Source organism: Pseudorasbora parva, chromosome 16 (genome assembly GCF_024679245.1).
Source record: "Pseudorasbora parva isolate DD20220531a chromosome 16, ASM2467924v1, whole genome shotgun sequence".
Classification (NCBI taxonomy): domain Eukaryota; kingdom Metazoa; phylum Chordata; class Actinopteri; order Cypriniformes; family Gobionidae; genus Pseudorasbora; species Pseudorasbora parva.
Window position 1 is genome coordinate 24,578,069 of NC_090187.1, and position 255,426 is coordinate 24,833,494.

The following is a 255,426-nucleotide window of genomic DNA, read 5'->3' on the forward strand; positions in this document are numbered from 1 at the left end:
TCGCTTAACGAGAGCGGTGTCAACGAAAGAGTCAATGCACAAACGTCTGTAAATCTGTTCCTTCCGAAAGCACGAGAAGGGAGAGGAGGAGAGAGAAATCTGCATTATTTATACTCCTCTACAATGTCAAACACATCCAGTGAGAGACTGAGTTCTCTCACTCACTCTCTGACTCGACAGGAAGCTTCGGGAATCCTCAGAACAGACCTCACCTTGTGCTTGGAAAGCTCTAGTAGGTTCATTAAATTGCAAACAGAAAGATTTCAAAAGTTGTGCGTCCTCCTGGTAAACTTCACCTTGCTAATACCCGTCATTGATCCTTTTGGTGTTCCCGACGTACTATCGAACGCTCACTCTTGCTTCTACTGAATGTATATTTGTGCAAGTCACTGTGGAGTGCGTTCTGGATTTTTACCCAGTGTAAATACTTGCCATTTGATTGATTTGTTGAGTCACTGTGTAAGTCAAGGCCTGTGGTTTTCTTAAGCTCCTCCCTGTTTGCTTGTATCCTCAGTTGTTTCTTCCGTCCTGTCCACCATCTTTACCATTCCTGATGTCCAGCATTTGAAACATGCATGCTTTTGAACGACCAACTCTCTTTATTCTCCCTTTTCTTTCCATTTCTCCTTTTACATACCATGTTGAATGTCGAGTTGGCACAGGGTTACTGCTGGCACGCGGATCGCTGGCATCGGTTGACATTCCTTCAGTCTGGTTCGCCCATCACTTTTGTTCTCACAAGTGTTCCTGCCACATTCCTCCTCACCAAATCTGTCACACTAATTAACCCAACAAACTCCGCAAGTGTTAATTAAGCTGTCGGATCACTGTGTTTTTCAATCTTGTTTTGTATTTCGTCCCTAGGGCTCTTTGTCTTTGCCAAGTGGCACGCGTCGGGGGCTGGTTACCGCAGGAGCATGCTGGCACTCTGCCATTCCCAAGTCACTGCCAGCTTCCCAGCGGCACGGAGATCCTGGCACGCTGCCGAATGTTTGCGCGTGCCAACGAGAACAACAAGACAAGTCGCATATCTCCATTAATACAAAGCAGATGCCGTCATACCCGCATCGAGTGGCATTGACATCGGGGCATGTGCTGCTGTCTCTCTGGGGGATATGCCTACTTAGAGCCTGGCACAGTCACGGAGGAGACGGCAAAACGCAGGAGGATGGCACAGCCTGCGGGAACCGGAACAACGAGGTCGCGCCGAAGAGTTTGGAGCTTTTCTGGAACAACGAGAGGATAAAAGGTTTGTCAAGAGACGCCGCGTCAGTTTATCGCAATGCATTGAATGAGGCGTACTCACACAGTTGCCATGCTGACGAGCTGGCGGGTGGATCTTCAAAGAGCTCCAACTTTTGAATCCAACGCTCGGGAACATTTCGTTTGGAGGATTGGCAGCAGGATGATGCCTCTCTTTGCTCTCGTTATCTGTCTCTCCTCCTCTCTCCTCTGTAATGCCACCCTGCCTACACGCCCTCTTTGGCACAGGCGCTGAGTGGATGGCACCGTGCCAACCTCGCAAAACCACCGTGTTCATTCGCCCACTTTGCGTCATGCTCTCCCCCCCACAACCCCTCCCTCCCTCCCTCTCTAACTCTTCACCCTTTTTCTCGTTCCATCCCTCATTCTGCCGCTTTACTTTGGATCCATGTGCTCTCTTTGATGACTGAGTGGCAGAAATGATTTCTGATGTGTCACGCACTGTGTTTACTTCAACTTTCACGTCTGTACAGCGTGCCACAGTAACTTTCCATAGCGCTTTCTTGTCGTTGCTCTTCAGCTCTGATGTGCCTTTTATTTCTTGCCATTCAAAGATCACAAGTGCGCTTTTATGTCCCTTATGATACTCCACTTCCCGAGACACGCAAGCCTGTTCACTGGGCCCCAACAAGTTGTTCTCCCTTCTGTTCTGTTTTCTGTTCTTTCATACAGAGAATCTAAGCATGAAGCGTTTCGCTACAGGAGGTCACTGCCATGCAAATCAAGTGGATTAGCATATCATTTAGTGGAATGCATATGCAAATGCTCTTTGAAATTTGTGAGTTTTCAGCTTTCAACAATTCAAAAGTCTCTTATGTGCGCACCGATACCGCTTTCCTTTTATATCCTCTAATCTCTTCTCACTCGCTCCCTTTTTCTCATTTAATCTTCATCTTTCTGTCTCAGAGGGTTTGTATAGGCGAAATTCCCTGCTGTTAAGATTACCAAGGGGCATTGAGAGTGTTTCAGGGTAAAATAGTCCACCTTGTGAGCATGTCTGCCCAGCCGGGCATCAGAGATGTCCTCATGGATGTGTGGCACAGATACTGCTTGAGGAAACACTCATGGTTGTGTTCTCTTCTAGGCTACAGAATGTCTTCATATTTAAAAATGAATGATTTTAAAAAGCCAAAATATGACAAAAAAGGGGCCTCAAGTTACAGACAGTTTCAGCAACAATGCAGCAAAACCATCTCAATATGTGCTTAGAGCTGCATGTTGTTCTCGCTCATGTTTCTCTTTATAAATATTAATTGTAATGATCAATTTTATCATTTTTGATTATTTAGCTCATATATGTTGTCCTTAAACATTTTTTGTTTGTTTTTACAGTACTGTACAGTGTCCAGTATGTCATTTTTTTTTTAATTATGGAAGATAAATAACAGCAAAACTAGGCTATGTATCACTTTGATGCAAATTGGGGTGTCTTAAACATTGCTTTTACTATCATAATAGACACTCAAATGAAAAATATATTTTGACAATTCGAAAAATGAGGGTCATCCAAAATCTTGAATAGGAATGAATAGATGAGAATATTAAACACAATTTAAAATTCCAGGCATGATTTATTATGCCAGTTTAATTGCATCAAATTGATGATTTATACCCAGTGATTCAAGACGCAATGTCTTTTAAAATGGCTAATGAGGTCATTACGTTGCATGTTCATTTCTAAAATATATTTTGGCTAATTTGATAGTGCTCTATAGTATTCACAGTCCCGGTTAACACATTTGATCAGAGACACCCCACCCCACCCCACTCCCCACACCACCCCACAATCAGCACAGAAAATGGAAGAAAAAGTACACAAAAGCTGTGATGAGATTAACAGGGTACTTACACCAATGACTGCCCCCTATATATTTAGCATTTTGTTATTAATACTGAATAGTGTTTTGTTAACTACGCGTGACAAACTTCATTCAGTTGAAAGGCACTGCAATGTGCAATGTGCAGATTATGAGTTTCAGGTAAGATCATGATAAATATATGTATCCGTGTGTGTGTGTGTGTGTGTGTGTGTGTGTGTGTGTGTGTGTGTGTGTGTATGTGTGTGTGTGTGTGTGTGTGTGTGTGTGTGTGTGTGCGCGCGTGCGTGTGCGTGCATGCGCGCATCTGTGTATGTATATATATTGTCAAATCAATTAATCACATCCAACATAAAAGTTCATGTTTACATAATATATCTGTGTGTACTGTGTATAATTATTAGATATAAATGCACACTTAGTTCATAAATATATACATGAATATTTCATGTATATACGGTATATATTCATATTATATGTAAATATTTATTTATATTTATTATATATATAAATCAAACACATTTTTCATGCATGTGTGTGTTTTTATATATACATAATAATTATAAACAGTATACACACATGCATTATGTAATCAAGATTTTTTATTTTAGATGTGATAAATCGCAATTTCACAGCACAAATGTGTGTGTGTGTGTGTGTGTGTGTGTGTGTGTGTGTGTGTGTGTGTGTGTGTGTGCGTGTGTGTGTGTGTGTGTGTGCGTGTGTGTGTGTGTGTGTGCGCGTGTGTGCGCACGCGCGTATGTGCGACCTGGTAATCCCTATGTTATGGGGACAAAATGTCCCCACAAAGATGGCAATATCCGAAATCCTTGTCCTTGTGGGGACATTTTTAGGTCCCCATGAGGAAAACATCTTATAAATCACACAGAGGGAGTTTTTTTGAGAAAGTAAAAATGCAGAATGTTTCCTGTGATGGCTAGGTTTAGAGGCAGGGGCAGTGTAGGGGATAGAAAATACAGTTTGTACAGTATGAAATCCATTACACCTATGGAAAGTCCCCATAAAACATGAAAACACGACATGTGCGTGTGTGTGTGTGAGTGTGAGCCTGTTTATGTGGTTTATGAGGACACAAATTTGTATAACTGCATGGGTATTACACTGGTATTACACTATAAATGTGGTTTATGAGGACATATCAAATGTCCTCATAATTCAAATGGCCTTAAAAACATATTAAATGATGTTTTTTTGAGAAAGTAAAAATGCAGAAGGTTTCCTGTGATGGGTAGGTTTAGGGGCAGGGGCAGTGTAAGGGGATAGAAAATACGGTTTGTACAGTATAAAAACCATTACGCCTATGGAGAGTCCCTGTAAACCACATAGACCAACGTGTGTGTGTGTGTGTGTGTGTGTGTGTGTGTGTGTGTGTGTGTGTGTGTGTGTGTGTGTGTGTGTGACTCCTTTGTGTTTATTTTAGCAGCTTCCTGTCAGTGTACACTTGTTCCCTATGCCATTTGCAGTGCCATTCGGACTGAGCGGATGCCCTTCCTGTGATTTAAAATCTGACTTAAGATGGCCGGATATGATGTATTTGCTTTGGCAGGGCATTGTCGGGGAATGGAACCTGTCCAAATTCAATGTACTGTAAGTATATCCAAAATGCCACACACATACTATCATCCTAAGTTGCACTGAAAAATGTGTGAGGTGTGTGTTTTTAAATATAGCTACCAAATTAATGCAAATCGCATTGCACGGCGATCATACACACATGCACACTCGCTCTATGCACATACATTTAAGTGAGTAACAGTAATGGGAGAAGGCTTGGCCACCTTTAGAATATAAATCACATTTCCCATCAGCCTCTGCTCTGACCTCTGACCTTCACTCTGATATGGTGTTCAAGAAAATGTATATGTGGGAGTGTGTGTGTGTGAGTATCTCTTGGTCGATAGCTACAGGATCTCTGCTCTTCTACACTACATTATTCTCACATCTGTCCATTAGCAGGGCCACAGAGAGTAAATCTCCACACACACACACACACACACACACACACACACACACACACACACACACACACACACACACACACACACACACACACACACACACACACACAAGAGACGTGTGAAATTACTGTAAGATCACTGTGGAATAAAACTTACCATGCATGTCACGGGGGCTGTCAGGTAGCGTTGCCATGGAGATCACCAGCAGGTGTCTTTATTATGTGGTGGTATCATGTTCGTCAGGCTCTAGCATGTGTGTGTGTTGACATGCTCACTCACTCATGCACAAATAAGCATGTGAGCTTGCAGTGCTTTATATTTTGAGACACAAGCTCCGTTTTCCGCACAGAACCATCAAAACTCTTGCTTTTTTTATTACTTTATATTCCTTCAAAACAAATGTGTAATTTCGGATCCATCTCGCATTTTATTTCATTCTCTTTCCATTTGCAGTGGGAATACTTCAGGGCACTTTTGTTTATTGGAGCTAATGGCTGAATATTAGGAGCTACCCTCTTTCAAAATGCATTCAGCTCCGAGCTATATAGTGTGTGAAGTTGAACTAAACTCGAATGAATATCATTAAATCGGTCTTAGCTCTGTGAAACAACAACAACGCTAAAATTCTCAGAGAAAAAGGAAATGGCATTGCTTATTCATCGGCCATTATCTCAAGTTTGCTGGTGGAACCGAGAGGAAACATGCAATATTAACAGATGATCCAAAAGAAGATCCATGATTAAAAGATGATCCTGGTCCAATAGAATAGAATAGAATGGAATGGAATGGAATAGAATAGAATAGAATGGAATGGAATGGAATGGAATGGAATGGAATGGAATGGAATGGAATGGAATAGAATAGAATGGAATGGAATGGAATGGAATGGAATGGAATGGAATGGAATAGAATAGAATAGAATAGAATAGAATAGAATAGAATAGAAGAGAAGAGAAGAGAAGAGAAGAGAAGAGAAGAGAATAGAATAGAATAGAATAGAATAGAATAGAATAGAATAGAATAAAAGAGAATAGAATAGAGTAGAATAGAATAGAATAGAATAGAATGGAATGGAATGGAATAGAATAGAATAGAATAGAATAGAATAGAATAGAATAGAATAGAATAGAATAGAATAGAATAGAATAGACCACTAAACAGTACAGAAAAATCCAATATATTCAATATGCAAATGCTTAATAAATCAGAATTTCATCAGGAACCAAGAGGAAACATGCAATATTAAAAATAATGTAAATTCTATTCTATAATATAGAATACACTGATGAAATCCAATGTATGCGTTTGTATACAAATGCCTAATAAGTGCAGAATTTACATGTTTAAATAAATGTATTAAGAGAAATGAATGCACATTTATGGAAAGTCGTCTTGTAGTGTGACATGATCAATTTTAGGCAGTGTTTTGCAAATTATTTTTTAATTATTATGCATGCAGTGTTTATGTCCTCGTGTTAATTGAGAACCTACATGAAATATTTGTACTTTTAAAAATTAATTTGTCACACCGCAGGATTTATTTAAATTGAGCTAGTGAAGGCAAGGAGGCGTTTAAAATGGAGGGGGGAAAATATAGAAGAAATAGTGAACAGCACCAAAAATGCACTTTGTCATATTATTTGTACTTTAACTCTTGAAAGATAAACAATAAACTAAGCAAAAAACTATATCTAGGGATATTAATTATATTAAATATGCTATGTGTCACATATAATATGCATTGGCTATGAGTAAGCCAGCATGCAGAAGAGAACATTATTTTCTTTTCATCAATATTATATGTTGATTACATTCCATTTGTAATTTTTATTTTATTTTATTATTTTTATTGTATACTTACTGCATTGACAAATTACTTTATCCAACGCAAATTGAAGTGTACTTAATATTTGAATTTTGTGCTTTCCCTGAGAATCAAGCCAACTGCCTTTGGTTTTCTTACTATGTCAGGGTACTTTATATGGAACTCCTGTAAAATGATATGCTTTAAAATTTGACCTTACAACAGAGATCTTAAACATAAAACAGGACACTAGACAAGTGTATGTTCATGATTCCAAATCTCTATATTCCTTAATATTTCATTTAATCCTGTTTTAGGCTGCAACTATAAACAGTCTGTGTGACTGCGAGAGCACTGCAGATGTACACCGGCCTGAGATTAAGACCAAAGCAATAACGAAATGCAGACACAGCACTATAAGTGTGTATGCAATCCATGTTTAATCCTGATCTTTTTGTGACCTTCTCAAAGACTCATGAATCTTACATCAATGATTTGTCACACGTTATTATTATTTCTTGCATGCATAAGAAAAGGAAAGATATTAAAATATTATATTTGTCTTGCAAGGAAGCCCCCTGAAATAAATGTAAGATCTGCACTCACACACTTCACCTGAAAAACCCAGGCAGAAATACAAAAATGATAGAGTCCCTGGAGGGCAAATTACATGGTGTTTGAGTGTGTGTGTCTGTGAGATGCTGCAAAATGAAATTCTGCCTATAGGGAGTCAGACACGCGCTCCAAGTGAATAGAGGAGAACAAAGGATTATGCTCTCTCCCCTGATTCCTCTTGTTCTGCATAAGCCTGGCCTACTGTTGTTACTGTTCATTATTTTAGTTGGTATATTTTCTTTGTCCATTTGGCCTTTCTAACAGCGCCTCTTGAAAAACACAGAGAATTGAGAACATGAACACAAACACAACCGCTATAGCAAATAGTCACAAAAAGTCACAAATAATGTCTGACATTTTCTATCTTCTCTCTGTCTCTGCAGTCCGTGATTCAGCTGCGGTCCTGCGGATGCCGCACTCACTGTCAAACAGTGACCTCCAGAGGACATTTATAGAACTGCAGCTTGTGGCGGTATGGCGTCTACACTGCTGCAAACTCATCTTTTAAACAGGCATTAAACTAATGCCCTGTGACTGTGAGGAAAAGTAATGGAGAGTGTTTTTATTTTTTTTATTAATCCTGGAACACAAGATGTTTTTTCCCCCCATCCCTATAGAGATGCTATACGAGGTCACAGGATCAGCTCAATTGACAACCAAAGATAATTGAAATCAATTGAAAAATTTTAGTACAAATAAACTTTTACAAAAAAAAAAAAAAAAAAAAAACATTAATTTTGAGCCTTATCATTAAATGATCATACATTTTTAGAAATATAAAAGCAGATATCTTGAGTGCGTTATCAATAACAAGCTACCTTAATATAATTAATTCTACATATTTTAAAATAAAACACATTATTAATAAAAACAATTACTTTTAGTTAAATTATTATTTTGCAGATTATATATAAATATAGATGAAATAAATTGCAATTAATCGACAATACAGTACTGTCAAATCGATTAATCGCATCTAAAATAAAAGTTTGCGTTAACATAATATGTGTTGGCCTACTGTGTATGATTATGTATATAATGTTATATTTACATATAAAATATGTATATATGTACAGTACATGCAAATATTTCTTAAGTATAGAATGAGTGCGTATTTATATATACATAATAATCACACCTAGAACACAGGCTACATATGTAAACTATATATATATATAGGCCTATGCTATATAAATATTATATATATATATATATATATATATATATATATATATATATATATATATATATATATATATATATATAATATTTTATGTAGACTGTAAATGTTAGTTTTATTATTATTTTGCAGTTAAGGCAAGTTCTATCATTTTGAAGCCTCATCTGATATGACTCTCTCTCTCTCTTTCTCTGTCACCTTCTCTCCCTTTTCCCCTTCTTGCGTCCTTCCTGAAAGGCAGCAGTAATGTGATTTCAGTAATGTAATTTGTCTGCGTGTGTGCGTGTGTGTCAGCGTGCGGACAGTGAGGAGGAACCTGATCCAGGCTGGATGATTTATGATGTTCGTTCCACCGTTTTTCTAAAACACGTTTCTCTTCATTTATTTTTAATCTTCGGAGCGATTAGTTCTCCCTGTCACCTGCTATCCAGCGTCTGAACGGAGCGTTAATGAGAGTGCGAGAAAAAGAAGCTTACGAGAGACAGATGCACAGACATAGGCTATACACACAGCACGTGAAAACATTCAGAACAGAACCTTGAGAAAAGTGCTCTAGATTTTGTCCAAGATTTTGGGCTGAGATCTTCAGCGCCGGAGAAATATGATGACCTCATACTACAGTGAATGAGCATTCAACTGCAATCAGAGGTCAGATTCAAAAGCAGAAATCACTCCTCGCATTTCCATGGCAACACGCTTCATATGACTCCATTTACACGCTTTGATGTAGCTTTACTCAATCTTTTTATTACCTTTAATTTATTTTACTCTCTCTGTTTTTTCAGCATACTATATTTATATAGCAATGTTCTAAGTGTTGTGCTCTCAACTGATTCATTTTTTTTAATATTATATAATTATTTTTATTGTAATACATTGAAGCTCCAAAATAACATAAAAAAAACAACAGAAAGACAGTAGCCTATATTTTAAACATTTGTTAATGGCATTTTTGAATAAAGGCCATCACTGATTAAAAGTATACTGATGATACTCCATTAAATTATATATATATATATATATATATATATATATATATATATATATATATATATATATATATATATATATATATATATATAAATCATAAGTTATAGCCATTCAATATATAGGCCTATTATAGTAAGTGTAGGCTATTCACATCTTTAATCTTCGCACAAACACATTGTAATGTATGAATAAATTTCACATAGGCCAAATATATTGTATGCATAAATTATACATTAAATATAGCTTAATCCTTATTAAAGCTACAAAAGTTATTCATTAAAGCTACTGTGTAACTTTTTTAGTTCATTCTTAGCTAAAAACACTTAGTTCTTTCAAAAATATATGTGCTCATTAATGTATATTTACCTCTTTCAAGTAATAAAGTATTCTCGTAAGTTTATATTATGCCATTGAAAATACATACGGGTGAGGGGTTCAAATGCTGGTCGCCATGTTGCCCCTCCATCTTGAAGTACTTTCGAAGTACCAAACATAAGCCAAAGAGGGACATACCCATAAATTTAAGCTTCGCCTTTCGCGTTTTAACACTCGATGCCACTGAGTCGAATGTGAAGAGGGGGGGTTGCCATGTTAATCTTGGACTAAATCAGCTACCGTAGGAGTTAAAACGAAATCAGAATTGAGAGGAACAGAAACTAATATTCGCTGGATGGTCCTAAACCTTTTCACCGCTAGATGGGGGAAAATATCACACAGTGTAGCTTTAAAGAGCAGTGAGTGATTTTCTCTTTGTCTGTTGTTCTTTGATGTACAGTAATGACAGACAGCAGCAGGTTTATTATGCAGCTGTCACTTTAAGAGCATTCTCACATCTCTTTACATTTTACATAAATATTCACACCTTTTAACTAATTTAAGAATGTGCTTACAAACAGTTTAAAATGTGATTTTGTGTGTTTTTGTCGGTTCAAGTTTTTTTCATCTTATTGAGCTTGAATGGTTTAATAGAACTTGAATTAATGATAGTGTGATCATATAGCTACTGTAATACAGCCAAAGGACAGCAGGAAAAAAACAAATGCTGTTAATTGTGTTACATAATTTGTGTTGAACTGAGAAAGAAATGTATTGCTCAATTAACGCATTCATTGTGACAGCCCTACTTAAAACCCAACACCTTAGCAACGCCCTGGCAACCACCTAAGAAAGATTTCTTGCATCATGATGGCAGTGTGTTTTGCTTGGGCGATGACCGCTCACATTGTCTTTTGAAAATGTAAAAGTCTAGTTTATATGTCTATTTTTATGTGATATTCAGATTTCTTTCATTTTGCCATAATGAACTGTTTAAGTGCTTTCCGCTCACTCTCACTCTCTTTCTCTGTAATCCAGCCTTCACTCACCAGCCGCTGAGCTTTAAATAAAGAGCTGATCAGATCATACGATGAGGTCAGTGGGACAGAGGGGGAGGGAGGCGGGGGCTCCTCTGTATTGATCTGCTGTCTGTTACACTTGTTCTACCGTCTAAACATTATTGATTACACTGTCCTCAAACACAAGCTCCCTGTTCAATTTTCATTTTAAAGCTATTTGTTCCTCTTTAGAAAGACTTTAGTCCACTTGTAAGTCAATACACATGAAAGAAAAAGATAGTAACACATTGTTTTACATCATGTACTGTGTATTGGAGTGTGTGTCTCTGTGAGGCCGATATATTGTGTCTGCGCTTCAAAGAGAGTGAATGGGTGTTTTAAGGTGCACTTCAGCCACTGAGCCATTTCATCTTTATGAATTCATTACTGAATTAAAATATCTGTAATATCTAATATTGAGGAGACCATCTATTTAATAACATAAAAATTATTTTGTCTTGATCACCTACATATTCACCAGTATTCACAAATATGAAATATGATATTTCTTATTGTTAACTTTAATATAATTATTGCCACTGAGGTACTTGTAAAATTGTAGATTATATATGTGACATCAGACCGTCACCCCCTGCTGGTACATTCTGTTAACTTTTCTGTCTACAATATTCGTACCGGGCAATCGATTAAAGGTGCTATATGTAGGATTTTTTGCAGTAAAATATCCAAAAACCACTAGGCCAGTGTTAAATATTTTGTTCAGTTGAGTTCTTACAATATCCCAAATGTTTCCAACTATTTGTAAATCGTGAGAAATTTGCTATTTTAATCAAGGACCCGGGACGTTTGAGGGAATCGCCTGTCAATTGCATCATATCTGCGTTACCCGCGGTTTCCGATTTTATTTGGCAGAAATGCTTTACTCTCAGCAGTGTGCAACAAGTGTCACAACAGCCGTTGAGCGAACACACAGAGTAACGTCATAACATCCTTTTAAACACACTTAAATCGATAAAATGCCCTGTCCCAAATGGCACACTTTATGTGCACTTACTAGTGGCTGCTGCTGCATGCACTTGTCCGTTAAGTCCACGAGAGCGCAGGGTGTCCCATTTGTATAGGTGTCAGAAGGGAAGCAGCGAGCAGCCCCTTTGCGGCTGTTATGCGCCCTCGATCCGCACTTCTGCCGAGCCTGCACTGGTGCGGGTTACTCAGCGGACTTCTTCCCGGCAGTCAAAGCGGCATTACGTCGTGAAAGTGCGGATTCAGAGGAAGACCGTGAGGGTTTATTTGGGACAGGGGGTAATATGATAAACTGAGCAGTATGTTACGTTAGTAAGTTACCTCGTACTCATGACCAGAAAAGCGGAAATGTTGTTGGCGACTGTGTCCTGTCATAATAAAAGCTCCTGCTCAATAGATGTGTGTTGTGCAACAATTGCATTAGTTGCCATTCTCAGCTCCCACACCGGTCCTGCTCTACTTCATACTACAGTAATAATAAAGGGGGGGGTGAAATGCTGTTTCATGCATACTGAGCTTTTTACACTGTTAAAGACTTGGATTCCCATCCTAAACATAGACAAAGTTTCAAAAACTAATGTTGGACGTTTGATGGAGTATTTCTGTGTCAAAAATACTCCTTCCGGTTTCTCACAAGTTTCGGAACGTTAATAGAGTGGAAGGTCCTTGTATGGGCCGTACGGGCTCTTCTCCCGGTAGGGTGCGCGCGCGACTAGCAAATGCACGCCCATAAACACTCCGCGCTCCACTTTATTCCTATGGGTGACATCAAGCGACTTCTACGCTTCAGCACAGCATTCCGGGAAGGCAGCGCTGCATTTGAACCGATTTGAACGCAGAAATGACGGGAAGCTTCACAACATTGCTTCAGTCGCGTCGCAAAGTGGATCTGTACCGTCACTGCTGTCAGGACTTCACCAAATCATACCAAAGAAGTGTGTTTTTGACGGAGCGGTCCCAGCGTTAAGGGTTCGGTCCTGCTTTGGAAGCAGCCGGTGAGTAAAACTGCTTCAAATGTCTGTGCTGTTGCTTATCGTTGCGTGAGTAAACATCTGTAAACGACACGATCGCGTGCTTCGTCATTCAAATGCGCTAACGGACTCCATTGTTGTTCTATGTATAACGTTACACTAGTCTGACGTGCAAAACCGTTTTGCTTGCTACTGCTAAGGTTTAGTCGCATGCAATAGTCCATAAACCGAATCATGTCCTCATAAACTGCGAGTAAAGACACACAAATGTTGACAGGACACTAAATACAGTACAGACCACAGAGACGGAAATCCTGCCGTTGCTGTTTCTCCTGTTCAATTTATTTCAGCCTCCGAATGATTCTGGATCATATATCTATTAGGTGAGATGGATAGCCATGGGTTTCTCCACGCTTCATTCTTTAGCTCCGCCCACACGATACGCCTCCAGGCGCTCGTTTTTTTCCGGAAAGACTCGGTACAGCCTATATTTCTTTTATAAATATAATAAAACTAAAGACTTTTCGGAGATATGAAGGATGCAATACTACTCTATAGGTACTCAAGATTGACCTGAGATTGACTGAAACTGAGTGTTTCACCCCCCCCCCCCCCCTTTAATAACCGCATTTTGCCCGAGTCCTGTCTTGATTCTTTTCCACCAGCTGTGAGGTGAAGACCACATGTCCCAAGATTCTGGCATCATCAAACTACGCCGTTTTTTGAATAGGCGCCCTCTAGCTGACAGAAAAATTACATAATGCAGCTTTAATCACATCCAAAATAAAAGTAAATTGTTTTTTTAATAATATATGTATGTGTAATGTGTATAATTATTATGTATATTACACACATTTATATATATATATATATAAAACGTATTTTTCTTAAATATATACATACAATAATTATAATTATTATATTAGATCACTTGGCATCTGGGTGTCATCTTACTGGGTCTGGATTTATTTTCCAAGAAGACAATGACCTGAAACATTCTTCTAACTATTGCCGGAACTTCCTGCGACAGAAGGAATCTGCTGGAACATTGAAAATGACTGACTGGCAAGTTAGAAAATAAACTGGAAAGATCTATTGTATATTCAAAGGAAAGCCTTTGGCTTCAGTTGCAGAATAACATGCAGGGATATCATTAGTGTTGAAGTTCTCAGAGGAAATATAGCATATTAACATTATGCCAGAGAGATGTGCTGCTGTAATTGCTGCAAAAGGCAAACATAGCAAATATTAAAGTTAAAAGTGGATAAAAGCAGTATGACTCCATCTGATTTTTGATGGTCAGAGCAACCATCTGCATGTTTCATGAACATCATGAAATAAAATCATGTTTTGGAGGCAAAATGGAGTCTATATTTTTAGATATTAATAATTTTGTCCACCACTGTATATATTACATTAACAATATGCCACCTTGATTATTGATTAATGACAAACTGATGAATACTTTTTAGAACTTAATTTTTAATTTTCTTAATAACTTAATTTAAAAAATCTATTCAGAGATCATCATTGTGTTAAGAGAGATTTGCTGTATGCTGTATTTGTCCACGATTACAGAAAATGTTTTTTTTTTAATGTTTGTAAAGGATCGTTTTCTCTGCCTAAATGCTCTTGATTGATTGGCTCTGATGGGTTATGTTCGGGTTTTGGTTAACACGTGCCTCTCTGAGGGGGAGGAGCTTTTTCACGATGCTCGACCGGGAATGGTCAGACAGCTCATTCAGCACCGCCTCTCCACAATCGCTGGAGACGCTGTTACATAGTCGGTTCTTAAGATAGCCTACCAAAGTTTATCTATTTAATGTAAGTAATCAATCCATGATTATATGCATTTCAGATGTATCGATAATGAAATATGTGCATGTTATATTTAGTAAAACGTTATTTCTTTACAGTTATGAAACCCGGGCAGCGGCTCTTTTGTAACCTGTCAACTCGTCATTCATTGAGTTCGTTTTGTAACACGGCTCGCGGATACATTGCAGGCTATCTTTCAGAGGGACGCAAACTGTTGTAAATTATTTTGATGTTATATGATTAGTATTGTATATAATTCGTATATGAACTTCTTTGAGGAGTGACGGATTTGGTCAATGAGAATGTCTGTAGGCAAAGATACGAAGTCAGTGTCTCAGGTCCGTAAACTCCTGAGAGAGCTGATAATGGGTCGTGAGGATCCGGACGGGTTTTTCTGTCTGTGTTTGTCTTTGCTGGGGGACACAGACACCCGAACACACTTTCTGGACGTAATCGAACCCCTTTCATCAGGGCATGTACATCTACACAGTCAGCTGACTGGAATCTTTCTGGAGTACTTCTCTAAGGTAGCCCACATCTATCTATCTATCTATCTATCTATCTATCTATCTATCTATCTATCTATCTATCTATCTATCTATCTATCTATCTATCTATCTATCTATCTATCTATCTATCTATCTATCTATCTATCTGTCTGTCTGTCTGTCTGTCTGTCTGTCTGTCTGTCTGTCTGTCTGTCTGTCTCTCTGTCTGTCTCTCTGTCTGTCTGTCTCTCTGTCTGTCTGTCTGCATTTAACTGTTGTGCAAATGAAAATAGTAATGTGAGAAATGTACCAAAGCGACTGAGAAATACTTTTAGAATGATTTCTGAAGAATAATGTGACTGAAGACTGGAGTGATGATGCTGAAAATTCAGCTTTGCATCACTGGAATAAATTACAACTTAAAATATATTAACATAGAAAAGGTTAGTTCACCCCAAAAATACATCGATGTCATTAATGACTCACCCTAATGTTGTTCCACACCTGTAAGACCCGTTCACCCGTTCATCTTCGGAACACAATTTAAGATATTTTATATGTAATCCGAGAGCTTTTCTGTTCCTTCATGAAAGTGAATAAAGTCATAGTTTTTGTTATTTTTGGACAAAAATGTATTTTCGATGCTTCAATAGATTCTAATTAACTAACTGATGTCACATATGGACTACTTTGATTATGTTTTTATTACCTTTCTGGACATGCAGTATAGTGTGCATTCACTTTCATGAAGGAACAGAAAAGCTCTCGGACATGTGTGTCATTAATGACATTTATTACATTTTTGGATTAACTAACCCTTTAATGTTAAATACCTTTTTATGTTGCTTTTTCAGGATGAAGCAGATGAATTAGAGTTGGCCTTAACACTGTCTCATTATGAAACAAAACAAATCAAAACAGATTTTAGGCAGCAGGATTCAGGCCATCAGCCTTATGTGCCTCCCAGTTACAAAAGCTATGCTGACATGACTGCTGTAACTTCAGGAGGTGATCAGCCAAAAGCCAATGTAGCTGTAGAACCAGAGAACCAGCATATTGCAAAATGGACACTAGATACTGAAGTACATAAAACCGCATCTGCCATTAAAAACATAAATAAAGACAATGATCTCAAAGTCACAAAGTCAACAAGGTCACAAAGGCGTCGTCTGCGTAAGCAACTTCTATTGAAGAACCCATCAGGGAAGCAACCCGTTCTGCTGTGGTTCAGAAGGGACCTCCGCATGTGGGATAACCCTGCGCTGATCGGCTGCCTGGAGCTTGATGCACCAGTCATACCAGTCTTTTTGTGGAATGCAGTGGAGGAGGAGGGTCCAGGAGTTAGCGTGGCAACCGGTGGGGCGTCTAAATACTGGCTGCATCAGGCACTAGTGAGTCTGAACCTCTCTCTAGAGCATCTTGGAAGCCATTTGGTGACCCTGAAGGCAGAGCCCTCATCTTTGACAGCGCTGCAGGGGTTGATCGCTGAGACGGGGGCAGCTTCGCTTGTGGCAACGGCCCTGTATGAGCCGTGGCTGAAGGAAAGAGATGACAGTGTGTGGGAAACACTGGAGAAACAAGGTGTTAATTGCCACATCTACCATTCCTACTGCCTTAGAGACCCCTACACTGTCACCACTCGGGGTGTTGGGCTACGAGGTGAGTAATGCAGTGCAGTAGGTCACCATATTTTCCCCTGTTGATTAATCACAGTAAATTAAGATAATGGTTTTGTATAACAAGATTTCTAAAAATGCTCTCTTTTTTATTGCCTTTCCTCCCATATTTTAGTAATCATAAATTACACTTAAACACTCCAAATTCATTAGACAGGAAGTGAAATTAACATTGGATTCGGACATACCTTGATGCCTTCTTTGAAGACGAAGCGATTTTAAGCTTTCGGAATTCGAACGCAGCCCTACTGCGCCTACTATGCAGTACCTACTACTACTAAGCTACCTACTACAGTTGATGGCTGCAACTTTTGCATGAGTAAACACCATCTTTGAAGTGCAAAATTTTCTGCATTTATTTGCAGGAATCGGCTCTGTCTCTCATTTTATGAGCTGCTGCCAGCAGAACCCTGGCAGTGGACTTGGAGCTCCACTGGATGCCCCCGGTGCCCTGCCTGCTCCCTCGACATGGCCGCAGGGATGCCCGCTTGTTGATCTGGAGCTTGCACGCATGCCACGCAGGAAAGATGGCACAGAGGTGAAATATTCAAACCACCACAAGACACACTGGTTATGTCAATCCTACTTCTGTCACACATGTTAAGACACACGTATTTGCTTATTATTATTATGTTTACATTGTTTGGCCTGGGGCCTGTTCCATGAAGCCAGTTTAGGTGGCTAACCAGGTTTGTTTAGTTTGCGCCAACCCTGGGCTGTTCACTACTGATGTCACACCTAAAGCCAAGATTAGGCCTTAGTTTAGTTTGGACATTTAAGCAGCTTTTATAAACATGTTTTAGGAAAAAAACATTACTGGTGCGCTGTGGCAAGCAGCGGGGCAAGGGACCGCGAGAGCCGGCCGGTGACGAGTGGTAATGAGTAACAGCTGCGCGGCACACCGGTCTCGTCTTGCGGCCAAGTACATTTTATGTTATGTTTTGTTTACGTTTTATTATGTGTATGTGGGCAGTCCTCCGTGAGGGGCTGCCCACGTTTTATTATGTGTGTGTATGTGCGGGCAGTCGTCCGTGAGGGGCTGCCCCCGGTTTTACTTTCGTTTTGTTTATTTATTTTGAAATTAAAACGTTTGTTGAACGTTCGCTGGTTCCCGCCTCCTTCCTTCCCATCTACGAACCTCGTTACATGCGCATCTTGAGACAAAACAATGGCACTGGGATATTTTAAGGAATGTAAGTACAAGATCCTTTGGGTTAAAACAGCTCAAACATGCATTTTAGTCTGGGATTTGACTTAAGCCTTGTCTGAGCCTTATCTGCTTTTAGATCGACACATGTGCAAGAAGCTAGATTTTATTTTTGACCAGCATTTAAAACTTGGCAGACATATCTCCTCTGTCATTGAATCTAGTTTTGATCAGCTTCGTCTACTGTCTAAAATTGAAAACTTTCCCTCCCCAAAAACTCTCAAAATGGCTGTTCATGCGTTTACGTCGCATCTAGATTACTGTAATTCTTTATACTGCGGTATATCTAAATCTCAAATTGTGCGACTTCAGCTTGTCCAAAATGCTGCTGCCAGACTTCTTTTAAAGTGTCGTAAATATGAACAGTCCTATTTTTACATCCCTTCACTGGTTGCCGATTTGTTAGCGAATAGACTCTTAAAATTCTCCTCTTTGTTTATAAATCCCTACATAACAAAGCTCTTATCTATATATCTGAACTCCTTCACTCCTATACTCCACCCAGAAGCCTCCGTTTTTGTGATCAGACTTTGTTGGTCGTTCCACGAGCTAGACTAAGCGTAGAGGTGAGCGTGCATTTGTGGTGGCAGGGCCACGACTTTGGAAGACTCTGCCTTTAGAGATTAGGCTAGCCCCCTTCCTTGTCTTCCTTGTAAGTCCATGCTAAAACAAAACATATTCCTAAGTGTACTGAATACCGTGATATGGTAAACTTGTTTTAAATAGGTGGTTTTTTATTATTTTCTGTTTTATTTCTATGTATGTGTGATATTCTTGCTCTTCTGTAAAGCACTTTGGTCAGCCTGGGGGCTGTTGGAAATGTGCTATACAAATAAAATTGAACTTGAACTGAAGCCTTATCCATGAATTTTTACTATGATGAATTTGTTTTATTGTTAATTATGCATCAGAGAGATCTCTCTTCGTGTCACTTAAGGGGCCATTCGCACGGAGTGTTTTTGCATTGAAAAACACGAGGAACGATCAGTAAAACAGAAGAAAACAAGGTTTTGAGAGACTTTTTTTAAAAAGTTGAATTTATTTTAACTTGAGTGTTGCATTTTTGAGAATACCTTGTCATACAAATGATGCAAGTCATGATCACAACTGTCAAAGACTTCCCATTTAGCACATTTACACACACTGCAAAAGTAGCGGAATAGAATGCAAAAACACGTCCTGTGTGAAGGCCTCTAAGATCTAAATGCTGTTGTGATGTGGTACTGACAGGTTGACTGGGCCGTGAACATTCGGAAATCATGGGACTTCAGTGAAGAAGGAGCTCAGGCCCATCTTGAGGCCTTCTTGCGAGATGGTGAGACACATTTCCAGAGTGCATGTCTTAATGTTGCAGTATTACAAGCCCATCCATAATTTTCCCCTCAATAATTGACTTAATTGTAGGTGTGTACAGATATGAAAAGGAGTCGAGTCGTGCTGATGCTCCCAACACCAGCTCTGTATCTCCATATCTGCACTTTGGACAGCTGAGTGCACGCCGCCTTTTATGGGATGCCCGTGGAGCTCGCTGCAGATCTCCCAAATTTCAGCGCAAACTGGCGTGGAGGGACCTGGCATACTGGCAGCTGTGCCTTTTCCCAGATTTGCCCTGGGAGTCCCTCAGGCCACCATATAAGGCAAGATTCACATTTATTATTCCCGCTTAATGTTTGTGCTTGTATGGAAAGTGAAAGATCATGTCTAGTCAGTATTTTTGCAATTAGGATGGGATATTGTTGTCAAATCACGTGACTTGTTGAGGAGAAAAATGCTTATATAAAACTTTGGGCCAGTATGAAAAAACACCAAGATTATATACAGTTTTTCACAGTCGCTTTGCTACATTTCTCGAATCAAACTCACAATTTGCAAAACAGTAAGTGCATTTCTCAAAACAATTTGTACAAATAGCAAAACACCATGGATAACCTGCAAAAGCCACTCTCTTACTCAAAATCCTTAGTTCATCTCTTAAAAGTAAATATCTGTATCAATGAACATGTCAGTACATGCCATCAGAATGACAAGTCCTAGTGTCATTGTGTACGGATTAGACAGTCAAACCGTTTAGTCATGTTGTCAATATAACAGTTTACTCTGGAGGGATGTCCTGATGGAAACTATGGCTAAAGTTTTGATGGCAATTATTGTCAATTGTAAGTTACATCTTAGTGTATGTGTGAGTGCAATAGCAAGAGAATGGAAAAGATTCAAATTTACACTCTTACTGTTTGTACAGTATTTTATTGACAGAACATGACATTGAGATACAGAAATGAAAAGACAGCACTGAAAAACTGATATAGAAAAAAGTCTAATGGAAATATAGAAAGTATAAAATATGCTTGACATATTATGATAACCATTTAGCATGTAAAGACTTATGCTATGAGCTTGTGCCTAAATGTTGTGGGGGTGAGACTATTTAACAGAGACCCAATATAATACATTTTGATCAACATGACATAAGCAAATTATAATGTAGGAAACAACAGAGAATTATACATAATCATTTGCATGGATGTACCAAAGCATTTGCAACTTGTTCAAAGAAATAAGAAACTGCTTTTTTTATGTGCACAAGTGGCACAATGATGTGAGAATTGAACAGGTAGTTTTGAGAATTTCAAATTACCAAAAGCGACTGAGAAAAACTGTAATGTAAAGTTAAATCACCTTTATTTATGGTAACCGTGATTTTGCCATTTTTTTGCTCATGGAACAAATTTCCTGTCCAAAAATGTAGTCCTAACCCTACCCCTACCCCCTAAACTTGTCCCTAGAAAAAATCCTAGGGAAATTATGGGATAATAACATTGATGTTGAAGCACCTAACCCTGGTTGTAATCCTAAACTTGACATAAACTGTAAACTTGCCCCTCACATCTGATTGGTTGATTGGAATATTATTCCAGGATCAACAAATATGTTGATCCAGGAACATGGTTTACCTGCTGAAATCAGGTTCACCTTTATTTATATGCACTTTATACAATACAGATTGTTTCAAAGCAGTTTTTCATTAGCCTAGAAATCTAGACGCACCCTAGCGGCAGCAAATCTAATCTGCCGCGAGTGTCGTCTAGCAACTGTCAATACACTTCTGAGCTGTAAAAGCCAAACTCTGGTCGGGCCAATCACATCGTGTATAGAGTCAGTGGGCGGGGCTTAACATAATGACGGCCGAGTTGCGCTTGCGTGCTTCTAGTAAACACAGAAACTGGCGAACGGCGGTCTTTCGAATCAGCTTTGGCCGTGACTCTGGAAGACTTGAAGTTAAGCTTTTCTCTGAGAAAAGAATAAAGAATGGCACTGAAGTCATTCTTAAGAATGGAAGATTCTGAGTTTTGCCGACCGGATACGGCGAAAGTTTAATCTGTCAACTAGCTCTGCTTCACCTTTGGTTGGTTGTAGCGATATCCAATTGCGTGCACGCCGTTTGAGAGGGAGTTTGAAAGACAACCGTTTATCCCGCCCCTCGGATTGAGCCCTGTCAATGGTGAGTTACCAGATCAAACATCTTGATGTGGGTCTGGTTTGTCCGGCTAGTTTTTCAGTGATAAACAAGAAAATAAAGATCAATGATGCAAACAGAATTCAATTCTGCTATAAATCAGCTCTAAGGCAATGGCGTCATTAGTCAGTTCTGTGTTGATTCATTTCAGTTCAATAACTGTGTAAAGTTAATAAATTAAGAAAATAGCAGAAAACAGTGGTTATCATTCAGCTCAATTTATTTGAAGTTTTGTTTTTATCCAATATGTCAGTGCAGTCAAGTCAGCTAAATAATATTACTAGTAAATATTAAATGTCACCAAATAAGCCGTGTCAAGGAACACTCCATCAGGTGACAGAAATGGAGAAAAAAACCTTGGGAGAAACCAGGCTTAGTTGGAGGGGCAGTTCTCTTCTGGCTAAATGAATGAACATGGTCTAATTATGATTCCAAGCTGCATTACAAGTCAGATTGTGGATTGCTGTCATTCAGGTTTCATTAATGCACTCAAAACAAATAGTACAGAAACTGTCATTGAGAGACCCTTTAAAAAGATTCTAATATGTACCATTTAGGTACTTATATGTACATTTTTGATACCATTATGTACCTTTGATAGCCTGACAAGCCAGACCCACATCAAGATGTTTGGTCTGGGAACTCACCATTGACAGGGCTCAATCCGAGGGGCGGATAAACAGTTTTCTTTTAAACTCCCCCTGCACGCGATAGGATAGCGCTACAACCAACCAGAGCAACATGAAGCGGATAGATCAAACTTTAGCCGTATCCGGTCTGCAAAACTCCGAACACATCTTCCCTTCTTAAGAATGACTTCAGTGCCGTTCTTTGTTCTTTTTTCAAAGAAAAGCTCAACTCCAAGTCTTCCAGAGTTGCGGCCAAAGCCAATTTGAAAGGCCGCCGTTCGCCAGCTTCTTTGTTTACAAGTAGCACCCAACTCTGCCGTCATTATGTTAAGCTCGCCCACCGACTCTCTACACAATGTGATTGGCCTGACCAGAGTTTGGTTTTTCCAGCTCGCAAGCCAATAGAGAGTTGCTAGACGACACTCGCAGCAAATTAGATTAGCTGCCGCTAGAGTACATTTAGATTTCTAGGCTATACCTTTAAGGTATTAATATGCATTTTTTAGGTACAAAGGTGTACCATTTGAAAGGGTACCGCCCAAGTGACAGCTTTAGTACCTTTTTTTTGAGAGCTTGCCCTAGCAACCACCGGCAACATCCTAGAATCTTGGTGCCGACTTTTGCATTGAAAATCATGAGAATCTGTGCATCTAGTTATGCGATTATCATGATTATGATAACATGATTATGTTTGTATACTCAAATGTTTTACCCTTGTGCAGGTTTTGCAATGGAGTTCAGACCATGCCCACCTGAAGGCCTGGCAGCGTGGATTCACAGGGTACCCGCTGGTAGATGCAGCAATGAGACAGCTGTGGCAAACTGGCTGGATGAACAACTACATGAGACATGTTGTGGCCTCCTTCCTCATTGCTTATTTGCATTTTCCCTGGCAAGAAGGATACCGCTGGTTTCAGGTGACACATGCAGAAGACACCAAATTGATTCTCATAATTCCTTTGATTTAGAGCTTTGTGATGCTATAGCTAATGCAATAACCTTCACTATAAGCATTAGGGCTGCACGTTTTCAAGCTTTTCATTAACCGTTAACCGAGGCCCTTAGCGGTTAATACTCGGTTAACCATAGTGTGCGTCAGGGTTATTTTTAGTTTATTAATTTGACGACCGCCATCTCAGTAGTGAACGCGCCTATAGAGAGAAATGAACATCATGGATTACATAATCAGAGAGTAGCCTATTTCTTTTCGTTTTAAATTGTTAAAAAACATTTCGAGCTTTCTTAAGATATATTTCATATATCTTAAGATCTTAATATATCTTTGTCTGTGAGGCGTACGCTGAGTTTCGTTAAATTAGGATGAGATGCGCTCCAGTTTACGAGCAATGCGAGTGGCCGCAAGGGCGCCTGCATGATTAGGGCATGTAGTAAAATATGCAGCCGAGAATGATTCACACAGCGTTTGACTCGCGCGGCTGAGCCTCTCCCGGCAGAGAGTTCAAGCATCTGTGGACTCGTCCCTTCAGCTCTGGCCATCTTGCTTTCAGTCCGCGATTAGCTTTTTTGTTTTCTTCATTACAGTTAAAGTAACCTCTGCTTTTCTCTAGTCATTTACAAGTTTCTCACTTCAAAATTTCTTTCTTCTGCTCCGTTATGCACAGCGCGCGGCTCCCGCTCTGCTTCTGCCCTAATGCGACTTTTAGTCCAGTGCGACTTATGTTATTTTCCTCTTCATGACGCATTTTTTGACTGATGCGACTCATACTCCGGAGTGACTTATAGCCTGAAAAATGCGGTAAGCACTGCATTGCAATACTTGCATTTTGCCCCATCACTCTCATTTTTGAGGTGCTCCCACGCTTTCTTTGCCCGCTTCATTGCCCGCTTAGAAAGCTGGTCATGACTTCTTCTTGTGGATATTAAAAATGTCTGGGAGCGCTCTGGCGGTCTCTAGGGGTGCAAAAATATATTACAACTAAATCAAAAGCACGTCATTGACGCCACTTAACCGAGCAAAATGTTTCACTCGGTTATGCAATTTTTAACGGTTAATCGGTTAACCATGGACACCCCTATTAATAATCTGCACATAACTCATCCTGCACCAACTAGCCAGAGGCATTGTAAAGAGAGCCATATTACACTGTAAAGAGAGTAAAAGTACAGATAGTAACCCTACAAAAGTACATTGTAAATCTTAACGCTCAAAATAATTAATTGTTAAGAGTAGGACAAACTTAAACTAAAAAAATTGGTTCAGTTAAATTAACTTTTATGAGTATTCAGCACTTTCTTTTTCTTTCAAGTTCACAGAACTGATACATTTTAAGTAAACTGACTTGTTTCATTGTTTCAAGTTTTATGAAATTATTTCTTTCAATTTAGAAGAACTTAAAGGGGCCCTAGAATGATTTGAAACAATGTTAAATTGTTCTCTGATGTCTACATAGATGGTATGCAGCTTTTTTAAGGGCAAAAATTGTCCAGATACAGTTTTACAGGTCCATTTACAACCCTATAAATTTTCCCTAGGATGTAATGCTCTGTTTTTGCCTTATTTGGAAGGGTCATGAATATTAATTTTGAGCTCTGCTCTGATTGGCTTATTTCAGCAGCTCACAGCAGTTCAGTTGTTCAGCGAAGCGGCTCGTGAGTCCCGACCGTCCCGACCGTCCTGACAGAACACAGACCGACTTAATGACACTTTAAGCAGAAAATCTCACATGGAGATTGTTAAAATGCAGCTTACTTGTTCATTGGTGTTTTCAGATCATCTGTCCGTGAGAGAGAGATAACTTGTGTGCATATTGCCAGATTGCACGTTTAGGTAAAACACCGGATAATATACATTTTATATTATCTTTTCACAAAAAAACTGTGATTGGGGATTTAAATTGCTGAAATCTGGCAACCACAAGCACGAAAGCTCGAACACTTCTCTTTTACCCCCGACGAAACCAAAACCAGTGCTTTTTTTTAAAGTTTTTATTTTTTAAACTACATTTTAGACTCGTCTTTTTTTGTCAATGATATTGCATGTAGGCTACGCAGTGACTGTGATGTACTCTGAACTACAATAATGCAAAAACATCATACTTAATTTCTCAAAAATATAAAAAATTATTATTATTTTTTTTACGAAATGAATAGAAGCATTGTCAAATGACTCGTTTTAACTTATATGGTGGAGAAGGTGACGTTAGCTATAAGGATCGAGTGAGCGATCTGTAAGCAACTAAACTAATGTAGTGTGACATGCGTATCTACGGTTGTATTTTGTTATACAAAATAATATTAACCTTTATCATTAGACACACTATTTGGTTTTTTATGTTACTTGGAGTTTCCTATTGTTACGGTACTAGCATCTTGCATCATATAGACTGCTGTCTTTCTAAGAAACTTTCAGTTTAATCAGAAATTGTTTAAACAGTCAATAAGTGGATAAATCACTACTTACCGCTTGCAGGAATATAGTTGGGATTGCCCCTTTCTTCAGTTTTAGACGCTGAGCGAAGCTTGCTTGATATTTTCCCAGGTTAGAAAAACAGTCCGCGGTGAAATGGGCCGAGCAAACAAACGATTTTGAATTAAATTGTTGCGGTATCAGATTATAATAAACATCAACCATGACTGTTGACATTTTTTAACTGTGGGAAGGGTATGAAAAGTCCTCACGTCCCCTGCACAGCCTGGATCATGGCATTTGTGTCCACGGGCTGCCGTTCTCGCTATCCTGCGTGACGCCTGTTTACCTGCAGAACTCCCGATTATTCGGCTGCGCAGTTCCGCCTGACAATGAAGATGTTCGGACATATGCAAATGTTGGGGGCGTACATATTAATGTTCCCAGCGATTGTGTCACAGTTGGTGTTATGTTGAGTTTCGCCTATTCTTCCGTGGTGTTTTTCATGCACAAGATTTACATAAGAAGTAGGAGGCAAAGGTGTTTGAGACTCTCATGATGTGATGTCCTCTTATTATTTCACTATGGCAAAGTTAATAAAAAATTTCATTCTAGGGCACTTTAAGTAAAAGAAATTAAGTCAAAGCCTACTTGCACTGGACGTCATTAGTCCTGATCACTAACTGCAGACATGTCCTCATTTCATATATGAAAAACCTGCGACTACCTGCAACCTGCTAATGCACTCACACAAGTAGCTTTGTTGACCAGTTTTGGTGAGTAAGGGCAAAATGCACAAAATAAAGTACCTACAATACTATACAGTAGATGGCGATATCTTTTCTTTTGTAGCAGAACTAAACTGCTGCAGAAAAAGTTAGATGCCTTGCATAATGTAACAAATAATTTTCTTATCACAAATGTATTGAAGTAAAAAGTGCATATACTTATTCAAAAAATGTAGTCAAGTAGAGTAAAAGTTGCTAATATCTTTGATACTCAGTAAAACTATAATGAAGCCAAAAAGATATCTAAGTACAGTAAGTAATTACATTTACTCCAATACTGCACCTAGCAACATGCTAGCAACCAGCCGAAGTACCCTAGAAACCAGACAGCGACACCCATATAAACAACCACCTGCAACACAGTAGCATTGAGCCAGCAAGTTTAGCATTTACTCATTGAGTTTCTAGTTTATTGACAGAAAATATGTCAAGCTGGGAGAAATTACCTGCAATGGACAATTCAGCACAACATTTTCTCCATTTTATAGGACACACTGGTAGATGCGGATGTTGCCATAGATGCCATGATGTGGCAGAATGGAGGAATGTGTGGACTGGATCATTGGAACTTCGTCATGCACCCTGTTGATGCAGCTCTGACCTGTGACCCATATGGCACCTATGTGCGGCAGTGGTGTCCTCAACTAAAGGCACTTCCTGATGACCTCATCCATAAGCCCTGGAAGTGTCCAGCATCGATGCTGCGTAGGGCAGGTGTGTTATACTAATCTGCTCAAGGTTATTTCAGACTGAGGCAAATTATATTTATTTGTAAATATATTCTACTGTTAAAGGGGTACTTCAGCGCTGTGAAGATGAATCTGTATTTAAACTGTCATTAATGTAGTAGAAATGTGAAATTATTTTTGATTTTGGGGCTTTCTAGACTGAGAAAAGACAGAAAATGTATTTTTGTCTCATGGGGATGAAAGAACAATTCCCAGAATGGAGGCCACTCTTAAAGCCACCGCTACTAAATCACTAATCACTTTTCCACCGCGTTCATTTTCATAAAATCAGTTCAGATAGAGAACAGACACTACAATTAAAAACTGAACATGTCTGTTCAATATAATGAGTGAGTCGCCACGCGAGTGTCACAGCACAAATGCGGTAGGAGTCAGATTACATTCATCATGATGAACAAGCTGAATCCGCTTTCGTGATAAGTGCTGAGGTAAACGCGTCCGCTTTCGCGGCATACATTCACAGCGCGTGTTCAGTCTGGCGCGTTTTCAGTTCAAGCCTTTGGAAGCTTACTTTCATAAGAATTAATTTGAGAAGTTGAAGCACTCACTTTGCTGAGTGCTGAGTGAGATCCCAACCCCTCATGCGTAGGTTGAAAACGTGGAAATAGCACCCTCTGCTGGCTGTAGTCTTTAGCCTCTGGCCAAAAATTCCAACGATGACTCAAATATCGTCAATTTGCATCATCGGAGGATTTTTTTTCCAGAAATAAAATGCATAAATCATTTGTCTCAGGGGGATATGAGGGGGTGAAGCACAATCATTCAAATATGCTCCAGGGTTTCTACTGAGACAAAGCCATATGCTAATCGCATATGCTAAGTAACCCTTTAATATAACATACAAAAATCTTCATATTTATAATGGTCAAATAATTTAAAAGGCACAAGAGTCCAGCTATAATGTTGATTCTAAAAAAACAAATAAATGCCAAATACACTCATGTGACATTGAAGTATTACATCATCATGAAAGTTTATTCTTTGCATGCTTTTTTAAGGTGGGGTAAGTTTTATTTCAAAACCGTTTTACAAAACTGACTTGGGCCGAGTGGAATAACAAACTTGTAGCCAATCAGCAGGTAAGGGGCGTGTCTACTATTGATGGTGAGAAGAGAGGTTCAGGGGGTGTCATTATTCAACACACACGACACACATGATGGACATTAGCCAAGAAAGAACTAATGTATGCTGCTTTTGTTTGAATATCGTGTGCCATGTTCACTTGTTTGTCCATTTGCGATCGTCTTGTGGCTCACTTCAGCGATGATAAAGACCCGTTCATTTCCACAATGTATGGAGCATCTAAATCTCCTCCCTGTCTGTTTCAAGCGTCAGCTCACAAAATATGTCCCACAAGTAAGATACTATAACTTACTCTTAATATATGTTTGTTTCCTCTTTTCATGATCTATATAACCCTTATCCAGTCATAATTGTAATATGTCGTTAGCTGGACTGTCGTGCTTGTGTACTATCGAGTGGTTCATGAGAACTGTTTGTGTTTTGTAATCGCTATATAACTCTAATCTTGTCATAATTGTAATATGTTTGTTAGTTGGACTGTCATGCTTGTGTTCTATCTAGTTGTTTAGGAGAACTGTTTGTGTTTTTGGGATGAAGGGATGACTTTTTCATTGAATATTCAATCTGGATTAGTAACACACAAATTCTGCCATAGTCATTGCCTGGGTTACATATGTGTGGGGCGGAGCTATCAAAATAGGGCCGAGACTATTTTTGGGGGTAGGGGCGTGTTTGTTTTGGTGATTTGAAATATCAACAACAGTTACCAGATAGCACTTACCCCACCTTTAAGCTCTGCCAGTTTAAACATTTGAGCGATTTAGGCACAATAATACATGACAGATGCAGAATGAGATGCTGGAATTAAGTTATTTATCGTATCTTATTGCACTTAACACTTAAAGAATAGCACTTAACTATCCATTAAATTTTGTTTGTTTGTCCAAAAAAAAAAAAAAAAAATTTGTGTACTGTGCTAATTAACTGAGACTTCTTACAGCTCTTACAGGTTGTTGGCCTTGTTTGTTTCGTTGCTTCTATTGCTCTCCCCTTTTTTGTAAGTCGCTTTGGATAAAAGCATCTGCTAAATGATTAAATGTAAATGTAATGTAAATGCTCCACTCGTCACCATGATGAAAACCCTACAAAAAACCAACATTAGAGAAACTCTTCTAAACTAGCGTAAAAAAAACCTTAAACATTAGGAAATCTCCTAATTAACATAAATCTTGCACAAATATAAGTTAAAAACATATTATATAACACTTTTACAATTTTACGTAATTTTAGCATAACTACTTATGCTAACTACTTTAGCATAACTAACAATTTTAGGATAACTACGTTCCTTTTATGTAAAGCAAAGCATGCTGGGAAATACAAATCCCAGCCAAGTTTCAGATAAATTTAAGTTTGTCTAAATTAAAAGAAACAAGTTAATAAAATTCAAACCAATAAAACAATTCAGATTACTTAATGCAAACTCAAAAGAAAAAGAAAGTTCTAAATTGTTATAGAAGTTCATTTGATTTAACTAATTTGTTTAATTTGAGTTGGCTCTACTCAAATCTATTTCTTTTTTGTGAATTTAAATATTTGAGCATGAGCACAAATGAAGCTATTTTTATTGTAATCCAATGGCTCAGAAAGGCCTTCATTGACACCAATGTCATTTCCTTTCTCAAGACCCATAAAAGGCAATAAATGCGTTGTTACAGAGTCCATCTCACTACAGTGGTTATACAGTATTTTTATGAAGCAGCGAGAGTATTTTTTGTGCGCAAAAAAACTAAATAACGACTTATATAGTGATGGGGATATTTCAAAACAAAGCTTCGCACTGTTATGAATCACCATGAATTACAACATGATTTCAGCAGTTTGACACGTGATCCGAATCATGAATCGATATGCTGATTCATAACAGTTCAAAGCTTTGTTTTGAAATCAGCCCATCACTATTTAAGTGGTTATTTAGTTTTTTGTGCACAAAAACTATTCTCGTCGCTTCATAAAATTATAGAACCACTGTCCAGGTTGGTTAATGCTGGTTAGAGCAGATATAGTGTTGGTAGCTGGTGGACCTGCAAAGCCATTCTGTTCTCAAGCACAACTCAACTGGTGTCTCTGAACCACCAGCACTCCCGCTTCCAATGCTGGTGACCAGCAAACCAGCATCCCATGCTGGACCCAGCATGCAAAGCATAACTTTTGCTGGTGAACAGCAGTCCTGGATTTCAAAGTATTAAATTGCCTTAAGTGTCTGTAAACATTTGGGAGAAATTTGGATTGTGACATTATAATGTCATCTACACTCATTTAAAGTGTTGGCATCATAACCTTATTTCCAGCAAAAATAACTATATTGAATTTGTGATATAAAATTACATAACTTTATATTCACTCTGAAAGATGTCACAATACAAAGGTAAAATGGGTTTGCTTTCTTTTCACAGGTGTGGTAATAGGAAATAACTACCCAGAGCGCGTTGTTATTGACCTTGAGGAGCGACGTGCACAGTCTCTACAGGATGTTGCATCAGTGCGGAGGCGTTTTAGAGAGTTTGTAGACCAGCGATCGGGCTGTGACCTGGTGCCTCTTCCCGCCAGGCTGGTGCAGGAAACTCTGGGCAGTATGGAGGATGTTGTGAGGCGTGATGGAACTGGGTTCCTTCTCCCAGTCATCACCCGCATGGAGTTTAAACACCATTCGGAGGATCCAGACAGGCAAGACAACCCATACAGCGCTGTGCTAAAGGGCTATGTCAGTCGCAAACGGGACGAAACCATTGCCTTCCTAAACGAGCGAGACTTTACAGCCAGTGTGATGTGTGAGAATGCACAGCGTAAAGAGAGGTTAGAGAGGGACTGTTGTCTTCTGGAGGGTCTACCTCAGCCCATAGCTTCACGTGGCCGGGCCAGGCGTACCCCAACCAGAGACCCTTACAGCAAAGTGCCTGGGGGTGTCGCTATTCCCCACAGATAACAGAATGACACATTAATGCAAGTCCCCAACCCTAAACCTACCCTTATAAATGACAATAATGCATAATTAAATATTGCAATTTTTATGATTTCATGCATATTCATGCAGTACATGGGGACAGATTTAGTGATTTTTTTTTTAGCGTCAGACTGATTTCATCTAGAGGATATCAAACATATTTTGAGAAGCTCCTTTTTATGCGTGAATTTTTTGTGTTCAGAATGAAAGTCTGGGTGTGTGATTCTCAGTGAATGATGCCTGGTTTTGCTCTGTAACTGATTAATAACTAAATCGGTTCAGATTTTAAGTTTCGTAGTGTATTCCAGCTAAGTGCCTTTAACTTTTATAAAAATGTAACAGACTTTTTACAGTCTTACTAATACAAATGATCTATTTAGAATCTATTTTGTACTTAGATGTGCTATCATTATTGCTCATGAGTTTATAGCATAATTACTATTCTAAGCTATCAGATTTAAGGTTTTCACCTGGTGGTTGCACAAAATACATTGATGGAGGGAACGGATATCTAGAAATCAAAATTAGAGAGACATTTGAGATTTAGACTTGCAAGCAACTATATTAGGAAGTAAATATGGTTCATTTTGTTTTCATATTCACAATAAAAGCACATTTCTTAGCTTTTTAGCACAGACATGGGGGTGAAAACTGTTCGATATTTAACATGACTTTCTTTTCTTTAAAGGTATTGGTTAAAACAATAATAAAATTAATTTGCAGACATTGGGTTCTATATGCCATATTTTAGTTCTCTGAGAAGCACAAAGAAACACTTCTAATGCAATAAATCCATTTAAATCAGGTTAGTGTTTTAAATAGTTTAATGATGTTAATCACTTTCACCTAATTATGAGTCCTCAAAACCAACAGATTTCATAACCATCATCAAATTGGATTTTAAGTGTTATTCAGACTTCCACATTTTATTTATAGCTTATTCCAAACAATGGCAAGCTTTCACAGAAACCGTGTGACATCTACAAAAGAGATGAAACTGTTACACAGGCTGTGCATGTTTGATCTTAAAATCTCTGTGGCTAGAAAAACGGCTGAATCAAACCAGGTCTGCTTGTCGTTTTCCAAGCAAAGTGCATGATGTTGTGACCATGTGGTCCCCTCCATTGGCTGGGTGTGTTGAAGGGAAATATATATTTAAGAAGAATATCTAAAGTAAATCAACTACAAACATAATGCATTTGAAGAAGACATAAACATTCCTTAATTGATTCGTTTTAAATTCTCCCCTATATGCAACGTGCTAGCAGAACGCTCTAGTCCTCTATAGATTTGATGTATCTCTCATAAGCAGCTTCATCCATCAATCCATTTAATTCCTCAGGAACAGATAGAGTCATCTTCATCAGCCAGCCTGTGAACAAAATACACAATGATGACAGAATTTAGTGAGTGAGATATTCCTTAAACCTTGTCACAAGAAGTTTAAAAGATTTCAGGCTGGTTTGCATCAAAATGAGTTAGGAGGAATGTCTGACCATCTTTATAGCAAGACTTGTTGACCAGTCCAGGGTCGTCCGCCAGAGCATCATTGACATCCGTAACCTCCCCAGTTAGAGGAGAGTACAACTCACTCGCTGCTTTAACACTCTCCAGTGTACCGAATTCATCTGCAATACAGATATCAGAACTAGGCAAGAACTCATACTGAGAATGTACTTTTTCTTATGCTTACATAAGTATAGTTTTACCTGACTGTGATAACTTTGTGCCAACTTCAGGGAGTCCACAGTAGACCACGTCCCCCAGTGCCTCCTGGGAACAGGGAATTATAAACGCATGAAAATATGTCCTATATATAGCATTCTTTACAAAAAAAGCATTAATAACGATCTTAACCTGAGCAAATTTGCTAATGCCCACTGTTGCCACACCACTGTCCACGCGAACCCACTCGTGTTTGTCTGTGAACTTGAGTGCTGCATGACAGAGACAACTGATTAGTTTAGGTCTCAGGCGAATCAGCTAACAGTGTAAACAGTGCTTGCGGATACTACAGACAGATAGACATACTTTAGCGTATCTGCCATTTAAAGGCATTTAATGCCACTTGTCAAAATCAATGTGATCACAAACTTTCACGCGTGGCGCCCGTAAACTTTCATAATTGTGGATACCTGCGCAAAATGGAGTGGTTGTGTTCATGAACCTTTTATAGCACGTCCTCGCCAGTAGTCTAGCTGGAGACAGAGCGATTCCGTCCGAGAGTCGAGGCAAAGAAGAGGTCAAACTAACAGAAGCACATCGTAATATTGTGCACATCGCCATTATTCCCCGTACGCAAATAACAATGGACGCCGGCGGCCCGCGCGCCTTGATGATGTCATTGTTCGAATTGACTATGCGCGCCAAAGCAGTGCTCTGAGTGACTGAGGTGCGTCTACGGTTTTGGTTTGAAAGGAAAATGTATAATTTGTCTAAATATAGATGTTTAGCCGGATATTTGACAGTTAATGTGGACATTAACATTTTAGACATCAACATCAAGGATTTGCGTTAAGTTTGTGTATGTTTATGATCTACAGGTTGTAATTTTTAATCAAACTTCCTGTTGTGAAATTGATGTGACAGATTGCACTTTTAGTACAAAAGGCCTAAATATTAGATAATAAAACTATATACAGCCTATAGCATACATAATAATATATACATTTGTTATGAATTATATTTTTATTATAGAGGGAATTTTGAGGAAAAATATTGATCGGATTCAGTCAGTTCAAGCAAAAGGTGAATACAAAACATACACTTATAAATTTAGTACAAACTCAAAGTATCTGTGTGTGCAATATTCGTTTTACTTTTTCAGAAGGCTCAGATCAGCAATGCCATAGGTGTGTGCATCAGCATATTGTTTTTGATTTTTCTTTTGAGATTTTTTAAAATATCAAATAAGTTTAAGATGTATATAGTCTATACTTAGCCATTTGTGTGATGTGCTGGATGTACACAATTTGTGTACATCCAGCACATCGAAAAAGACATGCAGAAGTGAGAGCTTTTTGCTGGGTTCCGTGCTCGACAAATGTCAGATTAGAGTACGTTATTAATTTGTTAGATATTTAGATACCGTAAGTATATCCAAAATATTTGTTGTTTATTAACTCCTGTTATGTAATGAGTCAGAAAAAAGAAATAAGAAATAAAAGAGGCAGAGCACAGACAGCACAGTAAATAGACGTTCGCGACGCGGACATAAGTCAGGACGTGACGCAACTCGGGCTCGAGCTACTTTTAGGATTTGTAACCGACGGGCACACTGACGAATGTAGTACGATTCAATTCAGCAAAAAAATAAAAATAATAATAATAATCCTCAGTAGGCTGATAAAAAATATGGCAAATCTATACATCTATGAATACATCTATTGATTGGACCGTGAACTGTCTAAACCATTGTAAAGTTAGTAAACTTAGGTCATCATAGTCCTTTATATTGCGTTCCATACATCAGGTAAGAGTGCTCGTGCGCGCAGGTGCGCTCCGTCCTCCTAATGCCGCAGGTGCGCGCAGGTATCATCCTCCTCCTCTGCCTAAACAGAAGATGGACGTTTATCCTTCACTACTCTGGGACAAAACACAATAGTTTGTTAATCGTACCTCAGATATTTTAACCGGATTCATCCTATAGGCCTAATAATCTTTTTTTTTCAACGGAGAATTTCAGTCGATCCTCATAAAATGAAACTCGTCATTTCATGATCGTTGAAGGACGTCTGTCGCTCTGAGATGAACGAACAGAGGGACATTAAACTGTTTTCGCTCTTTACACTTTTCATTTTCAAGCTGTTTGTGCTTCAAGGTAAGTATTATTTTAATTTTGAATCATGTTTAACCCCCCATAAATATTAATAGGTGGCCTTTCTAAAACACGTGAAATACCATAGCTATGTATTTATCCCTATTACAGTAAAATTGTTAATTATATTTTTGCCATAACACATTAAACGAAATAACAAAGATGCTGAAAACTTCTGAAGGAGATTCCAGAATAATTGATACATTTGGTAACTGGTATTTTTGCAGAAAAATAATTTAGGGTAAATCATTTTAGGGGAAGGTTGCTATATCTGATGCCATTTATGTAAACTCTGAATTATGTAAATCCTAAGCCTCGAAAAACTTGTTTACCTACAATTTACAAAATCGTACACTTTTGAGTATCCTATAAGACAATATTATACTGTAGATAGAGCAGCTCTCCTGCATAGTTATAGCCTGGTTTATTTAAAAACGCAGTCGTTCCCCCCCATTGCAATGTTTACAGACCAAACTTGGTTAATAAAAGTTTATATAATTTTACTTTTGGCAGGATTTATTTGCCAGGAATCAAACTCAGAAAATAAACTACCCAGGTATGTGTTTTATAGATATTAAACCTCTTGTTTTGGCACTTTTATGACTTGTTAATAGATTACATGACAAATGTTAATAGATTGCACTTTGATTATACCTTTAAAAACTGGTGACCTCTATCAAACTTCCATTATTAAAAGGGGCTTTTGAGTAGAGAGACAGTGTCAAGTTATATATGTAGCCACTGATAAGATGTTAAGTGTTTGGTCTAATGTTTTGCTGTGTAACCATTAAACCAGTTCCTTGAGAATCATTTTGTCCATCAGCGAGACTGTGTCTGCATGGCATCTTAAGTGTTTCTGAACCTTTAGTCTCACAGTCACCGCAATTCTAATACTGCTCTCTTTGTGCTACTCTTAAAAGGAGGGTTAATGCACTGCGGCAGAAACGGGATCTCTTCCGTGAAGAGGTGAGTATACCTAAGAGAAAGTGACAAGGGACAGAGTAGAGTAACCACACACACACACACACACACACACACACACACACACACACACACACACACACACACACACACACACACACACACACACAGAAATACTGAGATACACTCTCAGCGCTGACAAAGCTGTCTTTGTGGAGTTTACACAAATGCTACAGACACTGAAAGGTCCATTCCCAAATGTCCGTAGTGGCAAAACCATGTGGCTCAGTGGCTAGTCATGGTACTTTTGCCACTATAACTCGTTAGACCCAAAGACCTGGCAAATTCTTTTTTTTTCTTTGCAGACCCTTAGCGCAGTGCTGTCTGATTCAGCTCTCCCTCGAAGAGTTCTTCATAATTATACAGCGAGAGATGCATCAACAGGTATTGCACATGCAAAAATATACAGCATACAGTCTAACTTGATTTTGGATGCTATAAATATGAATTATTATGTTATCCTTTATACAAAAAGATCATCTAGAGCCAACTTTGATAAAGATTGAATACAATTTTTTAAAAGGATTACCCAAAAACTAGTGGTCAATAATCTAGCTCTGAAAGGTTTGAGTAGAAGAACTCAAAGTCGGTCAAAAAACTGTTTAAAACCCAGTATATGGTTCTATGGGTTTCATTAAAGGGATAGTTCACCCAAAAATGAAAATTAACCCATGATTTACTCACCCTCAAGGCATCCTAGGTGTATATGACATTCTTCTTACAGACCAATACAATCATATGAGTTATATGAAAAAGTCTTGGCTAATTCAAGCTTTATAATTGGAGGGATTGTTGCTCTGTTTTTGAAGTCCATAAAAAGGCATCTGTCCATCAAATAACATGCTCCACAGGGCTCTGGGAGGTTAATAAAGGCCTTCTGAAGCAAATCGTTGCGTTTGTGTAAGTAAAAGATCCATATTTAAAGACAATTTAATTAAAGTTCTGGCCAATCGTCTTCCGTGTAAAAGTGTTAAAAGTGCCTTCTCTGAGTTCAAGATGCGTACACGACTAGCGTTACTGGTAGCGTAAGCCTTTGAACTGCAGAGTCACTTTCAGCAATTTTTTCCATAAACTGAATACGGAAGATAAGCGGCCGAAACAATGCTTTATTTTTAAAACGAAGTTTTAAATATGGATATTTTTCTTACACAAACAAATCAATTCACTTCTAAAGGCATTTATTAACCTCCTGGAGCCATGTGGAGCACATTATTTGATGGACTGATGCATTTTTATGGACTATAATATATTATGTTCAGCAATATATTTATAATAGTTTACTATATTTTGGACATATACACACCTAGGATGACCTGAGGGTGAGTAAATCATGGGCTAATTTTAATTTTTGAGTGAACTAACCATTTTAAGGCGGATTCACACTTGACTGAAAGACGCGACCTAAACGGACAATCACCAGATTATAGTAACTTCTCAGCCGTTCTACGACTCAGCAAATGCCGATTCAACATGTTGTGTTGGCGAAAACAAGCACTGACCAGTACCAGCAGATGCCTACAGGGGTGATGTACTGATCCGATCAAAACCAGACGAAATGTTCGACGTCTCTCGGTGCAGTGTGAATTGGCCTTTAGACTCCCAGCCAAAGGAAAATCTAAAATCTTTCCGGACAATAACATTGGAGATGTGCAGATTTGGTGCTTCGCCCATATTTTAAGTTTTCATTTGCTTTATTAGTAATACTTTTGTGTTTGTGTGTGTTGTAGAATATTGTGGGTGTCTTAATGGGGGCTGGTGCCAGGAGGAAGGACGCTGTGATTGTGCTCAATTCCAGGGTCTCGGGGAACGCTGTCAAATCAGTAAGACACACACACACACGCACGCACGTACGCACACACACACACACACAGGTTATATTAAATTCAGAATGAAGCTTGCTTCTATTTAATTATAGTGAGGTATGTACGTTCTGATATTATCATCTACCACCCAGTGCTGACCATTAAATGTGGATGAAGGAACCCTGAATTTAATTACTAGAATTCAAACGACATTGCTCACTGGTTCCAGATAATCTATGTTACTATGTCCTACTTAATTTAGTAGCATTGGATTACAGATGTGCTGGGAATAGATTGCTGGCCACAAAGAGATTCTGTATGTATGTTTAATTAACCAAGCACTGAAAAAGCCAAGCAGCTGGTTTGACCATCACAATAACAGGTTACTACATATACTGTGTTGATATAAGCCAGACTGATTACATGCCCAATGGGGCTTTGATTGCATGGAGCACAAATATTGAATTAGATGGTTTAATAATCACTTACAAAAAAAGTAACAAAAATTACATAGATACTAATACCAGTTTTTTTTTGGGCACATCCCCATGTAACATGTATTATTTTAAATACAGTGTACACTACCATTTGAAATGTTTTGGGTCAGTAAAGTTTAAAAAGAAAAAAGAAAACAAATTAATAATTTTATTTAGCGATGATGTATTAAACTGATAAAAAAAGGACAGGAAATGCATTTATCATTTTACGAGAGATTTATTTTTCAAATAAATGTAAAAAAACAAAAACGTTTTTACGGTTTTCACAAAAGATATTCATCAGCATTTTCAACATTGACAATAATAAGAAATGTCAATTCTTGGGCAGAAAATGATAATATTAGAATGATTTCTGAAGGATCATGTGACACTGAAGACTAGAGTAATGATGCTGAATTCAGCTTTACATCACAGGAATAAATTACATTTTAAAATAACAGATATTTTATAAAACAGTTATTTTAAATTGTATTAAATATTTAACAGTATTACAGATTGCACTATATTTTTAATTGATTTTTATATTTTTGATTTCTGAGAGTTCTTTCAAAAAAAAATAAAAGTCTTACCGACCCCAAAACTTTGAACTGTAGTGGACATATTTTGTTAGTCCCATAATTTTAATATCACAATGTGATACTATCACTGTCTCATGGTCCCACCACGGTACGTTTTTAAATAGGAACGATTTTTTTTCTTTTTTTTTTCTATCAGTTCCCAACCATGGTCAGGATAGGGATGGGATTTGCCGTTCATGGGGTCAGCATCATTTTGAGACCTTTGATGGAATGTATTACTATTTCCCTGGAACCTGTTCATACATCCTGGCCAAAGACTGCCATTCCCCAGAGCCCCAGTATACGGTGTGGGTAAGTTACAGCTACACCAGAAGTTCTGCACTAGAACACACACAGGTCTATTTTCTATACACTTTTTTTCTTCTTTTGATACCTGGATTGCTAGTTTTTTTCTCTTTTGTAGGTTCATAACAGTCGTTCATGTAGAGGTTCGGTGTATTCATGTCCACGTGGTCTGAGTCTGTTCTTCCTAAATGAAGAGGAAATCTATATTAGTGGTTATCAGGTGCTCAAGGATGGACATAGGTGAGTTTTACTGTTCAAAATGCAGCCTTTTAGTTTGAAAGAATGCACTAAATTAATCAAAAGTGACAGTAAAGACATGAAAAGATTTTTATCCTGAAGAAATGCAGTTCTTATCTTCTGTTTTCATCAAATAATCCTAAAAATGTATTACAGTTTCCAAAAAATATTAAGCAGAACAACTTTTCACAATATTGATAATGATACATTTTTCATGAGCAGGAAATCAGAATATTACATTTCTGAAACATCATGTGACACTGAAAACTGGAGTAATGATGCTGAAAATTCAGCTTTGCATCACAAGAATAAAATACATTTTAAAATATAATCTGTTATAAAAAACAGTTCAAAAACAGCCATTACAAAATCTTGCTTATCTCAAACTTGTCGTGAATCTTTGATTAATTCATGAAAATCTAATTAATGAATAAATGAACTGACAGAGGGATAAATAATTATGTTTGATGTGTATGTTTTTTTTTTCTCCTGAAAACATTAGAAATCTTTTCCACATATGGTTTTAAATAGATGTCCTGATAGCATGATGATGATAAAATGGCAGAAAAAACACATTTCAATATCAAACATAATCTAAAGTCTTGTTATTCGTCTGTTTCATGTGCATGTGTTCAGGCTGAGTCTGCCGCAAACAGTGCGTAATGTTTTCATTGAGCGGTTGGCTGACTACATCCTGGTGAAGAGCACATTTGGCTTCTCTCTGGCGTGGGACGGGAGCTCTGGAGTCTACCTCAAAATGACCGAAGCGCACAAAGGAAGGCCTTGTGGTCTGTGTGGAAACTATAATGATGACGGATCAGATGATCTCAGCAGCAGCCGCGGTGAGACAAACAGGCCCGGACACACACTTATCATCTCAGTCAGCAGCAAATTCAGGACAATTATATCAAAGCTGAGCAGAGCTCCATACTCACTCTGAACACACCTGGCCTGGCCCAGTGTTTTCTATTTAGAGATGAGTTGTAACATTTTAGGGACAGTTTAATTTTCAAGAAACAGCGCTAAAATGTATTGCTTTGTATCTTGAATTGTCAGGTGTAGTCTCTGACGACATTGCTGATTTTGGGAACAGCTGGGCGGTAGATTTGCCCCAGGAGAGACCCTGTCCTGAGGTTGATGATGATTTCCCTGGACCATGCTCATCTGAGTCCGATATGGATGTACGCTTGTCATTCTGGGTTTGAACTGAGCTAAATGTGTCTTACTATGTATGATAACTTAAAACAAGTTTTTAAAAGAAGTCATACATGCTTTAGTGTGTGTGTGCATTCAATAATTGTGAAAGTAGCATGCAAAGTATTTTTGGTTATCCACCTTAAATACTGTTTTAGTAACATTGCTTGTTTGTGTGTTATTTGAGCAGGATGCCATTGAGAAGTGCAGTGCATTGCTTTTCTTTCCTTTCATCTCCTGCCATGAGAACATTGACCCAAATCCATTTGTCGCTAGTTGTGTTTCGGACATGTGTGTGTAAGTCAAGTGTGGTGCTTTTGTCTAAATGGTGTAACTGAAGTTGAACCCTGCTGGGGGAAAAAACAAGCTAAAGATAGCTGGATTAAGCTATTCAAACTCTTAGTGGCTAAAACTGGCTAAAAATCATTTAAATTGACTAGTCTAACCAGTTTGGCTAAACCGAGGAAACAACTAAGCACCTTAGACTGGTTTCATATACTTTTCCCCCCAGAAGGCTTATCTAAATCAGTGTTATTTTAGTATTATTAATATACTATTATGATATTTATTAATATTTAAATATATTTTAGTTTTATTTTATTTTTTTGTAATTTTTATTAGGTTTCATTTTTTAGATTTCTGGTTAGCTTTTGTTTGTTTTTAGTAATTTATTTAAATTTTTCCAGTTTTTTTTATCTAACATTTCTATTTTAATTTATTTAAGTTTTATTCAGTTAACAAAAATGCTAATTGAAATAAATTGAGAAAAAAATATTATTATATAAAATGTATCTTAAACTTTCTTTTACTTACAGCAATGTTTAACCTTAAAGGGTTAGTTCACCAAAATTTTTCCACACCCGTAAGACCCGTAAGAATTTTCGGAGTACAGTTTAAGATATTTTATATTTAATCTGAGAGCTTTCTGTACCTCCATTGAAAATGTATGTACGGTATACTGTCCACGTCCAGAAAGGTAATAAAAACAACATCAAAGTGATCCATGTGACATCAGTGGGTAAGTTTGAATTTTTTGAAGCATCGAAAATACCTTTTGATCCAAATATAACAAAAATTATGAATTGGGACGCTGCTGACGTTATCTTGTACGCCTGTGTGTTCTGGTTCAAATAAATATGGCTGAGCAAAAAAATCTAAGTCTTTCTCAGTGTCGAAATCCTTAGATATGTTTGCGAAGGTTGTTTCGTTTACAGCCTGTCTCCCTCAGACTATAAAAGAAGCTCGGGTGCACCAGATAACACTTCAGCAGCGTCACTGCGGAGTCTTGAACGCGGATTGAAAACAGACCCGGAAGAGAAAGAGAAAGCTGTAGTTTTTGTTATTTTTGGACCAAAATGTAGTTTCAATGCTTCAAAAACGTCTAACTAACCCACTGAAGTCAAATATAGACTACTTTGATTATTTTTTTATTACCTTTCTGGAAAGGGACAGTATACCATACATACATTTCCAATGGAGGAACAGATGTTTCATCTTCACCTCCGAAAAAGAAAGGAGGTCTTACGGGTGTCGAACGGCATTAGGGTGAGTCATTAATGACATCATTTTAATTTTTGGGTGAACTAATCCTTAAAGACCAATTGTCTTGGAACCAAAATTCATTGAGAATTTTGTAATTTGATCTTTTGCAGTTATTAGCCTAATGTGGGAGCATAGTTAGTTGTACAAAATGATTGACAATGACAAAGTAATTTGTGCTAATGTCAATATTGAGCATTTAGGATTTTGAGTAGACTCTTTCTCTCTCTTCCTTTCCCTTCCTGAATGTTTTTTCTCCCTAGCCTCTTTCCTGCATTCCACACCTCCCAATTCCAACAGGATTATGTTAATTATAGTAATGAAAATATCTTGCATATGGCAAAAGCTTCAGAAGGAATGCTTGTGAATATATGTAGCCTATGTGTATGTGTGTGCATTCATGTAATTATGCTTGTACTAGTATTCGTAAGAGAGAGAGAGAGTGAGTGAGTGAGTGTGTGTGTGTGTGTGTGTGTGTGTGTGTGTGTGTTGATTACAGTGATGAAATAGCTGCTGGAGTTTATGAACAATTTCAGACTCAACTGTTGATTGAAGAGGTAGTAAGAGGATCAGATTGCAAGTTGAACTTGCAGCTGTACTGCTCTTACAAGTCTTATATCACCATACTAAAAGAGATAATTTTTTAGTATTTATTTTTCCCTTGTGTTCTTTCTTATAATAACAATTTGTATTTTTGGCTGTTTTGTGTTTATTAATTAGAATTTAATTTATTTAAAAATATATATATATTTATTTAATCCAGATCTGATGAAGAGGAGACATTTTGTAGGACCTTGGTTGAGTACACCAGGGCTTGTTCTCATGTGGGCTACCCCGTTAGAGAATGGAGGGACAGTTTTCCTACATGCGGTCAGTTGACTCAATGTTTTTACACACATAAAGAGCATAAACTTTGCAGCTTGTGATGTGATGTGTTTGTGTTTCAGTGGATGGATGCGAGGATAGTTTTGTCCACAGAGACTGTATCAGCTGCTGCCCGCCTACATGCACATTTGAGAAGGAGTGTTTGGGCACCAATCTACACTGTCTGGATGGATGCTACTGCCCAGATGGTGAGACCGATCGTCACATGCTTAAATGGGAGAATAATTAGTAATTTTCCCGAATGTTTATTATTATGAGGAGAATACAAACGAGTGGGCACTTTAGAATGCGTGTTGCAGTGATTTGTTGATGATCTTAATGATTTAAGAGTTTTTATGACTACAGCTAACTTGTTTCACGCATGGGTTCTCTTTCTTTCTGGCCTCTCTCAGGTCTGATCTTGCAGAATGGCACCTGTATTGCAGTGTCTCAGTGCCCTTGTGTGTACCATGGTACAGCATATTCTCTGGGTCATGTATTGGAGCAGGGTTGCAGTGTCTGGTTAGAAACTTCAACACTCTTTTTCACCAAAAACATTAGACAAAACATGTTTCTTCAATTTTTAAACCAGTAGATAACCACAGTAGCTGATAATAGAAAACCCTGTTCCATAGAATCTAATGTGAATTACATTTTCAGTGTCTGTATGGGAGGAGTGTGGAACTGCACCGAAAACAATTGCACTGGTAAAAAACAACCTTTGTATCCCACAGTTTTACAGAATACCATGCCAAAAGCCTTGAAAAACAGTCATTTTTGTATTTTATTTTATGTTAATCTAATTTTTTCCTCACCATGTCTCCTTAGGGGCTCTGTAACTTACAAAATGGGTGTTTTCAAAGATTATTTTAGAATTAATCTATTTTTTTAACCTCTAGCGGAATGCACGGTAATGGGTGACACGCATGTGACAACATTCGATGGACGGATCTACATGCACATGGGCTCTTGCCAGTATGTGCTAGTGAAGAGCCGCGGTAGCACCAAGTTTACAGTCACACTTCAGTACACAGCCTGTGGAGAGGTAAAAAGAGTGCGTTTGGAAATGTGTATGATCAGAGGTGTTTTGTGTGTGTTTAATAGAAGCTCTCGTCTCTCAGTCTCAGGAACACTCCTGTATCCACTCAGTGGCTCTGGTGGTGGATGAAGACGTCAGCAGGCAGGTCACTCTCACAAGAGAGGGGGAAGTTGTCATTGGGGCTAGTATGGCTGTCAATTTGCCTTACTCAGATGGTAAGGACAGGTCCTAAGTTTTACATCGGTACCGGGCCACTTCAGTAGTAAATGTTTCTTATCCTGAGATGCCATATTTAATTTGCTGCAAGGACAGTCCTAATCTAATTTTCCATAAGGGTCACTATGCTTTATTTTACATATCTAGGTTAAATGCTGAGCCTAGAAATTCAGTAATAAATATAAATGAGAGTTAAATTAGTTAAAATGCTGATAAATAGTAAGATTAGGTAATTTACAATTACTATTCTAAGAATAGTAAAAAGCCATCAGTAGAGAAATTAAGAAAGCAAAAATAAATTAAATAAATAAAAAAAGTAACCAAAAATATTACAATTCTTTAAAATATTTATGCTACCTAAGCAGTAATAAAAGCGTGTTATTGTTTTATTTATTACATATAAATAAAATTATATTAGTTTCCGGTAAATTTATTTCAGGTAACACTTTACAATAAGGTTAATTTATTAAACCTTAGTTAACATGAACTAACCATGAGCAATAAATGTGTATTTGTTAATCTTTGTTAACGTTAGTTAATAAAAATACAGCTGTTCATGGTTTGTTCATGTTAGTTCACAGTGCATTAACTAGTGTTAACAAGATTTGAATAAAGTATTAGTAAATATTGAAATTAATATTAACAAAGATAAATAAACGCTTTATAAGTGCAGTTCATCATTAGTTCGTGTTAACTAATGAGGTCAACTAATGTTAACTAATGAACCTTATTGTAAAGTTTTACCGTATTTCCTATTTCTTTATTTCTGTTTGTTTTTTAGACATGGTTAACGTCCGTCGGCTGACGTCTCTGTTTGTGGGTCTGCGATCTGTCTTTGGCCTGAGGTTTCAGTATGATTGGCAGGGTGGACGAATCTACCTTCAGTTGGACAGCAGCTGGATGGGCTCCACGCTTGGCCTCTGCGGGACACTCAACGGAAACCTACGGGACGATTTCCTGTGAGCAAAACATTTCTCTCCAGGTTGCATTATGTAGTTCTTGGACTTGTGTGAAGAACTTTGATAAGTAAATGTGTTTTTACTATCCAGTTCTCCTGCAGGCATGATTGAAGGAACTCCTCAGCTACACGTCAATGCCTGGAAAGTATCTTCAGCATGCATTAGTCCTGTCAACATACCCATTATCGACCCCTGTGAAATGAACCAACAAAATTGTATGTATGGTAATCCTTTTGCTTACCTTAGTTAAAAGGGGGGTGAAATGCTGTTTCATGCATACTGAGTTTTTTACACGGTTAAAGATTCCCATCCTAAACATAGACAAAGTTTCAAAAACTAAGTTTCAAAAACTAATTTCTGCGAATTTAAGAATACTCCTTTCGGTTTCTCACAAGTTTCGGAGAGTTTTTTTTGAGTATGGGTCTGCTTGACGTCAACTGAGCGGAAGGTCCTTGTATGGGCACTATGGGCTCTTCTCCCGGAAGGGTGCGCGCGCGTGACTAGAGCGAGAGAGGAAATGCACGCCCCATAAACACTGCTCTCAGGTGCAGATCCACTCGTCCGTGCAACACTTCTGTCGCGCCACGCTCCACTTTATTCCTATGGGTGAATCCCAAACGCGTCCGCATAGCATTCCGGGAAGCAATGATTTTAACGCAGAAATGACGGGAAGCTTCACAACATCACGCTTCAGTCGTGTAGCAAATGTCAATCTCCACAGTCACTGCTGTCACAGGACTTCACGAAATCAACAGTTACCAAAGAAGTGTGGTTATGACGGAGCGGTCCCAACAATAAAGGTTCGCGGTCGTGCTTTAGAAGCAGGCAGTGAGTAAAACTGCTTCAAATGTCTATGTTGTTGGCTATCGTCGCGTAAGTAAACATCAGTAAACAACATGATCGTGTATAACGTTAGTTAATTTATCAATGGAGCATGCGATCTATGGTGTGTGTCTAAATACATTTGTTTAGCTGACCAATATAGGTGTCAGTTTGTTTATTGGAAAACCACCCAAACATAAACCTAGGGGAGGTTCTCACAAAGCGTGCTTCGTCATTCAAATGCGCTAACGGTTACTCCATTGTTGTTCTATGTATAACGTTACACTAGTCTGACGTGCAAAACCGTTTTGCTTGCTACTGCTAATGTTTAGTCGCATACGATAGTCCATAAACCGAATCATGTCCTCATAAACTGAGAGTATGTACAGTACATACCACAGAGACGGACGTCCTGCTGTTGTTGCTTCCCCTGTTCAATTTATTTCAGCCTCCGGATCTGATTCTGGATCATATATGTATTAGTTGAATCTGATTGATAGCCATGGTTTATTTAGGGTAGCGTTTTCTTCTCCACGCTTGAGGACGTCACCGCTTTGTGCGCGCTCGTCATTCTTTAGCTCCGCCCACACGATACGCCTCCAGCCGCTGGTTTTTTTTCCGGAAAGATTCTGTACTGCCTATATTTCTTTTATAAATATAATAAAGCTAAAGACTTTTCGGAGATATGAAGGATGCAATACTACTCTATAGGTACTCAAGATTGACATGATATTGACTGAAACTGAGTGTTTCACCCTCCCTTTAAAATATTCATGGTTGTCCAAAAAAATCTGGTACAAAAAGAGAAATATTTACGCTTAAGATTCACAAATAAAATAAAATAAATAGAGTTCTAGACCTTCATGATGCTGGAAATGTATTTTGTTTCAGTATTTTATGCCGGCCAATGCGATGTGCTAATGGAGGAATTGTTTGCGCCGTGCCATGCATATGTTAGTCCCAGCGTGTACCACCAACAGTGCCGATACCAGGCCTGTCGATGTGGCAGTTCCTGCCTCTGTACAGCTCTGTCCCTCTATGCATACATCTGTGGCAAGCATCACATCACCATCAACTTCAGAGCACATGTCTCTGAGTGCGGTTCGTTGGTCATCCCTACATCATTTTGTCTGTCTATCTATGTAATACACGAGTATGTTGAGAAAGTAATTTGTCTATGCGTCTGTGTGTGTAGGTATGGTGTGTTTAGGTGGGATGTTGTATCACCCGTGCACATCAGCATGCGGTAGGACGTGTCAGTCAATCAGCAGTGCTGAAGTGTGTGAGGGGGACTGTGCTGAAGGATGCAGCTGCAATGAGGGAACATTCTACGATCACATTCGCCAGCGCTGTGTGCTGCTGTATGTCTGAAAACACCAAACACTAATACCCCTGCTCTCACCTTGTAATTTCTGAATACTAGCATAGAAATTGACATATTTTTCCTTTTTAACTGAGTCTTGGGTTTAATTTCAGCTCCCAGTGTCACTGTTACTTCATGGGTTCGGTGTTTCAGCCTGGTGAAGTTTCCTTCAGTTCATCTGGACCATGGTAAGTGTGTGGACATGAAGGATATTGTTGTCAAAAATGTAGATTTACAGCTTCAAGTAGGTTTGCATGATCTGCTACATTATGCAACAATATGAGTACAAATTCTAACTGCATAATTTCCCAATTGATCAAAAGTGACAGTAAAAATATTGAATCAGAATCAGAATGATGAAGTGTTACACATACAAGGAATTTGTCTTGGTAACAGAAGCTTCCACAGAACAGAATGATATATAATAAAAATATATAAAAATACACAATATGCAAAATAGCAATATGTGTATGTATAGGTATGTTATATACAAAAGGAAAGAGAGCAAATTGCAGGTTTAGCTTTTTGTGCTTATTGATTTGACTTTTTCTTTCCAATGGTAACTTCAAAAAAAAATACTAACTTCAAATAAATGGTGTTCCTTTTAACTTTTTTATTCATCGAAAAATCCTGACATTAATGTGTTCAGAATAATAATAAGAATAAATGTTTCCTGAGCACTCAATCAACATTAGAATGATTTCGGAAGGATCATGTGACACTGAAGACTGGAGTAATGGTGCTCAAAATTAAGCTTAGCATCAGAGGAATAAATTACATTTTAAAAATCTTTATAAAAGATTTAATATTTAATATTTCACAATATATATATATATATATATATATATATATATATATATATATATATATATAAAAGAATATTTCACAATATTACTGTTTTTAATGTATTTTTTATCAAATAAATGCACCCTTGGTGAGCAGAAGAGACATTTAAACATCTTGCTGACTATTAAAATAGTTTAAATTAGATAATCTATTACATAAAACTCTCTCTCTCTCTCTCTCTCTCTCTCTCTCTCTCTATATATATATATATATATATATATATATATATATATATATATTTTTTTTATTATTATTTATTTATTTTATTTTTTTATATATATATTGTTTATATTTCGATTTGATTTTTCTTTAGTCTCTGCAGAAATGGTCGTATGGAGTGTGTGCCAGAAGAAAGAGGTAAACTTTTTACTTTTGTCTTTTTTTTTGCTCCATTTCATCAGTCTCCCTTTATTCCCTTTCGCCTATGCCTTCCCCAGGAAAAGAGTGTTTTATCTTAGAGGGTCAACAGCAGTACATTCCTCAGAGGTAACACATTGAGCAGACTGAATGCTGGACAGATCTGAACCTGAGATACTCAGATACACATGCACAAAGAAACAGGCAGACTTGGCGACAGTGCAAATTCCACTTTTTTTTTTTTTTTTGGGTTGTCGATTTGACTTTTTCTAGAATTTTCCCAAAAATGTTTTTGATTAATTGTTAATTTGCTAGATATGGCTGTAATTTAAAATAGTAATGGTAATTGAAACAGTACATTTGATTTCAGTAGTATTCAGGTGGGTGCATTGTTAATGTGTCCAATTTTTGTTTTTTAACTTTAGATTAAACTGGTTGTCTGTTAACTCTAATTCTTTTGATAATTATTAGTGGTGCAGTCATCACTATTACTATTTCTCACACTTATGGTTATGGGTTTAAACACAGCTCTAACTCAAATTATTATATTTCATTATGCAACACATTCTGTATTTTTCTTTAAATGTTACCTCACATCATATGTCTTGTTGAGGTGAGTGGAAAACTGAAACTGGGAGTCACAGAGAAACACTAAATATTCTAGCAACCAAAAAAAGATGTGTTAAAACTACTTTTGCTTGAGCTAGCACCACTTAAGTTCACTATTATGCAGTTTCTTTTAACCATTCTCTCCATCAATTTTTTAGAGCCTGAGAGAGGAGACTGCCCAAATGGTAAAGTCTACTACAGCTGCAGGAGTCAGAGTGGGCGTGGACCTTCAGGTGTGGGGATGGCCTGTGAACTCACCTGTCGAAACCTGATGCTGAACCTGACCTGCCCTCCCATGACCCCATGTGTACCAGGATGTGGATGTCCTGCTGGGTAATCGCTTTCTTTGCATTTGGCACAAATGTTTGGAAAAGTATGCATGTCTATTGACACCAGAACATGTAATGTTACACCATCTTTTTTAATTGTTGCAGACTAGTGGCTCATAATGGAGAGTGCTATTACCCAGAGAACTGCCCCTGTGCATGGCTCGGTCTAGAGTATCTCCCTGGAGAGACAGTGGACACTCCGTGTTACCGCTGGTCAGTGTGTTTGTTTGTTTGAGCTTAGCTTCCATAATTGTATTTCCTGTTAATTGGTGATTCTTACGTTAGTGGAGTTTTTCAGTTCCCTAGGATGATTTTAAAGAAAGGGAAAATGTATTGTGACACAATTGTATTGTTATTTTTATACCTAATAGATTTATCCTAATTAAGAGTGTTGAAAAGTAGTATTTAAGAGATGTATTTGTTTTGGGCTTCTCCTCTTCCCAGACCTTTTTAATGTGTCACTTTGAAAACATTGATGATAACTGGAAAATTCTTCTTTGCAATTTTCCTAAGAACCTTACAAACATTTTAAATTCAGTTGGATTTTAGATGTACAATATGCATTTTATTCCTAAGAAAGAGTCCATGTTCTAAATACTGCTTATTGTCATTACCGTTGATAACAATAAAAACTGTTTCTTGAGCAGCAAATCTGCAAATTAGAGCAAACTGCTAGTTACATAGATAACTAGTTCTGTGAATTCCAGATGCTTAAGCACTAGTGGAGTATTGCAGCGCCAGCAAGATAGGTTGAGATAAAATACCAAAAAAGTCACATAGTAACACAGACTGAACCTGAAGGGTAATGGCCACATTAGCTCAGCATTCAGTTTTTGTACTTCTTTCTTGTGAATTCTGAGTGACAAATAAGCATCATCTGGAATTCGCACAGTTACTTATGTAACTAGCATTCTGTTTCATTCCTCCTGACCGCCAGAGCCAATGCCACAGCTTGAGGAAGTAGCAATTTTTGTAGTTGTAAGAAGACAAAAAAGTACAGGGAGAAGCCAGAGTAGCTGCTGCACAGATATCCGCCACATAGTATCCTCTAAAAGCATCCTTAGATATAGACACAGCCCTAGTGGAATGACAAGAGATACCTCCTGTCAGAGGCTTTTGGGCTTTCTTGTATGCCATAGTGATCACTTCAACAATCTAATTTGACAATCAATGCTTTTTTATAGCAACCCTTTTCCGGGTATTACCTTATCAAACAAAAAGCTGATCTGTTCGTCTAATGCCGAGTTCACACTGCCCGATTTTAGCCTCGATTTTGACTCACCGACAGGTTTTGCGAAATCGCAGACAAATGCCCGAAATCATAGGCAAATCGGTGCTCGTGCACGCGAGTGAAAATCACGCAGTGTGAATGATCAAAGACGCGATATTTGGCATGCCAAATATCTGGACCTGTCGTCGAGTTAAACACCTGCTGTGTGAAATGTGTTCTGACTGAAAATGACATTGGTGATGACCGACAGCCAATGAGAGAGCAAGCTATAGGGCAGCGGGGGGTTCAGGGAGGAGTTATAGACCAGAATATCAGTATTTTAATAGTATTTTAATTCTATCAAACAGAAACAAAGGCCAAACATTTGCACGTCCAGCCACAGAGGCAGTAACACATTACAAAATTATTTATTTACCTCAAACTATCTTTGCAGAACACAATCCTTGCTCCCTCTGTCTCTCCAACAATTTCCTCTGCCATAATAGATTTTCTTTTTCTCCATAAAAATATTTGGACCTTCTGCAATTTACCCTTTTTAATACCAATGCCAAGTCTCGTGCGAGAGCTACGGTCTGACGCACGTGTGATCTCGCGTTGTTTACTTGTCACATCGTACGTGTGTTTATTTGGGAAACGTAGTTGGCACACCAGAGAGAGAGAGAGTTGTCGGCGATTCTTCCTCTTGTTCAGTCATGCAGTGTGAACTCCTCTGTCGCCGATCCATCGTGCAGTGTGAACACAGCAGTGACTGAATTCTATCCCAGACAGTCACGCAGTGTGAAAAGAGCAGTGACCTGACGAGTTTGAAAATCGTGCAGTCTGAACTAGGCATAAGGCGAATGGTAGCAGCCACATAATACCTTAAGGACACAGGACACAAAAGTAATCTTTTGGATTTTTTATGCTCAGGCCCATGTTCACATCACAGGTTGTTTTTTTCACATTACACTTAAACAACTGAGTAAAATGTGATTTATTAAGCTGGTTATTTATTATATTTTTGTTAAAACCATAACCATATACAGCAGGTTATGCTAACACCAAAAGTTTGCATACAATAAATGGAAAGCAAATACAAATATTTTCCTCTGCCTTTTTTCTGATGTGAAAAATTATCCGTGACTCGTGATCTGTGATGTGATCCGAACCGTGAGTTTTGTGATCCGTTACACCCCTATGTGTCACTCTCTGATCTCATACCTTCAGTCGGTCATGCACATCCCTGAAGCACTCTTTAATTTACACAGACAGCGGGTGGGTGAATTTGCTGTCAGCTGTCTTACAAATCTTACGATATGTCAGGACAATCCCAAGGCAGAGGAATAGAGACCCCACTATCAAAAATCCAAATATGAATAAGTCCTCCACAGACAGGGCTTCCAGACACAGGACTTGCCAATTGTTCCAGGCATCCCGCATGTAGCTCGCGGCGAAGATTCCGTCCAGGCAGGTGGGTTCTCCCGGTGCACCTCATTGGGAAAATCAATCAATCATGCTGAGTGACCAGTTAATCAATTCCATTTCAGTATTTCCAGGAGTCCAGCAAGCAGGGGGTCAGAGAAAAAAAGTTTGACAAGACAAAAAAAAAAAGAGCAATTGCTAGAGCATGGCGGGAGCAGTGAGAAATCACATCTGCCCTATATGAGAACAGTCCTGTTCCACTCCTGTAGTGAGTCATGCATGTATTGGCTGCCGGATGATTCTGGCATTGTGATTGAACCAAATTCATCTTTTATTCCACAAGGATTCAATGCCCATCAACCAGTCTATCAATTTGATTCTCAATCAGTCAGGGGATCACCTTTTGTGTCCTGTGTGAGCATTTAGGTGCTCTGTGGCTGCTACCATTAACCTCAGAGATCAGCTTTTGGTTTGTTATGGTGGTGCCTGGAATAGGAGCTGCTATATATGTATATAAGCAAAGATTATCAAATTGGCCAGGAGGTATCTCTGGTCATTCAACTAAAGCTGTCTACATCTTGGACTGATTTTAAAGGAGTATCTATGGCAGATATCTGTGCAGCTGCTACTTGAGCTTCTTCTTGTATTTTGCCCACTTCTACAAGTTCAGTGTTGCTACCCATCCTGATGCTGTCAGGTTAGCAGTTCTTCAGAAGAAGCTTTAACTATTTTTCAGGTCAGTGGCATTCCTTGTGACTATGTTATTAGAGTCAGCCACTAGTGCTTAAGCACCGCCTCAGGGGGTCAGGTGGAATAAAACAGAGCGTTAGTTAGGTAGGTAAGTTTGGTTCTGTGAATTCTGGATGACCGCCAGAGTTATTTGTTACTCAAAATGCACAAGGAAGACATACCAAGACTGAATGCTGAGTTATTGTGGCTATTACCCTTGAGGCTCAGCCTACCTCAGAGCGTGACTTTGTTGGTATGTTATTTCGACCTTTCTAGCTGGCGCTGTGATAACCCACTAGTGCTTAAGCACCGTCTCTGGTGGTCATCCGGAATTCACAGAACCACAGTTACCTCCATGACGTGCAATATTATATTTCTGAATGATCATGTAACACAGAAGATACATAGTAATGATGCTGAAAGTTCTGCTTTGCAATCACAGGAATACATAATAAAAAACAGACGAAATATACTTAGAAGAATATTATCTTTTAATAGTTCAAGTAGTCAAAATGTCCCTAATTGCAGATTTACCTGTGTATGTATGTCTTATCTTCTCTCTCTCTCTCTCTCTCTCTCTCTCTCTCTCTCTCTCTCTCTCTCTCTTTCTCTTTCTTTCTCCAGTTTATGTCATCGCGGGTTCTTTAACTGCACATATTCACCATGTCCAGCAGTGTGTACCATTTACAGTGACCGTCATTACCACACATTTGATGGTCTGGAGTATGATTACGTCAGTGACTGCCAGGTCTTCCTGGTCAAGGTACTTCCTGAGTGTGTGTGTGTTTGTGACTTTGGGCACACTAGCAAAAAAAGTGTCAAAAAATAACCATGGCCAATTCGTAAATGTTGTGTAAAAGTAGAATTCATTCAAAATGTTATATAGGGGTACTTCAGTGCTGGGAAGATGGATCTGTATTTAAAGGAATAGTTCACTTTAAAATAAGAATTCTGTCACTCTCAAGTTGTTTCAAACCTGTATGAATTTCTTTCTTCAGCTGAACACAAGGGAAGATATTTTGAAGAATGTCAGTAACCAAACAGTTAACTGGAATCATTGACTTTTTTTTTCCTACTATGAAAGTCAATGGTTCTAGTTAACTGTTTGGTTACTGACATTCTTCAGATTATCTTCCCTTGTGTTCAGCTGAAGAAAGAAATTCATACAGGTTTGAAACAACTTGAGGGTGAGTAAAGGATGACAGAAATTTCATTTTAAAGTGAACTATCCCTTTAAACTGGGTCATTAATGTAGTAGAAATGTGAAATTATTTTTGAATTTGGTGCTTTCTGTACTGAGAAAAGACAGAAAATGTACTTTTGTCTCATGGGGATGAAAGACAACAATTCCCAGAATGCATCGCTGCCCTACGAAGCCACTCCCAAAGCCATTGCTACTGGATCCAAGCACTCCAAGTAATCATGCAGCAGTGCCATCTATCTTTATTTCGCGATCCATTTTTTTCGACCTCGATGCGTTTCGTCACGTTTTGTATCGCGAAATTTTGTCAAACGATATTTCGTCCCATCCCTAGAAACAAGGGGGTAATCTAGCACTCGGAAACAAGGGGGTAATCTAGCACTCGGAAACAAGGGGGTAATCTAGCACTCGGAAACAAGGGGGTAATCTAGCACTCGGAAACAAGGGGTTAATCTAGCATTCGGAAACAAGGGGGTAATCTAGCACTCGGAAACAAGGGGGTAATCTAGCACTCGGAAACAAGGGGGTAATCTAGCACTCGGAAACAAGGGGGTAATCTAGCACTCGGAAACAAGTAGGGATGGGACGATACACTTAAACTCACAATACGATGCACCTCGATATGCCAGGGTTACGATACGATACGTCACGATACGATATCAAAAAAAAAAAGTCTTTCCAAATCTGTGATTTTTTTTTTTTTTTTACCACCAAAGTAATGTACTAAAACGAAAGGTAGGATTTTTCTCTTTTTTTGCATTTTGGTTCTATGTTGTTTAAAAAAAAGGAGAATTTTTAGAAGTCTGCGACCACATCTTAAACAGGGGTGCCAATAATTCTGGAGGGCACTGTAGGGATGTCAATCAATTAAAATATTGAATAGCGATTAACTGCATGATTGTCATGAGTTAACTCGCGATTAATCGCAATTTAATCGGACCTTTTTAGCAATTCTAAATGTATCTTAAATTAAGTTTAAATTAAGTTTTTAATATTCTAATCAACATAGGTATGGACAAATATGCATGCTTTATGCAAATGTACATTTATTATTAGTGAAACCATACTTATTCAATAATAACAGGGTGTCCGCTGGGTTTTAAAAAGTATTAAAAAGTGATAAATCAAAATTGTCAAATTTAAGGCCATTAAAAGTGTTAAATATGGTCTCAGAGGTATTATTTTTTTCCAAATTAGGTATTATTTTTTCAGACTATCAGGTGTCGTAGTCTGATTGAAACTCTATCTGCGTTCGCGTTAGTTCGTTTAAATATGGGCTTTAGCATATCTGGGCACATAATCAAAGATCTTTCGTCTCCGGCTCAACATATGTTTGATGCTGACGTCATATTCAGTGGTCGTTCGGCATCATCTCAGAGCACTGCGCGCTCAACAGAAGTGGCTGGCTTACGTTTTATTTTAGACTTGCTTCAAGGCATAATCTTCAACATCTATCCTCATAAGAGCAATCTTAAATGATTTATATAAAGTTTAAAATGAACAAAAAGAGTTGTGAGAGAATGAGGCGCGATCCATAGACAGTATATAAACAGTGAGATCCGCGTGTCTGTCTGCTCTTAAAGGGACAGCAGCCAATAAAGCTTCCTGTCAGTAAAGTTAAAGAACAAAGGGAACAGAGAAAATTACTCGCTGCTCTTGACTAAATAACTATTTAATTTATAGTTTATGCAGTGCAGACTGCATATAACTTTGATAACTTTATTACATTTCTGTATATTTCCTAACTGTTAAGACAGGAAGGGCAGGAATAAACATGACATTTATTATGGGTTTATGTTAGCATTGTTTTAAGTTTACTTAAATTAAAAACTGTTATATTTTTGAAGCCTAATAATAAATGTAAAAAAATAAAATTAAAATAAATTCAGTAGCTGTATTAATATCAGTAATACTGGCCTTCATTCATAAAAAGATGCCATTTAAGCAAGTATTTAAAATATACTGTCGTTATGTTGTTTCTACATTAATTTCGATTAGCTGTGAAATTATTATATTAAAAAATATATTAAAAACGTACAAAAACATTTTTTTTTTTTATTGCAAATAATCACAAAAAAAATGTGTGATTAATGTAGTTAAAGTTTTTAATCGATTGACAGCACTAGTTTTTAGTATTTTGTTAAATTCAACAACTTATCACAGTTATAGAAATGTAATATTTGGCTCAGGTTTTGTTTTTGGAAACAAAATAATTTCAATAATTTTAAAACACTAAATAATTTTAAAAAACACTAAATATTACATTACCAATTATTAATTGAAATCAAATGTGAATGCAGTAATGCTTCTCCTTCACCAACCTTTGTGAATGTTGAGATGTATTTTACTGTGTCTGAATGATAACTTATAACAGATTTCCTCCTGGTGTCGATTCTAAATATTGTTTTTTGTATGTTATATGTCAAAATCTGTGTAAATAATAGAAAGGTCACTGATTAACACTTGCAATTCAGTGTCGTGATGGTTTTAAAAAATATTCTAAAGGTAGTAAAAAAGGTATTAAAAAGTAGTAAATTTAACTTAAGGATTGCTGTATATACCCTGAATAATCAATACAGCATGAAGACTAGGCATATCAAAGGTCATAGATATGTTTATCTAAGTAATTGTTCATGTCTCTTAAAGGGATACTTCACCGTTTTTTCATATTAAACTATGTTATTCCCTTAACTAAGATGAGTTGATACATACCTCTGTCGTCTGAGTGCGTGCACTTAATCTCTCTGAGGCGGGGTGACATTCTGATAGCATTTAGCTTAGCACACTAATCACAGTTCATTCCTATGGAACCAAACAGAGATCAAGTTAGAAGCAACCAATCAACTCCACGTTTCCCCTATTTAAATACAGTTACACGAATAGTTGGACGATCAAGTATGGTGACACAAAATAATACGTGGCGCTTTTTTAACCTAGTTAAAAAGGAGAACTATAATGTATGGCGGAATAGCACTTCTGAGAGTACTTCAACTCGGCGCAGTAAAAAGTCCCGGCCGAAACATCCTCCCTCACATCTCCCCCTCCCTCTCTCATTTCCGTAAATAGAACCAACGTGACCTGCACGCCTGCATCAGTAGTAGTTTGAGCAGAGTTGACGAAGTACCAGTTTGTAGGAAGATAGTTTGAACAATCATGGTTATAATGTGCGTCGTAAAGGGTTGTGAGAACAAGGCGAAGGTATTTAGTGCCGTCATGTTTCACCGATTTCGGCGGAAAGCTTGGTTAGCTGATTTGAACATTAATGCAACAACCTCGCTGGAGATTCTGAAGAAATGGCGTGTTTGCTCCGAGCATTTCACATATTACCATATTGACATTAAAGCTTATAGTGTAAGGGGAGTTTTTATGTTTATTTTCTCACTGCGGTTGCAGGTTTCTATATTGAGAGGTTCATCTCATAAAATCTGTTTGTTTGTTTTTATGATGTTCTCGTGAATGTTCCATCTGTAATATTAAACGTTGCTATGTTAAAGTATACTAATATTGGCTTTTGTCTTTTACTTAAGATCACTTGGAAAGCTGACACAGTGCCTGTTGATTTGGTGACACTAAGTTATAACGTTACACTACGGGCTTAGGCTTATACTTCATTTTTATTTCTGAGCTCACTTCTCAAGTGCATCAAACAGTCAAAAACTCTGTATTGCCTGTCTCACAAGCGCACTGATTTCGCAGCAAAGTTACTTGTGTTTACTAGGTTAAACAACAGTTTGATAAGCTAAGGTTACTGCCACCTGCACTTCAGGACAACCAAATACCATGCAAACGGACACTTACAGTGTTAGGTGATGATCCACTTTGTTGTGTTCTTGCTTTGATTATTGTCGGTGTGGCAGAATCCTTTAGGCGTAATCCTGTGGAGGTATAGTCCGCCTGTGTGACATGCTCGGAGCAAACACGCCATTTCTTCAGAATCTCCAGCGATGTTGTTGCATTAATGTTCAAATCAGCTAACCAAGCTTTCTGCCGAAATCGGTGAAACATGACGGCACTAAATACCTTCGCCTTGTTCTCACAACCCTTTACGACGCACATTATAACCATGATTGTTCAAACTATCTTCCTACAAACTGGTACTTCGTCAACTCTGCTCAAACTACTACTGATGCAGGCGTGCAGGTCACGTTGGTTCTATTTACGGAAATGAGAGAGGGAAGGGGAGATGTGAGGGAAGATGTTTCGGCCGGGACTTTTTACTGCGCCGAGTTGAAGTACTCTCAGAAGTGCTATTCCGCCATACATTATAGTTCTCCTTTTTAACTAGGTTAAAAAAGCGCCACGTTTTATTTTGTGTCACCATACTTGATCGTCCAACTATTCGTGTAACTGTATTTAAATAGGGGAAACGTGGAGTTGATTGGTTGCTTCTAACTTGATCTCTGTTTGGTTCCATAGGAATGAACTGTGATTAGTGTGCTAAGCTAAATGCTATCAGAATGTCACCCCGCCTCAGAGAGATTAAGTGCATGCACTTAGACGACAGAGGTATGTATCAACTCATTTTAGTTAAGGGAATAACATAGTTTAATATGAAAAAACGGTGAAGTATCCCTTTAAGCCTAAACTTAAAAATAATGAGTAAGTAGTGATTTCTCTCATTTTAACAATATAAAGGGAGTTTTTACACTGGCAGTTTAATTCAGAACAGGGCAAAGTTCGTATGAAAAATTGTTAATGTGTACCAGTGAGCAAACCAGAACCACACCATACCTGGAGGAGGTCCATATTACACGAGGAGAAATATATTGTGGCCCCTTTAAGAGATCCGCATTCCCTATTGAACTGCCGGTATTTTGCATGTGCGCGCCGAACTGGGCCGTGATTCACGTGGACAGTGTGAAGAACACGGACGACTCGGAAGCACGCTTGTTCAGGAAAGTAACCTGTGCATTAGTTTTAGCCGATTGTAATGTATTTAGCTCAATAAAACACGTGTTCTGTAAGGGGTTATGGTGTTAATGATTTACCTCAGACATGAGCGAGAGTGAGCTGCAGTGCATCGCGCTCAGACTGCAGAGAATGTGCTCAGTGAAAAAACACACTTTTCTTTCTGGAGTCTTATAAAAGTTAAACAGAAAATATGGTAGCTTATGTAGGCAATAACTGCATTTTTGGTTTAGAATATTAATGCTAATGTCAACCCTTTTCTTTCCCTATTAATGTTTGCTGTTGCATCCTCTGACTGCTCTCACTTTTTCCAACTATGCCTCAGATCAAACAGAAAATGCGCACTGCGTTTTGTTATGTCTGCCCCCCCCACACACACACACACACACACACACATAATACACTAAATTATTTATATACTACGCAAATCATGCAGCAGTGCCATCTATCTTTATTTCGCGATCCATTTTTTTCGACCTCGATGCGTTTCGTCACGTTTTGTATCGCGAAATTTTGTCAAACGATATTTTGTCCCATCCCTAGAAACAAGGGGGTAATCTAGCACTCGGAAACAAGGGGGTAATCTAGCACTCGGAAACAAGGGGGTAATCTAGCACTCGGAAACAAGGGGGTAATCTAGCACTCGGAAACAAGGGGGTAATCTAGCACTCGGAAACAAGGGGGTAATCTAGCACTCGGAAACAAGGGGGTAATCTAGCACTCGGAAACAAGGGGGTAATCTAGCATTCGGAAACAAGGGGGTAATCTAGCACTCGGAAACAAGGGGGTAATCTAGCACTCGGAAACAAGGGGGTAATCTAGCATTCGGAAACAAGGGGGTAATCTAGCACTCGGAAACAAGGGGGTAATCTAGCACTCGGAAAAAAGGGGGTAATCTAGCACTCGGAAACAAGGGGGTAATCTAGCCCTCGGAAACAAGGGGGTAATCTAGCACTCGGAAACAAGGGGGTAATCTAGCATTCGGAAACAAGGGGGTAATCTAGCACTCGGAAACAAGGGGTAATCTAGCACTCGCAAAGCGTTCCACCCATAGGGGCGGCCATTGCTAACCAAGCCATCACCTGCTGTTAGCATCCCATTGACTCCCATTCATTTTTGAGTCACTTTGACAGTGAATAACTTTACATCTGAGGCGTTTAAAGACTCAATTTGTCCATTGTTTATTTCTAAAGAAACACGACAATGCATAAAAGGCTCCATTACCTTGTATCTTACACTACCGCTCTGTAGAAGCTGTTTTTGTAAAAAATAGGCTAATGATTGTGTCATAACCAATGCGACTCTGTCGCACAGTAGAGAAATGACCGTATAGACATGAGGAGACGCTCGCAGGCAATCTTTTACTGTCTATGAGACAGTCGGGGGACATGGAGACATAAAGTCTGATAAAGTCAAGGGAGAAGAATGGGGAGAAGCCGATAGTGAGCCAAAAGCAATGGGAGAAAATATTTAAACAACATGATTCAGATTTCACTTTCCACAACTACTAGAAGACTTATAGCTGTCAGACAGGTTGCTCACGTCACATCTACGTCGTCAAGCTCAGTCTGAGCCTGCGCAGTTCACTTAGCCATCAGGAAGTGAGTGCTCCTTTACTGACCTCACTTTCCGCCGTTGAAGTCAATGGGATAGCTCTGTCCATTTCTTTTACTGTCTATGCTCGGAAAGTGTACCACCCATAGGGGCGGCCATTGCTCACCAAGCATCACCTGCTGTTAGCATCCCATTGACTCCCATTCATTTTTGCATCACTTTGACAGTGAATAACTTTACATCAGAGGCGTTTAAAAACTCAATTTGTCCATTGTTTATTTATAAAGAAATACGACAATGTATAAAAGGCTCCATTACCTTGTATCTTACACTATCGCCCTGTAGAAATTGTTTTTGTAAAAATAGGCTAACAATTGCATCATAACCAATGCGACACTGTCGCACAGTAGCAAAAATACTGTATAGACATGTGGAGATGCTCAGAAGCAATCTTTTACTGCCTATGAGACAGTTGGGTGGACGTAGAGACATAAAGTCTGATAAAGTCAAGGGAGAAGAATGGGGAGAAGCCCATAGTGAGCCAAAAGCAACGGGACAAAACTTTTAAACAACGTGATTCAGATTTCACTTTCCACAACTACTAGAAGACTTATAGCTGTCAGACAGGTTGCTTACGTAACATCTACGTCGTCAAGCTCAGTCTGAGGCTGCGCAGTTCACTTAGCCATCAGGAAGTGAGTGCTTCTAATCGACCTCACTTTCCGCCGTTGAAGTCTATGGGAACGCTCTGTCCATTTCTTTTACTGTCTTTGACTGGATCACTGTGACTGGTGAGATCCTAGGTAATCGCGACCGTGGCAGCCGTTCACAGTCTCCGTGTTGCCACAGTCTGGCGCATTTTCAGTTCATGCCTTTGAAAGCTTAACTTTCATAGGAATTAATTTGAGAAGTTAAAACACTTCACCGTACAGCTGCTGTACTGCTCCGGACAGCTCCGTTTACATGAATGCCTGCAGCTGCAAGCTGAGCTGTGAGTGGGATCTCCCATCCCCCATGTGCGGGTTGAAAACATGCAGAAATAGTTCCCTCTGCTGTAGTCTTTAGCCTTTGGCCAAAATTTTTACAGACGACGTAAATTGACAATATTTGCGTCATCGGAGTAATTTTTCCAGAAATAAAATGCATAAATCTCTCGTCTCAGGGGGATATGAGGGGATGGAGCACGATCATTCGAACATACTCCAGGGTTTCTAATGATAGAAAGCCATATGCTAATCGCTGAAGTAACCCTTTATATATGTATATATGTGCATTACTGTTCAAAAGTTAATGGTCAGTAAGCTCTGTATAGAGAGAAGTTTCTTAGTTTCCCCAAGGCTGCATTGATCAAAAATACAGTAAAAACATAGTGAAACTATATTATGAAATATTATTACAATTTTAAAAAATAGTTTTCTATTTGAATATATTTAAAAATGTAATTTATTCCTTTGATAGCAATGCTACATTTTCAAAAGCCATTACTCCAGTCCATTTCTCCATATGTATGGTGTATTTACCATTATTGGGTTACAATCATTACTGAATATTGACCACCCTCCACCGTAGGCATAGCCATCAGCCATTTAAAAAGCCCACAATAGTCAATTATTAATGGCATTAACATTGTGACTTGACTTGGTAATAGTCCTTTTTTGTGAGGGAAAACTTAAGTGTACAACTGCTGTAATCCGTGACGATCGCATGCCTTGTGCTGGTCTTAGGACCAAGTGGAGAGGCGCTTACCAGCTTGTCTTTAACAAAGAGTGTGTTTTACCAGTTGAAAGTGTTGCACCTTTAAACCAAAGAAATTTTAACGAAGGGCCAAAGAGTGTGTGTGTGCATGTGCACTCTCACACTTTGCGGACTTCAGTAAGGATGTATAAAGTAGCAGGAAAAGAGATCTGCTTCTACCGCCTCTAATCTTGGGAAAATCAGAGGGGATTTTTAATTAGACCAGGACTGTGGTAATGGAGCCAGAGTTAATGTCAGTCCCAGCACAGAAACTCAGCAAAGAGCCGCACATAACAAAGAGCAATCTGTTCCCGATCAGCCTACGCAATGCAACCTGCTACTGCCCTTAATGACTGAGAAAGTGTGTACTGGTATTCGTGTGTGTGTGTGTGTGTGTGTGTGTGTGTGTGGGTTTTGTGCGTGTGTGTGTGTGTGTGTGTGTGTGTGTGAATGCTTAAGATGCAGGTGAATAGAATTTGGTGTCTCCTAAAGGCCACTGATTCTCTGAGGAGTCTACTGATCTACCCGGGGGACAGACTTTTCCATCATGACAAAAAGAAATGGCTTTAGTCACACACACACACACACACACACACACACACACACACACACACACACACACACACACACACACACACACACACACACACACACACACACACACACACACACACACACACACACACACACACACACACACACACACGGCTACTTCCCATAGACGTAATGGTTTTTTACTGTACAAATTGTATATTTTACCCCTCTAAGCTAACCCTACCCCTAAACCTATCCATTACATCATTCTGTAAGTTTTCCCTTATGGGGACTAAACTAATTTCCTCATAACGTATTATTATCCTTGTGGGGACATTTGGTCCAGATAATGTAGCCTAGGGAATACCACAACACACACACACACACTCACTATATACACATTACACACACACACACACACACACACACACACACACACACACACACACACACACACATACAATACACTCACACACACACACACACACACACACACACACACACACACACACAAACAATACACACACATTGCACACAGACACACACACACACACACACACACACACACACCACAACAAGATGTTGTTTTTTTCTGTAATATCATACTACACTGAGTTGGTGCATCAGCCTTGCATTGTCTATTTAAATATGATGTGTCATTTTTTGGATCTTAAAATACTTTCTCTTTTCCCAGAGACATCTATAATTAAGACATTCACATTTCCTGAATAGTATAAAAAATGTGGCTTTGAGGTGCTTTCAAAGCATTGTTTGCTTTGAGCGGTCTGACATATCAACTCCTTGCTCAACCAATGAGATTGTTTTCCAGAGCTGTATTTCTAATCGCTGCTGATAATTAAGCCAATCTCAATTTTTAGATTTTTTGGATTTCTGAGCGTTAATTGGTCTCTTAATTTTTTCCAGAGCTGTATTTCTGGTAACACTTAAGTTTAGGGTCCAGTTCTCACTATTAACTCGTTGCTTATTAGAATGCACATTACTAGAATATTGGCTGTTTATTTATTAGTAATTATAAAGCATATATTAATGCCTTATTCTGCATGACCGTATTCTATACCCTTAATCCTACACAATACCTAAACTAAGCAGTGATACCAGTTTATTGTGGCAAAAGTCATAGTAATCTAAAGTGTGATATTTCATTATTATCAATGCTGAAAACTTATGTTGCTGTTGCTTCATATTTTTGTGGAAAATTGAATGTATATATTCAGGATTCTTTGATGAATAGAATCTTTTGGGACATTATGAATGTCTTCACTGTCACATTTGATACTTTTAATGTGCCCTTGCTGAATAAAAAAATGAAAAAATCTTATTGACACCAAACACTTAAACAGTAGTTTACCACTTTTTCTCATCCAGTGGTACATTGGGGCCGAGGTGCAATGAGGGGAGAGTTTTGAGAAAACTTTTAGAAACTATTAGTGGTCATCTTCATCATATTAAAATCTAATTTTCTTTGAAAAAATGCAATCGGTTTTGTTTGGTAATGCTTTAACGAAGTGTTGTTTTTCAGAGGTAGAGAGAGATATGATAAAGTGTCATATATTGAATGCACACTATACTTGTGTTAATCTTGTGTCTAAATGTAGAGTGTTGGTGATACTGAGGTGTCCATCATGGCTCAAAATAAAGATTGCTATGAAAGTGGAATTGTTTGCATGAAGTATCTGCTCATCTATGTTGGCCTCACCAAAATCTACTTCAGTGATAACTCTGGTAAACCTGTAAGTACAAGACATAACCATCAACAGCTGTTTAATGGCCCTTTTATCTATGAGACTATGAGACTGTAATTGTACTGTAATCTGCTTGTCCTCCAGAGTTCATCTACTGTTGTGGGGAGAGGATATGAATTTCAGCTCTGGGGTGCGGGTTACTACACTGTGGTCCACTTCCCTGCTCAAGATCTGACTGTTTTATGGGACCGCAAGACGACTGTCCATATTCGTGCTGGACCCCAATGGAAGGTGAGAAATTGTTCTCTTGGAATGAGCAGTATAATGTTACACTGTATAAACAATATATCTTATTATAATGTTTTTGGCTGTGTTTTTAGGGTCAGATGAGTGGTTTGTGTGGAAACTTTGACATGGTAACTGTAAATGACATGACCACAGCCGGACATATGGAGGTCAGCAACGCACAGGCCTTTGGAGACAGCTGGGCTGTTGGACAGGTATGACATCTAGTTTTAGGATACTACTGTCCAAGGCTGGAGAACACTAAATGTAAACGTTTAAAAGTCTGGAGTCAGTAAGACTTTTTGGGTAACACTTTACAATAAGTTTAATTTGTTAACATTATTTAATGTATAAACTAATATGGACTAACAATGAGCAATACATTTCTTTTAGTATTTATTAATCTTTTTTGATGTTAGTTAATAAAAATCCAGCTGTTCATTGTTTAAGTTAGTTCAGTGCATTAACTAATGTTAACAAGTACATTTGATTTCCTTGTATTAGTAAATGTTGAAATTAACATTAAGATTAATAAACACTGTAGAAGTATTGTTCATTCTTAGTTAATTTTAACAAGAGGAATTAGCTAATGTTAACTTATGAAACCTTATTGTAAAGTGTTACCACTTAAAAAGAAGAAAAAATTAACTATTTTTATTCTGAAAGGAAGCATTAAATTGATCAGACCTGACAGTACAGACTTATACTACAAAATATTTATATTTTAAGTAAAGGCTTTTTGAACTTTCTTTTTATCAAAAAATCCTGAAAAAATCTCAGCGTGGTTTCCACAAAAATAATAGCCAGCACAACAGTTTTAATATTGATAATAACAAGATGTTTCTCGAGCAGCAAATCCGCATATTACAATATATGTGACAACATATTTTTCGCAGTGTGACAACGAAGACTGGAAAATTTAGCTTTGGAATAAATGGCATTTATTTTAAAAAATGGAAAAAGAAAAGTTATATAATTGTAATAAAATGTTACAGTATTACAGCTTGTATTGTGTTTTTGATCAATTAAATGCTGCTTTGGTGTGTTGCATTCAAAACATTAAAAAGTCTTACTGACACCAAACATTTGAATGGTTGTGTATCCCGATCATGGTGGTAACCATACTTTCTGCCATAGGTTTTTTTACTACTGTAAAATCATAATAACGCTACTGTACACTTGTTGCACTTTGCTCTGTCTAAAGTTTGTCTAAACAGTAAATCTTTTAATTATGTGTTGTGTGCAGTGTGAGAGTGATTTTGTAGTTCACAGACCGTGTGAAGGAGATCTCAGCAGACAGCCGTATGCTAAGCGAGAGTGCGGTGTCCTCTACAGTGACGTATTTGCTCCATGTCACAATGTGGTGAGCAGCTCTCTTCTGGGGTTTAACAATACATTTGGCCTACAGATAAAAAGGCCACGTCTTACCCACAGACGGCATCAGATACAAACACACGCACACACACACACACACACACACAAACACACACACAGTCTGCGATGAACCAACTGATAGAAGCTTCGGGGTGGTTTGCATTTCTGAATCAGGCCACTAGGGGGCTGTATAGGTTTGAAAAGCCAGAACATTTCACCATCAATGCATTCAGGTGAATGTCCTGAGTGTGTGTTGAATTACCAATTGTGTGTTTTTTGACTAGCAAATTGTGATTTTAGATATCCATGTATTGTGCGTAATTAATCCTTGTGGAACCCCAGGTGGATGTGACCTGGTTCTATAAGAACTGCCTAACAGACACCTGCAACTGCAACCGTGGGGGGGACTGTGAATGTCTGTGCACCAGCATTGCAGCGTATGCACACAAATGCTGTCAAAACGGTGTCACTGTGAACTGGAGATCCCCCAGTGTGTGTCGTGAGTACAAGCACACAGAATGAACCAAGTGCTCTTTTGACCTACTTGTAGTTTAAAAAAACATATCACACATATGATCTATTTATATAAGAGTATAATTCTAGGTTCTGCTTCAGTTGCAGATTTGTCACATTAAAGAATTTAATTGCAAATGCTGTTTCATGATGCTTTTTAGGCTGGCAATGTTGAAATAATGCATGGAAACTCATGATTCAATGTGATTGCTGCTAATACAAGTATGCTTCTTTTAACAGCATATGACTGTGAATATTACAACCAAGGTGGGAATTATTGTATTTTGCATTTTTGCATAGGATAATCTGGAAGCACCTTTTAGATGTTTCCCTAAACTTTTTATTTATCATTGTATATGTAGAATTGGGAGAGGGTCCGTTCACTCTGTCCAGCACAGAGCAAAATGACTCCGTCTGTGTGTTTGGGGCAAACGTGAGCAGTGGTGAAGTGTTTCCCCTCCTGAGGACCAATGCTCAACCCAGCACCATTTTCCACTTCATGATCACAAATGGACTATACAAGGACCGAGCCTCCAGTGAGAACACACTTTTCACTTCAATAACAAAACAAAAAAAGCGAAACAAATTGCAGACGAAATAGACTGAAACTAAAATGCACATTGCACATGCTTTGATGTGAAATACAATGATCTGTTGTTCTCAGTGTCTCAGGGCTGCTTTATTTGTAGTAAATGTTGCTCCACACGAGCTCCATCTCTGCAAGCGCTGTAAGTTTGGGTCATGCATTTGAAAATGCAACATGTGGCAGCCCGTTTCCCAATTTTTTTGGGATTTGGATTGTTTGTTTGTTATTATTTTTGATAAATCTGTTGTCAACAAAAAGAAGCTTTATGTTCTCCCAGTGGTTTACTGCCGAAGTAAAAGCTCTAGTTTAATGTCTGAAAGCAAAGAAATGAACATAGTCATAAATATGAGTATAATAATACTTTTTTTTAAATAATAAGCAAATATAATATTATTTTTGAATGATAATATATTATTATGGTTGTTGTTTTTCATTATTTGTGTGTATTTATATTGAATGGGGAGGGGGTTCGGTTTTCCTTCTTTTTTTGTCCTTGTTTGTCACATGCCTGCATCTTAGACTAGGGAACATAATTGGCCAACCTCCGAAAAAAATACTTATCTGTACCAATCTGATTACAATCATATTTGAAGTCTAAAGAGTAGCATCTACTGATATTTTCCTGTGTTTAGGACTTCCTGTTGTCTCACTGGAGTCTGCAGAGAGGCCTAACTACTTCCTGTGTGTTACTGGGAACCGTGGGTTACGATTGGAACACTGGCAGAGTGGGGAAGACTTTCGACGGCAGGCAACCTTCATCCATCACCAGGGCTTATGGTTACCTGGGCGATCATCCTTTGAGTTGCACAGCCAGAAAGGCGTCTTCCTCACCCTCTCACACACACACGCACATGCTCAAAACTATGACCTTACGTACAACTTCAAAATCAGCAGCAGTTTTATCATTGAGGGTAAGACTAGTCTACAAATATCTATGAATATGTCTGCAAGTACAATTTATCTTATCATCAGTTTTTTCACATCTGTACTAAATTTGGGAGAATTTGTTTAAATATGGTGAAATGTTTTAAACAGAGCCGAGGGTGCTAAACCCTTATTGAAAGCGGAAAATATATTAAATTAATTTTGAATAAATTGAGATTGGATGCAGAAATTTTGCCGGGTTCTGCAGGTGCAAATTTGTGTGGGCCTGCTTATCAAAAAGCTCATATTACACCGAAACTACACCCAAATAACTCTAATAAGCTTCAAGTATCATGTGGTACTCTCTAAAAAATGTTCCTACCTATTTCAAGGCTTTCTGTAATGTGGATGTTATTTTTTGTGTCTGTGTATGGTGGTTATGTTCTTGCATATTAGAGAGCAGTTTTGTGATCCCTTACCGCTTGATGTGTGAGTGGAAATATCATGCATGTGCCAGTCCATGTGTAAAAACATGCAATGACCCCGATGCCACACGCTGCCAGTTTCTACCTCCGTAAGTTCATTCATGTGCTTATACTATAATAATATATGACCATTTTTACAGAAGGTCCTTGCTTAGGAATTGTCATGTTTCACTTCAAAATCGAATAAAAGATATTAACGAAAATAAAGCCTTTTAGGACAGTTGTTCTCAACCAGGGGCGGTGACTACTAGGGACCTCAGAAACTTCAAGTGGGACTCAAGATGACTAGAAAAGTATTTAAAGTAGGGCTGTCAAAATGAACGCGTTAATAACAAAATGAACACGTAGTGTTTGTGTTTTAGAACTGCAATTCTAAGAGTGTAAAGCAGGAATTGTGCTTGTAGTTTAGCAGAATAGGTTCTACGGATTGGTGCATGAGTTACATGTTGTGGTCACTGTGTATTTGTGTGTAAACAATTGAGAAAAACTGTAATATAGTAAATTAATCTAATTCTCTAAACTATTTTAAAAAGGCTAATAACATGTAAAATGATGTGAACTGAAATTATTTTTTTATTGTACAATATGATAAAATAAAAATAATAAAACCCTAAAATTATTAGTTTCCCCCCTCAATAACTTGTTTTTTAATTGAAGAACTTAATCAATATCAGTAACCCCTTCAATGAGCAAACAATGAGCCTTCAAATTAAAAGAGTTGAGAACCACTGCTTTTAGAGCATTAAGTCTTTTTGTACACAATTAAGTCTTGATACAGTTATAAACATACTTGTTTCTTTAAGGATATTTGGAATTACAAAAAATATTGCATTTAAACATCAGGACACATATCAGTAATTTTGTTGTGAATATGTGCTTATTTGTCATGAAAATGTCAATGTGTCACAATGCAAAAATCTTAAATAGGCTTCCTGGTCTTTATGCACAGTATAACATGACTTTTGTGAGATTCACCCTCCTGAATTTCTGAAGGAAAAGTAAAAATCAAGATCTGGTATGTTGTCTTTCACTCTAAACCGGTTTAGGGTTGAAGGTTGTTTTCCACGCTGTCCCAAGTCTATGCTGCTGGACGAAGTGACCAGGCGGTGTGTGTACAAAGAAGATTGTACGTATAAAACCATAATTGAATCACTTTCATCATCTTTTATAGACATCCATGCACACAGTTAGATTTGTCTTAACACCTGTGTTGTTTCTAATGCGCTTGTTGTCGTAGGTGTGATACTATCTCCAACTCCGACTCCTTACATGTTTGTGACCCGATCAAACCGAACCACGGCGGCTCCCACCTCTGCTCCTACAACCACAACTACATCCACAACAACTCCCTCCACCACAACGGCAACACCAAGCACAGCTCCGAGCACAACTGCCAGTACTACAGTCGTAACTACACCTTTAGAAGTAGATGATTTAATTGGCAGCCCGACTACACCAACATTACCACCAACCACACTCTCTTCAACTTTGGCCACAACCACGCCCACTGAAACTCCTACAACTCCTTCTCCGCCAACCACAGAACCCCCTGTAGTCAGCACTGCTCCGCCCACCACAACAGACACGCCCACTACAGAGCCCACTACTACTAAATTATTTACCACGTTAGCATTACCTTCCTCGACCACAGAGGTGCTGACCACACCCGAGGCCACCACCGAATTAGAGACGACCTCTCTGACCACCACCACCATCCCGCCTGTTACAACCACCACCGTCATTACTACTGAGACCACAACTTCAGAACCTACTTTTACAACCATAACCACAGAAACAACATCTGTCTCCTTGACTACCGAGGAGCCCTCAACAACTACATCAGCAGTTTCAACAACCTCTGAGATGATGCCTTCACCCTCTCCTTCACCTGAGACAGCCGGAATAACAACAGTTCTCCCTCCGTTCCTTATACCCACAGGACCCTGCACGGTAAGACTTTGTGTGTTAGTGTTGGTAGTTCTTATTCTGACTATTTCAAAATATTTTTAATATTTTTTTAATATTCTTTATATTCAATGATATTAATGGTATCACTCTGTTGCACGCAACAGTAAACATACACCGTGGACTTGTGAATGAAGGATTCTTGGTTCTTTTAATTAATCAGTCAAATAGTCTCATAAATCAGTTATGATCTCATGGGTTATAAGTTTGTATTTGTTTGAATAGGTTCTCAGTTAGGGAATCAGTTAAATATGTTGTTGACTTGCTCCCTGAATTGGGAGTCATTACTTTTGTCATGTCAAACTCATGATAAGATAAACTGAATGAAACTGAATAAGAAGCTGTTACTCATGTACACCTAAGACTCATGAGCAGGGCTTAACATTAACACTCGCCAACCTGGCAAATGTGTGTGGATTTCAGCAGTGATGTGTAATGAAGACACTCCTACTAGTAACTTTAATTATAAAGTTCCATGTAGTATCGATTTTTATACTCATAAATTGAAATGATACTTCTATACAATAGTCATTTTCCAAAGAATATATGGACACTTTCTCGCTGTCTCATCGTTCCGATAGCGAGTTGACACACAAACTTGCTTTTCATAACTTGTTTCATTTGCTCTGGGGGAATATTGTTGGTGTTACAGTAGGGCTTGAATTTCGACGTGGGATTGCGCATCATTTTACTCATTACTGCATACACAGATTTTGTTCTCACAAACAAGGTGCGGGCACATTAAGCCCCCTCTCAGTACTAAATTGAGTTCTTTTTTCGCTGCTTATTGTGCTCAATAAGGCAAATACACGCAAAATAATGTCAAAATGCCAGTCTTGGCGAGTATTCACGTAAAAAGTCTTTTATTAAGTTAATGTAAACAGTTGAGAAAGAAAAAGTATGTGTAACACAATAATGTATCTGTTTGTCAGGTCTTAAAGCAGCACAGCAGCCTAATATACCTGGCCAAATTATGAGATAATACAAAACATATCTATAGAGGTTATGCGCGTGACGTCACCGTCGGGTGGAGTGACTGCAGTTACGCCAACTGAGTGGCAAAAATACTGAGCAGCATTGGTTTTAATGAATAACAGTGAATAACAGGCAAAAAAACACACAAGACAAACCTAAAGCGAAAAAGAGCTTTGAGATTGATTGTATAAATAGATTTGACAAGAAATCAGAGGTATATTTTATAGACTGCCGAAGGCAACAGAAAAGAGAAGCAAATGGAAACAACGTGACTTGAGGCAGCGAAACGTTGATTTGCAGGTATTATTTTGTCAATATGTTGTATTTTGGGGTAAAATCATACCTTATATATTGTATTGTTATATACTGTATTGACAAATTATCAATTAAATATTTACCATATTTAGAGCTGGACGATATATATAACATTGATATAAGTGATCACCTAGATTTAGGCCTATGTATTTTGTATTTATATAAAGCGTTTACACTTCACAGGTAGATTTGCTTTATGTATTTCCCTGGCATCAAAATCAGGTACATATAAATGTCAGGAAACAAGATTCCTGACTGCACGTAAATATCCATGGATCACTGGATCTTTGGTAAGTTGTAAGGAACATTATATCAAGTCCAACCTTAGCTTAAATTGATAATTGTTTGCTTTATTCACATTTTCACAGTTTACCCTATTAAATAAACACAGCAGCTCTTGTACCACTCAGTCCGGCTGAGAGTTGTGTGTTCCTGCAGTAAAGTGACGTCAATGCATAACCCTGTCTATGGCAGTTTTCCTCCATGTTATCAATGTGAAAATTGTGTCCATTGAAAATTTGCTTGTAGTTTGAAAAACTACTAGCCACAGTGGCTGGTGAGCAAAAAAGTCAATGTCAAGCCCTGCTCGTGAAATATCCGTATTTAGTGATGGTGGTTGTTCATACACCTACTTGTAGGTAGGGTTGCCACCTTCAATACAAAAAAATAAGGGACGCCTGCCGCAGCGATGGCCACACCCCTTGGGGCCACGATGACCACAGTCCCGATGGTGTGCCAGTGCAGTGGTCGTATATCATAACTTAAAACATGTTTTCATAATTTGTATATATATTAAGATTGATACCAATGGACATTATAATAGGATATCTGCTATTGAAATCAGTGTGAACAGATGCACTCAGTATAATACACAGCTATGACAATGAAAAACAAACTCAGCTGCTGTAACCTAGAGGGGAGTAGGATAAGAAATTGCTAATTAACTCGAGTAATTTTATAGTGTTGTGAACAAAGATTTTGACTAAAATATTTGTCATTGTTTGCAGTAACACCATCCAAACAGTGAAACCACACCTAAATAACTCTAAATGATACAATATCTACAATAATTTCTTATTTTAATAAAACACTTAACAACATTTTTATTTTTGGTAAGTTAAGTAAATATATTTATGTATTATTCGGTTTTTATATAGTCTGTTAATTCTATAGTATTGGATGATGCAATTATTTAAATTTGTTAAGCATAACAAATAGTTGTTTATTTTATTCCTAAAAGGTCCTATTTGGATTAAATATATATATATATATATATATATATATATATATATATATATATATATATATATATATATATATATATATATATATATCTTATTAAAGTAAATCTTGTGTCTGACTTTACAACTTAACCTTAATAAACAAATCATACCATAACATCATTAATGTAGCCTACATTATTAACATTATTTCTTAATAGGCAGCATATGAAAACTAACGTTATCAATCAAAAAATTATTTTGATATAGGGTATTTGGACCTGCCTCCGCCATCATTTCAAATGGATTCTGCCCATATAGAAAAGAACCGGCGAGGCGGGGTCCCCTCCTCTTCTGACTCTGATTGGCCGTGATTCACGGCCCGTGAACCTGAAACAAACCAATCAAACAAACCAACGACAGCAGCCACCCAATTAGGGGCAGAATAGGATGTGTTCACACAATGTGGGTGGACCTATGTAAAATACGGGACAAATCGCGTCCCGTATTGCTTTGATACGGGACTCGTCATTTTTCCTGAAAATACGGGACGATTCCGCATTTCACGGGACGGGTGGCAACCCTACTTGTAGGTATAGATTCAGAATCAGGAAATCGTTCAAATCTCATTCTTAGTGTGTCTGTCTTCTCCAAGAAAAAAATGCTTTCCCTTTTAGATGCTGTTTAATCATTTTCTGCGAGTTATCAGTGATGGTTTCAACACTATTAAGTGAGAGCTGATGTCTTCCATTTCCCCTCCCTGACTTGGATACCTCTCTGACACATTTACACACATGCTCATAAATATACTATATACTCAAGATTAATCTGTGATACACATAGTGTGAACACTTCCACCAGCCTTAACTCCTAGATCTTGAGTCATTCCTGTCCACTTGCCAGGATGTTTACGCCTGAAGGGAAGCATCATGGGTTAAGATGGGGTACAGTGAATAATTGATGAATCTTTTGTAATGCCGTATAACACAAGAACAGATCACAGGCATAAAAAAGTAGTTTGAAGATAGTTGATCAATGCATGCTACCTAAAATCATCCAAAAGTGCCTTATGAAATACAAATCCTCATGTTCTTTGAGTCAGAAGGTGGTAGAAGGGTTTATATGCTCTCTATTTCATGAACATATCTGTTTTGTGTCCATACAGCCTCCATATTCATTGCGTGTGGATGAGTGCAGTGAGTACATCTGCTTTAATGGACAGCTGATGCTACATAATTCCTCCCAACACTGCAGATACAACATCAGCCAGCCACAGTGCAACCTGCTGGGCACGCCAATCCAGACCAACACAGACCCCTGCTGCCCACTGTGGCAGTGCCCATGTAAGGCATACACACTTTCTGATTTGCTCTACGTTGGAGGTTTTTATGCCAGTGTTAATTTAGTATCATCATTACTACCGTTCAAAAGTTTGGGGTCAGTAAGATTTCTCTTTTTTTAAGAAATTAATGTTTATTCAACAAGGAGGGATGCATTAAATCGATCAAAAGTGGGTCTCTTGCATCTGCAGTTGCCATGCTATCTTTTGAGTGGCTGTAGCTAAGTTAGAGGAGGTTGACTCGCAGCACTTCAACACATGTGTTTTTTTCCGGTTTGGCAAGCAACCGGCCGTGACACGGGGCATGGAAGCAACAACGATTCCATTTTTTATTTCGAAGTTCGAGATTGTGACTTAATTTCAGTTGATTTCGATTTTAAATTATTTATTTAGAAAAAATAAAGCCGAAATGGAAAAGCCATGGGTGAACAAGTTAGGACACCTAACTTTACCATGCTGTTGTTAATATAGGAATTAAAAGGGTAAGTAATGGTCAGGCACTGCTAATCAAATGCCTTTTATTAATTGATCATCAGCAAGTCTGAGCATCTCTATAAAAGCAGAAGTTTTGGCAGTTTGCTGGTCTGGAGCATTCAGGTGTGTGTTAACACAATGCCAAGGAGGAAAGCAATGATCTTAGAGAAGCATTTGTTTTTGCCATCAATCTGAGAAGGGTTACAAGGCTGTTTCCCAACAAGTTTAAGTCCATTATTCTACAGTAAGGAAGATTATTTACAAGTGGAATAAATTCAAAACAGACAGTTTGATGAGTCTTCCCATGAGTGGACGTCCAAGCAAATTCACCCCAAGATCGCTTAGAAACATTGCAGACAACCCAAGAACTACACTTCAAACTATAAAGGCATCAGTTAACATGTTAAATGTTAAAAGTTCATGACAGTACAATTAGAAAAAGATGGGTCAAGTATGGCATGTTTGGAAGGATTGCCAGGAGAAAGCCTCTTCTCTCTAAAAAAACAAAACATTGCAGCACAACCTAGATTTGCAAAGTTGCATTTGAACAAACCATAAAACTTGTTTGGCCATAATGCACAGCGCCAATTTTGGTAAAAACCAAACACGGCATATCAGCACAAACACCTCATACAAAAAGTTAAGCATGAGGGGATGAGGGGGTGATGATTTTGGTCTTGTTTTGCAGCCACAGGACCTGGGTACCTCACAATCATTGAGTCGACCATGAACTCTCCTCTGTATACTGAAGTATTCTAGAGTCACATGTGAGGCCATCTGTCCAACAGCTAAAGCTTTGCTTAAAACTGGGTCATGTAACCGGACAATGATCCGAAGATTACCAGCAAATCTACAACAGAATGGCTGAAAAAGAAAAGAAGTGTTGCAATGGCCCAGTCGAAGTCCAGACCTCATCCTAAATGAAATGCTGTGACAAGAGCTGTTCATAAACAAATGCCCACACACCTCAACAAACTGAAGCAGCGTTGTCAAGAGTGGACCAAAATTCCTCTAGAATGATGTGAGAGAATGATAAATCAGGCAGAAAATTACTTCAAGTTATTGCTGCTACCGGCAATTGAATGATAGGGTGTCCTAACTTTGTCACCCATGGTTTTTCCATCTTGACTATTTTTGCTAAATAAATAATGAGTGTAATATGTCATAGGTTTTATTTTCCAAATGTTAAGACCTGCTAAGCACTAGATGATTTTTTATTATCTCCTGATACAGAAACCGTAGAATTCAATATGGTGACCTATCATTTTAACATGACTATAGGCCTAGTAATTCATTGTTTATATTTTGAATTTGCTTTTATTTTTATATTTTCAATTTTCATTTTAGTTTTAGTAATTTTATTGTGCTTTTGTCATTTTAATTTTTAATTTATTTTATTTCAGTTTTCATTTTAGTACTTCAACTTAGTTTGCAAGCAAAAGTTTTTATTTTGACACACATTTTGACTTTTAAACTGTGTGTGTGTGTGTGTGTGTGTGTGTGTGTGTGTGTGTGTGTGTGTGTGTGTACCGTCAGGTCGCTGCTCTATAATCTCTGACCTGCGTGTGATCACATTTGATGGGAATAATGTGGCTTTGTATGATATCGGATCTTACATTCTGGTCCACCTGCCAAGAGAGAAGATAGTCGGTCACATTGAGAAATGCCCGACCAGTGAGGTAAACCTATACTAACACTCCATGCTATATATATATATATATATATATATATATATATATATATATATATATATATATATTCTTATTTATGTGTCTGTTAAATGCTTTACTTTTCCTTTCAGAGTGTGAACTACATCAGAAGACCTGTAAGTGTATTATTAGATTATTTATGTTAAATGTTATTGATTATAATAATCATCCTAATCAAGGCAACAAGCTCGTTTTCTTTCTCGCTTCCTTTTAGACTCCCTCTGGTGGAACCTCTGGTCTGTGTTTTAAGAAGCTGAACATTACTACTCACTCGTACAGAATTATGATCAACCGCTTGGACAGAAAGGTAAACAAAGTCTGTGTAGTCATGAATCATGTTGTCCTAGACACCTTTTTTAGGGAATTTCCTACAGATTTTTAATGTAAGGAAATTATTAGCATATGATATCCTATACACTACATTTTGGGGTCAGAAAGATTTTTAAAAAATCCTTTTGAAAGAAATCTATGTTCACCAAGAAATCTCAAATCTCTTATGCGTTTATTTGATCAAAATACAGTAAAAACTATATATTTTGAAATATTATTACAATATTAATTAAATGTTTTCTACTTGAATATTTTTTTAATGCAATTTATTTCTGTGGTGGCAAAGGGGAATTTTTTGCATCATTACTCCAGTCTTCAGAGTCACATGATCCTTTAGAAATCATTATAATAGGCTGATTTGCTGCTCAATAAACATTATGAATAACTACTGCATCTTGTACATCCTCTTAATCATAGCGCGTGGAAGCATGAATATATTATTGTTGTGTAACAGTGGTTTGATATGACGCAGGTGTCGGTGAATCAGATTACGGCCCGGCTTCCTCTTACTAGACAGAACCTCCATATTGATGACACCGGGACAATGTACATCATTGATACACCTGGTGGGATCAACATAAAGTGGTACCACAGCACTGGCATTATGGTTCTACAGTACACGGCTCCTGATAATACCTCCACTAGGGGGCTCTGTGGTCAGTGTGTTGCACTAAAATTATGAAATCAAATATAACACAATTTCCTTTCAGTATCTGTGATCTTATTGTGCACAAATAATCAGTGCATGATTGTGTAAAATAAATTATGCTTTTTTAATCTTTTATCAATATGTAAACTGTTTTGTTGTTGCAACCAGATTTCATGGAGATAAATAATCCTACTTTTCACAATACAACCAAACCCAGATAATGTATGAATATTATTTAGTTTAATTCTGGAAGCTAAAGGTGTTCTTATTTTTCTTTGTTGCCTTTAATAATTAAACTGTTTTTGGTCAGTTGTGGTCATGTAAGTGTGTTTGATGTATTTTGTTACCAACATATTTTGTTTCCTTTGTCAGGATGTTGCGATGGTAATCCTGCTGATGACCTGCGCCTGCCTAATGGCACTGTGGTCCGTGATGTTGAGGACATCCCTATGTTTCTGCACGGGTGGATGGTGGATACGTCAGAGGATACAGATTACTTCCGCAGAGTGGGAGACAACTGCACCACCGGCAACTGCTCCAAATGTTTCACCATGCTCAATCAGAGACCTTTCTCTAGATGTCACCACAAGGTAGTACATCCACAAGCTTGAGGATGGGTATCCCATTTACATCTATTGCTTTTAATTTAAGCTCATTTAAATAATTATAGATTTATGTTTAAAACATTTTTTTAATTACTACAGATTAATGTTAACTCTAAAATCATATTTAGCTGGTTCAGATTTAAGTACTTAAATAAACATTACATTTTAAGTAAACAAAAGACGCCCAAGAGTTATACCCTCTTTATTCTTTTTTTTACCCCATTTCTTAACAATGTTATTATAGTTAAAGGGATAGCTCACCCAAAAATGAAAATGATCCCATAATTTATTCATCTTCAAGCCATCCTAAGTGTATATGACATTCTTTTTTCAGAAGAACACAATCAATAAAAAATGTCCTGGCTAATCCAAGCATTATAATGGCAGTGAATGGCAGCATAAAATTTGAAGCCCAAAAAAGTGCATCCATCCATTATAAAAGTATACTCCATATGGCTCCCGGAGGTTAATAAAGGCCTTCTGAAGTGAACCAATGTTATTGTGTAAGAAAAATATCCATATTTAAAACGTGATAAAGTAAAATATCTAGCCTCCACCAGACTGCCTTCTTCTGTATTCTGTATACAAGAAAGTGTAACATCTTTCACGGTTCAAAAAGCTTACACTACGTATGTCCAATGCCATCTTTGTGTCAGTTACACATTTTTTGTAAGTTGAATATGGAAGGCTGCCCGTAGAAGTTGGGAAACAAATTGTGAAAAAAACAGAATGCAATGATGTGGACGTTTCAAATTTCAAGATTTTATTCAGAATACAACACAGAGGACATATCAAATGTTAAAACTGAGTAAAAATATATCATTTTAAAGGGAAAATAAGTTAATTTTAAATTTCATGGCATCAACACATCTCAAAAAAGTTGGGACAAGGCCATGTTTACCACTGTGTGGCATTCCCTCTTCTTTTTATAACAGTCTGCAAACGTCTGGGGACTGAGGAGACAAGTTGCTCAACTTTAGGAATATGAATGTTGTCCCATTCTTGTCTAATACAGGCTTCTAGTTGCTCAACTGTCTTAGGTCTTCTTTGTCGCATCTTTCTTTTTATGATGCGCCAAATGTTTTCTATGGGTGAAAGATGCAGGCTGGCCAATTCCGTACACGGATCCTTCTTCTACGTAGCCTGGCTCTGCCCTCCTACGTACTTCCGCTCATTTTTCATTTTCCTTCAGTACTAGGTCTGGGACTGCTGTGTTTTCTTAGGTTTTCTCCGAACAAATTTTTACCGGTCCAATCAGCGAACAGAGGGAGTGGCTAAGAACAATGACGTTGATGTCATGCGCTAGTTTGAGTTGTAGTTCAGTGATGGCGGCGGAGAAAGATGCGAACGAAACCATTCATTCCGTTGTGGCACCGCTACCGAATATCTAGAAGTTAAAGCCAGAGCAAGAACAATCTTTGCTGGGGTTTGTTGGTGGCCATGATGTTGTGGCCCTCCTCTCCAACAGGGGGAATTCGGGAAAAGTCTGATTTTCCAGCTCGATCCCTTAGTGGTGAAGGAGTTGCTGTATTCTGACGGTAACTGTTTCTCCTGGGGTCGGAAGGTATTGCCATCATTTAAGTTACATGGACTGGTCCGTTATTTTATTGCCGTCCGTCTCTCACCACACATGTAAAAATCCCTGGCTGAGTTACCTACTGCTTTTGACAAACGCAAGGTCGTGCAGAGCACCATACGGTTGCTTTGCTGTTATTTGGATGCATTTCTAGACTTGTATTTCTTTAAAATGCTGGCAAGTATTTACAAGAGCAATATATTTCATCACCGCTCAAACAAATTAAAATAAAAGCACTTAAACATTTTAATTGGTGTGTTATTTATAGCAGAATTTATTATAATACCAAGCATATGACATTTTATTTACAGCATGCAATCATGTTACGGACCACGTGAGCAGCGCGTTCCCAATCACAAAACTTTCCCCTCCAAATGCATGAGTTTTACGGACCAAACATTAGTGATGGCAGATCCAGAGTGAATCAGGGCAGATCCAATAGTTTTAAACCTCAACAGAGAACCCGCCTTCGCGGAAAATAAACCCATGTCAATGGAGAGTGGCCAGGCTCTATGTACAAATGAAATGTACAAGAGTCTGGTAAGACCAGGCTATCTTCTACGCAGCCATGATGTTGTAATTGATGCAGTATGTGGTTTGGCATTGTCATGTTGGAAAATGCAAGGTCTTCCCTGAAAGAGACGACGTCTGGATGGGAGCATATGTTGTTCTAGAACTTGGATATACCTTTTAATATTGATGGTGCCTTTCCAGATGTAAAAGCTGCCCATGCCACACACTCATGCAACCCCATACCATCAGAGATGCAGGTTTCTGATCTGAGTGCTGATAACAACTTGGGTTGTCCTTGTCCTCTTTAGTCTGGATGACATGGCATCCCATTATTCAAAAAATAACTTTAAATTTTGATTCATCTGACCACAGAACAGTTTTCCATTTTGCCACAGTCCATTTTAAATGAGCCTTAGCCCAGAGAAAACGCCTGCACTTCTGGATCATGTTCAGATATGGCTTCTTTTTTGACATATAGAGTTTTAGTCGGCAATGGCGAATGGCAGGGTGGATTGTGTTCACCGACAATGTTTTCTGGAAGTATTCCTGAGCCAGGTCTGAAAACTTGGTAGATGATGATAACTTCAAACTCTTTGCAACTTTTCTCTGAGAAACTCCTTTCTGATTTTGTTCCACTATTTTTCGCCGCAGCATTGGGGGAATTGGTAATCCTCTGCCCATCTTGACTTCTAAAGCCCCTTTCACACTGCACGTCGGACCCGCAATATTCCCGGAACATTGCCGGGTCGCCTTCTGTGTGAAAGCAACCACGTCCCGGGATTGATTACCGAATTCGACCCGGGTCGGGGACCTAGTAATATTGCGGTATTCGACCCGGGACGAGCGCTATGTGAACAAAAGCCGAAACTAATGCCGCAACGTGTACGTAGTTGTCGTGCGACTCCTAGAGCTTGTTTTTTCAATAATACAACCCTGCAGTGCCAGAAGAGCTAGTCGGTGTTTTAAACGCAGAGAGTGTTTGTATACAAAAGAAACTAAAATTAAACAAGCAGAAATGTGCACAAACTGGACACAAGTCGAGACCACGGAGCTCCTTACTATCCGCGCTGAAGCTGAGATCGCTCGCCATTATACGTCACATCAGGATGTCACGTGTCAACTCGACCCGGGACCGTTACGGGTTGTGTGTGAAAAGTGCACATATTACGGTATTTCGCTGGCAGTGTGAATGGACCAAATCTAGCGACCCGGGAACAAATGCCGGGTCGCATTATCCGTGTATTTGCCGGAATCGCAGTGTGAAAGGGGCTTTAGAGACACTGCTACTCTGAGAGGCTCTTTTTATACCCAATCATGTTGCCAATTGACCTAATAAGTTGCAAATTGGTCCTCCAGCTGTTCCTTATATGTACATTTAACTTTTCCGGCCTCTTATTGCTATCTGTCCCAACTTTTTTGGAAAATGTAGCTCTCATGAAATAAAAAATGAGCCAATATTTGGCATGACATTTCAAAAGGTCTCACTTTTAACATTTGATGTTATCTATATTTATCTAAGTTTATGAGATTGGTAAATTATTGCATTCCTTTTTTATTCGCATTTGTACAGTATCCCCCCTGGGCTTCAGTTTTTGGGCTGCCATTTACTGACATTATAATGCTTGTAAGAACCAGGACATTTTTAATATATAACTCCGATTGTATTCATTTGAAAGAAGAACGTCATAAACACTTATGGTATTTTGCTAATATTCTGGGGGCATTTAGAAAAATTTCATCCCCACTGGATTGCTTACCCATGCAATTTGCCACTCACACTGTACATATGACATGACCATTTACTGAATTTCCTAATGCTATTTCGCAGGTTTCTCCAGAAAATTTCTGTGATAAGATATGGGCCGGTGACCTGCATTATAAAGAGCATGAGTGTGACTTTCTGGCTGCTTATGTGGCCATTTGCTACACACATCAGATCTGCTTCAGCTGGAGAAAAAGCAACTTCTGCCGTGAGTGTGTTTACAGATACTCTTTTCTCTGTCTCAGACTTTTGACTGGTAGTATTTTCATTCGGTGTTTTATATAGTTATGTTTGTTTTTACATTTCACAGCACTCAAATGTCCTCCTGGTAAGGAATATAAACCCTGTGTGAATACATGCAAGACCCGAACATGTCAGAACCGAGATTACTACGAGGAGAGCACCTGCTCTTCTATCAGAGAAGAGTGCGTTTGTAAAAGCGGTACCATCCTGCACCGAGCAGACTCTGCCTTCTGTGTCACCGAGGACCAATGCGGTGAGAATGCCATACTGTGCATTTGCATGCAAAATAAAGTGTTCTTATGGTAATGGCCTATGTTATGTCCATGTGATCAGTGTGTACGGATAACGATGGTGCTCCACATGCCCCGGGTGAGGTGTGGAACGGCTCTCTGCGTGGCTGCTGTCTGTTCAAGTGTCTGGAGAACGGTAGTGTGGTTCCTGTGGAGCCCGAGTGCAGTTATGAGCCTGCCCCGCTGTGTGAAAGGGAGGGAGAGTATGCAGTTGATGTGCTGGAGGAAGGAGTCTGCTGTCCCAAGAAGATTTGTGGTATAAACATATTAAACAAATAGATGTATGCCTCTCAAACATCAGATATAGTATAGTATCAACAATTTTTTAAATAATATGAGCTGGACGGCAATTATCTCTAATGCTATTATCAAATAATATACAGTATATATTACTGTTCAAACATCCTGTGTTTTTTTGGAGGGGGGAAATCATACTTTTATTCAGCGCTCTTAAACTGTTTTCAACACTGAGCCCCAAATAAGAGTTTCTTGAGCAGCAAATCATCACATTAGAATGATTTCTGAAGGATCATGTGACACTGAAGACTGTAATGATGCTGAAAATTCAATAATAAATTGAAAATGTATTCATAAGTGCCCTAGAATGAAAAATTGAATTCTGGCATAGTCTGGCATAGTTGAATAACAAGAGTTCAGTACATGGACTGATACAGTGAGTCTCAAACACCATTATTTCCTCCTTCATATGTAAATCTTGTTTGTGAAAAACACCAATGAAAAACAGGCGATTCTCGACATAACAGCATCTGTGACACAATCACTGGGGATCATTAATATGTACGCCCCCAACATTTGTATACGGCAGCGCATACGTCACGCAAAGTTAACGAAAACGACAGATCATTGGAAATAGATGTTTTGTTCGAGACTGTGCAGGGGACATGGGGACTTTTCATACCTTTCCTACTGAACAAAACTGTCAACAGGCATGTTTATCTTACCCTTAAATAATGGACATACCCAATATGTAGATATCAGAGAACAATTTAAAATATTGTTTCAACTAGTGGTGGGCCGTTATCTGCGTGCTGCGTTAACGTGAGACTCTTATCGGGCGATAAAAAGATAACGCCGTTAATCTATTCTCAAAGTTGGGTTGGGAGCTGGGTCTATATGAGTTTCCCAACCGGGGTGCTGTGTAAAAGGTGCCAGCACACTTGCACCGCAGTTCATCTCACATCTGATGACGAGTGACATCTTTAATATGGGTTGTAACTTAAAAATAATGCTTTATGTATGTTTCTGTCGATGAATACACATCCTGGCTTCTCAGTGATACACTACAACAACAGCGATAATAAAAGAAAAACATGGGCAAAACGGGTTCTCTTTGTAATACTGCCGTATGTTCGAATGTGAGCAGTCATTTCGCCGTCATCACCCGGGTGTGTGACGCGAAAGAGAATTTTTCTCTGCACTCATCCAAACTAATATCAAATATTGAGTTATATTTCAAGTCTTGCGCTTGAACGGACAAACACAAAAAGAATGTCACCATGTCCATCTTGATGAGTATCCAAGCAGACATAGTCTGAATATGCCTTAAATTAACTTTATACAGTCGAGAAAGACAACGCATATCCCTGTATTAGGTCTTAAAGTGGCAGTAGCCTTAACTGCTGTCTGTTTAATGTCAAACAAAAGATAAGGACGTCACTCACCGCTCTTAATTGAATAGTTTGTGTAAGTTTAATAAGGATTAAACTTTAATTTAAACAGTGAAATATGCAATTATTTTACATTTGATTACTTTATTCAATTTCTCTACCTAAAAAACCTACCCTGAAAAACCTGAAAAGCATTATTAATTTTCTTAGTACCTTTGCTCAATAGTATTTATTTGTGCTGCTGCTTGTATTTAAGTTATTTGTTCTTATTTTCTTTATTTTCATTTGACAGTAGTCCTTTTTTCCCTGAACATAGGAAATACAGAACCGTACCAAAACCATGAACCTAAAACCGTGATAAAAACCGAACCGTGAGCGATTTGTACCATTACACCCCTAGCGTAGCATATGTGAGACGGTAGCGCACACATTCTTAAAGCCTTTGGCAGAATTCAGATGAAAGACCATTTTAATCTAGATTGAAAAAAATGAATCTATGCCCACCTCTAGTTTTTCTAGGGCACCTTCAAATAAAAAGCAATTTGGTCAAATTAATGCAGCCGTCGTGAGCATAATAAACTTTTTTTTTAAACATTAATTTGTGTAGTCGAGTTTAGTCCATTGCTGCGTCCCAATTCGCCTACTTATACTACGTCCTAAAAGTATGTACTCTTTTTGTGAAGAAAAAGTATATACTTTTGAGTGTGTAGCAGAAAAGTATGCAAGCTTCGGGACATACTACTTCGCCATCTTTAACGGACTCTGTCGCTTAGTTACGTGCATCCCGTCACCGTTTATCTGCCCTGTCAATCATCGTCAGATTCGTCACAATTCAAATCCTCCACATTCAGTTTATTCTCCTGCCGTATCGGAGAGAAATGTAGCCACTCGTTGATCTGCCATTTGTGGGTCTTTAATGCAGAGACTCTCCTCATGTATTTACAGTTTAAATATAATGATGCATTTAAAAGTTAACGACCAAACGTGTCATTTCAAAAGTTCTCAATGCTGCTGCGGGTGAAATATAATGTGGACAACACTGAATAAATATATTTTTGTCAGGTTAAATATTGATAGTTGGTCACTCAAACCCCTTTATCTAAACTTCTCTACTTAACCGTCGAACTCGCACATCCGTCATGTTTGTAGTTTTTTAACGCTTTTTATCCGCGTTTGTAGTTCTAATCGAATCCTCGTCCAACTCGCAATGGGTTGTGGGCAATATCAGCCGTTAGAGTGCCCATCGATCCATACTGTGAATTCGGACCGGAAATAGTAAACCATCCGGGAATCTTTGGAATACTCTTTTCAACATACTACGATTTGGGACATACTAATTCTATTTTCGAATACTATTTAGGATGGATAGTATGCGAATTGGGACGCAGGGCATGTCTGTTTGTTTCAGGTCCATTTATATCCTAGTGTACTAAAAGTTAAAAATGAAATTTATGTCATTAATGACTCACCCTAATGTCGTTCCATACCTGTAAGTCCTCCGTTCATCTTCAGACACAGTTTAAGATATTTAATATTTAGTCCGACAGCGATCCGAATCATGAATCAATCCACTGATTCATGACCGTTTGAATCTTTATTTGAGGTTTGAAAACAAACGTGGAAGAGAAGACAATGCTGAATAAAGTCGTAGTTTTTGTTATTTTTGGACCAAAATGTATTTTCGACTCATCAAGAGATTCTAATTAACTAACTGATGTCACATATGGACTACTTTGATGATGTTTTTATTAGCTTTCTGGACATGGAGGGTATAGTGTGTATGCACTTAGATACGCTGTTGGTCTAAATATAAAATATCTTAAACTGTGTCTGAAGATGAACGGAGGACTTACGGGTGTGGAACGACATTAGGGTGAGTCATTAATGACATACATTTCATTTTTGGGTGAACTAACCCTTTAACAAAACAGTTTTGTATAAGATTTTTGCAAATGTTAAGATTTGATCTTTCTGTATCTACGTTATTTATCCTCTTTCTTTATCACCTTTCTCTATCTTTTTAAATATGTTTATTCATTTTATTTACTGTTCTTGTCATGAAAATTGCCTTTTATGCTGCACAAACAACCAAATAAATAATTGAACAAATCAAAATGCACATTTAAAAAACAGTATTTTTCTTCCAAGAAAATGAAAAAAAAATATGCATGAGAAAAAGCTTGTGTCTGTGTTGTCTGTGTGTGTAGAATGTAACCTCACCATCTGTCAGAGTGAAGTTCCTAGCTGTGACAATGGAGACAAGCTGGTGATTGGCTACAGCGCTCTGTCCTGCTGTCCTGAATACAGATGTGGTAAGAGCTCATGTAATTCATTCTTTGATTGGTTTTTTATGTGGTCAGTTGATAAGGCTCAGTCTTCTGATTGGTCTCTGTTAGAATGTGATCCGCTGGCATGCCTGAGTGTCCCTGCCCCGACTTGCAGAGAAGATCAGTTCCTGGTGGAGGTCAGAGGGGCACACGCCTGCTGCTACAGCTACATGTGTGGTAATAATACATTATAAATACTTTAGTTCATATAGGCCTATATATACCGATATATATATATATATAGATTACTAAGGTTAGTAAAGGTTTTGGTAAAAAAAAAATGAACAAAATTAAGACAATACATATAATTAATAATACATATTAAGAGGATTATTATTAATAATGATCAAACACTAAAATCCAAAATGTACAATATTAATGAGATTCTGTTCTAAAAGTTTTAACACTCTATGACGTCTGTATATTTATATAATTAACTATAAATATATAAAGATATACAAGTACTTATAATGCCTTAAAATATGCATTGTATATTTAAAAATAATTATGTGATATTATGGCATGCTGTAGTAATAATTTGCATATGTTTTGCAGTGTGCGAGTCCTGCATTGAACCTATACCCGTGTGTCTGCCTGGAGAGATACTGGCTGTGGATATGAACACCACTAATCACTGCTGTCCGCAGTATCATTGTGGTAGTTATAACAAAAAGTCTCTGTACTGAAGTGCCCAGTCATTTTGTGTGTCGTAATGGAACAGAGAAACATGATGTGCTTAAAGGCAGTGTCTTGATCTTTCAGTGTGTGATATGAGTCTGTGTCCTGAGCCCAGTGTGAGTTGTGCTCCTGGAGCTGTGATTGTGAAGAGACCCATGCCAGACAGCTGCTGCCCAGAGACACGCTGCGGTATTGGACACATGCACACTTACCTAGATATCTAAACTCTAATTTCTCTTTGACTTCATTTTGTTTTTAAGATAATCAAGATAATTATAGTAACCACTCAATAACCTTTACTCAAACCCTCAGGTTTATCTTTTGACATTTAAGTAAGCATTATTTTGGCCCTCTTTGTACTTTTATTCCTTTTGTAAATGTTTCTTGTTCTTATTTTGGCCCTAAAATAATTATATGGTTCTCTCTTAAAGTACAGCTAAACTAAAAACATGCATAAGCACATAGATACAGACACAATACACTATCAGGTACCATGCTATTGCCGTGTTTTGTGAACACGAATACCGTTCAAGCTAAATACCCATCTTGAGGTCATTGCATTGGTTACCAGTACCTTATAGAATTCATTTTTAAGAATTAAACCGTTGCATGGTATAGCCCTCTATACATTGCTGATCTTATTCATGTTCAGGAGTCAACGAGATCATTACGATATAATGTGCTAAATCTCCTACAGATTCCTAAATCAAAAGTAATATCGAAATTGACAGTAAAAACATTTATATTGTTGCAAAGATTTCTATTTCCAATGTGCTCTTTTTTTACATTATATTCATTTTCTATTCAAAAATATTAAAGTGGTACTTTAGCGCTGTGAAGATGAATCTGTATTTAAACCAAGCCTGCAGTCTCCCTCTAATTTACTGAAGCTTTCGCGCCTCGATCGCCCCCCGGTGACCGGTCCCAGTATAGCCGCCCCTCTGTGTTTTCTAATGGACGCGAGGCAAACTAAATAATAAAATTACACTTAAATAAAATTATTATTGAATTTTGTGCCTTCTAGACTGAGAAAAGACAGAAAATTTATTTTTGTCTCATGGGGATGAAAGACAACAATTCCCAGAATGCTTCGCAGCCCTGTGAGGCCATTCCCAAAGCCACCGCTACTGGATTACTCTGACTGAGTTAGAGAACAGACACTACAATTAAAAACTGAAAGTGTCTGTTCAATATAATGAGTGAGTCACCGCGCGAGTGTCACAGCACTGAGCACTAACTGCAGGTGTCAGATTACATTTAACATCATGAGCTGATGAGCTCTCGTGATGAGAGCTGAGGTAATCGCGACCACATTTGCGGCATACATTCACAACACGTGTTCAATCTGCCGCGTTTTCAGTTCAGGCCTTTGGAAGCTTAACTTTCATAGAAATTATTTTGAGAAGTTAAAACACTTACATTGCTCAGCATAGTTCAGTTTCCATGAGTGCCTGCAGCTGCGAGCTGAGCTCTGAGTGTGATCTCCCATCCGCCATGCGTGGGTGTAAAACATGCAGAAATGGCTCCCTCTGTTGGCTATAGTCTTTAGCCTTTGGCCAAAAATTCTTCCAATGAAGCAAATATCGTCAATTTGCGTCATCGGAGGATTTTTTCAGGAAATAAAATACATAAATCTCTTGTTTTAGGGGGATATGAGGGGGGGAACCACATTCATTTGAATATACTCCAGGGTTTCTACTGATACAAAGCCATATGCTAATCGCTGAAGTAACCCTTTAAGCAGCACAACTGTTTTCAACATTGATAATGATCAATCAAATAATTGTATTACAATTATTTCTGAAGATCATGTGACTCTGAAGACTGATACTGAAAATTCAGCTTCGCCCGTCACAGGAATAAATTGCGTTCAAATATATTGAAATAGAAATAGAAATTATTTTAATATTTTACAATATTAGTGTTTTACTGTATTTTTGATCAAATAAAATGCAACCTTGTTGAGCATAAGAGACTTTCAAAAACATAAAAATAAGTTTGTATGCATACACAGTTACATTTTGTAACTTTTGTTTTTGTTGTTTTTAGAATGTCAGTGTCACAACTTTACACTTCCTGTCTGTGCTGCGGTGAGTGCTCTTAAATTTATTCAGTGTGTGTAAATACATTGTATGTAGTCCATTTTGTTGTGTGCATGAATTACATTGCTTTAATGAATTGTCGTGTAGCTAACATTATTCCGTGACCTTTATGTTAAAGGGTGAGGAGAAAGTAGAGGATCCAGACCCCGGCGGCCCTTGTGATTGCCCGCTTTATCACTGCAGTAAGATTCAAACTTACACTCACAAATCTTAAAATGCCATGCTATTCAATGAAACTGAAAAACAACTCTGTGTTTATGTATCTCTTTGTGCTTGTGTGTGTAGAGAAGGCAGAAGTGTGTCTGTTTCAGGGTGTGACAATATTGAACCCGGGCCAGTCTATGGTGCAATACTTTGAGGGGGAACTGTGTTACACGGTTCAGTGCCTCACACATAAAGACCCCAGCACCGGCTTCTACGCCATGGAGGTCACCACTGCCAACTGCTCTGAGAAGTGTGAACCTGTAAGTCACATGACTAATACAACTTTCAATATACGTATTGCCTGCTGTTCCATGAAATTTATGAAAGTCTAGGACCTCTAGGTTTAAAAGGCACATATCTATGGAAGCCCGTTTCCGCCACTAAATAAAAAAATAAAGAGTAATTGCAACTTTTTATCTCAGAATTCTGACTTTTTTTCTCACCACTGCGAGAAATAAAGTCAGAATTCTTACTGAGAAAAAAAGTATATCACGCAATTGCGAGTTCATATCTCATAATTCTGACTTTATAACTCGCAATTGTGAGAAAAAAGTCAGAACGACTTTTTAACTCGCAGTTGTGAGAAGAAAAAAACTGAATTCTGAGATAAAAAGTCGCAATTACTCTTCTTATTTAGTGGCGGAAACAGGTTTCCATACATATCATGGCAGAAAAAATTGCTCTTCTAAATTAAATATTTCAATGTACAATGTAGACTTGAGTTAGTCAGAAAGGATCTACATGAAATGATCTACATACAGTGCATTTGGTTATGTTACAGCCTTATTCCAAAATGAATTAAATTATTGGTTCTACAAACAATACTCCATAATGACATGTTGATGTTTCAAATCTTAATTTCACGTTGTCAATATGGGGTATTGTTTGTAGAATTTTAAAGGGAAAAATATGAATTTAATCCATTTTGGAATAAGGCTGTAACATGACAAAATGTGGAAAAAGTGTAGCGCTGTGAATACTTTCCGGATGCACTGTATATAAGTCTTAAAGGTACAGTACCAATTTCAGCCATCTAAGAGTTAGACAGAAAGTAGAGGATTCTCATGTAAAACTAAATTATAGCTGGTGTTCATGGAATAAAAAATGCTTGAAAAGTGTAAAATAGACTATATTTCTTATATTTAATTTCTTGTGTTATGAATTTAAAATAATATTTTATATGTAAATACTTATTTGTTTACATTTCTGTCACTATAGCATCAGGTTTATGTCCCATCATCTGATCCACACGTGTGCTGTGGCTCCTGCAAAAACATCTCATGCTCATATCCCAGTGAAAACGGGACTACAGAAGTATTTATGGTAATCTGCACTCACCTTTGGGTGCTTTTATTAATGTTACCCCACACTTAACCTTGAAGGAAACTTTCTTACATTATTTACTGTATTTGTGAACATTCTCCCCTTTTTGGATGTTCACAAATGGATGTTTTGTCAGATTTTCTGGGGGCGTTATCAGCAAATTTATCCATAAAAAATAATACTACTGTTGGTCAGACACACACATAAACACACATATACACACACACACACACACACACACTCACACCCACACACACACAAAAAATCCTATCATTGTTTTCAGGAAATGGCCTCAAATGCATTAACCTGATTGGGTGTTTTTGATGTGGTTTGCAGGCAGGTAGCTCATGGGTGGCTAACTGCACACGGTTCGACTGTATGGAAACTGCGGTTGGGGCAGTAGTTCTGGCCTCTGGAGTTGTCTGTCCTCCTTTCAATGACACAGAATGTATTCAGGTCTGACTCAAATCAGTGCTTTCCGTTTTCTTCTATGTATACTTGTGTTGTTGTTCTTCTGACCTCTGTGCTTTTGGTTTCAGAATGGAGGCGTGGTTCAGACGTATGTGGACGGTTGCTGTAAGACATGTGAGTAGTGTGTGTCTGGGGCTGGCTGAGCTTTCTGGGAATGCTGGGGGCTGTCTGGAACAGCATGATGGAGAAGTGCTGGGCTTATTAGCTGCTGGTTGCATACTGTGGTTAGATGCTCCCTGATGTCCCAGGGGGAAAAAATGAGTGCTGCTGTACATATCTCATGGGCTTTTTCATTCTTTTCTTTCAATTTCAATTGTGCTTTTCCTTGTCCTTGTTCCTAAAATACAATGATTGTACATGCTGTAATCTTGGAAGAAATGTATAGATTTTAGCTTGTTGTCAGAAACAGGGTTTCTGTGACGAAAGCCTAATGAAAGCCAGATTGCTATACAATTCCCCTCTCTACGCGTTCTTAACTTTGTCTTTGTCTTTTGTGTAATCTGTGGTTCAGGCTGGTTCTGTGCTATGGGATTGGTGTTTGTGGTTTTTAACTGTCTTTTGTCAAAGCTTGATGCTTTAGGTATAAACAGGTTCAGATGAATAACTGTAGCAAACCTTGAATTATAACAATAAGTAATAAAGTCGTCTTTAACTACTAGAATAAACATAGAAAAAGTATGGGAATTCATAGGTTAAAAGGTGTGCGAACCCTGTATTTTACAAAATATGTATGTAAAAATCAAAAGGGACCCACTTTATATAAGGTGGCCTTAACTACTATGTACAGACATTTTAATTAATCATTTGATACAATGCACTTATTGTGTATACATGTTTTTACATCGTACTTAAAAATAATACATGCATGTATTTAGATCTGTAATTTATTTCTGTAGTTACATTTATAAGTACATTGTTGACCCATCCTTTACAACTAAACCCACCCCTAAACTCACCCATAGCACCACATCTGTCCCTAACTCTACCCGTATCCACTTCAATATCTGCAAAAGGGTTTTGCAATACAATATGAACACAATAAGCACATTGTACTTATTTTGATGTAAGTATATATAGTAGATAAGGCCACCAAATATAAGTTGGGAAAAGAAAGACCCAACAAAAGAAAGTCCCGCACACTATCTACTTATAGAAGTGTAACAAATTGCTTTATATGCAGCGTTTGGTCCCATGACCTTCATCTGGCTAGCCTGACGTGGTCATACTCAATTCTAGTCAGAATATGAGTCTGAAACTGCTCCATTGGGCTGTGATTATGGGCCGTGTTACAACCGAACCAGGAAAGACCTCAATTGGATAGACCTACAACCAATCAGAGCAACAAAGCAACGCATTGTCAAATGTCAACAGAGTTCAACTGCACTGTGTTGCCAAGTCCGCGTTTTTTCCCCCGCGGGTTGAAGCGACTATTATGTGATATAAAGACCCATTTGGCAACCTTGCCAAAATAACACACATTTTACCCCCCAAACGCCATTTTTCGCCCATTATAATATGCTGATTGGGGGCTCAACAAATATTTCTTATTATCAATATAGAAAACATAGTTTTTTTTTCAGGATTCTTTGATTATTAGAAAGTTCAAAAGAACAGCATTTATTTGAAATAAAATCTTTTGTAACATTATAAATGTCTTTGCTGTTACTTTTGATCCATTTGATGTGTCCTTGTTGAATAAAAATAAATATTACTGATCCCAAAACAGTTGAATGATTAGGTATATATATTTTTGCATTACCCATAAACCAAGGAAAGCATATTGGAAAATGCTGCATGAATCTGTTTTTATTTAAACTCTTAGATAACACCCAGTTTTCTTGATTATATTGGCATGGCATGCTAGAGGGATTCAGAGGTGATTTTGAGGGAGAAACTCAACATGTGCCTTTGCTGGCTATGTGCTATTAATTTGCTTTCAACAAACTGGTACGTATTTTTTGTGTAAGCGGTGGGTCTGTGCATCTTTTTACGCATGAGGGCACTTGTGGGCACAAGTTTGTGTGTTTTTGCACTGGTTTGGGGGCTCTTGCCTTTTTGCTGAAAGCTTTACGAGCGACTTCAACCAAATGAGTTTGATACAGACTTGTGAGTTTGTGAACCTGCCCCTGTGTGTTTCTCAGGTGCTGGACTTGGTTTGTTGCCTTTTTCCGTTAGTCCAGTAACACCCACTGCTAGTACTAACTGTGATACAGGTACTCACTCATCTACTGAATTATCTTTATCTGTGTCTCGTAACATTTTGTGTGTTCAAAAAATATATATATTTTTGACTTATCTCTTTCAGTCTTACCATTATTTTCTTTAAGTTTGAGTGAATTGATTAAGTGTGTGAGACATTTGGGCTATAATAGACATTCTATCATCATCTACACACCCTCATGTTGGTTAAATTCCTTAGACAACTTTTATTTTTTTTACCTTATTTTTTTATTTTTTAGTTAAGCCTTGTAAAATGAAATATTCTAATATTTACAGAAAATCTTGCCTCAGTTCTTCAATATAAATTGGCCTTGTTTAATTCAAATATGACACATATTTTGGTGAACACATGAAATAAATAATTTTTGTTTGGTTGAGCACCCTTGGATATGCGCACTTTTGGTTTTTTATTTTAAAAATTACCCCTTTATTTAAATAAAACAAGGTCACTTTTATGAACTGTTTGGCAAAAAAAAAGTCACTGTTGTGCTCCATGAAAAAAAATAAGAACAATATGGGTTTCCACAACATTAGTGTGAGTATATAATGGCAGAATTGTCATATTTTATGAACTATTCCTTTTAATTCCTGTACACATGAACATCCGTCTAACATTCAAACACAAACACAGGCACAACTGCTTTCCAAAAACGCTCATCAGCTGTCCCTCCCACCATCTCAGACACACAGCTGTGAAGTCTTGATTTATTTCCTGTTGAAACCCCCTGATATCTTCAAAACCTGTCCTCCATTTGAACCTCCAGAATCTCAGTGTAAAAATTAATGAGCTGGGAATTTACAACACACACACACACCCTGCCCTCAAAAGAATTAAATGCCTTTCATTTTATCATTGTTATACAAACAAAAATGATATATGGGTGAAAAGTTCAGTTCTCAATGGTGCCACTCGATCATTGTCAGACGTATGTCACCATGGGAACTAACATGTCAATCAAGTGGAGCCCCCAAGGTGCAGTCATAATAGTCACTGAGCCTGCTGTGTTAATGTGGTTTGATGTGTGTGTGTGTGTGTGTGTGTGTGTGTGTGTGTGTGTGTGTGTGTGTGTGTGTGTGTGTGTGTGTGTGTGTGTGTGTGTGTGTGTGTGTGTGCGTGTGTGTGTGTGTGTGTGTGACTCATTGTTACAGTCACATTTACAAAGATTAAACACTACATGGTTTAGTTGTCAAAACAGATCTCATGGATTAATATTCCAAGTGTGTGAAAATTCACTACTGAACATCTTTTTTTAATTTAATTTTTAATTTTATTATTAACAGATTATTTATCAGCACACATTATTTCAAATGTTTTTTACATAATCTTACCTCAAAATGTAAGAACTTGCTTCACTTCGAATGATGTCAAGTACACCTTATGGGCTATTGATTAATGTTGGGGGAAAAAACTATAAAGCAGCTTTTTTTTAAATCATGCCAATACTTAATAATAACAAATGCTGTAATTTAATGTTGGTTACTTTAATGTTACGGCAATAATAGGAAATAGCGATAGTCAATTCCGGATGGATAAAAAATGTCCTTCCACATTTGTTTCTAATTTTTCACATTTTTAATTTAATATATTTTTAATTATTTTTATTTTTATTTGTTGTTGTTTTTTACAATTGAAAATTGGCATGTTTGAGTTTTTTTTTTTTAAGTCACATTGTTTCTCTCCGTGTGTGTGTGTCTGTGTGTAGGCAAAGAAGATGGGAAAACCTGTAAGAGAGTCGCCATCAGGACCACCATAAGAAAAGATGACTGTAGAAGTAATGCTCCTGTGAGTGTGAAAAGTTTTCACAATTCCTATGGTTACAGATATACATTCTCTGCTGTTCTGTTCTATATATATAGTACATATGGAAAGTAATCAATACGCTTCCGTTTTTCCACATGTCAAATGGAATAAATTCAGTGTTCTCCCTCTCAATTCTACAAACAATACCCCATAATGACAATATGAAAGAAGTTTGTTTGAAATCTTTGCAAATTTATTAGAAATCAAAAATCACATGTACATATGTATAGAGGGAATACATCAACGTCACTTTCCTGCCGGAACACTCCCCCTCAGCCGGGGCTGGGTGGCAGAAGAAATGCTGCGTGACTGGATTTAATAGAGGAAACCACGAGTAAAACAAACGCTTGTCAGATTAAACTGAAATTTGGACATGATAAAGTGTGCCTTACAACTTACCACAGATCCAGTTATCCATGGATATTTACATGAAGCCAGGAGTAGTTTTTTCATGACATTTATTAGTCTAATTTCGATACATAAATTTGTATCGAATTTAAATTTGTATCGAATTTAAAAACCCTATTAGATCATCACAATTTATTGAGTGAATCCTGCATGTAAATGGGTCCGTGTATTGAAGCGTGTATGGGGCCGCTTGTCAAGAATGGAAAACAAACGTTTTATTCAGATTCTGAATACATTATAGACCTATTACTAAAAACTTTAAATTTTTACTTAAAATTTAAAACATTTACTTAAAAACTTAAAATAAAATTAAAATTAAAAATGACATTGCATTGCATAGACAGCACGCAAAGAGCTGCTGTCACTCATTCAATAAATGCAATCTCACAAAGTTCTACTATATTAATCAGTAAAGCTGGTATACAATGAATCTCTTATTTTCCCAATGAACTAAACTCAGCACCTGGACAAACACTCGAGCGGTGAGAGGGTTCCAAATTCAACACCTGTGATTGGCCAACTGCGTTGTAGAAATCTACAAACATGTCTGTGATTGGCTACATTACTCACTAACGCGAAAACACGTTGGAAATGTAATCATGTGATGAGTGCAAATACAGATAAACACTGGATCATTTGCTAGCTAATTTTCGCTAATAATATGCTATTGTTACGAATTCTTACAGAGGATTTCAGATCCTAGACAAGCAGTTATGGGCAGCGTTTCCCTCTAAAAGCAGAAGCAGCAACATGTGGTCCATTGGGTCCGTGGACAAACCCCCCCCCCTGGCGCCGGGCCTCGTTTAGTGTGTTTTCGCAGCATTCACGCTTTAATCCAGTGCTGCCTCTCAGTCTTTTTGCCACTCAGTATGGCGTAATCACAGTCACTCCAACTGAGGGTGACTTCACGTGCATTCCCTCTATTTAAAGCCTTTGCCATGACACTCAAAATTGAGTGCAGGTGCTCCTGTTTCCACTGATCATCCAGAACACACCTGTCTATATAAGGTCTCACAGTTAACACTGCATGTCAGAGCACAAAACCAAGCCATGAAGTCCAAGGAATTCTCTGTAGATCTATGAAAAAGGATTGTATCGAGTCATGGCACATCTGGGCATGGTTACTGACATATTTCTGCGGCATTGAAGGTCTCAAAGAGTACAGTGGCCTCCATCATCTAGAAATGGAAGAAATTTGGAACCACCAATACTCTTCCAAGAGCTGTCTAGCAAAGCCAAACTGAGCGAGCTGGGGGAGAAGGGAGGTGACCAAGAACCCGATGGTCACTCTGACAGAGTTCCAGCATTTCTCTGTGAAGAGAGAAGAACCTTCTAGAAGAACAACCATCTCTGCAGCACTCCACTAATCAGGCATGTGTGGTAGAGTGGCCAGACGGCACATGGCAGCCCGCCTAGAGTTTGCCAGGCTCTCAGACCATGAGAAGCTAAATTCTCTGGTCTGATGAAACAAAGTTTGAACTCTTTGGCCTGAATGGCAAGCTTCATATCTGGAGGAAAACAGGTACCGTTCATCACCTGGCTAATACCATCCCTACAGTGGATTATGGTGGGGGCAGCAGGGGAATTTTTTTTAGCAGCCAGAACTGGGAGACTAGTCAGGAACAAAGGAAAGATAAATGCAGCAATGAGACATCCTTGATGAAAACCTGCTCCAGAGCTACTGGGGCGAAGGTTCATCTTCTAACAGGACAATGACCATTAGCACACAGCCAAGATAACAAAGGAGTGACTACCAGACAACTCTGTGAATGTCCTTGAGTAGCCCAGCCGTAGCCCAGACTTGAACCCGATTGAACATCTCTGGAGAGATCTGAAAATGGCTGTGCACCGACACTCCCCATCCAACCTGATGGAGCTTGAGAGGTCCTGCAAAGAACAATAGGAGAAACAGCCCAAAAATAGGTGTAACAAGCTTGTAGCATCATACTCAAAAAGACTTGCTGTTATAGGTTTTTTCCTTTTTTTATTTCTAATACATCTGCAAAACTTACAACCATAGCAATATACAAAAGACTTATTTCATGTTGTCTTTATGGGACATTGTTTGTTAACTGAAAAAAAAATTACTCCATTTTGGGATAAGGCTATAAAAAATAACAAATGTGGAAAAGTGAAGCACTGTGTGCACAGAACAGAACAGAACAGAACAGAACAGAACAGAACAGAACAGAACAGAACAGAACAGAACAGAACAGAACAGAACAGAACAGAACAGAACAGAACAGAACAGAACAGAACAGAATAGAATAGAATAGAATAGAATAGAATAGAATAGAGAATTTTCTGGAGTTGTTAATCTCATCTCTCTTGGTTTTTCTCTTCAGGTGACTGTGTATTCATGTGATGGAAAATGTCCATCTGCCACCATCTTCAATTTTAACATTAACAGTCATGCACGTTTCTGCAAGTGCTGCCGTGAGAACGGCCTACAAAACCGCATCATTCAGCTGTACTGTACTCGAAATGCCACTACAGTGGACTATTACTACCAGGAGCCAATGGACTGCTCATGCCAGTGGAACTGATTCTTTGCGGACTGTGTGAAGTACAGTTAAGATCTCAGTGAGAGCTCTAGCCTGACGCAGACTTTGACTGCATATACAGAACAGTATCTGTAAAACTGCTAACTACTAACACCATCACTGTTTTTGTTGTCTTTGATATCTAAAATGTATCTGTAATATGTTAATCAAACATTCATTAGAATAAGAACAACAAACTGCTGTTAAATTTGTGTATTGTTTAGATTTTAGTGTATTAACATTTGTCAAAACATTAAATTACATGCGGAATAGTATTATTAGTATTAATATTTTCCATAAACATTTTAAGTACACTTATACTGTACATCTTAAGAGCTTAACTTAACCAAATGCTTTATTTAAATGCAACTGTGTAACAAAATCAGATTTCGTATTAATTATTTTTAATTACAGGAAAAAAATAACCACACCAGTCTTAAGTAGTTTTTTGATATTTCAGTAACATAGTAACAATAAGGTCCCAGTAGTTAACATTAGTTAGTACATTTACTAAAATTCACTGACAATGAGCTACACATTTATTATGGTATTTATTGTTGTTGTTTTTTTAAATGTTAGTTAATAAAACTACAACTGTTTAATGTCAGTTCCTGTTAGCTCAGGTCTGTTAAATAATATTAAGAGATACAACTTTTTTTTTTTACTAATGTATTAATACATTTTGAAATTGCATTAACATTAACTGAGTTTAATATATGCTTTAGAATATTTTTTTCTTTGTTAGTTTATGCACTGTAAAAAAAAACATGTTTTTACATTGCGTTAACTCCTCAAAATCAGTTAAGCACTTTTTACTTTTTTAATTCTACACAAGATTAAACTAAATTGTAAGTCAGTTTAATGTAATTTAAGTTGGAGTAAACTCCAAGGACTCTGATAAGGCGTCAAAAATTGTCATGGTGTAATTTAACGGGAAACCCTTTGAAGTTAAATAAAAAACTGCTTTAAAGTGATAACCACTAAGTTGTCTGATCTGTAATCCCACAGTTTTGGCTGTTTTCAGCATATGTCAGCAAACACTGGAAATAATATTTTTGTGACACTAGGATATTGCATTTATAGAGATTATAGATATATATTATATATTAAAGAGATTTGGTTAACTCAGACAACATATACTTAAATGTTTATCACTTTTAGCAATGTTTTATGTTACTTCATAGGGTTTCCTGTTAAATTACACCAAAATTGTGTAGTGACCACTGTATGTGGCTATGGGAAGCTTTTGGGTAGGCCAAATCCAGGCAGAAATGCCCAAAAAGGGTCCCAGAGCTAAGAAGGTTAATCCAAGTTGATTGTACTTAAAAAAAAATGTAAGGCTGCAACATTTTTTTACAGTGTGTTAACTAGTGTTGTTAACTAATGCTAGCAATTGGAACCTTGTTATATATTGTTACTGATATTTAGATTTTTCTAAAACAGATCCACACAGTAGCTTGACAGGTGCAGGCTTCAGTCCATCACTCAGTAGTTGTAGTGTTATGCTTTCATTGTGCTCTATGTCTAAAAAACATAACGTGATGAACTTGAATTTTCCATATAGCCATAACGCCAAAAATATGATTTCTGCTGAACTGAACAAAATTGCCTAAAATGATTAGCTTTTAGTAAAATACCTTAAAAAACCTGCATGTTATTGTCAATGTTTTTTAAATAATGAAATAAAAATACAAAAAATTGCACTGTGCAAATCAATCATTTAACTGATTTACCAATCTCTTTTGTAACATACCACTCAATAATCCACATTTGAGTCATTTTGAAAATATTTCACCTTTTTGTGTGAATATTTTTTTAATTCATACTGTAAAATTACCAAATGGACTTTAATCAATAAAACTCCCACAAAAAAAAAAAAAAATTGGCATCTATCTTGGCATCCCTCACCGGAAGTGAAGGATCTGCACCCTGATCTAATTTCAGCAGTGATTTATTAACTAGATCAGCCCACGCATGACTTGAGTTGTATCCTGCTGAGTTGTGTTTTACTTTCAAGTCGGATAATTAAAATGTTGGAGAAGTTCATCTCCTCCCTCGTGTACATCTGCTGAATCAGAATTTAAAGGAATGTTGCGAGTTTAATACAGTGAACTGTTTATTTCCACAGAGAATAACAGTGACTAATATCAAGCTTTATTAGTAAAAACAACAGTGCACTGACAATGGAAATCTGGGGTAGGACATTAAAGTGCAAAAATTCATTTATAATAAAGTATGTGAATTAATTAAACAACTGCAATCTTGCACGTCTATTGCAAGTGCATTTCAATGTGACTTGAACCTCAAGTATTCCAAACATTACATAGTGTTTATAAATGTCTTGGTCTTGACAGCTAATATAAATTGGGTTTTGTTCTAAGTGGGTGATGTAACGCACGTAGGAGTCTGGTGTTAGTGAAAGATTTTTTGCGCCTGTTTTGTTTCTTTTTACTTTGACCACATCTCCGTGACTGACCCTGCACGACTCCCACGTGCTGCCTCTGTTGTCTCGACATTATTCCGATTAGGTCAAAAATGAAAGCACAAAAAAAATGCAGTGGAGAGGCTATCTGATCTGACTGAATGAGACCCAGACGCAGAGCGGCTTTCAAGAGGAGGTGTGTTTGAATCCTCCAGTGTGTTTTGTTATGTTGTAAGATGCTGGCCTGGGCATTTGGATGGGCAGGGGAGGCGTGCCCTCAAGGAATGTAGGGTATTTTTTTTGTTTTATGTAAACTAAACTGAGCCAAGTGTTTTGCTCTAAGATGCCACGGAGTGCTCTTGTGACCACGAAGACTGTTTTAGGATGCTGCTGAAGTTTGACTGACCATAGTATTGGAGTGTAGGTTATTATTACAGTGCAAGCTGCAAGGCTAAAGTCCTTAGTATTTTATTTTAAGAATATGGTGTCGTCTATGGATACTGGAATTATGGGATGGAGCTCCACGGACAAAATACTGGCCTTGTTTTGGCAACTTCTGCACTTCTTTCAGGTAACAATTCATTTAAACAGTTAATTCTAGATGGATCACTTCTTCGAGTTCAAAAATGTAATTGTCTGCTGTGAATTACTGTGAAGAAACGGAGAAATATGCCTTTCTGAGTTGAATAACAAAACTTGTTTGTGTTAGAAACGTGCTAAGCTGCAATAGTTATGAAGAAAACTTTAAAGTCAACATGAAATCAATATGAAATCTTAATAAATGTTCTTGTGCCATTCACTAAGATTTTAAAGATAATACAAACTTTCATCAAAACGTAACTTTTGCATCTGAAATGACTTTCCTTTTCAGCCGAAGTCAGCAGAAATAATGTTAATAGCTGAAATCTGCCTTTTTGACATTGACAATATTGCAATAATTATTTTACCTCCCTTTAGAATACACTGTAAAAAAAAGATGCTGCCCTAATTTTTTTTAAGTACAATCAACTTTAAAGTTTAAGTCATTTCAACTTAAAGTACATTAAACTGACTTAAAAAAATGTTGAATCTTGCATAACTAATTTTGATGAGTTAAAGCAATTTAAACACATTTTGTCATTACTTATTGACCATTAATTTTAACAGTGTACAAGTCCCTTTTTTAATCATCGAATGTCCTATGTACATGCAGAATTGTTTTTTCATGTTGATTTTAATTGTTTTATATGGGAGTAAAATAAAGTAGTATTAAAGACTTGATAGAAAAATAATGATCTGCACCCAATCCTAGATTTTTCCTCTTGTGGTCATTCAGGCTTTCAGTCTTTCATGTCCCAGAAGTCCATCCTCTGTCCAAGTGCAGGTGGCGTTTCAGTGTTTTCCATCAAGGACAGCTAACTTTTACACACTTTCTTTGGGAAACAAGGTGCGAAGCAAATACAATTGCTCACACACATTGATAATATTTTTGATTAATTGAGTCTCTCCCCCATTTGTTAGGTGCTGAGTACTGCAGTTTGTGAAGACGTGTGTGAGTGTGTGATGACGTTCAGAGCAGCACAAGTGTATGAGAAACTGGAATTCAGCCTGCAGTCATACAATAAAACAGAACTGCTGGATGCCAAGACTTTCCACCTTGGTAACAATAAAGACAGCAGCTTCAACTACACAAATTGACATATTGTTTTATTTATTTAGAATGAGCTTTGTTTTGAATATTTTATAACTCTTGCTTTGCTCTGTTGTTAGTTCCTCTCCTGAGCTCCTCTTTAAGCATGAAGATCTCGTCCTCGACTGCCATGTTCCGCTGGTCTACATTTGACGGTGGAAATGTCTTGGATGTGTGTTTGGATGAGCAATGTTGGGTTGCATCTCATTTTCAACCATTCCACCTAGTGAACGGGTTACAGCCCGGACGTCGTTACAATGTCATTGTGAAAAAGAAAACATTCTTCCATCAGCTCCAAGTTAATGTTACACAAAGCCTTCAGGTGGCCATAAAAACAGGTATGTGTACAAACGTACTCTCACAGACATATTGTTGAGTCTGTGATGATTTGCTTATGTTTCTTTATTGCTTAAAGTGTTAGTTCACCCAAAAATGAAAATTCTGTCATTAATTACTAGATTTTTTTTTTTTTTTTTAGAGCGTGCAGAAATATACTTGTCACTTCATAACATTAATGTTGAACCAGTTGTCACATGGACTATTTTAACAATGTCTTTTCTACCTGCCTGGGGCTTGAAAGTGGCAATTACATTGCTGTCTATTGGGGGGTCAGAAAGCTCTTGGATATCATCAAAATTTTAAGTAGAGCCAAAATTGTTTTACTGGGCTTAATGCCATAGGAGAACCTTTTAAACTTTCTCATACTTCTTATTCGCCAGATATTTAGAAAATGACAATTAACATTTATTAAGGAAACTGTCATGGGATTTGAGATTTTTCTGCAGAACTTAAAATGCATTATTTCTCACACAAAGACTATTGTATGACTTCAGAAGACTTGCAATATAGTGCACGAAGGCTAAAAACTAGACTAAAACTATTAAAAATAATTATTGTTAATTTAAATAAAGCTGAAATAAAATATAAATTATACAAGTTATTACAGACACTTGTTGAAGTAATAAAATTACTAAAACTGAAAAGCTAAATTGAAATAAAAAATAATAAAAATGACAAAAGCACATTATTAACTAAAATTAAAATGGAACACTGAAAATGTAACAACTCAAATATTGATAAATAATGAATTGCTTTGTAATTTTTTCAGACAATATTATATTATATTTGACGATATAAATACTTTTGTTGCCTGAAAAAGTGTAAAGATCTACTTTTGTGTAATCTCTGTTTGTGCTCCATGAAAAAATATAATATACTGATTTAGAATGACAAATGTTTGAAGAAGATAAAAAATTGTATAGGAAATAGTATAAAACTTAAGACACTCGCACACACTGATGGTGTAATTTGTCCTACTGCAGGTCAGTGTCCCGTTGGCTGGTTTGCTGTGGAGTGGAGCTGTTATAAGGTGAGCCCAAGATTCATGTCATGGTCTGGAGCGAAGCAAATGTGTGAAAGATCAACCCGAGGGTCACATCTGGCCAACATAAAGACAGATGCAGAGTTTCTGTCCATCACATCCTTCTTAACGTCCTATAACCATCTTCTGCTGTTGTGGACGGCTTTGAATGACCATGAGGTACATGGCAAACACACATAAACAGTAATGATGTACAGCATTTCCTACTATTTTTGATAGACGTATGCATGTTTTTTTTTATATAATTTTTTTAAATACATTTTTATACAAAATTGAAAATTGAAATGGGAAATAACTATAACTTTGAAGGTTCATAAATGGCACTTACTGGATTAAACCATAGACTGTAAAAAAATATGGACGTAGTGTCCGTGACGTCACCCATAGGATTACGATAAGTCATTTTGAAGTGTAAAGTAGAGATGAGCTGGGTGTTGCCATCTTGGCAACACGTTATCACGCGTCACGCCCGGATAACAGAAAATGGGCAAAGAGGCGGGATGTGGGCGGAGCTTAGGTGACGCAATGACTATAGACGGCAGATAAATGGCTATCCACCTTCCATTCAAAGTAACCATGCCCTTAATTATGCTTTATATAAAGTGATCAAAGGAGTTATAAAAAAAAAATCACAGTTGTCATGAAGGGCAAAATTAGCCATATAGACCAACACCACAATTTGTACCAGGCTGTAAACATGTTTTTTCTGCTGTAAAGTTGGGAATTTTAACTTGGGGCTCAATTAAATTCTGTTCCCTTCTTGAGCCTGTCCAGTCGAGGAATTGCAGTTTAAATTACTTCCGCATCGGCTTCAAGAGAGACCGTGAGAGGTTGCCGCTTGGATTGAACATGCAATATAGTGAAGTCACTTTTTCAGTGGCCTTGGGAGCCTGAAGGTTTTTTCCCATAATAAACTTTAAATGGTCTTCTTGAGTTGTATCAAACTAGAGCGATGAACCAATCTAACAAGTTACTAGGTGAATCAAAACATTACAAACTTTTATTTGCAGCAAAAAAAGTATTTGAAAATCTGAGAAAAAGAGTGCTTTATGGGATTGGGCAGAGGCTGAATTTCTTTTAATCTTTGATTGGTGGAGCTTTCTTTGCAGAATCATGGGTAATGTAGTTTTTCACCTGGAATTCCACTGTTAAACACGATTGTAAAAAAATGAAATAATGCAGACTAAAGCAGAGAACAACATCATAGCTCAAAGCAGGTTGGTCTTTAATGGTTTATTAATTATCATTATTGAAAATATGAGCAATGGGATTTTTACTTCTGGAACCAGACTGTTGAATTCTACACTGTTTTACGTTTTTTTTTTTTATTGCATACTGAAACCGATGATGAAAAATTGGATGCAGGATTTAGCATATTCCATTCATCCTGTTTTTAATATCTACAGAAAGAAGGTGAACTCCGCTGGTCTGATGGCTCCACCTACAACTTAAATATTGAAGTGACATCATCGCTTGCACCCAATCAAACAGGCTGTGTGGCGATGCAGAAGAACGCCACTGGAGCAGGATACTTCTTCACTGCTTTCCTGTGTTACCTGCAGCTCCCCTATATATGTCAAGAGGAGTGTGAGTGAAGAAGAGAGATAAGGGTGGTATGATTTACACAAGCAGGACATGTTCCTCGATCAACATCCACTGTTGCTCTTGGAAAAATGGGTTGGGTTAGAGTCAGGATTGATTGGGTTGATAGGAATGTTGTTCCTGGACCAAGAAAGCATGTTGGTCCAGGAATATGTCCTGTTTTGATAAATCAAGCTGTGCGATAAGCATTTTCAGAGAAATGCCCTGAGGAAGACTGTATTGCTCAGAGGTTGCTCTTTAATAGCTGTGGATTTTCTTTTAAAGGAGCTATAATTCAGAAAATTTTGTTATTCAACAAAGTTATTCAAGGCTCTCAAGTGGCCTTCCCTCACTCGCTCACCCCTTCAGTGGAAGCAGGTAATTGTTGCGCAGTACACGCAGACTCCATCCCCAGGTGGTCCAGCCGATATGGAGCCATTTCGGGACCACAAAGTTACAACACAATATGTTGTGACCCCCACTGTGGTCCCATGTGTGTATTCTTCCACAGTACAGCTCCCTACGGCGAGCCTGTGTCTATCCTTTGGCAGTGCCCGCTCTGCCATCTCAGTCTGGTGTTGCTCCCCTGCCTATAATGGCCGGGGCCAACGCTGGGACTTCCGTATATTGTACTACCCATGGCCAGTCCATTCATGCATTCTCCACCTAGTAACTCCCTCTGGGCATGATGTGGCTTCCGCAGCTTCCCGTTCTCTTTATCTTGAAGCTGATAGGGGATCCCTGAAGTTAGACCTATTAACCACCCTGGACTCTGCCCATTGCCAGTTGTTCTGCTCCCTGACTGAGGGACCCTCGGCACGGCCGCTCTGGCACACAGCTGGCCCCGTGGCCTACGCAAGTATGCGTTTCCCCCAGTGAGCCATCTCGCACAGACACTGTGCAAAGTCAGGGAGGATGAGGAGCAGGTACTGTTGGTAGCTCCATATTGGCCCAACAGGACTTGGTTCCCGGAACTAGTGCTCCTCGTGACAGCACTTTCTTGGCCCATTCCTCTGAGGAAGGACCTCCTGACTCAGAGACCAGGCACCCTCTGGCACCTGCGTCCAGACCTCTGGAAACTCAATGTCTGGTCCATGGATGGGACGCGGAGGTTCTAGGTGGATTATCACAGGCTGTGGTGGACACCATCACTTACACTAGAGCTCCCTTTACAAGACGACTCTATAGCCCCTTTCACACTGCGATTCTGGCAAATACACGGATAATGCGACCCGGCATTTGTTCCCGGGCCGCTAGATTTGGCCCATTCACACTGCCAGCGAAATACCGTAATATGTACGCTTTCACACACATCCCGTAACAGTCCCGGAACGAGTTGACACGTGACATCCTGATTGACGTATAACGGCGAGCGATCTCAGCTTCAGCGCGGATAGTAAGGAGCTCCGTGGTCTCGACTTGTGTCCAGTTTGTTCACATTTCTGCTTGTTTAATTTTAGTTTCTTTTGTATACGAACACTTTATGCGTTTAAAACACTGACTAGCTCTTCTGGCACTGCAGGGTTGTATTATTGAAAAAACAAGCTCTAGGAGTCGCACGATAACTACGTACACGTTGCGGCATTAGTTTTGGCTTTTGCACACAGAGCACACAGCGCTCGTCCCGGGTCGAATCCCGCAGTGTTACTAGGTCCCCGACCCGGGTTCAATTCGGTAATCAATGCCGGGACGTGGTTGCTTTCACACAGAAGGCGACCCGGCAATGTTCCGGGAATATTGCGGGTCCGACGTGCAGTGTGAAATAGGATTATGTGTTAAAGTGGAACCTGTTCGTCGACTGGTGCTCTTCTCCCTGAGAAAACCCCTGAAAGTGGTCGGTTCAGGGCTTTCCTTCCTACAAGACAGGTTGAAGTGAAGGCTGTCTCCCTCCACCCTCAAGGTGTATGTTGCTGCTATTGCCGCAAATCATGTCATAGTAGATGGTAAGTCCTTAGGGAAGCACGATCTGATCGTCAGGTTCCTGAGGGGGGCAAGGAGACTACATCTGCCTCGCCTTCCCTCTATATCCTCTTGGGACTTAACTCTGGGGCTTACCGCACAGCAGAGAGCGCCCTTTGAGCCTTTGCAGTCAGCTGAGGTGAAAGTTCTGTCTCTGAAGACAGTACTCCTTACTGCATTGGCCTCCATCAAGAGGGTAGGGGACCTGGAGGCATTTTCGTTTGACAAATCGTGCCTGGAATTTGGGCGCGGTAACTCTCAGGTAATACTGAGACCCCGGCCCAGATATAGGCCCAAGGCTCCCACCATTCCCTTCCGGGATCAGGTGATAAACCTGCAACCGCTGCCTTCGGAAGAGGCAGACCCAGCCCTAACTTTTCTCTGTCCCGTCAGTGCCCTATGGACTTGCGTGGACAGAACGCAAACCTTTAGGACCTCAAAGCAAGTCTTCCTCTGTTACGGAGGACAGCCGAAGCGAAAAGCTGTCTCCAAGCAGAAGATGGCCCACTGGATAGTGGATGCCATCGTCTTGGCGTATCAATCCCAAGACGTGCCCTGCCCACTCTGGGTTAGAGCCCACTCCACCAGGGGTTTGGCCTCTTTTCCTGGGCGTTGGCTCGGGATGCCTCGCTGACAGATATTTGTAGAGCTGCGGGCTGGGCGACACCTACACATTCGCTAGATTTTATACCGTACATGTAGAGCCGGTAGCTTCCCTTGTGCTCGCTTCCCATAGCCAGTAACACCGAAGTGCCCGTTCTAGTGATGGCTTGCTGCACCATTCCCTTCCCCTTGGAACTGATATGATATGTATTTGCTCCAGTCGAGTTCCCCTTAAGAAGGCAAACCCTGTTGAGCCCTTCACAACCCTGCGGCAGTCAAACATGGTGGAGCGTCCGACGCCAGGTCTAACACTCGTATGGATTGCTGGAACTTGTGTTAGGCTGGGTTCCATATGTTGTGACCCCCATGGCGGTCCCATGTGTGTATTCTTCCACAGTACAGCTCCCTACGGCGAGCCTGTGTCTATCCTTTGGCAGTGCCCGCTCTGCCATCTCAGTCTGGTGTTGCTCCCCTGCCTATAATGGCCGGGACCAACCCTGGGACTTCCGTATATTGTACTGCCCATGGCCAGTCCATTCATGTATTCTCCACCTAGTAACTCCCTCTGGGCATGATGTGGCTTCCGCAGCTTCCCGTTCTCTTTATCTTGAAGCTGATAGGAGATCCCTGAAGTGATCCCAATTCGTTGGTTACGTCCGACGTACTTCTCTATTCCCTCCTTAAGGGAGCGAGGGTTACATACGTAACCGAGACGTTAGATATGTAAAAATGTGGTGCACGCTTTCCTCTCAATAAGAAGAACAACACACAACAAAAAATGACAGTGGTGAGAAAACAGTAGTTAAGAAAGCATCTGATCATAGTTATTTGTGGGTATGTTTGCACAAGCTCTGCAATTTGCTGGCATCATATCAACAAATGAGGTTATTAAAATTACACTCTTGTGAGAGTTGGATTATAAAGTAGGCTATATTTGAGACTATAGACTATATAGATCTGGCTATTTGATACTATAGTTTGAATCAAGGCCATAACCGTGTCTTGAACATTGGGGGGGGGGGGGGGGGCAGTATTTATTCATTGTATTTTTGCAGTGTCTATGGGGGTTAATAAATCCCTTTTCTTTGCATGACACATTGACATTACAGTAGAGAATATACTGTATTACGTATGCAATACATCATAGAACACAATACAGGTTCTTGGGAGAGCGTGTAACATCCTTTTGTTTAAAAATGTCCCTTTATAAAAATCTATCTAGTACAGATTTCCATACAACATAGAAGGTTGGGGAAAGTCTCAACTTTTCCCTCATTCCTTTTAAGCTGTCCACACACTGGTAATACAAAGCAACGCATAAATAAAAATTCTTACATATAGCCCCTATAACCAATAAACCCTATTAGCTTTGACTGCAATGTTTTTCCAGCATCATTAGAAGAATTAAAATTAGACTCAAATGCTGGCATACAAGACAAATATAAAGCCATAACATGAATGTGGATTGGAGTTATTGTTGTTAAGTAAATCTAAGGCTAAACCTATTATAAATAATTGAAACACTAGAGAATATACATGAGATGAAAAACTGTGATAACTGGAATCTTTTTGTGATAAACATGGGGAAGAAATTAAAACCTTCAACCCATCTCTAGTCTATATTTTGTTGGGTAATAGTACACTGTGATGTCCACTTGTAAGGACCCTTCTTTAAACTAGAATGACAAATGTGACACCCTGTGGTCAAACTTCAAAGATTGGCACAAAATTGCTTGTCCATTAAAATGTGACAACTGGTACTTGTATTTGCAGTATAGTCTCCATTTACTCTTCATTTATTTTAATTTCTGTATGAGCGCTAACAATATATGAGATCTTTACAAGATTTAATTTTGGGCTTTCTTTAAGAATAATCTTATCTTTGTGTGTTTCTGTTACAGTGTTGCAGAGCAGTAATGAATGGCTGTACCTGGAGAGCGTGTATGAGACAGAAGCAGCATTTATCTGGTGTAATGAATCTAACCTGGACTTACCTGCTGGTTTTTCACTCGCTCTACAATCAGAAGATGAATCAATGGATGGAACCCTGACAAATATGCCACTTACAAACACTCAAGACAGAGTGAGAATTCAAGGTCTCTCTCCTGGACACCTCTATTATTTCTCACTGGTTCTTACACGCCCCAGTGGGGCGTCTCAGACACTTAGACACATTTTCATCGCCAGTACAAGTAAGTCTCTACATCTACAGTACTGACACACAATAAGGGAAATAGTTTACCCGTAATAGTTTTTTTTTTTTTTTGCAGAGCCAAATCCACCACAGAATCTTACAATGACAGCTGTTACGTCTAATCAGATTGCAGTATGTTGGACCGCCCCTGATTCTACCCAGAATGCTCTGTTCAAGCAATACATTCTGCACTGGGTGGATCTATCCTCTGGCAGAGGCCATTCTATTCGGTTAGACAAGACAAATCAGAGCGCTGTGATTGGTGGGCTAAAAGCATATCATGCTTACAAGATCACAGTTTTGTCTGTCACTGCTCAAGATGTGGAAAGCAATGACATTATGTCCGTGACTGTCATCACAGGTAGGTTTTGCAACAAAGTGTGTAAGGGAAACTGAGGGGTGAATTTACTTTTGTGTACAGGATTTCCATCCAAAACTCATGTTCAACAAAAAGACGATACACAAAATTATCACTGTGCAATGCATATTTAAATGAAAAAATTATATTTAACATATTTAAATTCTTTTCTCAGCAAACTCACCTACTGAGTGCAATTTAAGCTGTAATTTTTTTATTTATGATTTATTGTGTCATTCCATATTGAATATACACTGATCCGGCATAACAATATGGCCACTTGCTAATATTTCCCCCTTTTGCTGCCAAAACAGCCCTGACCCGTTAAGGGCATGGACTCCGCTAGATCCCTGAAGGTGTGTTGTGGTATCTGGCACCAAGATGTTAGAAGCAGATCTATAAATTGCAAGGTGGGGCCTCCATAGATCAGACTTGTTTGCTTAGCACATCTCACAGATTCTCGATTAGATTGAGATCTGGGGAATTTGCAGGCCAAGTCAACACCCCAAACTCATTGTTGTGCTCATCAAACATTCCTGAACCATTTTTGCTTTGTGGAAGAGCGCATTATCCTGCTGAAAGAGGCCACAGCCACCAGGAAATACTGTTGTAAAGGGTGTACATAGTCTGCAACAATGCTTAGGTAGATGGTACGTGTCAAAGTAACATCCACATGGATGGCAGGACCCAAGGTTTCCCAGCAGAACATTGCCCAAAGCATCACACTCTGCTTTTGCCGGCATGCCTTCTTCCCATAGTGCATCCTGGTGCCCTGTTTTCCCTAGGTAAGCAACACACACATTCACCCAAACATCTACTTGATGAAAAAGAAAACATGATTTATCAGACCAGGCCACCTTCTTCCATTGCTCTGTGGTCCAGTTCTGATGCTCACATTTCCACTGTTGGCACTTTCCATGGTGGACATGGGTCAGTATGGGTACCCTGTCTGGTCTGCGGCTTTGCAACCTCATAAACAATAAACTACGGTGCACTGTGTATTCTGACACCTTTCTATCAGAACCAGCATTAAGCAATTTGAGCTACAGTAGCTTGTCTGTTTTACCTTCGCTCCACATGTGCATCAATGGGCCTTGCTGTCCTTGGACCACTTTTGATAGATACTGACCACTGCAGGCCGGGAACACCCCACAACACCCCAGCTGCATTTTTGGAGATGCTCTGACCCAGTCATCTAGCCGTTACAATTTGGCCCTTTTCAAACTCGCTGAAATCCTTACACTTGCCCATTTTTCCTGCTTCTAACACATCAACTTTGCGGTCAAAATGTTCACTTGCTGCGTAATATCCCACCCACTAACAGGTGCCGTGATGAAGAAATTATACGTGTTATTCACTTAATCTGTCATAATGTTATGCCTGATCGTGTACTGTGCATGTGTGTGTGTGTGCGCCCTTGTATATATTACATTGTGGCGACCAAATGTTCCCATAAGGATAGTAAAACCTTAGATCACTTTACAAAAGGCTTATAAATCATACAGGATGATGTTTTTTGAAAATGTAAAAATTCAGAATGTTTCCTGTGATGGGTAGGTTTAGGGGTAGGGGCAGTGTAGGGGGAATAGAATGTAAAGTTTGTACGGTATACAAACCATTAAGTCTATGGAGAAGTCCCCACAAAGATAGTGAACCAGACGTGTGTGTGTGTGTGTGTGTGTGTGTGTGTGTGTGTGTGTGTGTGTGTGTGTGTGTGTGTGTGTGTGAGCCTGTTTATGTGGTTTATGAGGACACAAATTTGTATAACTACATGGGTATTACACTGGTATTACACTATAAATGTGGTTTATGAGGACATATCAAATGTCCTCATAATTCAAATGGCCTTAAAAACATACTAAATGATGTTTTTTTTTGAGAAAGTAAAAATGCAGAATGTTTCCTGTGATGGGTAGGTTTAGGGGTAGGGGCAGTGTAAGGGGATAGAAAATACATTTTGTACAGTATAAAAACCATTACGCCTATGGAGAGTCCCTGTAAACCACATAGACCAACATGTGTGTTTGTGTGTGTGTGTGTGTGTGTGTGTGTGTGTGTGTGTGTGTGTGTGTGTGTGTGTGTGTGTGTGTGGTCCTCACAAGAATAGTGAAGATATATTTTGGTCCCCATGAACAAATAGCTTAAAAATTACACTGAGTGATGTTTTCGGAAAATGTAAAAATGCAGAAAGTGTTCTGTGATGGATAGGTTTAAGGGGGTGATAAACTATAAAGTACTTTTGTACAGTATAAAAATCATTATGTCTGTGTAAAATCCCCATAAAACATGAAAACCCAGTGTATGTGTGTATTTGTCAATACTGTAAATTGTGCATGCAACTTTTCCCTATTTTTACATTTAGATTACATGATGCTGTCATCTAATATTGTACTTAGCATGCATTTTCAAAAACATGGAGATCCACACAGATTTTTTGTGCATTGATGTCTGTGTGTTTTAGAGGTTAGTCCTCCACACAAGGTCTCAGTTGAGGCTGTGGGTCTGGAGAACGTGACTGTGTGCTGGTGGCCTTCGCCCGATGAGGAAGTTGATGAATATTACATCCGACTCTGCCCACGATCAAATCAGACCCAAATTCGAAAGTTCTGGGTAAATGGCTCCACCTGTGTCACTCTTACACAGCTCAAACCAGGTGGGACGTATGAAGTGGGTGTGGCTGCAGTGAAGGACAACAACAGAAGTGCACTAGTTACTATACAACAGACTCTGAGTATGATTAGTTTGTTTTGATCTTCCTTTTCCTTAATTTCCATTACAATGCTTCTAAGTCTAATATATGCATTTTTATTTCAGAACCTAAAAGCGTCCAGATAGCTGTCCCATATGCAGTTGACACACATTCTGTGGAGCTCTTTGTGCAGATGCCCAGAAACAGTATTTACGATGGCATCACCATTACTCACCAGAATAATCGATCTTGGACGCCAGTGTCCAAAGATAGCACCAAAGTGCTAGTGAGCAACCTGAATCCAGGGACGCAGTATAACTTCTACGTGTTTGTGACCAGCAGAGACACAAGCAGTGACGGTTTTGCTTTACCACCTGTGAGGACCTGTGAGAAAACATTTAAGAAACTTTTTTTCTTATTGCTCACATACTGTAAGTACTGTACAAGTCAAAAGTTTGGAACCATTATGATTTTTTTAATGTTTTGGAAAGATGTCCCTTACACTCACCATGTTTGATCGAAAGTGGTAATAGTGTAATATTGTGAAATAGTAATATTGTGAAATAACAGTTTTCTATTTTAATATATTTATTTAAATTGTGTAATTTAGTCCTGTGATAGATGGCATGTGATGGTCTTCAGTGTCACATGATCCTTTAGAAATTATAATATACTTATTTGCTGCTCAATAAGACATTTTTATTTGGCCCTAAACCAGAAAAAAAAAAAACTTTTATTCAGAAAGGATGCATTAACTTGACCAAAAATTAACATCTTCAGTGTCACATGATCCTTCGGAAATGATTTATGTTGAAGAAACTTTCTTATAATAAGATGTCATTTTGATCAAATGAATGCATGATTAAATGGTGAGCATGAGACTAACAAAATCTTAATGATTCAAAAATGTTGACCAAAAGTGTAAACATACTACTTATTACAAAGAATATATGAAAAACAAATATGCTGTCTGCAAGAAAAGTTCAAATAATCCTACATTGTTGTCACCTGACCTTGTTACATTGCTTGTTTTAATGCAGCAAGTGGTGTCCAGTTTTAATTTTGAAATAAAAATGTATTTTTCATTTGAATCTAGATTTGCACAACATGTTGCTATTCCAAACATAGTCATAGACTCTCTGGGACTCCACTGGTGAAGTACTGAATATGAATGCGTGTTTATCTATTTACAGGTTTATCTCCTCCCACTCATGTGCATGCTGGTGTTGTGACTGACAGCTCCATAGAGCTCTTGTGGGACAGGGCTGAGGGGGACGGCCATCATTACGAGGCGCTGTGTATGAACTGCACTGATACTGTCATGGTATGATCCTGTGTTTGTGAGTACACATCCTGTGTATGTCTGTTTCTTCTTTTAAGTGACAGATCAGGTTGAAATTGCTTCTTGAGTGGACGACCTCATGCAGTGCAGAATTTAAAGGAGAACAAAAGTGCCCGGCAGTTGCTCATATGTGTCAATGCCAGTTTGCCACCATCAATGGAATCACCATTATTTTTATGAAACTAAAGTGGAATTGCACTCAGAATATTTTGAAGTCAATGTTTTATGCTGTCCTTAAATAATAGATACTCAAACAAGGGGAAATAGTTTGTTTACTACTTTGCTCTGTCTGTCTTCTCTAGGTGCAGAAGGTAGCAGACACAAAAGCAGTTTTTAAAGACGTGATAGCAGGAAAGCTATGCAACTTTTCAGTCCGAACTGAGAAGGAATTTTTCAGAGACAGTCCAGCAGTTATTATCACCATCAGAGCTGGTAAACATACATTCACACAGGCTTAACTACTTACACTACCATTCAAAAGTTTAGGTTCAGTAGACTTATTTTTTATTCAGCAAGAATGCATTCACTAAATCGAAAGTGACAGTTAAGACTTTTAAATTGTTTTAAAATATTTATATTTCAAATAAATCCTGTTCTTTTGAACTTTCTATTTATTAATTTCGTTTTTGAGCAGCAAATCAGCATATTAGAATGATTTCTGAAGGATCATGTGACTGTAAGGCCAGAAGCTTACGCTGCTATTTTGAACCAATAATCATAAAAAAAAGCAGTTGAAGGATGACATCCATAATACAGTCATTTATCTGGCTCCAATACAATTAACCCTAGAAAGGGCAAGACCGTAAAGAGACTTCAGAAAATAATTTCCATCTTATTAGGACACTAATAAATCAATATCATGTTTGTTTTAATAAAACATTTATTCTCTCATAACTTAAACTAAACAAATAGTATAAAGCCTATTTATGAATATATTAGCCTACTGTATGATATTTAATACGTACATTTCTAGGGCCTATAAATTCTCAATATGTCCAAAACTTCTACTTCAAGCCTTCTGCCCTCTGATTGGTAGTTCATATATATGTATTTTTTAATATATATATATATATATATATATATATATATATATATATATATATATATATATATATATATATATATATATCAAATTTATATTTATATAATTGATATATGTATAGTCTTTTTTGCTCATATATCTTTAATGATTTATATAAAGTAAATGTAAGATAAACATTTACGGGACTGAAGTAACTTGGGTTTACTAGATTATACATAAATAATTTTGTTAAAAATTAAAAGTTATTTTGACAATTTGTTTATGTTAATTAGTGTCAAATATGACACAATAGGCTTTTGGGGAACATTTTACATCTCTCAATTATCATTGATTTGCAATGAATTGCATATTTGAGCCATAAAAGTGTGTATAAAGTATAAAGTGTGTATAAAGCACATATGCATATATATAAAAGTTTGCGTGTGTTTTTTGTTGACTATCATATTACACACACACACACTTATCAGGCTTTTATGGCTCATATGTGACCACAAAACCATAAGTCGCACGGGTATGTTTGTGGCAATAGCCAACAATATATTTTATAGGTCAACATTCTTTTATGCCAAAAATCATTAGGGTATTAAGTAAAGATCATGTTTCATGAAAATATTTTTTAAATTTCATGAATATATCAAACATTATTAGAAGTAGTAATATGCATTGCTAAGGATTTCATTTGGACAACTTTAAAGGCGATTATCTTAATATTTAGATTTTTTTCACCCTTAGATTCCAGATTTTAATCTTGGCCAAATGGTGTCAATATCCCAACAAACCAGACATCAATGGAAATCTTAGATATTCAGCTTTCATGACGTAAACATCTCAATTTATTTTTTTTAAATTGGAAGAAAAAAAATAATTTTGGTCCAGGTTCACGAATGAAAAACACAATTTGAAGCAAATGGCACAGATGTGTCATTGAGATGTAAGCGACATCTCCTCGCTTACAGTCCTCAATCAGCATATTGATGAATCCCTTGAACTAGATAGACATTAGCATACTGTGATGATGAAGGCCATTGTGCCACGTTTGATTCACATGTAAACCTTAAAAGGGATTTCTGAACAACTAGGGTAGTATATAGTTCTACTCATATTCGCTCAGCCCTACACCCTTAAAAATAAATGTGCCAGGAAGAACCAAAAATAGGTTTTCACATGTAACAGGGTGTCCACTGAAGAGGCGAGGTTTAGAACCCAAGTGCAGTTTATTTGAACACTTAACATAAATCCAAACATTAACAATAGACTTGACTTGACTTAGACTTGACTTAGACTTGACACCACACTCACCAACAGCAGGTTACAACATCACTGACCAAGACTATGGCAAACATGAGGGCTTAAATACACAAGGGCTAATGACAAAACGAGGGACACCTGTGAACAACGATTAACCAATAAACCAATGACAACAAGACACAGGAACACGAGGCAGGAACACATGAGGGCATGGAATCACATGACAATAGACCACATGACAAGACCAGGGAGTGCATGACAAAACATGACAGTGAACATGAAACCTTAAAACATGAAACATGAACCTACACCAAAACACCTTGTGACAGATCCCCCCCTCTATGGGCGGCCCCTGACGCCCATACATAAACAAAACAATCGACAAAATATTGGGGGGCGGACTTGGGGGAGGGATGGTGGGCCAGGCCCGTGCCAAGGCACCGGACCAGGACCCTGGCGTAGCTGGGACGGGCCTGGGAGCGTGGGCGGACCTGGACCCTGTGGCGTGGACGGACCTGGACCGTGAGGCGTGGGCGGACCCGGACCGTGAGGCGTGGGCGGACCCGGACCGTGAGGCGAGGGCGGACCCGGACCGTGAGGCGAGGGTGGACCCGGACCGTGAGGCGAGGGCGGACCCGGACCCGGACCCTCGGGCGGACCCGGACCCGGACCCTCGGGCGGACCCGGACCCGGACCCTCGGGCGGACCCGGACCCGGACCCTCGGGCGTGGCCGAACCCGGACCCTCGGGCGAGGGCGGACCCGGACCCTCGGGCGAGGGCGGACCCGGACCCTCGGGCGAGGGCGGACCCGGACCCTCGGGCGAGGGCGGACCCGGACCCTCGGGCGAGGGCGGACCCGGACCCTCGGGCGTGGACGGACCCGGACCCTCGGGTGTGGACGGACCCGGACCCTCGGGCGTGGAGGGACCCGGACCCTCGGGCGTGGACGGACTTGGATCCTGGCTGGAGCCGGAGCGGGCTCATGGGCTGGAGCACGGACTTGGGCTGTTGTGGCCGGAGATGTGGCAGACATGGCGTGAACAAATCCCGACATGACAGTCGGTGCGTGAACAAGCTCAGGTTTAGAGGGTGCTGTGGGGTAGTGGATCTCATCCCACAGTAAATGCTGAGCCACATAATAACGCATAGTCTAGATACTGGGCCAGGGAACAATTAGTTCCCTGTTAGAACCCAAGTGCAGTTTATTTGAACACTTAATAAATCCAAACATTAACAATAGACCTGACTTAGACCTGACTTTGACTTAGACCTGACTTAGACCTGACTTAGACCTGACTTAGACCTGACTTAGACCTGACTTAGACCTGACTTAGACCTGACTTAGACCTGACTTAGACCTGACTTAGACCTGACTTAGACCTGACTTAGACCTGACACCACACTCACCAACAGCAGGTTACAACATCATCACTGACCGAGACTATGGCAAACATGAGGGCTTAAATACACAAGGGCTAATGACAAAACGAGGGACACCTGTGAACAACGATTAACCAATAAACCAATGACAACAAGACACAGGAACACGAGGCAGGAACACATGAGGGCATGGAATCACATGACAATAGACCACATGACAAGACCAGGGAGTGCATGACAAAACATGACAGTGAACATGAAACCTTAAAACATGAAACATGAACCTACACCAAAACACCTTGTGACATCACAGTGGTGCCATAGAAGAACCATTTTTGGTTCCTCAAAGAACCGTTTTGTGAAAGGTTCTTTAAAGAATCTATTTTTTCTAACTATATTATAGTCTAAAGAACCTTTTTGCACTATAAAGAACCTTTTGTGCAATGGAAATATTCTTTGGATATTAAAGATTCTTCATTGAACCATACACCCTGCCAAAGAACCATTAAAAGGGTTAGTTCACCCTTTCAGTGAAAATTCTGTCAATAATTACTTACCCTAATGTTGTTCGACACCCGTAAGACCTCCATTCATCTTCGGAACACAGTTTAAGATATTTTTGTTGAAATCCGATGGCTCAGACAGGCTTTCATTGAAACAAAGTTTCGAACCGTTATGAATGTCTGTCTGAGCCATCGGATTTCAACACAGTAATTCTTTATTTGTGTTCTGAAGATGAACGGAGGTCTTAAGGGTGTCAAACATTAGGGTAAATAATGACAATAATTAACTAACCCTTTAAGAACCTTTATTTTTAAGAGTGTACTGCTACACGCTGAACACGCTGAAAGTAATGATGCTGACAATTCAGTTTTGCAAATTACATCTTAATGTTTTACTTTTCAATCAAATAAATGCAGCTTGGTCAGCATAAGAAACTTATTTTATAAACATTAAAAAATGTGGACCCCAGTTTTGAACGGTAGTATACTTACACCTTATATTGTACTTACAACAGCACCCCCATGCTTTTTGACCAACTTTTCCAATCGTTGTTGGTGGTGGTTGAGGAGAGACCCCTGAAATGGTTGTAAAGCGCATTTGGTGTACAGTAATACATGAAACAACGCTATAAATGCATCATTCATTCATTCATACTCATTACTAAAATTGAATTACATTTAATAATGGACTCTTTTTTTACTTTGTGCAATCCTGTGATATTTCTAGGAGTTGTATGAATCCTGCTTGATGACTTTAATTTCCTTGTGTCTGTTTGTAGCTCCCAGTTCGGTCACCTTGTTGCCTGTGCAGAGGACATCAGCATCTCTCAGTATGCGCTGGAGGGCAGGCCAGGGGGTCAGTGACTCATTCATCCTGTCCATCAGAAACTCAACCTTTATCCTGCAGACCAATCAGAGTGCGTCTGATGACAGGTGTGGATATAGATCAGTTATCTGCCCTGAAGATTCGTTCTTTATGTGAAAGAGGTTTGGACTGCAGCTTTTTCTCTTTTTAGAACATATCGCTTTGACCACCTGTTGCCTGGAAGTGTGTATACTGTTGAAGTGAGCAGTGTTAGTGGAGACAGGCGAAGTTTACCTGCTTTTGCAATTGCTAACACACGTGAGTGTTATTACACTTATACATTGATACAAAACTTAGCAATTACTTATCCTCTACTCTCTCACACAAATCCACATATTAGCTCTGTTCCAAAACTTAGTGCCTTGCTGTATTGCCTACATAGACAACTGCCCTCTGAGGTAGCATGCTAACTGAAATGGAGCCTTATAAATGACTCATTTGGAACACTTTACTTTGGTAGCAACTCCATTAGCATTTACTTACGAACGCCCCACAAAAAAGGCTCATTATGTGACGCCAATTCAATAGAGTTTGATGTTAGTGTGCCACTATGCTAAAGCAATACTCCAGTAAACATACATTTACATAGCAATATTGGTTTAAATCTGTTTATCAGTAGTTTTAGCCATTGAGTAATATTTAAAGTTTGAGGATAAAGAAAAAGTCAAAGAAGTCTCTTCTGTTTACCAAGGCCGCATTTATTTGACCAAAAATATGGTAAAAACCGTAATTTTGTAAAATATTATTGCTGATCTGCTGCTCAATAAACATTTCTTAGTATTATCAATGTTGAAAACAGTTGTACTTATTTGTGCTAATATTTTTGTGGAAACCTTAATATAAACATTTCAGGATTCTTTGATGAATAAAAAAGTTCAGAAGAACAACATTTAGAAAATAATTAAATAGAAATATTTTGTAACATTATAAATGGCTTTACTGTCACTTTTGATCCATTTAAAGGGACAGTTCACACAAAAATAAAAACTACCCCATTATTTGGTCATCCTAGCCATCCTAGGTGTATATGAAATTATTATTCAGGCAAATACAGTTATATAAACAAATGCTAATCCAAGCATAATAATGGCAGTAAATGGCAGCCCAAAAAAAGTGCATCCATCCATTATAAAAGTACTCCATACGGCTCTGGTGGTTAATCAAGGCCTTCTGAAGCGAATCGATGGATTTTTTGTAAATGAAAATATCTTCCATATTCAACTTACGAAAAAAGGGGAACTGACACGACGGTGATATCGGATATAGCATAAGCGTTTTGAACTGCGAGAGGAGTCACACTTTCTGTGTAAGTTGAATACGGAAGGTGGTCCGCCGAAGCAAGATATTTTACTTTATAATGTGTGAAATATGGATATTTTTTGTACACAAAACTGTCGATTCGCTTCAGAAGACGTTCAGATTTTGGGATGCCATTATAATGCTTGGATTAGCCAGGACATTTATTAACCACTTCAGCTCTGCAGCACATTTTGCATTTTTTTGAGAATTAGGAATATCTGAATTTAAAAGAGCGCCCTACCCACATACATTGGAGTAAATTGATAAAAATGGTCTCATTTTACAGAAAAAACTCTAAATTTTAACACAGTGGTGGAATATTGCATATATTATATTGTATCTATTCACAATCTTATGATAAACATAGATAAAAAATAAATATTTTGATTTATTTTTAATTCATTTGTTATTTAAAAATCTTTGTTTTTTTATCATTTTGGGATCCAAGCTTTTTGGAAGTTTCTGTTGATTCTATAATTTGGCACTAAACAGGGGAAAAAATAATTTTCTTGATATCTCCTTGCAAATAAAAGTTATTGAGATTTATCTGACCAAAGTGTCTAACAACTCCTACTCATCTCCATTGACATCAACTGGCCACTAGGAAATCGAAAGAGAGGCTCCGCCTCTTCAACTTTGTAAAGGGAGATCTTGGGCTCTGATTGGTCTATAATCATGATCCACATGTCTATAAAGAGCTGAGATTCTCAGCTTTTCTGTAGCATGATGCAATATGTGATGACATCATCAAAAATCGTGGCTAACACCGACAATCGAAACTAGCAATAATAAGAGTATTTGTCTGCATCACATGTTTTGATCTGGACACCGGTGACATTTTACAGTGTCATTTGGCCATACTTGCTCACAGACATGTAAAAATAGTCTCATTTTGAAGCAAACAACCTAAGGATCAAGCTGATATAGGGTTGAGGCTAGTAGCTTTACAACGAGTTTGTGATCCGAACAGGAATATGAATCATGTGTTTGCTTGTTCAAAGGAGTCATTTCCATCTTTGTGATTCTTTTGATAATAAATTTATAAATTTACTGTAAATTATTGGATCGGTGAAATTAACTGCTCAGCGATATTCCTGAGGCCGATAGCTTTCATTTGATATATGACTTGTGAATTTTAGGTGTGTTTGTGTGATAAAAATATTAAATTTTATATTATTTGCATGATTTTCTCACGGGGTGGTCGTTGCGGGGGGGTCGAATTCAGACCGTATTATTTTCTTCTATGTAAAAAAAAAGCAGAAGTTATTGGGTTATTAAGAAAGCTGAGGTTCTAATCTTTCAAATGATACCATATATGTCTAGTTTTGTGGTGTGCGAGTTATAGACTTTTTAAAAAGATTATGATGATGCAATTTTGGACCCACCGGTGGGTCCAAGAGGGGGTGCAGAGCTGAAGTGGTTAATATAACTCTAATAATTTTATCTGAAAGAAGAATGTCATATACACCTAGGATTCTAGTTCCTCTAGTTTATTGCAGTGCATTCTGGGAATGGTTTCTCTGTGAAAGATAGTGTAATGCTAATGAGGATGTGAGGACAGTATCAAATGCTTTTTGCCAAGCTATTTAGTTGAAATAATGTTGCCTGATGAGTACCTATGATGTCTTTAAAAGCCATCTAAGTAGGCAGCTCACTAGGGTTTGGAAACAGAGCTGTTAACTCACACATGCTCTCAAAAATATTGTTTTTATACCTCAGTTCCAGAACCTCCTGATGATCTCACTTGCATTGAACAGGAAGTGAGCAGCATGTATGTGATATGGACACACCCACCAGGCAGAGTGGATGGTTACAGGGTAAGGGGGGCTTTTTGATCATCCAATCAGTATCGAGATCTTTATAGGCATTTGGTAGTTGTATGAGTGTATTTTCACATTTGTGCTTGATTATTTGTTTTTATAGACTGAAGGTAGAAAGAGTTATTACATATTTTTATTGTAAGCATGACTAGACTAGTGTTGGGGCTTTTGCACACCTGTTAAAACTTTCATACTGACCATCTCAGCTGAAATGTAACCTAGCAACACCCGTTAGTCCTGTGTGCTCGGGTTTCTGCCTTTCTAATAATGCATGAGCACCAATCCTTTATTTTGCCTTGCAAAGAGAGGGGAGGTATTTTAGTGTATGATGTAAAATTCCAATTTTGCAAACATGAGAGGATGTTTTTCATCCAGTTTAAAGGCCCTTTGGAATAATCTTGGCTAGTGTACCTCCTACAGTAATGATCTCCTCACTTCCATGGTCACTCCTATTTTAGATTGGTCCTGCAGAATCCCAAATCTTTGACTGGGCTACCTACTAACATCATTTTTTACATTTGTTTGTAATTTTATGTACACTACCATTCAAAGGTTTGGCCCATGGTTTCACTGAGAAGCCTAGTCCCAGACTAAAATGCATGTTTTAGCTATTTTAACTGAAAGAAACTTGCACTGACATATCTTAAAATATGCCATTGACATATTTGAGACTTTGTCTCAAGATGTACACCAGGAATGTTTTCTTTTTCTCTTTTTAAGGCATGTTTATAAAAGCTGTTGAAATATCTTAATTTAACTAAGGCCTAATCGTGGCTTCATTTAAACCCTGTTTGTGAAACCAGGCCTGGGTATAGTCAATTTTTTGGGGGGAATAAGTCTCGTGTTCACCAAGTCTGCATTTATATGTTCAAACATAAAGCAAATATTGTGAAATATTTTTACAATTAAAAAAAAATCTTCTGAAAACAGGTGTGCTGCTTAATATTTTTTGTGAAAATTGTGATTCTTTTTTTTCAGGGATATTTGCTAAATAAAAGTTCAAATTACCTGCATTTATAAAAACAAAAAAACAAAACATATTTTGTAACATTGTACATGTCTTTACTTTCACTAGTAATTCAAATTAATCAAATGAATGCATCCTTGTTGATCTAAACCTTACAGACCCCAGTCTTGTGAAATGTTGGAAGGTAATGCTTATACTTGTTTTATTTCTGTTGCTTTCTTTCTTTCTCTTAATTTGTTCCTCTTTAGTTTCGATATGGCCTTGCGGGTGACCTCCCTCTGCAACACCAAGTTGATCTCCATGGAAACAGTGTCAGGATTCATGACCTGACCCCAGGAAGTGATTACAGGTTTGAGATCCAGTCCTTCCTGGGGTCAGATTTCAGCCAGACCACATTCAAAAACATCTCTACTAGTAAGAATCTCTCAGTGATACTTTCTACTTTTGGTATCATTAACAAATACAGATATGAAAAAATACAATGCACAAACACATACTATACTGTACATCCAGAAAGTATTCACAGTGCTTCACTTTTTCCACATTTTGTCATGTTACAGCCTTATTCCAAAATGGATAAAATGTATTATTTTTCTCAAAATTCTACAAACAATACCCCATAATGACAACGTGAAAGAAGTTTGTTTGAAACCTTCACATTTATAACTAAAAATTAAAAAATCACATGTACATAAGTATTCACAGCCTTTGCCATGACACTCAATATAGCGCTCAGGTGCAATCTATTTTCACTGATCATCCTTGAGTTTAACTTGATTGAACAACTTAAAATCAGTTGATTGGACATGATTTAAAGGCACACATCTGTCTATATAAGATCCCACAGTTAACAGTGCACGTCAGAGCACAAGCCATGAAGTCCAAAGAATTGTCTGTAGACCTCCAAGACAGGATTATATTGACACACAGATCTGGGGAAGGGTACAGAAACATTTCTGCAGCATTTAAGGTCCCAATAACCACAGTGGCCTCCATCATCCATAAATGGAAGAAGTTTGGAACCACCAGGACTCTTCCTAGAGCTGTCCACCCAGCTAAACTGAGTGATCAGGGGAGAAGGGCCTTAATCAGGGAGGTGACCAAGCACCCAATGGTCACTGATATAGCTCCAGTGTTTCTCTGTGGAGAGAGGAGAACCTTCCAGAAGAACAACCATCTCTGCAGCACTCCACCAATCAGGTCTGTATGGTAGAGTGGCCAGACGGCACATGACAGCCTGCCTGGAGTTTGTTAAAAGGCACCTAAAGGACTCTCAGACCATGAGAAACAAAATTCTCTGGTCTGATGCAAAAATATTGAATTATTTGGCCTGAATGGCAAGAGTCATGTTTAGAGTAAACCAGTCTCCGCTCCTCACCTGGCCAATACCATCCCTACAGTGGAGCATAGTGGTGGCAGAATCATGCTGTGGGGATATTTTTCAGCGGCAGGAACTGGGAAACTAGCCAGGATAGAGGGAAAGGTGAATGCAGCAATGTACAGAGACATCCTTGATGAAAACCTGCTCCAGAGTGCTCCCTGGACCTCAGACTGGCGCAAAGGTTCATCTTCTAACAGGACAATGACCATTAGCACACAGCCAAGATAACAAAGGAGCGACTATGGGACAACTCTGTGAATGTCCTTGAGTGAACCAGCCAGAGCCCAGACTTGAACCCGATTGAACATTTCTGGAGAGATCTGAAAATGGCTGTGCACTGACGCTCCCCATCCAACCTGATGGAGCTTGAGAGGTCCTGCAAAGAACAATGGGAGAAACTGCCCAAAAATAGGTGTGCCAAGCTTGTAGCATCATACTCAAATGTGCTTCAACAAAGTTTTGAGAAAAGGGTGTAAATACTTATGTACATGTGATTTGTTTCATTTTCTTAAATACATTTGCAAAGATTTCAAGAAATTGCACTGAAGAAAAATGCACTCAAGAAATTGTCATTCTATGCACTGATTTTTTATTTATTTTATTCCAGGGCCAGCAGGTATATGTTCACTCTCTGTGTCTCAAATCAACACCACATCAGCCACAGTATCATGGGCACCAGCTGCTGGCCATTTAGATTTTTATAAAGTGACCATCAGTAACAGCTCTCATATCTGGACATTAGACGCGAGTCCACATTTGCAGGAGGTCACCATTAATGGCCTGTGGAGCGGCTGCTCCTACAACGCCACTGTACAACGCTTCAGAAACTCCATCAGTGGAAGCGCTGCCACCATATCCATACACACAGGTTAGACTTTTTCTCAAAATGCACTTTGCATAATGAAAGGTAGTAATTCTTCTAAAACTGTTTTAGAATAGTTTGTATTGTCAAATGAAGCTTGAATTGAACCTAGCTGAATCAGTCTGAATTAAACCGAACTGATTCATCTTGCATTGAATTGAACAAATCCAAACTGAATTTAATGGAACCACACTATTTGACCAAACTGAGCCTTAAAGAGACAGTAAACCCAAAAAGTTAAATTCTGTCATTAATTACTCACCCTCTTGACGTTCCAAACCCGTCAGACTTTTGTTAATCTTTGGAAGACAAACTTAAGATATTTTTGATGAATTCTGAGAGCTTCCTGTCCCTCCATAGACAGCTACAGCTGAAACTTTGACGCTTCCAAAAGTTTATAAAGAGGTCATAAAATCAATCCATATGAATTGCGCTTTATATGATGAACAGATTAAATGTAGGCTTTTATTCACACATTTTTTTATTCTTTTTTATTCACCTAACTCTTTTATCATACATTATATTAAATAAATGTAACAAGTTAACTGAAACTAATTATTAATTTAGATTCAAAATAGTTACGCGTGGCTTGGTTCAACAGAATTGAATTGAACTAAACCAATCTGAACCGAATCAAATTTAACCAGACTGAAATCAATCAAACGAAACTATTTATTAGCATCGCTATCATTCATTTCTAATACATTTTGCTTAATGACCATTTCATTGTTGATCATTTTTATTGTATTCCGAATGACAATTGCTTGTTTTTTTTTGTGCAAAACCCAAATCTGTGTGTTTCAGTGCCTGCAGGTCCTGAAGGGTTGCGTGTGATCAGCGTGTCACCTCACGCTTTCTCACTTCACTGGCTGACATCCCCTGGATGTGATAAGAACTACCAGATCCAACTGCTTCCTGAGAACGGCAATATTACCATCACCACCACAGCAGACAGCTACGTCCAGGTACACACTCCCCCCCACACACACACACATACAGTCACTCACAGAGCTCTCCCACAGCCGTATACCAGGTGTCAGGTAGAAGAGTATCCGTGTCAGCTGGGCGGAGTGTGTGGAGGAAGGTTGAAGAACAAGGGAGAGAGTGAAAGAGAGAGAGAAGACCATTAATAATAGGTTTAGCATTGGTGGTGGGACTAGGTTGTTTCTGATCACTTGCATAGCACCGGTTAGTTACCCCATCCAACCATTCAGCAGCTCTCTCTTAGCGAGGGGCCATCATGCCATCCTGTTTGCCCCTGCTGGTTATCCTGTACGCGGGCCTCAGTAACGTTCAGGTAGGCATCAATTGCATATTTGCATTGCATGAGTTTTTCATTACATGGCATGCATTAAATACTCAGGATAGCAGGGTTTGGTGCCATACAGAATTGTATTGAGAATTGTTTTAAAATACCAACTCTGTTTGTTAAAATACCAATTCTGTTAAAAAAAAGTAGAATTAAAATAGAATGCTGTAATCTTTGAAATGTCACCTATAGAAATTTGTATTTAATACAGTATATATTCCATTATATTAAATAAATTCAACTTTAATATTATGGTGATATTTGAAAAAAACAATGTTCTAATTTACCCCATATTCTTAAAAATCAAGTTATTATAAAAGTTTGCTGAACTCCTACACACACGCACACGCACACTTTGGTCTATTAAAAAAGTGATGGCGAGACGCTACACGACCTTGGAGGAATTCTTGAACTGGCTTGTGTTTCTTAGAATTAAGAAATCCGACAGTTCTGCCACACAAACAAAGACTTGAGTGTGTGATAAATATCACTGCATTGACTCATCTTGTTTGTGCAGGACTGTATACTTGTAAAGGATTGCCATTTTACATTTTATGCATTCATTTGTAGAGCATTTATAATTGAACATCATAATAACATTTATGATAAACAATTAAAAGTTTCGCTTTAAATCTGGATGCTTCGTTTTCTGCATCATTTATATTTTCTTTACTATTTATATTTTCCCCTGTGTGAACTTGAAAGTAACTTAGTTGGGGATCTTGAGAATTAGTTAAATTGGAAAATGGCTCAGAAGAGTGTAATTGGTTCTAAGAAAAGCTGTTGCAACATTTGTAAACAAATATATATCGGTTGATATTTGTTATTTGTAGTGAAATATATATAGAGTTTATGTAACGCATGGATTATATTTTGCCAGGTTATCTTGTTTTTACTGGTGTTGTCGGGCTATTTTATCCTCAGATCTGATATGATAACTTAGCCTGCTTTTGCGTTTGTGAACATTTTGAAGACCACAAGAGATAAATTGAATCTATGATTTATATGAACAAATGATTTCTGGTTAAATGAATGCTATAGAAATGGCTCAAGAAGATTTGCTTGCAAAAATTGTGTTTGTGTCTGTTTGTGGGAGTGTCTGAAGTGCATGGATTATTGATGGTATCTATAGATGTACAAAATGCCTTGTGTTTTTGAGGACGGTTTGATGCATGAGGGTATTTTGGAGTAATATTGCGATGTGTTTGATTAATGGGAGTCATTGTCTTTAGTCAGGCCTAGCCAGTGCTATTAGGATCACATTCATATATCTGATCCCATTCAAATTGTGATTTATTATCTAGTGCTGGCTTTATGGTTTTACCTGTGATTTATTTTATAGCATATTATGTTTTAGTTTTCTCAGAAGACACATGATTCAGTAAGATGTTGTGGGATATTACTACACTTTATGCACTGAAATTGAGCCTTTACGGACTACATTATTTGAAGAATTGTACACCATTAAGTCATGTAAAATGCAATAACTGAATCAGAATAAGCACCAATATTATTTCTCTATAAAAGTGATTTTTTACAATCCTGAAATTTTAGGTGCGAAACACTAACACAACAGGTAACTGTTATGGATCATGTGTGTAGGTCAAAATCACGAAGGCGAAGAAGAACATGAAACAGGAACTTTAATTGTCAATACTTTCAGGAACATACAAACACACCAGTATACACAAATGAGAACCAGCCAACACTGAGGGAGAACTGAGAAGTAAATACACAGGGGCAAATGAGGAAATAGACAAGACAGGGGATATACATTACTAATTAACAGGATACAGGTGATGGAATTAACTCATAATGACGATGACCTTGGGAACACAGGAGTGGTGGGAAAACTGAACAAAGAAAAAAACTATATGACAAGCAAAATAGACTACATGTAACAGTAACAAGATTTTACCATAATGAAGGTCATTCTTAAAATTGACTTTTTTAGCTTATAAAATGCTGAGTTTAGTTTCCTACTATAAAAGCTTATAATAAATATGTCTTAAAGGGTTAGTTCACCCAAAAGTTAAAATTCTCTCATTAATTGCTTACCCTAATGTCGTTCGACACCCGTAAGATCTCCGTTCATCTTCGAAACACAAATGAAGATATTTTTGTAGAAATGTGATGGTTTAGAAAAGCCTTCACTGACACCAATGTCATTTCCTCAAGACCCATAAAAGGCCCTAAAGACGTCGTTACAAAGCCCATCTCACTACATTGGCTCTACAATAATTGTATGAAGTGACGAGAATAGTTTTTGTGCGTAAAAAAAAAACAAAATAACGACATATAGTGATGTGCTGAATTCAAAACAGTGTTTAGAACGGTTATGAATCGCCAATGTCACGTGATTTCAGATTTCAGTTTGACATCCGAATCATGAATCAACGCTGATTAATAACTGTTCGAAACTTTGTTTTGAATTCGGCCCATCACTATATTTCTTTTTTGGGCACAAAAACTATTCTCGTCACTACATAAAATGATTGTAGAAGCACTGTAGTGAGATGGACTTTTTAACAATGTCTTTAGGGCCTTTTCTGGGTCTTGAGAGAGGAAATTACATTTTTGCCAATGAAGGCCTTTCTGAGCCATCGGATTTCAACAAAAATATCTTCTTTGTGTTATGAAGATGAACGGAGGTCTTACGGGTGTCTAACGACATTAGGGTTAGTAATTAATGAGAGAATTTTCATTTTTGGGAAAACAAATCCTTTAATATTTGGACATGGGGTGGACGATATGACCAAAATGTTATATCACAATATGATTTTTTTTAAAATAATGATAACGATATATATCAAGATATAGTTATTTCTGCTTCAACTGTTAAACAGGCAAGAAAATTTCAAATTAATTGCATGTTGCTTTTTATATAATCTGGACTGACAGTAAAACTTTTACAGTAAAAAAATGTGTTAAAATATTTGATATAATTTGGATTTTATGAGTTGTATCTTCCAGAAAATATTGCCCAATTAGGGTATAAAAAAGGATTATTCACAGTATTGACAGTGTCTCAAGGTAAACTCGACCCTCTGTACTGGTCATTGCATTATTGCGTATTCCAGAGTGACAGTTGTAGGGGGTCCAGTAGAAACTCATTCCAGGACTGGGGCCCTTATAGGGAAGACCCTTATAGGTCCTTCTGGCCTCCACACAGTCCTCCTTTCTCAGTCTATGCATTTTGAGTTAAACATTTTTGCAAATGTTAATATTCACAAGTAAAACTGATATTATTACATTTAGTTAACTACATCTTTGCATTTTTAAATAGATATGCTCTTGCGCTGTTTCACACAGTTTAGTGCCATCCCTAATCAAAATTTATAAAACAACATAATTTTGTAAGTAACCCTGAAGACTTTGGTTAGATTTTTCAGGTGTGTTTGATTAGGTTTGGAGCTGAACTCTGCAGGATGGTAGCCCTCCAGTGCTGCGTTCCAGTTCATTTTTACTATGCCCTTGACTCGCTAACTTCCCGCCGTCTCGTTCACTCAGATGTGCGTCATTGCTTACGTTGCATGAGGGCCCACTACTGGCGGAACCATTGCAATGACTGAACTGGAACGCCCTAAGCCCTTGATCATTTGGAATCCACTATGGAGTTGATTTATTATTTATTTTTTTCCTTTACAAAATTGTTTAATGCAGCACTCTATATGTATATAGGTGTGTTTGGGTTGTTTTAAATGTTTTTAAAAATAATTAAAATATCATGGAGTTGTTTGTGGTGGGGTAAATAAGATGCGATATGCGGTGACGTCACAATCGTGTTGCATTGTGGTATATGAAGCTGCCTGAAGTGTACATATGAAGTAGACTCGCTCCCTTGGTCAAAATTGAGGGAGCAAGGGTCTGTCCATATAAACTTCCCTTGTCCACTTCTCGAAGTGGAACACACTTCAAAATGGCGGTGGGGATTCCCCCGAGGGGAAGTGCTTAGGGAAGTTCGCAAGTGTCTAATAATAGCGGAGTGGAACACAGCACTAGAGCAAGGTTGAACACCCTACATTTTTCAATTTGACCTTCAATTTCATGGTTAACCGCAGGTGCATATCCAAAATAACAATACAAAAATGTATTTATTTTTTTATGTCAGTGTTACATTTACATGTATCCATCTTCCAGACACTTTTATCCAAAGAAATGCAAACTGAATTGAAGGCATATATTTTTATCAGTACAAGAATGGTTCACTTGGAATTGAACGCATGATTTTAACATTGCTAGCTCCATGCTCTACTGTTTGAGCTTTAGGAAAACTGAAACAATGAAAAAACTAAACAAAAACAATTAAAACATTGTAAAAATTCAAAATTTTACATTTTAAATTAAAAAAGTTACAATGCTGTTTATCATATTAATTTTATTTGAAAACAAATGGTTTAAAATATGCTTTTATGGTAAAATAATAATAATATGATCAAATAATTTGCTCTCATGTTTACTTTTGTTGTAATGTGCGAGAATGTGTGTGTAATTGTGATTGTATTGAATCCAATTAGGGTCAATTTGACCCACAACATAAAACATTTACTGAGAATTCAAACATAATAAAAGGAGAAAAAGTGCAAAACAACAGTCTTTTTATATTATCTAATATATAGAAAATTGTTATAGAAAATGTTATAGAACTCTGTATTTTAAATATTAGATTTTTTTTTGTTAAGAATTGCATTGGTTACCGTTTGAGAATGACCCACATTGTAGATGTGTACGTTTATCCTGTTTATCTATTGTGTATGTTCTGTGTTTTAGGCTCAAGTGTCCAGTGTAACCCCTGGAACATCATACACCGTCACAGTCAATGCAGTGGCCTCATCAGGGTTCAGCTCACCCGTCAGCCGAATACTTGTCACCACTATTGAGTCATGTAAGTCTGTTTGATCCATTCTTAAACCACTATCCTCTTTAAATAAAAATGTTCTTCCTTTCGTTATTTATGTGTATTTCCCTATAGTTCCTATATATTTCTCTAGACTACCTGAGTGTTTCTGTTTATGAAGCGAATACATAAAATTTATTAGTGCAAAATTTTACTTGAATTTTTTTTCCCCCTTATTAGCAAGAAAATATTGCTATGCTACAGTTTAAAAATGCTATAGTCAGTGTATTATCATTAACTAAAAATAGAACTATTTAAAACATTTCTGTTTCAAATAAAGTGAAAATAAAAGATAAACATTAATTGAAAATTTAAAATAAATGCATAATTCAAATAACTGGCTATGATTCTTTTAATATTTTGAAGTGCCTTGTAAATTCAATGGTATATAAATGCAGTTATCATTCAGTACCATTATATACATCAAAGTATCATGGTTTTACAATCTCCATTAATTTTGTCTCTTTACAAAATGATTTCTTTGTAAGTAGAAAGTAATATTGCTTTGTGGTAGAACCGGTGATGAAAGGTGAAACCCTTTGAAATTTTGTAAATGAACCATATGCACTTTTTTTCCATTTGAAGTGGGTGTATGAATATTGGTACATTTATGTTTACATAATTGATGCTGATTCCAGTTAGCAGGCTTTGATCGGTCGGTATCAGATTCCCGCATTGCTGGTTTGCTCGTCCCTCTGAGAATGGCATGGACGGGTCACGCTTTCTGATGGCTTTACATTGTTATTTTCCTAAATGGCTGACACCTCCACAACAACAGATAGCTGTTAGTGAGCCAAGCGCCTTCTGAAAGACCTCTAAACTTGACAAAGGCCGATACTAAATCTAGGTCAGAGCAACAATAGCCGTCCTGCTTCATTGCCGAAGATGAGGATATAATGGCAACACAAAATAAAGAAGTTACAATCAATTAAAAATTAATTATGTGTAAAAAAACGACATGAAACAATGAACTAGTTCAAAATCAAGTATTTAATGAAGCTGTCATAAAAATAGGATAATATATCAAATGCATCATAAAATTGTTAAGGTATTTGTGTGTTTATGTGTATGTAGTACCTGCAGCCCCCTCTAAGCCAGAAGGTGAGCGGGTTGGTTCCACTGGAATCCTGCTGTCCTGGCCGATGCCCAATGACCCCTCAATTCACTCATTTGTCATCAAATACAAGGAGATGTGTCCATATCCCAAAACTAACTTCACTGAGGTCATCAAGAGCCTGGACGTCACAGAAACCCTCCTGAACACACTCACCCCTGGAGCAACATACAACATCAAGGTGCACGCTTGATCTTCACACACATTTCAATAGTTTGTCATAGCTTTAGCTAATTTAACCATGGCATAGATTTTCACATGATATAATCTGAATATAGTGAATAAATTGTTTTAAGAATGTACACAACACCATAATACAACATACACTTATACTGCAGTTTGGGTTTTTTAGTAACTGTAAAAAGGAACTTATAAAATAACAAATGATACAGACTTAAAGAAAATACCAGTTCTCAGCCCAGCTGCAAATGCATTGTTCAGAAAAAACTATAAAATTAAAGTGGTTAATAATAGCTTGTGGTTAAAGGTGTCATAAACTGGCTTTTTTATACTGTTGTCTGAGGTCAACTAATGACGTTTGTGTGGTTTTTACATTCAAAAACATCATAACTAATAAGTAATAGGCTATTTTCTACACTGGTTTTGAGGCTGTCTTCTGAACGCTGGATTTTGATGGGCGTGCAGCACTGGAGACTTGGAAGTAAACGCCCACGGCTAGGATTGGATAAGATTTGCATATTAAATGAGCTTCAGCTCCACTGTCATATCTATCAGGCTTGTGCACAATTCAGAATTGAATTGAGAATGACTCCTAAATTCCAATTCAATTCTTGAATTTGAATTGATGTCAAAAACAAGATGTAGAATTACAATTCGAGTTTGAATTAAAGGAAGTAGAATTGAAATTCAAGAAAAATTCAAAGAAATTCATATACATGTCCATCTTGCCATAGCAGCTTCTTCTGCACCTGTTGAGAGAATCTTTAGTGTTGCAGAAAAAAATTTCAGGCCAGAACGGTGCAGACTCAATGATAAAACATTTGAGGAGCGATTGAGAATTAGATGCATCAGTGTTGGTCAGTGAGTTTTGTATTGAAATTAATGATAACTGCTTTTACAACAACTTTGTGCTATTTTATTACTTTGAAATGAAAATAACACTGGAACAAAACTAATTAAACAACAATGAGGGGTTCATTTATTTACATTTATCATTATCTGTATTTTAGAACAAAATCTGTGCAGGGTTGAGGAGTGACACTGTAAAAAATGAATCATGGGTCTTGTAATTTTCACCCCAAAAAATTAAGGTGATAATTAAAAATAATGTGTATTTTTTCTTAAAGGGGGGGGGGGGGGTGAAATGCTGTTTCATGCATACTGAGCTTTTTACACTGTTAAAGACTTGGATTCCCATCCTAAACATAGACAAAGTTTCAAAAACTAATGTTGGACGTTTGATGGAGTATTTCTTTGTCAAAAATACTCCTTCCGGTTTCTCCCAAGTTTCGGGGAGTTTTTTTCGAGTATGGGTCGGCTTTACGTTAATAGAGCGGAAGGTCCTTGTATGGGCCGTACGGGCTCTTCTCCCGGTAGGGTGCGCGCGCGTGTGACTAGAGCGAGAGAGGAAATGTACGTCCATAAACACTCGCTCAGCTGCAGATCCAGTCGTCCGTGAACACTAATGTCGGTTATAGTCCGCGCCGCGCTCCAATTCATTCCTCCACTTTGACATTAAGCGACTTCAACGCTTCAGCACAGCATTCCGGGAAGGCAGCGCTGCATTTGAACCGATTTGAACTCAGAAATGACGGGAAGCTTCAGTACATCGTCGCTTCAGTGTGCATCGCAAAGTGGATCTCCACACTCCAAGAAGTGTGTTTTTGACGGAGCGGTCCAAGCGATAAAGGTTCGGTCCTGCTTTGGAAGAAGCCGGTGAGTAAAACTGCTTCAAATGTCTATGCTGTTGCTTATCGTCGCGTGAGTAAACATCAGTAAACGACACGATCACATGCTTCGTCATTTAAATGCGCGGACTCCATTGTTGTTCTATGTATAACGTTACACTAGTCTGACGTGCAAAATCGTTTTGCTTGCTACTGCTAAGGTTTAGTCGCATAGAATAGTCCATAAACCGAATCATGTCCTCATAAACTGCGAGTAAAGACACTCAAATGTTGACAGGTCATTAAATACAGTACATACCACAGAGACGGACGTCCTGCTGTTGCTGTTTCTCCTGTTCAATTTATTTCAGCCTCCGATTCTGGATCATATATCTATTAGCTCAGAGCGATAGCAAGGGTTTCTCCACGCTTGAGGACGTCCTCGCTTTGCGCGCTCGTCATTCTTTAGCTCCGCCCACTCGATACGCCTCCAGGCGCTCTTTTTTTCCGGAAAGACTCGGTACAGCCCATATTTCTTTTAGAAATATAATAAAACTAAAGAGTTTTCGGAGATATGAAGGATGCAATACTACTCTATAGGTACTCAAGATTGACATGACACTGACTGAAACTGAGTGTTTCACCCCCCCCTTTAATTTAATGCTTAGTTGCTGGTATACATATATAGTTTTGAGCAGCTAATCAAAACATTTGTATTTTTGTCAGTTTCTGTGTGTGTGCCCCAGTGGTTAACAGGCTTTCTGTGGCTGTGGACCATAGGTATAATCTACCACTTTACCAGGGTCTATATTGTCCCCACCACTTTTTGAAACATCTCACAGCACGGATGGTATGGGATCAGATTCCCGCCTAATGTATCGGTCACGCATAATTTTTTTTGTTTAATTTAAATCAGGGGTGGGTCTGAGCGGGTGGGGGCGTATCGTGTGAGCGGAGCTAAATAATGACGTGTGCTCGCTGCTGCTATTGTGTTGAGTCGAGTGCGTCGTAAAGCTGTGTCATCCCTAACAGCGGGAAAAAAACTTTATTCAAAATAAAAATATGGTTTTAATCAGATACAGCCATACATCTATGATCCGGAATCAGACCCAGAGGCTGCAGTTGAACAGGAGCAGCAGCAAAAACGACTAGAGCAGGACGTCTCTATGTGGTACAAGTTATACACTAACTATATAATATGCTTAGCGGCTTGTGTTATTTACATATTTATACTTGAATTATATCGTCGTATTTTTGTCTTTGAAGGTGTACATGTGGGAAGTGCAGTTGTGCACGTGTGTGTGTGTGTGTTTACGCGTGGTTTGTGTAGACAATTGTAACGTTAGTAAGCGGACTGGTTTTGCACGGCAGGCTAAGTTAGTGTTTACATAGAAAGACACGGAATAGTAGCGCATTTGAATGAAGAAGCGCGCTTATTTAGTTCAACATATTTCCCCCCTCTTTGTGTATTGTTGTTTGGAGTGCTTTTACAATACACAAACATAAAGTTACACATATAGTGGCCAGCTAAACAAATGTACACGCACTACACATCGCATGCTCCATTGATCAATTAACTATACGTGATCATGTTTGGGCTACTCGATGAGCATAGGCAAAAACACAGACATTTGAAGCAGTCTCACTCACCGCCTGCGGTTCTAACGTTGGGACCTTTATCGTTGGGACTGCTCCATCCTTCAGCATTAGGCGATCGGGAAAATCCGGCGTCGAGCTGGGCCTTGTTTATGAAACAGTCGGCACCGAAATGCAGCGAACAGATATAAACATTCGCGCAACTCAGTTGCTGATCCGGAAAAGCAAATTACATCCACTGTTGCCTTACCGCGGGGTTTTTGGGGAATCTGTGCAGGACTGTCTTGGTCTGGCAACCAAAAACGCACTTTTTAGTGACATTGTAATTGTGCACATAACCTGTGCAGCGCATCCTACAAGCCAGCGCTTTGATGGGCGTAGCCTGTTACTTTCGCTCTCTCCCTCTCTCTCTCTCACGCTCTTCCGGTAGAATTGTCCGTAAGGCCCATACAAGGAAATTCCGCCCCCATTAACGTCAAGGGGACGCATGATCGCAAAAAACTTGCCGAAACTTATGACTAACCGGAAGTAGTATTTTTGACAAAGCAATACTCCATCAAACGTCCACCTTAACTTTTGAAACTTTGTCTATGTTTAGTATGGGATTCCAAGTCTTTAACAGTGTAAAAAGATCAGTATGCATGAAACAGCATTTCACCCCCCCCTTTAAGCAAAAGTGACATTAAAATTTACAATGCAATTTTTTTCAAGTCAGTGCTGTTCTTTTGAACTTTATGTTCATCAAAGAGTCCTAAAAAAATATTACAGTTTCAAAATATTAAGCAGCACATAATATACTATATTCAAATACTATATTCAAAAATAATAAATAAGAATGATTTCTGTAGGATCATGTGACACTGAAGACAAGAATAATATCTTTCAAAAAAATCGTACTCATTAAGTAATAAATAATAATAATACATTTTATTTGTAATGCACTTTATATTAAACAAAATCTCAAAGTGCTACAGAATTAAAACAATCAACAACAATAAATAAGTAAATAAAATAAATAAAACTGAAAAATTAAGAAGTAACAAAATAATCAAAAGCTCTGGTAAAAAGGTGGGGTTTAAGACCACGCTTAAAAGCATTTACAGTCTGCAAGTGGTTAGGGAGAGCATTCCACAGACTGGGGGCTGCAGAGCAGAAGGCCCGATCTCCCATAGTACAGAGTTTGGTCCTGGGGAGTTTTATGAACATATGTTGAAACAGAGCGGAGGTTACATGTGGATATTTGTATGGTGAGGAGTTCCTTGAGATAGGAGGGTGCGTCATCGTGGACCACTGGTGGGTAAGGAGTGAGATCTTATATTCGATCCTGAACGTCACAGGAAGCCAGGAAGCCACAAGAAGCATTGCAGTAGTCCAGCCTGGAGGAGACAAAGGCGTGGACAAGCTTCTTGGATTGGACAACCTTCTGGTGTGGATCAGCCAGAGTTAGTATGGGACGAAGTTTAGCAATGTTTCTGTGGTGGAGGAAGGAGGTCTTACACAGATGTTTGATGTGAGCTTCAAAAGTAAGCTGCGATTCCATTCTGACCCCCAGATTGGTGACTGAAGTGGAAAGTGGAATGGCCTGATCAGATAGCAATGCTGGTGATAACAGATTTCTGGACCTGAAGGGGAGTGCCGACTAGTATAGCTTTAGTCTTGGAGCTGTTTAGCTGCAGAAAGTTTTGTTTGATCCACGCCTTTATCTCATCCAGGCAAGTGATCAAAGTGGATGTTGTGAAGTCAGCAGAGGATGATGAACTTGTCCTAAGGTAAAGTTGAGTGTCATCAGCATAACAGGGAAAATAAATTCAATGACGGCTGATGACACGGCCAAGGGGAAGCATGTAAAGGATGAACAGGGTGGGTCCGAGCACTGAGCCTTGAGGGACATCTCAGGTGACGTTGTGTGACAGGGATATAGCTTCTCCCAACGCAACATATTCAGTTCTCCCAGTGAGATAAGTAGAAAACCAGTTGTGGACCGAGTCAGAGGGACCGATGGTGGAATGTAAACGGTGAAGGAGGATGTATCAAAAGCTGCAATTAAGTCCAGGAGAATGAGAAGGGATGGGGAACCAGCATCTGCCACAATCAATAGATTATTTGTGACCCTGACCAAAGCTGTTTCTGTGCATTTTCCTGAGCGGAAACCAGACATAAATTTCTCATATAGATTGTTTTGCTCTAAATGGACCTGAAGCTGTGCAGCAACAACTTTTTCCAGCACCTCAGCCACTTAAACTCTGTGGACCCTGTATAGGGTCGGGAATGACAATGTCATGTACAGGTCCTTCTAAAAATATTAGCATATTGTGATAAAGTTCATTATTTTCCATAATGTAATGATAAAAATTAAACTTTCATATATTCTAGATTCATTGTACACCAACTGAAATATTTCAGGTCTTTTATTGTTTTAATACTGGTGATTTTGGCATACAGCTTGTAACAACAACGAGTTTATGAGTTTAATGTCTCGGGGAATAATTAACTCAAAAGGGGTTCAATATTCAATATTCATGAATTTATGAATATAATTTGCCCGTCATTCATTACGTATTAAAAATTTCCCGATAGGGAAATTTGTTTAATTAAATACAAGTAACCCTTTATGAAATTGCTTGAAATTATCCTACTAAGTTCGTCCACCAAATTAGTTATAGACTTTTCAACTCAATTCTCCATAAGGGATCACTGCTTTACGAGCGCATAAGAAACATTAACTTTACTGATCAGGACAAGTTCAATATTTCAAATGGTCATACAGTTTACTTTACTACCATAGTAGCATAAGCAGTTAGGTAACTTAGATCGCAAGTTTCATTGACTTTGTGTATGTGGGAGAACAACAGACCCAACTCATTAAATGTCTTTCTGGAGGTTTAATAAACACAGACTAAAAATAACACTACGATTCACACAGAGAGTACACACTAAATATGCATCAAGAAAGTAGACATGTAGATATTAACGAAAGAATACATAAAAGAGAATAATGAATAGACTGAAATTAGAGAGAGATAAAAGAGAGAGATGGGAGAGAGAGAGAGATGAGAGAGAGAGATGGTACAAAGCATTTAGAGGTAAAAACACAACTTTCCTTCAGTTCAACAACTACGACCTTCACGGAGCTTGTCCCAACGGGACAATACACACCTTCTTTACAGCAGTATGAATTTTATAAGAAGAAGAATACTTGCATTTCTTTTGGTTTCGTTTTGGCTTCTCGCTTGTGTGTGTGTGTATATGTCTGCGTCTTAGGTAGTTCTCTCCGAGGTCGGGAGGTGACGTAGTTTTCCTTTAGCGGCGTTTCGGGTCTACCTCCTGAAGTAGCCCGTGGCTAGTAAGTTGATGGAACGAGGAACAAAGGATTGTTGAAGACCGGATTGTAGAAACGGAGTTTCTTGAAGAGGAGTTTCCAGAAGAGAAGAGTTCAGAGGAGAGTTTCAGAAGTCAAGCCGGGAAGAAGTTTCAGAAGCGAAGAGGGAAGTCAAGAGGGGAGATTGTGGTCTCCACTGATCTTTTAAGAGAATTAATCCACGCCCCCTTCTGGCTAATTCACCCAATCCAGAGGGTGAATTCGGTAGCGGGAAAAGTTCTCTTTGTCTCATTTTATGGCCTATTTTGCATGTTCCTGAGGTGTCGTAAAGGGGTGTTGATTTTGTATGGTTTTACTCCCAAGTCGGCTAAACATATTAATGATACATTTCACAATCCCATTTTGTGCATCATTGAGTAAGTCAAAGAAATAGGAATATTTAGGTATCAAACACCTTATGGCTGGGAGATATTAAAACAGAGATACAATTTTACACAGGAATACAAGCATTTAAAATGAGCTTACATTGTTTCTATGCCATGACTGAGTAGGCCTGAGTCAAGGAGCATGCATATACACACCAAGCTACCTCGTATACAGTCTAGAATAGTCTTAATTAAAGCTTCATAAGGAATGTGTGTGTGTGTGAGTCCTTGTGTATTGACAGGAGCCTTGGCGCCTTTCGGTCTGGGGAATGAAAAAGGGGGGGGAAACAGGGTTCGAGTCGTGTGACCCGATCAGGGCCTGTGTTATTGGACGGGGTCGTAAAACTGCCGAAGTTGTCACTTCCCCCAGACTCTGTGGCGTGGCTCTTAATTTACATGCGGCTAAAAGCTACCCCCCCCTTTTTACAATCAACACTGGGTTCCTCTTTGATCCTCATTGTAAGAGACCACAGACGCTACAGTTCCCCCTTTTCATCTGACGAAGTCCGTATGACATCGTCGGATGACAGTTATCGTTTTGGTCGGATGACAGGTGGATCATGAGGGTCAAGTGGCTAGTGGTTTCTTAATTGTTGTTTTTCTTCAGCCTTCGGTTCCTGAGGTTATTCTCGGACAGCCTCCCATCACGATGGATGGATGGTAGGTGAGTCGGGCAGTCGGGAGCAGGTGTTTGTTACGGCTGGGGCGCCAGCTCGATGAGGTCCGTCTCTGCTCCGGGCGTTGTAATTTCCCTCCGGGGTTTCCATCGGAGACCCCCGGACACGGCCGTTGTGAGCTTGGCTGTGGAGGTTCTCATCTGGTTGAATTTTCTGTACAGGAGGAAAGCGATGCCCAGGGTTAGGGTATTGCCGAAGATCATAGAGACACATAGCGCAGTGTCAGCTGCGGTCCAGGTTTGGACCACAGGAGAGTTATTCAGGATGGGTATTCGGGACAATGCTTGGAGGGCTGTATCAAGGGGAGCAATGTCAATGAGCTGGGGCCCCCCTTTCTCAATCCACAATTCTAACTCGGGAGCGAGGGTGAAGTTGTGGTCCTTGAAGAAGGCGGGGATTTCCAGTTCCGACTGGTATTCTTCGCTCGGGAGGTGGTACAAGGCCAAGTCGTCCAGGTGGAGGATGGCTCCTCGTGGTACTTGGACCCACATGCTCTGATCCAGCAGGTTGATACGAGTCGCAGTGTCGTGTTGGTCGTAGATCAGTGTGGCGGTGCGCACGGGAGTGTTGACGAGCCACCTGTCACCTACGATCTCTGCTTGCGTCTCGGTGACTAGGGTACGAGGCGTTGCGTCGGTGGGGCAGCGGGTATTGCTGAGCATAGGTTGCAACCCGCAGATTCCCTCCGTGTTGTCTCGGAGGAAAGGTTTGCTTGGGCAGAGATAATGAATGTCTTTGGTCAGGGTACACATGTGTAGGTTTGGGGCTAGGTACAGCTGTGTGTCGCTGTCATGGTACGCGACTACCTGAGGAGTGCGCACCTTGAGGTGGGTGTTACCTTTCCAAAAGCCTACATTAATAATGTCTTTGAGTCGGTAGATTCGGCTCGACTCGATGATGGGTAAATTAAGGAGGAAACCCATTTCTTTCTGCTCGGGATCCACATACAGGGGAATGGCGCTTCCCAAGGAGTAGGCCAGGTGTATCTGCAGCGGGTCAGTGGGTGCGTTGATCGCAGATGCCAACACGTTTTGCACCAGGCTTAAGGGTATCAGGTACGGTGGGATTCTACCCATGGCTAAGCTGTCGATGGACGAGCTTATTTCCCGTAACATGTCCGTCATTAAGGCGGTAACTAGCTGTGTTTGGGCAAAGTCATTTTGGAAGACGGTGAATAACTGTTTCATGGAGTTCACGGTCTGGTTCAACAGGACACTGTGGGTGTTTAGAATTACCACAGTTCCTCTCAACGTCTTGCCGATAGTCTGTAGAGCGGCACTCTGTGTGGTGAGTTGCTCTTTGAGCTGTGGAAGTTCAGTTTGGATTTCAGCCACATGTCGTCTTACTGTGGCGATGTTCACTGCGTTGACACTGGACATACCAATGTTAAACAGAGTTCCGACGGCGGCAGCGGCTCCGAGCAGAGCTCCCAGGAACCGTTTGGGGCGGCGGTTGTGTCCACCTAATTCTGCCTGGGTGACGGTCATCTTCTCTAGTTGTTTTAGCATGTGCGTGACATCAGCATCGGCGTGGCGGAGAGAGTCCTCTGTCCAGCGAGCACCGGCCCAGCTGTACTGGGCTACTGCACGGGGGTAGTGTGCGTTGTAGACGTTGCGGGGGTCAAGTCGGACATACACCTTCTGAGTGTGGGTTCGGCAGTTGGTGATCAGAAGTCCAGGTTGCTCTCTCAGTACGATGCCCGAGGCTGGACCCGGTGTGATGATGTCTGGTGGTGGCTGGCCTCTGATTGTCTGGAGGCACAGGAGCAGGATCCACAGTGGCATCCTGTTACAGGCAAGAGAGAGAGAGAGAGAGAGAGAGAGAGGGAGAAAGAGAGAGTGTGTGTCAGTGAGATTTGTCCCAGGTGGGTGGGACAGTCTTCTCGTTTCGGGGACGGCGGTTGTGTTCAGCTTGCATTGGCCCCTAACTGTCTTTCTCTGTTAGTGTCCACATGTCTCTTGATCTGGTTCCTGTGAACCCATTTGAGAACTGGTTCTCTTTGTCCCTGGTTTAGCTGAATCTGGTATGCGACGGGAGAGAGTTTGTTCATAATCTCATGGGGTCCCGTCCAGTGGGGCAGAAATTTCTTTGACAATCGTCGGGAGCCTGTCAAAGGTGGCGGGTTGAAGTTGTAATACCAGACCTTGTTGCCCACCTCCAGTTCTTGGTGTGAGGCTTTGCGGTCGTAGTAGGCTTTCTGACCTTCAGCGCTCTTTTGCAAGTGTTGCTGAGCAAAGGCAAAAGTTGTTTTTAAATGTCTATGGAGCTCATCGAGGTACTGGAATGTGGTGTACGCGGTGACCAGGTTGGAGTCGCCGGGTTGGTACAGCAGGTGTAGTGGCAGAGTCATCTGCCGCCCAGTCATGAGTTCAAAAGGGGATACCCGTGTTGATTCCTGCGGGGTGGCTCTGAGGGCCATCAGCACGAGGGGGAGTTTCATATCCCAGTCTTTTTGGTTAGCAGACACGTACTTTCTCAGCATGGCGACTACTGTGCGATTCGATCGTTCAACTTGCCCTGATGCGATTGGATGGTAACTGACGTGCAGTCTAGCCTGTATCCCCAGGCATTTCCAGATTTGTTGCATGATCTCGGCAGTGAAATGGGTGCCTCTGTCTGAGTTGACTTTCAGTGGCAATCCGAACCTTGAGAAAACGTGGTTTAACAGGAGGTAGGCTGTGGTCTGGGCGGTGTCGTTGGGTGCTGGTAGACACTCCACCCACTTGGTAAACTGGCACACCACTGTAAGAAAGTACTTGTTGCCTCTTGTGGACCTGGGCAGGGGTCCTACCCAGTCGATTTGTAGGTCTGACCACGGAAACGTGATTCCTCTGCGTTGCAGTGGGGCTCTGTGGTTCGGGTTTGCCGGTTGGAACTGACAGCAAACCAGACACTCTCTGACGTACTCCGCAACATCTTGCTGCATGCCGGGCCAATATGCCACCTGTTTCAGTGTGTCATACGTGGCTCTGGTGCCGTGGTGTCCCGCACATGGTGTGTCGTGGGCGTACATTAGCATCACCCCCCTTTGCGATCGTGGCACCACAAGCCGTGGCGTTGTGCTGCCATCGGGTGCAAACCACAGAATGTCGTCCTGTATACGCATCATGTGTTTGGAGTTGTATAGTTGCTTGAGGCTTGAATCCTCAGAGAGGTCAGAGTCAGAGATAGGGTGGTCGGAGGGGTCAGAGAGGTGGTCGAAAATTGTCTTAATTGCCGTGTCAGAGGCTTGCATTTCCGCAATGTCGTTGTGTGAAATCTGCGGCGTGAGCGCTAGTGACTGTGCGGCGGCCATCGTGGCAGGTGCTGGTTGCTTGCTGCGGGTTAGCACTGCCACGGCGGGGCTGGGTGTGGGGTTTGGAGGTTCCCACATCTCGCCGTGTAGTGCGCCCATCTTTGCGAGGGCATCGGTCTGGTCATTTAAGTCTTTGTCGGGGCCGGGTAGTTTCGAATGGCCTTTGACCTTTTTCCAGTACACCGTCAGTTCATGTGTACTTGTGATGTTGTCACATTCCTGGAACAGGTGTTGGTGCTTGACTGGCTTGTTGTTAGCGGTCTTGAACCCATTTTGTTTCCAGGTTGGAAGGTGGCAAATGAAACTGAGCCTGGCGTAGTTAGAGTCTGAACAGATGAGTAGTTCTTTGAAGTTATGGGCTGACGCGATCTGACAGGCTATGAGAATGGCTGCTATTTCTGCATATTGCGATGACTGGGGGCCCAGCATGAAGTGTCGTGGTGGGCACGGCTGATCGTTCACCCATAGCACACCTGCACCTGCTTTGAGGGTGCCGTCGTGGTTGTAGGAGCACCCATCGACGTAGGCCGTGGGCATGTCTTGGCACGCGTTCAGTTCAAAGTACCTGTGACAGGTGAGTTGTTGTTGTTGGGGTTCTTGTTCATCAGCGGCAGCTGTAGGCGTGTCATCAGAGCAGTTCTGGCATGCAGCCAGGCCATTACCCAGCGCAGACTTGTGGTTCTGTGCATATCGTGCCTCAACGTTGCGGCCTTGGAGGGCCATCAGCCATGTGGCGATACGTGAATTAGTGACTACGCCATCTCGGATGCGTTGGCTATTGAGGAACATTACGGGCTGGTGGCAAGTCTCTATGATAACCTTCTGCGCCCCAATGTAGTTGGAGAACCGCTGTATGGCCCACACCGTGCAGAACAGAGCTTTTTCACAGTCCGAGAACTTGCACTCCGGTGGGAGAAGCGTTTTGCTGGCATATGCGACCACCTTTTTGTCTTGGTCATGTCGTTGATAAAGGCCAGCACTAAGACAGTGGTCGGAAAACCCGGCTTCCAGGTAGAATTCCTTCTGTGGATCTGGGTAAGCAAGGCATGGGGCTGTGCATAAATGTCTTTTTAGTGCTGCCATGGCGTGTTCCTGAGCTTCGGTCCAGACAAACGGTGAGTCTTTCTTTAGCAGGGCTGTGAGCGGTCTGGCAATGTCTGAATAGTTCTCGATGAATTGTCGGGAGTAATTGCATACCCCAAGAAAACTGCGTAGCTTAGAAACATTAGTAGGGGGCTTGATGTTTTGAATGGCATGAATTCGGTTAGATTGAGGTTCAATGCCTTGGGATCCGATGAGCAGGCCAACGTAGTTGACCTTGGTTCGGCACCATTGTCCCTTGTGGAGGGCAATCTTGGCACCGGCTGCGGATAATTGGTTCAAAACATAGTCTATTTCTTTCAGGTGGTCGTCCACCGTGGCGCTCTTCATGAGAACGTCGTCTACGTAGATTAAGTTGCCTCTTACTCTGGCATCCGGGCAGGCTTTGTTAAGGAAGATGTTGAACTCAGCTGGTGAGTTAGCATATCCGAACGGGCACCTGTTGAAGGTGAATTGTCGGTTGCCAAATGTGAAGGCCAGCTTGTGTTGATCTTCTGGATGCACAGGGATGGTCCAGAATCCAGAGGCCACATCAAGTGTAGAGAAGATTGTGGAGAGGTTCGGGGTAACCTTATTCGGGGTATTTCTTGTTCCAACTGAGTCATTGGCCACCTTGACAGCGGCACCTGTTGATTCAATCTCCGATAGTCTATTGTTGGGCGCCAAGTGCCGTTGGGTTTGAGCACGGGCCAAATTGGGGCGGAGTAGGTGCTGTTACATGGACGGATGACACCTTTTTCGAGCATGGACTCGATAATCTTCTGCACTGGTTCGTATGACGCGATTGGAATCTTGTACTGCTTGACAAACGTGGGCGGCGCACCAGGTTGTGTTGGGATGCGCACCGTGTGGAGGTTTGTGAGCCCGCAGTCTAATGAGTCTTTGGCAAAGGATTCTTTAAACTTATAGAGGACTCGTCTGAGTCCCTGACGTTCTGTCTCATTTTGGAGCGCGTTAGCGTCTCGTAGAATTTGTTGCACTTGAGACTCAAAACCGGGGTACGGTTCCTCCCCCTGGGTGTCATCAGGCAGTTTGGTATGGAGGGGTGCAGCTAGTTCATCCGTTTCCATGACAGGCTGTTGGGAGACTGTGTATATTACAAGGTGACTGTCCTCTGTCAGCTCCGTTCGGCAGACCTGGTCTTTGGCCGCCGGCATGACAGATGTTATGGCGATGAACTTGAAGGGTACAGTGAACAGGGTGTTGTCTGTACATTCTGCTGGTATCAGTGCGGGCGGAATGGGCCCAATGATGGGTAACACAAGTTCAAAGTCATGAAAGTCATTGCTGATTAGCCATCCCAGTCGAAAGGCTTTTGGGATGTTGATGTCCATTGCTGTGCAGTTGTTGAACAGGATGTAAACAATACGAGATGACACTTCAGTGAGGGGTGTGGCTTCAAGTGTGAGTCCGAGTTCCACACACTCGGGTGAGGGTTGGAAGAAACTCAGTGTGTGGTTTAAGGTTTGACCACATCGCATGTTGAGCCGCACAGCGACCCCTTTGGTGTATGCTGGTATTGCAGTTCCTTGTTCACTGACAAGCGTGCAGACTTCAGGGATGGTCTGTCCCGACATGAGATTGTCAAGGCTGATGGGAAAGGGTGGCTGTGACGTTAATGGAGCCCATACCATTTCGTTACATACGTCCACATGAGCCTGGAGGCGAATCAGAATGTCTGCTCCGATGTAAACATCGTGGGGCGGGTCCGGCAGGACCAGAAAATAATGGGTAAGGCACCTGTGGTTCCATTTCAGGTGTAACGCACAGACTCCTTTGGCGGACTCCATAGAGGAGGGGTATGAGTTCAAAGGAAAGCGGGTGCGCTTGCTGGCGTAAAGAGTGTGTGGTGCCTTTTCACTGAGTGACTTGAACAGTGAGAGACTAATGGCTGAGTTATCGGCCCATAGTGCGAGAATAATGTTTGTGGTGGTGATGTCATTCAGCTGTAGGTCATTCATGACCCGGGGGCAGAAGGCATCAGAGTCTTTGGTTAGCTGAAATGTGCAGAGTAGCGAACTTGCACTTGGCTTTGGGGCTGAGGCTGGGTTGTCACAGTGTGCTGCAGGGGGTCCCGTGACCTTTGTGACCTGGCAGTCTGGCTCTGCGGGAGTTCCCGTGACCTCTGTGACTTGACAGTCTTGCTCAGACGATGTGTGTGTCTGAAGGGGCAGAGGGTCACGCACTTGAGCCCAGACTTTCAGCTGTTTGAAGTCCAGTACGGGTTCGAAGCGGTCCAGCAGGTCTTTTCCGATGAGGAAAGGATAAGCGTTCATAGGGGAGACATAGACGGGATGTATCAGGCTCATTGGTCCAATTGTCAGGTGGATGGAAGCTACGTGCTTGAGCTGGATGTCGTTTTGGCTATACGACTGCACATTTAGCTTACAAGTGTGAAGGTTAAGGGTGCGATTTTGCCTCTGTGCTTCAAATCTGAGTCTTTCAAACAGTTGGGCGGATATAAGCGTGAGGTCGGAGCCAGTGTCAACTAGGGCTTCGAGCTTAAATTCCCTTTCCATAGTGATAGTCAGATAGAGTTTTCGAGCCATCCCCTTCTCGATTAGGTTTCCCAGGAGTCTTGGTGTGGGGACCTGTGTGTTGCTTAATAAGCCGTCTGGATATGTGTCAAGTGTCTCATTATGCGTGCAAATAATCAAAACAGCGCTTTCTGGTACGCTGGCCTGCCCCATGATGCTGTCTTGATCAGAGGCTGTTGCTGTCAGCTGTCGTGTGGGTGTGCTGCTGACGTGTGGGGGTGCAAAAGTTAGTTCATTAGTCTGTGGTTGGGGAACAGTGTTCAGGGTGGATGATTCAGTTGCAGGAGGGTCAGGCAGGTTGATTTCAGGTATCATGTCTAGTCATGCTGTGCCTGGTCCGTCCTTCTTGTCTTCCTTGTGAGGTTTCTGTCGGAGGAACTCTTTCAGGGTTTTTAAGAGCTCTGTAACCTCAGAAGCAGCTGCACTTTCTTTGCCAGACGTGGGTTCAGGTCTGGGCCTGCCATTGTCCCGTCGAGGGTGGCCTCGTCGCTGGCTTTCTGGGCTGGGTGGACCCGGAGGTTCGTTTCGGCTCCGTCTGGGTTGTCGGCCAGCTTCCCAGGTGCCCACCCCCTTTTGGTTGTGAAAGGGGCGAGGCGGTTCCCAGGATCTTTCAGGGCGATCGCTCTGATACCGTGGCCGGTCGCCATTATGACCACGCTGCCCTCTGCTGGCGTGGAGTGGTTTGGACTCTCTGTTGACGGGTCGGTAACTGTGGCTCTGTTGGGCGCCCTCTAGGGTTAGCTCTGGGTGGTGCTCAGAGACAGGGCAGATGGTGGGCTGTTTTACAGTCTTTTCAGAAATGGTTTTCTGTTTGACATAAGCTTTGTGAGCCAAGTCTCTTAACTGTTGCATGTCCATGCTGCGCGGGCACGCCAGTACCCCCAGGTGGTGACTGATGGTGGGGTGCAGGTTTCGGAGGAAAAGAGTTTTGAAGTTGATGTCCTCCTCCATGCCTGGGTCGTTACGTGCCCCGAAGTAAGCACGTCGCAGTCTGTTATAAAAGTTCTGTGAGGTCTCGAGTCGGGCTTGCTTGAGTTCCATGGCAGTGATGAGCCCCTGGTCTGACTCGGGATCGGAGTACTCACGAATTAGAGCTTGTCGTAGATGCCAGTAGTCCGCTTTGATGGCCTCTGGTTGTCGATCCAGAAAGCTGCGTACGTCCCGATTAGACGTGGCCCTGAGCAGGTACAGTCTGTCCCAGTTGTTCGCTTGAGCGACAGTTTGCAAGTAAAAGTCTATGTCTTTTAAGTAGGCGTGGACGTCGTGTCCTCCTGCCGGGTCTGGGCTGAAGGTAGGAATATTTCTGGCCAGCTTGTCAAGGTTCTTTGAGGCTTTGTGGCTGTCGACCTTGACTTCCTGGAAGGGCGTCCTTTCCTCTGCTGCTGACGGGGATTCGTGGAGACTGGCAGGTGATCTTTTACACAGGGGGCTGTCATCCCCCTTCGTAGTTCTTGCTTCTTGGTGCAAAGGTGCGGAGTAATCGGTCAGGGGAAACTCTGTGTTGTGTGTTTCCCCCTTCCGGTCACGTTGCACTTTATATGATTGTCTCAGTTCTCTGTGCACCATGTCAAGTTCATCTTTGAGCTCGTGTCTTTGCTGGATGAGCTCGTCAATCTCGGCTTGTGCCGACTGCAAATGTTTTGCACAGACTTTAGCGTTAATGTCTCTGTCTTTAAGTTCATCATGGGCTCTCTCCAGGAGGGCTTCGCCACGCCGAAGCTTTTCGTCGAGGTTTTTTCTGGCGTCTTTCTCTGACTGTATTCGTCGGTCGGTGTCACGACGGAGCTCCTCCAGGGTCTCTTGAAGTCTTTCTATTTCTTTTCTTTGTTCTTTGTCTGTTTCGTCATCTTTCTCTGTGTCCAGAAGCTGATCTAGACGAAGCTGGGTGAGGGCTTGGTCTCTCCGGGCCTCCTCGGCTTGAAGCTTTAGCGTTGCTGCCTCCTGTTCCAGGTTGGCGTAGCTCCCTTCGCTTAGCCGTGCCTGTGCGATGAGGACGTGGGCGAGGCTTCCGAGGATCTTGGCCACTTCCTTGTTGGAGTAGTTCTGCGTGGGGTCGTGTGTCATCAGCTGGTCTAGCTCTGTGTCCAGTTGTCCCTGGTTCAGCTGCCCCAGACTTCCTTGACTGGTGGCCGTTAGCGCTTCCAGCCATGTCGTTAGGCGGTCCCACGGGACGGCAGGGCTGGGGGCACGGGACATTACTGCGAACGAGAGAAACACAGCACACACACACACACACACAGAGAGAGAGCCAATGCAAGCTTGTTCTAAGCTAACGAGCTATCGTACGGATAGCTGGGAATTTTGGCTAACTGATGTAGACAGTTAGATAATTAGACAATTCAGACAATTAGGTGGGCGGTAGCCCTGGTTGTCACTTGGTGAACTGCTGCTCGGTCGTCCCGGGACTATCTAATTCTCCTTGGGGTCTCTTGGTGAACTGAAAGAAACACAAACGTGATAGTCCAACAGTGAGGATAGGAAAGAGCACAGTGGAAACAAACACAAGATGAATTGGTCTGTAATGAAAGGAATGTCAGCGTGCGCGCCGGGAGTGTTAGGGAAAATTAATAGGCTTAATGCTCAAGATATACTAAAATTCGGCTTGTACTATGGGTTGTCCCATTTAGCTCATCCGGGGTGAATTGAGGTCGCTCAAGTGGAAACCCAGCGGTGTGGTTGGCCTTTCAAACGCTTCCAAACACCCACTGCCGTGTCCCCGGTCCCCTGCCACCCTGTGTCGCGTTGCGCCCACTCAAACAGCTTATGACTTTAAACACAACCCGACACACCAGTCCATCAACCGCCAGCCCGCGCAGCAAAATCGGAACGTCCCCAGAACCCTCTTTTTCAAGAGTGGCCCCGCTCAGGCCCCGGTTTAGGGATTAGTCCCAGAGATTGCCTTGCGTGCGTGAGCTGAACTGGTTGACTTCTTTGGAGTGTCGAATTGCTGATGTCGCCACTGCGTGCCACAGCCGCGGACAGAGATACAAGAAACCGAGACTCACACACAGCCGGTGCCGGTTACGTCGGTCGGGCCACCCCCCCTCTGGAGACCAGCCTGTGACGATTCTCAATGCACCTCGGACGCGTGAGCCCTACAATGGATACACACAGAGGGTAAACAGGTGGAATTAAAAATGAATTAAAAGCTCCCCTGTTCACCGGATCAAAGGCCTTTTGATTGTAGGTGAGAAGGAAGTGGAAGTTTAAATATCAAGAGCAATTTAGCAAAAAGGCAAAAGTTTCTGTCAAGTAGTGATAAAACAAAAAGCACCTTTGATACTGTTTGTAATTACCAGACTGAACTTTGTTCCCGATGGGAGGGGAAAAGAAAACTTTTGCAGAGAGGGAAAAAAAAAAAAATTAATAATAATAAAAAATAAAAAAAAATTAAAAATAAAAAAATTAATAATAATAATTTTTAATTAAAAATTAATTAAAATTAAAAATTAAGATTAAAAATTGAAAATTAAAATTAAAATAAAGTCATAAATTAAATAAAAAAAAAATTGAGATAAAAATAAAAATTAGAAGCTCAACTTAATTCAAATTAAATTCAAAGCAAGTTTAAATGAAATTTAACTAAGCCTGTAAGGAAAATCAAATAAAAGAAAGCCAATCAAAAATCCTACCCTATAACGATTAATCTCTAAATGGGAGTTATCCAAATAAAAGAATTAATCAGGAAGGGCGTAGGGATTTAGTGTTGCGCTGACTTAACAGGGTATAGCCACACGGTGGCGTCCTTCCTTCCAATTGGACTGTCTGTGACTTAAACCTAATTTCACTTTGGGTTAGAGGAAGTTATGTTTCTTTTTAAACTTCAGATTCGAATAAGGGTGTTTAATCAGCGAGAAAGGAGATTTGGTTGTTGCTAGAAAAATTGTATAAATGAAACTGTGTACAACAGTAAGCAATAAACAATTTATAGGCTCAAACTTATTTTGTTAAGGCAGAATGAAATACGGAGAGTGAAACTATCCGAATTTATCCACACGATGGCGCTATTGCGCCCGCCCTAGACTAGAGTTAGTTAGGCGGAAATGCTCACCAGATGGCTTTGTCTGGTTCTTGAGTCGCCCTCTGGCGGGTTGCAAGCGGCGTTGCAATTTCTGAGTCGCCTTCGCGTTTTGCAAGCGGCGTTGCAATTCTTGAGTCGCCCTCTGGCGGTTTGCAAGCGGCGTTGCAATTTCTGGGTCGCCCTGGCGTTCTTCGCTTTACTGGCTCTTACAAATCATTTACAAATGACTGGTGCTCTAGATGCACGTAACAAGACGGGTGAATGCAGGAATTTTCCGTCTGCCTATTCACGCATTTTACATGGACTCCAATAGACATTTATCAATATGGCTGACGGTTTTCAGCATCTCTGATTCAAATGTTTTAGGTCTCAAGTCTTTGGTTAGCTAAGCCAGACTTAAACCAGGAGTTATCGTTTATCTTAACGATATAATAATTATTCTGAGGCCCCTTATATTGTACAGGAGAGTCTCGTCCTGTCCCAATCTTCCGCACAGATAGAAACTTTTGTAGTTCAGATCAAGCGGGATAACGCAACGTACGTGTCTACAGACATCATCAAAATCTCATTATTTTGATGGAACACATAATATATTGCTCGAGTCAAATGTATGGATTTCCTACAATACATTCGTTTGGGAATCACGCGGATAACCCTATTGCGCCCACGGCTGCAGTTTTTCGTTTCAAAATTGGATTTTTGTACCGTTCATATTTTCATTAATATAATCCGGCTACTTCAACATTTCTCAGCATCTGTTTATGCTTGGGTTCGCCTTGCGCGTACCGCTCAATTCACAAAACAACACCAAAACAAAACGAAACAAAAACGCGCGTGCAGGTTATTAATACTCCAAAAATACACAATGAATAGAATATGAATATCACTCACACATACACAAACGTTTGAAACTTGCCCGCATTCTCCACCATTTTAATATGTAACAACAACGAGTTTATGAGTTTAATGTCTCGGGGAATAATTAACTCAAAAGGGGTTCAATATTCAATATTCATGAATTTATGAATATAATTTGCCCGTCATTCATTACGTATTAAAAATTTCCCGATAGGGAAATTTGTTTAATTAAATACAAGTAACCCTTTATGAAATTGCTTGAAATTATCCTACTAAGTTCGTCCACCAAATTAGTTATAGACTTTTCAACTCAATTCTCCATAAGGGATCACTGCTTTACGAGCGCATAAGAAACATTAACTTTACTGATCAGGACAAGTTCAATATTTCAAATGGTCATACAGTTTACTTTACTACCATAGTAGCATAAGCAGTTAGGTAACTTAGATCGCAAGTTTCATTGACTTTGTGTATGTGGGAGAACAACAGACCCAACTCATTAAATGTCTTTCTGGAGGTTTAATAAACACAGACTAAAAATAACACTACGATTCACACAGAGAGTACACACTAAATATGCATCAAGAAAGTAGACATGTAGATATTAACGAAAGAATACATAAAAGAGAATAATGAATAGACTGAAATTAGAGAGAGATAAAAGAGAGAGATGGGAGAGAGAGAGAGATGAGAGAGAGAGATGGTACAAAGCATTTAGAGGTAAAAACACAACTTTCCTTCAGTTCAACAACTACGACCTTCACGGAGCTTGTCCCAACGGGACAATACACACCTTCTTTACAGCAGTATGAATTTTATAAGAAGAAGAATACTTGCATTTCTTTTGGTTTCGTTTTGGCTTCTCGCTTGTGTGTGTGTGTATATGTCTGCGTCTTAGGTAGTTCTCTCCGAGGTCGGGAGGTGACGTAGTTTTCCTTTAGCGGCGTTTCGGGTCTACCTCCTGAAGTAGCCCGTGGCTAGTAAGTTGATGGAACGAGGAACAAAGGATTGTTGAAGACCGGATTGTAGAAACGGAGTTTCTTGAAGAGGAGTTTCCAGAAGAGAAGAGTTCAGAGGAGAGTTTCAGAAGTCAAGCCGGGAAGAAGTTTCAGAAGCGAAGAGGGAAGTCAAGAGGGGAGATTGTGGTCTCCACTGATCTTTTAAGATAATTAATCCACGCCCCCTTCTGGCTAATTCACCCAATCCAGAGGGTGAATTCGGTAGCGGGAAAAGTTCTCTTTGTCTCATTTTATGGCCTATTTTGCATGTTCCTGAGGTGTCGTAAAGGGGTGTTGATTTTGTATGGTTTTACTCCCAAGTCGGCTAAACATATTAATGATACATTTCACAATCCCATTTTGTGCATCATTGAGTAAGTCAAAGAAATAGGAATATTTAGGTATCAAACACCTTATGGCTGGGAGATATTAAAACAGAGATACAATTTTACACAGGAATACAAGCATTTAAAATGAGCTTACATTGTTTCTATGCCATGACTGAGTAGGCCTGAGTCAAGGAGCATGCATATACACACCAAGCTACCTCGTATACAGTCTAGAATAGTCTTAATTAAAGCTTCATAAGGAATGTGTGTGTGTGTGAGTCCTTGTGTATTGACAGGAGCCTTGGCGCCTTTCGGTCTGGGGAATGAAAAAGGGGGGGGAAACAGGGTTCGAGTCGTGTGACCCGATCAGGGCCTGTGTTATTGGACGGGGTCGTAAAACTGCCGAAGTTGTCACTTCCCCCAGACTCTGTGGCGTGGCTCTTAATTTACATGCGGCTAAAAGCTACCCCCCCCTTTTTACAATCAACACTGGGTTCCTCTTTGATCCTCATTGTAAGAGACCACAGACGCTACAAGCTCATGAAAACCCAAAATTCATTCATCCAAAAATCTAAAAAAATTAGCATATTTCATCCGACCAATAAAAGAAAAGAAAAGTCAACTTTCAAATAATTATGTTCAGTTATGAACTCAATACTTGGTCGGGAATCCTTTGCAGAAATGACTGCTTCAATGCGGCGGAGGCGATCAGCCTGTGGCACTGCTGAGGTGTTATGGAGGCCCAGGATGCTTCGATAGCGGCCTTAAGCTCATCCAGAGTGTTGGGTCTTGCGTCTCTCAACTTTCGCTTCACAATATCCCACAGATTCTCTATGGGGTTCAGGTCAGGAGAGTTGGCAGGCCAATTGAGCACAGTAATACCATGGTCAGTAAACCATTTACCAGCGGTTTTGGCACTGCGAGCAGGTGCCAGGTCGTGCTGAAAAACTAAATCTTCATCTCCATAAAGCTTTTCAGCAGATGGAAGCATGAAGTGCTCCAAAATCTCCTGATAGCTAGCTGCATTGGCCCTGCCCTTGATAAAACACAATGGACCAACACCAGCAGCTGACATGGCACACCAGACCATCACTGACTGTGGGTACTTGACACTGGACTTCAGGCCTTTTGGCATTTCCTTCTCCCCAGTCTTCCTCCAGACTCTGGTACCTTGATTTCCGAATGACATTCAAAATTTGAGCAACAGTCCAGTGATGCTTCTCTGTAGCCCAGGTCAGGCGCTTCTGCCGCTATTTCTGTTTCAAAAGTGGCTTGACCTGGGGAATGCGGCACCTGTAGCCCATTTCCTGCAGACGCCTGTGCACGGTGGCTCTGGATGTTTCTACTCTAGACTCAGTCCACTGCTTCCGCAGGTCCCCCAAGGTCTGGAATCGGTCCTTCTCCACAATCTTCCTGAGGGTCTGGTCACCTCTTCTCGTTGTGCAGCGTTTTTTGCCACACTTTTTCCTTCCCACAGACTTCCCACTGAGGTGCCTTGATACAGCACTCTGGGAACGGCCTATTCGTTCAGAAATGTATTTCTGTGTCTTACCCTCTCGCTTGAGGGTGTCAATGATGGCCTTCTGGACAGGGTCGGGTCGGCAGTCTTACCCATGATTGCGGTTTCGAGTAATGAACCAGGCTGGGAGTTTTTAAAAGCTTCAGGAATCTTTTGCAGGTTTTTAGAGTTAATTAGTTGATTCAGATGATTAGGGTAATAGCTCGTTTAGAGAACCTTTTCATAATATGCTAATTTTTTGAGATAGGAATTTTGGGTTTTCATGAGCTGTATGCCAAAATCATCAGTATTAAAACAATAAAAGACCTGAAATATTTCAGTTGGTGTGCAATGAATCTAAAATATATGAAAGTTTAATTTTTATCATTACATTATGGAAAATAATGAACTTTATCACAATATGCTAATTTTTTGAGAAAGGACCTGTATATACTTTCAATTTTAAATGTGTTTGGAGGAGCTATGACCTCATATGTGGTACCATTTGAAAGCTTAGAGTCTCTACTTTCTGGAGCGTCACTTTGCATCACTTTGGCATTTGTTTCACACAAAGTAATGTATTTACACTAAATTACTCTGGTGCCATTTCCTCCTGGATTTGGCCTACTCAAATCGAAAAGCCTCCTATACACACATACAGTGGTCTAAGTTCAAAATGTTGGTTTCATTTTACAGGAAACCCTTTGAAGTTACATAAAACACTGCTAAAAGTGATAGACATGTAAGTATATGTTTTCTAAGCTGTTATAACCCCCCCCCAAAAAAAAAATTAGGCAATTTTTTTTTTTTTTTTTTTTTTTTTTATAAATACATTTTTGAAAGTGTGTAACTCAGGCACTGTGTGCTCTAGGACAGTTTGGGCTATTTCCAGCATGTATAATTAATTTAATGGCACTGGAATATTGCATTTATATCACTGTATATGGTGGTGGAGGGGGGTGGGGGGATGTCATCCTTTCAGACCCATTTGAGTAACATCTTGCATACAACATGACACAGACAAACTTCTTTTTTCCACTATTTTCTGTAGTTTAGTGGAAGCAGCCCAAACTGTCTGCAGGTTCCCTAGAGCACACAGGGCCTGAGTTACACACTTTCAAAAATGAATTTATAAAAATAAAAATAAAAATCTTGTTTATAAAGGGACTTAAGACACAGAGGTTATATTTAACCAAGGGTGAAGGAAAAGGATCCAGTCCACAGGTGGATGGTTTCATTATTCTGATGATGCCCTCAACCTCGCGCTGTGTGATGATAGAAAAAATAGATGATAGAAAAGCAGCAGAGATGTTGGAAGTTCCCTGGCTGTGGATCAACAGATGTGACAGGAAGAGCGGAGGTACTAGATAGGAGCAAGTGGATGTTGTCTACTTTGTTCCTAAAAAAGGTCATGAACTTCTTGCACCTCTCTTCTGTGGCTTCTGAAAAAGAGTGAGTTTGCGGTTTGAGGATGTGATTAATAGTGGAGAAAAGCTTCTTAGAATTACCAGGGTTATTGTTAATGATGCAAGAGTAGAACTGAGACTGAGCATCTCTCAAGGACCTTGCATAGGCCTTCTGATGATCTCTATAGGCTTGCCTATGAACAGTGAGTCCTGAGAGCTTGAGATGCCTCTCAAGTACAGGCCCAACCATATTAATCTTCAGCAGTTCGCTGCTGTACCAGGGGGCTAAGCGCAAGAAGGTGACCGTTCTAGTTTTGACAGTCACCTGAAGATCTAGAAGGCTGCTCAGAGATTGGTTGTAGAAGTCAACCGACTCCGTGACTGAGGAGATATCAGCAGAGGAGAATTGCTGAAGGTTCCTGAAGCAAATTTTGACAAATATCTTTGGTGTGGGAAGAGGGGCGTGGCAGCTCCATTGAGATGGCCTGGTGGTCAGACACACCCAGATCATACACCAAGATGTTTCTAATATGAGGAGAGTTGGAAATGACAAAGTCCAGAGTGTGCCCCCTAGAATGAGTGGGGCCATCACCATGCTTTTGGAGATTGAGGCAGTCCAATAATTGCAGAAACTCAGCTGGTGGCAGGAGGGTTTAATATCTACATGAATATTAAAATCTAATATTATCCTAATAAATATCCTAATAGTAAAATATTGGCAGAAGTAGAGCGTTGTGAGAAAGTAGTGTATATGTTGCATAATAATGCCAAAAATCATGGGGGTTAACTCCATGCTAAATCCAGATGTTATGTTATGAGAAACTACCTTCCATACATGCTAAAAAGACTCCTGATGTCTAAACATCATTGGTGATTCCATAGATTTCCAATTGCTTTTCTAATCCAAAGAATTCCAGGCTTCTTATTGAGGAATGGTGCAATATCCCACAGTTCAAGTACTGAATTACACTTTTCCCCAAAGCTAAACTGAAGCTCTTCTGAAGGCAAAAGCACAACCTTCACCTTATTAAGTCCTGGAAATTAATACATTTATAGATGTTACTGATATATTGTATTCACCTTATGTGTATCTGAAATGTATCTTTACTTCCTTTTTAGTGCTTCCCATTGTAATATCTTTGTGGTGTATTGCTTTATCACCTAATGAAATGGCAGCCAACAAAAACTTTTATGAAAAGGGTTTTCATTAAACTGTAGGGAAGGTCCAGCGTTCGACAGACACTACTGGATTAACTGTCCATGGGAAAGTTGCCAGTGGCCTCTATTCCATTGATCTCACTCAATAATTTATCAACTGTGAATTATTCATGTCCTACAGAGACTTCTGGATCCACGAGGGATCTCTGTTTTCCCTCATTTGTCTTGTGAATTCATTGGCTGGGTACACCGTGAACTCTGAATTGACTCTCGAAGCTTTTGTGTGAGCGTGTGTTTGTATGTGTGACAGTATTTGATGGATCTGTTGTCTGGAGTAGATCATCTTGCATTGGAATCTTCATTCACAGTATCTTTATAACCACCTCTGCTAAGTCATGGTGATAAATCAACCACACATTCTTATACTGTGTGCGGTTGAGTATATTGCTTTTTAAAAGCTTTTCTTCTTTCTTTTCTTTATAGGTTGCAGCAGTAAACAAAGCAGGAACTGGACCTTTTAGCCAATCTCTGTACTACAAAACAGCAGAGGCCCGTAAGCAGTTGCCATATATTTCATATAAGCGAGACAAAGAAAATAAGTTTTCACAGAAGCAAAGCTCTAATGAGCTGTTTTGCTGTTTAGAGCAGTAACTACAGTACCATTAAATGTGGCATCTTATGTAACTGATTTGAAATGCTCTTAATAAACATGAGCAACACGAGCAATATTGTTAATGGTTAGACGTGTATAACACAAATGGCTCAACTCCTGTGAAGTGCATGGGAGTCTACTGTTAGCATTCTATTCATTTAAGAATCCTGAAAAAAATCTAAAAGCTTTAAAGGTTCAGTGTATACATTTTAGCAGCATCTAATGGTGAGGTTGCAAATTGCAACCTCTCACCCCTTCCTTTCGAAGCAAATAGAGAAGCTGCAGTGGCCGACACAGGACAAAGATATCGTTGTCTGAGACAGCAGAGAGTAGCTAGCGCTCTGTAGATAGAAATGGCTCATTCTAAGGTAATAAAAATATAACGGTTCGTTATGTAATGTCTTTATACTCAACTGAAAGCATAGTTATGTATATTATATTGCATTTCTGTCCATAGATCCTCATAAATATTACACACTGCACCTTTAAGCAGCAAAAGCTTTTTTTTAAAAAAAGTAAACATAACATCATACTTATAGTTTACTGTTTATATATTATTTTTGCACTTTAGGTAAACTACCAAGTTCCTATTTAATTTTTATACTTTTAATATACATTTAACTGTAGATTTGAAGTACATTTCTATATACATGACCAGTGGACTACACAAATTCAAATATAATAAAAAATAGGAACATATCTCTTTTCTTTATAAATCAATATTTTTAAACAAATGTATTGTAAAAAAAAAATATTTAATAGGCGCTCAACCAAAAAGAGTACACACAACTACAAGCCAAGTAAACTTAAAATACTTTATAATGTTTTGATTTAGATATACTTAAAATTATAGCTTATAGGCCAAATATACTTTGACTTTCTTGTCAGTATAAGTCAAGTATACTTACGTGTAATTTTAAGCATATTTCTGAGAAGTACATAAAAAGTAGACAGAAAGTATACTTAGTTCAAAAGACGTATACTAATAGCACACTTAAAGGGTTACTTCAGCGATTAGCATATGGCTTTGTATCAGTAGAAACCCTGGAGTATATTCAAATGATTGTGCTCCCCCTCCTCATATCCCCCTGAGACAAGAGATTTATGCAATTTATTTCTGGAAAAATTCCTCCTATGACGCAAATTGACGATATTTGCATCATCGGAGGAATGTTTGGCCAAAGGCTAAAGACTACAGCCTGCAGAGGGAGCCATTTCCGCATGTTTTGAACCCGCTCATGAGGGATAGAAATCACATTCACAGCTCAGCTCGCAGCTACAGGCACTCATTTAAACGGAGCTATGGTGAGCAATGTAAGTCTTTTAACTTCTCAAATTAATTTCTATGAAAGTTAAGCTTGCAAAGGCATGAACTGAAATATGCCAGACTGAACTCACGTTGTGAATGCATGCAGTGAGTGTAATCGCGATTACCCTTAGCTCTCATCATGAGAGCTCATTAATCTCACTCCTGCAGTTAGTGCTCAGTGCTGTGACACTCGAGCGGTGACTCACTCATTATATTGAACAGACACGTTCAGTTTTTAATTGTAGTGTCTGTTCTCCAACTCAGTCACAGTAATCAAGTTTGTGGCTTTGGGAATGGCCTCAGGGCAGCGAAGGATTCTGGGAACTGTAGTCTTTCATCCCCATGAGACAAAAATACATTTTCTGTCTTTTGTCAGTCTAGAAGGCACCAAATTCAAAAATAATTTCACATTTCTACTACATTGATGACCCAGTTTAAATACAGATTCATCTTCCCAGCGCTGAAGTACCCCTTTAAATAAACTTCAGTGCAGTATTGTAAGGGAACAGAAAATATTTATTTTAAACTGTGATTCACAATATTACTGTTTTACTGCATTTGTGACCATTGGTCAGCATAAGAGACTACTTTCAAAAACATTTAAAAAAAATCTTACTGACCCCAAACTGAACAATAGTTTATATACTAGCATCATTTTGCTACCTAGTGTTTGATGCCTAGTAGTGATGGCTAAGTGGGCAGCTCACTGGGTTTTGAACAAATGTTTAGAATTCATTCTATTTGAACACATATTTTTTTATTCTGCTTGTTTAGAGTATGTTTTAATTAATTTGTTTATGTTCAATCTCAGCCCCTGGTCTGGTGTCAAACCTCACAGCAACTGCTGATGATCACACATCGGTGCTAGTGACATGGTTTCTCCCTGAACGCATTAATGGCCTTATCACTAAGTTCGCAGTGAAAGTCAAACATGCTCGAACAGGCCAGATCGTCCGCACGCTGGAGCTTAATGCGGAGGACATCATGAACGGAGCTCTGCCTCACTGCAACGTACGTCTTTACTTGCATTTTTTAATTTTAACTGATACAAGACAGCTGAACCAAATTCAACCCACCTTAGAGCTATATGCATTGATCTACCAATCTTTTATAATTAGTTTTATTCATTATGTGTGTTTGTGTGTCTCCTAGGATGCAGCAGACATCTTATCTCGTGGAACTCCAAGTCCGTCCGAGTCTACCCAGTTGACCTCTGCTGTGTTGCCCGCAGTTACGCTATCAGCCGTACCCCCAGCCTCCGCCTGGAGCGTTCCAATAAGTGTAAAAATTGATGAACTCCGCCCCTACACACCTTATGTGTTTGAAGTCTCCGCCTTCACCAGTGATGGGGAGGGACAGATTGCCAGCACAATGGTCCGCATACCGGAGGCTGGTATGCTATCACACACATATACACACATACTACTTCATACTTCACACACATTTCACATACACACATGTATTACACATACTTTCAGTAAAATTTTAAATAGTAATGATTCCAAAATTATGACCGGTACTGTGCACTGTGTTTTCGGAAAGTATTCACAGTGCTTCACTTTTTCCACATTTTGTTATGTTTCGTCCTTATTCCAAAATGGATTTAAAATCATATTTTCCCCAATTCTACAAAAAATACCCCATAATTAAAGTTTGAACAGAAGTTTGTTTAAAATCTATGCAAATTTATTAAAAAGAAAAAAAAGAAAAAATGCATGTATTCATAGCCTTTGACAATAAAAAATTGAGCTCAAGTGCATCCTGTTTCCACTGATCATCTTTGAGATGTTTCTACAACTTGATTGGAGTCCACCTGTGGTAAATTCAGTTGAATGGACATGATTTAGAAAGGCACACACCTGTCTATAAAAGGTCCTACAGTTAACAGTTGTAACAAATTAGCTCAAAGGGGAAATATTAATAATTAATCATAACTCATTATAATTAATTATGAATATTTGGATCGGTTAACCAAATGAACTTGTAATGATACACAGACAGCACATGCAAATGCAAAACACTCTTTATTAGTTTGGCAAAGGCCTTGAAGAACACCGGGTCAGACAGTCACAAGATGAAGACGACGAACGCAGGGACCTCGGGAAAGCGTGGTGAAGGTGCGCCAATCCTGTGAGTGATCCAGTGAAGTGCTCCAATCCCGGTGCTGAGTAGATGAAACCAGACGACAGCACACGACGTAGAACGGGCAACTCCAGAGACCAGGAACAGCAGGAACACACACACACAGGAACCACAACAATCTGACAACATGAGACACCAGTCACTGAACATATAAAGACACACACTGATGATGATAACCAGCTAGTGCTGCTGATCAGCGCTGAAAGAGTGTTTTTTTTTTTACAATGCTGCAACGGCCCATCCTGCTCAGCCGAGCGTCGACTCTTAAGGCCAGTTCAATAAGTCCGTTGAGACTAGAAGGGAGGTCCAGCATATAAATCTCTCTTTGGACACGGTCAGCCAGCCCATGCAGGAATCGATCCCACTGCACCTCCTCGTTCCAACGGCACTCTGCGGCCAGGGTGCGAAACTGGATAGAATATTCCGATTTGCGCTCTCCCTGGTGGAGATCGGCGAGTAGTTTGGCCGCCTCCCTATCCACCGCTGCACGATCGAAGACCCTCCTTAACTCTTCGAAGAGTGCCTGGAACGAGGTGGAGCATGGATCCTTACTTTCCCAGACTGCCGTTCCCCAAAGAGCCGCCTTTCCCGACAGAAGAGTGAGAACGAAAGCCACCTTCGACTGTTCTCGCTGGAATGTCTGTGGCTGTAAAGAGAAGTGCATCGAGCAACGGCTCAAGAATGCTCTGTAATGATCGGGGTCACCTGCATAACCCTCCGGGGTGGGTAGACGCGGCTCTCGTGGGGAACTTGCCTCTAAGGAAATAGACTGTGCGGGCGGTTTGGGCGGCACAGTGGGTGTTCTGGGTAGTTGTGAGCTCGGACACCTGCGTTACAAGAGCTTGGACCACCGACCCCTGTGTTGGCGATGCCCTCCTCTTGCTGGTCCATCCTCACAATGCTGATTGCTGATCAGACCTATCAGTGACCACGCCCACAGACAGTTCACAAGACGAGAGAGAGACAGCGGATTCATGAACCGTGGCAGAACTTAACGTAACTGAATTAATATTACTACCAAATCATCTGTTTAGTACTTTCAGAATATAACAACAAAATATGCAATAAATATGATGTATAATTTTCTATTACATTTAGTACTTATTGTCTATTAAATCTTCAGAAAGGATATTTTTTGTGGCCTCAGAATAATAACCCTTTCTTAGCTCTTAGCTATGATCGATTCGTTAAAGTGACAATTTATAGTCATTTAACTCAACAGAATTGTAACAACTATGACTTATGAGTTTAATGTCTCGGGGAATAATTAACTCAAAAGGGATTTAATATTCAATATTCATGAATTTATGAATATAATTTGCTAGTCGTTCAGTATTAAAATTTTCCGATAGGGAAAATTGTTTAATTAAATACAAGTAACCCTTTACGGAATTGCTTGAAATTATCCTACTAAGTTTGTCCTGCAAATTAGTTATAGACTTTTCAAATCAATTCTCAATAAGGGATTACTGCTTTACGAGCGCATAAGAAACATTAACTTTACTGATCAGGACAAGTTCAATATTTCAAATGGTCATACAGTTTACTTTACTAACATAGTAGCATAAGCAGTTAGGTAACGTTAGATCGCAAGTTTCATTGACTTTGTGTATGTGGGAGAACAACAGACTCAACTCATAAAATGTCTTTTGGAGGTTTAATAAACACAGACTAAAAATAACACTACGATTCACACAGAAAGTACACACTAAATATGCATCAAGAGAGTAGAAATATAGATAGTAACGAAAGAATACATAAAAGAGAATAATGAATAGACTGAAATTAGAGAGAGATAAAAGAGAGAGAGAGAGATGGGACAAAGAATTAGGGATAAGAAGCAGCTTTCCTTCAGTTCATCAAATACAACCTTCACAGAGTTAACTTGTCCCAACGGGAAAATAACACACCCTCTTAACAGCAGTTTGAATTTGGAAGATAATACTTGCTCTAGTTGTGGCTTCTCGCGTGTGTGCGTGTGTTCCGAGTTCAAATGCCCTGCGTGTCCGGCGGTTCTTTCCGAGGTCGAGAGGGAGCGGCTGGTTGCTTTCTAGAGACGCTCCGTGTCCTCCTTCTGAAGAATGCCCTTGGGGCTAGTAAGTTGATGACTCAGTAGGGAAGCGAGGAGAAAAGGATTGTTGAAGATCGGATTGTAGAAGAGAAGATTTTTGGAAGAGCTGAGGCCTGCTTGGCCCATAGTGTGGTGGGCCTCGGTTTCTGGTCCCACACAGCACATGGCTCTGTGTCTGGAGCCCCTCCCTGCTGGTTCAGCCAGCGAGAGAAGGGAGAAGGCCAGAGTTTTTTTTAGAAGAAGAGAGTAGGAGGGCATCCGAGCGCCTCCTTTTAAGGTCTGGGCGTAGTCCCACCCTCCAGGGTTAGACTTAACCAATGAGATTGTTGGGATTTCCAGGCGGGAAATTCCTCAGCAGATTTTATGGCTCTTTATTCCAAAACTTGAATCAGTGGGTCTCTGACCATTCATATTCTAATTAATGCAACAAACACACACTGCATTTTCTGAATAAGTGATATACATGGAAGTGTAAGTCGTGAAGTGAGCATTAATTTGATAGGAGACATGACATATATGAGGTTATCTGAACTAGTAATTTGTTAAGACAAAGACAAAAAGATGCAAAATACCATACAGAATAAACATTTTACAGGACAGTTATGTGTTTACATATAATGTCCTGGGGTGCATGTTCATTTATAGATGGTTTGTCTATAATTTGAGGTAAAAGCGTGTGTCTTACAACTTTTAACTCTCTGTGTATTGAACTTTTCATGTGGCCAAATTCTTTTGGGCCGTAAAACTTCTTATCAGATGGTTTCCAGGGTAACAGAGAATCTTTCTCTGTTGTGTTGGGGGAAGGTCTGGTACTAAGCACAAAGCATTCAAAACATATTTGTTAAATGTAACTGGCGATTGTGTGTTTGATTCGCCTAAGTCGCTACAGAATCAACATAATTTATTTGATTAAAACATAACTATTCTACATAATCATACACACAAGCACACATACAAGAACACATAGAATGGAAAGTGAAAGTGGATTGAAAACCAATAATTCTATCATCAAGCATGCATAACACTATACAACAGTGGCGCAACTAGACATCACAGAGTTTGTTTAATCGGCCCATTCGTTAAGCAGTGCATGTTAGAGCACAAGCCATGAAGCCCACGGAATTGCCTGTAGACCTCCGAGACAGGATTGAATGGAGGCACAGATCTGGGGAAGAATACAGAAATATTGCAGCATTGAAGGTCCCGGAGAGTACAGTAGCCTTCATCATCCATAAATGGAAGAAGTTTGGAACCACCAGGACTCTTCCTAGAGCTGGCTAGCCAGCCAAACTGGGCAATCAGGGGAGAAGGACCTTAGTCAGGGAGGTGACCAAGAACCCGATGGTCACTCTGACAGAGTTCCAGCATTTCTCTGTGGAGAGGAGAACCTTCTAAAAGAACAACCATCTCTGCAGCACTCCACCAATCAGGTCTGTATGGCAGAGTGTCCAGACAGCACATGACAGCCTGCCTGGAGTTTGCCAAATGGTACCTGAAGGACTCTCAGACCATGAGAAACAAAATTATCTGGTCCGATGAAACAAAGATTGAACTCTTTGTCATGTCTGGCGGAAACCAGTCTCCGCTCCTCACCTGGCCAATACCATCCCTACAGTGGAGCATGGTGGTGGCAGCATCATGCTGTGGGGATGTTTTTCAGCGGCAGGAACTGGGAGACTAGTCAGGATTGAGAGAAAGATGAATGCAGCAATGTACAGAGACATCCTTGATGAAAACCTGCTCCAGAGTGCTCTGGACCTGGTGCGAAGGTTCATCATCCAACAGGACAATGCCCATTAGCACACAGCCAAGATAATAAAGGAGTGAGTCCCACTCCTTGAGTGGCCCAGCCGGAGCCCAGACTCAAACCCAATTAAACATCTCTGGAGAGATCGGAAAATGGCTGTGCACAACGCTCCCCATCCAACATGATGGAGCTTGAGAGGTCCTACAAAGAAAAATGGAAGAAACTGCACAAAAACAGGTGTGCCAAGCTTGTAGCCTCATACCCAAAAAGACTTGAGGCTGTAATTGACGCCAAAGGTGCTTCAACAAAGTATTGAGCAAAGGGTGTGAAACTGAATTAAATTGCATCAATTCACAGAAATTAAATTTGGCCAAATGAAACATTAAGATGTGATCAGTCACTTGACTGGTTGACTGATTGACTGGTTGACCGATTGTTCTCAAACAAACTTCTTTCACATTGTCATTATTGGGTTTTGTTTGTAGAATTGTAGAAACAAGGCTGTAACAAAACAAAATTGCGAAAAAGTGAAGCGCTGTGAATTCTTTCCGAATTCACTGTATATATGTATTGATCAATTTAATGCATCATAGCTTAAACAAACTCCATGACTTTCTTTATTGGTATTAACAAAAGCATTAAATGTATACTTTAACCCGTTATTACTGTTAATACCAATCAAGTAAGTCATGGAGTTTTTTTTAGCTATGATGCATTAAATTGATCAATAGTGACAGTAAAAACATTTATATTGTAATAAGTGATTTCTATATCTAATAAACGCTGTTCTCTCTATTCATCAAAGAATCCTGGAAAAATGCATCAGGGTTTCCACAAAAATATTAAGCAGCACAATTGTTTCCAGCATTTAAAATAAAAGAACATGTTTCTTGAGCACCAAATTTCTGACAAATCTTGTGACACTTATTATTTTTTATAAATTTGAATAATATTTCACAATAGTACAGATTTTACTGTATTTTGAACAAGTAAATGCAGACTTGGTGAGAATCAGAGATTTCTTTCAAATATATAAAACAAATTCCTATTTTCTAATTTTTAATAAGAAAATTCTTATTTTCTTAATCAAAATTAAGTCTATTTACTTGCATGAGTTTTTTTATATACATAATAATAAATGACATTATGGAAATATATGACATTAAAGATGTTAAATTGTGTTGCAAATTCTATTTTATGTTGTGTTGTTCAAATAATCGCAACTTCCACAATGATGCATAATCTCAAGTTTCTATGACAAATCAAAACTTTGTGTTGCAGCCCCTGAAGACCCGCCACAAAACGTAGTTTTAAGGAACATCACATCTAAATCTCTTCTTCTATCTTGGGACCCACCAAAGATCATCACAGGACGTTTCAGTTACGTCATCCAGCTCCACAGCTCTGAAGGTAACACTTGCTGACACCCTATGAACATCAAACCGATTTCTTTACCATTAATACTGTACTATCAGACAAACGCCACACTGGCAGGAAAAGCCCTCAACCCAAACCCGCTAGCCACACATGCATTTACCATACATGCTTCAGACTACTTAATTCAAATCACATCCTCTCATTGTTTGTATGTTAATGTGTCACATGTATATGTGTATTTCAGGGATTATTAGTGAGAACAGTACAATCGATCAAGCGTTTATTTACTCTGAACTGACTCCATACACACAATATTACATCTATGTGATGGCCAAATCAGCGGGGGCCACAGGACCGGCAGCACTGGTCAACATTACAACTCTAGCAGAAGGTAAAAACGCACACACACACACACACACACACATTTAATATATGAGGGCTTACCAGGACATCAGACTTGCATTTACCCGAATCTAAACCGCTATGAGGGAATATTTGGCAAAATAACTTTCGTTTATTTAAGTAAACAAGAGATTTTTTTCATGTTTAATTTTGATTTCCAGTTTAGTATGTCCCCATATTTTCCTAAAGGGAGGTTTAATCAGATTTTTTTAATCAGATAGGAAGACTTGGATTCCCATCCTAAACATGGACAAAGTTTCAAACATTAAGTTAGATGTTTAAAGGAGTATTTCTGTGTCAAAAATACTCCTTCCGGTTTCTCACAAGTTTCGGAGAGTTTTTTTCGAGTATGGGTCCGCCTGACGTCGACAGAGTGGAAGGTCCTTGTATGGGCCGTACGGGCTCTTCTCCCGGTAGGGCGCGCGCGTGTGACTAGAGCGAGAGAGGAAATGCACCCCATAAACACTCTCTCAGGTGCAGATCCAGTCGTCCGTGCAACACTTCTGTCACGCCGCGCTCCACTTTATTGCTATGGGTGACGCCAAGCGACTACAACGCGTCCGCATAGCATTCCGGAAAGGCAGCGCTGCATTTGGACGGATTTGAACGCAGAAATGACGGGAAGCGGTCATGTCGCAAAAGTAGATCTCCACAGTCACTGTTGTCACGGGAATTCACGAAATCAACAAGAAGTGTGTTTTCGACAGAGCGGTCCCAGCGATAAAGCTTTACGGTCCTGCTTTAGAAGCAGGCAGTGAGTAAAACTGCTTCAAATGTCTATGTTGTTGGCTATCGTCGCGTAAGTAAACATCAGTAAACAACACGATCGTGTAACGTTACAGTTAATTTATCAATGGAGCATGCGATCTATGGTGTGTGTTTAAATGCATTTATTTAGCTGACCAATATAGGTGTCAGTTTGTTTATTGTAAAACCACCCAAACACAAACCTAGGCTAGGGGACGTTCTCACAAAGCGTGCTTCTTCATTCAAATGTGCTAACGTTACACCATTGTTTTTTTTATACACTATCTGACGTGCAAAACCGTTTTGCTTGCTATTGCTAAGGTTTAGTCGCATACAATAGTCCATAAACCAAATCATGTCATCATATACCACGAGTAAAAAAACGCAAATGTTGACAGGCCACTAAATACAGTATATACACTCTAAAAAATGCTGGGTTAAAAACAACCCAAGTTGGGTTGAAAATGCACCGACCCAACAATTGGGTTGTTTTAACCCAATGGGTGAGTTGTTCTTACCCAGCAATTGGGTTGTCTTAAGCAACATTTAACCCAACCACTGGGTTAAAACAACTCAACCATTGGGTTAAAACAACTCAATTGTTGGGTCGGTGCATTTTCAACCCAACTTGGGTTGTTTTTAACCCAGCATTTTTTTGAGTGTACCACAGAGACGGACGTCCTGCTGTTGCTGTTTCTCCTGTTCAATTTATTTCATCCTCCGGATCTGATTCTGGATCATATCTGTATTAGTTGAATCTGATTGATAGCCATGGTTTATTTAGGGTAACATTTCTTTTCCACGCTTGACGCTCTCGTGCAGTAGCTGCGCGCTCGTCATTCTTTAGCTCCGCCCACATGATACGCCTCCAGTTGCTCGTTTTTTTCCGGAAAGACCCGGTACAGCCTATCTTTCTTTTATAAATATAATAAAACTAAAGACTTTTCGGAGATATGAAGGATGCAATAGTACTCTATAGGTACTCAGGATTACCGGTGCAAGGTACTGGAGATTGACTGAAACTGAGTGTTTCACCCCCCCTTTAAACAACGTGCCTTAGACATGTATATGATAACTGCGTCATGCTGAAACTAGCAAAAAAACACTTGTGTCGCACCTGTCGTCACATTGCATTGGCTGCATGATAGGACCCTGTCTTTCATTGTTTTTTATTTGTCACTGCTGATGTTTTAAACCTTAAGAAATTATTTCATGTTATATAAAGAGAACCTTATTGAACAAAGCATATACTTTAAAACAGATTTTGTTCAATAACAACTGAAACCCACATTCCCTGTGTGAAAATGTTTCCTATTTTAATAGATTTAAAAAAAATAATAATTGTAATAATATCACTTTGGTCAAGTAAATGCAGCCATGGTCAGCATAAAATACTTTTTTCAAAAGCATTAAAAAAATTCATATCAACCCCATACGTTTCAGTGGTAATCAAAATTAAGTCTATGCAATACCTGGCTGAACTAGATTTAGCTGTACTGACTGTAACTTAAAGAAGCATTAAATAATTTTAGATTCCGCTAATGTGGAATTGTTTTTTTTCTCTCCACATTTTCTTACTGCATGACCCAGCTACACTTTAGCTGTGATTCATGGATAATTGCCACCAAATTCATCTGAATTCATGTATTTTCCATTACAGTGGAGAATTAATGGTTCCTTCAGTTGTGACATTCAGGTTTGATGATCACTTGGCCTCCATTATGATTGATTGTTGGTATCGTGTTATCAAACAGTGCTTGTGTATGCTTGATGGATACATATTGGGAGCCATGTTGACCAAAGCAATTCCATTTTTGACTCATCTGTATGAAGATTGGAGAACATACTTTCAAAAGGCTCAGGGAATATTTACTGCAATATCATGTTTACGACTTCTGTAAGTGTTCAGACTTGGGGGTCAAAATAAGTGAGAGTTATAAATTAGGTTTATATTTAGCTGGTCTGGTTGTAATTAAGTCTGCCTGAAATCAGCTATCTCTAATTATACCTTTAATTGGGTTAATTTAGCCGGAGGAAATGACTTTTTCATACAGAGCCAGTTGGTGCTGCATAACTGAATGCTCATTAAATGCATGGAAAAACAAGAAAGGTTATTTGTTCACTTAGGGTTGCTTTTATCTAAAATTAGATTTTGGTTGAAGGCCTCAAAGCATCCAATGCCGAAAATGCAGCCCTTTTATCACACTTTTTCTTAGCAATGAATCAGGGAAATGGGGAAATGTATGAGCAGTTCCTTGTAATTTGTAATTTTTTTGAAAGATATTAACACTTTTATTCAGCAAGGAAACATTACATTGCTCAGAAATGACAGTAAAGGCATTTATAATGTTGCAGGAGATTTCGTTTTTTTTTTTAAAAAAGGCTTTAAAAGAATCTTGAAAAAAATTATCACAGTTTTCACAAAAATATTAAGCAGCACAATTGTTTCTTAAGGATCATGTGACACTGAAAACTGGAGTAATGGTGCTAAAATTCAGCTTTGACTTCCCAGAAATAAATTACATGTGAAAATATATTCATATAATAATATATTCCATAAATGAATGTTCTTCAGGGTTTACACTTTTTTTTATTATAAATACATTTATATGACTTTTGTAGTCACATGTTATTAAGGAATGTTTTTTTTCTTTTGCTCTTAATTTTTTTAAAATAATTATAATAATTTTAAGTCATCTTGCGACCCCCTTGGAACTTTGCTGAGGACCCTTAGTTGAGTTTACGGCGGAGGGTGTTTAATAATAACTGTATGTGTGCATCCATTTCCATGTTAGCCCCGAGTGCTGTGTCTCATCTGACAGCAGAGGCTGTGGATTCCACGTCGGTTCGTCTGTCCTGGAGATCCCCAAACCAACCAAACGGCTTGATAACCCACTATCGAATTCTAGTGCTGTACCATAGTACACTTGTACAGGACATCACCCTAAGAGGACAGGTAAAACAATAAATTACACAAGCATGCACACACTCACTGTATTTTGTTTAGCTTCACTGATTGTATGTTGTTGTTACAGAACGCTGTGTCTCAACCACTTCGTCGCAATGCAAGATCACTTGACATCACCACAGAATCTGGATTCACCTTACATGGAACATTTCTCACTTTGGGTCGTGGTTTTACCAACACCGACTCAGAACTGACCTCTGAATTTCCTCTGACCCCAAGCACCCCCCACACGCCTCCACCCTGGCTCACAGTCACCCACGACAGAACCGATGCATCTGTTCAGGCTGAGACTGAGGCCGTAACTGAGGACCCTTTGACTGAACATATGCCTCTCACTCTAGGCACTGACCAACCAACATTGGTTAACTTAAGCCCCTCCCAGCCCCGTCGCTTCACTAGGGCAGTGGCCACAGACTACACCCAGGAGCAGACGAACCTTCCAACAAGAGCTGCCACTACCATTGGAATAGAAGGTAAATAACTCCTCCCCTGACTCTGTCCACTATGACCTAACTCACATTTCAATATTTTTGCGATTTGGAAGCACAATTATAATATAACAACTCATAATGAGGTATTTATACTTTACATAATATGTGTAATATAAGTGAAATAAATCAACTTTTTAATAATATTCTAATTATATGACCAGCACCTGTGTATATATATATATATATATATATATATATATATATATATATATATATATATATATATATATACATATACATATATACAGGTGCTGGTCATATAATTAGAATATCATCAAAAAGTTGATTTATTTCACTAATTCCATTCAAAAAGTGAAACTTGTATATTATATTCATTCATTACACACAGATATATTTCAAATGTTTTGATCTTTTAATTTTGATGATTATAACTGACAACTAAGGAAAATCCCAAATTTAGTATCTCAGCAAATTAAAATATTACTTAAGACCAATTCAAAGAAAGGATTTTTAGAAATCTTGGCTAACTGAAAAGTATGAACATGTACAGCACTCAATACTTAGTTGGGACTCTTTTTACCTGAATTACTGCAGCAATGCGGCGTGGCATGGAGTCGATCAGTCTGTGGCACTGCTCAGGTGTTATGAGAGCCCAGATTGCTCTGATCGTGGCCTTTAGCTCTTCTGCATTGTCGGGTCTGGCAAATCGCACTTACATCTTCAATACCGCAAAGATTTTCTATGGGCTTAAGGTCAGGCAAGTTTGCTGGCCAATTAAGAACAGGGATACCATGGTCCTTAAAACGGGTACTGGTTGCTTTGGCACCGTGTACAGGTGCCAAGTCCTGTTGGAAAATTAAATCTGCATCTCCATAAAGTTGTTTAGCAGCAGGAGGCTTTAAAACTACGGCTGCATTGACCTTGAACATCAGAAAGCACAGTGGACCAACACCAGCAGATGACATGGCACCCCAAACCATCACTGACTGTTGAAACTTTACACTGGACCTCAAGCAACCTGGATTGTGTGCCTCTCCTCTCTTCCTCCAGACTCTGGGACCCTGATTTCCAAAGGAAATGCAAACTTTACTTTTATCAGAGAAAATAACTTTGGACCACTCAGCAGCAGTCCAGTCCTTTTTGTCTTTAGCTCAGGTGAGACACTTCTGATGCTATCTGTTCAAGAGTGGCTTGACACAAGGAATATGACAGCTGAAACACATGTCTTGCATACGTCTCTGTGCATAGCGGTTCTTACGTCTGTGCATAGCGGTCCTTACGTCTGTGCATAGTGGTTCTTGCTGCACTCTTTGTTATTCTCCCTCACATTTTTGAATGGGTTCTGTTTCACAAACCTCTACTGGGGTTTGGTTATCCCTATTTCTTGTACACTTTTTTCTACCACATCTTTTCCTTCCCTTCTCCTCTCTATTAATGTGCTTGGGCACAGAGCTCTATGAACAGCCAGCCTTTTTTCAATGCACTTTTTTGTCTTGCCCTCCTTGTGCAAGGTGTCAATGGTCATCTTTTGGACAACTGTCAAGTCAGAAGTCTTCCCCATGATTGTTTGGCTAAAACTAGACTGATGCTGCGTCCCAATTCGCCTACTTATACTACGTCCTAAAAGTATGTACTCTTTTTGTGAAGAAAAGGTATATACTTTTGAGTGTGTAGCAGAAAAGTATGCAAGCTTCGGGACATACTACTTCGCCATCTTTAACGGACTCTGTCGCTTAGTTACGTGCATCCCGTCACCGTTTATCTGCCCTGTCAATCATCGTCAGATTCGTCACAGTTCAAATCCTCCACATTCAGTTGAATCTCCTACCGTATCGGAGAGAAATGTAGCCACTCGTTGATCTTCCATGTGTGGGTCTTTGTGGGTCAGAGACTCTCCTCATGTGTTTGCATTTTAAATATAATGATGCATTTAAAAGTTAATGGCCAAACGTGTCATTAAAAACGTTCACAATGCTGCAGGTGAAATATAATGTGGACAACACTAAATAAATATATTTTTGATGGGTAAAATATTGATAGTTGGTCACGCAAACCCCTTTATCTAAACTTCTCTACTTAACCGCCGAACTCTCACATCCGCCATGTTTGTAGTTTTTTAACGCTTTTTATCCGCGTTTGTAGTTCTAATCGAATCCTCGTCCAACTCGCAATGGGTTGTGGGCAATATCAGCCGTTAGAGTGCCCATCGATCCATACTACGAATTTGGACCGGAAATAGTAAACCATCCGGGAATCTTTGGAATACTCTTTTCAACATACTTCGATTTGGGACATACTAATTCTATTTTCGATTACTATTTAGGATGGATAGTATGCGAATTGGGACGCAGGGTGAGAGACCATTTCAAGGCCTTTGCAGGTGTTTTAAGTTAATTAGCTGATTAGAGTGTGGCACCAGGAACCTTTTCATAATATTCTATTCTTTGGGATTTTCCTTAGTAGTCAATTATAATCATCAAAATTAAAAGAAATAAACATTTGAAATATATCACTGTAATGAATTAACATAATATACAAGTTTCACTTTTTGAATAGAATTAGTGAAATAAATCAACTTTTTGATGATTCTAATTATATGACAAGCAGCACCTGTATATACAATGCCACTGTTACCATGAAAATAGGTATCGGATTGTTATATAAATGTAAATGTGTTGAAAATCAAAGGGGTCATATAATAGTACATGCACTTTTACAAGTTGATTGTATGGAAATGTGTGTTGGCAGTGCCTGTACACAACCATCTTATAATAATAAAAAAAAATCCACCCAGTGTTTTTTTTATATGTTTTATGTTTTCCCCTGTCTCAAATCAAGCCATTCGGCCGTCACACGGTCAGACGCCCCTCCCACAATTGTTTATTGACAAGCAGCATTTCAGCACAGACCCGCCCTGAGGGAGCTGTCATCATAGTACGCCATTGTTGATACGCTGGAGCAGAATGGCGTCTAAGCGATTGTGGTGTTCTGTTCTTGGGTGTAATAACGAACACAGCAGTCATTCTGATGTTCCTAAATCCGAACCGCTAAAGACACAGTGGCTGAGTTTTGTTTTCGATGGGAATATTCCCCCTGATCAACATCAATGCTTTTATGTTTGTGCGAACTGCAAAGCATTTCTCACCAGACTGCTTTATAAACGAAGGTCAGAATAAAGCAGGTTTGGCTAAGAACTATACGTGTTCCCTGCTGCACCTCCAGAAGAAGTGAGTGTAGACTAAAATACTTGCATGCTTCACGATGAATGCGAGTAAAGTTTATAGGGTAAGTTAACTTACATTACATACAAGCCTACATTTACCAAAAACAAGTTTTTATTGGCATTAGCTGTAACATCAATGTCAATGTACTTACGTATACATCAGTAAACACACAGCATTCATATCTCACTAATCTAACGTTGCCCTGCCAGTACAAAAATAAATAAAAGTGACTTTACGTTAACCAACCATTTAGAAACCTTAATTGTCGAATTTCATTGGGGCTGTCATCTTGTTCCGGGTCCGACTCCGGTTCAAATTCATACAGTTGCACAGATGTGTCCTCAGAGACTTCCATTACCATTCTTTCCCCTCCACTGTTATCAAGGCAACACTCCACGTGCATTGTGTCAAACCGCCCCACAGAACAGATGGGCGTGGTGAGCAAAGCTCATTAGCATTAAAGAGACATGCATTGAAATGGCTTGCTGAAACCAGAGCTGTTTAGATTTGACCAGGTAAAATTCTTACAACACTAATGAGAATTTTTTTAATTAAAGTATATTACAAAATTTTCATTTAGACACTGAAGAATCATATTAACTTGTACAAAAATGCATTATATGACCCGTTTAAAGAAACAATAAAAAAATTATGGGCATTGAAAAGGTGGGCATTCAGTGTTGCGCTCTGTTATTTGTATATTCCTGATTGGTTGCATCTGTGTTCTGTTCTGTTCTGTGATTCGATTGACAGTTCTACCAGCCACCGAGGAGACAGCAGACCTGTCATCTAATAACATCATGTATGTGGTTAGAAGACTTAGTCCTTTCACAGAGTACATGTTTAGTGTGTCGGCAAAAAACATTATTGGAGAAGGACCTTCTGCACAAGTTACAGTCAAAACAACTGAACAGGGTAAAATAACCTCAGACCTCTGAGTAGAATTACAGTACTTATGATATACTACCACTGTATAAAGTAACCCCAGTGTTTTTCCACAGTGCCAAGCTCGGTTCAGAATGTGTCCTATCAGAATCTTACCTCCACCTCTATCCGTGTTACCTGGGTGCCACCCCTCAACCCCAACGGCAAGATAACGCACTACGCTGTGTATGCACAAAATCTCCTTACAAACCAGAAATTAATACAGATGTCAAACATCACCACTGCAGTGCTCACAGGTACAACACTAACATACACTGCTGCTCAAATGTTTGGAATTAATAAATTAGTTTGGCCAGGACAGATTAAATTGACTAAACTTGACAACAAAGACGTTTATCCTGCTACAAAAGATTTCTGTTTCAAATTGAATTTTTTATTCAACTAAGAATCCTGAAAAAAGTAGCACAACCATTTTCAACAATTAAAAGGAATAAATGTTTCTTGAGTAGCAAATCCTAAATCTGAATGATTTGTAAAGGATCACGTGACACTGAAGACTGGAGTAATGATGCTGAAAATTTAGCTTTGCAATTACAGGAATAAATTGGAATTTTATATGTATTCAAATAGAATAGAATAGTTATTAAAAAATGTAATATTTCACAGTATTCCTGTTTTTACTGTATATTGGTCAAATAAATGCAGCAAAAGAGATATTCAGACATTTCTAAGTGTGACCCAAGTGTTTAAATAGTTTTTGGGGCCACTGTAAGACAGTATTTATGATCATATCCACAGGTCTGGACAAGCACAGCAGTTATAAGGTGTGTGTGGCGGCGTCTACAGCCGTGGGGGAAAGCCCCCTGACCGATGAAGACTACATCTTTGTTGTGACACTAGAGGATGGTATTGAGCTAATTATTTTTCATACACATGCAGAAGTGCTTTTACACACACGTGAGATATTTCAGTATGCCTCTGTCTGTCCTTTAGAGCCGGATTCACCACCACGGGATCTGGTCGTAGTGAAAAACACCTCCTCCACTGCTACTCTCTTCTGGTCTCCTCCAGAAAAGCCCAACGGCATCATACGCCTGTATGAGGTCTCCTACACCAACGGCACATACAGCAACACAGTCAACAGCACATCACTCAGCGCCACACTGCGCTACCTGAAGCCTTACACACACTACAATGTGACTGTCCGTGCATTTACGCTGCATGGACACGGGAACCAAATTTCTGATACTCTACAGATGTTGTCAGGGGAGGATGGTGAGTCATTGTGTGTGTTCATATTTAATTGGAAAACCAGAAGAAACATAAAACTTTAATGTCATCCTGAAACCCCATACTCTTTCCCCCTTCAGAAGGTTCCTACAATTCCTACAAAGGGTCATCTACACACAGCGATTCAATCTTAAGTCACTGTTTTGTTTGTTTTCTAGTAGACGTTTTTTCTACTCCAACTCTTTCAGGCATTGAAACGTGAACTTTAGTGTTGGTATGACAGTTGCTATTCGCTCATTGCATCTCTGCTCAGTTTGTTTGAGGGTGAATGTAAATTACCAACTCTCATTAATGAAGATTAATGACTTTCGCTACGTTGTCACAGCAAGTTTGACGGGTATTTGACGGGTATGCTATTATGTACATTGCTATTCAAAAGTTTGGTGGCAGTAAGATTTTTTTTTAATTAAAGAAATTAATACTTTTATTCAGCAAGAATACATAAAGCCCCGGTTTCACAAACAGCGCTTAGATTAAGGCAGGATTATGCTTTAGTTAAATTAGGGCTTTTATAAATGTGTCTTAAAAAAAGAAATACTGGTGTGCATCTTGAGACAAAAAAATGGCATTGACATATTTTAAGATATGTCAGTGCAAGTTGTTTTCAGTTAAAACAGCTCAAAAATGCATTTTAGCATGGGACTTGCTTAAACCTTGTCTATGAAACCGGAGATTAACTGATGAGAAGTGAGAGTATAGACATTTATAATGTTACAAAAGATTTTTATTTCAATAAATGCTGTTCTTTTGAATTTTCAGTTCATCAAAGAATTCTAAAAAAAGTGTAAGTTTTCACAAAAATGTGAAGCAGCACAACTGTTAATAATAGTAAGAAATGTTTCTTGAGCATTAAATCAGCATATTATAATTTTTTTTCACATACATATATGATTTCTGAAGGATCATGTGACACTGAAGACAGTAGTAATGATGCTAAAAATTCAGTTTAGTCATCACAGGAATAAATACAATGTTTAAATGTATTTAAACAGAAATCAGTTATTTCAAATTGTAATAATATTTCAAAATATTACTGATATATTACATTGTCTTGGTGACCTATAGAGAAACATGAATGCACCTTTATTCATAAAAGCCCACTTCCTAGCTCACCTGCTCTAACATATACAGGTGATCACACTTCAATTCTGACTCCCATCGTTGTTCAAGCCTATTCCTCCTCCTCCTTTCCATCATTTTCTATCCCTTTCTTCTTCCCATAGTTTCCTGTCAGCTTTATACTGTTCCTATTGTTAATTAAAATCTCAAAAACACCATAAAAAATTACGAATCAAGAGCCTTTACTAAATAAACTGCTCAAAAAAGCCCACGTCATCTTGGATCTGTGGCATATCGGTTTAGCATGTTTCAATGCAGGAAATGCAGGTTCCAATCTATCTACTGTCTCAAAAAATACATTTAGTTAACAAAAAAGCCCAATTGTAAGAGGTTCTAGGTTTGTAGGCCGAATAATATTTTAGACACAAGATGGCCAGCAAATTTATTTATCTGCTTTATAATATTTGTCCTAATGTGCAGTTTGATTGTTTATTGCAGTTCCTGGCAGCCCACCTTATGATTTGACCTATGAGAGCATCGGATCCAGCGAGGTGAACGTGTCATGGGTGCCCCCGCGTCTCTCAAACGGCATCATCTTGTTCTACAACGTGGAATACTGGAACGCCACGCACAGTCTGAACCAAACCACACATGTGCCTTATGCTGTCCTGTCCAACCTGCGAAAGTATGCGCGCTACCGCATCAGCGTGCAGGCTGCCACACAGGTCGGCATGGGCAACCACACGAGCGAAATCCTGAACATCACCACACTGGAGGACGGTGAGTGTTTGCTTTTAACCAAAAGACCCTGTGGTGTTTAATTAAGATTTTTTCGTTTTTAGTGTCAGTCATCAAGGTGAATGTGTCTGGTTCTGGCGAAAGATACAGAGTATCAGGGTCACATGTACTGTAAACATTTCTCCTTTTCACAGCTTTTCGGTGGTGTGCGTGCAGGAAATTTTATTATTTTTAACTATTTTTATTTCTCCCAAAGGACTTTGGCACTCTGGGAGTGTTATGGATACATTTTGTCTTTTAAAGCATGTTTAATCTTTCTACCTCAGGAGTCAGAGGAACATCCCAAAAATGTTTGTTTCTGTTTGGTTGGTTAGTTGTTCCATTATAAGTTTTCAGGATGGACATGCTGATTTTGCACATGGATTGGGCGACATTCTTTTACATTTACTAACCCCAATCACTATCATGTTTGAGATTAAACCCCTTTTCCACAGTTTTGTGTCTATAATAGCTGTTTTTCCTAAACGGCAGTACCCAGTTCCCCTCCAAAATTCCTAATTGCCAGGAAATTGTCAGATACTGAAGTAGAGTTGTCCTGGAAACCTCCCATGGAGGCCAACTCTGACATTTTATACTACATAGTGAGAGTGTGGTAAGTCCAGATGATTTAAAATCAGTTTTTACCATAGGCCAGACTGTAGTCATACAAGATTGAAACTTACATGTATGTTTGTTTGTTTGTTAGGAATCTGAGCTCTGAATTTGTCGCGAATGTGACTGGAACATCAGTGGTGGTGAGTGTGGAGGGGCTGGGCCAGTATAATGCCTCCGTCAGCAGCTGGACTCGACTCGGAGACGGAGGGTTACTGATTCACATCACTTTCAGTACTATAGAATCAGGTGAGCACAAACACATTCTGCTCCAAACAACATAGACAACAATTTTCGATATCATAAACATACAGTAATTCTAATGTGAAGACTGTTCTAACCAAAATGTGCTGCCTAAGACCCTATATACCTTATTATGCCCAAAATCTAAGTGGAGATGAGGGAAATAGATTTAAATGTAAAAGTTTGGGGTCAGTAAGATTTTTTAAAAAGAAATTAACACTTTTAAATCAGCAAGGATAAATTAAACTGATTAGAAATAACAGTAAATATTTTTTAAGGTAACACTTTATTTTACAACTCCAGGGAATTTTTAAGTTTATCTTGATCGTTATACCTTTGTGAGTACAGTCTATACAAAAAAAAAAAAAAACGAACCGGATAGGTCCTTGCAACACGTATTACAGTTAATGCCCAGAGCCCCCACTCAGCTAAAACGGCAGTTATGGGGGCATAAACGTAAAGGGTGTCTTTGTGCCTCTTAACAGACACAAAATGCAATTAAAATGTCTGTTCAACATGAACAGGGCCCTTACATGACAACAAAATGCGTTTATCCACTTAGCCATTGTTTAAATTCACCTGTTTTAGACAGCTAGCTGTATCTCACGCTGAAGTCCCATGGAAACTCTGTTGTAGCCGGAAAAAAGGCAAATAATCCAGTTGGGAAGAGCATCATGTGTATGAAGTTTATTTTTCTATAGACTGTACTCACAAAGATATAATGATCAAGATAAACTTAAAAATGCGCCGGAGTTGTCCTTTAACTATTAACTAGTTGCTTATTAGCATGCATATTACTAAGCATATTACATTTATTAAGATATTGGCTGTTTATTAGAACTTAAGCACATATATTAATGCCTTATTCTGCATAACCTTATTCTACATCTCTTAATCCTACCCAATACCTAAACTTAAATAATACAAAAACTACATTACTAACTATTAATAAGCAGTAAATTGGGTCTCCGGAAAAAAATGGTGTTTGGGGGGGGTAAAATGTGTGTTATTTTGGCAAGGTTGCCTGCTAAAATTCGCACTCATGGGTCTATATATCACATAATAGTCCCTTCAACCCGCGAGGGGTTGTGAGCTCTGTTGACATTTGACAATGCGTTGCTTTGTTGCTCTGATTGGTTGTGGGTCTATCCAATTGAGGTCTTTCCTGGTTCGGTTGAAACACGCCCCATAATCACAGCCCAATGGAGCAGTTTCAGACTCCTATTCTGACTAGAATTGAGTATGACCACGTCAAGCTAGTAGTTTTCCCCTTCATAAACCAATTTACACAGATGGATCTAAAATGGAGAACGTTGTGTCTGCAGCAGCAGTTTTTGGTCAAAATATTTTTAATATCCATATTCCAGACAAAAGCAAAAAAAATTACTGCTGAAGCTTGTGCATTGCTCCTGGATTTGGAACAAATAGAGAGATCACAACAACAAAACTTGTCTCCAAGCACTTGAATCTTTTAAGACTAATCATCCAATAATAGTTAAAATATTAGCAAAACTGAATTTATTTAATGAAAAATATTGATATATTATTTTCTGCTGGATTTCGGGTCAAATGGGATTATTTGCTTATATGGAAATAAATAAATAAACTTATATATATGTATGTATATGCAAATTATATTCAAATAGAAAATAAAATAGTTTTAAATAGTGATCAAATTATAAATAAAAAATTATAAAATAAAAATATTCTTATTTGTGAACTTATTTGAGAGACTTCTTTCAAAAATATTTAAAAATCTTACCGACCCCAAACTTTTGAACAGCAGTGTATATGCTGTACTAAAATATTGATAGAAAATAGAGCAACATTTATCTCAACTCAGTCAATTGTAAGTTTCAGTTAGAATGCTGCTCTAGAAGGTAGCTTAAGAATGAGAGTTCACTAGGTTAAAAAAGGAAAACACAATAACATTAAATAGCATTGCCCTAGTATTCATATTGTTAGAATTATTTTTCTGTGTTGCAGCCCCATCTGACCCTCCACAGAATGTACTACACACACTCCTTACGACCACTACAGTGCGTCTCAGCTGGAGTCCTCCAAATGAACCCAACGGCATCATCCAATACTACACTATCTACTACACAGACAATCATACAGAATATACACAGGTATATGCACTCACACCTTATGTGAACAAGCTATTAAACAGACTTTAATACAAGTCCTATAAGAAATTTTGTCGATCTGTAGCACTGGGTAGCTCCACCTACAGTTAAATCTAATTTAATACAGCTGTGGGGCAAATTAAAGGAAATGTATGTAAGGAATGTATCTTTAATTAATCATAAAATGGCCCTGATATGTCACTAGACATTAAGAAATCATGGTAATTTCAAATACTTATATCACTGACAACAGTAGTCCGGACAGGATAATGTCATTTAAAAGTTGTTGTTGCAGCCCTCAACTGATGTTGATGTTTTGGCCTGAAGCGCCACCTATCGACCAATCACGAAGACAGTAGTGTTTCAGCATCGGGGTTGCCAGATCTGCTCTAGTTACCACAGCTGCAGATCTACAAACGTTCCTGCTGATCCTGCAGCCTATCTGGCAACCTCGAGTCAGGTGGAGGGGGAGAAGGGATACACCGATCTAGAGTCATTTGAAAGTGATTGCAGTACCAGTTTTGGCCACAATCTTACATACACTTCCTTTAAATCTAAAGTTTGGGGTTGTTTTCTTAACATTTAGAAAGAAATATCTTATGTTCACCAGAATTGCATTTATTCAAAAATACAGTGAAAACGGCAATATTTTGAAATGTTCAGAGAATATTCAAAAGTAACATTTAGTTGACCCCAATCTCTCGAATAGCAGAATTTGTTCTGATGGGTTGTTATTGTGTGCTGTTGTGCAGCATTTTCACTTTCAGTTTCAATGTAGACAGAAAAAGTATTTGTCACTGGAAACTTATCGTACCTGGTTGGCGCACAGTGTATTCTAACCATAATATACTGTAGATATGAATTGTTTTAGATATACATTATTTACTTCTAAGGTTGATTTTCTTCTGTGGATCTCTTCACAAGATACAGAACATTTGGCTGGTATTACTATCGTGATTAGTTTGTGTGAATTAAGTTTTGGACAAGTACCATTAAATGGTATTCTTTTAAAAGTATGAAATACTTTAAAATAATCATGGTAATCATCAATACAAACCCAGCTTACAAAAATATGTTCTAAGAACATCTTGCTAATGTTCATATAAGTTATGAAAACTTTGGTTTTAATGAAAAATTCCATTTAATAATTTTGCAAACATTATGGCAATGTTACTTTTTAATGTTAATGTTCTCTGAACATTCTAAAACTAGTAGTAACATTTGTAAAAACTTTAGACAAGCGTCTAAAACCAAAATGTTTTGGGGAAAAAAGTTCCATGAAAAATGTATAAATAATGGTTTTGTTTTAACGTTTCACGTATCAACCTTAATTAGCAGTAGCATTACTAGCCCCGGCCTGTCAGGTATCGTAATACCAGTCTCGGCCATGGGAGGCGGTATGCGGGCAACATAACCACCAGCCAACCTGGTGTACTTGAACCTGATGTCAATCGTGTGGAAAGTACAGCCAACTACTTCATTTCAGTTCAGGGAAGAGAGTGGACGGATGACCGAAGCCCTTGGCCCCTTAAATGTATCTGATATGATAAAAATAGCTGTTTTTACATGACCGGAAAAAGCGGAAGTGCGGCCGGCGACTGTGTCCCGTCCCGTCATAATAAAAGTCCCGGTACTCGCGAGCCGTTTAGAATAGGCGCACTCTAGTGGACGAAAAGTTGCATAGTGCACCTTTGAAGTGCTCCACTCGTGTTTAATTAGGTTTAATTATCTGATTGCTCCACTTGTGTTTAATTAGGTTTAATTATCTGATGTGCTCCTCCCAAAATGTATTAATAAAACATCACTTTGAGAATTTTAAAAGGGGGCCTGTTATGCAAAATTCACTTTTACATGGTGTTTGAACATAAATGTGTGTCGGCAGTACGTGTACACAACCACCCTAAAATGTTAACTCTCCCCCCACCATTTTTTTTTAAGCCCCATAAATCATAAGCAGTACCTCAGAACAAGCCATTTGCAGATTGTAGCTTTTATGCCACCACATTGCTCAGCCCCGCCCACAACTGCTGACAGACTATGCCCTATTAGCATAGACCTCGCCCTGAGTGAGCTGTACACAGTCCGCCACATTCAAGTAAGAAATGTGTTCTTATTAAAGCTACTAAAGTTTATTCAGTCAAGAGCAGTCAGTGAGTTTCTGTTTTTCTTTTGTTATTTGATTCATATTAACATATATTGTAGTAGGTACTGTATATTACGCCGCTTTACTTTAATACACAGATCTAATATACACATGCGGTTTCTTTACTTGCTGTTTACGATCATGCTGTTACAGACATAACAAACTGTTTTTGTGAACTTTGTGTTTGTGACATAACCTTGAGTGTATCTGACAGTTTGCAAATGGAATTTTCAATAAGACGTGAAAGAGAACCATAATAAGAAGTTTCTGATTACTGATTATTATCTCTTCATCATGACATCTGTTAGTAAGTGGGATATATTAGGTAGCAAGTGAACGTTTTTTCCTTAAAGTTGATGTGTTAGAAGTAGGAAAAATGGGTAAGCGTAAGAATTTGAGCATGTTTGAAAAGGGCCAAATTGTGATGTCTAGATGACTGGGTCAGAGCATCTCCAAAACTGCAGTTCTTGTGGGGTGTTCCCGGTCTGCAGTGGTCAGTATCTATCAAAAGTGCTCCAAAGAAGGAACAGTGGTGAACCGGTGACAGGGTCATGGGTGGCCAAGGCTCATTGATGCACGTGGGGAGTGAAGGCTGTCCCTTGTGGTCCGATTCAACAGAAAAGATACTATAGCTCAGATTTTTAAGTACTGATAGACAGGTGTTGGAATGCACAGTGCATTTGTTGCGTATGGGGCTGCATAGTCAGGGTGCCCATGCTAACCTCTGTCCACCACAAGTGCCAAGCATCAGAACTGGACCACAAAGAGCACAACAACGAGTTTGAGGTGTTGATTTGGCCTCCGAATTCCCCAGATCCCAATCCAATCGAGCACCCGTGGGACATTAAAATTTCGATCTAAGTTATTCAACTAAATATCCAAATGAAATTAATTTATTACATCTTAATTAATTGTATAAAATATAATACTGATCTGCCAACATTGTTGCTACATGATAAATTAAAATAATCTGATACCATCACCATTTTATCCAGAACGACAATACAGCCAAATTAACACTGTGAAGCTACTTTAAAACAATCATCATTGTAAAAGTGCTATATAAATAAAGTTGACTTGACTTGACTTGACATGTGCTTAAAAAACAAGTCCAATTTATGGAAGACCCAACTCGCAACTTACAGGATCTGCTGTTAACATCTTGGTGCCAGACACCACAGCACACCTTCAAGGGTCTAGTGGAGTCCATGCCTCGATGGGTCAGGGCTGTTTTGGCAGCAAAATGGGGACCAACACAATATTAGAAAAGTGGTCATAATGCTCTGCCTGATTGGTGTAGCTTTAAAATGCATGCAGATTAAAAAAACTTTCATGATGATTAAGAAATGCAATGTCACGAGAGTGTGACCGCAATATAGATGATTGCCAAAAAGTAGCACATCTGTTTGGCTTTGATTGAGTATCCGAGGCGAGGCATGAGCTATAAAGGATCTGCACCCTTTCGGGGAAACCGGGGCTGAGAGCAGCAGCTCATTTATATTTAAAGTTACATGCATACTGGTGCATACATTCCTTCCACTTAAAATGGGCATTTACAACATAGTATAATAATGACCTGTGGGGTATTTTGAGCTGAAACTTCAGACACTTTTTGGGGACACCTGAGACTTATAATACATCTTGTAAAAGGGGGCATAATAGGTCCCTTTTAAAGACCAGATTGTTACTAGAAGAATGTTTGTTCATAACTTTGAAAGAACCTTGGCACAAGGTTCTGAGAATGTTCCCTGTCGGCTGGGATGCTATTATTATCTAATACCACCATTTGTACCATGAAACCAGCAGAGTACATTTTGTAAGGGTCCATAAGAGATTTTGTTTAATCTCCATACGTATAGCTAGATCAATTCAAAATCTCATATAAAATTACATTTTAAACTCGCAAAGAAATACTGATTCAGTCATGTGAATGAGCAGTTTCTCTTTCTCTCATTGTAGAGGGTTCCGGGCTCAGAGCAGTGGCTGGTGTTGTCTGATCTGATGGCAGGACAGGAGTACAGTGTATGGATGAGTTCCAGCACTTCTGTTGGTGATGGGGGAGTTTTCAGCCCCCGTCTAAACTTCACCACTTTAGAGGACGGTCAGTCTCCTCACACACTCAGGGAAGAAGCGCAGCTCTGCACCACTTTTCCAACTGATTACGCTCCCAAAAAAATCACACTGAAACTTGTACACGCACATACACACACACACACACACAGCACATATTCAGCACGTCTTGTGAAAGGAGACAACTTCCTCCAAGCTGCAAACTTGGGATTGTTGAGCCCTCACAACGAGACTGAGTGTGTCTGATCTCAAAGCCTTTTATTTGATGGTCTCCAGACTATCCCAGCTTGCATTTCCTCTCACAGGATTTGTTGAAAAATAGAAAATAGCACACGCTGTTTGTTTTTTTTCTGCAATGGCAAGTTTCTGGGTACATTATGTAATATGTTATATATTTGTCTTCAATAATATTGTATCTGAAACATCATAAAACTTCTGCTTCTCAGATGTTTGTCCTGAGATAAAGAGCCCAGTAATTTCAAGAGATGTCAACAATGTGCTCAGATTTGCCGAAATCTACTTTACTCAAAATTAACTCAAAAATGTATCATCAAATTTTCCAAATTTTTGCTTGTTGCTATACACATATATTATACTTGTATAGCTATATACTCTTACTCTATGATGATAGTTGTCTATTTTATACCCTATAATTAGAAAAAACATCTGAGTTTATCTGACTGAGAACTCCAAAAGGGCTCCTGAACTATGAAATAGCAACATTTGAGCACTAAAATGTTCCCCTGCGATACTTAGCAAGTGAATATGTTGATTTCATTGTCTATATGTCACGGGTTTGTGTACGAATCATAACAAATGGTTTTTGTGTGATTTTGGGAAAAATGGTGCAGAGGTGACCTTTTGAAATAGATAAAGGTTTTCTCCCCTGGTGTCTGAGATTTTGAAAGTGTTCTATATGAATAAATAATGCCATGGCCCATGTTTGGTTCTTTGTGTGTGATTGTGTTTGATTGGTTTGCAGTTACTGGACAATCACCCAGCTTCAGCAACTCAGTACAGCCTAAAGCAATATCTCGGACACAGAACGTGCTCCAAAAGGATTTTCCCACTAACACAACATGTCTGTCTTTCTCTGATTCTTTCTTCTTTCCTATATCTCTGATCTTGTACCTTGACCCTGAATTTTGCAGATGCTGCGCTGGAGATTATTTAACTTTTTTTTTTTTTTTACATTTCCTCAGACTTACAGATGTGTGTAATGTGAATGCTGAAAACTATGTGTATTTGTGTGTTATATGTGTGCTTATAAACAATATGAATATTTTATTCTCTGGGTTTAAGACACAAGTTTCTCATCACTGTTTTTAATCATTATACCATTGAGTGATTTGATGTTGCAGTGTGCTATTTATTTCGTATAGAAATACATTTCTATATTTCTATATATATACTGTGTATATATATATATATATATATATATATATATATATATATATACACACACACACATTAGCTTATTAACTGTCGTGTCATGTCTATTTATGTAAAATTAATATAATTAAAATGCATTTATTTAGTAATTTATTTATTATTATTGTTTTTTTTTCTTCTTCAGAAAATCGGTTTTAGGTATTTTATGAGTTTTTGTGCTTTGTGACAATTAAGCACATTCTCGTCCACAAAATTCTCATTACTGCAATTCAAAAATCACCATTAAATCATTAAATGAATCAATTAAATATTATTTTACAATTTAGGGTTAGTTCACCCAAAAATGAAATTTATTAATGACTCACCCTAATGTTGCTCCACACCCGTAAGACCTCCGTTCATCTTCAGAACACAGTTTAAGATATTTTATATTTAGCCCGAGAGCGTATCTAAGTGTATGCACACTATACTCTCCATGTCCAGAAAAGGAATAAAACATCATCAAAGTAGTCCATATGTGACATCAGTTAGTTAATTAGAATCTCTTGAAGCAATGAAAATACATTTTGGTCCAGAAATAACCAAAACTACGACTTTATTCAGCATTGTCTTCTCTTCCGCATTTGTTTTCAAACCTCAAATAAAGATTCAAATGGTTATGAATCAGCTTATTGATTCATGATTCGAATCGCCAATGTCACGTATCATGAATCAGTTCGCTGATTCATAAACGTTTGAATCTTTATTTGAGGTTTGAAAACAAATGCGGAAGAGAAGACAATGCTGAATAAAGTCGTAGATTTTGTTATTTCTGGACCAAAATGTATTTTCAATGCTTCAAGAGATTCTAATTAACTAACTGATGTCACATATGGACTACTTTGATGATGTTTTTATTCCCTTTCTGGACATCGTCGGTATAGTCTGCATACACTTAGATACGCTGTCGGACTAAATATAAAATATCTTAAACTGTGTTCCGAAGATGAACGAAGTTCTTACGGATGTGAAACGACATTAGGGTGAGTCATTAATGACATACACTTCATTTTTCATTGAACTAACCCTTTAAGTGATAATTAATTTATCATGTTTTTTTGCAGTAATGAGATTCTTTTCACATTTCAGTAGGCTACTAAGATTTGGAGAGGTAAATGTGCGTAGTCGTCATGACAAGTGTAAACAGTACTTTAATAGGCTTAATTTTTTTATGTAAAATAAAAAAAACTTTCTTTTGATTTTGAGGTGAAATATGTCCTAATATTGACAGATTTCATGAGATGAACCCTAATTTTGTCACAAAGACATGTTTCACTTTAGACTGGGGAGCAAAGCCTCATTCCATTATCTTGGTTACACATTGAAACAACAGCTTTTATTTGGACTGCAATGATTTGTTTCCCATTCTAAAGTGTAACTGTTGGCCATTCATCACATGTATTAATTGTATGTCTTCCACACCCTCCCCCTGCTGCAGTGCCGAGTGGTCCGGTCCACAACCTCACTGCTACGATCTATAGCTCTACGGCAGTAGTGATCAGCTGGGACCCTCCTCTGGAGCCCAACGGAAGAGTCTTCTACCAGCTGAGTTTGCAAGAAGCTGGGACGACCCACCCGTCCATCAACCGCACGGTCAACATCACCATCTCTAAGACGACCACAGACAACATCTACCTCTTCACCAAGCTCAGGAAGTATTTTCCCTACATCATAAAAGTCACCCCAGCAACCAGTGCAGGATCAGCTGTTAACCACACTGCAACCCTCAACCTTCGAACAGATGAAGATGGTGCTCATAATTTCATGAATTTCAAATGCATATGTACATAAAGCATGAGGGTTCATTCTTATCGATTGAAAACTCATGATTTTGTCTTTGTGTGTCTGTTTTCTGACAGTCCCAAGTTCTCCTCCATTGCCTGGAGCTAGTAGAAATCTCTCCAGCACCTCCATCCATGTGTCGTGGTTCCCCCCAGTGGAGTCCAATGGCGAAATTATAGATTACACTGTAGCTTTGCAGGCTCCTGGGGCCATCAACAGAACCTACACCTCTGAAACGCAACTAATTCTCTCAGAACTCACTCCATTTACTCCTTACAATCTCTCCATCGCTGCGGTTACTCGCATTGGTGTCGGCCCCTCCGTGATTATTCCACTACATACTGATGAAGCAGGTCAGAGACACATTTATTGCTTTTCTTTTAACTGATCTGTTAAAATGCAAATATTTAATTCTTGACTTTTAAATTTTGATATTTAAAACAGAAGATTTTAAATTCCTAATGTTTGATCTTTGAAAGTTTAAACTTTTGTTGAGCTTTAAATATTTAAGTTTTTCCTTTGAGATTTGTTTAATATTTGGAATTTTAAAATGAAAATTGAACCTGAAGCATGATGTTTGATCTTTAGAAATATAAACTTTTGTTTAACTTTAAAGGTTCAGTGTGTAAATTTTAGTGGCATCTAGCGGTGAGGTTGTGAATTGCAACCACTCACCCCTCCCTTTCGAAGCACATAGAGAAGCTGCAGTGGCCGACACAGGACAAAGATGTTGTCTGAGACAGCAGAGAGCTGAGCCAGCAGCCATATTACCCTGTAGCCCAAGACTGGTTTCCCACTGAAGCTAAACAGGGCTGAGCCTGGTGTTAGGGGTTAACAGCTTATGACCCAAGACCAGTAGTGAAGAAATCAAGACCAAGGGCCCAATTTTAACGATCTGAAACGCAAGTGTCAAAGCGCGAAACGCAAGTAACTTTGTGGGCGGGTCTCGGCGCTGTTTCTATTTTCCCGGCGGGATAAATGGCTCTTGCGCCCTGCGCAAATCTAAAATGGGTTGGTCTGAAGTAGCTTCATTATTCATAGGTGTGGTTTGGGCGTAACGTGAATAAACCAATCAGAGCGTCATCCAACATTCCCTTTAAAAGCAGGTGTGCAAGTTCCCTTATGGATTGCTATTACTATGGTGTATTTACCAGGCGCACGCCAGGAGCGGTTCACAGCCGAGGAGACTGATGTTCTTGTAAGAGCAGTGAAAGACAGAGAAGTTGTGTTGTATGGGGATGGGAGAAACCCACCCAAAATTGCGTCGGTTAAACATGCGTTGGTTAAACAGTTTTTTCAGTTTTTCAGTCGATTTTTTTTCCTGGTTCTTGACGGACAAACCAATTTGTCAGATGTCCTTATATACATATATGTCTTGCCACTATTGGGCAAACAGGTCTGATCCTTAATTACTACAATTAGCCTGAATAATTTGTAAGCTAGATTTATGCCTATTTTTTCACATCTTGGTGGCACACCACAATGATTTTCGTCATCTCATGTGTTAATATTTTTTTAGTGTAACAATATATGATTTGCAAAAATAACTGTTGCATCTGTGTAGATTACATGAGCAAAGTGTATGAGCGTTGTGCACGCTATACATTATGGTCAAGCATGCGTCCTTAAAATAGCATAATGAACAATGCGCAACGCGCCACTGACTTTAGACCAGGTTTTTCTGGTCAGTGGCGCAATTGTTTAATGGAACAGCAAAATAGCACCAGGGATGGTTTGCGCCGGAACACGCCTCCTTTTTTGCGCTTAACCACCCAGAGAGCACAAGTTCTTCTTCTGTGGAGGGAAAAGCACGCTTTGCGCGGGTGCAAAATAGGAATGACACATGCGTCGTGTACAAAGTCATTTGCGCTGGGTGCAAGATAGGGCCCCAAGAGTCAAGAGTGCAATTAATAAAAAGAAAAACTTAAGAATAGTTTGCAGTTTAAACAGCGAAAGCCAGAAGCCAAGTCTCACAAGGAGTTTGTAGGCCGCGCTCCCTCTCTCACTGTCCTGTTGCCCCGCCCTATCGTACATACAGTTGTCCCAACAGTTATACTGTTTTCAATGTCCATCCACGTCATTACTACAAGGTGGATGATTCTGATTGGTTCAGAGAAAATTCACGTCATGGTAAATTTCCACACATTGTCAGTAAATCAGATCCACGTCTCAATAGACGTGTCACTTGTTGACACTTTCACCCCGGAATTAGGCCTGTAGAGACCTTCCAGATCTGGAGCAGGTGCCAGCTTGCCCAGAACAACAAGTCCACCCATCTTAGGATGTCCATTCTTAACACTGATCTGTAACACAGAATACTGCGCACATACAAAGATAAACAGTCTCTCCAAGGTTGATAACATACTGATAACATGTGCTTTCTCTCAGTGAGAGGTACATACAATAATACAGGCAATATTCATCTTGACTCTTTAGTGTTTAAATAATGTTCAAATATAAAATAAATATAATACATTTAATGAAAGACAAATCCATATTTCATACCTGGAAGCCAGGCTAAGTGAGCATGCACTGTTTCTGCACCCATGGCATGTTAGGGGAGTGTAATACCTCCAAAATCCAAACACATCTCTTGGCCAGTGTCACGTTCTCTCAGTGTGTTACAGGCAGAAGGCAAGGAGAAGATCAATTCAAACAAACTTTATTAATACAAAGAAAGCCCAGACCAAACTCAGAACTAACATTAACAAGAACCGACTAGAGAAGACTGAAACACAGGCAGATATATACTGGAAGAAAACAAAGAGAGCTAATTAGGCAACAGCTGAAAACAATGACTAATCCAATAAGAAACCATGGTAACAAATAAACAAGCCAACTCAGGTAGGGTGAAAACAGAAAACCAAGTCCAAACACCATGAACTGTTACAGCTAGACCCCCAGTCACTCCTCAGAGACCAAATATACACTTTAGAAAACAAACAAGAAACATAAATCTAAATCATAAATGGAAAGAATCATTATAATAATATAGGAAGATAAATATTGATTAAGGCTTTGATTATGAATTTAATTAGGATATATGTGCAGGTATATTGAAGCTATATATTGGATTTCAGAATCCCCCTTTCACTGGTCAGTATCTGGATGGGAGACTGGGAAAACTAGGTTGCTGCTGGTAGATGTGACAGTGAGGCCAGCAGGGTGCGCTCACCCTGGGGTCCTAACGTCCTAGTACAGTGATGGGGACACTGTACTGTCAAAGACCACCGTCCTTCGGATGAGACGTTAAACCGATGTCCTGACTCTTTGTGGTCATTAAAAATCCCAGGATGTCCTTCGGAAAAAGAGTAGGGGTGCAACCCCGGCATCCTGGCCAAATTTGCCCATTGGTCTCTGTCCATCATGGCCTCCTAATCATCCCTGTCTGCTGGCTTAATCACTCTGTCTCCTCTCCACCAATCAGCTGGTGTGTGGTGAGCTTTCTGGCGCAATATGGCTCCCATCGCATCATCCAGGTGGATGCTGCACATTGGTGGTGGTTGAGGAGATTTCCCACTTCTAAATGTAAAGCAATTTGAGGACCCAGAAAAAGCGCTAAATAAATGTTACAAAATTCGCTAGCGCTCTGTAGAGCAGTTTGTCCATTTAGGGCTACAGTATAAACATGGCGGCAAAAAATGGCGACTTCACTGTAAGGGGACTCACTATGTATATGTAGATAGAAATGGCTCGTTCTAAGGTAATAAAAACATTACGGTTCATTATGTAAGACCTTTATACACCACTGAAAATACAGCTATGTACAGTATATTATATTGCATTTTTGTCAGTAGATCCTCATAAATATTACACAGCGCACCTGCAGTGTAAATTTCTCAGTATTGAAAATAGGACTATTTGTGTGTCCAGGTCCAATGTCTCCACCACGCAATCTGAGTATTTTTAACCACTCTGCAAATTCAGTATGGCTTCACTGGGAACCTAGTCCAGAGCCAAATGGAATTGTCCAGCACTACGGATTTAGAATACTTGAACTGAACACATACACTTTCAGATATCAGGTAATGCACACCTAAACACTAATGCACATCTATGTATATATGTGATTATGATCTTATATTTTTCTATGTGTGTTAATTAAACTCACATTGCCTCTGTTTGCCCAAGAACTCATCCGATGCGTCTACACAAGCAGAACTGAGTGGCTTCAGACCGCATAATTCCTATGAAATCAGTGTGTGCACATTCACTAGAGCAGGAAATGGGGATCAGTACAGCCTGCCTGTTATATTTACCACCAATGAATCAGGTAATACACACTCACACATCAGTCAGTTTCGCATGGTCCTTCAGAAATAATTCTAATATTCTAATTTGCTGCTCAAGAAAAATTCTGGTATCACTTTAGTTTAGGGTCCAATTCTCACTCTTATCTAGTTGTTTATTAGCAAGCGTATTACTAGAACATTGGCTGTTTATTAGTACTTATAAAGCACTTATTAATGCCTTATTCTGCATGAAAATATTTGACATCCCTTACTAACTATTAATAAGCAGAAATGTTTTATTTATTTTTATTTAAAGTTTATTGAGGCAAAAGACTTAGTTAATAGTTAGTGAGAAAACAGTACATCTTGATTTTGTACAAACGGTATTGCTTTTTTTCAGGTTTCCTTGATAAATAGAGATAAATAGATTATTTGAAATGGTAATTTTTGGAAAAATGTATACATGTACTGTAACTTTTGATCAGTTTAATGAAAAAAATATTTATAAAAGTATTACTTTCTTAAAAAAACATTTCTCAAAAAAAAAAAAAACGTAAAAAAAGAATTAGACCTTAATGACCTATGGCATTAGACTGCAAGATCCTTTGTGTTCATAATTGGATTTTTTATTTTCAAGTGTGTTTGTTATATCTGTGGTGTCTGTGTGTACTGTATGTTGCAGTGTCAGATGCAGTCGGAAATCTATCCTGCTCTGGACTGGATTGGAATTCAGTTTACATGGAATGGGAGCTTCCGATTCATCCTAATGGAGAGATCCTGCACTACCTCATTCGCTCTGGAGATCTGGAGGAGGAGGCCCATCCTCTTGCACTCACATACAGAGCGGTGCACAATTTCACTGGCCTGTCGCCTGACGTTTTCTATGTCATCAGCGTGGCTGCAGTTAATTCAGCCGGAATAGGGGAGGAAGCCAACTGTACGGCACACACTCTACCAGAGTCAGGTATTGTGGTGGTTGTAGTGGTTGCTCACATCTATGATTTAAAAAAACAATACTAAGTACTTTGGCATGTAACTTGCAACAGACAAGATCAGGTAGATTGTTTATTTCTCTTTCGACAGTTCCAGGTCCTCCTCAGTCGCTGACCATAATGGACGTTACCTCTGACAGTGTGTCTCTAAGCTGGCAACGTCCCGTCCATGTTCCTGGTCTTCTCAAGGGTTATAATGTAAAGATTAAGCAATTAGCAAGAAATTGTGAGCAACAGCAGAGCGAGGAGTCCTGCGTGGAGAGTGAATTTGTGGAGTGGGTTGAAGGAGAAACCAGCGGAGTCACGCTTTCCCCTCTGCTCAAATATAGAGAGTATCGTATGAGTGTAGTGGCCTTCACCAGGGCTGGGGCCGGAGAACCCTCACAGTGGATCCACACACAGACGCTCGCAGGAAGTATGTTGCACGTGTGCATATAGACATTCCCATAAAAAACAAAAGCGCAAATGAGATCTCTTTAATGTTTCAATGTTTCTCCTAGACAGCAACATGAGATTTTTGCATAAGTTTCCTGCTTCTCAGGTGTTTCCCTTGAGAAAAAGATCCCAACAATGTCAGATCTCATTATAAGCTCAAAAAAATGTCATTAAATTATTTCAAAGCACTACCCACATTTATTTGAATTCTATATTCTCACTGTATATCTGCAATTTAATTACTGGTAATTTAATTCGATTTTTTTATAGTTTCTGAAAAATTATCTAAAGGTCCATGCATTATAATTTCTCGTTTTCCCAAAATAATCAGCAATATATCTTGATGTATCAGTATTTTTGTTAATGACTTTTGTTATTTTGAGATCATTAAAGCAAGCCAGAAAGGAAAGTAATAATGCATGACCTCTGTGAGCTTCATTGTGTTTGGAATACATCATTTATCTTTCGATTCTGCTTTTGACACTTCAGGGGTTCAGGGGATCTTGTGAATTAGAGCTGTGTTTTAGTTTTATACTGAAAATCAATGGACTGTTGTTGAACCGCTGCCCAATCCATTAGCTTTCATTCAAGACATCTCTAGATCAGCATATTTTCCACACGTTTTTTTAATATTTGCCTTTTGCAGAGAGCTTTCTTTAGTCTGTGTGGGAGCAATATCATGGCTGTGCACACGTCCAGCTTAGAGGAGGGAACATTCATTAAGTCTCCTGAGTTTTTAAGCTTTTGTGGGTTGTCACATACATATAGCATAACAAAAAAACATCCCCAGGTCTTTATCTCTACCTCTCTACCTTTTTGTCGTAGACCCTGATGCCCCTCCTGGTGCCATCTCAGTGGTTTCTTCTGCCACTGGGTTAAAGATTCAGTGGGATGAACCATCGGTCATCTCAGGGCCCACCTCATACATCATTGGCATCACTGCTGTAAGTTCATAAACTTTAAAAAAAATTGTTCATCTGTTTACTTTCTGATAGTTTCTACTTCGATTTCTCTTTGTTTTCTTGCAGTTGGACGGTTCAGGATATAACACTAGCTTTGTGCGAAATTCAGACGAGATCAGGGCGGTGGTTGTCGGGAACCTGACTGCATTTACCCAGTACTCTATTATCATCACCGCCTTCACGGGGCAGCTTTCCAACGCTCACAGAGACGGCAAAGCATCTGAACCCGTACTCGTCAGAACCCTGGAGGATGGTGAGGACGTTTGTGCATGCTTGTTTCTTAGATACTTATTTGCACTTTTAGTGACATTCACGCTTGTGTTTTCCAGAGCCCAAAGATCCTCCCAAAAATTTGACATTGACCGTCATTCCCGAGGAAGTGACACGTGTTTATGTAACATTCTCTCCACCGGATGAGCCGAACGGAAACATCAGTTCTTACTATGTCGCCATCTACCGCAACGGACAACTGGATTTCTCCATCAACAGCCTGTCTGTGATCAGCAACCCTAATAATACCATGACGGCCATTATAGATGGACTGAAGGGTGGATTCAATTACAGCATAAGGGTGAGAATCAAGTGTGCCGTACGAGTTCTGAAAATGTAACCCGAAGCGCCTCGATTGCCCCCAGGTGACTGGATGCAGTATAGGTCATAAAACCCGCCTGCTCCGTGAAATGTCATGGGACATAGACAAACTAAACAATCAAGTTACACTTCATATACATGTCATTTTAGGCTGTTTTTATCACACTGATGTTAATTCAAGTGTTCGTTCTTTAAATAAGTTACTTTAGTTTCAGTTACTTATTTGATGCTATAAAAATGGAGGTGTGACGTTGTGATTGACAGCTGAGATTGGCAGCTTCTCTGAGTGATGCAGTCACTGAGGCACTAACGGACATTTTTCGGGAACTTCGGGAGGAGATTGGAGCTTTAACTTTAATCTCTACAGTTCCATAACGGTTTATTTCACAAAAAGTTGTTGATTGGGTGGGAGTGTGGGCGTGATCTTGATCGCGGCTCAAATTCGCACTCACTACTGTGCAGACTCAGACTCCATTTTGCTACTGCGCAAGATATTGAGACGCCAGTGCCATATTTGAACACTGGCGGCTTCAGTTACTTCAACGGAAGAAATTGAAGGCGCGTGACGTCCATCTTTTTTACATTCTATGTAGGAAACTAAAACCAACATTGTTGCTGTTTTCATACTTGGTTTAATTGCTTGGTTCATTTCAGCTCCAGCCTCTCCACCTGCACGCACAGTTCTCTTTCTTTTTTATATTGAACTGTGGTGTGTTTGCATCATCTAAAACCATCTAAGCACTTGCAGCGGCTATTTAAAACCGTATCTAGGTAACAACAGAGAATGCAGCACTAAAAATGGAAAGCAATATTTGCATCTCTCTTTTTTTATCCATGCTTTTTTTTACTCAAATGATGTAGTTGTTTTGCTGACTTCCACAATTAGGCCCAATGCATTTGTTTTCTGCTTGTTGCAGATAGCAGCTGTGAATGGAGCAGGTTTAGGGCCAAGTTCTGAGGTTCAAGTCACCACTGGTGTGAAAGGTATGAGAAAACCTAATACTTGAGTAAATCAGCTGCTGTATTTTGTTGAAGTGACTGTCACTTTAAGATCCTGATGGGTTTATTTAGCACCACCCAAGCCAACTAGGAAGCCACGGGCTGCTGTGAACAATGCAGGTGTCATCATCGCAACCTCTAAGACCATCACCATCGAGATGCCTGAATGTTTCTTCATTGATGACCATGGACCAATCCAAAAAGTCCAGGTCATAGTTTCTGAACCAGCAGGTATTAAAATCTGTCATTTTCCACTATATATACATTATGTCCTGGTTGCACAAACAGGGCTTAGATTAAGCCAGGATTAGGCTTTAGTTCAATTAGTGCATTTAAGTAGCTTTTTATAAATGTGCCTTAGAGAAAAAACATTACTGATGTGCATCTTGAGACAAAACAATGGCACAGACGTATTTTAAGATATGTCAGCGCAAGTTGTTTTCAGTTAAAACAGCTCAAATTTATTTAGTCCTCAGACTAGACTTAAGCCTTAATTCCGGGAGTAGATGTATTTTTAAAAAATCAGTTTACAGTACAGCAATAATGGCAACACACACTTTTTTGTTTTTGATAAGAAACCATGTTTGTAAAAAACAACAACAAAAAAAACAACAAAAAAAAATTTTTTTTATTTCTTATAACTTTTATTCACCAATGATGTGTTAAATTTATCAAAAGTGACAGTGAAAAGTTCTTTTTCAAATGAATGATGTTTTCAAATAAATATCTATTTATCAAATATATACACAATTTCCCAAAAAAAATATTAAGTAGCACAACTGTTTTTAAGAATTCATAATGATAATAAATGTTTCTTGAGCACCCAAAATAATGTCTGACCTTTTGTGTATGTTCAGTATATAGCTGGGCTATATATACACACAGAGGTGTTGTGTTGTGAACTTAATGTATGTTTGTACAGTATGTTCAAAATGTATTTCAATTATTTTAAATATAATTTTAAATGATATATATAACAGCACAATATGTAATTTCTGCCGTTAGAGGTCGCTTATTCAAAATAAAGGCATAGCAGATTATTGAGAGTTGTTGTTTTCACCTCTACAGCCGGTGGAAGAGAATCCGATGGGACTCGGTATATTCATGGATGAGCCAATGTATTGAAGATTTATTAACGTTACTGTAGTATAAAGCAGGGTGGGTCTGAAGCCACTGGAGCAGAACAAGGCCACTGGAACAATTTCTAATGAGAGACAAGTGCGTCACACGGCTCGAGAGCAGTGGGACTTTTATTATGCTGCAGACTAGTGTTTCTGCTTCTTCCGGTCATGCGTATGTAGGGGTAACGCGCTGCTGTTTTATCATATTAGATACATTAGCGTGTGTTGAAATTTATGTTATGCTACTCTGTAGTGCTCATCTACTAGGAGACACTTAATGCACACTACAGTAATCTAGATCGATATTAGACAAGACTAAATGTGTTAAAATATATAACAATGATTCGTTTTTTGACGATGAATGTATCCTAACAGTTGAGCACCTGTCTAATAAAACACATATATTAAAGCGTCTTTGGTGTTTCTATGGTTTCTACTAAATAAAACCGTAAATCGAAGGTAATACGGGTATGATGTCATTGATAGGCGAAATAGCTTAAAATAGCTGGTCACAAACAGGATTTTTTTCCGAATTATTTTATTGAAGCGTTTATTGTTAAATTGTTGTTCTAATGTTGATACAGTGATGGACTATGGTAATCTGTCCAACTGGAAGAGCGTTTTCCACCAACCTACTGCTCCGTACCTGACCGACGAGGGCTTCTTGAACCCAGGCTGCTTTATGAAATCAGAGCGCATGAGCCCAAACACCAACACATACATCATAGGAGCAGACGAGGGCTGCCTGTCTGAAGAGGCCAAGACTCTTTGTAACGGACCCCTCAAACCCAAAACTCATTATGTGTGAGAGACATATGCACACATGACTAATCTGAGTTGTAAATATCTTAATCCAGGGATCTTTTTAACCTGTTCTTTACTGCTTTTATTTTTGTATTGTAGATTCAAATTTCGTGCGACAAACATCCGTGGTCAGTTCACAGACTCGGAGTACTCAGAGAGGGTCAGAACTGCAGGTATGATCACAGTAGCCACAATATTCATTAATATTAGAACAACTGCGATTCTGACTCACATTTTGCCTCTTTCCTCTCTGATTTTCATTCTTTCAGTATTATTTTGTATATACTTTCAGTAAAAGGGATAGGTCACCCAAAAATGTACAGTCTGTCATTGTTTCCCATAATATGGACTTTTATGATACTAAGATATTCCATGAAAGAAAAAATGTCATAAAGATATGATTTATTATTATTTATTAATAATATTTAAAGGACAAAATACATTAGTGAAATCTAACATGTCCAGCAAAAGTACATATTAAGCAAGTTTAATCATTCTTGCACAGTGTAACATTCCTACATAGAACAAAAATATTAAAAAAACAGAAAATTTGCTTATTGCTACTTTTAAATTATTTATTTTATTAAATGTTAGTACACACCATAAAATGTACAGATGTAACGTTATATTATCTTAAGTATTATGCTTGTTATTATACCCTTTTCCCCAAAACATTTCAAATAGAAATATTGTTATATTGCCTCATATTCGCCTATAATTGCTACTTTTATTCAGCAAGGATGCATTAAATTGATGAAAAGTGATATTTATAGGCTTTTATAATGTTAATAATGATTTCTGTTTCCCATATTTATGTTCTTTTGAACTTTATATTTATTCATTTCCACAAAAAAAATTTAAGCAATACAACTGTCTTCAATATTATAACATTGTTAAAAATATATATATTTCTTGAGCACTGAATCTGCTTCTGAAGGATCATGTGACACTGAAGACTGGAGTAATGATGTTGAAAATGTTTTTGATTTTTTTTTTTGACGTCACCTGATTAAATAACATTAAAATATATTAAAGTACAAAATAGTTATTTTAAATTAAAATAATATTTTTAGATTTTCTAGATTTGTATCAAATAAATGTGTCCTTTGTAAGCATAAGAGACTTTCTTTTTTTATCCTTTTACTTTTTAACGGTATAGTATATGTACTTTTATTGATATAGATATATGTTCTGTAATGGTGGGCTCAATGAACAGCACATTTTATTGCGAACAAATACTGCTTCTGCTGTATATAAATATTGACTTTGATTTCAGATGATCGCCTGCTGACCAAAAATGAACAGATCATTCTTGGTGTCCTGCTGTCATTTTTCCTGGCATTGTTTCTCATTCTAATTATTTACGGATCTGTGCGGTAAGTTGATTGTTATTGTAGATAGAGGTTTAACAACATACTCAAATAGTATTTCCCAAAATTCCTCAGTTTATACAACTAGATTCACTCTCTCCGATCCCAGGATCCACCGCAGGCAGAAGGAAGGTGGGACATACTCTCCACGCGAGGCTGAGATTATCGAGACAAAGTTCAAACTGGATCAGCTCATTGCAGTGGCCGACCTGGAGCTCAAAGAGGATAAGATTAACCGGTGAGACATCATACATGAGCAGTGGGATTTAGTTACATGTGGTTATATATGCTTTAGTCTGTTCTCTCTGACTCACTAATTCCGTCATTGACTCAATCACTCACTGGTTCATTCTATCATTAATTCACTCATACACTTTCACTAATCCATTCAAACACTTCAACACTTACTCACTATCATCTGTTCTCAGGTATTCCTCCTTTTTCTTTAGAAGGAAGGAGATTTTTGTCATCCAGTAAGTAGACAGTGATGTTGGTATTTAGCTGATGCATGACATTAGAGGGTGTGAAGTATTAGTCTTTTCATTCATTTTAATTTTAAAGGGCTTGTGAACTGAGAAATCAACTTTTCCTTGATATATAGGTAATGATAATATAAGAATATCATAAATTACATAGGCCTACATGGAGCTAAACCGAAATGACAGTGCCAAGCAATAAACATGCCCTCAGAGATTATAAAATATTGTACAGTGCCTGTGTAGAAGAACAGTCACGGCATAAGCTTCCTTCAGATTCCAATATTAGGAATGCGGTTGAACTTTATTTTTAGTTCCAGGTCACGTGAGTAAGACATTGCATGTTTGTTTGCTTCATTTCACCTCAGATTCTTTTCTATACCAGACTGGATTTGCAGAGAGAATGAGATTAAATACAATGCTTTGCCTTCTATATTGGATCCGACAGGAATGGTGCTACACACTTATGCGAGAAAAAAATAGTTTTTAAATGTGACAGTATTGCATTGTTACAGATCATTTGATATTTATTGTGTATGTCTAAACATACGTTGTTCACTCTCTTGACATGATGTTTGAAAGGGAAAATGCAAATGCGGAATTTTTATGTGTGTGTTAGTGATGCGCAGTATATCCCGATCGGATGGGCCAAGTAATGAATCAATTGTGGGTGGATGAGAGTATAGGGCTGGGTGATATATTGAATATTAGCGATAATATCGCAATAATTTTGACAACAATGTAAAATGTTTAAATATTGTGAATAGCGAATATTTCAAATTCAACCGTACTTTTCCAAAGAACGTTACCAGATAACGCATAGTGCATAGGTCCGCTTCCACCGTTCTCTAAACATTGGAAGCAAAAGAGTTAAATATATTCATGCAGCACACTAAGAAACAGAAACATGCTTGCACGAGAGAAATAATAGCACACCGCGGGATGTGCTCGCGCTGCTGGACTCTGACCTGAAGCGCGCGCACAAGCCTTGCAGACAACATGCGATCGCAATTCAGTTATTTCGTGGATTATTGGGTTTGGGTTTCAATGGTCAAGAATAAGTAAAAATTTGAGTCCTGGCGAGTATTCAGGTAAACACAGTCAGATATGTCTTTAGTGAACGTATACAGTTGAGGTAATTAGATCCGTGCAGGTCTTAAGCCAGACCTAATATTCTGTGTGATTAATGTTTATCAAACAACAATGAAAAATAGAAAACCAGCCCATGCTTGGCTATAACTTTAATATATTTATTAAGAATCAGTGTAGCCTATAGTTCATTTATAGAGTGTAGAGTAAGCAGTAGATATTTTTATATATATTTCATTGTTTATTACATGTTTTACTTGCTACAGTTAAATAGACCTATAGCTGAAAAATAAAGCACTGTTTTTGTCATATTGTTTGTAATTTGCATGTTTTACTTATTTTTAAAAACAAAGATAAAATTAAAAATCTATATTGTAATTATAAAAGTACATTTCAAAAATATTAAATTTCTCGTATCATTAAAATAAGATTTTGGTCATCCCAACCCTGTAACATAAAAATGTTGTATTTAATTTAGTTCTATCTAAATAGTTTTTGTTGTTTTTGATAGAGGCAAAAGAAAATGCAGTTTTTATTATTTAAAAGCAATTGCAAACATATCGAGATATATCAAATTTAAATATCATAAAAATGTTTACAATATCAAGATTTTTTTTTTGATTATCACCCACACTGTAAAAAATTATTGTTGGTTTTTGTTGGTTTAACTTAAAAAAGTAAGTAACCTGGTTGCCTTAAAATTGAGTTTATTGAAATTAAAAATTTGAGTTGATACAATGAAGGACACTTGTTTAATAAATAGAAACTCAAAATATTATTGTATCTAAACCACATAAAAAATTTGATAAATCATGAAAATAGCACTATATGGCATGTTTCACTGCGTCATCAGAAATAAAACACACAAAATTACCCAATACACTTATAAATATTTTAATAATATTTTATAAAGGTTGTCGAATCTCAAAACAATGTTCATTGAATTAACTCAAAAATGTAATTTCAATTAACTCAAAAATTTAAGGCAACCAGGTAACTTTTTTTCTAAATATTTTTTTACAGTGCAGCCCTAGATGAGAGATAGTGTACTGACGGGGAGTCAGAACGCATTATAATATGCAAAACTGTTATCCAATCATAGCAGTTACTTCCAATTCTCCAGTGCGGCACGCACATAAAAACCGAGCTCAAAACCAGGGTAGAATATAGTCTAGTACGTATTTTTGAATGTAAAAACCATGCAAACGTCATAAGTTGACCTCTGACAACAGTATAACATTTATTAAAAGCAGTTCATGACCCCTTTAAATGTTTTATTTTTCCAGTTGCATGTTGTGCGGTTAGTTCCTGGAAGCTGTATCTGTTTTATTATAAATGCCTATCCCAGAGTAAATCATCTCCCTTGCCATAATTTGGGGCTGTTCAGTTTCATAATGCTCTCTGTGGTTCTGCTCTGCTTTGTGTATTTCTGCCTGAAAGATCACATAGAGTGACTCTCCAATTCGTTTTATGTTTGTGTGTCTTCGTCTAATTAGATCGTGTAGTGAACTTCACATAGATTCATTTCTTATTTATCACTGGAAGTGAAAAAATAACCTAATTTTTTCAGTCCAAGGCCAATTTCATAATAATTCTCTACTGTCTAATATTCCAGGCTGCTAAGTTACAGGAAATCTCTCAAGTAAGTGCAGGATATTTTATGGATTGATTAATGTTTATCTCGTTTATTTGTCTATTATTGTTCAATAAACGTTTAAGTCTCAGATTTTTTAATGGTTTGTTTAGAGGTCATAAGATAGTTCTGTAGAAATAATGCTTGCTGCAGTGGTAATAATTCTTAAGATGATATTTATCTATGGATTTATTGGTATTTTTATGCTCTCTTCATTGCACATTTGCAGGCCAATCAGTAAGAAATCATTTCTTCAGCATGTGGAAGATCTTTGTGCCAATGACAATGCCAAGTTTCAGGAGGAGTTTGCTGTAAGTTTTAGTGATGATGATGATGTGTGTGTGTGTGTGTCTGTGTAGGCGGGTGAGAGAAAAAGAAAGCACTAGTGAACTGTAAAATGAGTTTCAGTAACACTTCATTCTGATTTGGCACGTAGGGTTATGTGCTCAACGGTGTATATCTTTTTGGAAAATGTATTCCGTGGTTGATTAATTTTCTTCCTGGTTTGTTTCATAATTGTATTTTTTCCGCTGTGTGTTTCAGGAGTTGCCGAAGTTGCTTCAGGATCTGGCCACATCAGATGCTGACCTTCCCTGGAATCGCTCCAAAAATCGCTTCACAAACATTAAACCCTGTATGACATTTTTTGAATTCTATCCTTATTTAGTAGCTCTTATGTCGTTTCAAACCTGTATGACTTTCTTTGTTTTGTGTAAGACTAAAGGAGACATTTAACAAAATGTCCATGCTGCAGTATTCCATATGAATAATACAATGATTACATAGTGTCAGAATCCCAAAAAAGGAGAAATCCATGACTTGTGCTTCACTACCATTCAAAGTATGGGTTGGTAAGATCTTGTAATGTCACTTAAGCTCACCAAAGCTGCATTTACTTGATGATAAATTCAGTAAAAATAGAACAACTGTTATCTATTTTAATGTATCTCGTTACATTTTCAAGTTACAATCTAAAGTTACATTTTCAGCATCCTTACTCCAGTCTTCTGTCACATTATTCTTCAGAATCATTCTAATATGATGATCTGCTGCTCAAGAAATCTTGTTAAAGATTCTTTAATGAACAAAAAGTTCAAAACAACAGCAGATGGATGGATGGATGTCACAGTTATCATACTGCTTTAGAAAAATTGGATTGCGGTGAAAAGTCACATGAACTATTTTTATAATTCTTTTATAGAGTTCTTTTGTCATTGGGGTACAATATTCTTTATGCTATATGGAAAAGAGCATAACTTTTACTCTATAAAGTCACGCAGGTTCTGAACGACATGAGGGTAAGAACATGCCGGCAGAATTTAAATTTCTGAGAGAACCATTTCTTTCAAACTTACTAGGCTTTCTTTATACAAACCTTATTAACACGTATTTTAACATGTCTTTACAGATAACAATAGCCGAGTGAAGTTACTGTCTGAGCCAGGAATGCCGGGGTCTGACTACATCAATGCCAGCTTCGTCTCTGTAAGCGCTCGAGAGCTGCCCACATATCAGCTGTCTCTCTTTTACACTGCGGGACAACTTTAATTGAATTTTTGTGTCTTGTCTCTGTGTCTCAGGGCTATCTGTGTCCTAATGAGTTTATAGCCACTCAGGGTCCTCTGCCTAGTACCGTCGCAGACTTCTGGAGGATGATTTGGGAGACAGGGACCAAAACTATCGTCATGCTCACTCAATGCTTTGAGAAGGGCAGGGTGTGTATGTGTGTTTGAACAAAATAATGTACTGTAGCCTTTAAATATATGTCTGTATACTCTTGTATGGTATATAATCTTCTATATAAGGGTTTTACAGTTTGTCCCTCTTTTTTTTCTTCCTGTAGTTCTAATGCCACAGTCCAACAAATGGCATAACTTCTTTGTAATACACTTCCTTGCTAAAATATAAAGGCAGATATATTTAAAATATTTATTGTTCACTGTATATAGATTTTAACATTAAAAATATATGCTCATTTGTGCTGTGAAATATTAATTGTATTTACTAATTTATTTATTTAATTTGTTTATTTATACATTTTAATATATACATTTCATTTACTTATTTGTTTATTTATTTATTTATTTAATCCAGTGAAAATATAAATATAGAAAATAGTCACTGTCTATTAATTTTCTAGCCATCATTATAGTGTTCAAACTTAAAACGCCATGGCTGTTAATTGTAAATGTATAATTGCGATTTAATCTCCTGTTTTTCAGTCAATCTTTAGTCAACACAATGAATAATATCAGTAATAATATCAGATTAGATTGGTATATTTTTATTGTTTATTTTTTACATTTGTTGCACTATTTTTACTTTTAACACTTAAGTGTAACAAATGGCAGATACTGTTAATTAATTACAATCTTATTATTTAATTTTCCTATTCATTTTTAATATAAAGTCTATATGACTCATTTACATCCAGAGCGCTACTAAAACACAATGAATACATAAATGTGAAATACATAAATGTTTGACTGTGATCTGCTGTAATATATGTGTAATATATACACATTCTCTATCTGTACATTTCAGATTCGTTGTCATCAGTACTGGCCAGAGGACAATAAACCTGTCACTGTTTTTGCTGACATCATAATAACTAAACTCACAGAAGACGTGCGCCCTGATTGGACGGTCCGGGCGCTCAGAGTGGAGAGGGTAAACAAACTTTACATTGTCAACGTTGTCATTTTTAGCTTTCAGTTCAACTATGCCATAGCAGAGCAACTGTTTAAGAGAATCTTGTTGAGCAAGTTAGTTAAAGTTGCTATAATACTAAAGAAAACCCTGTTGCCCCTGGAGTAAAGAGGTTTACTAGTGCCACAGATATGTATGTACCATGGGACCGCACTCTTGCATCTGTTGATTGAGTATTTGGGTCTGCATATGCATACTTGAGTATGTTTGTGGCCTTACTCTGAGTCCTAACATTGCACAATAACGCAAACACACATAGATGTGGTTGGTTGAATGGATAGATATTTAGTCCCCAAGGACACATTTAGCCCTCTCTCTCTCTCTCTCTCTCTCTCTCTCTCTCTCTCTCTCTCTCTCTCTCTAGCATGGCAGCTACATGATTGTTCACCATTTCAACTACACCTCATGGCCAGAACACGGCGTTCCAGAGTCCAGCTCCACACTCATTCAGTTTGTGAAAGCAGTCCGCTCTAACAGAGGCCATGACAACACAACCATCGTGGTCCACTGCAGGTGTGTGCTATCTGCCAGATCTTGAAGCTTTTCTCTACAGTCCGCTTCTATGTTTGAGCGGATTCAGCCTGCATGCAAGCCCCGCTTTTGCCTCAGAATAAAAGAGAAAGCTAATTACAACTTCGTATTTATTTTTCACATCTGCAACTTTTTTCTAGTATTTGCAACTTAATGTCATAATGCGTCTTTATATTTCACTATTTGACTTTATAGCTTATAACTACAAAGTTATTTCTCATAATTGTCTCTATTTGTACTCTCACATTGTGCCTTTTTTTTTTTTACTATTCTTATTTCTAAACTTACAAATACCTTTTTTAAACACTTAAATGCATTAAAGTTTTTAGCAATCATATTTGGGTCTTTAGTGACCCTCTATCTAACACTGATGGCTCTCTACCTTTTGCGATAATATAAAACTCTTTTGATAAGAGTAACAATTACAGAAGAATAAAATAGTTTCTTTGTTACCTTAATAACTTGAAAGGGTTCAGTTTGAGCAGATGTTTTATACCATCATCACTGTCCTCATCAGAGCTAGTTTCCCAACATTCAGCATCTGGGGCATATTCACAATCTCAAACATATCAAAACTATAATTTTCAACAACAACAAAAATCTTCAAAATCTATATTTTGATCACTGACAGGTTCTGCACTAGATCCAGCATCAGGTGACAGTGACACTAATATTTGGTTGCGTTCAGGTCTTGCTCTGCTGTTGTTATGGGTGTGTGATGCAGCAGAGACGAGGCGATCCAGGACTTCCAAACAGACAGGCTTTATTGAAATCAAACAGAACAGAACAAAAGGATTATAAATACACACACTGATGACAGACTAAAATGAGGGGGACAGGTGACACAGATGATAATTAACTAAACACAGCTGAAATGGACTAAACTAACTAGGGTTGCTATGACAACAGAAAAGTGGCGGGAAACAGAACAAAGGAACACGTGACAAGTGAAATCAGGAAGCAAAACACAACAAAAACAGACTGGACATGTAACAGCTGTAAATCACTGAGCCATATTAAGTTTTGCTGATGATACTTTCTTTTCTTTTTTCTATTATATTCTTCCTATCCTAATTGCACTTATTCAGTCATCAAAGATTCAGTTATTGTTGTTCAGAAAAAATATATACTTACACTGTTACACACCTTGGGTCGTTAGTGGCCATACACAATTTTTACAAAAAATGAATGGAAAAACAGGCATTCTTTTATCATTTTTTCCTGTTATATTGTTTATAATTATTTGATTAAGGAATACTAAGAAGGTTGATATTTAACTTTAAAAAATGAATGAGGAGGAGGGTGAATAACGTCCTGGGTCACTGAAGACTGGCGGTATAAATTTGAAGGGAAATGAAATGAAAATGTTGTCATTAATGACTCACCCTAATGTCGTTCAACACCCGTAAGACCTCCGTTCATCTTCAGAACACAGTGCTGCTATGCAACTTTCCGTCCACTTGAGGGCGCCTATTCAAAACAAAGGCATAGTTTGATGACGCCAAGTTTGAGCGCAGCATCTTGGGACATGTGGTCTTCAACACACAGCCGGTGGAAAATAGGACTCGGGCAGAAATCACGATCATGAATGCGGTTATTAACGTTACTGTAGTGTAAAGCAGAGCAGGACCGAGTGTTGTGGAGGTGAGCACGGCCGCTGGAGCGATTGCTATACAAATATCTGCGAGCGAGCACTGGGACATTTATTATGACGGGACAGGACACAGTCACCGGGCGCGCGCACTATTTCCGCTTTTCCGGTCATGAGTATAAGGTAAAGCAGCTCTGTTTATCATATTATATACATTTAAGTGTGTTTAAAATGATATTATGACGTTACTCTGTGCGTTCACTCGGCGCTGCTGTGACTCGTTCAAACTGCCAAGAGAAAAGCGCTTCTGCAGAATAAAACCGAGGGTAATGCAGATATGACGCAATTGACAGGCGACTCCCTCAAACGCTATGCTGAAACGTCCCAGGTCATTGGTTAAAATAGCAATTTTCTAACAATGTACAAATATAAACATTTGGGATATTGAACGCAAACGGTCGCAAATGCGGACCGTCGCGAACGTTTGAAAACAAACACGTGTATTATCGATGCTTCAAGAAATTCCAGCTAACCCACAGATGTCACATATGGACTACTTTGATGATGTTTTTATTACCTTTCTGGTCCTTCTGGAAAGGGACAGTATAGTGTGCATACGTTTACAATGGAGAGACAGAAAGCTCTCGGTCTAAATATAAAATATCTTAAACTGTGTTCTGAAGATGAACGGAGGTCTTACGCGTGTGGAACGTCAGTAGGGTGAGTCATTAATGACATCATTTTCATTTTTGGGTAAACTAACCCTTTATGGATTCATTTTTAAAATAATTTGTTTTCGTACAACTGACCTGTGTTTTCTTACTATCATTGAGATACTATTATAGATTTTATTATTTTTAAAGTAGTTTATAGTTTTATCTTTTCTGTTTCATTTGAACTTTAGTTAAATATTTTGTAAATTTGTTGTATTTTTTCACTTTTAATCGCCTTTTTAAGTGTCTATATATAGTTTTTTATTCTTATATTTATTTAGTACACAGAGATAAAATTTAAATAAGAAATGCATCCTTAGTTATTACATGAAATAAAAATCTATCAGTATATCAGTTGATGGTTTATTTGTAAAGTTTTTATGGTTGTACCTTCAGTTTATCATGTACCTAATGTCTGTATGTGCAGTGCTGGTGTGGGCAGGACTGGGGTGTTTATAGCCCTGGATCATCTCATTCAGCATTTGAGGGATCATGACTTTGTGGATATATACGGGCTGGTAGCAGAACTGCGCAGTGAGAGGATGTGCATGGTGCAAAACCTGGTAAACCCATTCAAAAACTGACAGATTTCACTCTACGTTGCAAAATGAATTGTGTGGAGGAGTATGAGATGATCATGTTCAGATGTTGATAATGTCTTCCTCTGTCTCAGGCTCAGTACATGTTTCTGCATCAGAGCACTCTGGATCTGCTGTCTGCAAAAGGAAACAGTCAGTCCATATGGTTTGTAAATTACTCAGCCCTGGAGAAGATGGACTCGCTGGATGCGATGGAGGGTAAAATATATCCTACAATCAATGAATTGTGCAGTGCGGTGAAGGCTGGTGGTTAAAGATCTCTCATTCTTGATGGAACCCTATTTTGTCACGTTTGTTCTCTCAGGTGATGTAGAATTGGAGTGGGAAGAGACAACAATGTAACGGGGACACTGTCTATCTGATGGTTGTGAGGAGACATGGAGACCATACACAGATGCTGGGACTTTGGAGACTGGGGCCAAACACTGAGCAAAGGATAAACCGAGGAATAAAAGTGACTCAGAAGCTAACTCAAATATTCTCACCTAAATGGATTGACTCTGGTTCACAATCTCTCATTTACATCCAGGAGACGGTCTCATCCATCAAAGTTTTTCCCATAGTTCTTGTCTAACTTCTGTAATTATTTTATATCTACCTACTGTAGAATATGGTACACTACCTACTTATGAGATCAAACTCCAATGTATGTTCTGGAGAGAGTGTGGATATTTAGCTATCAGGAGGAGAAAACTAGGTTTTTGTAATATCATATAGTCAAATGTATTATTAAATGCAATTATTAGGGATGAGAGTCATTACTCATAAGGAGTTTAATTATTCTGGTTCCAAAACGATTGCTTTTAATGATCTTTTGGTGATTTTTTTGTTGTTGTTAAAGTTATGAGATCATTTTCTGCAGAAGAGTATTTTTAATCACCTAGCCTACATCCCTCTTATTCTTCCAAGAAATTAAATATATAATGTTCACACGTCCATACCAACGGACAACATCTTACTTGCGTTCTATGAACATAAACAGCTTTAAAGCAGCATTGATTTTGAATATCTGTTCATGTTTTATCTGCTGGAAAAGTCGTCCTCAAACACAATTTTAATGTCCACATCAAGGGACAAAAACATTTATAAGTTATACAGTTTGCCGCTATAAAAAGAATACTTACTGCGCGTGATTACAGTTAAGGATTTTGATTGGCTGTAACCAGAAAAACGTGATCAAGACGATATCATTCCACTGCGTCGTTGACGTTATTGTTGTGTTCTGTTCTGGTTGTGTTCTGCTATTAGAACGATTTAAAAACCTTGTGGTTATATTTATCGTTCTTAGTGTGAATTGGACTTTAGTCTAGATAGTTTGAGAGGTCTGGCATGAATGATAATTACCCACAAGGGGGAAAAAACTGCACTTACTGTTTCATACAGTAGTTGTGTCGTGTATGTGTATGAATATGTTTTTTGAATTAATAACTGTGACGAAAGATTCTCTTCACCATCATCTTTGAAGTTTCATTGGCGCTTTTTAGTTATTAAGTTGGAATCCTTTTTTTCCCAATCCATATAGCTGGGGCAAGGTAACTCATGCTCAGTTGTTCATTCATTTGTAAATAATAACTTGATTGATAAGTCGTTTATTTGTCTTTTATTGCTTCATTTGTTCATGTTACACAGGTAGGCTACTGAGTGAGGGCAAACCAACTTTTGTTATCTCCTAAAATTGTAAAGCTCTTTCAGAAGTTATCTTTCTTTTGCATAAGTTATTATCAAGCCAAATGAGTGTCAGGAGATGAATTTGTTGTGTGTATATTTGGAAATGACCAGTATTTGTGTTTTGAAATAAATATATAAATATTGTTTTTGCTTCTGAAGATCACTGACATTTTTGACTATCATGATTTTTTTTGAATAGTTCAATTATGATCTGTTCTTCACACAAAGGCAAAGCTATCTTATGCACCAGCATATTGTCCTCAAGTTGAGTGGAGTGCTTTTAAACTATTTTTATGATAGGCCTACTTTAATGGCGTTTTTGTCAATTTGGAACTCGTATTACAGTCCCTTTGTAACTGTAGGGTTTTTTTATACTGAAAATATTTAGCTTGATTTTTGTCATAAATGCACCTTTTTTTTGATGAACGGCCGCGTTACAGTTCCATTTATCACTTCTCCAAATGATTTCAGTTCATTTTATCTTTATATACAACATCAAAAGAACCAAAACCCACACTGAACAAGAAAATAAATATAGTAAACAGGAAAAAAGAAAAAATTAGTTTCATTTTCAAAAATTATGTTTAAATGCTCATAAAATTACTCTCTCCCTCTTTCTGCTCTCCCACTCAAACGCACACACATAGGCTAGTATGGACACACACTCGCACAGAAATGTGATGTCAGCTCTGACGATGTTATCAGTAAAATGGTTTAGCAACTTAAAAGCAACACCATTGCATTTCTCCCCTGCGAGATACAGTGTCGTAGTAGAGGCTGCTGTATTAATAGACTATTAGACTACGCTATTGAAATAGACATATATATATATATATATATATATATATATATATATATATATATATATATATATATATATATATATATATATATATATATATATATATATATATATATATATATATATATATATAAAGGGCTGTCAAAGTTAACGCAAATTCATTTTAACGGCACTAAATTTATTTACGCGCATTAACGCAGCGCGCATTTTCTGTTTGGTCCGTGGCATAGCCCATAGTTGGAAAAAGTGAGAGCAGTCAGACACTAAGGATGCAGCAGCAAACATAAACAGAGAAAGAAAAGGGTTGACATTAACATTACTATTCTAAACCAAAAGTGCAGTTATTGCCTACATAAGCTACCATATTTTCTGTTTAACTTTTATTAGACTCTAGGTCCAAGAAAGAAAAATGAGTTTTCACTGAGCACATCATCTGCAATCCGAGCGCGATGCACTGAAGCTCACTCTCATTCTGAGGTAAATCATTAACACCATTACCACTTACAGTACATGTGTTTTATGGAACTAAATTCATTACAATCGACTAAAACGAATGCACAGGACAGGTTACTTTTCTGAACAAGCGCGCTCCCGAGTCCGTGTTACTCAATGTTCAGGTGAATCGCGGCACAGTTCGGCCTTAAAGTGGCCACACTATATTCCTACTGGTGGACAGGCCTCCTCCAGCATGGTGTGGTTCTGGTGCGCTCAGGTCCACACGACAGCTTTCACATTACCAATTTTTCATACGAACTGTGCCCTGCTCCGAATTAAACTGCCAGTGTAAAAACTCCCTTATATTCCTAAAATGAGAGAAATCACTGCTTATTCTTAATTTTTAAGTTTAGGCTTAAGAGACATGAACAATTTCTTTGATAAACATTTATGACCTTTGATACAGCTAGTCTTCATGGTGTATTATTGATTATTATTTAATAAGTATTGTTTCACTAATAATAAATGTACATTTGCATAAAACATGCATATATATATATATATATATATATATATATATATATATATATATATATATATCCTACCTAAACAACTCGCTGCATTATTAGCTGATTTAGTCTGATATCAGTGGCTTAAGCCTCCATAACTAGCTCTAAAATCACGTTTTGGAATTAGCAATGTAGGCTTGGGTTTATATTAGTCACATACACACAAGAGCGTTTTAAAGGATAAAGGCACAACTTGACTAGCCTAATGTCTTGAAATAAATGTTTTGAGGAGGTTAACAATGTTTTGATGTGTGGTAATAAGCCATTAGTGGCTTATGTATTAGTAGGTCTTGCAATGAGTTTTCAGTGAAACCAGTGTTTATCAAATAATCAGAACAAAGTAAGCTATTGTTATTAATAACTGATATATGAGCACAGGTGTACATATATAAAAGTACATACCTTGCAGAATCTTTTACTATCTGTAATCTTATTAACAAAATAAGAGGTATTATAAAAAATGCATGTTTTTTATTTATTTAGTACTGTATTGAATCATGGATGTTAACATATAGTCCACAAGATAAAAAAAGAGGCTAAATTCATAAAAATAACCCCTTCCAAAAGTTGACATACCCTTGAGTCGTATCCTGTGTCTCATGACCTGGATGATCCTTGATGCTTTTTTGTTTTGTGATGGTTGTTCTTGAGTCCCTTGTTTGTCCTAAGCAGTTAAACTGCCTGATGGTCATCAGAAAAATCCTCCAGCTCCTGCAAATTCTTTATTTATTTTTCATATTTGAACCCTTTACAGCATAGAATGATTTTCAGTTCCATCGTTTCACAGTGTTGACAATTGAGGGCCTCATACACAACTATAAAAAAAGAAGAAGTTCAAACATTTATTAAGAGTTGGGAGTGAGAACATTTTGAATTTGAAAATCAAGGTTTTTAACCCCCCTAAATTTTACTTAATTTCTCTTCAGGGAATCATATATATATATGAGCCACTGCCACCCCCATTTTATATATATATATATATATATATATATATATATATATATATATATATATATATATATATATATATATATATATATATATATATATATATATATATATATATATATATATATATATATATATATATATATATATATATATATATATATATATATATATATATATATATATATATATATATATATATATATATATATATATAATCATTCTATGCTTTTGTTTTTATATATATATATATATATATATATATATATATATATATATATATATATATATATATATATATAAAAAGGGGGGCGGCAGTGGCTCAGTGGTTCATGTAGGTTGTCTACAAACCGAAAGGTTGGTGGTTCAATCCCCGGTTCCACCTGACCAAGTGTCGAAGTGTCCATGAGCAAAACACCCAACCCCAGCTGCTCCCGACGAGCTGATGCCGCCTTTGTGAGGCAAAATGTAAAAGCGCTTTGGATGGCCATAGGGCCTGTTAAAAGCACTATATAAATGCAGTCCATTTACCATTTACCATTAAAACAGCTAGTCATTCTCTCAACCTGATATCATGCTTTCATTCTAGTTGTACATATTTTGCTTCAACATAATCATTGTTTTAAAATACAAAATCATTGTAATATGTAATGAGAATATTTGATTTAAATCACCCAAACACAACAGTATGTTCTTCTTTCAATTTAGTACTTTTAACAATCAGTTTATTTAATAGCAAACGATGAAGATGTATGTTTCAAATCACCCTTCTTGCAGAATGAATTACCGGTAGTTATACAGGCTACAGATGCTATACTATAAAATACACTTCTACCTAACTTATGTAACTGAATCCATAATGTTTGTAATAGTAAATATCCAGTGTGTTATCAAAAGGTGTAATGAAGTATGACACGACCATGAGGTTTTGTGCTAACAGAGTTTGCTGCCTATACAGTAAATGTTCTTACTGTACCGACTGGATCTTGACCTTTACGGATGAAGGGTGAGAGTCAGTTATGTAGCAGTCTCTACCACTGTTATCAGTTTACAGTATCACATGGCATAGTGTAATGTAAAATACTGTATTTGATGCTATCTGTATTTGACACATGCATGCACACTTCTAAGATAAATGACTTATGTAAAAAATCATTCATTTATATAGACATATTAGAAACTATGTATAGAATCAACATCTACAGAAATAGGTGTACCAAACTTCAGTGATTAACCGTTACATTCAGTTGAGTTGAATTGAATAATAGACATATGTATTAAACTGAACTAGATTTTCAGATCAAAAGTTTGATAGCAAGAGCTTTATGAAGGCAGTTAAGGAAACATTTATATAGATGAAAGTTATTTTGTAGTGAAAATGATACTTTGTGATTTTGTATATTGTACTAACATGCTAAAATATGCTAAAATGTTTTTTTTTTTTAAATACTTTTGATGACCTGTTACAATATTAGTAAAACGAGTTTTGAAAATTTAGCAAATGCTTGTAAAAAAAAAAAACTGCCGTTAACACTTTCTCCAGCAAGCAGATACAAAAGACCTGTTTTCCTGTTTGGTCATGTGACATTTGGAATATTATTTGACAAGCTGCTGATTGCTGACATTGACACCAGCATGACATTTAAATACAGTACTGAAACACAAACACACACAAGTTTTTCTATTTTCTGCACGTTTAATGATTGTTGAGATATGACTGAGTGACATTGCATATACAGGATATGAATGTGAGCGTATCAAGTGTCTTTACACTATATAAAACTTCATAACAGTGCTCAATATAAATATAAATCGTAAAAACCTATCAGATGGGACCATTGCACTGAACATCACAAGGCCATATTGACGAGTTATACATAAATTTCAGCATTGACTTCTTTTTCAGATACATTTTTAGATTTTCATTTTGTGTAATACTCCTAGGAAAGAATTTGAGTCAAGAAGTTCACATTAGACTGGAACTAAGAACTCTAGGATTTTATGGGGCATTTTCTCAAAAATGCAGTGCATGTTCACAACTTCACAGTCAGAATACGGCCCCTCGCTGTGTCGGGATGTTCTTGGAAACAAATATGTTGCTACGTACTAATTTAACCCAAAAAATGATTCGCTGGCTTGTTGTGGTGCGTGGTTTACATGATATGAATGGTCCCAGAAACATGTCGGAGCAGGTGTACAAGAAGAAAAGAGTGTATCGGATCAGCGCATCTCAATGGATAAACAGCTGTGCAAATTATACAATAAAGCTTTTCATTCTCCTACTCTGTATGAATAAATAGATTTATAAATATTATACTTTTTTTTGCTGTTTTTCTGTAATTTCTGTGTTTAAGCACAGAATGACATCATTTCCAATAATGCCTTGAAAAAAAAGAAAAACATATATATTTGTAATTAAAAACTAGTTTTGTGATTTAAAAAAAACAAGCAAAAAAAAAAAAATAGAAACATAAATATTAGTGTCGATATACTCCCATAAAAGCTCTTTATAGATATCTACGCATAAACATATGAATCTCTTATGACATGCAGTACAGAAAAAGTAAACTCTAAATGGCAAACACAAACATAATCCACCAAATCATTTTAAAGCACAAACATCCCCCCCTCCCAAACAATTTTAACATAATATTTTCATAAACATTTTAAGTGATAAGTTTTTTTTAAAAATATACAATTTCTCAGTCATAGCCTTGTATACAACATTTGATATTTTCTCAGAGGTTTGATGTGCACCTGGTTTTCACATGAAGCTACCTGAGCACCAGGCTTGATCACAGTTACACGCTACAGAGTCGCTCTATAGGACAGGACAAAATAAACAGGTTGATTTGAGATGATTCGCTGGGTTAAAGCCGGACCCTGGCTCCCTTGATAAACCCTCTCACCACCCTCTTTCAAATTTTTTATTTTTTGCTTTGTCACTCTAAAAATATGGTGTAAAAATGCCTTAGCAAAGTGAAAAGAGAATCTGGAAAAACTACATTTAAACTAAGTTTATACCCATACTCATTTACAAACATGATATGATGCCGAACAGATCAGTACACTGTAAAAAATTATTTTCATGATTTATCCAAAAAAAAAAAAAAAAATTATATATATATATATATATATATATATATATATATATATATATATATATAGTCAAATCAACTTGGATAATTAATGTGTTTCTGTTGATTAAACCAATCTCCTTCATTGTATTAACTAAATATTTTAATTTCAATTAACTTAAAGCCGCACTTGGCTACTTTTGCTCTCGGGGTCCCCCTACAGTTTTGAAAAAATAATGTCCTCAACTACTGTCGTAAGATCTGTCATCCTACAACAGGGGATGCCATCGCGCGTGCATTTGTTGACATGACAACCCTGATAGCCCTGAACTAGTGATGCGTGGGTCGTCTCATAACCCGCGGACCCCGTATGTCTATTTAATGGTCACGGGTGCGCGGCGGGTTGTAAAAATATATACAGTGGTGCGGTGTGGGCCAAATAACTTCATAAAAGCGTCCCGCGGGTTGGTGCAGCACTAACAGTAACCCTAAACACTGCAGGAGGAGTTCAGAGTGCTTCTGGCGTCGCGTGTGAAATGTCTTCATCCCAGGTAACGTTACAGTCAGTGGCATGTTTCAGCATGTCATATGAATATAATTTCATGAGTTTTATTTTTTTCAAACGCCAAATAATCACGATGCTCACGTTTACAAGCCAGCGTCATTATAGTAGTCTATTGGTTAGCGTTTTACAGAATCTATATGATACTTCAGTTCAATGTTTGAGTGGTAGCTCACCGTAACAAGCATGACCGCATCGGTCGGGCACGCCTCCTTCAGCTCACGCCGACGAGCAAAGGCTGTGGCTGGTCACATGTTGATCCTCGTCCTGCCTTTAATCCCATCACTTTTTCGTTTCCTCTTATTGCTTTCCTCCTTTATTATTTGTCTGTGCTGCTTCGGACATGACTATATTATCCGACGAACAAAGTTGGGCTCGCACGTCCGAAAATATCAAAACCTAGATTTTATTCGTTTGGGTCGCCAATGTCACGTGATTTCAGCAGTTCGGTTCGCGCCAAACTGCTGAAATCACATGACATTGGCGACCCGAATCATTGATCGATTCACTGATTTATTAATCGTTTGATTCTTTTTGGAGGCACATGGAGGAGAAGACAATGCTGAATAAAGTCATAGTTTTTGTTATTTTTGGACCAAAATGTATTTTCGATGCTTCAAGAGACTCTAATCAACCAACTGATGTCACATATGGACTACTTTGATGATGTTTTTATTAGCTTTCTGGACATGGACAGTGAAGTGGGCATTGACTGCATTATGCTCTGGGACTAAAATATAAAATGTCTTAAACTGTGTCTGAAGATGAACGGAGGTCTTACGGGTGTGAAACGACATTAGGGTGACTCATTAATGACATCAATTTCATTTTTGGGTCAACTAACCCTTTACGTGGACCTGACTGAACTAAAGTTATGTATATAATGTTTGTCGATGATATAAATACTTGATTTGAAAAAAAAACCCATTAAGAATTTGTTGACAATGCCAATATTAAAAGGTGGAGAAATACACTACAGCTCCTATTTCTAGCAGTTGTAGCATCAGAAGTCAGTTTCAATGCAGATTAGCAATTTAAATGTGCCTTTTAAAGGACAATAAAATACTTTTGTGGGAAGGCACAAGTCAAAAGCCGGGTGTCTGAAAGTTTTAAAGGGTTTATGGAGCTCAGTCAACACCCTTGTTAGGTATGAAGTGCACGGCTCTCAAGATCAAGCGTTTTCTCCACACAGGATGGCAGCGTCCTCAATTTCTCAGCAGCTCAGATTGGGACACTTGACAGGATAAAAAAACGTCAGTAGATGATGCCAAATACAGACAAAATCTGTAGCTTTTATCTTGGAAGGTAGAATTTCTTTTTAGTGGCCACATCCTGACCTAAATCTCATCCAAAAACCTTTGGATTCAGGACGTTCACAACACAGCTTGAATAATTCACTAAAAGACAGTCATTTGCAGCAATAAAATCATTCATTTTCTGGGAGATTTTTTCCATTTGAATGCCAATGTGGATTCACATGATGTGAGAACCACCAATAGAGGTTACATCATCTCCCTTTGTGTGTTTAGTTCAGGGCGCCTGTAGTGATTTGCGCACTAATAGTTTTTTGTTGTGTCTAAACTATCTCAAGGGGAGTTCTCTTATCTTCTAACCAAGTTACTTTTGCATTTTCTTTTTCAGAATTGGTGAGGTATGATTTATATCCGAATACTGGAATTGGATTTCGTCTTTGGACAGGTAAGACCTTTGAAAGAGAGTGGTGATTTCCTATTTCCATACAAAATATGATGTGAACATAAAGATAATTGCAAACATTGTTTTATGGTGGTGTCTTTGAACAAATTCCCTTTTACAAGCACTCTCTCTATACTACATCCATCTATTGTAGTTCAGGTCACACGACATGGGTGTTTAAGGAGAAATCCAAATATATATAAACACTTCATTTGTATACAGGTGAACACACACAAAAAAGATCTGAGAAGAAAACCCTCTTAAAAAAATACTATACATCTACTCACTTTTAAATACACACTTTAAGGCCATGAGGACCCAACAATTCTAGAATAGCTTCTTTTGAGCGACCAAAGCCGAACAGTTCAGATTGGGTTGCTTGTGCTATTTTGTGTCTTCAAATAAGAGTGTACATGATAGTTTGATTTTAAAGCAATAGTTCACATAAATATGAACATTCCATCATTATTTATTTACCCTCATGTTGCTTTAAATTTGCACGCTGTTATTTTTTCCAAGGAACACAAAAAGAGATTTTTCTTCTATTTTTCTTAGATTCCTTTAAATTCTACATATTTGGTTAATTGAAATGAAGCTGAAATTTAAATGTATTAAATTAAAAACCTAAATAAATTAGAGGTGTTGCCTTGCAAAAGAACGGAAATAAAATACTTTTGCTGAAGTGCTAAAAATACAAAAACAAAATGAAAGCTAAATAGAAATAAACAATGATGAAATTTAAGCACATAAAATAATTACTAAAATTAAAATGAAAACTGAAAATATAAAAATAAAACAAATGCAAAATATAAAAAAAAAAATACTATAATAGTATATAAAAATTACTGGACAGTTGAAACATTATAAACTGCAAAATATGTCTTATTTGTTTCTAGTTAAAATGTCTCCATCTTTCTTTCTTTTTTAAGTTTACAAGTAGGTGCAAGAAAAAGTATGTGAACGCTTGCAGAATCTGAAAATGTGGATCCTTTTAACTAAATAAGAGAGATCATACAAAATGCATTATTTTTCATTTAGTGCTGTCCTGAATAAGATATTTTACTCTTTTTGTTTTCCTTTTTTTTTTACATATAGTCCACAAGACAAAAATAAGCTGAATTTATTAAAATGCCTCTGTTCAAAAGTTTATGAACCATTGATTTTTAACACTGTGTCGTTTCCTGGATTCAATTTTTTCTTCTTTTTTCCTTAAAGGTTGTTCTTGAGTCCCTTGTTTGTAATAAATTCAGCAATTATTTGTCTTGTGGACTACATGTAAACATTTTTATGTCAAATATCTTATTCAGGACAGTATTAAATACAAAATAACATGAATTTTGTACGATTTCTCTTATTTAGATCTGCAAGCAGTTTACATCATTTTTCTTGCAGCTGTATATTTTATGTCCCGGCCCTTGTTGTTGTTGGGTGCGTCTCAGCCAGCTCCCTAGTTCACTAGTCAGGGCACTGATCAGGGAGTCAGCCCATTGACTTATGTACTGATCAGTGCCCTGACTAGTGAACTAGGGAGCTGATTGAGACGCAGGGGTTGTCTGGATGTTGTCGTGACTCAAGAACGCTAGCTGTTGTTCCAGTATTATCGGTCCGTCGAAACTCATTAATTGAAAAACGTTCCGCGGTGCAAAAATAAGTGTGGTTAAAATTGTTATTTATTTTTTTGTGTAATTAATCTTAATTAACGCTTTAAAGTCCCGGCCCTTATATATATATATATATATATATATATATATATATATATATATATATATATATATATATATATATATATATATATATATATATATATATATATATATATATATATATAATATGTATAATATGTTACCTTATATATAATATTGTGGTGTGGCAAGCAGCGGGGCGAGGGACCGCGAGAGCGGGCCGGTGATTAATGTCAACGAGTGCCAGCTGCGTGGCACACCGGTCTCGTCTCGCGGCCATGTGACGGGAGCATAAAAGGAGGAACATGGCAGCGGAAGACGAGAGAGGACCAGGCCTGGATTTTACTTTCATTTTGTTTCTTTACTTTAAATAAATGTTTGTTGAGCGTTCGCCGGTTCCCGCCTCCTTCCTTCCCATCTACGAACATCGTTACAAATATGTTAGCAGCGTTTAAGAGTTTAGAACAACATGTGGGTGATTAAATAAATAAAGACAGAATGTACATTTTAGGTCATCTGTCCCTTTAACAGGAGTAAACTCATGTCTGTATGTGCGTGTTATTCAGACTAGGCTGCGTGTCCCACTGGAGTACCTGCGTTGGCTCAGCAGGTGGCGTGGTGGTGGAGGGGTCGGGGGGCAAAACTGATGCGGGTGATGATAAGGAGGCGGTGGGGGAGGGAGGGGTGGCTGCTGCTGCTTGCCTCCCTCCCGTGACCTGGTGGGCGTGGACACAGCTGATTGGATGAGGCGGTGGGCGGGGTTGTGGCTGAGGAATGCCTCCACGTGGCCACGCCCAGCGGCATCCATGACGATCACCTTCACGATCTGCTGGCACTGGATCAGGGTGTCGGGGGAGATGGTGAGGGTGGAGCCAGGGGCGGGGCTAGGCAGGACGGCCAGGTGTTGCTGAACGCTGGTTGGGGCCAGAGGAGAGCTGAGTTGGTATGTTTGGAGCCTGTTGTGAATTGACACCTAGTTTAGAAACAGCCAGAAGCAGGAAGCGTTATCAGCCTGGCCTGCTGCACTCTCACGGCCCTCTGGTGCGGATCACACGACGAGGCCATGCCACAGAGCATGCAGGCGGCAAAACATGGCACAAATATGTACACGCAGCGCAGTCAGAGTGGGTAAAAGCAGGGAGACTTCCTGCTTGAACTGCTGTGATTTGGATAATTAACTGCTATCTTATGCATTTCCTTTTATTACTGTGCTGCTAATCACACTGTTATATTTTTATCCTTCTGTAAGAAGCATTAAAATAGCCCTCAAGGGCCTAGATGCTTTGCAGCAGGGTTTTTTTTTTTTTTTTGCATATTGGATCATTTGCACCTTGTCTTGACAGACCTTGTTTGCATGTGTATAAGTGTTATGTAGAGGAATCTCATGAAGTTGCACTCATGTAGCCTCATGTACTTTCGTCTCTTTAATGAAGTATTTGAATTGTAATGTTACAGTGCAGAAGCTATTGAAACTATTGCTAGTGGTGTTTCTGGACGTGCTTTGCAAATCTTAAAGAGGTCATGAACTGAGAAATCAAATTTTCCTTGAGCTTTAGACATATAAGAGGTCATCGTACTATAAGAATATCCTGTAAGTTTCAGAGCTGAAAACTTTCTTGTTAGTCCAATAAAAGCTTCTATTGACACTAGGTCCAGCAAACGATGCTTATCATCCGTTGCCCAGTTTACATTCTGTCTCACAATATCAGGGTGATCTGCGGAGTTAAATATCAATATTCAGAAGTAACATTTTCATCAGCTTTGAGGTATTTAAATCTTCATATTTATGAGGATTAATCTTAAATATAGGATCTGCTTCAGCTTTCCTTTTATATTCTTAAATTTGATCAATAAATTAAATTAGAATAACGCTATATGGTTGTTAAATTAAATAATTTACATTGACAAATTACAACTGCATTAAATAATGTTATAAGATTGTTTTAACTATATATTTTTAATACAATAAGAAACGTTGGAAAGAATTAATTAATTGTTTATGGAACATTTTCAGTCGTGATGGTATTCAGTAAAACAGCACTCTTGGTCGTGTCATGTGATGTTTTTTAACTGTATTATACGTTATAAAATACAAAAACCTTCACATTTTGAATATTTACTGCAGTATGTTACTGAGTTTCTCTGTAGGAGCGGCGTTGGTTTGTTTCCATTTCTCCTCGAGAGGCTGCGCGACTGTCAACAGCGCAACCGTCAATTCATACATTAGGCTATTATTATTCATTAATTATCCGAACAAACCTTAATCTCGAGCCCTGAAACTGATCAGAAAATGTAACGAAACGTTGTAGAATTGAAGTAGAGTAGAAAGTAAAATATTTGCTGCAAAATGTAATTTTGTAAAAAGTAAAAGTAAAAAGTATGCACTATTGATTCTACTTAAGTAAAGTACAGATACGTGAAAAATGTACTTAAGTAAAGTAACGAAGTATTTTGTACTTCGTTACATTCCACCACTGCTAATAAACATGCCGTTGAGGATACTGCCTGGGCTCGACAGTAATAATAATGTAATAAAAATTTGTGCAGCATCCACCTAGATGATGTGCCGGCAGCCATATTGCAAAAACGCCCACCACAATCCAGCTGATTGGTGGAGAGGAGACAGGGTGATAAAGCCAATAGATTTTTATTTTGAAGGACATCTTTGGATTTTTAATGACCACAGAGAGTCAGGACTTCGGTTTAACGTCTCATCCGAAGGCGTAGTACATGTTGCAGTAATGAAATATGTAAGTACCTGTGCTAATTCTAATGCCTGATCTGAAATGTAATGATCCATGTACAGTCAGAGGTTCTTTGTCTGTGTGTGTCAGTAAATCAAACCAGTGACTAAACGTCAGCTTGCATTGTTTCTCTTAGTAGGATGAAAATAATCTGTTATTTAACAGCAATTCCATTCTATAAAGAAAGCTCAGTTTGCGGTCGTTGGAGCAGCGCGCGCTGAAGCTGTCAGTCAAATAGCAAAAGTTTATCATGTTTTATTGAACAAATCTCTACTATATCACGTTTGCAATGTTAGTGAAGATAAAAGTATTTGTTACAGAAACCGAGTTGCAATGAAGAGATCACTGCATTCGTTCACTGAACGTGTGTGATCGGCTACAATGTTCATCTCTGCAACCTTTCATGCCACGATCTTAATATAATGCCATAGATCTAACTATAATGCCATACTAAATGTAATGCAACACTTTTCACGATTAGTTTACCATTAGAGCCGTAATAGTAAAACGCGCTAAAAGAGAGAGCCATTTATTCCATTTATTTAAAATGGAAAGACGTTAGCCAATCACAGCAGTGGGCGTTAAGACTAAACTCTCACAACAGACAAGCCCTTTAAAATCATGGTATAAATGCCTTTTATTTATACATGATGACACTTTTTGATGTAAAAAGCAGTCTAACATTATAATCTAACATTTTTTTATATATAAATAAAATCTTAAATATATGCATGTGTGTATTTATATATATACAGTACACACACTATGTAAAAGATTTATTTTAAATGTGATTAATCGATTTGACAGCCCTAATTAAAATAAATAATAATTAACCATTATCACCCAAGAAACATCATAAAACAATTAAACAACACAGTTCATGACCCCTTTAACTTAGTAGTTTCATAAGCAATAACATTTTCATCCTCTAGTATGCAGGTGTCCTTTTTTTTGGTAAAGTTAAGGGATAGTTCATCCAAAAATGAAAAATCTGTCATCATTTACTCACTCTCAAGTTGTTCCAAACCTAATTTCTTTCTTCTACACTGAACAGATATTTTGAAGAATGTCGATAACATTTGATTTTCCAACTTGAGAGTGAGTAAATGATTACAGAATTTTCATTTTTGGGTAAACTATCCATTTACAATATGATATGCACTTAGCAACCCTTTTGAAATTCTGTAATCTAATATACAATAATAATTTAAAGTATTTTATTCTCAGCAAGTCTGCATTTATTTGATTAAAAATAGAGTAAATACAGTTATATTGTAAAATATTATTACAACTTCAAATAATGGTTTTCTATTTGAATATTTATATTTATATATATATATATATATATATATATATATATATATATATATATATATATATATATATATATATATATATATATATCCTTGATCAATGATCCTTCAGAAATCATTCTAATATGCTGATTTGCTGCTTGTCTTAATATTATCAATGTTGAAATATTTATGTGGAAACAGGTCGTTTTTTTTTCAGGACTCGTTGATGAATAATATTTGTATTTGAAATAGAAATATTTTGTAACATTATAAATGCCTTTAGTCACTTGAATACATCCTTGATGAATAAAATAATAATAATTTATTATTATTATTATTATTTAAATCTAATGGACCCCAAACCTTTGAACTCATACCTTTTGAAATAATATTAACATTTTCTTTAAGGTGAAGGCTGTGTGTGTGAATGCACGTATCAGTTTGTCTTGTTTGAATATACTGTTGTCATCATTTTATGCCTTTTGGACTGGCATAAAGATTTTTAAGTTTCACCTCACACCAACAGCAGCTGTATGCAGGATTAAAACACAGCAGTCAGCAAAAGCCCGAGTGAGAGGCCATAGATTACAGATCACAACGAGGGGCAGTGGGTGGGGTTTTCTGGGGGGGTCGCGGTGCTTTTATTGCTGCGCGAGTGGTGTGTGATAGCAGTGGAGACACCGAGGGCGGGTGTCTCCATTCTGATGGACAGAGGGGACAGAGTGAGCTCAGGGGTCAAAGGCAAAGGGCAGGGAGTGTGGGGCCGGTGGGGAGGTTATTTCTGATTCTGCAAGAAGATAGTAATGTTAACTACAATACATGCTGTCACCACCTACAATGTCCCTAAAATGTTTGGAAACCACCCTAGGTTTAAAAATTGGATGGTATCAGCAAAATAATCCTCAACATGTTTTGTGTAAATGCATTGACTTACATTAAAGACAATAATAATTTTCTTATGCATTTTTATGGAAGTTTATTGCATCAGTACATCATTGTAGCTTCACTGGTTGATTGACAAAACAACAGATCAATCAGAACACAGTTGCTTTCTAAATAGCTCTAGCATTTTTCTATGTTCTGAATGCATTTATTTATATATATATATATATATATATATATATATATATATTTATTTTTATTTATTTTTTTTATTTTTACATTTTCTATAGTTATATATTTATATAATGTTATATATCTCTTTCTTTACATAGTTCCTTATCAATGCAAAGTCATCACTAAAATTATACAGATTTATGCTGATATTATCCAAAACCCCACTTTCCCTTATCCTGTTCTTGGAGATTTAAGTTCCAGCTAAATTCAGCTCCAACCCTGATCAAACACAACTAAACCAGCTAATTAAGATCTTCAGAGCCCAGTTGTTCAAAAAGTTTAATCTGGTTTAGAATGATTTGGTAATCTGGATCAGGGTGTTCAAATCCAATTTTGCTTTGAAAAGCCAGCACAAAAGTAAAATGGATTACCTGATCCAGGATAGCAAAACATGGGATTTACAAATCCAGATCATTCTGATCCAGATGAAACTTTCTGAATAACTGGGCCCAGGAACAGGATTGGGGTGTTTCCAAACTTATGGAGGACACTGTAAATACATGCACACAGAATGGGAACATACAGTATTTTTGCGCTGCGCTCACACCACAATATACTGATACAAACCTCTACCGTGTTGCTGCCCGTTTTCTCATAAAAATCATCCCCTGCAAGCCACACAAATACACACGACATCAAAAACAGGCTTACTGTCGTCTATGAGCAATTGTGTATGTGTGTAAGTAAGTGTGTGTACCTGAAGCAGAACTAGGGCCAGCGTGGATGTCTAGTTGTGTGCCGTTCTTGTTAGTTTGATTTCTCACAACCTGTTGTCTTTCTAGTTCCCCTGAGAACCACAAGCATAATTCACTTTAATGATGGCCACAACCATAGCATTCAAACCACAGAGGAATGTAGAGAATTCCTTTTTATCCAAGCTATCCTTTAGGTAATGATAATGAATTAAAATAATGTATAAATTATTAAACATTAAACATCTTTAAATGAGGAAAACATGCACTGTTCTATGACATACAGCCTATATACAGTAATGTATATTATAATGATGCCATTTTAAAGTGTATTAACCTGAAAAAGCACAAACACTCTTAAAAATAAAGGTTCTTTATTGGCATCGATGGTTTCCGTGAACATTTTCCAAAATGTTCTTTATAGTGGAAAAGTTCAGATTATTTAAACAAAAAAAATTGCTTTGCTTGCATTGCTGCGAAACCCCCCTTTTTGAACTCTTTTTGAAGCAAATGCGATGTTCGCCTTTGCAAGATTGTTTCTATGTTATTTCTAGGTGTTTTCTTACTGTTCCCTGTTGATTTTAGTTTAAAGGAATATATTTTAGACAAAACGTCTGGAAACAGATTTTTTAACGTTGACATTTTTTACAAGTGTGACTATCACTACCCTAAAGCATGTGCGCATGAGTAAATGAACATGCAGTAACATGCAAAGACACTCACACTCAATCCGGATTTGTTCCATCTCTGCCACCTCTGCGATGCTCTCTCTCAGGTCCTCCACAAACTTAAGCAGCTCCTCTGCGCTCTGAGAACAGAAACTCACCACCTGCTTCTTCTCCGACGAGAACGGAGACAATATCGTGATTCCATGGGGGTAATCTGTGATGGAGAAAACACATCATATCACACATCTGATACTGCAAATATTAAGGTCCTGCCATGAGGATTTGTGAATTGTCCTGTTTTTATTATTTTAAAAACATGTATTGATCTAAACTAGGATACAAATGAATAAAATGGTACTGTGAAATGGTAAAAGGTGATATAAAAGGTTATTTATTTATTTTAATGTTATTTGTTAGTAAGTTTATAATTATTTGTGATTTATAAAAAGCAATACAGCAAATTAGCAATATTTAGACATTTTAAAATATATATGATTTTTTAATTTTTATTTTACCCCCTGTAGTTCTTTTTTTATAAATAAATTAAATATAAACATGTACAATTTGGTAACACTTTACAATAGGGTTTCATTAGTAGTTAAAATTAACTAATAATGAACTGCATTTCTACAGCATTTATTAAGCTTTGTTAAAGTTAATTTCAGCATTTACTGATAAATTATTAAAATTAAATGTTGTATTTGTTAACAGGTCAAATCTGGATTACTTCAGCAACAAACTTGTACGAGTGTGTTGTACGAGTGTTGCAAAGTAGCTTTAGCTACATGCACTATGATACATGCTATGATAACACTATATAATGGCTGTTGTTCCAGTTGTATCTGTATAGATATTTATATCCCAATACAAATAAAACATTATACATACAAACATTAGTTAAACATGATATAGTGAACAACTATATTTTTATTACCTAATGTTAATAAAGATTAACAAATACAGTAACAAATGTGTTGCTCATGGTTAGTTCATGTTTGTTAAACTAATGTTAACAAATGAAACCTTATTGTAAAATGGTACCACAATATTTAACTGTTTTGTGTGTGTTCTTACACTCATTCTCAAACAGATGGAATTGCATTCCCAGTAAACCCATGGCCTTGCAGAATGTGTATGTTGCAGCACTCTTCTTCTTAGGGCATAGTTTTAGGATCTAACATTATAAAAAAAGAAACATTTGTTTATTTTCAGTTGTAAGCTTGTACAATACAATCTGTTTTCATCTGTGTCTCTCTCACCACTATCAGGTCATTGAAGAGGAACACCTCCCTCTGATGTGAAGCCTGTTTCTGCGGTTTATTTACGTCAGTGACCTCATAGAGTCGACTGCAGCACACCAGCCTACGGTGAGGAACCGACAGTATCTGAGGAAGAAAGAGAGAGATCAAATACTGGGTGAATTCAATTCAGAAGGTACAGCTTCCATCAGCACAGGAAATGAAAAAAGGCATTTTTGATGCAGCATGGACTGAAGAAAGAAATTAATATTTCATATGGAAGTACAATGTGTTGCTGTGCCGTCATGCGAAATCTGAAATTACAGCACCAAACTAATGAGCACTTTCAGTCTCAAGCTTCCTGTTATATAAACGCAGCTGTTAACATACAGAGGTGGGAAAAATTAATCACCAGAAACTCTAATGCGAATTTCACTGGTTAAATCTGAGCAAAGTTTACTTTTACTTCATCATGTTAATCAAACTTCAGACTGGCAAAAGTTTTCGGGGGTCATACAAGTTAAAAATAAGTTGAAATTTAAAGGTGTCATGAATTGGTTTTTTTTTTTTTTTTTTTATTATACTGTTGTCTGAGGTCAATGAATGATGTTCGTGTGTTTTTTATATTAAAAAACATCATAACTAATAAGTAATAGACTATTTTCTACACTGGTTTAGAGGCTCTCTCCTGGGTTTTGATGGGCGTGTCGCACTGGAAACTTGGAAGTAAACGCCCACGGCTAGGATTGGATAAGATTTGCATATTTAATGAGCTTCAGCTCCACTGTCAGTTCACATGAGGGAGAGGAGAGATTGTTTCGAAAGCGGCAACCGGAATGATGTTCTCGATCACAGTAAACGTCGTAAACGTCTTTATCACACATATACAATCTTTTATTTCTCATCCACCTACAATTGATTGGACTATTATTTTTATATTACACATAGCCAGCACAATCGGTCGATATAAGCGCGAACCGCACGCACACACACACATGTTGGTCTATGTGGTTTACAGGGACTCTCCATAGGCGTAATGGTTTTTATACTGTACAAACCGTATTTTCTATCCCCTTACACTGCCCCTGCCCCTAAACCTACCCATCACAGGAAACATTCTGCATTTTTACTTTCTCAAAAAACATCATTTAGTATGTTTTTAAGGCCATTTGAATTTTGAGGACATTTGATAAGTCCTCATAAACCACATTTATAGTGTAATACCTGTGTAATACCCATGTAGTTATACAAATTTGTGTCCTCATAAACCACATAAACAGGCTCACGCGCGCACACACACACACACACACACACACACAGTGTTCAAATGTCAAGTCTAGAGAGACAACAGCACAGATCAAGAACGGAATATTATGAGATTCCGAACCCATGTCGTTTACCTTTCTTTATTCTGGAAGTTCTTATGCAGAACCTGGTTCATTTAAATAAACATTTTTTTTTGTTTGTTCCATTTTTATCCAGAAGTTTGTTTGAAATCTTTGCAAATTTATTAAAAATAAAAAATTTGCATAAGTAATCATAGACTTTGCTCAATAATTTGTTGAAGCACCTTTGGCAACAAATACAAGTCTTTTGATCCCCCCAGTAACAATTTCTACATTTGGCAATAACAATTTCATAAACTTTCCCGAAAACATTTTCTTCTTAAAATGGTTAAGAAGAATCACTGGATATTTATGACTATTGCATAAATGGTGCTGGACAAGTTCAATATCAAGTGTGTTAGGGTTTGAATCCTACTTCTGGAGGGCCACTGTCCTGTTTAAACACACCTGATCCATCTAATCAAGGTCTTTAGGCGTACTAGAAACTTCCAGGCAGGTGTTTTGGGGCAAATTGGAGATAAATCTCTGCAGGACGTCGGCCCTCCTCTGCGCTAGTATGAGTGATAGTAATGTCAATGTTTGGCTCAGCGAGACCCACTAATAAATGTAAAGTTGAGAAGGCGGATGGTTGGTCTGCTATCCCTGTCTCTAATCACCTTTTCAAATTTGTAACAAGTGCAAACTGAACCAAAAGGTGATGCACTTTTCACATTTACTTGACCTTTGTTTTTAATTGGTAGAGAACTGACTCACCGTCTTCATTCCAAGAATGCTTTGCTCCACCCTGGTAACATAGGTCACATGGTCCTCGTTGGAGCGCAGCTCCCTCTGCTGAATCCGCTCGTAAATCCCGGCTAACATCTCCCGGGGAATGTCTGCCCCATCGTCCACTCCTGAAGGTGAAGTTATTTTATATATATATATATATATATATATATATATATATATATATATATATATATATATATATATATATATATATATATATATATATATATATATATATATATATAATAATTATAAATATAGTAATTAATTATTTTTTTTATTTTTAAAATTTTTACATTATAACATTTGCAAAAATATAGTTTAAAAGAAATGTATGTAAGATTGTGGCCAAAACTTTATTTAAATGACTGCAGAGCGGTGTATCCCTCTCCCCCTCCCCCCTGACTTGAGGTTGCCAGATAGGCTGCAGGATCCAGCAGGAATGTTTGTAGATCTGCAGCTGTGGTAACTAGAGCCGATCTGGCAACCCCGATGCCGAAACACTACTGACTTCGTGATTGGTTGATAGGTGGAGGGTGGAGCTTCAGGCCAAAACACAACATGTCAACATCAACATCAGTTCAGGGCTGCAACAACAACTTTTAAATGACAATATCCTGGCCATACTACTGTTGTCTGTGATATAAGTATTTGAAATTACCATGATTTCTTAATGTCTAGTGACATAAGGGCCATTTTATGATTAATTAAAGATACATTCCTTACATACATTTCCTTTAAGGTTGGAAAAACAGTGTACATAAATGTTCTGGATGGCCTGCAATGAATGTTTTGCTAACAAGGAGCACAGCATATAGAACAGCAGAGGTGTCACTGTGTGACTTGCTGTTTAAAGTGAGAATTTATTTGGCTCTATGGAAAGTCCTATTATAAACTAGAGCTTGACTAATAGCATGCTCTGATTTCATTCCAGTCCCCATGTCTTTACATCTCAATTTAAAGAAGAGTTCTCTTCTACCGTATGTGTTTGCAGGAAGCAGGCAACAGATCAAAAACTATTTGATCAGAGACCAGGAATCTGTCCAAAACACACACACACACCGCCTACACTCCTAGGAGATAACCAAAATGACTCTTTTGATATGAAAAAATGCTAATTTAAACATGGAGATGGAAAGCTGATTAAAATTGGCAAGATTTAAAATCAAATATTCAATCTCTGACCTCAAAACACCAACACGCTTCAGTTTTAATTAACAAAGCACACATAAACACACCTCGTAGATTGCGTATGAAGTCTTCCAGCAGCATCTTGCGCTCTGGTTTTATGTTGGGACTGTACATGTCTGTGTTCAGCAGCACGATGGCAAAGGCCAGGATGAAGATGGTGTCGGGGTTATGAAACTGTTGCACCACGTCAGGGTTACACATACAATACCTCTGACTGAAACAACAACAGATGACACAAGAGTGCACATTAAAGTAAATGTACTGCTCCCAGTATTAGCTCTGGATAATGGTCTTGGAAATGACTCTTTGCTGGTGTGTGTGATTCTCACCTGAATGCTTCAATGAGTCTCTCGACTTTTTGAGCTTCCCCTTGCACTCGCACATGAGCCTGAAATTTCCTTAGAGCTTCATCCAGCTCCAGCATCGAAAAATCCATCTCATCCACCACACAGCTGAGAAAGAGAGAGAGAGGTCATATAAAACTCATAAATGTGCTCTGTTTAAATTAAGAGCCCAATTTATGAAGCTCTAGCACTGTGAGAAATGAAAATGTGCCGTTATTACCTCCAGTGGTTGGTTCTTAAATCATAAGCCCAAATCCTGAATATGTAGTTATATTCATGCGCTGGTTAACATCAGTCAGGTTAATGTCGTCATAGTAACTCTAATTGTAATGTTTCCCTTTCAAAAGGGAATAGTATAATTTTATAGTTTGTTTATTAATATTATTTAATGACACAATATTTTTTATTTAGATTAATGTTTTATTGGCAATGACATTCCTTGCATAATTTTATTTCTATAGTTTCTATTTTGTACATACATTATTCGTCTATTATGTTTAGTGTGAATATTTATTTATTGTTTGTTTGTTTGTATCTTTATTTTATTTTTATTATCTGTGACTTGTTGTTCCGGTGCACCAGAATCCTCTTTTATCACCAAGACAAACGTACTGTAATCATACTGTAAAACATACTGTACTTGGCAATAAATCTCATTCTGATTTTTTTTTCATAAAACAGGTTTAGATGCATCTGATTTGTTTAATTTATGAGGGCTTATATAGATGTTTTACAGGATTTAGGACTAAATCTTTGCTGCCTCAAACAGATTGTCTGCAAAATTATATTTAAAATTAACTATGATACATAGAAAGCTTTAGCTCAAAGTTTCTGAAGATATGACTCACTCAAGCACATCTCTGTTGAACTGCCTCTTGCTGTTACCCAGGAACTCTCCAATCATCTGTCGGCTCAAACCCTTCCTCTGCAACAGGAAGTGAGCCACACCAATGGCTGTGTCTGGAATAAAGCCCCTTGATATCAAGAACTGGATGCCTTTGTCTGGATTTCTGCAAGATCAAGAAAGATGCAGATGAGTACTAACAACTGATTTTTTATTTTTCTAAAGAAGCTAAAGCTAACACTTTATAATATCAATCATTAAGACAATTAGCTTACATTACATAATACACTGATCAAGCATAGCATTATGAACACTGACAGGTGAAGTGAACAGCACTGCGTATCTCTTCATCACGGCACCTGCTAGTGGGTGGGATATATTAGGCAGCAAGTGAAAATTTTGTCCTCAAAGTTGATGTGTAAGAAGCAGGAAACCTGGACAAGTGTAAGGATTTGAGCAAGTTTGACAAGGGTCAAATTGTGATGGCTAGATGATCAGGATGGTCAGAGTGTCTCCAAAACTGCAGCTTTTGTGGGGTTTACGGGCCTGCAGTGGTCAGTATTTATGAAAAGTGCTCCAAGAAAGGAACAGTGGTTCTTTTACATCACGTGGATGGCCGGGTGCATCGCTTACCTGGGAAACACATGGCACCAGGATGCACAAAGGGAGAAGGCAAGCCTGTGAAATGAGTATGATGCTTTGGGCAATGTTCTGCTGTGAAACTTGCCATCTATGTGGATGTTACTTTGACACATACCATATATAAGCATTGTTGCAGACCATGTACACCCTTTCATGGAAACGGTATTCCCTGGTGGGTGTGGCCTCTTTCAGCAGGATTATGCACCCTGCAACAAAGCGGTTTGAGGAGCACAACAATGAGTTTGAGGTGTTGACTTGGCCTCCAAATTCTCCAGATCTCAATCCAATAGAGCATCCGTGGGATGTGCAGAACAAACAAGTCCAATCCATGAAGGCCCCACCTCGCAACTTACAAAACTGAAAGGATCTGCTGCTAACGTCTTGGTGCCAGATACCACAGCACACCTTCAGCGGTCTAGTGGAGTCTATGGCTTGACAGGTCAGAGCTGTTTTGGCAACAAAAGCGGGACCAACAAAATATTAGGAAAGTAATAATGTTATGCCTGATCGGTGTATGCTAATGCTATGATATAACATACTTCATGTACATTTTTTATATTTATTTATACTTGAATGTACATAGGAAATAGGAAATGTTTCTTGAGTGCAAATCTGCATATTAGAGTGATTTCAGAAGGATCATTTGACACTGAAGACTAGAGTCAAATAAATTCATCAAATAAATGCAGCCTTGCTGAGCATAAGATACTTATTTCAAAAAGATTTTAAAATAATGTAATAATTTAAAACTTTTGTAGAGTACATGAATTATAAAGTATAATTAAAAACATTTTTGCAGACATATTTTACCTTGTTAAATCTATTCAACAAAATTCTGCAGATTTCTCCCCAAAATCAGAGCAGAAAATACACAAACAATCTGCATTTAGTCTGGGTCTGTGAAAGATAACAGCTGGACTTCTGAATAGTACATACGTAAATATAAGATACTCATCAAATCAAGATTTTTTTATTCAGCAAGGATGCATTAAAATGGATCAAAAGTTACAGTAAAGACTTTATAAAGACATTTTTTAAAGTGAAATGAGTAGTGAAAGCACATTGTGTGAAATGAAAAACCTGAGTAGAGTTGGACATTGCTTTATTATAAGTTGATTTAAAGGGGAGAAAATTTAGCATATGGCCTTTTTTAAATGGATACCAGTGAAAGTGTCCAGTATCATTTGCACTATTGCATTGAGATGCTCATGTATAATAATACTGATATTTCCTTCGCAGTCTCTCTTTGTATTTGTCTGTTTCTTGCTTTATTTAACATCGGACTCCGAGATGACTGTTACATACGCATTATTTTCACCACGCTGAACATCTTCACAGGTCACATGCGACCTTATACTGGCAAACGCACATGCAAACATGCACATAACCCCAGTCATACATCTTGAAAGAAATCTTGTAAAAAAAAAAAAACATTGTCCCTTAGTCACAGCCTGAGTAAAACCTGGTTCACCTGGTTACCATAGCAACCGTGGTGCTACTCACGTCAAGCATGTCAAAGTAAATCTGATCTGAGATTTCAATTGAGTGCTGATGCACTCTGAAGCCTCTGAGGATTGGCTTCATTCTCTTGCTCTCTCGCTCTCTGTGTGTGTGTTTGTCTGAAAGAGCTACACACACAAAATGGAGCAGAGAAAGAGCTTCAAAATCACCCCTGAGGGAGTATAATATAGTGTTCTTGAGTATGTGTGTATGTATACATGTGCAAGTGTGCGTGTGTTTGTCAGTGTGTATCAGCAGACATAATGAAAATGCACTCAACTCTTTAGTCATGGGCAAACTGAGCCGGCAAACAGACGCTCTTGTGAAATCGTCTTTTTTTTTTATTTACAGCAAATGTACCCGCCAATAAATTGTATTGTTTTTAAATTACATTTAGTGGATCTTTACCGTCTGGCTGAAGCGCACATCACTGTGACTGTTGCTCATATTGTGGATTAGTATTTGGAACAAATGTGTTTGTTCGTAAGTCTTGTTAGCTGTAAGTGAGACTTGAATTTCTCAAATTTAATTTTATTTCTATAGGCTATATTCAAATGGCAATTCTGCATCCTCAAAATCAGAAACTGAATCAAAAATCTTGAGACCAGAATTGTATGCATGATATTCGATGTGAGGGTGGGCTCTTTGGACTTGGGCCAGCGTTGCGGTTCTAACGCGACCAACGTTGGCCAATAATGAGCCAGAGTTCTGATTTAGAACCCGGGAAGCGTTGCACTGTCTTTACTACGTCAACAGTGCAGGAGAATGATGTTGAAGAGAAGAGATTGTTGAATAAAGTCATTCTTTTTGTTTGTTTGTTTTTCACAAGAAGCACTCTCGTCACTTCATAACATTAAAGTTGAACCGCTGTAGTCATACGACTATTTTAATAATGCCTTTACTGCCTTTCTTGGGCTTAAAAGTTGCAATGATGTTGTTGTCTATGGATGGGTCAGAAAACTCTGGGATTTCATCAAAAAATATATAAATTTGTATTCCAAAGATGAACGAAGGTCTTACAGGTTTGACATGACATGAGGGTGAGTAATTAAATGACCAAAATTTAACTAACCCTTTAAGTTGTAGTAATAAAAAAACACTAAACCTAAATAAAATGACAAAAGCGCATACATTTACTAGAACTTAAAACCAAAATGAAAATGTAAAATATAAAAGATTATTCAAAATAATAATAATAAAATAGTATACAAATTATCCTAAAATAACACTATTTTAGTAGGTTTTACTGACTTTGTGGGGACATCTGAGCCTTACAAAGAGCGAAACCAAAAACACACTGAAAAACAACTTTAAATGGAAAGATTTGTCTTTAACCTTTGTACTTACACATTGAAGAGGTTGAGTCCAATACGGTAAAGGCGTTTGCGTGCAATATCCGTCGACAGGGTGCCGCAGGGTGTGTCCTGGCAGTGTGGGCGGGGCAGAGACAGAATCATCGTCTCACACGCAGATGTCGAGGTACTGCTGCTACTGACAGGCTCTGAGCTGTTTTCCGCCGTCTCGGGTGCAATCTGATTGGTCCGTTTCCCCTCCAAGCCCGCTCCGAATGTCGTTGCATCCAACCCGCTTGGCTGTTGATTCTCTTTCTCTTCCTCGCTGGGTGGTGGAGCTGGAAACTCAGGCGCCGCCGTGGCTGACGATGCCGACTGGCCTAAGTTCTGTCCCCCCGTTTGGGGTTCCGAGCCGGTCTCCTTGGATACGCCGTTACCAAGGGAAACTGACTCCAGCATGGAGGAGGAGGAAAGGCGAAAGTTGCGGTTATCAATTTGAACAGTCACATCCCTGAAAGCCATCATGAGTTTACTCGCGCTGCGGGGTATGTTCTCCCCACAGCCGCCCGGTGAGGCCTCGTGTAGGGTAGTGGGGTCCATCAGCAGCCCCTCGGGATGGGATCCAGAGGGAGGGGCCGGAGAGGACTTCTCGCCTTCCCCGTCTCGAATAGTACTCCAGCTGCTCAAAGCCTCGTCAATAGACCGTGCTAATGACTGAACCTGGAAGGGAGGATAGAATAGAATTAAATACAACAGAACAGAACAGAACAACAGATTTGAATAGAATAGAATAGAATAGAATAGAATAGAATAGAATAGAATAGAATAGAATAGAAAAGAAAAACATTTTAATAGAATGGAACAGAATACAATAGAACAGAAGAGAAATTAGGACAGAAGAGAAAAATAAATGCAACACAATCAAGCTGTATCATCATGTATGTTAAAGGGTTAGTTCACCCAAAAATGAAAATTCAGTCCTTAATTCCTCACCCTCATTTCGTTCAACACCGTAAGACTTCCGTTCACCTTCGGAACACAAATAAAAATATTTTTGTTGAAATCCGATGGCTCAGAAAGGCACTGACAAACTGCTGAAATCACGTGACTTTGGCGATTCCAATCATGAATCGATACACTGATTCATAACGGTTCAAAGCTTTGTTTTGAAATCGGCCCATCGCTATACAAGTAGTTATTTCGTTCTTTTTGCGCACAAAAACTATTCTCTTCGCATCATAAAATTATTGTAAAGCCACTGTAGTGAGATGGACTTTGTAACGACGTCTTTAGTGCCTTTTATGGGTCTTGAGAGGAAATTACATTGGTGTCAATGAAGGCCTTTCTTAGCCATCGGATTTCAACAAAAATATCTCCATTTGTGTTCCGAAGATAAACAAAGATATTACGGGTGTCGAACGACATGAGGGTGAGTAGCCTAATTAAAGAACAGAACTTTCATTTTTGGGTGAACCAACGCTTTAATGGTGTAACTCTACCTGTTCGTTGAACGTGTCCTCCAGGTGTGTGAGTGTGTTTGTAGCGGCCACCGGCAGTGACGTGGAGTGTGTGAGCGGGATGCCCATGAGTGAACATCCTTCCATCAGCGCCCGTTCAGCAGAGAAACTTTCCCTCTGCACCCGGACCCTGCGCACTGACATACGCCGCGGGATCCCACTCTCCAGAACGGAGTTACGGATCTTCTGGAAGTTCTTGCTGAGCTGGTACTGACGAAACGCCATCTGAATCTTACAGGCCGCACGCCGGGAAATTAAAGGACCACCGTACTTTTGCTCCAGTTCCTCTATCTGAAGACGGACGGACGGACGGATGGATGGATGGATGGATAGATAGATAGATAGATAGATAGATAGATAGATAGATAGATAGATAGAAATTATCTTATTAATTCAAATTGTTCTCATCTTTTCAAGCTCTATAACATTAGTTTCTCATGCACAGATGTCTATCCGTTGCGGCTTACCTGTTTTTGTTTCAGATCAGGAGAGAGCTCATATTCTGGAGGATGTGAGCAGGGTGGCACGTCAGGCTGGCCATCTCTTTTCTCATCTTTCTGTTCCTCTCCTGCAGCAGGAATCGAGCTGAGGTTTCGAATGACAGAAGTGAGTAGTGGCTGTCCCAGATTCGCTGTCTTTTAATCTAGACTGATCAGAACCCAGTGCGCATTCAGGACTAATTAAATCTGCTTAATTACTACATGCAGGGTTTCACGGATTGCAAATTCAACGCTGCCTTCATGGAAAATGAGGTAATCAAGTGAAGGTTTTAGATCATCATATTCACTGAATGCAATTTTTCAAAAACTGAATAAAATAAAAGTCAGTTTTGTATCTTAAACTATTCAATAATTGAATTACATTTAATTATATATATATATATATATATATATATATATATATATATATATATATATATATATATATATATATATATATATATGACATAGTTTGCTTCAGCAAAAAAAAACTGAATTAAATGATTTATTAAACACAATGAAATATATTTTTGGTTATAATTTGCAATGCATAGGTTTCATATACAGTACAGGCAAAAAGTTTGAACACATTACTATTTGTAATGTTTTTGAAAGAAGTTTCTTCTGCTCATCAAGCCTGCATTTATTTGATAAAAAATTCAGATTTTTTTTGTTATATTGTGATATATTATTACAATTTAAAATATTTGGTTTTCAATTTATTATACTTGAAATTATCATTTATTTCTGTGATGCAAAGCTGAATTTTCAGAATCGTTACTCCAGTCTTCAGTGTCATGTGACATCCAGTCTATCACATGATCCTTCAGAAATCATTCTAATATTCTGATTTATTATGAATGTTGGAAACATTTCTGCTGCCTAATATATTTGATGAATAAAAGGTTCAAAAGAACTGATTTTTTTTTTCAAAATAAAAACATTTTCAAATAATATAAATCTCCTTTATATCAATATATATTTATAAATTTATCACACCCTTGCTTAATAAAATTATTGATTTATTTCAAAAAAATGAAAAACAAAATAAATGACCCCCATATTACTCACCAGTAGTGTATATTGTTGTTATAAACGATTTCTATTTTTAAAACATTTGCTTCTTTATTTTTATTTATTGTTTTACTTTTTATTCATCAAAGTATTATAAAAAAAGTATCACAGGTTATGAAAAAATATTAAGCAGCAGAACTGTTTCCAACTTTGAAAATGAATCATCATATTAGAATGATTTCTGAAGGATCATGTGACCCTGAAAACTGGAGGAATGATACTGAAAATTCAGCTTTGCATCACACAAATAAATGATCATTTAAAGTATTATAAATTGAAAACCAATTATTTTAAATTGTAATAATATATCACAATGTTACATTTTTTCTGTATTTTTTGATCAAATAAATGCAGGCTTGATGAGCAGAAGAAACTTCATTCAAAAACATTACAAATAGTAATGTGTCCAAACTTTTGGCCTGTACTGTATAAATCCCAAAAATCAAATGAAACTAAAACCAAATCTTAAAGGTTAACACTCTTCACAATCTTACGTAAGCCCATACATGACAAAGCCATTTTCCTCTCATGTTGAGCTCATGAAAAGCGTCTCTGAGTGGAAAGCAGATGTTTAAATCATGAGCAATGTCACAAAGTACGTTTCTTCTGCTTAACAACACAGCTCAACCCCATTTCCATTTTCTCAAGGTTCTCTCTCAGTGTAGACACGGGTTTACAACACACACAAGCACACTGCACGCTGCATTCCCTGTCAGCACATTAGCTGCTACCCTGGAGTAAAGGCCACTTAAGCTCTGCAAGCACTCATACACAAGGAGCAGAGAGCAGGCTTTTCCATCTTTCATGCACCAAGCACTGTTTGCCTCTGAGGAACGAGAACAAATGCAGCAGAACCTTAAAGAGAGTGAGAACAGACGCCAATCCACATGGTCGGTACAGATCATTAGGTTGCTACACCATTGATCTGAGGATCCAAACTGAAATGTGATTTCACTCCTTATGTGATAGAGCGTGTGAAGAGATTCAGGTAGCAAAGAGATTGATGTGATTTCTTGTGATATGACGCAAATAAGTATGCTTTCTCTCAAGCTGTTTCAAAGCAGATTCTGTATGACGACAAGTTACAACATAAAGCAGAAACCCAGACAGTTGATTCCTGCAAATAAGAGGTGAGAAGCTAATGCATGCTTATATTTTACCCTTTTTTCAATGTTCTCAGCAACCCCCTTTTACTGATCATTTGGGAAATAACTGGCACATAATCGCAATAAGCTTTCAGCAAAAATGAAAGCTGCTCTCGCCCGTTCATCAATAACATCTGCAAACTTCATTTAGTGATGCTTGCTCAGGCTTAGGGTTAGTGATTTAAACAAACTTCTAACCTAAGCATTAAAGGGATAGTTCACCCAAAAATGAAAATTCTATCATCATTTACTCACCTTCAAGTTGTTTCAAATCTGTATGAGTTTCTTTTTTCTGCTGAACACAAAAGAAGATATTTTGAAGAATACAGGTAACCAAGAAGATTGAGCAACCATTGACAATTTCCATTTTTTCTCTACTATGGCTTTGCTCTATCTGCTTGGTTACAAACATTCTTTAAAATATCTTCTTTTTTGTTCAGCAGAACAATGAAACTCATACAGGTTTGGAACAATTTGAAGCTGAGTAAATGATGATAGAATTTTCATTTTTGGGTGAACCATCCCTTAAAATTTTAGTTGCTGCTAAACCTGGACCATTTGTGCTGCGGACAAAAATTATTCCATCAAGTCATCTCCCAAAATGCCATAGTAACCATCAAAGGACCCTAGCAACTATAGAGCAACGTTTTAAAAAAAGCCAAGCATGTTTCCTCTACACTGTAATTTCTTGTAAAAAATAAAAAAAATGCCACAGTAAAACAGTGCTTATTTATGCTATTTTATAATACTGTATATACTCTGTAAAAAGAATATAATGGATAATGTCCTTTGAGAAAATGTTCTGATATTTCCTTCAACCCTGAAACACTGAACAATGCAATAGGCCTATGTAATTTGGAAAATTGCTGCACATTAACACTGGGCTGCACATTTGGCTGTATTTTTATGACTTTTCTTTCTTAGAGTGCAGTGAAAAATTGTCAGTGGTTAACAATGACATATATACAGCATGTGTATATTACTGTAGGCTATTTACTGTCAAATTTATGTTTGTTTTTTTAAAACAACTACTAAGAAATACCATAGAATTTATAGTGAAAACAGTAATATTTTCAAAAAGTTTCTACATGACACATCACACATGATTATATTTTGCATAAATCATTTTTTTTCTTATTTTTGTTGTCAGTAACAGTGTTTTGTTACATTTTCTGTTATTTAGTTAAAGTTGCAGTGTGTAAATTTTAGCTGTATCTAAAATTGCAACCGCGCACCCCAACCTTTTGAAGCACTTAGCGAAGCTACGGTGGCCGACACAGGACAAAGATGTCGTAGTCTGAGACAGCTGAGAGTAGCTAAACTTCTGTAGAGCAGTTTGTCTGTTTATGGCTACTGTAGAAACATTATGGTGCAAAATGGCGCAGTGTGTGATAGAAATGGCTCATAAGGTAATAAAAACATAATGGTTCATTATGTAAGGTCTTTGTACACCACTGAAACATAGTTATGTATATTATGTTGCATTTCTCTCAGTTGATCCTCATAAATATTACACACTACACCTTTAACGTGTTTATTGACACTTTAGTGTCGTGTGTTACCCTGATGGTGTTTTGTCTTTGTGTGTATGACCCTGCTCACTGCCTATAGTATTTGAATATTGGCCATGTTTTATGGACAGGCTACTTACAAAGAATTGATTCATCATGTGGCTTTCTGGTAAAGCTCCTGTATTATTATGGTAATTATTAATACATTTAGAGGTAAAAAAGCAGTTTAAGTAGGTTGGTTGATCCCTTAATGAAATATACAATCATAAGATATAAATTATGCTGCATCCTGTAATACCACTGTCACAGTATTTTTTTTACGGTTACCATATCATCCAGTTTTTTAACAGTTAACAGTATTTTTTTTTTACACTGTAAAGCAAGAAACAAAATGCACTTTGATTACATGCATCTTGGTTCTTGAAAATATAACCATCAAAATATATTTTCTACAGAAATAAAGCTGCTCTTTTATGTTTACCACAAAAATATGATTCAGAGTTTTCTGTTATGGTAAAACAAATAATGAGAAATTTCGGCTTCATCATGCTGAAAAGACAAGGTCATCATTTCTTCAAATCTGGACACAAACGTATAGATTTTGTGTTGTTTGGAACTGATTATGTTCACGGTTTTATTTTAGAACAGCTTTTAAGACTTGGTTTTGTTAGCAGCATAAAATATGCAGTCAACAAAGCTCAGATGGTTTGAAGTTCCCAAAATAGTGCAGAGCTGCCACATTCGCACATGCACATCACACACACACACACACACACACATTCTCTCCACCTGAGTGGCGGTGCTTATCCATGCCGAGAGTTTTCCAGTCTATCAGACAGAGGACGGACGAGGGTTAAGCTACACCTGCAGCATGCACTAACTCTCTTTCTCGCAAACACACACACTTACACTCCGCTAGCTTGAATCCCATCACCCAGAATGCCTCAGGCCAAGAGAACAGGGACCGCAAAACAGAAAACCACTACCATTAAAAGATGGAATACTTAACCAATAAAGACAGCTGTGGTAAACATTTATATTCACACTCTCTACTGAGTGCTGCTTACTCTTGCTCATATTACACATTTTGCACATGTAGAAAGTGTAACTTCTGTAACAAGCCAATCAGAAGAGAGGTGTCATCTCATCCTCACCTGGAGCAGGTTATGGAATCTACCTCTGGGGCCTCTGGCGCTGGACAGCAGAACTGGTGTAAGACGGTCTGACTCCTGTAAATGTTCAAATCCAAATTACTGCAATTAAATACTATTATTGACATGACACTTCATTTATCTTTGTCAAGCACTTATAGTGGTTGCTGTAGCTTAGTGTGGTGGTACTGAACTAGTTTTGCTTCAGAATCCAGATTATTGGGGCTTAAAGGGATAGTTCATCCAAAAATGAAAATTCTGTCATTATTCACTCACCCTCAAGTCGATGAATTTCTTTCTTCTGCTGAACACAAAAGAAGATATTTTGAACAATATGGGTAACTTATCTTGTTTCCACCACGGAATAAAACAATTAAAAAAATAATTCTGACTTTTTATCTCACAATTGCAAATTTACATCTCACAATTCTGACTTTATATCTCGCAATTCTGACTTTATATCTCGCAATTCTGACTTTATATCTCACAACTTAGACTTTATCTCGCAATTCTGACTTTATATCTCGCAATTACGACTATATCTCACAACTCTGACCGCACAGCTTTGACTTTTTATCTCGCAATTCTGACTTTATATCTAACAACAACATATCTTGCAATTATGACTTTATCTCACAATTCAGACTTTTTATCTCGCAATTACAACTATATCTCGCAACTTTGACGTTATATCTCGCAACTTTGACGTTATATCTCGCAACTTTGACTTTATAATTCTCAATTCTGACTTTATATCTCGCAATTACGACTTTATAACTCTCAACTTTGACTTTATAACTCGCAATTCTGAATTCATATCTCACAATTACGACTTTATATCTCGCAATTACGACAATATTTTGCAACTTTGACTTTATATCTTGCAATTATGACTATCTCGCAATTCTGACTTTATATTTCGCAGCTTTGACTTTTCTATCTCGCAACTTTGACTTTAAAATGTACAATTCTGACTTTATATCCTGCAACTTTGACTTCATATATTGCAATTCTGACTTTATATCTCGCAATTCTGACTTTATATCCTGCAACTTTGACTTTATATCTCGTAACTTTGACTTTAAAATGAACAATTCTGACTTTATATCTTGCAATTCTGACTTTATATCCTGCAACTTTGACTTTATATCTCGAAATTACGACTTTATATCTTGCAATTCTGACTTTATAACTCGCAATTCTGACTTTATTTCATGCAAATCTGAATAATAAAAAGTACCTTTTTTATTTTTATTTTCTGTGGCGGAAGCAAACAGGTTTGGAATATTATAGAAATAAATATGCAAAAATACTATGGAAGTCAATGTGGTCCATCCACTGTTTGATAACCTGTATTCTTCAAAATATCTTATTTTGTGTTCAGCAGAAGAAAGAAATTAATTTAGGTTTGGAACAACTTGAGGTTGGAGTAAATGATGACAGAATTTTCATTTTTTGGGTGAACTATCCCTTTATGTGCATTTGGTTAACTCTTTCAACCTAAGCAACTTGCATTGCATTCAAAGTATATATTTGATCAGTTCATGCATTCCCTTGGAATCAAACCCATGACCTTGGCAGCCATGCTCTACAACTTGAGCTACAGGAAATATCAACCAAAATACCAGACATTCACTGCATAAAGCATATTATGGTTGGCACAAACCATGTCCTTGATGCAAGTGAATCTGCATTTAATGTAGTCTGAGTATACAAATCTATCAGAACTAGCCTCATTGATGCTAAACAATTAAAAAAATATATCCTCAACTCCTTCCTGTTTTTTGTTCATTTTATAATATTTAAAATTCATAAATAAGGAGCCTAGTGGAATTCAAAGCTCAAGATGAGTCTTGTTTGAGCCCTCCACTGTTGACAGCACATCAAATATGTTTACTTTTCACTCGAGCATAACATGATAACGTGAAGTGCTATTAATATAATCATATTTGCATATCACTTCCTTGCAGTCCTGCTATTGTGATTATTATGTAACATTCATTATTAATGCAATTGTGCACGTAAAATTCCTAGCTGCTTTCTTGGTTAAAAAAAAAAGTCCATCGCTACATTTTTGTTCAAAAGAAAAAAGAAAGATAAATAGGTTTGAAATGACACAAGGGTGTGTAAATGATGGCAGAATGGTGATTCTTGTGTGTCTATTCCAAACATTCTGTCTTCACACGCTAATAAAGATGCAACAGTCTATAACCAGACGCGATGATAGCGATGTGAGATTACCTTTAATGAGCTGCGTGCATGAGCATTATTGGGCCCTGAACCTCATTGGCAATGGGTGTCTCATACTTCCAGTACAACTACATGTATTCAGTCATAAACACACAACAAGGTAACACTTTTAGACTCAAGATCAAGTGTTTTGTACCCTAAAGGAAATTATAATGCTACCATTAAACAAATCTGAGCAGAATGTATCATTACAGTTTTGCTTGTGGGGTTAACACACACACACACACACACACACACACACACACACACACACACACACACACACACACACACACACACACAGGGAGTACTCTACAAATCTAGCCTGAGTTGTGCACTGAAGCAAATGAGCAGTCATAATAGATGTCACACACGCACACACACTCAATCTCTCAAGCCTTCTCTCTCTTACTGTGGATTAGATTCCAGATGGCGGATCAAATTCACATGCACTATGGGAATGTCACTTAAAGCTTCACTTTACGCATAAATCAGTGTGTGTCCGTATGTAGATCCCTGGCAATAAAGTGCTTCTTAAAATGTATTCTTGCAGCAAAATAATCAGGTGCATTAAAAACCTCTTTCTTGAGACCTTTTGCCCTGGAAAGAGTGAATGTACTGAACTAATGCTGACCTCCAATCATTTTTCTTCCATTTTAGAGTGTACGGTTATTTCAAGACTGGACATAGCAGTGCAAACACACACACATACACACTAACTCACATGCATATAAAGAAGTTATAGATTACACACCCACATGATCTTTAAAACAGCATGTTGAATAGTTTTATAAATGCAAATCCTATATTTTATGATCACTGAATTATTGATGAGCAATTGCATATTCACTGTGGCCTACATAGTGAAATTCCTCTGTTATGTAATCCTGCTGGCGCATGTAATCTGCCTCCACATCTCACAGAGCTCTTGTTTTCCTAAAGAAAGACTGATTTGATAAAACTATATGTTATGAGAACTCACTCAGATGCCCGTGGGAGTCCCACAGCTCGGCACAAGGTGGCAGGTGTCTGTGGGACCAGGGACCTACAGCAGGGGTTCTGAGCTTCATCATCATCTTCATCAGCAGAGTCCGGGCTGGCATTGCTGGGTCCAGCAGGCACAAGCTGCATGTCCAGAGGGGAATGCTGCTGCTGCTGCTGAGTTTGAACTGGGGGCGTCCCGGCTCTGCTGGTTCGGGGCAGGCTGGAGGTACGGGGGGGCGGAGGCGGATGATAGCGCGGAGGATGCCGATGATGGCTGCTGGAGTCCCGTAGCTGCCGATTCTCAACCGCTAGATCCTCCAGCCGGCGCTCAAGTATGTCTATCCGGTATCGCTGGGTTTGGATAAGACTCTGTTGATTCTGCACGATGGCGGTGAGCTCCTTCAGATAAAGCACCGCCTGCAGAGGGTTCTCCAGGAGGCTTGACATCCCGGTGAGTCTCCCGTGCGACGGTCCTCTTGAAAAAGCCGAGCAATGATGCGGTCCAACCGGGGTGTCACTGTGTCAGTAGGCTACCCCTGATGTACGGGTTGGTATTTAAATGGCTGAACGGGGAGAGAGAGAGAGAGAGAGAGAGAGAGAGAGAGAGAGAGAGAGAGAGAGAGAGAGAGAGAGAGAGAGAGAGAGAGAGCGAGCGAGACCCCCCCTCCTCCGCCTCCACATCCGTGTCCAGAGCGCGCATGAGGGGATGCGCGGAGTGCTGCTGATGCGAGGATGTCAAAACACAGGCTTGAAGGGGGCGTGGCCGGGTTCGCGAGTGACGTCAGGGGGCACGCAATGAGGCGCAATAACAGAGTTTATTTTATCCTATTATTGTTTCTTTTGTTGTTGTTGTTATAATGTGTGTATTGTTCTGAGCATCAATAAAAAACAACAAAAAAAACTGAGTTTATTTTATTGAGTCTCATTACAATAAGAAATAAAGATCTACTTTTTTATCATTTCGTTTTTGTTAATTTTCTCACTTCATTTCGATTTGTTGCTAACAAAGAATCATCTTAATTAACTGCCTCGACATGGCTCCTTAAAATAACAACCCTAACTACAGAAAAGCTATGTTTATTTTAAATGAGTCGTATTGTTTTGTTACAAAATTAGATTTCTGTTGCCTAGTTACCGAATGGATGTTCTTTTTCCCTATCAGAGTGTATTAACTTGTTGCTCACTTATTATAATAAAGCGTCAATGCAACTAATAATAAAAATAGAAAGCCTACATGGAATACAAAACAAATAAGTGTCTATTGATTATAGAGGATCAAATTAATCAAAATGAAATAATTAAATTAATAATGAATTCAATAAAACAACAATTAAATGCACCAGTTTATTCTGAAATAATAAAAAACAATTAAATAATTAATTCAATTAAATATTAATTAAATAAATAAATGTATCTATTTATTTTGTAAAATTAGCCTTCATGAAATTGTTTAATATATTTCACAATTAGCTTACCTCTTCCACGCACACTATTGTTATGTTTAAAAATCGATTTTTTTTCTCCATTATTTAATGTGCTTTTTCAAAAAGAGGTTTTTATTTGTGACTGAAAATGTATTTTGACTCTATTGAATTTTCTAAAAACCTGAAAACTATGAGAACTGTGGCTAAGTAGCCTAAGTATGTGCGTTTTTATCTTGATCAATTCCTACCGCCATATTAATTAGGGCCCAAGCCCTGAAAGGGCGAAGAGCCCTATTGTTCTTCTAAGGATTATTATTATTATTATTATTATCTTTTCGCCTTTTGGGCATTTTTGGGGCCTTTCCCATGCTCGAAAACTCTTGAAACTTTGCACACGCATCGGAATGCGCGGCCAACAGGGTCGGGCAGAGGCCTTTGCCCCGGGCGTGGCAGGGGGGCTCAACAGCGCCCCCTTGAAAAACTGGGTCTATATATTAAACACACTTGCACGTACATGTATGAAACTCGGTACACTTATAGATCTCATCGGGCCAAACAACTTCCGCACTCATAGTCATAAGCTTCGCCCAACAGGAAGTGAGCTATTATGGGTTGTTCGGAAAAAGCATGCTCTGGAATTTGCGATACTCCTCCTAGACGATTCACCCGATCAGCACCAAACTCGGTCAGCATGAAGTCAAGACACTGAGGATGCCAAATTGCGAGCAACTTTTTGATACCTCGAACGGTTTGGCCGTGGCGAAGAGACAAATTTATGGCGAGAAAAGGGAAACAGGAAGTGTGTTATAACTTTTGCATACATTAATTCATTTTGATGAAACTTCAGCTGTGTGTTCGTTGTAAGAGGCCGATCACATGGATATGACTTTTGTGAGTCAAAGTTATAGCGCCACCAACTGGCAGCAGGAAGTGTGTCACTTTTGTCCAAAGTGGGGGGGTTAGTTTTATCTACATTCACCAAACTCGGTATATATATTGTACATTTTGAGCCGGACAACTTTCTAATTTACAGTCATTAGCTCTGACCAACAGGAAGTCAGATAATTTGGTTGGAAGATAACAAGAAGTGGCAAAGCGAGCTCTGAGTTTTTCCTTCTCCTCAAAAGCGATTCATTCAATCTCCTCCAAACTCGGACAACATGAAGTAAATATACAGAAGATGCTAAAATGCGAACGGTTATTGGATATCTCAAACGGTGTTCCCGTAGCAAAAGCCTAAAAAACACAAAATAAGAACACAAGTGCCTGGTTCATAAATAAGGCTATACTCCCACCTGCTGGTTATTCTATATAGCACACGTTTTTTTTTTTTTTTTTTTTTTCCAACACTTATGCTCTCCCTTAAATGTCCAATAGAGGGCAATATTGTATAGGTTTTCAAGCAAAAAAACCTTACCTCTGTGTGTGTGTGTGAATGGTTTTCTAGCCTGGTGGGGACTTAAACCTGAATGCACACAGACTCATGGGGACTTCCCAATGGGTACAAAAGCTTATAAATCAAACAGAATGAGTTACTTTGAAAATGTGAAAATGCAGAAAGTTGTGTGATGGGTAGGTTTAGGGGTAGGAGCAGTGTATGAGGACAGAATATATGGTTTGTACAGCATAAAAACCATTACATCTATGGTGAGTCCCCAGAAAAAGATAGTGAACCAGACATGAGTGTGTGTGTGTGTGTGTGTGTGTGTGTGTGTGTGTGTGTGTGTGTGTGTGTGAGGGGCAGGGGCGGGGGGGTGAAGGGGGGTGTTGTGGATGGGGGGATGGGCTGAGCTGATTTGAGTTGCCTGCAGCATACTTCAGCATTACTACTGTGTGTGTGTGTGTGTGTGTGTGTGTGTGTGTGTGTGTGTGTGTGTGTGTGTGTGTGTGTGTGTGTGTGTGTGTGTGTGTGTGTGTGTGTGTGTGTGTGTGTGTTGTTCTAGCCTGGTGGGGACTTCAACCTGAATGCACACAGACTCATGGGGACACATGTCACTGTAGGGGCCTAAATTGAGGTCCCAATGGGTACAAAAGCTTATAAATCATACAGAATGAGTTATTTTGAAAATGTAAAAATGCAGAAAGTTTTGTGAAATTGGTAGGTTTAGGGGTAGGGGCAGGAGGACAGAATATATGGTTTGTAAAGCATAAAAACCATTACGTCTATGAGTCCCCAGAAAGATAGTGAACCAGACGTGTGTGTGTGTGTGTGTGTGTGTGTGTGTGTGTGTGTGTGTGTGTGTGTGTGTGTGTGTGTGTGTGTGTGTGTGTGTTTGTGTGTGTGCGTGTGCGCTAAAAAGATTACCTCTCAATGCTGTGCTTTGGCCTGCATTAAAGGATTAAACATATTATTCTGGGTTTGAATAAATAAATTAATGTATAAAACCAGTTTATTTGTAGGGCATTGACAATATTGTTTTATATAATTAGTTAAATAATTGTGTTAATACAAATAATTATTAATAAAACATATAAATATTTAAAAAAAATTACTAACAAAGGAAAAAACACATTTAATTGTCTTTTTCAACAAAAAGTAATTGGTGTGTGTAGCTTAAAAATGAGAAGATTAATGTTTAAGGACAAAAATGATAACCAATGAGCTACCGGTATATAGAATAACCAGAAGTTGGAAGTGTAGCCTTATTTAGTAACCAGGTTGGATATGTCCTAGGGAACACTGTTTTGAAGATAAAACTATTGTTGTTATTGCAAAAACGTGTTTTCAGACAGTGAAATAAAAACAATGTTCTCTCACTGTTTAGATTTTGTGTCTGTCATTCCCCTCCCCCCTCACTCTCAGGATCACTCTATGTGTGTGTGTGTGTGTGTGTGTGTGTGTGTGTGTGTGTGTGTGTGTGTGTGTGGAGGGGGTCTCTCTCACTCTGTGTGTGTGTCACCTTTTCTCTTGTGTTTTCATAATTTAACCCTTTCATATCATAGGCTATCACAAATATCTATCACTTTATTGTGAAAAATAAGTAAAAAACTAAAACATATATTATATCTTTAATTAAATACTGGTCTTCTGAACTTACAAAATTTTGAGCTGCAAAAAATATATTTGCACATAATTGAAAGTGATGTCCCAATACTTTTAATTGTTTTCTATAACATGGGCTTTAAAGAAGGTCATGTGCTGTGTTTGCAAAGATCACGTATGACACCTCTTTAAACTAATTATTTATTGATAGAATTCAAATGGATAAAAAAAGTAAATTTCACATGATCTTATTAAAGTGGCTGTTTATAATAAACTTCCATAAATTATATGCACGCATATTACTCTTCCCTGACACTGATATTAAAATCATTGTTGCGGTCTCTGTGATTTGGCTTAATTTATTTTTAAGAGAAGTGTAAGGATAATACAACTTCAGCATTTGGACAGTATTCTGCACTCATTTGAAATTGACATTTGACATCATCTGACATAAAATTAAAGAATAAAATGTAATTGATCTCAGAGATGTGAGTGTTGTGGTTCCTGGTCATAGCAGCACCAGTTGCTGCAGTTAATGAGGTGAATTCAATTGACTTTGACATAGCCCCTTTATTTATTTTTTCCCATATTAAATGCCTATTGCCTGCTGTGCACAGTTAAACTGATGCCACCGGGGTGGCGGTGCCCCCGGCTTGGGCCCGTCATCGCTGCTCGCAGCTTTAATTTCTAATTAATTCCCCTATTTTCCCTTGTCACTCGACAGACCCAGACATAAAAAAGTAATCAATCTAAAAGGATTATCCAATCAGCGCCAAGCACCGCTCACTGGCTGTTGATTGGCATTTGTGAAATGTCCTATTATTATGAAAAAAATCTTTGGGAAAATCGTGCTTTGGAAATATATGATTCGGCAAATACGCGTCATTCGTAAATGCAGCATATATTTATGAAAAACGTCTTTTTTTAAAAAGCACATTAAATAATAATAATAAAAAAAAAAAGATTTTTAAACATAACAATAGTGTCTGGGGAAGAGGTAGGCTAATTGTGAAATATATTTAACAATTTCATGTAATTTTACAAAATAAATAGATACATTTATTTATCTATTTATAGTATTTATTTAATTAATATTTAATTCAATTAATTATTTAATTATTAAATTAATAAATACATTATTTAATAAATTATTTAATAAATTATTTAATTATTTCAGAATAAACTGGTACATTTAATTGCTGTTTTATTTAAACATTTTAAATATTTATTTAATTATGTCATTTTGAGTAATTTGGTCCATACTATACATCAAGGGAATCAATACCTAATAACGGCAATGATGTGTTTGATTGGGGTTGGAGCTAAACTGTGCAGGGTGGCTCTCCGACTGAGATTGGGGACCCCTGCTATACATAAATTATTAATATTTTAATTTACATTTACTGAACTTTTTGGTTTTAATCCTAACATACTGATATGTGTACAAACTGTAAACTGTTTTTATTAATAGTTTTTATTATTACTATTATATTTTACGTTTTCCCTGTAGTTACCGGTAGTTACGCGCCGACGTCAGGCGTCACGTGATCCCCGAGTGCGGAAGTTTTGATCCTGACAGACTCCGAGCGCCTTCAAGCTTCTGAACGTTTGTGCCTTTGGAATATAAATGGTCAGGTACGGTGTTCCCTTCTACTTCCATTTATTTATAGCAATATTTCATAGACATCGTATAGGCTTACCTTTACGTTTCTTGCTGCTGTGCCGGAGATAGCAGAATGATTGCGTTGTGTTGATTAATTAGAATCATCGTCAACATCAGCTGTGTTTTTTTTTTTGTATATTTTTTCTCAGATAATTGTCATATTGCTATTATACTTTCTTATTAATGGGTTTGCATTGCGACATACACCATAACACTGCTTGTTCTACTTTATCCAACAACCCCGTGTGCGAGTCATCATGTGATTGTCATTTGGTTAAGCCTCTGGGTTTGTTTATAAGGCTGGATCAAAGTTTCATGTTGCTGGACTAGATTAGAGTCCTCTAGATTGGATCTAGATACGTGACCCATGTAACTTTGATGAAAGGGGGCAAAAACATAAATCCCAGAGGATATTAAATTTGCATTTCCATCCAGTGTCCATTGCAACAAATGGTATTGTGGGTTACCAACTTTAGTAGGAAATCCTGTGCAGCGTATTAGGTCACAGATATGTAACATATTATCCATAAAACAAAACATTAATTTAGCTTCTACCATGGCGAAATATAACACTCTATTATATAGGCCTACTGTATGCCCTTTCAATTTATCTACTGTACAATGTTTGAATCATTGTAATGTTTTAGCGCTTAAAGTGTGGCTCAGGGACATATTTATACACCGATAAAAGGATTTGTTTGTGTGTATCTTTATCTATGTGTAGGATGACACAGAAACGTTACCTGGAGGGACAGGTGTACTCTGTACCGCTCATCCAGCCTGACCTGAGGAGGGAAGAGGCTGTCCATCAGATCACAGATGCGTTACAGTACCTGGAAACTATATCAACTGACATCTTTACTAGGTAAACACACATTTATACCCATTCATTCATAGTACAGAGCGTTTTTCTGCAGATCAGAGCTGTGTATCAACCCCCGGTTTCACAGACCAGGTTTAAGCCTAGTCCAAGACCAAATGCATGTTTAAGCTGTTTTAAATGAAAGAAACTTGTACTGCCATATCTCAAAATATGTCAGTGCCATCGTTTTGTCTCAAGATGCACACCAGTAATGTTTTTTTCTAAGGCATGTTTATAAAAGCAGCTTAAATGTCATAGTAGAACTAAGTAGAACTTATTATCAGCAGTCATACAAACACTATATATAAAGGCCACTTTTTAAGTCGCCTGTTCAGGTCTCGACAATATGGATAAAAAAAAAAAGTTTCCATTCAACTATTTTTTTTGAGCATTTTGGGGTATCATATAAAAAAAAACCTGGATAGAAACTCCAAGATGCAAATAATTTCTAAATATGTGCATTAAAAATTCAGATTCAATTTTTATCTTAAAAAAACGCACATGATAGAAATACATTTACCGAAAACATCTCTCGATACGCTGCTAAAAGCAGTGGATGTGTTTGGATATGTTGACAAACCAGCAGACCAATCAAAAGCATTTCAAATTTTGTTTTGGTCATTCTGAAATC

The 255,426-nt window shown here is 38.4% G+C and overlaps 6 protein-coding genes across 11 annotated transcripts in view; 4 read left to right on the forward strand and 2 right to left on the reverse strand.

Moving 5' to 3' along the window:
* Positions 1 to 14,488: 14,488 nt before the first annotated feature.
* si:ch1073-390k14.1 (deoxyribodipyrimidine photo-lyase) lies at positions 14,489 to 31,625 on the forward strand. Of its 2 annotated transcripts, XM_067419995.1 has the most exons (9): positions 14,489 to 14,800; positions 14,893 to 15,321; positions 16,137 to 16,941; positions 17,324 to 17,496; positions 19,396 to 19,480; positions 19,570 to 19,802; positions 23,031 to 23,225; positions 26,952 to 27,177; positions 30,692 to 31,625. In XM_067419995.1, the coding sequence occupies exons 2-9, from the start codon at positions 15,091 to 15,093 to the stop codon at positions 31,219 to 31,221; spliced, it is 2,478 nt and encodes an 825-aa protein (XP_067276096.1). In that variant the 5' UTR covers positions 14,489 to 14,800; positions 14,893 to 15,090; the 3' UTR covers positions 31,222 to 31,625. The 2 variants fall into 2 exon arrangements, with proteins under 2 accessions (XP_067276096.1, XP_067276095.1); XM_067419994.1 differs by having other exon boundaries at positions 14,489 to 15,321.
* Positions 31,626 to 32,045: 420 nt separating this feature from the next.
* Positions 32,046 to 33,570, reverse strand: gcsha (glycine cleavage system protein H (aminomethyl carrier), a). Its single transcript, XM_067420000.1, has 5 exons — positions 33,375 to 33,570; positions 33,097 to 33,176; positions 32,949 to 33,012; positions 32,736 to 32,867; positions 32,046 to 32,611 (listed from the first exon to the last, which is right to left on the reverse strand). Exons 1-5 carry the CDS (start codon positions 33,523 to 33,525, stop codon positions 32,514 to 32,516), a joined length of 525 nt encoding a protein of 174 aa, XP_067276101.1. The 5' UTR covers positions 33,526 to 33,570; the 3' UTR covers positions 32,046 to 32,513.
* A 364-nt stretch (positions 33,571 to 33,934) lies between these two features.
* On the forward strand, positions 33,935 to 99,991 carry otogl (otogelin-like). Of its 2 annotated transcripts, XM_067419985.1 has the most exons (59): positions 33,935 to 33,987; positions 34,917 to 35,059; positions 35,570 to 35,612; positions 35,977 to 36,022; positions 36,343 to 36,421; positions 37,765 to 37,857; positions 39,051 to 39,205; positions 39,318 to 39,439; positions 40,073 to 40,278; positions 40,493 to 40,617; positions 40,821 to 40,927; positions 42,933 to 43,039; positions 43,117 to 43,242; positions 43,447 to 43,555; positions 43,694 to 43,740; positions 43,933 to 44,078; positions 44,155 to 44,287; positions 45,070 to 45,247; positions 45,338 to 45,462; positions 46,961 to 47,170; positions 47,265 to 47,430; positions 47,546 to 47,620; positions 48,592 to 48,635; positions 49,403 to 49,577; positions 49,679 to 49,786; positions 53,559 to 53,697; positions 64,482 to 64,616; positions 64,713 to 64,859; positions 64,949 to 65,068; positions 66,100 to 66,216; positions 66,570 to 66,726; positions 66,981 to 67,007; positions 67,103 to 67,276; positions 67,959 to 68,237; positions 68,647 to 68,764; positions 69,722 to 69,801; positions 69,913 to 70,625; positions 74,316 to 74,493; positions 76,500 to 76,642; positions 76,765 to 76,788; positions 76,887 to 76,979; positions 77,475 to 77,658; positions 78,024 to 78,241; positions 82,174 to 82,315; positions 82,418 to 82,603; positions 82,684 to 82,896; positions 86,476 to 86,580; positions 86,665 to 86,772; positions 87,151 to 87,252; positions 87,358 to 87,462; positions 89,323 to 89,363; positions 89,494 to 89,557; positions 89,661 to 89,839; positions 90,798 to 90,902; positions 91,239 to 91,358; positions 91,442 to 91,487; positions 93,515 to 93,586; positions 95,297 to 95,376; positions 98,148 to 99,991. In XM_067419985.1, the coding sequence occupies exons 2-59, from the start codon at positions 34,987 to 34,989 to the stop codon at positions 98,346 to 98,348; spliced, it is 7,713 nt and encodes a 2,570-aa protein (XP_067276086.1). In that variant the 5' UTR covers positions 33,935 to 33,987; positions 34,917 to 34,986; the 3' UTR covers positions 98,349 to 99,991. The 2 variants fall into 2 exon arrangements, with proteins under 2 accessions (XP_067276086.1, XP_067276087.1); XM_067419986.1 differs by lacking the exons at positions 33,935 to 33,987; positions 93,515 to 93,586 and having other exon boundaries at positions 34,408 to 35,059.
* A 1,243-nt stretch (positions 99,992 to 101,234) lies between these two features.
* ptprq (protein tyrosine phosphatase receptor type Q) lies at positions 101,235 to 211,749 on the forward strand. 3 transcript variants are annotated; one of them, XM_067420003.1, is made up of 58 exons: positions 101,235 to 101,338; positions 102,083 to 102,193; positions 102,268 to 102,406; positions 102,517 to 102,774; positions 103,759 to 103,976; positions 105,224 to 105,404; positions 109,862 to 110,152; positions 110,231 to 110,515; positions 112,974 to 113,243; positions 113,327 to 113,587; positions 114,395 to 114,525; positions 114,846 to 114,975; positions 119,497 to 119,650; positions 119,734 to 119,840; positions 122,601 to 122,698; positions 123,917 to 124,082; positions 125,657 to 125,917; positions 126,716 to 126,876; positions 131,991 to 132,105; positions 133,192 to 133,412; positions 158,780 to 158,849; positions 161,069 to 161,268; positions 161,410 to 161,650; positions 167,499 to 167,627; positions 167,839 to 167,985; positions 171,539 to 171,699; positions 171,779 to 172,184; positions 176,141 to 176,302; positions 176,389 to 176,568; positions 177,071 to 177,178; positions 177,266 to 177,547; positions 179,120 to 179,401; positions 189,465 to 189,776; positions 189,886 to 190,161; positions 193,682 to 193,833; positions 193,940 to 194,081; positions 194,723 to 195,004; positions 195,124 to 195,447; positions 196,293 to 196,411; positions 196,496 to 196,682; positions 196,759 to 197,000; positions 197,938 to 198,004; positions 198,092 to 198,250; positions 199,725 to 199,944; positions 200,044 to 200,117; positions 201,221 to 201,320; positions 201,424 to 201,552; positions 201,743 to 201,787; positions 204,495 to 204,521; positions 204,742 to 204,823; positions 205,056 to 205,146; positions 205,921 to 205,997; positions 206,093 to 206,227; positions 207,057 to 207,182; positions 207,586 to 207,734; positions 210,484 to 210,619; positions 210,730 to 210,853; positions 210,960 to 211,749. In XM_067420003.1, the coding sequence occupies exons 1-58, from the start codon at positions 101,249 to 101,251 to the stop codon at positions 210,995 to 210,997; spliced, it is 9,831 nt and encodes a 3,276-aa protein (XP_067276104.1). In that variant the 5' UTR covers positions 101,235 to 101,248; the 3' UTR covers positions 210,998 to 211,749. The 3 variants fall into 3 exon arrangements, with proteins under 3 accessions (XP_067276104.1, XP_067276105.1, XP_067276106.1); XM_067420004.1 differs by lacking the exon at positions 201,743 to 201,787; XM_067420005.1 differs by lacking the exons at positions 201,743 to 201,787; positions 204,495 to 204,521.
* Positions 211,750 to 222,534: 10,785 nt separating this feature from the next.
* iqsec3b (IQ motif and Sec7 domain ArfGEF 3b) lies at positions 222,535 to 248,743 on the reverse strand. Of its 2 annotated transcripts, none has more exons than XM_067420006.1 (15): positions 247,862 to 248,734; positions 244,654 to 244,728; positions 239,758 to 239,875; positions 239,273 to 239,581; positions 237,829 to 238,493; positions 234,344 to 234,505; positions 233,481 to 233,603; positions 233,199 to 233,365; positions 231,946 to 232,085; positions 229,868 to 229,993; positions 229,683 to 229,782; positions 228,664 to 228,822; positions 227,946 to 228,035; positions 227,816 to 227,856; positions 222,535 to 223,066 (listed from the first exon to the last, which is right to left on the reverse strand). In XM_067420006.1, the coding sequence occupies exons 1-15, from the start codon at positions 248,308 to 248,310 to the stop codon at positions 222,656 to 222,658; spliced, it is 3,135 nt and encodes a 1,044-aa protein (XP_067276107.1). In that variant the 5' UTR covers positions 248,311 to 248,734; the 3' UTR covers positions 222,535 to 222,655. The 2 variants fall into 2 exon arrangements, with proteins under 2 accessions (XP_067276107.1, XP_067276108.1); XM_067420007.1 differs by having other exon boundaries at positions 222,840 to 223,049; positions 247,862 to 248,743.
* Positions 248,298 to 255,426, forward strand: part of wash1 (WAS protein family homolog 1) — a 21,106-nt gene continuing 13,977 nt past the window's right edge. The window contains exons 1-3 of the mRNA XM_067420011.1: positions 248,298 to 248,314; positions 253,791 to 253,905; positions 254,658 to 254,798. Coding sequence (XP_067276112.1) covers positions 253,898 to 253,905; positions 254,658 to 254,798 — 149 coding nt within the window. The 5' untranslated portion in view covers positions 248,298 to 248,314; positions 253,791 to 253,897. The remainder of the gene's footprint in view (positions 248,315 to 253,790; positions 253,906 to 254,657; positions 254,799 to 255,426) is intronic.

Coding starts and splice junctions, on each gene's coding strand:
- otogl (XM_067419985.1), top strand. CDS start 34,987: ATGAACGAACAGAGGGACATTAAACTGTTTTCGCTCTTTACACTTTTC. Junction 43,243..43,446: donor TGGATGCTACTGCCCAGATG/GTGAGACCGATC, acceptor GGCCTCTCTCAG/GTCTGATCTTGCAGAATGGC. Junction 82,604..82,683: donor TGTCACCGAGGACCAATGCG/GTGAGAATGCCA, acceptor CCATGTGATCAG/TGTGTACGGATAACGATGGT.
- gcsha (XM_067420000.1), bottom strand. CDS start 33,525: ATGGCGATGTGCACAATATTACGATGTGCTTCTGTTAGTTTGACCTCT. Junction 33,177..33,374: donor AACCACTCCATTTTGCGCAG/GTATCCACAATT, acceptor TCTGTCATGCAG/CACTCAAGTTCACAGACAAA. Junction 32,612..32,735: donor CAAGTCTTGCTATAAAGATG/GTCAGACATTCC, acceptor TTTTGTTCACAG/GCTGGCTGATGAAGATGACT.
- iqsec3b (XM_067420006.1), bottom strand. CDS start 248,310: ATGTCAAGCCTCCTGGAGAACCCTCTGCAGGCGGTGCTTTATCTGAAG. Junction 244,729..247,861: donor GGACTCCCACGGGCATCTGA/GTGAGTTCTCAT, acceptor GAACATTTACAG/GAGTCAGACCGTCTTACACC. Junction 229,994..231,945: donor GCATTCTTGGAATGAAGACG/GTGAGTCAGTTC, acceptor TTTCTTCCTCAG/ATACTGTCGGTTCCTCACCG.
- ptprq (XM_067420003.1), top strand. CDS start 101,249: ATGGTGTCGTCTATGGATACTGGAATTATGGGATGGAGCTCCACGGAC. Junction 126,877..131,990: donor CAGCAGACAGCTACGTCCAG/GTACACACTCCC, acceptor TCTGTGTTTTAG/GCTCAAGTGTCCAGTGTAAC. Junction 200,118..201,220: donor AGAGAGGGTCAGAACTGCAG/GTATGATCACAG, acceptor CTTTGATTTCAG/ATGATCGCCTGCTGACCAAA.
- si:ch1073-390k14.1 (XM_067419994.1), top strand. CDS start 15,091: ATGAGAATGTCTGTAGGCAAAGATACGAAGTCAGTGTCTCAGGTCCGT. Junction 17,497..19,395: donor GCAGGAAAGATGGCACAGAG/GTGAAATATTCA, acceptor TGGTACTGACAG/GTTGACTGGGCCGTGAACAT. Junction 19,481..19,569: donor TGAGGCCTTCTTGCGAGATG/GTGAGACACATT, acceptor ACTTAATTGTAG/GTGTGTACAGATATGAAAAG.